This window comes from Mesoplodon bidens (assembly GCF_964165515.1).
Source record: "Mesoplodon bidens genome assembly, chromosome: 11".
Taxonomy (NCBI): domain Eukaryota; kingdom Metazoa; phylum Chordata; class Mammalia; order Artiodactyla; family Ziphiidae; genus Mesoplodon; species Mesoplodon bidens.
This window is the reverse complement of record NC_138167.1, coordinates 96,273,887-96,510,944: the sequence shown is the minus strand read 5'-3', so window position 1 is coordinate 96,510,944 and position 237,058 is coordinate 96,273,887. Positions and strand designations below refer to the sequence as shown.

The following is a 237,058-nucleotide window of genomic DNA, read 5'->3' as shown; positions in this document are numbered from 1 at the left end:
GGGAGGGAGGGAATGAGGGAGGGGAGAGAAGGGAACGAGGGGAGCCGAGCGGCGCCGAAGCGCCGGCGGAAAGGACCGAGACCGCGCGCGAGGGGCGCGGCGCGCGGTGGGGGCGGTGGGGCCCGCCGACGCCCCGCCCCCGGCGCTCAGGTGCGCGGCGCTGCGTCCAGCCCGCCGCTGCCGCCAGCCCCGCGCCAGCAGATGGGACCGCACATTCCTGGGCTCCCAACCTCGCGGCGGCCGACCTCCCGGCGCCTCCGACGCTGGAGCGTGAACCGCCCTCCACGCCCTTCTCCCCGCGCCTCTCCTCCGCCTCTCCAGTCTCCCACCACTCTTCCTTTTAAGTACAAGACATATTCTTCCAGGGAAAATCTCAAATACTGCTGGCTGAGGGGGAAAGTGCATGATTCAGGGCCTGACTAGCTGCGATGGAAAAATACTCTCGCGTCCCTTTTCCTAGTCGCTGCCCCCTTTTCAGATGTACTGGGGTGGCAAGCAGGAGAGTGGAAAGGGCTGAAACCCAGGCCCCTCCTTCTAAGTCTGTGGTCTCAGGTGAACGTGTCGCCTGAAAGGAGAGACTTCAACTGTCCGTGTATTATCAAGGCTTTACTGTTATCTTAGGCTTGCAGGGAAAAAAATTTAAAGCTCATTTTAAAATGTATTGTGTTGGCGATCCCAGTCCTACTTGGAGTTTCCTCTTAACCCTGTCTCTACACCTCCTCTTCAGAGATAGTGAATTTAGCAGCAAAACTCCCTACCAAAGTCCTAAAGCTGCATTGAGGCTGATTTGGTAGGAGCTGGGGCGGTGATTGTCTCTATTCTTCTACCCTTGACATGCCATAGGGTAAATCTTATCTTCAGAAGCAAGTCCTCTCCGATTTCTGGATCAGGGCTGGGTGGACTGCCACTGTCAAGCACTTGCGCAGACAGACGTCACTGTATCCGAGTAACGCCAGGGCACATCACTGTCATAGGGTACAAATGCCTGGTCACCATTTTGCAAAAAGTAGGCGAGCCCTGAGTCACATTCTTACCTAACATAACCCTTTCTTCCTACTTAGCACCTGTTTGCCCAGGTGGCACACGGTGGGTGAGCTGTCAGCCTGTGCCTGCTGAGGAAGGAGAATAGGAGAATGTGATTCACACGCTCTTTATTTATCAGAGGGGAAGGCCACACAGTTCTCGTCTTTTGTCTGACTGCTGGAGTGAACTTGTGGATAACCCGGATTGAGTTCTGGAAAAACTCTTTAAAAAATTAAAGGCCTATGCTGGGAATTGGTTTAAAAGCCTGAGCCTGGCTCGTACCAACCTGGGTGTACCATCTGAAACTCCTCAATTAATGATTCATTACTTTGTTTTCTGAGTTTTAAGCGGGGGGGGAGGGAGGGTTGGGCATTAAAGAGATTCACATTAATATTCTTTATAACTTACCAGAGGATTTCCTCTTGGAGGGACTGCAGGATATAGTGGAAAGAGGATATAATGTGCCTGAGTACAAACATCTAAATAGCTGAGAGATCTTGGGCATGTTGTTTAAATTCTCTGAAACTCAGCCTTCTTTACTATAAAAACAGTAATAACCGCATATGTTTTTATGTTGTTATAAGAAATGACACTGTGTGCTTGGTCAAGGAAAGCACTCAGTAAATATAGTCTCTTTTATTAATAGGATATTGAACAGAGTCCTGGGTTTCTAAGGGGGGCGCAGATGAAAAAAGATAAGGTACTCAATACACAATATTAACTTGAAAACAGTAGACTTTGAATGAACTAGGATAACACTCTGCCACATAATTTATCAGTGCATCTCTTTGACCGGTTCTCTTGGTATTAACAAGCGCTGAGTCAGGAATGTTGGCTACTATGGACTCCTGTGTCCGAGATCCTTAGATAAAAGGTAGTATGGGAGTACCAGAGTAGTTATTATTAGTCTATAAAGTGCCCTAGGAACCATGGATGAAAGAGATTACTTAGGTACAAAGCGCTGTGTATTATTATTGTTATCGTTTATTATACCTTTTGTCTTTACCTTACCATTCTCAATGTTCCCAAAGGTATATTTCACAGCCAGACTGCTTCCAACATCGCATCAAGATATTTAGCTGAGTCAGTTCTAAACTGCCGTGTTTGCATGTCGTCAATCTTCATGTACAGCGTTCTGATGAAATAATCCTTAAAGACTCTGAGCCTGGTTTCTCAACTGCAGCACTACTGAAATTTGGGACTGGATAATTCTTTAGGGTGTTGTCCTGTCCACTGCAGGATGTTTAGCAGCATCCTTGGCTTCTGCCCACTAGATGCCTACCAGGGGCTGCCCTCCACCCCCAGCTGTGAGTTTGCCAAGTGTTTCCTGCAGGGCAAAATCTTCCCCAGTTAAGAACTTCTGAGCAAACCTAAAACAACTAATTTGGGGCCTCCCTGGTGGCGCAGTGGTTGAGAGTCCGCCTGCCGATGCAGGGGATACGGGTTCGTGCCCCGGTCTGGGAGGATCCCATATGCCGCGGAGCGGCTGGGCCCGTGAGCCATGGCCGCTGGGCCTGCGCATCCGGAGCCTGTGCTCTGCAACGGGAGAGGCCACAACAGTGAGAGGCCCGCATACCGCAAAAAAAAAAAAAAAAAAAAAAAAAAAAAAAAAAAAAAAAAACAACTAATTTGGGTGACACACTTGCCCTTAATAATAAAGGGAAATAAGATGATGATAACAAAACGAAGATTCATTTTAATATGTCACAGTCAAACTTATTCTAAATGTTAAGTCTTACTTAATGTTTTCCAGGCAGTGGATTAATATATGTGAAATAGCCTATTTGTATGTGTTGAGATAATAGGATATTAAGAAATAACCAATTTGCCTTCAATGCAAATATTTCTGGAAGATATGCAATTCGCCCTCTAAAATCAAAATAATACATGCACGTAGTCTTAATGGTTAAATACTTCAGTTCTACAAGGATTATAACAAAAGACAGCAATCCCCTACCTAAAACCCTACCCAGAACTTTGAACTCTTATAACTGTTTCTGCTAATATAGATCTTCCTATTTATATTTTAATGCCCTCAACTGCTATTCTACTTCTTGATTTCTCCGTTTTTTAGACATCCATTTTTGGCTTCCTGATACAGAAGAAGAAAATTTAGTTCTCCTATACTTAAACTACACCTACACGTTTCTTACTCCTAACCTCCTGCTATACTTGTATTGCAATTTTTATTGAATAAACAGTTAATGTTTATAGGGTTATGACTATGCAAATATTGTTCACAGCTGAGCCAGGCAGTGTACTATGTGTGCTTTTTTTTTCTCTAACTTATTTTCTTGTTACACAAATATTTCTTTTTCCTACAGTTAAAACTTGCCCTTTTTTGGACTTATTTTTCTATATATCAGTCACAAATTTACACCCAGACTTTCTTCCTGTCGATGCAGTTCATCGCGTCAGATGACCTGTCAGTTCTATTTCTCTTTTCCTTGGAGATATCTCTCCTGGAGCCTGCCATCCCCACTCTAGTCTGGATTGATTTTAAGGCTCATTGCTCTGTGGTTATTCTGGGATTATACTTCCCTAGCATCCTGGGAATTGTTTCCTGTGCAGACTCCTTGTTTCCTGAATCCCATATTGTCCTCTTTCTTTTCCCTTATTTTAGTTGAGTACTTCTTCAGTATTCTCTGGAGATCAGATTGCACATTCTTCGAGACCTTGTGTGTTAGAAAATATTTTTAATTTATCTTCACACTTGGTTAATAGTTTGGTGAGGCATAGACCTCTACATTGGAAATCATTTTCCTTTATAATTTTGAAGGCATCACTATATTGTCTTCTGGTTTCCAGAGTTGCAGTTTGGAAAACCAATGGCATTCTGATTCCTTTGTATTTTCTCTCTGGAAGTTTTTTGAACTTCTTACCCAGATCTACTTGAATATCTTAAAGATTTGCCATGATTTGTCTTTTTTTTTTTTTAATTCATTTATTTATTTTTGGCTGTGTTGGGTCTTCGTTGCTGCACACGGGCTTTCTCTAGTTGCGGCGTGAGAGGGGGCTACTCCTCATTGCGGTGCGCAGGCTTCTCATTGAGGTGGCTTCTCTTGTTGCAGAGCACGGGCTCTAGGCACGGAGGCTTCAGTAGTTGTGGTACACGGGCCTAGTTGCTCCGCGGCATGTGGGATCCTCCCGGACCAGGGCTTGAACCTGTGTCCCCTGCATTGGCAGGTGGATTCTTAACCACTGCGCCACCAGGTAAGTCCCAGCCATGATGTGTCTTTTTTCATTATTATGTTAAGTACTCAGTGGGTCCTCTAAATCTGCCATGTGCCTTTCACTTGGGAAATTTCTTTATCCTACATCTTTGGTAATTCTTCCCTTCCATTTTCTCTATTTTCTCTTTCTGGAGCCCCTGTTAAATAGATGTTGAACTTCTAAGTGTTTTCTAGTAAATATTTGTCTTTTCTCTCCTAGTTTCCATCTCTGTGGCATGTTATTATACTTTCAGTGAAATTTCCTGTCTTATTTGCCAACCTTTCAATTGAATTTTCTGTTTCTGCCACCATTTTTTATTTGATCTATTTCTTAGACTCTAAATGTTCTTCTTCCATATTATCCTATTTTTGTGTCAGATTCATCATCTTTTCTCTTTCTAAGGAAATTCCTTTAACTTTTCTTCTGCTGGTCCTACACTTTGTCTCATATCTATTTGCTCTCTTTTATCTTTTTGATTGTTTTAGTCTTCATCTTTCATGTTAGAGGATTTCCTTGTCAGTCTGCTGTTCATTCATTTTTTAAAAAAAATTTTTTTTTTTTGGCCACTCTCCATGGCATGCAGAATCTTAGTCCCCCGACCAAGAATCAAACCCGTGCCCCCTGCAGTGGAAGTGCGGAGTCTTAACCACTGGACCACCAGGGAAGTCCCTGTTCATTCATATTTTAGACTGAAGCATTGAAAAGTTGTTTGGGGGACTTCCCTTGTGGCGCAGTGGTTAAGACTCCGAGCTCCCAATGCAGGGCACCGGGGTTTGATCCCTGGTCAGGGAACTAGATCCCATATGCATGCCTCAACTAAGAGTTTGCATGCCACAACTAAGGAACCTGCCTGCCACAACTAAGACCCATTGCAACCAAATAAATAAATGAAAAGTTGATTGCTTGCTCTTCTTTCAAAAGGCAGAGCTTGTTGACTGATGGTCCCAATTTAGGGAGCTGGTGTTTGGACCCAGGCATTTTGTGGAGGCATGTGTCCATTGTCAGCATCTATGAGGCTTTTCTCTTGGCCAGATCAGTTTCCCTGAGAGAAACTGTGTTTCTGCCTGTATTGCTAGTTGTCAACTGTTTGCAGTTCCAAGCAGAAAAAGGGAACTGGGGGAGCCTTAGTACTCAGCATGCAGGTTTCACTCAGTCCCTATGCTTGGATGCCTGGGGTGCTCAAGTTCAGTACATTTGTAATTCAGCAACTTCAGAGCATGAACTTCCAGTCCTCTGCCAGGATCAGGAGAGACAGCCTCCTTGCCCCTGGGCCTTACAATGGGGACTTGAGAATCTACCTGTCCCTGATGTAGACTTTTAACGACTCCGGCTGTTTTCACCCCCATTCTTTCCTCTCTGTCAGTATATGCTGCTGCCTCTGGTTTCTGGGCTTTCTTCAGGACAAAAAGGATTCCTTCTGGCTGGCTTGGTCTCTTTTTTTTTTTTTTTTTTTTGCGGTACGCGGGCCTCTCACTGCTGTGGCCTCTCCCGTTGCGGAGCACAGGCTCCGGACGCGCAGGCTCAGCGGCCATGGCTCACGGGCCCAGCCGCTCCGCGGCATGTGGGATTCTCCCGGACCGAGGCACGAACCCACGTCCCCTGCACCGGCAGGCGGACTCTTAACCACCGCGCCACCAGGGAAGCCCTGGCTTTGTCTCTTGCAGGTGGTTAGAATTCACCTTTCTCTTCTCTGCTAACGTCTGTTTTCCATCTTCCATCTTCCAAAGTTTTGCTCCCATTTCCCACCCTCTTGGTTGTTACTGGTTTATCACGTTACTTTTATTTTAGTGAAGTTACTTGACAGTGTAGAGGTGAACGTGTGTGTTCAATCTGTTATGTTTAACAGGGAGTCTAATCTGTCCAGTTTGCAGATTTCTAGATATTTTGAAATCTAATCTGTGATGAGGCTAGATAAGTAGAGACCTCTACCTCTTATTACGTCTTAAGCCCCTATTGATTTACACTATTAGGAAGAGTTTTATGAAATGTGTTGTGTTTTCTGGAGGCTGTTTATGAAGATGTGGCTCATTACATTACATAATGTCCCCAGGAAAAAAAATGTCTGACATTACTACTAAGAATAGTTGTATGTATTTCTCTTTTGTTACTTTTTTTTCTTTTTTTCCAAAGGCTTTTTTTTTTTGGATGTGGACCATTTTCAAAGTCTTTATTGAACCTGTTACAGCATTGCTTCTGTTCCACGTCTTGGCCCCTTGGCCCCGAGGCACGTGGGATCCTAGCTCCCAGACCAGGATCGATCCCGCCCCCCTGCCCTGGAAGGCAAAGTCCCAACCACTGGACTGCCGGGGAAGTCCCTTTTTGTTACTTTTTTTTTTTTTTTTAACCACAATAAAACTATGTGTTTTATACTGATAAGTTTTCCCTTCTACCATCAACTGCTGTTAATCTTAGGCCAGATTTGTGGCCTGTCCGGGAAAGATCTAGGTTTTGTGGTGCCTGAAGCTTATAAAACTTAGGGCACCTTCTTTATGAAAAAGAATAGGTTAAAAAAATAGTTAGATGTGGGAACAGATGTATATGTATGACTGATTCACTTTGTTATGAAGCAGAAACTAATAAAAAAAGAAAATTAAAAAAAAATAGTTAGAATGAGCAATTTTAAAGATTATAAATTTTAACAAATTGAAAAGTGCCATAAGCATCACAAAAATCCAGAAAAACAACCTAAATTATTCACTATTACTCTCTGACATATTTCTATAATACTGTTTTATCTGCATTTTTTTTTTTTTTTTTTTCTGTACGCGGGCCTCTCACTGCTGTGGCCTCTCCCGTTGCGGAGCACAGTCTCTGGACGCGCAGGCTCAGCGGCCATAGCTCACGGGCATAGCCGCTCCGCAGCATGTGGGATCTTCCTGGACCAGGGCACGAACCCGTGTCCCCTGCATCGGCAGGCGGACCCTCAACCTCTGCGCCACCAGGGAAGCCCTGCATTTTTACTATTTATTTTGTTTTATTTTATTTTTGCCTGCACCACGCGGCTTGCGGGATCTTAGTTCCCGACCAGGTATTGAACCGGGGCCCACGGCAGTGAAAGCACAGAGTCCTAACTGCTGGACCACCAGGGAATTCCTAATTTTATTATTAATTGATGCATAAAATATCTGACTTCATACACAGATGTATCTTCTATTTGTAGTACACAAATATATATATTTGTGCATCATAAGCACAGGACCTCTATTGATCCTACCAGTTTTTCATTATCTGTCACTCCTTTCCATGTCCTAACCTCCTTACTCAGATGAAAGCTTATCATTATTAGCCTCCTCTGTGCCTACACTTGCTCAGCTAAAATAAAGCTAATTAAAAACAGCGTGGCATCCTTCCTAACTCTCCTTCAAATGCATGACCATAGTTTCAACTGGGCAGTGCGTACTATCTGGCAATCCTGCAGTCTTAGTGAGCTTGTTCACCTGTGCTGCAGAATGACTAGTTCACATCAATCCCTTAAACCTCCAAAACCTCCTTATCCAACCCTCGCTCTCAGTTGATGCACTTGTTTGTTGACTAAAGTAGGACCTATGTGAGTGGGGCTCCTCATCTTGCCCCACACCTTTACCCACTTTCCTACATCTGGATCTACTCTCTGCCTCCTTACCTTTAGATGAAGTTCTTAGCTCCTTTCGAAGGCAGTCCTGGCATCTGTATCTTTCCCCTTGCAAGAGCTTTGCTCCTACAATTAATACTCTTCTCTCATGCATAATCAATTTCTTCTCTTTTAAATAATTCCTTTCAACATACAAATGCACTCTATATTAATTCCCTCTGTTTTAGTCTTCTGCTTACTGCTGAAACAACTTAACATCTTAAACAACACAATTTTATCATCTTACAGTTCTGTAGATAGATGTCCTACAGGGATGGGTCTCACTGGGTTAAAATGAAGGAACCAGCAGGGCTGCATCACCTTCTGGAGGCTCTCTGGAAGAATCCATTTCCTTGCCCTTTCCAGCCTCTAGAGGCTGCCCACATTCCTTGGCTCTTGGTCTTCAAAGCAAGCCATGTCCCATCTCTCTGTGCATTCCCACCAGAGCCACATCTCCCTAGGATTCTCTTCTGCCTCCCCTTTCCACTTTTAAGGATCCTTGTGATTATACTGGGACCACCTGGATAATCCAGGATGATCTATTTTAAAATCAGCTGATTAGCAACACTGATTCCATCTTCAACGTTAATTCTCTTTTGCCATAGAACTTATATTCACAGGTTCCAGGGATTACGGCCTGGAACTCTTCAGGGCCATTGTTCATCCTACCACACCTTCTTAAAGAAAAACATTTTCTCAGACTCTAGAATCGAATCTGGTCAATGTCCTATTTCTCTGTTCATGTTCACAGTCACAAGTCTTGGAAGAGTTATCTTCATTCACTGTTGCAGTCTTGTGGGAATGAGCCATTAACCTGTGGGGTCTGGGCTAACTCTGGCTAGCTAGTGTTGTAACTGAATTGTAGGACATTCAGTTGGTGTCCAGAGAGTGGGAGAATTGGTTAGTGTGGGAAAACCACGCACACATTTGGTGTCAGATATGTTGGGAGAAAGAACACAGTGTTTCCCCTTTTACCTTGTTAAGATGAAGATGTGATTTCCTGACAACCCAGCAATTGCACTCTTAGGTACCTACCCTAGAGAAACTCCGACATGAACACAGGGACACATGGACATAAATGTTCATCGCAGCACTAATTATAATAGTGAAAAAATGAAAAAGTACTTGTAGTTAGCAAGAGAGTGAATATATAAATTATAGTTTATTAGTATAATGGAACATTTATATCATTTCAAACTAGTTTCAAATGGATATGTAGGGACTTCCCTGGCAGTCCAGTGGTTAGGACTCTGCACTTCCACGTTAGGGGGCCCAGGACCTGATCCCTGTTCGGGGAACTAAGATCCCCCAGTGCAGTGAAAAAAAAAAACAAAAAATATGTAAAGTATGATGTTCATATAAATTTCCAAAAGGTACAATAGTATATATTTTTAACAGATACACATTTGTAATATAAATACAAACATACCAATTCAGCTTATTAGTTACTTCTGAAGACAGATGGAGGGAAAAGATATAGGAGCTGTAATGTTGCTGTTATTTATGTTTTATTTCTTTAAAAAGGAAAGAGATCTAAGATAAATGTGCATTAACATTTGTTAAATCTCAGTGTAGGGGGTACCTAGATTATTTGTTATATTATTTTCTGGACTTTTGTATATTTGAAATATGCTAGAATTTAAAGTAATTTTTAAAGGAAAAATACTTGGACTTGCATAAATAGTTTCATAAGAAGAGTTTTGACTTTAAAAGTCTGAAACTTTAACAAAATTGGACTTGCCCAACATGTCTTTGGGCAACCTTAAAATGTCCCCCTTTTTTGCCAAGCAAAAGAAGACATAAAATTGTAGAAAACTTAGTGAAGCCATGTACCCTGGAAATATTTGAAATGGTTTATGGCTTGGGGCAAAGGAAGAAAACTGAAGCCATGCCAATGTCAAAAGTCACAATTCCCTTTAGAATCACCAATCTTTCTTCTAATATCTGGACACAGATCCTTAAAATGGCTCCTAAACCAGTTTCCTTCAACAGGCAAACAACTGGATGAAACCGCTGATGCCTCTCATTTTAACCAGTTCTTCCACTATCATTCTTTTTTTCATACATGGGTGCCACTATTTCTTCCACTAAAAATTGGAAGAAATATTCCAATTTTTCTGATCCCCCTTTGGAGACTTGGCAAGCCCTTGCCACTTTCCAAATGGTGAAAAAATGTCTTTGTCCAGGAAAACTTTGTGTGAATGGAACATTTTGGTTCTCTGGGCACAGATGGAGCACCTGAGCTCAGTAACACGCCTGGTTGGGCAACTTTGCTGAAGACGCTCCACACACTGTCATGACTCATTGCTCTCAGCGTCAACAGGAATTGGGCTGTGCCAGCAGATCTGAGAAGAAACTTGTCTACTGCTGTGAAAGTCTGCTCCTGATATCAGCCTTTTCAGGAAAATTTAAAGAGAAAAGAGATCAGAGTAGGAAGCTCTTCTCCGTTACACTTAGTCCACTTGTGGCTTTCCAAAGAACAAATCTTAAAGTATGTGATTGAACTTCATGCCTAAGTTGTATGTGTGCTCAATAGAGAGAGAGAGAGAGAAACAGAGAGAGAGGAAGAGAGAGAAAGAAAGCCTTCTCAGAACAATTTAACTGGGAGGTGTTCATTCCTAGTTTTGTTACATCATAGGTGTTTTTGACCGTGAGAATAAGATAAATCTTTTGATCCAAGGTCCTACATAGAGCATTCTGGATGCTGCTAGAAGAACTCCATCAACTCTTATAGCTCAGCTGCCATGTCAGGAAGTGAAGATAGAAAGCAAACAACAGTGTCAACTTTCCAGTGAAGAGGAGGGACTTTCTGTGGTCTGAAGCTCAAAGTCTTGTTTCTCTGCAAGCAGAAATCTTCAATACCCCAAAACACCATAAAGTTCTTTTGAATGTTACTTCTGCTTAGATGACTTTAAAATTAAATCATGAATTCATCATCCTTTTTGGCCCACAGAAAGCTTCAGTGATGTACACCTCACCCAAGATGGTTCCATTGATGCACAGTGGTGATGAGGCATGAATTCAACTTAGTCTTGGAGTATGTACTTTAACGTATATTAAGCCAATATTTTCAGAGCTTTTTGCCATTAAAAAGAATTGAAACTAAATGGATGACATAGATGACATAACACGACTTCTTATTCAAATCCAAAGCAGCCTTTCACTGGAATTCACTATTGAGTAAAGCTGAGATTGCCTTTTATTTTGTAGACACTTGGGTTTAATTTAAATTAATGAAGATAACATTTTGCATAATAATACTTACAGCAGTTATTTATTGCTTACTGCAAGCTAAGCACCATGATATTACTTCGTATACAATGTCTAACTTAACCCTTTAAACAGTCCTATGAGGGGAGCATCAATATTACTTCCCTTAAACAGATCAGAGAATTGAGACATTAGAGATTATGTAATTTACCCAGTGTCACACAGCTAGTACATGATAAAACCAAACATTTCAGCACGTATCTGTCTGATTCCAGAGCCCATCCTTATATGTCAAAGGAATTAATTTTTAATGCAATAAAATAAACAGCTTGACCAGCTCAGTTTCTGTGCATTTTCCTGTGAAAGATTTCCTTTGATTTTATCACAAGCTTAGGGCTTCGTAATCAGTGAATCTTAGGGCTACGAACAACTAGACCGGACAAACCAGGCGGCATGGGCTCCCTGCACAGCTCCTCCCCTCTCTGTCTTTGCATCCTTGTGTCTGGCGCACAGCAGGTATAAGTGTTTGTCAAATGTCACACAAGCAGGATGGCTGTCCTAAGGTGGCCCTGGAAGTAAGCTGACTGTCTCCCAGGGCTTTACTTGGGAGGCGGGGACAGTTTGGGGTAGGGAAGTACTCCTTGGTGTTTGTGCCCTAGCCAGCCTTTGATCCTCAGCTTTGCAGATTCAGAACTCTGATTTTATCAGCATCTGAAGCACTTATTCATGTCTCAGGGACACACAGTCATGTTAATGTAGCCCACTTGCCTGGGCTACGTTTGTTTAAGAGCCAAATAACTCAATTTATAATGAAAAATATGAAGGTCAGAAACCCAGGAACGTTAAAGTCATCGTGAACAGTGTGCATTCTCCAAGAAGGCAGACCTATGTGGGAGTGAAAGCTGGACTGTAAGCTTACTTGGTAAATATGGAAAATGAACAGGAGGGGTTAACTAGAGGAATCCAGTGTTTACTGGCCTCTGCTAAGAAAGCTTGAGACATTTATCTCCACAAATAAGGAGAGCCCTGCCAAACTGAACAGAACAGAATGGCTCTCCCCAGGACCTTTGCATTCCGACTCTTTTTTGCTAAGGAGGCTGCTAACTCTGCTACTGAGGGACACATTCTTCCTTTGCATATGCTAATGACTTTAAGCTGGTTACGGTCCTGTTTTATTGGTCAGACCTCTTTCAGGTGAATTTGCATATTGCTGCAAAATCCATTTATTGAAATTTTTTAAAGTTTAATTCCCCCAAGGCAATTTTATTGGTGGGCATTCTACTATAACTTCAGTGTACTAATGACTAGCATTTTCTAAGGCCACTCAATAGATCTTCCAATAGAATTTGCTCCTCCTAATTTTAAAGTCAATATATAAGCTGTATGAAGAAGAGGATTATAGTCATTCATTCAATGAACATTTAAGGGGTTACACCTACTATCTGTCAGGCTTGTTCCATGCAAGTTACTGTTTAAGCAATAGAGTACAAAGGCAAATGACACCTCCTACCTTCAAGGAGCCTGCAGGTGTGTAAACACGTATGTAAACAAAAACAGGTACCGTAAAAGACTATCTGAATAAAAAGACTTGTAAACAAAAAGATGGTGTTTAGTTCTAAATAGAAATAAGAACAAATTATTATAAAATAGAAAACTAATAAGGACCTACTGTATAGCACAGGGAACTCTACTCAATACTCTGTAATGACCCATATGGGAATCTAAAAAAGAGTGGATATATGTATATGCATAACTGATTCACTTTGCTGTATAACAGAAACTAACACAACAATGTAAATCAACTACAACGAAATCCCTGGGGGCGCAGTGGTTAAGACTCTGTGCTCCCAATTCAGGGGGCCCAGGTTCGATCCCTGGCCAGGGAACTAGATCCCACGTGCATGCCTCAACTAGGAGTTGGCATGCCACAACAAAGGAGCCCACGTGCCACAACAAAGGAGCCAGTGAGCTGCAACTAAGACCTGGCACAACCAAAAAAAAAAAAAAAAAAAGACCAAGCTGTTGTGCAAGCACAGACTGAGGAGAGATGCCTTCACCAAGAATGAATGGGAGATTTTTTTAAGTAGACAGAGGAATATGCATTCCAATAGACGGAACCACTTATGGAAAGGTACAGAAATATAAGTGCCTCCAAGGAATGGAGAAGGTGCTGCCTCTGGAAGCTTGGGAGTGGACACAAAGGTGGGCTGGAGGGGACACAGGCATAGGGATGAGTCTACTTGAGTCTTCAGGGCCAAAGACACAGGAGACCTTTCCCACCTTCCCTCTTCCCGCTGGAATTCTCACCTCTTTTGCCTCTTGTGCCTCTGGCTATTAATTCTCTGTTACTTTCAGAAGCCTCTGCTTTCCTCAGGTAATTCTTTAAATCAGCGATTTTTAAACATTTATTTTTTTATTACATACTGCATATGTGTGGTACACTATTCAAACGAGGTAAGGGCACAGTGCGACAGATCAGGTTTCCCTCTGACTTACGATGGCCAGCCACAGAGTCCTGCTCTTCTGCACCCAGGGGGGGCCTCTGGTTCCAGCTTCCTGCATAGCCTTCCAGAACGTCTCTGCATAGGCAGGTATGTGCACATGTTTATACACAAATGCATGTATGTATATAATTTTTTACACAAATAATAGACTACTACTACATCTTGCTTTCTTTGCTTTACAATAGATTTGGGGGATCTTTCCTTTTTTTTTTTTTTTTTTTTTTTTGCAGTACGCGGGCCTCTCACTGCTGTGGCCTCTTTGTTGCGGAGCACAGGCTCCGGACGCGCAGGCTCAGCAGCCATGGCTCACGGGCCCAGCCGCTCTGCGGCATGTGGGATCCTCCTGGACCGGGGCACGAACCCGTGTCCCCTCCATCGGCAGGCGGACTCTCAACCACTGCGCCACCAGGGAAGCCCTTTCCATTTTTATGTATCCTTTTATTCATTCATTTGACAAGTCTTTATGGAGTGCCTACCATAGGCCAGGCACACTTAGGTGGTGAGGATATAGCAGTGGGCAAAATAGGTAAAATGTCTGCCTTCGTGGAAATTATATTCTAGTAGAAGGGGTACAGGAAAGAAAGACAAAAATCAAATAAGCACTGGAACACATAGAATGTGCCAGATGGTGATAAGTACTATGGAGAAAAACAAAGCAGAGTCCTGAGAGGGTAGAAGTTGGAGAGTGGCTGCAATGGTTGCAGGAGAGATAGAGACTGACAGATCTTGTTCCCTATTGGTCCAGTAGCACTCTGTCAGACGAATATATCATAATCTGTTTAATCAGTCCCCTACTGATAGAAATTTACATTGTTTCTAACATTTTGCTGTTACAGTGATGCAATTCTTGCACATATGTCATTTGACATATCCAAGAGTATATTTGTAGCTCAAATTCCAAGAAGTGGAATTGCCAGATTAAAGTCATTAGCATATGCAAAGGGTCTGTGCAGTTTTAAGAGATTTTGCCAAATTACTCTCAAAAGAGTACCAATTTACAGCCCTTTCAGCCATGAATGAGCGGACCACATCTTCATCAACACAGTATGTTGTCAAGATTCACGATGTTTGCCTATCTGATGAGTAAACCATGAAATCTTATAAGTCTAATTTGCATTCACTTTTTATGATCGAAGGTGAGTTTCTTCTCATGTATTTAAAGTCCATTTCTACATCTTGTAAACTATCTGTTCATATCCTTTGCCAAATTTTCTATTATGTGTGTGTGTGGGGGGGGTGGGGTTGGTTGTTTTGTTTTGCTTCATTTCTGATTTGTAGAAACTCTTTTCAGTAAAGAATTTACATCCTCTTTGGGATGTGAGTAGCAAATATTTTACTGAATGTGTCAGTTCTTTTGACTGTGTTTATAATAAATGGCTTTAGTGATACAGAAAATTTTTGTTATTATGTAGCTTAATTAAACCATCTTTTTAATGGCATCAGAAATTATTATTCTTTTTAACTTCCTGTGTTTTCTTCTAGTACTTTTACAATTTATTTTTTAACATTTAAATATTTGGAATCCATTCTGTATAAAGTATGAGGCATGGCTCAAATTTCTTTTTGACTGATTACCTAATTGTCCCAACAGTGTTTAAGAATAATTCCTGTTGGGCTTCCCTGGTGGCACAGTGGTTGAGAGTCCGCCTGCCGATGCAGGGGACACAGGTTTGTGCCCTGGTCCGGGAAGATCCCACATTGCCACAGAGTGGCTGGGCCCGTGAGCCATGGCCGCTGAGCCTGCGCGTCCGGAGCCTGTGCTCCACAACGGGAGAGGCCACAACAGTGAGAGGCCCGCGTTCCACAAAAAAAAAAAAAAAAAAAAGAATAATTCCTCTTTTCTCCATTTTTTAAAAAATCCCACTTTTTCATATGCCAAATCTCAATAAACATTTGGGTCCAATTTGGATTTTCTAGTCAACTCCGTAGATTTGACTGTTCATTTATTTCACAAATGTATATGTGCCAGGCACTATTCTATACATGCATCAGTACCATATGTTATTTTATTTATTTATTTTTGTTTGGCCGTACCACGTGGCTTGCAGGATCTTAGTTCCCCAACCAAGGATCGAACCCGTGCCCCCTGCAGTGGAAGCACGGAGTCTTAACCACTGGAGCGCCAGGGAATTCCCATCAGTACCATATTTTAAATGTTTCAGCTTATAAAATACATTTTACTGTCTGATAGAAAAATGCATCTCATTTTTCTTATTTATTTTAGACTTTCCCTGGCTCTTTTTATTTGCTTGTTTTTCATTTGAACTTTAGAATCAGTTTTCTAGTTCCAAAATAAATCATCTTAGTGTTTTTCTTGGGATTACCCAAAATTTTATAGATTAATTTAGGGAGAATTCACATCTTTGTCATGCTGAAATTTCCTGAACAAGAGCATGGGATATCATTTAGTATGTCTTTTTGTGTGTCCCTCACTAGTTTTCATTTAAATCTTTCACATGTTCTATACATTTTATCCTTTCTTTCAGTTTTTGTCTTCTTACTGGTTGTATAATAATCTTTAGTTTCTATGTACTAATTTTGAGTTCTCTTATTGTTTCTGACAGTTTTTCATTTGATTCCCTTGAGTTTTCTGGGTAAACAATCATAGCATCAGCAAATAATGATGATTTTGCTTCACTTTTTCCAATTTTTAAATTTTTATTTATGTCATCTAATTATGTTGGCTAAATAATAGTGGTGATAAAGAAGACCCTTAACTTATTCCTGATGTTACTGGGAATGCTGCTCTTTGTCATAGCTAGAAGCAGGAGTCTCCATTAGGTATTTTAATCATAAAAATCTGAGGTGCTTACCAGAGATCAAACTCTTTGAAAGAGATGAAGTTTATACAAAGATTCTTTCTAGTGATGGGGAGTTATCATAAGGCTATATTTAGACAAATGAGGGAGATAAGAAACACTGATGGTGTGTTTGCTAATTACTCTTTGTTTCACCCTTTTTTGTTAGCCCAACACTATTCTAACAATTTTATATATACCAGATTATCTGAAATTAATCTCATCAAGGATTACAGGCTCTACACAGAGGCAAAATGCCCCGAAAGGAAACTTAATTGATAGAAGTTTCAGTGTCTTGCTCTGACATTGCTCATTCTTTAAGGGATGTACCAGAGGAGAATTAAATTGCCAAACAGAAAGAGTAGGAAGGGAGTATGAGATCCAAATCACCTGGTAGTACAATAACTCATCAGCCTCTAATTAGCCAAAATTTGGCCTTAATTTAGAGGCTATCTTTTTTCCCCAAACATACAAAAATTTGGCCCCTGCTTGTCTAATCTATCAATACTCAAGTTTTCCTGTCTAGAAAAGTTGCTTTGAGATTGTGCAAAGGCTTTCACCTTTATTTTCCACATCGCCTTAAATAGAAGAGATCTTTAAAAAGATCCGTTGAATGTGTGATAGGTAATTAGTGCATCCTGTGTGGTTTTATATTACCAATATGTTGCAATGTCTCTTGAACAAAGGAAAGGCTTTAGTCTAAATATACATCAGCTTTTATTTATTTATTTATTTATTTTTTTTGTGGTACGTGGGCCTCTCACTGCTGTGGCCTCTCCCGTTGCGGAGCACAGGCTCCGGATGCACAGGCTCAGCGGCCATGGCTCACTGGCCCAACCACTTCGCGGCATGTGGGATCTCCCCAGACCGGGGCACAAACCCGTGTCCCCTGCATCGGCAGGCAGACTCTCAACCACTGCGCCACCAGGGAAGCCCCAACATCAGCTTTTAAAAAGATGATGAATGTAGATAGTTTCCAAATGTCATATTACTAGAAAACTATGTTTTTGGATTACTAACACTTGGACTTGTACTGAGTCTTTATCAATCATTATGGTTAAAATTTACTCTACCTTTTGCTATTTTATTTTTCATTTTCCTTTTAAAACACCCAAAAGGCACTGTAACCCTCTAAATCTGTTATTCATGAACAAAACTCATGTTGAGGTAAGGACATTTCTAAAGCCCCAAATTGCTGACTTTAAGAGGGTTTAGTCTGATTTTTTTCAAGGATGCAATGGTGGGAGGGAAGAGTTGAATAATTTTAGCACTATTCTACATGTGATAAGACGAAACTAGGACCATTTTAACAGCCTGGAAAAGGTTTGTCGAAACAACCCCTTTGCTTTCATTCTCCAAACTCTATTTAGAAGATCTGATTAATTGTCAATATAGGATCACTTTCCTAAATGGATTAATTCTCACCTCAGGTTCCTGGCTAACCTGTGGATCAGCAGCTTCCGAGCATTTTGACAATTCATAGTAATAAATATGTTTTACATTGTGAACTTATGCATGTATGTGTATAGTTTCTTAAGATGATACTTAATCGATCTACAGGTTTTACACTCTCTTATTTTCTGTTCTTAATCTAGCCTATCCCTTTCTGCTCTATTCATTTAAAAAATTCCTAGTTGTAACTTCTAACTCTGCAGTTTGAAAAACAATGCTATAGTCCACCGCTTCTCAGATTTTAATCACCTAGGGATCTTGTTAAAGTGCAGATTCCAATTGGGTAGGCCTGAGATACTGCATGTCTAACAAACTTGCAGGTGATGCTGATTGATGCTATGGTTTGTGGAGCACGCTTTGGAGAAGTAAGCCTGAAGATATTTATCTTTGGTTCTTGTGGCCCAATCTCTGGTTTATTCTGCTGAGACAAGGGTCTTAGAATCTTATTAAGTCCTTCTTTTTGTATTTTACATTTTGTTGGGGTGAACAATTAAATCTATAATTTCAGGTTGTGTTAAGTGCAGTGAAGAGAAATGACACAGGCTGAAGGGAAAGGTCATGGCAGTGAGGGGCGTTGGATGTTTTAGGCTGGGTGTTTAGGCAACGCCTAACTGGGGCAGTGACATTTGACAAAGACCTAAACGAGGGGAGAAAACTGTGGGAAGATCTGGAGGAAGGACAGTCCAGGCAGAGAGAACAAAAAGGACACAGGCCCTGTATAAATAACAAGGAAAAACATACTCAATAGTTTCTAAACCAATAACATCACAACTGGTATTTCTGTTGCCTTATGTTACTATAAGTATCACAATAAATGTACAAAGCAGTGTTCAGAAAGAAACAGGCCTGTATCACAGGGAAGCAAGGCCCAAATTTCTTATTCTTCCATGGTGTTATTCTAGTTGTATGGTACATAGTGTCGTTAAAGGTTTGAACAATAAGACATAGTATAGGCTATTCAAGAAGTCAAAGGAGGGGAAAGAAAAGAGTTATACTGAGAAAGTATGGTATATTTGGCCATTTTGTAAATGGCTGAATATCACCAGTTTCATATGGTTCAACCTAAGAGCAAAAAGGAAGGGAAAATTGAGGGAAAGTATTTCTAAAAGATATGTTCATGCCACGTTAATGCTTTGAAGGACTCAACAGAAATGAAGATGGCCCTTCAGTATCAGAATCACCCAGGGGCTATATAGCATATTAGTTAAGATATGAATTTCAAAGTCAGACTTCATTTAATTGAATTCTGCGTATATGTATACCACTTACTGCGTGATCTTGTCTTCTGCCTCAGTTTCTTTGCCTGTAAAAGGAAAAAATAATAATACTTACCTCATTGGGGGTTTGAGTAGATTAAATAGAATAAAACTGTAATGAGCTTAGAAATGTGCTTTAGTAAAAACCAAGTTTCCGGGACTTCCCTGGTGGTGCAGTGGTTAAGAATCCACCTGCCAATGCAGGGGACACGGGTCCAACCCCTGGTCCAGGAAGATCTCACATGCTGCAGAGCAACTAAGCCTGTGCACTACAGCTACTGAGCATGTGCTCTAGAGCCCACGAGCCACAACGACTGAAGCCCGCGTGCCTAGAGCCCGTGCTCTGCAACAAGAGAAGCCACCGCAATGAGAAGTCTGCGCACCACAACGAAGAGCAGCCCCTCTCGCTAGAACTAGATAAAACCCATGCGCAGCAATGAAGACCCAATGCAGCTAAAAATTAATTAATTAATTAATTAATTAATTAATTAAAAAAGAAACCAAGTTTCTACTAGATGTGTGATGTTATTTCTATCAGTCTTCTTCAATCAGAAAGGAAACCATGATGTTAGCAGTCATTTATGTGAGGGCAAATACGAATTTGGAGTTCCTAAGTATTTTTATGTATTTACTAGAGGAGATCAGGCTTTGCGGTCAAAAGGATCTGGATTTGTCTTTGGAGGAATTTATTTACCTTTTCTAAGTATCATCTTTTTCATCTGAAAAGTGAGCAGAAGATGTACCTAATTCATATGGTTGTTGTGAAAAGTAAATGAAATTATTTATGTAAAATCCTCAACAGAAAAGTCACAAAGTACTTAATAAGTCATAGCTATTACTATTAATAGTAATTAACTACATTGACCTGAATGTTACAAATAGATTTCCTTACAGTTTTCTAAAATTAACCAATTCAAAAAAGATGTTAAATTTTTGTTTATTTTACAAACTTATCCTTGAATATTCTGTAATAGTCATTGCCTAGTTAATTTGTTTTAAATTGAATTAGAGGGACTTCTCTGGTGGTCCAGTGGTAAAGAATCTGCCTTCCAATGCAGGGGACGTGGGTTCGATCCCTGGTCGGGGAACTAAGATCCCACATGCCGCAGGGCAACTAATCCCGTGTACCACAACTACTGAGCCCACACTCCTCATCTAGAGAGCCTGCGTGCCACCCACGCACTCTGGAGTCCATGCGCCACAACTAGAGAGAGAAAACCTGCACACCACAACTAGAGAGAAGCCCAAGAGCCACACGAAGATCCCGTGTGCTGCAAATAAGACCCGATGCAGCCAAAAATAAGAAATAAATTAATAAAATAAATATTTTTAAAAAGTGAATTAGAATTTTAAAAAACATAAATTCTGTAGATGCATTCAGTTTCATATAATTCATCTGTATAAACAGTGTTGTAATTTCAGGATGAGTACCACATAGAAACATTTAAAATATTATTAAATGTATCTTAAAAATTACAGTGTCTAGTTGTAAAGTTCTATGCAACAAAAGTGTAAAAAAAATACAATGAAACAAAAATTCCGTTTGGTCTTTGGTTAAACAAAGGCATATTTTGTTGTTTATTACAATAAAGAGGAGGCAACGAAAGGACTGACAGAGCCTAGTGAAAGGGGTGTCATCTATCTGAAGGGATAGCTTAAGCTCCATCTCCCTTCCTTAAATCTCCATTTAGCTCTGACACAGTGGTGCTGCCATTCATAGGCTTCAACTCTTAGGAGATATTCTTCCAACCAGAATGTTCTTATAAGTGATGTAATTTAAAAGGTGGGGAAGAAAGAGCAAGCATGTTTGCTAAAATCAACTCAGAAGATTGAGAGAGAAGCAGATAGAAGGTGAACAAGGAAAGATCAGCTCAGATTGAGTCTTCAAATTGTTGTGAGAGGCATTTGTTTAGAAAGATACTCCTAGGGGTCCATATGTTCAAGGAGGGAAAGAATGAATTCAAAGATAATGTCATTGAGATGTATTTGATTAAGGTAAAGGACAACACTAATGGTTATAGAAAAAGTGCTTTTCTATAACTTGAAAAGACAGAATTGATACACAACTTCATAAAACTTCATTGACCAGGAATGTATTGTCCCCTGAGGCTCAAGAGCTTTAAAGCCACATAAAATATTTCATTGTTTTGTGATTCATGATATGCTGGCACAGCTTACATCACATTCAATTAAAGAACAGTGCGTGTTTCTTCACATCATCTTCCCACAGAGAAACTGAGAAACACGAAGGCAAGTGACATAGTCGGGAGTAAAAATCTTCACTTCTATACTAAATATTTTTGTTCATTTCTCGTTTGGTGTCTCCATACTCACTTTGAAGCTGTTGCTTCCAATGTGACTGGGTACTCATATTTTTCAATGTCTATCAGTCTGCAACAGTTTAGTTTTGGTCTGAACCAGATAGATGGTGCCTGAAGGTCCCTTCTACATGCATTGTTTTGACTTTGAAAGGAATGAGTCAGTATGACACAGCGGTTAAAGTTCAGTATTTGGTTTCAGACAGGGCCCGTTCAAATGCAAGACCTGGCTTATTTACTTCAAGTCTTTAAGTCTCACTTTCCTTAACTGTAAAATAGATAGCTTTTATAATGCTTACTGCATTTGATTATTGAGAGCATTAATTGCATATAAGACAACCAACATAGTGCCTGACACATGGTAAAAACTAAAGGCGCAATAATTATTTTTGAGCTCTTTATTAGATAATGTTTGGAAAATTATAGGACTAGAATTTACTTATTAGGATGGGAACTTAAGTCCTTCTTGATTCACGAAGTGTCCTTAAGCTATAACGATCTCTTCTGCATTTGCCACTAATTGCACACTTAGGATACCTTTATTATTATTTTCCATCGCAGGGTAGAGATTATTGCCTCAAAGCATGAGATAAAAAAGACCAGCAATGAGATTCTACTTCTGGGAAGAGGGAGGAGATAAACTTTTCCCTACTTCTCTCATTAAGTATAGCTTAAACACTCTGCACATTCTCTGGAAAACAAACATAAATAGACTCTGAAAGGTGGAGAGAAGAAGCCAGACCAGATAGGAACCTTGGGACCCAAGGAATGACATGGCGGTAAATACCCTGAGTTTTCTTTTTGCCTTATGTATGCTGGACTGGGTGATGGAGAAGCCCACAAAAAACAGAAACACCAGTAGGTATAGACCATATATACATGTATAACTGAATCACTTTGCTGTACACTTGAAACTAACACAATATTGTAAGTTAACTGTACTTCAATTTTAAAAAACACCATAGATAAATAAAAATGGAATTCTAAAAAAAGTTTAAGTAACCTATAGGAAGACAGGAAAGAGAAAACAGAAATTGTGAATGATAATACTTTCCTCCTAAGATCAGGAATAAGGAAAGGATGTCTGCTCTCACCACTCTTCTTCAACATAGTTCTAGATGTTCTAGCCAGTGCAATAAAGCAAGAAGAGGAAATAAAAGGCATACTGATCAGAAAGGTAGAAGTAAAACTGTTTCTATTTGCAAATGACATAATTGTCTACATAGAAAACCCTAAGCAATCTACAAAAAACTTTTACAACCAATAAGTGAGTTCATCAAGGTCACAGGATACAAAGTAAGCATATTAAAATCAACTTTGTTTCTATATACTAGCAATTAACATGTGGACACAAACATTAAAATATAATATTACCTATAATAACTCAAAAAATTGAAATGCTTAGATGTAAATATTACAAAACATGTCTAGGTTTTCTATGCTAAAAACTACAAAACACTGGTGAAAAAAATGAAAAAAGATCTAAATAAATGGAGAGACATACTGTTTTTGTTGATTGGAAGAATCAACATAGTAAAGATGACAATTTTCCCTTATTTGATATACAAGGTTAATGCAATTGCTATCCAAATTCCAGTAAGACTTTTGTAGATACAAACAAGATTATTCTAAAATGTATTGGGTTGGCCAAAAAGTTTGTTTGGGTTTTTCTGTACGAACTTTTTTGGCCAACACAATATACAGAAGGGCAAAGGAAATAAAACAGTTAAAACAACTTTGAAAAAGAAGAATGAAGTGGGAGGAATCAATCTTTTCAATTTCAAGATTTATCATGTAGCTTCTTTAATCAAGACAGTGTGGTGTTGGTGGAAAGATAGATACATAGATCAATGGGATAGATTAGAGAGACCAGAAAAAGACCCACATAAATATGCACAAAAGATTTTTGACAAGGTACAAGTACAATTCAATGAAAGAAAGGTAGTCTTTTTAAAATATGCTGCTGGAGTAATTGGACGTTCATTTTATTTTCTTATTTATTAATTCTTTATTTATTTATTTTGGCTATGTTGGGTCTTGGTTGCAGCATGTGGACTCTTAGTTGTGGCATGCAAACTCTTAGTTGCGGTATGCATGTGGGATCTAGTTCCCCAACCAGGGATCGAACCTGGGCCCCCTGCATTGGGAGCATGGAGTCTTACCCACTGGGCCACCAGGGAAGTCCCAGACATACATTTAAAAAAAAGAATCTCAACCTAAACCTCAGATCTTATCCAAAAAGTAAGATCAAGGACATAACTGTAAAATATAAAACTATAAAACTTTTAGGCAAAAAGATAAGAGAAAATCTTTGAGATCTAGAAATAGATAAAGTGTTCTTAGACTTGACACCAAAACCATGATCTATTAAAGGAAAAACTGATAAATTGAACTCCATCAAAACTTAAAAATTTGCTGTGCAAAAGATCCTGTTAAGAGGATGAAAAGACAAAGACTAGTGTTTAGAATACATAAAGAACTCTCAAAACTTAAGTTTTTTAAAAACTCCAGTTAGAAAATGAGCAAAAGACACAAGGAGGCATTTCACCGAAAAGAATATATAGATAGAAAATAAGCACGTGAAAAGATGTTTAACAACATTAGCACTAATAGGGAAATATGAATTAAGATAAATCACTACACACTTACCAGAACAGTTAAAATAAAAAGAAGTAGTGAAGATCCTGATGAGGACAGGTGAAAACTGGATCATTCCCACATTGCTGGTGGGAACGTAAAATGGCACACGCTCTGGAAAACAGTTTAGCAGTTTCTTTAAAAAATAAACATGCAACTACATAATGACCTAATAATTGTGCTCCTGGGCACTTAACCCAGAGAAATAAAAACTTACGTTCACACAAAACTTGCACACGAATGCTTATAGCAACTTTATTTATAAGAGCCCCAAACTGAAAACAACCCAGATGTTCTTCAGTGGATGAGCGGTTATAAATCTGTGGTACATCCATATCATGGAAAACTCTTCAGCAATAAAAAAGAATGAACTCTTGATACATGAACAATCTAGATAAATCTCCAGAGAAGTATGATGAGAAAAAACATAAAAGGTTATGCACTATATGATTCCACTTATGTATCATTTTTGAAATGATAAAATTATAAAATGGAGAACAAATTAGTAGTTCCCAGGGGCTAAGGACGGGTTAGAAGGAGGAGGGAAGTGTGTGTAGTTATAAAAGCACAACATAGGGATTCTTGTGTTGTTGTAATCTGTATCTTGACTGTATTAATATCAATATGCTGGTTGTGAAATGATACTATAATTTTGCAAATTATTACCATTGGGGGAAACAGGGTAAATTGTACATGGAACTTCTACGTTTCTTTTTTTTTTTTTGCAGTACGCGGGCCTCTCACTGTTGTGGCCTCTCCTGTTGTGGAGCACAGGCTCCGGACCCGCAGGCTCAGTGGCCATGGCTCACGGGCCCAGCCACTCCACGGCATGTGGGATCTTCCCGGACAGGGGCACGAACCCGTGTCCCCTGCATCGGCAGGCGGGACTCTCAACCACTGTGCCACCTTTGTTTTTTTACAACTGCGTGTGAATGTGTAACTTTCTGAAAGTAAAAAGTTTAACTGAAAAAAAAAAAAACCCACCAGAAGTCCTAGATTCTGATCCTATGTCTAGGTGATTTTTAGAAAGTCATTACATTACTCAGCTTCAGTTTACTCAACTGTAAAATGGAGGAAATGATACCTGCACTATATCCTGGAAGTGGGGAAATAAAGAGAAAAATTTTTAAAGAATTTGCACATGGCTACATACTCAGAATCAGACTTCTAGAACAGAAGGGACGTTAGTAATTTCCTATTTCATTGGTCTCCAAATTATTTTTTTCTGGACCACAGCCACCACAGGTTGGACATTGTGGAGAGTGATGGGAAGCTCTTTCTAAAGTCCCACCCCCACTCCCCTCACCACTCAGCCTTGCTTTCCTTTGTTTTCCATATTAGAATTCTGAGGGATTTTGTAGGAGAAAAGTGTTTCTTACTTAAGGCATTTTGAAAACAATTCTTCTAGTCCCAATCTTTCGTTTTACTGACCAGGAGACTGGTAACCAGGGAGGTTTAGTGACTTACTCAAGACACTAAGGTAGTTGGTGGTGGAGCTGAGAACAGAACTAGGGCTATTGACCCTCAGTCCAGGTTTTTTTTTCACTAAATCATGGTGCAAATAGCTTAATCAGGTAATACATTTGCTAATGTAATAACATGTATTGTTGTTTAGAGCCACAACTTCATACAGTCTTCCTTAAACAGATGGGGTGAATTTGTAGACATGTTGGTAACGGTGGTATTGGATATTGTTTATAGGTGGATGGAATTCAAGTAGTGTCTTAAACATACATCAGTTACAGTACATATTTGGAAAAAGCTTGTTGGTGCCACCTAGTGGTTCAAGTGATAGATATTAATAGTAGTACTTAAGATATTTTAGAACCCCACTTTTGTTAATGCTATTTCTTTTTTTTCAAATAATTTTTATTTATTTTTGGCTTCTGTTGGGTCTTCGTTGCTGCATGCGGGCTTTCTCTAGTTGCAGTGACTGCGGGCTACTCTTCATTGCGGTGTGCGGGCTTCTCTTGTGGCGGAGCACGGGCTCTAGGAGCGCGAGCTTCAGTAGTTGTGGCACGTGGGCTCTAGAGCGCAGGCTCAGTAGTTGTGGCGCATGAGCTTAGTTGCTCCGCGGCATGTGGGATCTTCCCGCACCAGGGCTTGAACCCGTGTCCCTGCATCTGGCAGGCAGATTCTCAACCACTGCGCCACCAGGGAAGTCCAATGCTATTTCAGTTGATACACCAAAAGTCATTGCCAGCTACCTCAGCCACTTTATGATGTTTTAGGTGAAAATGCTTTTCTAAATACAAAATAAGAGGCTCATTTTGGTTTAGCTATAAAGTTTATCTCTGCTAATTAAAAAGTTTCTTCTTGATAGAGCAAATTACTTAGATAAATTATTTTCAAGCCCAGATTACTTGTTAATTGCAACTAATTTTTAAGTCAGAATAGTGAATCCTTAGTACAGATCCTTAGGATTCCTGTAAAACTAATAGTCAGGCTTAAAAGTATTAACATTCTTTTTTACAAAATCTGCAATTTGGATCTTGTACTAAATCAAGTATTACTCTGTATAAAAAAACCTTGTGGGCTTCCCTGGTGGCGCAGTGGTTGAGAGTCCGCCTGCCAATGCAGGGGACACGGGCTCGTGCCCCGGTCTGGGAAGATCCCACATGCCGCGGAGCGGCTGGGCCTGTGAGCCATGGCCGCTGAGCCTGTGCGTCCGGAGCCTGTGCTCCACAATGGGAGAGGCCACAACAGTGAGAGGCCCGTGTACAGCAAAAAAAAAACAAAAAACAAAAAACAAAACCTTGTGACCATGTTAAAGACTAATGTCATAAGGCCTGCAATTAGAATTAAGTGCACAATTTAACCATTAGAAGGGTTTCACCTCTTTGAAGTTTTCTAATGAACGTATATTTCTTTCAATGAAAACTTATACTTTAGCAGATATAATCCTTTTCCTAACATCAAAGCAATTATTTGAGCAGACCAATACCTCCCAACAACTGTTGAACACTTAAAACGCTTAATTACTTCTACATTGTTCACCATGTAACAATTTTCATTCTTTTATGAGGGGTCATGAAAGGAGTGAATCATAAAATAATTTGTTTGCTAAAAGGTGTTATTAACTTTAGAAATTTCTGGTCTTCTGGGCTGGCCCACTTACCAAAGCTATTTTTGGAACAATGATGACAATGATGACTAAATACTCAAGTACACAAAAGATACTTGGTAGACAAGGATAAGGGAGGTTGTTAACAAGCCTGTGGAGGGAACCTGAATAAATCTGAGAAAAGCAGGATACAAAAGCAGACATGGAGAGAAATGGAACCAGTGACAGAAAGAGAAGAGAAAAACATTTAAGGAACAGAGGTGAGGTAGCATCATGGCAAAAGCAAAAAAGGTCTGAGATAATGCTGAAAAAGTTTAACGAACAGGAGAAATTTGGAAAGCAAATTTACATTCCCATGTAAAAATATCAACCTGTGCAAAATTATGCAGTTGTTCCAGATTTATTTTATTAATTGAATATTTTTAACTATTGAGTAGAGGTACATTTTCACAATGCCAATTCAAAAAAGTTTTTTTAAGAAAACATGCAAATGTAGCCCATTTCCAAGGGCTTGGATCAGAGATGAAGTTTATGGGTAGCACTCATTAGTCATGTCAGGTAATATTAAGTTCCTCATGTAAGTTACCCACTGACTAATTGAAGCTCTTGCCTCCTTAAAAAAAAAAAATCTGGACTCTATTGGAATACCCTCAGTTTTTTCCAATAAAAACACTTCAGATTGAATGTTGAAGACAGGTGGGAAAAAAATAGGTTTTGAAGGAAAAGTACATGAGGGCTTTTATGCTGACTTCCTGAAGTCACATGAAGTGGAATGTACACTGAGTCAGATATTGTTCTGATCCTGGCTTCATTACTTATGCCCTCAGCTCATGACTTCAGTTTCTTCTTCTGTAAAGTGGGCATAATACAGCCTCTTATGGTTGTTGAGAGGATTAAATCATATATAGATTAAATCATAGGATTAAATCATATATATGTGGGTAGGGCGCTTATCAATGCTTGGCACACAGAGGGTGATTAAGAAATGGTAATTTACTTTTTCAGACAATATTTAGTAAAGCAATCAGCAAAGCATTCAAAGTTCTTTCCCATGGTCTTTTAGTTTCATTGGCAGCATAGACTTGAACTGGCAAAGAAGTCACGAGCTGTTTTTAATGTCTCACATAAAATTCTTAATGCCCTAAGAATCTATTATTATATATAATTATAACAAGTAGATTTTGTACCTAGGGACACATTTTAAAATCTTCTAATAATTACGAGATAGTGAAACTCACTTCTTCCATTTTAACTTGAGGTCGCAAATTTTTTAGTTTAGAGCCAACATGGAACTTTTTAAAGAATAAGGGAATAATAACTATGTAGGCTACAAAAAGAGCACTTCTATTTTTAGGATTAGTAGTATCGACCAAATGTGAAAAGCTGGTGGCGTCTAAAGAGATTTTTGTACCAAGACTTGAGAAAATACTCTTGCTCCTATTAACATTTACAAAGATGTATAAATGAATACAGACTATAACTTTTAAGAATTCTATTTAAGACTCACTACCCCTTCTGATATTATTACTGTCCAAAATCCAGACCATAAACATGCCATAATTGATAATATGTCACTATTGAGATGTAGTGTCTACACGAGGGCTCCTCAACAACAGTTTAAAACTCACACACTCTCACATTAATAAGTTGTGCCTGTAGGCATACTTTCTTAACTCAGTGGTTTACTGATGAACTTAGCAAAAGAAAAAAAAATGGTTGGCATATTGGTAAAGGGCAAGTTCAGCCCTTTTTTAAAAATCTGGCAATTTAAAGTAAAATTATAATGGAAAGTTTAAATAAACTTTTAAAACTTTGAGCACTAATTATATGTAAGAAATAGTACCTAAGTATGCCTGTTTATGTAGCTTTGCCATTTGAAATCTTGCTTAATATTTCTCTTATTAAGCCACTAAATGTATTTTGTCTGTTTTTTCCAACTAGATTATTTAAAAAATTAAAGCCCTTCAATACTGTTCTTTGCTTTTTCAAATTCATATTATTGTCTCTTTATTTATATCTAATATTATTCTATTTGGTTTGTTATTCAATCATTCATTTGCTCACTCGATTTGGGGAAGGTTCGGATTTGCCTGTGTTCCTTAGGCACATATTCTAGCCAGGGCTACAGGAGAAACACTTAGAAGTGCATTTCTTTTTTTTTTTTTTTAACATGTCTATTGGAGTACAATTGCTCCACAGTGGTGTGCTAGCCTCCGCTCTACAACAAAGTGAATCAGCCACACACACACACACACACACACTCATCCCCATCTCTCCTCCCTCTTGCGTCTCCCTCCCACCCTCCCCATCCCACCCCTCCAGGTGGTCACAAAGCACCAGCTGATCTCCCCGTGCCATGTGGCTGCCTCCCACCAGCCATCCATTCTACACTTGGCAGTGTACACATGTCCATGCCACTCTCTCACTTCGTCCCAGCCCACCCTCCCCCGCCATGTCCTCAAGTCCATTCTCTAGTAGGTCTGCGTCTTTATATATTCGTCTAGAAGTGCATTTCTTTAATCTGAGCAGTTATTGAACTTTCCTTCAGCGTGGTTACAGTTTACCTCTTAGCCTCCTCTCTCTCTTCTATCTCAGGGAAAGAGATATGTATGCAAGTGAGTAGAGGGGCTTCCAAATGTTGCTCCATTCCCCAGGTCCAGATGGAAGGAAAGACGGGGTGAGCTGCACAGTTACAACCACTGCCATGTGCTCAGGGGCTCTGAAGGTATGAGAACGGAGAGGGCCTTTCACACCTGTGATGTAAGTTACCAATACCCATTGTCCTCAGCTCTTGCTCTTCATTCATCACTTATGCCTCTGTGACATCCTAGCCTATTTGCCCAAGGATTCTCTGGTCTGATTAGGAGAGGCAGACTAAAAGGCTATAAAATCAATCCCAACTCTGCAATTCTATGGTGTTCACTAAACCTTTTTATTAAATTTCATCAGTGACAAAATGCTTCATTAAACCTAGATATTACTATCATATTTTTTGTTAGATTCAATGAATATCTTTTTTTTTCCTATGTCACTGAACTAGTTTTACCTTTTAGTATATCATACGCATTGTTCTTTCATGCTTAAAATAGCCCCTAAAATGGATTCAATCTGTACAAGTGTAAAGGAAAGGAATGACTCATTTTAGGGCCTTAGACAAAAATAAGATGTGCTGCTGACTTATGGTCTAGTGAGAGGAACTGATGTACTCATGGCCAATTATAACTACCGTGGCAGAGGCAGAAAGCAGTGGCATGAGAACCCAAAGAAAACCAGGCCTCTTGAGAAGGGTGCTATTTTAGCTGAGTCTTGACAGCTGCGTAGGAAACAAGGTACATGGTGGGCAAAGGCCTGGAAAGTCTGAGGCCTGTTCTGAGAATGTTTGTTTTCATGGGTGGAGTGTAAAGGGGGCAAATCAAAGTGGGATCAAAGAGGTAAACCTGGCACAGTGCCTGGCATATGGTGGGTGCTCAATCAATGTTGAAAGAAAGGAAGATGCATATGTCACTCCTGTGCTCAAAAACTTCCCATTATACTGAGAATAAAATCCTGGGCCTTACTCTGGTTCACGCGGCCCTGTGTTTCCTGCCCCCTTAACCTTCTCACCTTATTTCCTACCACTTGTCACCTTGGCTAGTGCTGCTCACTGGCTCCCTTCTCTTCTTCAAGCATGCCAAATCTGTTTCTGGCTCATGAATGGCAGTTCCCTCTGCTAATCCACTGTCCTTTCAGATATGCCTACAGCTCCATCCGTCACTTCCGTCAGGTCTCAGATCAAACATGTCCTCCTCAGAGATGCCTTCCTTGACCACCTCTTCTGGAATAGTCACCCCAGTTACTATCCACTTTCTCTATTTTGATTTTTCTGTGTAGCACTTATTCATGCTTGATACTACATCCTTCGCTTATTTGTTAACATTCTATCCCCCCCACTAAACTATAAGTTAATTCACTGAGGATAGGGACTTTATTTTGTTTACCTCTGTATCTCCAGTGCCTCATATATAGTTGGTTTCAATAAATTATTTAGGGAAGGAAAGGAGAGAGCAAGGGGTCAGCTGATGGAGGGCTTTGAATACCATGTCCAGTTATTCTGCAGGACACTGTCTCACTAGCCATACCTCTTTACTCAACTCTGGGCTTACATATGGACCCTCCATAAATTCTTAACATCTTTTCCTTCATTAAAGAGGAATATATTAAGTACCTAGCAGGTAGTTAATATATTATTATGCATGCGGGAGAAAAAAAAGAAATCAATGGATGATTCTTTAAGTCTACAAAGGGCACTTATTATTGCCAGGTGCAGGGCTAGGTGCTGGGAGTATAGCAATGAACAAGACAGATTTGCTCTCACGGAGCTTAGAAGCAAGTAGGGAGAGCTGCAGTGAAGCATGACCAGCGTTTTTTATAAGGGAGAAGCATAGGTACTCTTACCTGCTCTTATTAGAGGAAAGGATGTTCATGCTGAGACCTGAGAGATGAGTTAGCCAAATAAAAGGGGAACAATAAAGAGTACCTCAGAGTGAGGAAGCAGAATGTGCCAAAGGGGGTGGGAAGAAATCAAAGAAGTCTGATATGCCTGGAGCCTTAAGTACTCTGTCTTCCAGGTACTTACATTCCAGTGGGGAGAAAAGACAGGCATTTGAGGCAGTTAAATAAGAATACAAGGATCTACAGGAGGAAGACCAGTGGTCATAGTAACTGAGTGAAACAGATCCTACAGAAGAGTCTTAGAGGAGAGAAATGAAGGGAGAGTGTGGGCTAAAGGTACCTACAGGTCTTCAAGGAGAAGAAGGGATGCAAGAAGAACATGGAAAGCTGGTTGGGATGTAGCTAGGTAGACAGAGGGAATGGACCTTCTGATCAGGAGAACTGGTGTTTGGAGAAATAGGATAAGACAGGACTGCGTAGACTGTTAAAGTGGGAGAGGACGAAGTGATAAGTCTTGGTAGCTAGCTTACAAAAGGAGGCCTTGGAATTTATTTGAGGATGATTAGGAGAGAGTGAAAGTAAAATGTCAAGGAACAAGTAATTTAATAACAAATATTTACTGAGCACCTACTGTGTGCCAGATACTAGACAGTACCAATACAGCAGTGAATAAAACAAAGTTCCTGCCCTCGTGGAGGTTACATTATAGGAGAAAATATCAGGTGATAAAAATACACAGGTTAAACCGGGCAGGAAGGTTACTACTCAGAGCCAAGAGAAAGTGATGCAAATGAAATACTATTTAAAAGCAGGGAAAGAAGGACATGAGCAGAGGTTAAATATGTTGAACAAAAGGCAAGACAAGAGCTCTGAGGTTTTGCTTTGCTTTACCTTCCTGACTTCCAGTTTGTTTATCCTCATTATTGAGAAATTAGTCTGAAGTTAAGACTTTTAAGGAATCAAGTATTGACTGAAGCCTGATATATTCTAGGTTAGTAAAAGTCTTAATTTATTTTACATGCAACTTTGTAACAATCTAAATTATTTAAAACAGGGATTCTCTCAGTCTCTCTGTTGCCTTACATGGGTGCCTTGCCTAAACCAGTCATCAATTGTGTAATCAATAATTTTCAATAATAGTTGAAATAGAACTGGTATATTGCACATGGTAGGCATTCAGTAAATATCTATTAAATGAATGAATGTTTTCTAATTATTTAATAAGTTAGAGCAGAATCAGAGTTTTTCTGATAACGTTCTCATTTACTTGAATTCTCATATACTATCCTGAATGGGAGAGAAAAAGGAGGGGCAGTATCTTCCTGCAGGTCGAAAGGATATTTCCGATAATTGCCAGTATGTCTTATCTATGTCAGAGGCCACCACCTAGGAATTCCTTGGGAATATGAAAGTCACCCATTAAGTGTGTCCCAGGGGGAAAAACTGAGAACTACTCCCTTAAAAATCACCCCCCAATTTTATCACTCTACAAATTGTTTTCCTTTTTCCATATCCCTTGCTGATTTGCATCCAAATGTATACATATTAGTTGTATATGTATACTTTATTCATTATTTTAAGTAATATTAAGTTGGACATTTTAAATAAAACAGTCTAGATTCTCTATGGCAGATTCAGTTCAGTTATTCTTCTACTGTATAAGGTAATCCAACAGGTTTATTACCCAGGCATTTAACAATGAGTTGAGACTAATTGCCTTGGAATATGGTAGAGTTTCCTTGTTTCTTTAAGCTTCTCCAACACTTCTCCACCCTTGCAAAACCAATCCACCCCCACCCAACAGCTGACCCAAGGATGACACATGTTCTTCACTTTAACACACCTTTTACTTTAGTTTATATACTTCCTGCTATCTGGGATGCTTCTCACTCCATGAAAATTCTATTTTTAAAAGTTTAATTAAAAAATATCACATTACATGGGCTTCCCTGGTGGCGAAGTGGTTGAGAGTCTGCCTGCCGATGCAGGGGACACGGGTTCGTGCCCCAGTCTGGGAAGATCCCACATGCCGCGGAGCGGCTAGGCCTGTGAGCCGTGGCCGCTGAGCCTGCACGTCCGGAGCCTGTGCTCTGCAACGGGAGAGGCCACAACAGTGAGAGGCCCGCGTACCACAAAAAAACAAAAAACAAAATATCACATTACAGAAAATTTGCAAAATAGAGGAAAAATATTACCTACAGAGCTATTCTCTAATATAAAACATTATATTTTGGTCTACTTGTTCAAGTCTTTTTTAAAGCTAGTTTTTAAATTATAAAATTAATACAAAGGTTTTGTTTCTAGTAATAGCAGAGTAGCTTATATTGGACTAAGCCTTCCTACAGATAACAGTTATTGACTTTGGATAAAATATATAAAATAGCTGAAGTGACCAAAAGCCGGCACAAACTGGAGAGGACTCAACCCTGGAGAAAAGGGAATCACACTTGGTGAGATCCATGTTTAAACAGATTTACCCCTGAGGGCATTCCCCAGTGAGTGCAGTAGAGAGTAACTAGAAATTAAGCTGCACTCTTATCAACTTGAGGTGTCAGAGGACACAGTTTGGGGCTGCCAGACCAGTTGGAAATTCAGGGGGAGATTTTTGGAAATGAGAGCCATTGAGATGGGAATTCCAAAATATGTGCACAAACTTCTTTCAAATTTTTGGATGACCTCTGATTTGCAAATACATGGTCTCAAAAAGCATAGGAAAGCAACAGCTAGAAAATGCTGAGTAGAGATTCCAATTGTTGCCCACCATAGAAGAGACAGAGTTTGGAGTTTGAATCCTACTCTCTTAGTCCACTTGGGCTACTGTAATAAAATATCACAGGCTGGGTGGCTTATAAACAACAGAAATTTATTTCTCACAGTTCTGGAGGCTGGTAGTCCAAGATCAGGGTTCCAGCATGGTTGAGTGAGGGTTATCTTCCAGGTCGTAGGCTTCTTGTTGTATCCTCACATGGCAGAAGGGAGTAGGGAGCTCTGTGGGATCTCTTTTATAAAAGCACTAATTGCATTCATGAGAGCTCTATCCTCATGACCTAATCACCATTCCAAGACCCCACTTCCTAATACCATAACATTGGGTATTAGGATTTCAACATGTGAATTTGAGGGGGACCAAAACATTCAGACCATAGCACCTACCAAGTCCAAGGGGCTTGGTACACACTTCAAGCTTTTAATCGAAACTCAAGAGGGGCACAACTTTGAAGTAAAGACTATTTCCTAGAACTAAAGATTTGTTCTAAGACTAAGAGTAAAATTGAAATAGGTCTATCCTGTAAATGTAAAAAGTGAACTTATACAAGTTCAAAGTCAGCAGCTGGTAACTTAGCTGCTTGCTAGAATGGAAATCAGAGCTTTTCAGAGAAAGATGAACTCATGTATTATCTACAATGTCTAGAATAAAAAATATTAAACATATAAAGACACAGGAAAACCATGACCCAAGATCAAGAGAAAAAGCAGTCAATATAAACAGACCCTGGGATGACCCCTATGTTAGAATTAGCAGACAAGGACTTTAAAGCAGTTATTATATTTTCAAAGACAACAGAAAAAGATAGTTATGGCAAGTGAATAGATAGAGGAATTTCAGGAGAAAAACAAAATCTATTTTAAAAGAACTAAAATGAAATTCTAGAACTGAAAAGTACAATATCTAAAATGAAAAATTCTCTGGATGGGCATGACACCAGATTGAAGATGGCAAAAGGGTCAATGAATTGGAAGAAAGATCAACAGAAAAATATCCAGTCTGAAGAGCAAAGAGGAAAAGGATGAAGAAAAATGAACAAAGCCTTAGTAAGTTGTTAGACAACATCAAACAACCTAACATGCATGCAACTGGAATCCAAAAAGAGAAGAGAAAAATAATGTAATGGTAAAGAAAAATTATTTGAAAAAATAATAGCTGAAAATTTCCCAAATTTAATGAAAATACCAACTTACACTTCCAAAAATTTCAGTAAACTCCTCGTAGCAAAAGTACAAAGAAAACCATACCTGTGCACTACCAAACTTCTGAAAACCAAAAATAAAGAGAAAGTCTTAAAACAACCAGAGGAAAAAAATGTATTACATATAGGGAAAAAATGAAACAAATTATGGTTATATTCTCATCAGAAACAATGGAGGCCAGAAGACAATTGTGTGACAACTTTAAAGAGCTGAAAGAAAGAAAGAAAAAAAAAGTCAACTAAGAATTCTATATCCAGAGAAAAATATCTCCAAAAATTAAAGACAAAAAAAAAAAAAAAAAGAAAGCTGAGAGAATTTATCACCAGCAGGCCTTCACTGCAAGGAATAAAAAAGATGTTCCTCAAGTTGAAAGTAACTGACATGATATGACATGTCTAGAGTTTGTCCAGTGCTTTGAAATGAAGAAGGGCTGCAGAAATGGGCCTACTTAGCAGACATTTTTTTAAAAAATATTTATTTATTTATTTATTTGGTTGCGCCAGGTCTAGGTTGCAACAGGTGGGCTCCTTAGTTGCAGCATGTGGGCTCCTTAGTTGCGGTAGGTGGGCTCATTAGCTGTGGCTCACAGCTTCCTTAGTTGTGGCACACAAGCTCCTTAGTTATGGCATGTGAACTCTTAGTTGCAGCATGCATGTGGGATCTAGTTCCCCGACCAGGGATCAAACCCATGGCCCCTGCCTTGGGAGTGCAGTCTTATCCACTGTGCCACCAGGGAGTCCCAGCAGACATTTTTTTTTAGCACCTTTATTGGAGTATAATTGCTTTACAACGGTGTGTTAGTTTCTGCTTTATAACAAAGTGAATCAGCTATACATATACATATACATATATCCCCATATCTCATCCCTCTTGTGTCTCCCTCCCACCCTCCCTATCCCACACCTCTGGGTGGTCACAAAGCACTGAGCTGATCTCCCTGTGCTATGCGGCTGCTTCCCACTAGCTATCTATTTTACAATTGGTAGTGTATATATGTCCATTGCACTTTCTCACTTCAGCCCAGCTTACCCTTCCCCCTCCCCATATCCTCAAGTCCATTCTCTACATCTGTGTCTTTATTCCTGTCCTGCCCCTAGGTTCTTCAGAACCTTTTTTTTTTTTTAGATTCCATATATATGTGTTAGCATACGGTATTTGTTTTTCTCTTTCTGACTTACTTCACTCTGTATGACAGACTCTAGGTCCATCCACCTCACTACAAATAACTCAATCTCATTTCTTTTTATGGCTGAGTAATATTCCACTGTATATATGTGCCACATCTTTTTTATCCATTCATCTGTTGATGGACACTTAGGTTGCTTCCATGACCTGGCTATTGTAAATAGTGCTGCAATGAACACTGGGGTGCATGTGTCTTTTTGAATTATGGTTTTCTCAGGGTATATGCATAGTAGTGGGATTTCTGGGTGGTATGGTAGTTCTATTTTTAGTTTTTTGGGGTTTTTTTTTTGCATTACGTGGGCCTCTCACTGTTGTGGCCTCTCCCGCTGCGGAGCACAGGCTCCAGACTCGCAGGCTCAGTGGCCATGGCTCACAGGCCCAGCCACTCCATGGCACGTGGGATCTTCCTGAACTGGGGCACGAACCTGTGTCCCCTGCATCAGCAGGCGGACTCTCAACCACTGCGCCACCAGGGAAGCCCTATTTTTAGTTTTTTAAGGAACCTCCATACTGTTCTCCATAGTGGCTGTATCAATTTACATTCCCACCAACAGTGCAAGAGGGTTCCCTCTTCTCCACACCCTCTCCAGCATTTATTGTTTGTAGAATTTTTGATGATGGCCATTCTGACTGATGTGAGGTGATACCTCATTGTAGTTTTGATTTGCATTTCTCTAATGATTCGTGATGTTGAGCATCCTTTCATGTGTTTGTTGGCAATCTGTATGTCTTCTTTGGAGAAATGTCTATTTAGGTCTTCTGCCCATTTTTGGATTGGGTTGTTTGTTTTTTTGATATTGAACTGCATGAGCTCCAGCAGACATTTTTAAAATCATATGAACCAGTTGAACAAATCTCTGTAAGACCCTGTAGAAAAAGTTTTGATTTGAAGTGACAAGATTCTGGATCTTAAAGGAAATTGGATCTTTGGAAAAATCATATTGCAAAAGGAAATACTGGAATGTTTCCACTGCTGCTTGGGCTTGAGAGTGAGGAGGTATATCATGAAGTGTCCAGTTTTATTGAAACCACATGGAAGAACTGCAGGACAAAACTGAGGAGTATTTTCCCTCCTTTCCAAAACAAGTGTGACTCAGGGAGGGCCCCTTTCTCTAAATCTTCTGCTCAGCTCAAAAATTTGTGAGCTGCAGTCTGTGCATTGAAGATGAGATTCACTAACCTGTCCCTAGACAACTTCTGGATTTCTATAAAAAAAAAAAATCCTTTCATTCAAAGGAAAATAATGGACATCATGCTGCAGTTTTCAACTCCTTACATATGTGAATATGTGAATTGGCTTATTTATTTCAGGTGAAAATGAAATCTGTCCTTGTTCTACGTTCATCCCAGAATTGAGAGCATACTAAAGCACATTACAAGCAACACATGCAGTCTAAGAATCTTATAATGATATGGTCCTAATTCTTCCCTTCCATCTTTTGTGCTATTGTCATACATTTTACTTTTACATGTTATAAACCATCAATATATTGTTTTTATTTTTCATATAGTCCATTATTTTAAGAGCTATTAAGTATAAGAAAAATATCCTTTATATTTACCTACATTTTAAGCACTTTCTCAAATCTTCATTTCTTTGTGGAGATCCAAATTACTGTCTGATATCCTATTACTTCTGCCTCAAGAACTTCCTTTAGGACTTCCCTGGTGGCACAGTGGTTAAGAATCTGCCTGCCAATGCAGGGGACACAGGTTCAATCCCTGGTCCGGGAAGATCCCACATGCTGCGGAGCAACTAAGCCCACGTGCCACAACTACTGAACCCGTGTGCCGCAACTACTGAAGCCTGCATGCCTAGTGCCCGTGCTCCCCAACAAGAGAAGCCATTGCAATGAGAAGCCCACATACCGCAGCAAAGAATAGCCCCTGCTCACCGCAACTAGAGAAAGCCAGTGTGCAGCAACAAAGACCCAATGCAGCCAAAAATAAATAAATAAAGTTATTTTTTTAAAAAAAAGAACTTCCTTTAACATTTTTCTGTAGCATAGATCTGCTAATGCATTTTCCCAGTTTTGGGCCGAAAAAGCAGTTTTCCTTCATCTTTAAAAGATAGTCTTGTTGGGCATAGAATTCAGAGTCATCAGTTTTTTTTCTTCTCGCACTTTAAAGACATCACTCCACTGTTGTTTGGCTTGCACAGGTTTGTATATAACGCTTTTCTCCCCCTTTGTCTACAAGATTTTCTCTGTAACTTTGGCCTTTCAGCAGTTTGACTATAGTGTGTCTAGTTTTTCTTTGTTTTTTAAATCCTTCTTGGCATTCTCTTGAGCTTTGTGCAACTGTGGTTTGATACATTTCTACATTTTCAGAAAATTCTTGACCACTATCTCTTCAAATATTTCTTCTCATTTTCTCTCTCCTTCTGGAATTCAAATTACACATATATTAGACCACATGATTTTGTCCCACATCTTTTGAGTGCTGTGTTGTTTCTAGTTTTTTTGCTTTCTTTTTTTTTTTTCTTTTTGAGCTTCAGTTTGGATAATTTCTATTTACCTACCTATCATCAACTTCACTCTTTCTTTCCTTGGCTGTGTCAAATCCGAATGTGTCTGTAGAAGATGTTCTTAAATTTGTTATCCTGATTTTTTATTCTACCATTTCATTTGACTCTTTCTTATAGCTTCTATTTTTCTTTTTTTTTTTGGCTGTGCCACGAAGCATGTGGGATCTTAGTTCCCTGACCAGGGATTGAACGTGCACCCTCTGCAGTGGAAGCGTGGAGTCTGAACCACTGGACCGCCAGGGAAGCCCCTCTTATAATTTTCTTGTCTGTTCATTCCTGTTCCTCACCTTTTCCACTGAGAGTTAACATGTTACTCATAATGATTTTATTTATTTTTATTTATTTTAAATTTTTTTCTCATAATGATTTTAGATTTCCTATCAGATAGCTCCAATATTCATGCAACCTCTAAATCTGGTTCTGATTGCTTTGTCTCTTGACAATGGGTTTGGAAGAGCTTTTTTGCTTTTTTCTATCTTGTACTTACTGATATCTTGCTGCTTATAATGAGTAGAACAGTAGAGATTGAGATACATAGTATTTATTACTGGATATGACACCTCTTCTGCTGGCCTGTAGAGGGTTGAGTCAATATAGTTAGGAATTGAGGTGGGTTTGTCTTTTGTTGTTGCTACATTTACCACTGGTTTTAAATTTCACTGGATTTACCTTGTGGTTAGAGTGAGAATTGGTTTACTAGAGACTTTTTCTCAATGATGTTCTGCTTCTACCTTAAGTCTTCTCTATTAGTTTGTTCCTCACAAGTGGCCTCTCCCTACTCTTGTGCCTTCCCCCCACCATACACTTCTGTTGCTTGTTACCTGGTACTTGTTATTTGGTGCTTACTGGGGGGTGGGGAGGGCAGTGAGAGGCTGGAAGAGCTTTCTGTATTCCTGCTTCAGCCTCAGGCTCAGCCAGACCCTGTATCTCTGGTCTCAGGAATGGAGTTTTCACAGCGATCTTGTACCTCACCCAGAGGTAGGAACCTGTAATGGACGGAAACTTCAATATTACTTGATAAGCACTGAATAATAAACTCATTTTATAGTATAACATTATCTTCCCTCAAACAAAAATCTCCTGTTGGATTCCTCTTGTAGGGATCCATTCAAGGTGATGCTTTCTTCTTTGAGGTGAATCTGCTCCACTTCAGATTAATTTTATCTGATTACAAACCTCCCCACTCCAGTTTCAAGAGTAAAAGTAAAATCTTCCTTAGTATTTTTAAGATTGAGTGGAACCAGTAATATGCTCCCAACATAGCTAGAGATTTCTCACTCCCCACTGATAATCTTTTTCATTCTCTACTAGTACAGACTTTGAGAATTTTTTTTTTTTTTTTAACATTTAGTTCCATTTCAGCCCAGGTGATCTAGATTTGAAACCTATAGGCCTATAGGCTAGTAGTTCTCAAATTTTATCTTGCATCATAATCCCTTGAGGGCTTGTTGAAAAAGACTGCTGGGTCCTATCTTCAGTTTCTGATTCAGCAAGTCTGGGGTGGAGCCCAAGAATTTGCATTTCTAACAAGTTCCCAGGTGATGCTGACACTATTGGTCTTGTGATGTTCTCATGATGATCTACTGATATAGATTAAATATATATACATATATATGAACTGGTTAAGTCCATTTTCCTTAAAGGAGTATAGTAAGTAGTGACCCTGGTATATCTAGTCACTTAAGATATGCAGCAAAAATGGATGCATATTTTTAGATGTAGCTGAGTCCCTTCAGCATGCTGTGCAGTGTTTATGATGCACTGTAGGGAGTGCAGGCAGCTTAGGCTGAAATGTAAGAAGGCAGTTGTGTTGCCTTTCCTAACTTAAACTTGCAAGAGACTTAAGATTTTAGGACATTTGCTGCCCTATACCTGGAGTTTTAGGCTTTTTCTCTCTCTAGCAAGAAGAGAAAAGGCAAAGTAAGGGGAATGGCTACCCCTTTTCTGATCAAGTGTATGGGCCTGTCATCAAGGTGCTTGTTTCATATGAAAAAAATCCTTTTCCATTTCTATCTGATTTCCTGGTAAACTGGATTCGATTTGTCTGCATGTGCCCTTTTTCCCAGCCAGGTATATGTGGTATGATTGGACACATGATCTATTTTTAGACGATCACTGGTGTTACTCAAGGTTTGGGCTATATGATCTCCTTTTAACTATTAACATAGGATATCTACATTTTAGGTTCTCATAAGGGATTTTACTTTTGAATTCTCCATTTCCATTTAGAAGATGAACACGTGATATTGCAATGCAGTAGGTCTCAAAATATGGTCCCTGGACTAGCAGTATCAGCACCATCTGCGAACTTGACAGAAATGCTAATTCACTTGCCCCATCCCAGGCCCTAAATACTGAATTAGAAAATAAAAGTGGCGCCTAAACTATATTTGAACAAGCTCTCCAGGTGATTCAAACTTGAGAAACACTGCTGTAGGGGAATGATTAAGCTAACCAGTCCTGGGACATTCCTAGGACAAGAAAGACAGTGAATACTACACACTTGGATTATAGTACTTTGATCTCTCTTGCAACTATGTCATAACATTTGTGGAAGCACACCGTATATTCTAGATTTTTCTTTTGAAAGCAGAAATAAGAAACAACCATCTGAAGAGAAATACTACCCCACAAAGTAGAAAAAAATGAGGACAATGTACATTAGGTATATAGACCAACTGTAAAATCCATGAGAAAATTCCTGCTTGAGAAGTGATCCAAAATGTTTATTTTGCCCAATGAACTGATAGGCTTCTTTTACATAGTAATGATGTTTGTAATAATCCATTTGTCCATTTCTAACTTGGTTGTCAAAGAGTTTTAGCAAATGTTTTACATTTAATTAAGTTTCCCCTTAGGAAACTGAGCCTAGATTTTCTAATATAATTATTCTCCCCAATTTATAATCCAATTCTTATCTCTTGTAAAAAATAATTTTACAGCTATAGAGTATGTAGCTTTATTATAAAGAGTGACAAAGTATTCTTGAGAAAAGGGTATGGACAAAGATAGTAAAGCTCTTCAAGGAGCAAGTCTAGTGCATAGCATGTGGTCAATACACGTCTAAACAAGTCCCTCATCCAGCTCTCGGCTGCCTCTCCGACTCTCCGACATTCTCTCCTACTATTCTACTTCTTGCTCACTTAGCTATATAACTACATTAGCCTTACCGTTTGTCAAAACCCTCAAGAACATCTGCACCTCAAGGCCTTTGCTTACGTGGCTCCCTCTGCCTGGACATGCTCTTCTCCCAAACACCTGCACAGTTTTTGCCCTCCCCTCCTTCCAGTTTTGGCTCAAATATTACCTTCTCAGTGAGGCCTTCTCTGACAAGCTCTCCCTCATTCCTGAAATCTCTTATCTTGCTCTATTTTTTCCATAGTATCTGTTATCTTCTAATGTTGTGTAGCTGCTTATTTTCAATCTTCCCATTCCTTGAATGTAACCTCCACAGTCAGGGATTTATCTTTACCTGTTTGCTTCTGGGTGTATTCCTACCCCGTAGGGCAGTCTGGCTTGGAAGCGCTAAGAGGAACTTGAATGACTAAGACAAAGTCTGCAGGAATCAGAATGCTTATATTTAACATGTTACAAAGCTTTCTTAAAAACCTAAATGCCAGTCAAGACTTTTTCCTCCACAAAATGTATCACAATTATTGATTCACTCTTCCCTTTTAAAAGCATCAAGTAAACACCTACTATGTGCCAGGCACTATACTAACTGCTGAGAACAAAGATGAAAAAGACTTTGTCCTTTTACAGAGCTCACAGTACAATAAAATAGAAGAAACAGATGAAAGAGAATTTAAAACCAGAAAACCAAGGTATGTATAGGGTGTCTGGAACATAGAAAACACTAAAATTTACCTCCCCTCCTCTCTGGTTTTTCTACTACTGGTCACAGTAAAGGAAGTAGTGGACATCAGAGGTGCAGTCTAGCATGGAGTAAGAATGAGATAGGCAGGACTCTAAATTTCAGACCAAAAGAGTAGATGAGATTATACAACTCTTATGCAAAAGATCATTCCGCAACAAGGTTAGTTGCATAATCTTGATCTGTATGTAGGCTGATAAATGGCCCAGATGACCTCAGGATATTTTCTGAGAAGTATTATGTAAACTTTAAAAACACCCAAAAGTAGGGATAATCCTGACATTCCAACAACAATGAATTTTAATGAAAACAAGAAATATGGAGTAGCGACTATCATGTATTTACTAAAACACTTACTAGCCCATACTTACCAGCTGCCTCTTCTGTGGCAATTGCATTTTGTATGGCACACCTATACACTTCTTGACACATCCCCCCACTTTTGGTAACAGGAACTGGGGTCCACAGATGGATTAGATGTACACGAGTAGAGAGTCAGTGTTCCTGGAATCTGTTAGGATAGATGTGGCATGGTTATAGAGGGGTACTTTTTCCTTTTTTCCAATGGTTGAAGGAGGTCCTCTGAAATCCACCTCATTTCTTTCTCCTTTACTGACCCCAGAGTAAAAAAAATTGGTGTTTATGGTTAATTGGGTATATTATTCTAAAACTTTGCTTTAATCTAAGAAGAAACAATCCTATTAAAATTTTTTACACATTAAAAGATTCTTTGGAAATACGTTATAAACATTTATCAAATGATCCCAGAAAAAGTAAATTACATTCTAAAGTAAATTAGTACTTTTAAAAGTCACAAATTATTAATGTAATTTCTTCAAAGTAATAATATAATAACTACATTTGTTGGGCATCAATCCGCTAAGCTCAAGAACTGTTCAAGGCACTTTACACAGATATGTCATTTACTTGAAAAAACTGAGTCCGAATGGATAAATGATTTGACCAGCGTCACACAATTATAAAGTGGTATAGGTGAGATTTACATTTACATCTGACTGAATCCAAAGCTCCTTCCACCCTGTCAAGTGTTTAAAAAATCAGTACCCCATAGGTTTTGCAAAGATATGCTATGGATCCCACAAAATTTTGATTCAAATTGTTTGCTAAAATGCTTTCCTCAAATTTATAAATACACTCACATACATGTCAAATTGTAAAACACTGGAGAGCACATACATACTAAGTTATATTGTCAAGTTACCTCATTTTTGTGTGGAGCTTCTTATGTCCAGTACTTGGTCTTGATTTTATTTAGGTCAGAACATACTCACACTAGAGTATACTGCTAGAGCACATGTTTAGCACGGTTGTTGTGAAAGCAACTGAAGTTAAGATGCATCTGCTCAGTACTGCTCTGATCCTAAGAATCATATAGTAACAAGTGAGAGTCATGCTGTTATCACACATATCTTATACAGACCTATTTCATGTTGTGAGTACAGGCATCCTTCAGTATCTGTGGGGGATTGGTTCCAGGACTGCCATGGATACCAAAATCCGTGGCTACTCAAGTCCCTTAAATAAACTGGCATAGTAGTGTTGGCCCTCTGTATCTGTGGAGGCAGAGGGCCAACGGCGCTTTCTTTTGGGTTGGGGTCACATGTGTGAGTTAATGTGAATACAAATTTTGTTTTATATATTGGTATTCCACACATTTTCAGTGGGGGAGAAAAATTTGCTGCTAAAACCACAGCACTATCAATGTTGTCTATCTTACTTGGGAATAAGAAAGATTCTTGGGAATTAAGCTCTCATCACCAATTTAAAAAATCTATTTTTGAAGGATGCAAAGGTTCTTTTGCATGTAGGTATATGAAAATCTTTTACAAATTTATGGTCTACTGGGCACAGTTAGAATTTGCACCAGGAAATCAACTAGATGCTTGAGCATTAAAGGCATTAATCTTTAAAAAAATCCCATTATAGGGCAAATGGTTTAGTAATAATAAGTCCTAAGGAGAGAAAAAATTAGTGGGTGTGGGGGAAGGGATGTGGGATTAGAGAAAGAATGTGGAAGAAAAAAAACCAAGAAATGCCATCCTCAAAGTGTAAAATGATCAAACTAAGTGATATAGGGGGAAAAGTCCTAGATTAGGATCCGGGGAAAAAACAATGGCAACCACCACTAAGTTTGAGTAAGAGCTCTGCTTTGTACTAGGCTTGGGATGTTGACCCAGTTAATAATCTCTACATCTCAGCTTTCTCACCTGTAATTTCTCACCTTTATTCACCCAGCCTGTTGTAAGAATCAAAAGAGGTATCCTATTGAAACAGACTTGTATCAGAACAAACCTGTAAGAATAATTGAGCATGGGGAAGGGGAGAGAAGGTAAATCCTTCTCTTTCCCAATCCCATTGTCACAGACCTGTAAGACAAAGTACAGGCCCTACAAGCTGAATATTATTCAGGACAAAATCTACTAATATTGCTCATTTCTTTATACACTTCCTCCATGTTTTCTCTTCAGCCTTTCAAAATTAAAATATAGTTAATTTTTGTGACCTATAGGTTTATTGGAATTTAAGCAGTGACAAGCTGTGACAGCCGGGCTCAAAAATGCTTACTTCTAATAAACTTTAGAAAACTTGTAGTAAAATTTCAAATTATAGTAATAAGATAGAATTATTTATGTCACATTATAGAATTTTAAATTTCTGACTCCTGTGTTTTTATATTTATTACGTTGTAATCTGCTCATTTTGGGGGCTTGGAACAGCAATATGACACTATGTCACTTACCTAAGGAAGCACTCTGTTGTTTCATAGCACATAACCCCAGAGAACCTTTCTAAAAGGAAAGTCAAGAAATGTATTTAGGGGCTTCCCTAGTGGTCCAGTGGTAAAGAATCCACCTTCCAATGCAGGGGACGTGGGTTCGATCCCTGGTTGGGGAACTTAGATCCCACATGCTGCAGGGCAACTAAGCCCACGTACCACAACTATTGAGCCCGCATGCTGCAAACTACAGAGCCCACATGCCCTGGAGCCTGTGCCCCGCAACTAGAGAGAGAAAACTCACACACCACAACTAGAGAGAAACCTACACGCCACAACGAAGAGCCCAAGCCACAACAAAAAGATCTTGCATGCCTCAATGAAGACCCCACGTGCTGCAACTAAGACCTGATGTAGCCAAAAAAAAAAAAAAAAAGAAATGTAATTAGCTATTTAGAGATATATAATAGGAAAATAAATACTTCATTCTACACCCAATCCTTTTTGGACAATGGCTCTCATATGTACATTACCCCTGTGGAACATGCAAATTCAGACACACAGACAGCGTAAAACATGGAACAGCACAGAAAAGACTGCTTATCAGTCAGCTTTCATCTTTTCAACCAAAGGTTTTCTCTAGCAAGATATGGCTAATGGATTGTTAATAACTGTTAACAGAGTTTGCTCTGTTTTCTGCTTATAATGACAAAGTGAAGGACAACCTACAAGGCTGTTATTTCCTACGGGAAATACATGGTTCTAGTTTGGAGACAATTTGACCTCTGGATATTTTCTTCTTACAACAACACTCAGTGAGTGCTGACACTGGGAGTCATGACTGTTTCAGATTAGCCAGGAAAGACTAAGCGGTAATAAACCTTTAAGCAAAAGAATAAAGTAGCGTAATGGATTAGTGAATACCTACTTTACGTATGAATACTCTCCTAGATAATTCTATCTGTGCATTTGGTTTGAAGTATTTGCATGTGAAATTTTTTGTATGGAGGACAAACAACAGTAATATCTATCATTCTGTGAGCATGCACAGGGAAAGTACTAGAAGTAGAAACAAGAGACACAGGCTTACTACAAGTCTTTTACCAAAGTTCCCAAACCAGAAATGCCTCTTATCTACTTACAGATGTGTAGTAGATGGGGGTTGAAACTTGGACAAATCTAGGTTGGAGAATGATCTACTATTTTACATTTCAATGGAATATTATCTTTATACGTATTCCCAAGCCTATGTTTGCAACTACAAAAAAGCATAGGTTTAATTTAGAAGCCACAAAATATTTAGGTAAATGAAATCTTTTGCTACAAAGCTACTATCTTGAAACTTAGTTTTATCATTATTTTTTACCCACTTATTATCATAAAAAACTAGTTCTCAGATTCTGCACACAGACAGCTTTATGTAAAATATATAAACATTTGTCCAAATTGATACACAGATTGCATAAATATGGCAATTAAGATTGCATTTACAGATGTGCATGTACAATGTGCAAATTATCACAATATTACAATTTCAAAAATTATTCCAATTGGAATCCAAGTAAAGCAATTAGTGAAAAAATACCCATGCAGAATTTAAATATCTCAGAACAAAGTTTTAAACGTCTTCAGTAAAAGTTCACACATTTAAAATAGTTTTATTCATTTTATTTGTATATGTCAAAATACATTTTTATTTCCAAAATAGTGGGTTTTGCAACTAGTTTCATGCAGAAACAAGGTCTGCTCAATACTACCAATAAAATCAATATAGCACAGTAGCTGTTCAGTTTTAGATACAAAGAATAAATAACCTAAATACAAAACACTAAAATATTAGAAACATGTATTTAATCATTCTTCACAGGCATCCAAACTTCACAAATATAATCCTTAGCATGCCTAACTGTTGTGCAACCAGAACATGTTGCAGTCACTCAAACTGACCAATTATCTGTATATTTTACGTCCACATAAGACCATGGAAATTCTTTATATTCAGACCAACCATTCATACAGTTCAAATATAACCAAAAATAAAATTCCCACAACTATCCTTGTACCTTTAAAAATCAAGAATCCTGAGCTTGGTAGTAAGAGCATAACCTTATATCTTCATAAAACCAATCAAGAGAGAGAGGACTTAAAATCCTGCTTACCAAAACACCCTTTCCCAACCCCAAAGTAATCTAAAATAGGCAGTAGAACACAATGACCTTTTAAAATGAGGGGGGTACAAATTCACATTTAATATAGTATACAATACAATCAATAATACAATTAGCTACTATAAGCTTTACAATGTACAATTTATTCAAATGGCTGAACTGTTCAGTGGTTAAGGAGACAGTTATGTGCCAGAAAGATAGAGTATTTTTTGCATGGTTTAATGAAAATATAAAAGCTATTTGTCCAAATAAAAGCCATCTTCATATGTACTTGGTTTTGCTTTTTTTAAAAAAAGGCCACTGAAATGTATAAAATGGTCTGAACATGATGGTGGTATCAAAGTCAATGCCTCTTCACATGGCAATAACAGTGCATTTAACACGAACTCACGTTAAGTCTGCAAATGATTTCATAGCATTACTTTGGCTAGCACAACAGTTATAGACAGCACTCAGATAAATACAGGTATGTGAAATGTGAAGCAATTACCTTATGGAACTTTAATTATGGTTGAATACTATCAAATGAAAACTGCAAATAAAAGTAAAAGCATTTTACAGTAGAAAACTTTTGTAAAGATAGGGCTCCACATAAACGTGTTATTTTAAAAGCCTTTATATCACATTGTTAGCAAATTTTGTTTTTAACACTATTATGGAGTAGCCTACTTTGCATTAACAGACATTGGAAATAAGAAAACAGTCAAGCATGCCATGTGGTGGTCTAAAAATCAAAACAATACACTTATTTATATATACAGCATCACTCAGTACCTGCTAAAATGAATGTGAAGATTAAAGAATCTAACATCTTATACTACAATAATAAAAAACAAACAAAAACAAAAAAGTGACCAATGAAGGCAGAAAACAGGACTTAAAAGAATCTTATCTCAACTGACTTTAAAGCATTCATATAAGGAATAAATGCATATTGCACAAACAGTGAAAGCAAATGTTCCACCAAGCAATTCAGTTCCAGGTGGGGGACAACACAGCATTAGCCTAATATATGACAATGATCTCAGAAGAGCAAGTGTTCTTTTCTGTAAATGAGAAAGCTGTGAGACAGGAGAAGAGTCTGCCACATGAAGAGTTAGAAGGAAAAAATACAAACCCAAACTCAGATGTAAAGCAAAAAAAAAAAAATTAAATATCGAAAAACTGGAAACTGTGGCACATCAAAAAATGCTGAATAACTGTCTTCTGTGAGAGCTGAGTTTTTGTTGACACAAAAGTATTTATGTACAACTAAGGCTTACTGGTTAAATATCTGAGGCATATCTGGCCTTGAACACTTTCCTTATATGCTGGAGCTGTAAACAAGTTTTCTCAGTCATAAAAAAAAAATCTTCTCAGCAGCTGCATTAACATGAAACAATGGTCTTGATACAAGGAAAACAAACAAACAAACAAACAAAAACACCAGAAAATTAAACAAAACAAAACTCCTAGATAAGAGGGCATTTGGCAGGATATCCAAAAATGACAGTCTCCAAGGATTCTTCCCAGGCTTCCAGTGACTGTCAATTATGGTCCACTGGGTTACTAATATGTGCAATTCCATTACTTGCTGCTTTTTCTTTTTTTATTTGGAAAGTTTGCTTATAACTCTGATCAAGGCCCCATTTTCATCCTTTAGCCTCTGGTTGTCTGCTTTTAGGTCTGGTAACATCTATGAGAGGAAAAACAGAAGAGAAAATTTTAATTCAATAAAAAGCTAAAATATGATTCTTAATAAATGTTATATTTTTACCACAAGACACATGAACAAGCTTTGTCAGTTATATATATTTCTAGTGACTAAAACATGTATCAGGGAGAAACCCCCCCATTTGTGAAGCTAATTAGTTTAATAAATGATGAAATGAAAGGTTTATTCTCCCAAAGTTATCAACTGAAATGTACTAAATCACTTGACATTATGAGTCACGAGCACACCATATTAGAGCAGCCAAGGAAAGGAAGCCTATTTTTGTTAAGATAGGCTCTTAAAGGGAATTCCTTTAAGAGTTCCTGTCAGCCTAAATTAAAGCCTTTTGCTTTATTTATGTCAGACCTCAAACCATACTGTTATTCCACAAGAAAACCAGCCTATTTAGGGAAGTTTTGAGGGAATTAGACTTGTTCTAAATTATTAAAATTCCTTAAATGATTTACCTTGTACTAAGTTCAAGTGCCTAGTACAGTGTCTGATCCAAGATAAATGCTCAATTAAATGGTAACAAAGCAATTATTTCTATCATTAGAATAGTATAAAATAATTTATAAGCCAAAGTAGTAAGTCTAAATTTATAAAAATATCCAAGCATAGAAAAATATAACTAGTATTTGGAGTAAATAGAAAAACACACCCTTACATCCTGAAAACAAAACTATTTTTTGTTTTACAGACAGACTGAAGGAGGGGGTGGAATTATTATAAGTTAATTGGATTTTCTACTAAGAATGATTTAAATCACATGTGCTCTGTCAGATTTGCTTGGAAATGGAATAGCTTATATTTTAGACATTAAAATATACTTTCCAAGATATTTAGGTCTCTTTCCTCAGCTTTCAAAATGTACTAGGTTATCAAATTAGATAAAAGTAAAACTACTTGCAAAATTACCTTAAGCAAAATCTTTATGAAGAGTTTAATATTATGTGGAACCAATCAATTCTTACCTGTGCTCAGAATGCATGGATATAAAATACAGTAATCTGAAGTTTATTAGGATAAACTAATAACTTTATTAGGATACCTCTGTTAATAGAAAACTAAGTGAATATTAACGAAGATGGTTCTGACTGAAAATGACATTATTTTGAAAAGCAGATAATTCATGTTTAATCTTCGGCTTCAACATATATTAATTATATGTAAAATACATGTTCCATTTTCTTTCTAGTAAAGAATTTTAAACAGCCATATTTTTAAGTGCTAAAATATTCGTAGAGTCAAAATGTGCACTAGCTTTGCAAAAGTGCAGACAAGTCTTTTATCTAAATGCCTCGATCATTCCCTCAGTTTACTGCAGTTTATCAGTCACAATACACAATTAGTGACACTTTCTAACATTCTGAGAAGCCATGCATAATTAAACAGTTATATGATAAGCTCCAGACACAATGGCATTAATTTGTAAAAGTGAGCTCAAGACACGCTTACTAATACAAAAACACCTGCCTGGCTCTACTAAGAAGAAATGATGAAACTATAAATTATAGATTCACAGACTGCAGTTGCCTACAGAACCCTGAGCGCTTGGCTACCACTCTTGTCAAGGCCCTATTCTCAGTCAGCAGTCGCTCATTTAATTCTCTCAGAGTTTGAATTTGCTTTATTTGGTGCAGATTCTGCAGGAATCAGAACATAAAGAAATAGAAAATAAAAAATAAGAAAGTGGAAAAGAGTACAATGAAAACATAAAGAATCACAGATAACAAATGTAAGAAGAAAAAAATTAAGAGTCTTAAAAGAATATTCCATGAAATTTGCAAAAGTAAACAGTATAGTTCTAAAATTCTTTATCAAACAAAATACACAGGCAAACAAAATCCAAAAACATTTTCTCCAAAGCCATTCAATAATGTTTTAATAAGAAACTAAATAATTCAATAGAAAAACATTTAAATCTTGAAATTCTAATTCTATGGGCATAATTTCCTATGCATTAGTCCATTAATTCATAATGTGATAGATATTTTATGCAAGACAATGTAATAAGAGGTAATCAATTAACTATGTCATTCTTTTTTCTCCTGAGAAGAATGTACCTTCCAATATTCAAAATGAACTTATTCTCACAGGTGATGCAGAGTTTGATAAACTGTACCTCTGACTGTCCACTACTCTAATGTCCTTTATTTTTTTTAATTTAAAAATTTTTTTTGCGGTACACGGGCCTGTCACTGTTGTGGCCTCTCCCGTTGCGGAGCACAGGCTCCGGACTCGCAGGCTCAGTGGTCATGGCTCACGGGCCCAGCCACTCCGCGGCATGTGGGATCTTCCCGGACCGGAGCATGAACCCGTGTCCCCTGCATCGGCAGGCAGACTCTCAACCACTGCGCCACCAGGGAAGCCCCTAATGTCCTTTATTTTCAAAAGAGAATATTTTTATAGTGATCCCTCCTCACCAGTTATTCTCCAAGGAAAAGAGTATTTGAACTCCAACAAATAAATGATAAATCCCAAATCGTATAGTCATTATTGTCCAATTTATTCTATACCTGAACATCAAAAGTGCTATAAAAACTGATTAAAAAAAAGATATGAGTTTTAAACACTTTTCTAGCTCACCTAAAACCTGGATTCAGGAAGAAAGAGAAGCACAAGATATAGATAACTCACAAACTGTATAAGCAGCTTTAAGAACAATTAATGTAAACACAGTATCTGTAATGGTACTGTAAATTTTGAGTTTATACTGCAGCATGATTTACTTACTTTGAGCTCTTCTTCCATTTCAGATATTCTTCTTTCTAGAGCTCTTCGTTCCTAGATGAATTTAAGGTACTAATGTTAATGATATAATTATTATATTCTTAAATTTTCTTCTAAATTGTGAAATCGTGACACTTTAGAATAAAAAATTAAATCAGGAGCAGTGTAGAAAAAGATGCGATGCCAGTGATGTGTAAAGAGCTTTCCAAAATTTGAGAGAAATAAATATGAAGGTCATTATTTTGTTACTTCCTGTAAGCTCTTTCTTTAAAGCTTTGACTTTCTGGTAAGATGCTACATAACACGTTCAAACTGTTTTTAGGTCACATAAAACTTAGGGATAGAGTAAACCAATACTCAAGACTGAGGATTGAATAGAAAAGAAAAAAAAAAAACTCACACAAAGATGCAATTACTCTATAGTGATAAAAAGCAGAAAAGCAAGAAGCAAACGTGCCTAAAATATCTGTACTTCAAAATTTCAAAAGGATCTAAGAGATGTTCATCTCCTCCACCCACAATGTTAACTAGTCATTATTTGTCCAGTTGACTTCATAGCTTTGTATTTAGTTTGATACCCTACGTAGCATTAATGCAGTGAATCTAATGAAGAAGCAACTGTAGCATTTATTTTAAACTACCTTGTTTCAAAGAGTGATAGGCAAAGGCAACATACAGTATATTACTGCAGTGTACAGTTTTATTCTCCCTTAAATAATAAGCATTCTAGGGTGTTATGCAAAAAGCAAGCAGCAGTAATTAATGTGCTTAAAACTTTGGTTAGGTCATACCGCCCAGAAGATACTGACTCTTGCCGGTCACCTTTCAGATACAAACCATTTAAATTTAGTTTAATCATACTGAAACTATTTCTAAGACATTCTTTCCCAGATTAATAATTAATGTTGATATTTAGTAAAGCAGTACATTTACTGTAAATGTTAACGTTTTTAGAGTATGTGATTTTAAAAAATAGATGAAATCCTACCCATAGTCTTTTAAGTACTGTGTTATTCTACTATTAGCATGTTTAAACATTATTACACATTCAAAAATGTTACTTTTGATAAACAGACCTTTCTCCTATTTAACCATACATCCATGACACATTCATAAAAACCACTGCACTTCTCAAAATACTAGGACATATAATATCATATTTGATCTTCATAACTTTGTGAAATATCAGCAACAGCATTATTTCCTCCAACTGACAGGTAACAACCCCATCATTCTCAATTTTATTATGTGCCTTCAAGATTTTAACTATGTAGTGGCAAAGCAAGACAAGAACACTATACTGAACTGCCTCACTGCCAAATTGACAACTGTAAAGTTGCAGGAAATTTCTTATATTTAACAAATAAACTTATTATCATTTAAAAATATAGTTAAGAGAAAAAAATGCATATAAAGTGCTTAACTCAGTGCCTGCCTGGTATGTAAAAGAGTGCTAAATAAAAGTTAGCAGTTATTATTAATACTATGATTACCAATGTCTGTTAAACTGAAAGTAGATTAGCTACTTCATAATTTATCTGCATTTGACAGGCAGAAAGAGGAGGTCAGGTGAGAATGTCAGAATGTGAACATGTATATATTGTAGGTGTATAAGCCTAGATGGAAAAAAAAAGATAGACATTAAACCGTCACTTATCTCTACATGATAGGGAGATTTTATTTTCATCTTTTGTTAAAATTTTTGTAATAAATACATTACTTTCACAAAAATAAAATATTCTTAAAAATGTGACTATCTCAAAAATAAATAGTATTTTGATTAAGTATATGGTTATCTATGTCTTTCATCTCAACTATTAGTATGGATAAAAGAGAACTGAAAACATTTCTTTACTGTTTCGCATATCTTGGATATAAAATTCAGTAAGTTATATTGTGATATAATAATCAACATTAAATTTAATAAAATAAGTGATTCCAAGTTTTTAGCAATTATAAGTTAGATCAATAGTTTAAATGGCCCAGAACGATGATTTTTAAAACCTCATGAAATCATAGTTATACGTTACAATTTAGTAAATGACATAGACATTAACTATTATGTTTATATATTCGGTATTTTTATCATTTCTCTCCTTTTTTGGGGTCAACAATGTAAATTTTTTTTTTTTTTTTTTTCTGGTACGCGGGCCTCTCACTGTTGTGGCCTCTGCCGTTGCGGAGCACAGGTTCCGGACGCACAGGCTCAGTGGCCATGGCTCACGGGCCTAGCCACTCCGCGGTATGTGGGATCCTTCCGGACCGGGGCACGAACCCGTGTCCCCTGCATCGGCAGGCGGACTCTCAACCACTGCGCCACCAGGGAAGCCCAACAACGTAAATTTTTAAAATGGAATGGAAGAAAATATTCTCATATCAAGTGCTCTTGACTATTTATTCTTTGATCTAGAGATCAGAGCTCCACAGTATGTAATTGCTTCTCTGGCTGAAACCTTGAAAATCTAGCCACTGCTCAGCTGTACTACAGGTACTCTTTGAGTTAATTTTTCCATAAACTTCTGATCATTTATAGATCTTCAACTGCTCAGACTAACTTGTGGAGTTTTTCTTATGCCCACTGCCAAATTCCTGGGCAATAATAATAATAAAAGGAGAAAAATACAAGTGAATATATCATGGCCAGATAAAAAATTGTAGAAAGACATAAAATGGTAAAAGGATTTTCTTGTAATCTTTTTTTGTTTGTTTTAGAAGAGTCTACTTAAGTTAAATATTTAAACTCAAAATTAAATAATACTGTTAAATTAACTTTAAAAAGAATCTGAAAATTAGGTCCCCAGATCTTTAAAAACTTTAAGAATGGAAGTATTTTAATTTTGTAAAGAATTAAACTAAATGTATATATGATTAAAGTGTTTTAAGTATATCACCACAGAAAATCAAGGAGAGATAAATGGCATTTAAAAAATATCAGATTCACTATCACAATGTGTACATTTAAGAATTAAGGCAAGATGTTTTTTTGTACATTAAAAGAATAACATGGTAAATTAAAATTAAGAAGGTAATTTCACCCCATAAGACTCTATAAAGAAGATAAGCTAGAAAACATTCATAATCAAATTACTGAATATTAATTTAAACTAATGAAAACTACCATCCATAAAAACAAAACTAAAGAAAACCAAAACAACCTACCATTGCTTATATAAAAAACAAAGGGGGAAATTGATTACTTATTCAGTAAGATGGATACTTACCCTTTTTTCCATTTCCAATAGTGACCTATCAGCAAATCTTTCTTGTCTCTGCAAGGAAGTAAGAAATATAAAAGAGATGTAACTGCAATAAAGATGGGGAAAGGGAGAGGACCACAGTAACTCTCCTCTACTGGTATTCAAAGAAATCACACTATTCAGGAGTAATACCCAGGTGTAAGCAAAGAAGAGAGAAAACAGGATTTTACTGAAATAATAAAGAGTTAGAGGAATGCTTAGGAATACAATGGTCTCCATAGTTCTCATCGTTTATGTATCGTTTCTCCTCGGGTCTTTACAGTTGAGCTGAGAGTAAGGATGGGTGAGTACTATGGAACAAAGCCAAAAATATCCCAGTTTTCCCTCCGATGTTCAAGCTCTCTTTTCCTACACCAGGAAGAGTGGCTAACCTTAGTGCTCAGATTTCACGACCTTGGCTGAAATGTACTTTGGACCAGGTTGTGTGACCGTATCCATGCAGTCAGACCAGTAAACTGGCCTTTTGGTCCTCTCTCACAGCTACCTTAGTCTTGCTCACTCCTTCTTCTCTAGAGTTTTTTTTCCCAATCATCCATGTTCCAAAACTGGTAAGAGGGTTCATATCCACTGTCACTTATGAGAAATCCTAGCCATATAGCTTTTCTTCTGGTAAGCTCAGGTCTCATTTTTTTCTGCTTCTTGTACTATGCAATCAACTAAAGTTGATAAATACTGAGATCTGGGGGATGAAAAGGACCCTTGGGGTTTTAAGCCACATGCTGCACTCAATACCAGAGAGCTGTGCATATGGGTATTGAGCACAGGACCAGTTAAAAAACAAGTGCTTAGTTCTCATTTACTTTGACCTCTGTTTATACATCTCCCTTGGGAATTCCTGGTCTATTTGCTGAAAATGAATTCATCAAAGGGCTCATTCCCCAGAAGCCAATCTGCTGAATAACCAATTTAAAAAATTTACCAAAAATGGTTTTTGACTACTTAATAAGAATGCTCTGCTATGATCATTAACCACAAAATATACTTAAAAAAACTCTCTCTACATACATATATATGGTTCATCACTGATTAAGCACAACTTCACTGTTTACTTTGGTGATTTAAAAAACATTTCTTGGGACTTCCCTGGTGGCGCAGTGGTTAAGAATCTGCCTGCCAATGCAGGGGACACGGGTTCAAGCCCTGGTCCGGGAAGGTACCACATGCCATGCAGCAACTAAGCCTGAGCGCCACAACTACTGAGCCCACATGCCACAACTACTGAAGCGCTCATGCCTAGAGCCCGTGCTCCACAACAAGAGAAGCCACCGTAATGAGAAGCCCGCGCACTGCAATGAAGAGTAGCCCCCGCTTGCCACAACTAGAGAAAGCCGGCACGCAGGAACAAAGACCCAAAGCAGCCATAAATAAGTAAGTAAATATAGAAATAAATAAAATAAAATAAAATAAAATAAAATAAAATAAAAACCATTTCTTTAGGGGACTTCCCTGGTGGCGCAGAGGTTAAGAATCCACCTGCCAATGCAGGGGACATTGGTTTGATCCCTGGTCTGGGAAGATCCCACATGCCGCGGAGGAACTAAGCCTGTGCGCCACAACTACTGAAGCCCGTGCACCTAGAGCCCATGCTCTGCAACAAGAGAAGCCACCGCAATGAGAAACCCGTGCACCACAACGAAGAGTAGCCTCCGCAAGTAGAGAAAGCCCATGTGCAGCAACGAAGACTCAACTCAGCCAAAAATAAATAAATAAATAAAATAAATTAACAAAACAAAACAAACCGAACATTTCTTTATATAGTTTTCTCTTCTGTCAACCCTTTCAACATTCGTATTTTTGTATCATCAGGGCTTGTAAACCAAGATACTTTTTGACCCCTTTTTGCACAATTTCTCTTTTAACGTTATAGTATATAAATAAAGATCTAAATCATGGCCATCTAACTTGTTTAATTTAATTTAATTTTTTTTTTTGCCCACACTGCACAGGTTGCAGGATCTTAGTTCCCCAACCAGGAATTGAACCCATGGCCTCAGCAATGAAAGCACGGAGCCCTAACCACTGGACTGCCAGGGAATTCCTAATCTGTTGTTTTAAATGATTTTATTTTTTGTGCTTACTCTTTCTGGAAAAATAGAAGTTAATGTATTCCCATTGCTTACTGTTAGAAATCAAATTCAGAATTTCAAATAAGATGAGACTTTCAGGGATTTCCCTGGTGGCACAGTGGTTAAGAATCCACCTGCAAGCAGGGGACACAGGTTTGAGCCCTGATCTGGGAAGATCCCACATGCTGCGGAGCAACGAAGCCTATGTGCCACAACTACTGAGACCGCACGCCACAGCTACTGAAGCCCACAACCTAGAGCCCGCGCTCTGCAACAAGAGAAGCCACCGCGATGAGAAGCCCGCGCACCGCAATGAAGAGTAGCCCCCGTTCACTGCAACTAGAGAAAGCCTGTGAGCAGCAACGAAGACCCAACACAGCCAAAAATAAATAAATAAATATTTAAAAAGATGAGACTTTCAGCTAATCCTGATATACTTTTGATGTTTTTATTTTATTTTAATTAATTAATTAATTTTATTTACTGTTTTTATTTTGGCTGCGTTGGGTCTTCAGTGCTGCTCGCGGGCTTTCTCTAGTTGAGGTGAGCGAGGGCTACTCTTCGTTCGGTTGCGCGGGCTTCTCATCGCGGTGGCTTCTCTTGTTGCGGAGCACGGGCTCTAGGTGGGCATGCGGGCTCAGTAGTTGTGGCTCAGGGGCTTAGTTGTTCTGCAGCATGTGGGATCTTCCCAGACCAGGGCTCAAACCCGTGTCCCCTGCATTGGCAGGTGGATTCTTAACCACTGCGCCACCAAGGAAGCCCAACTTTAGTTAATATTTTTGGTAAATATTCTAGTTAAAGCTGTTAAAATAACAATTGGTAAACCTGGTGAATTGACATTTGACAAAATAATTATTCATCAACTGGTTTCTGGTAAATTAACCTATTTCCCTCCCTTGAAGACTGTACAGGGAGTAGGGTGGCTGGGTTAAGGCAGGATTCAAGGATTCTAGAGTCCTTGGCTAAATACTATCACATAGACCTAAACTTCAACTTTAATTCTTTTGGCTGCGCTGCAGCTTTTGCACCATCTTAGTTCCCCAACCAGGGATTGAATCCGGGCCCACGGCAGTGAAAGCACGGAGGCCTAACCACTGGACCACCAGGGAATTCCCAAGATTAATTCCTAACAGGATGATGGTTCCCTTGGAAAAATCCCACGTGACTATCAAAACTGCCACTGCTATGTATATTCATGAACAGTTATAAAAGAAATGTTAAAAAAAAAACAAACATCAGGTGGAAAGATTCACAGTAGACTTAAATGCTCAGGATAAGTAACTCTAAAATTGAACAAAAAGTTTAATGTCCTATCAGTTTTACCTTTACATATATCCCTAAATTTTTGAAATGACATTTACATAGTGTAAGATACTAACTTTGAATATTTACTCATTATCTCATACTCTAATTACCCCTCCTGTTATTAATTCAGTATACTGGGCATGATACTTAGAATGCCTGCTAAGACAGAAGCTGTCATACTCTTTAATGCGGTGACTTTATTTCTCTGGCCACAGGCAATGGGATCAGAAATTGGTACCTGACCCAAAGGAAGCTTGCAAGAGTTGTCCAGTGTCCTATGAAATGGTCACTAATAGGTCTATGGGCACTAACAGGACTGCTTCACGTTGATGATAACTGGCTAATTCTATCAGTTCCCCTCTCTTCTAGAGTTTGAATGAGAAACATATAGGAAGAATTAGATGACAAGAGAGTAGGCAGAAAAGCAGAGAAACATAGAGATGGCAGTAAGCAGTGGAAACACAGATTAGCTGAATCACCATACGACAGAATACTACAGTAGGGAGCAGTGGACATTTTTATTTAGAAAATATTATGACCAAATCTCTAGAGCTGAAACTATTTTCAGGGAACTAGTTACGATATTTTGCAGTGGCTCACTAAGCTACTAATGCAACCTGAAGAATGATGACGTTCCAGTTTACCATGAAGCCTAAGTGTAAGACGGCAAGTTTAAACTTGTGTGACAGCCCAAGTTTTTATGACACCTCACTATGAAACGTGTTCTTGTTCTGCTGTACTTCACTGTGTATCTTCATAGTAAACCCTCATTACCTGATGGAATCTGAGTCTTCATAACCTCACAAGGTTAGCGTGATGCCTGCAAATTTAGCACAGTCTCCACTGTACATAAACAATTGCTTCACAACGTAATAGTGGTTAACAACAAAAAAGGACCTGGTAATAAGTGTAAGTTCAACACAGAGAAGTAATTTTAAAAATTATGAGAAAGATGAGTATAAAAGAATGGTCACAGAAAGTATGCAGTCTCATTTATAGAACTGAGGATGCCATTTTAGATCAGTGTTTTCAAACTGGATTCTAAAAGTTTAGTGCAGAAATGTGTTTATGCTAGAAAGTCTTATGTTAAAATTAAACAAGTTTGTTTCCTTAAAAATTACAGGACTCGTTAGAGCCTTTAACATATAAATAAACCCTGTAAAATCTCCAAGATATAGAATATATAGTATTTCTCAGTTTCTTGGATCACAAAGCTCTTTCCTCTTCTTTTTTTTTTTTTTGTTTTGAAGAGGGGCAAGAGAAGGAAGAGGGAATGTGCCAGAACTATCTCCCAGAGCTAGTGTTTTATGAAAAAAGAGCTTGGGAGACAATTCTTAGATCATACACATCCTAGATCATATGTACAAGGCTGTGAGTTCTGCTTGGCTATCCTAGTTTTCTTGTCTAAAATGATCTCTGCTAGGTTGTTGCACAGAAGGAAGGTAAAAGGAGTTATGACTAAAATTATCTTCTTCCAGAATTATTATGTCAAATCAGGTTTTTTTGGATTAAACAGGAAACATTCATAATGAATAAAGATTATTATACAAAATTTTATGGCTTTAAGAAGATTCTGTATAGATGCTTTGCCTTGCTACATTTGGTATGCTGGAAATAAGCTGGAAATAAGCATTTAAAATCCTTCACGTACCACAACATAGGTATTAAAAGGCTTAAAAATACTTTGACTTTCTACAGTAAGGCTATATATGTCCATATTTTAAATTTACTTTAGAAGAAAATAAATTATTGGTAAGCTGTATTATCTTGATTCTGTCCTACTAATAAAGAAGCTATTATCAATAACCAAACTTATATCTAGAACACAAGAGAACATTTCAATGCAATTTTTAGATAGAATAAATCACAACCATTACCTTTAGAGTAACAAAGAGAAAAAGGTACAAACCTGGGTGGCCTTTTCCAATTGTAATTTAAGATCTGTCAGTTCCATATTTGTATCATGTAGCTGTGCTTTCAGCTTTTCATTTTCAGCTAGAATTTGTTCATAAAGCTATATAAATTAGGGGAGAAGAACAAATTACTTTTCTGCTTTTTTACTATTTTAAGAAGATTTCCCATTGATTATATTATTAAAACAGAAAGATTAATGTAACATATGAACTATTAAAGAAAGTATTAAAAAATATTTTAATGCTTTGTGGTCTCAAGGCAGAAATTTTTGGTTATTCAGGTGTATTTGTCCCACATAAACTCTTTAAAAACTAGTTCTGGTATTTAAAATTTATTACTTCACTGAAAATCCTGACTTTTCAGTTTGATTTTAAAAATTCAGTTATCTGATAAAGAGGGACCACACAGCTGCACAGTGACCTCAGCTGGAGTTCAGGAGCATTATGATTTTTATTTGGGGTCTGTGAGCTTTTCTGCCTATCATTCACTCTTTAATTCCTGTTACTGAGATGGGAGTATCAGTTGCATTTATCATTATACTTGTATTATTTTTACTAAAGGTAAAAGGAAAGTGAAATATTTCTTGAACACTTTCATAGCCCTTGAATCTACTACTTTTTTCCTCATCTCTACTACTACAACCATAGGTGTCTACAGTCATCTCTTACCTAGACATTTCTATTATTAGAATTGTTCTCCTGACCTCTCTTTTTTTTTTTTTGATTAAAGTTTTTTATTTATTTATTTATTTATTTTTAAATTTTTTGCTTTATAACAAATTTAATCAGTTATACATATACATATGTTTCCATATCCCCTCCCTTTTGCATCTCCCTCCCACCCTCCCTATCCCACCCCTCCAGGCGGTCACAAAGCACCGAGCTGATCTCCCTGTGCTATGCGGCTGCTTCCCACTAGCTATCTACCTTACGTTTGGTAGTGTATATATGTCCATGCCGCTCTTTCACTTTGTCACAGCTTACCCTTCCCCCTCCCCATATCCTCAAGTCCATTCTCTAGTAGGTCTGTGTCTTTATTCCTGTCTTACCCCTATGTTCTTCATGACATTTTTTTTTCTTAAATTCCATATATATGTGTTAGCATACAGTATTTGTCTTTCTCTTTCTGACTTACTTCACTCTGTATGACAGACTCTAGGTCTATCCACCTCATTACAAATAGCTCAATTTCATTTCTTTTTATGGCTGAGTAATATTCCATTGTATATATGTGCCACATCTTCTTTATCCATTCATCTGTTGATGGACACTTAGGTTGCTTCCATCTCCTGGCTATTGTAAATAGAGCTGCAATGAACATTATGGTACATGACTCTTTTTGAATTATGGTTTTCTCAGGATATATGCCCAGTAGTGGGAGTGCTGGGTCATATGGTAGCTCTATTTGTAGTTTTTTAAGGAACTTCCATACTGTTCTCCATAGTGGCTATATCAATTTACATTCCCACCAGCAGTGCAAGAGGGTTCTCTTTTCTCCACACCCTCTCCAGCATTTATTCTTTCTAGAGTTTTTGATGATGGCCATTCTGACCTGTGTGAGATGATATCTCACGGTAGTTTTGATTTGCATTTCTCTAATGATTAATGATGTTGAGCATCCTTTCATGTGCTTGTTGGCAATCTGTATATCTTCTTTGGAGAAATGTCTATTTAGGTCTTCTGCCCATTTTTGGATTGGGTTGTTTGTTTTTTTGTTATTGAGCTGCATGAGCTGCTTGTAAATTTTGGAGATTAATCCTTTGTCAGTTGCTTCATTTGCAAATATTTTCTCCCATTCTGAGGGTTGTCTTTTGGTCTTGTTTATGGTTTCCTTTGCTGTACAAAAGCTTTTAAGTTTCATTAGGTCCCATTTGTTTATTTTTGTTTTTATTTCCATTTCTCTAGGAGGTGGGTCAAAAAGCATCTTGCTGTGATTTATGTCATAGAGTGTTCTGCCTATGTTTTCCTCTAAACAAATAGCTTTTTATATTCTACTTACCATTAATTGCCCAAAACTGAAAATTTAAGTAAGTTATTTCAATAAACTGATTTAATTATGAGTTTCCAGGAGTAATATCCAAACATAAAAATCTCAACAAAAAGATTATTTTTAATTAAATATAAATAAATAACCCAGTACCTTTTTAAAGTCAGTTGAATCATCCTTTTCTAGCCTGCTACTGTAAGGTTTTCTTTCTTCTGAATAACTGTATGATCCAGAGCGACCCAGCAAGGAATCATACCGATCACTAGCTGATGTAGAACTGATTTCATATCTTCAAAAGATGAGTTTGAGTCAAAATCTTTATTATAGGCTTTCACAACTTACATTAACATGCATCCTAGTATATTTAACTAGATATTCCAAAATGGTAGGTAATATTCTCCTTCATCGGTTATCTAATTAACTTTCATGATATATAATAAATAAATGGGAAGTTATTTTTAACACTAATTTCCCTTGAGAAGGGGAGTTCAAACTCTCTGTATTTGAAAGTCAAAACTGGTTTTACATCATGATAAATTATTTCAACAATTTTAAACTGTATATTTTTTCCCCCACATTTTAACATCTCTAAAATCAGAACAAGGCTTACAAGTGATGGGTATTATAGTTTAACTGGTAGCACTTTTCCTTTTTTTAAGTGGCATACAACTGTATTTTAAAATTAGTAACATTTTAGATGATGAACTAACTAGAGTCTATCTGAAGTGACAGATAGTACTATGCCATTTTATATAAGGGACTTGAGCATCTGTGAATTTTGGTATCCGCTGCGGAAGCCAGGGCGGGGGAGGGCGGATCCTGGAACCAATCCCTCAGGGATACTGAGGGACAACAGAACAGTTTGTCCTAAACAAGAAGAACATATCTCATTTGAAAATGAGGATCCTCTTATTATCTAGTTCTGAATTTGCGTTACTTTTTCTGATAAATGCTACTGCCTCTACACTTCAATTCAACAGAATCATCAGTATATAAAAATTTGTTCTTAGTTTTATAAAGCTTTGGTTAACAATTATGGGCAAGAGGAACAAAAATTAGATTCAAGGATATTGTGGAGGTTCTCTGAAAAGATGAACAATTTGAGCTAGAAGACACTTTTAAAAAGTATCTTCATTGGTTTTCTTTTATCTGAAGCAGGGATAAGAGAGAAGATTCTGAAAACCTAGTGAAATAAATTTCTGGTGGGTTTCATCAGTCTCTGATGTGAATAATGAGATGGTCAGTGTTGAAGTAAAACTTAGGATGGTTAGGAAAACTAAGAAAAGTTATCACTGTTGCAAAGATCTGAGAAAAAATCTTTCTTAGTGACTTACTGTAACTATCTAACTAGAAGTAAAGCCATTGATGAAGAAAGCTATTAACACTTATCAGGTCATCTAAATATCTATAGATTTTTTATTATTAAAATAATTCTACCAACTTAAAAAATTTATAAATTTCTAGCAACATATTTTTAGAAAGGATAAAAATGAGAAAAAGGTCAGTAAAAGAAAAAAAAAAAAGTAAAACATACCTAGAAATGGAATCCGTCTATAAAGAGAGAAAAACATAAGCATAACTAAATTTTTATGCTTTCATTAAAGTAACTTATTGATTAATCAAGAAAATTTAACACCAATACTGTTTTCACACTATTAAACTAACACCTATTTATTATATACACTTTAATGTGGTTGTTCTTACAAAGAAATTCTAGACCAGTCACTGTATATTTCTACTTGTCTAATACTATACGATTACATTTGCCAATTTATAGTCATATTTTGTGAATTTCTACAAAATGGCACCATACATTATTTTTTTAATTAGAAGGGAAAAAAAGAGAGACTAAGACATATCCATTACTTACAACCCACTTAGCAGGAAAAAGTAACATTTATATTAAGAAATGCAAGTTTATTAGGGGACATCTCAAAGCAATTATCTTTCCCATTTTTCTGTTTTTGAGGCCATCAGAGACAAACAAATGAACGCCTAAAGCATTTTATGTATGACAGTATATACATATTTTGCTTAAAACTTATTTTCTGGAAATCCAGCTATACGTTCCTTCAAAGTTTAGCAATTAGGGGACAGGAAACTATAATTAATTTTCTTAAGCAAGTGGTATGCTATACTGAAGTTCCAAAACTCTTCTTATCTAAATGGTGAAATGATTAATAGGATAAAATAGTCTTATTGAAGTCAAAGAATTTTTTGGGGGTGGTCATCTTTAGCTCTTTCTCTTTCTATTGAAACACTCACTTAACCTATAATTTTCTATAAAGTAACTATTCAGAAATGGTTTGTTAAATTTCTGAATTTAGATATTTATACTTACCCTTGAATGCACTGTGAAATTACTGGGTTCCTTTGGGACTGTCTGAAGTCTCATTCAGACTAAAAATGTCTTCCTAAGTCTATTTAAGTTTTCTTTGCAAAACCAATTTCTTACCTGCTTCCTATTTTTTTGATGTAATGCTTTACTTCATTGATTTATTTTTTAGTTTTATAATAATGAACAATTTTGAAGTTAAATTTCAATTTTCATGATATTCAAACTCATAAGCTGCTAAAAGAGTAGATTTTGAAAGTTCTTACCAGAAGAAAAAAAATTTGTACTTATGTGTGGTGATGATGTTAACTAGACTTATTGTGCTAATCATTTCACAATATACAAATATTAACAACTTTATACATGTGCAACTAATATAATGTTATATGTCAATTATATCTCAATTTAAAAAAAGAGCAGAAACAAACAAAAGATATTATTTATCCAAATTCAGGAAACTAGCCACAGATGAAATAAAATGTATACATATCAAATGAAAACATCACATCTCACCTCACAGTCTGCACTCTGGTTCACTGATTTAAAATTTAAGAATAAATAAAAACTCCAAGTAGTCAGAGAAATCACTCAAATTCTATTTCTTTGCCTTTAAAAAGCATGGTGCTAGTATTGGTTATGTTTTATATTTTAAAAATTGTAGTAGAAAGCACATAAAACAAAATATACCATGTAAGCCACTTTTAAGAGTATAGTTCAGTAGCACTGACGATATTCACACTGTTGTGCAACAGCTCTCTAGAATTTTTTTCATCTTGCAAAACTGTGATTTTATACTTATTAAACAAAACCTCATATTCTCCTACCCCTAGCTCCTGGCAACCACAATTCTACTTTCTGTTACCCATGAGTTTGAATACTCTAGGTACCTCATTTAAGTAGAATCATACAGTATGTGTTTCTTGTGAACTGCTTATTTCACTTAGCATAATGTCCTTGTGGTTCCCTGTGTTTCAAAATAATTTTTCCAAAGTAAAAAAGCCCTTTAAGTTTTTCTAATTACAGTACCATAAACTCATATAAAATACCACAGTATAAAAAGTTCCTCTATAATTCCCCATCTCTCAAACACCCTAGATAACCACTGTTAATCTTTTCTGTATACATCTTTGTGAACACATAAAATATCTATCCATGCAAATACATTTTGATATATTCCCAACTAATAGACAATTAGGATGTTTTCAATATTTTGCTTCAAGAGCCATGCTGCTGTTAACACTTTAGACTTGTCTTTCCAAACTTAAGTCATTTCATTGGGAATAAATTTCTCAAAGTGGAATTGCTAAGCTAAAAGGCATGAACTTTCTCTCAAGCCTTCAGATTTGTACTGCTAAACTGATTTCCCAAGAAAACATATTAATTATAATCCCAAAATCTTATATGAAAATGCCTATTTCAATACTAATCATGCCAAACCTAAGCATTATTAACCTTTGCCAATTTCACTTTTGTATTAATTGTTATATCTTTGGTTATTAATCAGAGTAAATGTAGTTTAAGCTTGTTGGCCATTTATATTTCTTCTTTTGTAACATTTATAAATTTCATGGATTCTGCCTCTATTTTACTGTCTTTTAAATAGTACAAATATTAATCTTCTAAATGTTACAAAAGAGGGCTAAGCTTATTTACTTTTTAAAAATTTATTTATTTATTTATTTATGGCTGCACTGGGTTTTCATTGCTGTGCACAGGCTTTCTCTAGTTGCGGCAAGTGGGGGCTACTCTTCGTTGCGGTGTGCGGGCTTCTCACTGTGGTGGCTTCTCTTGTTGTGGAGCACGGGCTCTAGGCGCACGGGCTTCAGCAGTTGTGGCTCGCGGGCTCTAGGGCACAGGCTCAGTAGTTGTGGTGCATGGGCTTAGTTGCTCCACGGCCTGTGGGATCTTCCTGGACCAGGGATCGAACCTGTATCCCCTGCATTGGCAGGCGGACTCTCAACCACTGCGCCATCAGGGAAGCCCCAGCTTATTTACTTTTAACTGAGCAAATGTGTCTCAATTTTAATACGGGAGTCTTTTTTGCCATTTTCTAGATTTACATGTTTAAATAATCAAATCTGCTAATCTTTTCTTTCTAGTTTCTTGCCTTGGTGTCTGTCTCACTTAAATTTTTGATTTATTACTAATGTTCTTTTCATGGTAAAAGTTTTATCATCCAATAGTTTAATGAAACCAAATTATAATGACCCAAGCAACAGAAGCCCCATTTTTGGAAATAATGAACCATATTATGATAAAGTAATTCAAATTTCATCTTAATTTTAATTTATATCCTAAAGGTAATTCAAAATATTTAACAACTTTCTGGCAATTTACAATTTACTTTGAAGCAAAAAAGTATATGCTACAAAGCCATTTTTCAATTTGGTGAACTGGGATTCTATAAACTGGATACAAGTTTTGTTATCAGACACACTTCTGAGATAATGATAAAATGCACCGAAGAATTGTGTTGCTCATACTTTTTCACAGAAAAAAAAAGGGCTGATGCTACAAATTTTCATAAGAGAGCAACACTTACTTAGTGGAAGCACTTTTCTAGTCTATTGTAAAGACACTATGGGTTAGTGTCTTAACCTCCACTCTTCCTTTTCCTCATGGTACAGCAGTCATTAAGTTTAGATAAGATAGTATGTAGCCCACATTAGCAGCAAAACAGCTGCAATATATCAGTAGTAGGCCTTGTCTGACATAGAGGGTTGTGTAATATAACTGAATTATAATAAATTCTCTTTGTTTAATCCAGTTTACGCTGGGTTTTGCGTTACTTGTAACTGAAAAAAATGCTAGCACAAAGTAAGATCAAAACAATCCTCTATTTAAAATGAACAAAAACTATTTAAATTGTTTGGAACTAAGAAAAATTTTCTTCATAGAAACAATATTCTACTCAACCTTAATGTATCTCATGTATAATTTTAACAGTAAAACTTAAATATAACATATATCAATATGCTTCAAAATCACAACTTTGTAAGCCAGAAAATCTTTCCCCTCCTATCCCAGCCTGCTGGGATGGGGGATCTGGGTGATATGGCAGTGAGAAGGGTCAGCTGGAGATGGTTTACTAATTCCTTTGCTTTTGTTTACCTGTCCATTGTTTTTCCTTGAAAGATGGGAGTTCATAGTGGGCAAGGAAGATGATGGACAAGTTTACAGAATATAATAAAGAAGAGACATAGGTGAAATGGGTGAGTGCTGACAACTGATAGGCAAAGGGTTTAAAAATGACAAAACTTTTGCCCTGCAAATAATTTACCCTTGTTAGTAATTAATTCCTCAATCTGTCTGGCTATCTAAAGGTAAAATAAAAGTAACTTTTGGGTCAAAATAGGCCCTAAGAGTAATGTCCAGAGCCACCTAGCACAGAGAACCAACTTCTGGGCACTTCACATTGTTGCAGATCCCTGCAACTGAAAGTAATTTTAACAGCTTTATGTAGGAACGCCAAGTCAAAATGAAGAAAATATGATCAGAATACCATTTCAGGCTAGACAGTGCTGAGTTTAAAACATTAAGACTAACTTATGTTGTACAGATCTACCCTTATGTGAATACAGCTCTTCTAAGTATGTCAGCTTTGTGCACAGCCAAACAATAGGGAACAGAGGGGCAAAAAAACTAGTGGGAAGAAACTTTCATCATCTGCTAGCTATGCAAACTTGTCATTCAAACTTGCCTTAGTTTCTTCATCAATACTGAGGGGGCAAGGTGGGGGGACTTTTCCTGAAGATTATTGGGGAAGATCAGCTGTGATAAGGAATGTAAAATCTTTTAGAGACACTACATTTCTAAACAAATGTAAAGCAAGTTAAAATGACCTATTATCTTCTCCAGAATACAGCTTTGCCATTTACAAAACTAAAATCTGGATCTGGTAAGGTATGCACTACTTCTGGATCTTCTTTAGATACTTTTCTTTGGTCAAAGGTTATTACAGGTAGCCCCTGCTTTTCAAAAGTTCGTTTACGCCACTCTGCTTTTACGAAAAAAGGCAAAAAGTGCACAGTACTCAGCATGTTTTACAGCGAGCCATTATAGAGGCGGCGCACCCTCAGCAGCAAAAGAGGCACCGCCAAGCTCCTTCCCTGGGAACTACACTCAGTTTAAGCTGTCAAAGCTTTGGACTGTGTCTTTGAGCACCACAATTTATCTCAATTTATCTCTTGCAACCGGTAGCAAGATGTGTCCTAAGGTAATTCCCTCTTCACTTTATGTGGCTTACTGAAGATTATGGAACACTCTACTTTTGGATAGCAGTGGAAGCCTGTATTCTCTTCTTTGTTTTTTCTTTTCAACTTTGAAGGTTAATTTACATACAGTAAACTACATCCACTTAGAGTACACAGTTTGATGAGTTTTGACAGTTGTGTATATCCAAAAAAATACCTCTACAATCAAGATCTAGAACATTCCCAATGTCTCTAAAATACTCTTTGTGCCCCTTTCCAGTCCCTCCACGCCTGATTCCAGAAAACCACTGATGGTCTATCCCCAGCAGGCAGGTACAGTGTGCAGTAACTGTCTGACATGAATAAATATAAACACAAGTAAAAAGTAACCCTTAAAAAATACGAATACTTCTAAATACAAAAAATAATGTTATTTACCTGAGTTTCTTTCTTATTGGATCCCTCTTCTGTATCTGATTGTTGTTCTTGTTCATTTTCATCACTCTAAAATAGATTTTAAAAAAGTAAAGATAAATTTCAAACGATTAATATTTAAATACATTAGGATTTTTGTAATTTAAAATGACCCTTGAGAAAAACCTAACAGGAAATGGATCAAAAGGAAAACTGTTTTTTAAGTGTGACTTTTTTTGCCTTATTTAGAGGAAGCCTATCTTGTCTGCATGGTACAATATAAGTAGGTTAGCGTATACGGTGAAGAAAGACCATGTACCTAACATTCTGATTTAGGAAACACATACTGGGGATGAGGAAGCTGGAGGCTTAGCATGAAAAAGATGATACTCAATTTTATATTGTAATGTTACTGCATGTACTTTAATAGTCAATATAGATACTATGTAGCTGCTCAACTATAATGAGGCAGCAAAAATAGGAAACTCATTAAGTAAGAAAAGCTCTATTCTATAAGCTTGGCAAGATTTATACAACGGTCCTATTATATTTAGGTAGTTCAGCTATCTAGAAATTTTTGGGGAATTTACAGCACACCAAATAGAAAACTAAGGTCTCAGTAGGCTAAAAACCTAGACTTCCAGACAATAGGAATATTCCACTAGAAGGCCTGAACATCTCAACAAACCATAAAGAATTGAAAGAAAAGGGAAATTTGCAATCAAACATATCTGGCTCAGGCTCACTATAAAAATACCACAGGCTTTAAAACTAAATCATCCTATTTTACACTGGTACAGCTATTTTCAGCTGTGTGACTTAGTGTAAATTTATTAAAAAAATTTTTGAGCCACAGTCATCTCCTCCACAAGTGGGGATAAAAACCTTATAGAATTGCCCTAAGGATTATAGAGGATCTTTGTACAAACTATCATGTGGTACCTAGCAAAAATGATATGTGAAGTTACTGAGTGAACAGGAGAAATCAATGCTGCTACTGCCAGTATTACTTATTAATATAAATGTATTAATTCCGCAACATGAACTAATTATCTTTATGCGTTACTGTTTCATGGAAGAACACAGGAACTGGAAATTTAAAAAGTGGGGAGGGGACTTCCCTGGTGGCACAGTGGTTAAGAATCCACCTGCCAATGCAGGGGACACGGGTTTGATCCCTGGTCCAGGAAGATCCCACATGCCGCGAAGCAACTAAGCCCATGTGCCACAACTACTGAGCCTGTGCTCTATAGAGCCTGTGAGCCACAACTACTGAGCCCGCATGCCTAGAGCCTGTGCTCTACAACAAGAGAAGCCACCGCAATGAGAAGCCCGTGCACCGCAACGAAGAGTAGCCCCCACTTGCCGCAACTAGAGAAAGCCCGAGCACAGCAACAAAGACCCAATGCAGCCATAAATAAATAAATAAATAAATAAATTTATTTAAAATGAAAAAAAAAAAAAGTGGGGAGGCTCAGACGTCCTGAAAAGTAGTAACTAAGAAAAAAAAAAAAAGGAAACCTAATAATATAACAGAGTAAAAACACTACCTTATCTTTGACAGAGCCCTTGGTTCTTTTTGTATATTTTCTGATATAGGTCCAATCATGAGGCCATGAAAAGGGAAGGAGACTTGTGCTGATGGTTGATTACAACACAATTCAATGCAAGCTCAAACTAAAGAGATGAGTATTGCCCATATGGATCTCAGGAAGAATTCTTATAATGCTGGTTAAGTGTATGACTCCAGAAAGAGGATTTCTGAAGGGAGAGCTGGTGTACATAAAATTGGGGAAACATAAATACTGTATAATAAACCTTTGCCTGTCAAACCCCCAATACATATAAGGTATTAAAAAGATAATTTTTAAGTAGGAAGAGTTACTATGTTAAGGTGCTAAGACTGTGAGGTTTTATGTTACTCTTATTAAAATGTTACTGGGCAATCAGTGAGAATCAACCAGACATCATGTACTTCCTGACAGAGGACAAAACACCCTGCCAAGAGAATACTGAACCAAAATCTGATCATTTCTCTACCTCAAACTACCAATTTATAGGAAACATAAAAAGCTCCATGACTGTGTTAAACTACAGTTCAGGGATATAACCCAGTTCATTCAAAAATAACTGTAAGAAGAAAAGAGATGGAGGACATAACTGATTACAAGAGACTTTAAAGAAATAACTAATCATAATGTATGGTCCTTATTTGGTTCCTACTCAAATCAGCAAAGTATAAAATTAGAACAGGGACCTCCCTGGTGGTCCAGTGGGTAAGACTCTGCTCCCAATGCAGGGGGCCCGGGTTTGATCCCTGGTCGGGGAACTAGATCCCACACGCATGCTGCAACTGAGAGTCCACACGCCGCAACTAATAGACCTGGCAATGCCAAAGTAAATAAATAAATAAATAAATATTTAGGACTTCCCTGGTGGCGCAGTGAGAATCTGCCTGCCAATGCAGGGGACACAGGTTCGAGCCCTGGTCTGGGAAGATCCCACATGCCATGGAGCAACTAAGCCCGTGCACCACAACTACTGACCCTGCACTCTAGAGCCCGTGAGCCACAACTACTGAGTCCACACCCTGCAACTACTGAAGCCCGTGTGCCTAGAGCCTGTGCTCCATAACAAGAGAAGCCACTGCAATGAGAAGGCCGAGCACCGCAACAAAGAGTAGCCCCCGCTCACCACAGTTAGAGAAAGCCCACGCACAGCAACCCAACGCAGCCAAAAATAAAACAGTCTATGGAAAAACTGAGAAATCTAATACTAAATGCCTACTGAGGAGGGTCTCGCAACAAAGCAAATAAATTCTAGCCATATGCCCAGAAAGATTCAGGAATTGTAGATTAAAAAAAAACCCAAAAAAATCAAAATAAAATAAAATAACTATTTAAAAAATAAAATAAAATTACAACAAACCATTTATGGCAATATGAGTCAACAGGACATTAAAACTGACTGGATATTCAATATTAAGGATTTATTGTCAATTTATTTAAAAATAAACGTGATCATGGTATTGTGATTATTGTGGTTACTTTTATTATTTTTTAAAAATAAAATTTTAATATTTTTTAAAAAGGTGTCCTTATTTCTTAAAAACACAGACTGAAGTTTTTACATATAAAATGATATTACTAAGATTTTCTTCAAAATAATATGAGAGTTGGGAAAGTGGTGGGGATTTAGCTTAAACAATAAAACCTGGGGTGGGGCCATATACTTTTTTATGTTTGAACTTTTCTGTATTAAAAAATTTTTTTAATGAAAAAAAAAATCAACTGGCTAAAAAAACAATCCTCCCAAAACCAAATTATTTTTGCCTTCCTGTAGGTATATGTTGTATTGAAACAGTATAAATTTCACTTTAACCAGGTTACCCCATAGCTCTTCTTTCTCTTGCATATGAATATCAATGTCAGGCATACAATCAGGGATCAAGAAAAAAAAATTTTTAATTTATAGGACTGTTATAATTTGATAAGTAAAGCACTGCATCTATCCAGCATCACTTGAGATGGAAATAGTTATGTATATCATAATCATATTCATGAAAATAGGATTAAATGTAAAGCATCTTTCTTTCAAGAACCGCTAAGATAGGGGCTTCCCAGGTGGCGCAGTGGTTGAGGGTCCGCCTGCCGATGCGGGGGGCGCAGGTTCGTGCCCCGGTCCGGGAGGATCCCACGTGCCGCGGAGCGGCTGGGCCCGGGAGAGGCCACAGCAGTGAGAGGCCCGTGTACCGCGGGGAAAGAAAAAAAAAAAAAAAAAAAAGAACCGCTAAGATCAATGAGCAGTTTAGCCATTATACAATAATCAACATCTGTACACTGAGCTGCAGCCATTATTATTTTTATTCCAATATTGGGACAGTATTCTTGCTTTTAATACCAGAAATCTAAGTAGTTGTTTATTCTTATAAAGAAGAACTCTTCTGATTTAAATAAGTCAGCTCTAACACATAGTGATGATCTAAAGAATATATAATCTGAGGCATATAAGAAATCATTAGTGTACATTCTTGGAAAGATTAAGCATACTATCAAGTAGTTATATTTTAATAGCTTCTCACATCTTGTGTCCAGAATGAAACTCCTGTAGATCTTCTTTTCTCTCTTGGTCGCCGTCGTTCTCTGATTGATTTAGGTTGTGATTTATCTTCTCCCTCTTTTTCTTCTTCTCTCTTTTCTCCCTCTGTTAAGGATTAAAATTATTCATATGGCAGCCATGTATCTTGATAGTATTTTGCAGTGTACATGTGAAAATAATTCTAAGTCAACCTCCTTTGTGAAGCCTTCTAAAATTCTCCAATCAGAAATAATTTTTGCCCCTCCCAGTGCTCCTATAACACTTGGCTTAAACATGTATCTGTATCTCTCACGTTTTTGAGAATCAAGATAAGAACTAGTTTTAATTACTTCATTTTTCTAGTGCCTAAAACAAAAATTTTGCTAAAAAGACACACTTACTATTTGCTGAACAGAAAATAATTGAATCCTACGAAGAGAATGGGGTCCCAGTTATTAACGTCTGACAGAAAGATAGTTATTATACCTAACATTAACACTTCAACATAGTTATTATACCCAAACAGTGCATAATGATGGAACAGCTAGTGGGCATCATACAAATTTATCAGTTTCTGCTTCTACCATTCCCAGTCCTCCTTCAGCAGTAGAACGAATACAGTAGTCACTGAATTTTCTATTAGTATCTAAGAGCAAACCTTTTTTTTTGTTGCTGGGGAAAGAATTATCTTTTATTAAAAACAAATCAATGTAAACAAACGTTAGTCTTCAAATTTGTTCCCTTCCTCGGATAGTTAAAATAGCTTCAGACTTACATACTAGAAGAATATTAGGGCCTCTGAATATGCTGTAAAAAGTAGACAGGGCTTCCCTAGTGGCGCAGTGGTTGGGGGTCTGCCTGCCAATGCTGGGGACACAGGTTCGATGCCTGGTCCAGGAGGATCCCACATGCCGTGGAGCAGCTAAGCCTGTGTACCACAACTACTGAGCCTGCGCTCTGGAGCCCACGAGCCACAACTACTGAAGCCTGTGCATCTAGGGCCCGTGCTCCACAACGGGAGAAGCCGCCGAAATGAGAGGCCCACACACCACAACAAGGAGTGGCCCCTGCTCACTGCTGCAACTGGAGAGAGCCCTTGGGCAGCAATGAAGACCCAACGCAGCCAAAAAAAAAAGTAGATTGTAAAAAAAAAAAAAAAAAAAGACATATATGGAACAAAGTAACGTTAAAAATGATTTTTAAAAGGCTCCTTGTGTCATTGTCTCCTTGCTGTGCAGAAAAAGAAGCAAAAGAAACCCCAGAATTATAGTATTAAGAGGGGTTTTAAAGTTGCTTTCAGAATTAGTTTACAGCAAAGGTCGCAAACTCCAACACAGAGAGTGGCCATCCAGGCAGGTTACATAGAGGTAAAATGGGCCAGGAGGGCACTACTCCAAAGGGGTGGGGGTGGGGCTGCTACTACTTGGCTCTAATCAATTGTTGACCTGTGAGAATTCAGAGCTAGCGTGGCCATATCTTCCAACTTTTCAATAGAAGACAGAAATCTGAACTTTTATGCAGATACCCCTAATTTTAAATGTTGGCTCAAAATTTTTACAAACATTAGATGGGCCTCACACTTAGTGGTTTAAAGAACTGAAATATCTCAATGACCAACAAAAGAAAAGCCAGCTGGAAGTTGAAAAAAATTTAATTTTCTGAAGTTTATTCCTATATGATTACTGATATTATCGTGACTACAATGAAGACTTTGCTTTAAAAAAATTTTTTTTTAATTAATTTATTTTATTTTTGGCTGCGTTGGGTCTTTGTTGCTGCACGTGGGCTTTTCTCTAGTTGCAGCAAGCAGGGGCTACTCTTCATTGCAGTGTGTGGGTTTCTCATTGTGGTGGCTTCTCTTGTTGCAGAGCACAGGCTCTAAGTGCATGGGTTTCAGTAGCTGTGGATCACGGGCTCTAGAGCACAGGTTCAGTAGTTGTGGCGCACAAGCTTTGTTGCTCGCCGGCATGTGGGATCTTCCCAGACCAGAGCCCGAACCCGTGTTCCCTGCACTGGCAGGCAGATTCTTAACCACTGCACCACCATGGAAGCCTGAGATTTTGCTTTTAAAATATAAAATACCTACAATTAGGAATAATTTTATTTAGTAGCCATCTCTTATTTAAAGGAGGAGTTAATTAGTGTTTACATAGGAAGCTTATATGAAATAATAGGAAATGTTAATAGCATCAATATGCCAATATATAGCTGAAAAAGAAATCTATTTCTCAAGAAATAAGCATAAAAATAAGTTTTTTTGGCAAGGACATTACATATGTTAAATGATTTTTATTTAAAACAACTTCACAGAAAACAATTAAAAGATATCTACATAATATGCAAGAAATGACTTGAAACATTAATAAAATGCCCCTGGAAATAATCACCCCACCCGTTTTTCAATACTAACTTTTCTATGTTGATGGACATAAAGATTTTTGAAGGCAATAAAGATATACGTATCAATGCCAGACCATATTATTTTCTGTCTTTATTTTCTACTTTTCTCATTCTCAACCATCATGTTCTTTCTGGTTAGGGAGAATGAGTCCTAGTTTAGGATGTTGTTTCTCTTCTGTTAAACTATTAGTTAGGGAAAACCAACTCAAAGAATTAATCTGAAGGAAACAAAGTGTTTTCAAAATTTGGTCTTCTTACCTCTTTCATTTTCCTTTGTTAATCCTCTGGAGTAAGCAGAAGTTATACCTACAAGACTATTTGGCCTGTTTAGTTGACTTGAAGCATAGAGTGAACTACTCATGGTAGAAAGTGAAGAGGATGGAGTGGTTGAACTTGAAGTTGATACTGGTCTGTAGCGTTGATAAGTCTGTGAAACATTAAAATTAACACCCATTTGAAATATTAAACATAGATAAAAACTTATAAGACACTTAAATTATTTCAAAGGAAAAGTAATGTTCTAATCATGTCAAAATAATTTAGATTTCCAGTTAAAATCCTTATGAATATTTTGTATATGGTTTGTTAGTATATAAATCTCTTGCATCTTGAGAACCACAAGAACTATCCGTGCCACCTGACCTAGAGGTGTTGTTGGTATACTATTACCTCATCATATGTTCTGGAGTACTTTTGTTTATATTCATCTTCTCTAGATGTCTCTGACTCCTTCTTTTCTTCTTGCTTCTCTTTATCCTGTTTTTCTTTTTCCTCTTTTTCTTTTTCTTCATTTTCTTGTTCTCTGGTTCGGGTAGAACGACTCCTTCCTATCGTTTTCTCAGCTTCCTGAAGATCAGTCAATGTCACCCCCTGCACGCAAAGAAAGATAAATTTAATTATGAGAGGCACTAAGGCTCATTTCAAAGGAATATTTTATAAGTAGATATATTAAATATGAATGTATTAAAAGTCAAAGATGCATGTTTGGAATTGGTTTGCAAATTGAAACAGAATTTCTAGTCACATTCATTCTATGAAGAATCATCATGAGCAAGCACAATAATAGGTACTGGGAAAGAAATAAAATATGTGCAAGAAATTGTCTCTGTATTCAAGAAATTAGAAGAATAGCACAGGAACTGACCATATGAATATAAATATTCCCAAGAAGTTCAGAGAAAGAATGAAAAACCAATATATGCATTATTTATATATTAAATTTATATGTATTTATGTTTCTATATATGTATATGCACACAGAGAAGATTTCAGTAAAGAAGTAATTTTTGAAGGTTAAGTCTTGAAAAGAATAGGTTGGATTTCAAGAAGTTAAGACACGAAGACAGAAAAAATATGTTAAGTAATGGCAAGGATTAAACACTTGACTCTGGGGACTTCTCTGGTGGTCCAGTGGTCAAGCATCTCTCTTCCAATGCTGGGCATGTGGGTCTGATCCCTGGTTGAGGAAATAAGATCCCACATGCCGCGGGGCAACTAAACCCGCGTGCCACAACTACTGAGCTCACGTGCCTCAACAAGAGAGCCCACGTGCCACAAACTATTGAGCCCATGCACTCTGGAGCCTGCGCGCCACAACTACAGAGCCCACATGCCCTGGAGCTCACGCGCCATAACTAGAGAGAGAAAATCCACACACCACAACTAGAGAGAAGCCCACACGCTGCAACGAAGAGCCCACGTGCCTCACCGAAAAGACCCCATATGCCTCAACAAAGATCCTGCGTGTTGCAACTAAGACCCGAGGTAGCCGAAAAAATAAATAAAATAAATAAATAAAATAAATAAACAGTTGAATCTGGACTTTGGAGCCCCTCAACTGTAGGAAAGGGAAGACACGAGAGATACAGGAGAGAGAATGGCGATGGGGTAAGAAGATGATAACTAGCTTGAGTGACATTTTTCTCATAATTGTATATCAGCTTTTTGATATACCTAATATAAAAGACCGATTTCCATACCTTCCAAATACGCATAGAATTCTTTAATAATTATGCGACATCATATATGATTAATTTTAACACTGATCAAATACCCTGAGCCAGACACTATAATAGGAGTAGAAAAATAAATACTTAAAGACATACAAAGGCATATGCTACTTAGACGAAATGTAACATTAACAGTATAGCCACGTAAAAAGGCTACGGTAGGATTGCTAAGGCAGCTTTTATCTTTTAAGATTATTCATATTATATAGTGACATCAATATTTTCACAGAAATGTGAAAAAGTGAAAGATAATTTATTTTGAACTTTTATATATTATACACATTAAATATACCTGTGTTGATCTTCTAGACTGTCTTGCTTGTCTAGATCTTGCTTTTCTTTGGGATTCAGACTCTTCATCTCTAACAGGAGTGAGGTATGATCTACAGTAATAAATAAAAATTGTCACTTGGAGATGCAATACCTGTGAATATAATTACACATGAACGTGCGTAAGTGAAACATTTAAGTTTAGCATTTTAATGGATTTTAAGAAAGAGTCTTCAGAAAATGGTTAAACCCACTCTGAAATTCAACAATGCAATTTGATAGTTTTTTAGATTGGAACTACTCATATTAACATATTTTTAAAGTTCTTCCTAACCACAGTTTTGTTTGTTTTTAAACTATGTAGCATCATTCCTCTTAGCTCCTTTCTTGATTTCCTGCAACACCATCCTAGAGGACATGTGAAGTTACAAGGTTAAACTCTAGACTGTCAATGTCTTTTTATGGTAAAGGACTGAATGTAATATTTAGGATATGGGATGACTAGTGAGGAAGCAGCACTCCCTGCATTCTTGTCATTGTGCATTTACTAATAATGTTTTTGGCAGACATCACACTCTTGTTCATACCTTAAGTCCTCTAAAAATTCAAGTGTTTTTATACACGAACTGCTTTAAAATCAGCATCTTCTTCTTGGGTCACTGATTTTCTCATACAGAGAAGAGGATTTGGCATTTATGTTCACTAGATTTTATATTATAAATCTAAGCCTATGTTCCATCCTGTCACAAGGTATGCACAATTTCAAAAGCATGCAATCTATGTCAAGAGGTAAATAATGAATTAAAGGGTTGAACAAGCAAAGACAAGGCAGAACCCTGCAACATAAGAAAACTTCCCTCTTATGATCAATATTATTCAGGAAGTTCAATTGTTGACACTTTATCTAGTTCTACTACCATCTAGCTCACTTTCTCAGAGAACATTCTGAACTTGAGTATCTCTATTTTCTGTTGTTCATTAAGTTTATCAATAACCTATCATCATACCCCTATCTCCAAATGTTATTATTTAAAAACTCTGTTAACTTTAGTGTTCTTCTCAATTTGTAATTCATTCTGCTCTTTAACCTCCCTGACGCTATTCACATATTTGTAACAAACTTTAGAATTTATTCTTTGTTTTATGCCTTATGTTTTATTTTTTCTGTGTCCTTTAAAGCTCTAAGTTCAGAGAGTATGACCCATCTTCAAACACCTTACAGTTATTTACAGTTCCTTCAGAATTCTTTTTAGAGAACTCTCATTCTTTTTGATACATAGGAACGTGTCTTTCCCTCCAAAGTCTTGAATTTTTTGGAATCTGTCTCTCTAAAACTAGAATACAAGATTCATTATTCCTAGGATTTGTCTCCTTGGATAACTAACCCTAAGATGACATAGTCATTTCTCACCCAAGATCCTGGTTGCCTCCATTTCATCAATTAACTCCTACTTATTGGTTAAAGTTAGTTCTAGAGGACTGTTTCTTCTTGCTTCTACTCTAATCACAGATAAACTGTAAAGCAAGGTAAGTCAAAAATTCTCAAGAGGGTGTTTTTACTTGAATGAGACATCCAGCAAACTTAGATGAAAATCCCATCACTTCTATATTCTGACTTGTTGTTTTTATCATCTGCTTTGAGGAAATATCACTTGTGTTCTGTATTCGGCTGAATAACTTATGGCACTATATGATAAGGATAAAACTTTTTTTCCCTCTTTATCCGTATGCTTTCTATCATTTTTTACCTCTAGGTTTCTAGAATATCCTGAACAATTATGTCTTTTTGCTATCATAGTAGCACTACATTTATCTCATCAATAAGGCACAGCTTATCAAATTGAAGCATTTCACTGAAGAGCTCTATCCTATCAAATTTGGTTTCTATTAAAAACTAGTACTGACTTAAGTTCATAAATAAAATTTTAATTTTTTTAATTAAAAAAAATTTGTCTCCCTAAAAGTGAAAGGCAAGGGAGAAGTCACTAAATAAAACATTTTGCTTACCACCATTTCCATAGTTTAACTTTCTTTTAGTTGAAATTCTGTATGGCTTTATCTGTACCAACGCACAAACCCAGAGATGAATACAACTGGTAGGATACCGGCCCTCTCTCCCTTCTATGATGCTCAAAATTCCTTTTTCTCCCATTGTTTTATTATTTCTATTCTATATATCAATTCTCTTGAGTTTTAAGGTTTTTATTCAGCTATAACAGATACTTTCTCATTTTTATTACAACTCCAGTGATTTTCTGGGACAAGAAAGAGGATAACCAATAAATTTGTTATTAGAGTTTAAGAAACATTAATTCTGCAATACGATTTTGGTATCGTTTGTTGTAGAAGTTGATTATATAAATGTGGACAATACTATACATTCTAACCTTCTCCAGGAAAATAACAATATATTAAAGGGTCTGAAAAGGACTGAGGGAAGAAACCTGTTTAACTGTGTTTAACTCAGCATTTTCCAAGACCATTTAAGCAGGAAAAACTTTTTTTTTTCTTTTGTGGTACATCTATTAAATGTGTAACAGTTCTCTGTGAAATATTAGCCTGTAAAATGGCTATTTTTTTCATCCATTCATTTAACACTTATTTATGCATCTACTGGTCCTATGCAATTTACTGCCTTTTGGACTTCCACCCGATGAGGAAAAGAAAAAAAAAAACAACAGAAAGAGAAGACACCTAGATGTGATAGCAAATCTAGTTTAACAAAAGTTTATAGCAGCCTAGCAGCTGCATGTATCACTTCAGCATTTCGTGAGCTGCTCTGAAAGTACAAGTGGACATGGAAGACTGAATGCTTATTTCCACTAGGTACAAAGTTTTCATATATAGTTTAAAAGAACTGCACTGTCACTATGCCCCTTTACCCCATGGCACATAGCACTATCAACCATCGCACTCTCTCCCAAGAAGCCTAGATTCTTTTTCAATACTTTCAAGCTGCCATGAAAGTTAGTAAATCTATTTATCATATCTGGTTTAACATATGCAGGTTAGGGGCATAAAAATTACTAGCTGAAAGACTTGTAAAATCTGTTCATTTAAAATTTCCATACAAACATTTGCTCCAAATTAGCATAAAAACCTAGCCTATCGACTTGTAATATACGAAATATATTTGATAGTCCCCATCTGAAATTCAGTTCCTTTCTCCTCCTTGAGGTGTTGTCTATACAGAGCAGATCTCTAAGAACAGGATGTAGAGAAAACAAATAATTCATATTTTTAATATGTGTTTAATTCCAAAGAGGTGATCATCAAAAAGATGGCAGAACATACCAAACTGCATTACTATATCATATTGTCATATTGATCTCTTTTGTATAACTGTATAGGGTACATAATTTTACTTACTAGTCTTAGATTGCCCACTATTTTATGAACAATCCAAAGGTTATTTTTAAATTAAGGTTTTTTCCCTCAGTAAAAGCAATTATTCTATATATTATTTCCCTGACATTTATTAGCTGAAATATTTATATTTGTTTATAATATTTATATTTTGGTTAGTCAACCAAATTACATCTCTAAAAAACTGAATACCAGCCCTTGCTTCTCACTCAGCATTTTTCCTTCCAGAGGGAAAATAAGTGGACAAATGGGAGCTGGCTGAGCCAAGGCAAAATGGTAGACAAGAGTAGTTGTACCGAACCATGTGAATTCATACTACAAATACGAAGTTATTAGTAAGGTACTGTTTTGCGGTTTGAAAAGACTATGGAGAATTAGAAATGCCTAAACAATGTAAGAATTTGCCATCTTGCTCCATCTATCTATCTATCTATCTATCTAGATATTCTGCCACCCTGCAAGGCTTGCTGGATCTGTTCCCTGACCAGGGATTGAACTCAGGCCATGGCAGTGAAAGCCTGGAATCTTAACCTCTAGGCCACCAGGGAACCTCGCCATGCTCCATCTATTTAAAGCTAGCTTCTCCTCCCTGCTCCCCAATGCCTCCTCCCTCCAATTAATCAATTGGAAATCTTTATAAAAACAGAAAATTTTCATCCAAACCTGATCAATGAAAACAGGAAAAGTCAACAATAATGTGGAATTTAATAGTGTATACAGTAACTTTACATAATATCTAAAAGTACATATGTAAGGGTATCTAAAAATGGCATAAATGTATTAGTATCCTTTTCAGCCACAGTATATTCTTAAATCACCATACATACATTTGGGGGCAAATTTTCAACTATATACATTTTGAAACCATTAATGAAATTTAATTAAAAAGACAAACAGGGGAATTCCCTGGCAGTCCAGTGGTTAGGATCTGTGCCTTCACTGCTGAAGGCACTGGTTCAATCCCTGGTTGGGGAACTAAGATCCCACAAGCCAAGCAGCGCGGCCAAGAACAACAAAAAAAGACAGACAAGGCCAAAATTGCAAACAATTATTTGACATGAAACAAAACACAAACATTAATACTATTGCATACATCACTGAAACAAGTGAGACAAAATTTCTGTAATGTAGACCAGGAAAAATGTCAATAGACATATTTTATTTCTTATGATATGAGAACCTGCTCTGTCCTAACAATATCACCAAATATTTAATTCTCAATCTTTAAAGTCTTCCAGGATTTATTCTAAAAAGCGGAAACTCAATACTTTCCAACAATATAAAAAATAAAGAAATCCGAGGTTAAGAATCATAATTTGCTTGTTCTGAAACAACTGATGATTTTGGGGAGACATTCATTGGCTTTAATTGTCATTGGAAAAAATTTTTTAAAGTATGGAATGCTAGAGATAGAAAGGATTCTAGAAGTTAAAAACTATATAAATCAAATACCTCATTTTACAGAAGAATAAATTCTGACCCACAGAGAACTCTTACCTTAGGATTAAGGCACAGCAAGGAGTAAAAGACCAAGACCTCCTCCTGAACCTTTTCCCCTTCAGCTCCCCACCTCCCAAAAAACCAAGGCCCTCAAATTCATTTTCACTAGAAGAGAATGATGAGCGCCTATGAACCTCTAATTTCTGTAGGCTATGTGGTCTCATTGAAAACACCTCAAAAACCTAAAACTGACTAAACTTAAGAGAAAAACAAGAATAATTAAAATATGATATGACCTATACTGGTATTCAAAAATCACAAAATGCTAACTGCTTGTAGTGCTGTTAGAGAAGTATCATTAAATTTCACCATAAAAATAGAAATGAAGCATAAATATATTGACAGAAACTAAAGATATAATGATAGGAAAGAAAACTTTTTTAATTAAAAAAGTTTTCAAAACATTTAACATTTTGTTACTTTTCATATATTCACCACAAACATTACTATAAGGATGCTACTACTTACAACAGGCCATGCACTTTGCTAGGCATCAGAGACAAAAGATGTTTAAGACTGTATATGAATACTATGTGCTAGAAATAAAACCAAATTAATCTGGTTGATATTTTAGTTAAGGAAAATATCAGTTACGTAGCTAATTTTTCAAGAATAAAATATTTAAAGAGGTTACGTTTAGTTTCCTAAGATGTTCTTTCTCAAGAGGGAAAACCAAATTCAAAGCTAGGGACTATGCATGATACAGCAGACAGAACCCTGGACTGATTCTCCTGTAATACTGGGCCTAGCCTTAGCTCTCATACTTACTAACCACATAAAAGTAGAAAAGTCACTTAATATCTCTGGGACTCAGTTTCCTTCTGTAAAGGATATCATAAAAGATAATAGGTAAATTCCTTTCCACATCTATGATTCCATACCAATTGGCTGCAAGAGGAAGAAGTGAGCAATGCTCATAAAAATGTTTTAAGCACATAAAACAAATTCACAGACCCTTTAAAAAGTTTAATTAACAATTGCCTTCTATGTACCAGAATTAAAACTAAGTGAATGTAGTTAACATACTTAAAATTATTTGGCTTACACTTATGCATAAGAAGCCATTCTTCACCAAAAGAATTTTAAAATGAAATTCTCAAAAATAACAACAAAAATCGTTAAACATGCATCAAATTTCTTAATAATGAGGTAGAAGGGGGAAACAATGAGAAGAATAAAAACCTGTTTTTGTCAAGTTACATCTAGTTTTCCATGAGTATGATTTGTTTAGTATGTGTTTAGAGTATGCGCTTAGATCTTCATCACAAAAATGTTTTGAATTAAAGAAACCATTAAAACTAAGATGGCTAAGTATGAAGACAACTATCTGGCTCAGGGCCTTTAAACAAGAACATTAATTCTGTCAGAGGTGGGTTACCAAGCCTAAAGGCTAATAATTGCTAATTATATCAATTTACATAGTTCTGAGCTGATCTAGGTTATCTCATGTATTATTAACCTACTGAAGAGATAGTCACCAACTTCCCAAAATTAAAAAATCAAACAAAACAAACAACTTTCATCATTGGGCAAGATATATCAGCAGTCCTATTAGGACCTTTACACACCTGCGTCTCTCCCTGACCTCTGAAGTGGAGGAGACAGTGCCAGCAGTAGTTGTAGTCAGGGTTGTGGTAGAGGCTGCAGCATTTACAACAGTTGGAGCAACAGGAATGGTCACTGCCGTAGGAACACTGTCCTTTTCTTTTTCAGTACTATCCTCAGCCCACAAACGATTTGAGGTACTATAGCATCATAAGCAGCAACACAAAAAAGAGAAAAGGAAAACAGCTAAACAAGGAAAGCACTTTCTAGCAGCTGAAAACATGTGACTACAGGGATGGATTTTTTTAAAACATAAGGTGAGACATCTTTCATCTATGAACCAAAAAGTTCACCCAGAGCTGTCAAAGAGAAATTTACACTTTAAGCAGCTTAATGCAAGGAAAGTTCATAAGTCAGAAACTTAATATTTTTTCCCCAGACATGCATAACTGCCTCTTTTTGGAACCAATTGTTGTTTGTAAATCATTTTAACAAGGTCAATGAAAAAATCCAGAGCCCCACAATCTTCTAAACAAAAATGCATGCACATACATAAGCACACAGTAGGCCTGAACACAAAATGTATCTGTGACTCACCTGCTTTGTGTGCCTGCTGAGGAAGAACCCGTTGTAATCTTTGTAGTAGTGCTTGTGCTGGAAAGCAGGCTTTTCTGAAGCCCAGCTGCAGAGGTAACTGTTGGTGTTGATGGGGTGCTTGGAACACTAGAACTAATCAAATCATCTTGTCTTCTACCAAAGGAGCCACTAAAGGAAAGAGTCATATCTATATAGAATGTGTTTGTATGTGTATTCTATAGTCAATGCCTATACATTATACAGAGTCACAAGGCTAGGAAAAAAATCTAAAAGACTGTGTTCCTAAGTACGCCACCGGCTCCAGCACCAAGAGTTGCACCTACAACTTGCTAGAGTCTAGATGATTTCCCTAATTTGTCAGTGTATCATTTTACTGCACCCCCCACCCACCAACAAGATTCAAAGATGATCCAATAGTTCACAGGTCTGGAATGGTTCCAGGTCACATGGTCATATGCCAGGTTGGGTCTGGAACAACACTTTGGTTGGGTTTTACTCCGGGAAAGTTAAGGCTTAAGCATGTTCTAAGAAATTGTTTTGGCAATGGGTCACATCCCTAGGAGTGACCCATGCCTCTATTAGACTTGTTGATCTTTTAGTCTTGTTTTGGTTGCTTTTAGCAGAGAAAATAACACACAGATTTTCCACCCCCTCTCCAATATGATACTACCAACATTCCAATTCAAGGCATTTCCATTGCTCTGAGTTCTAACACAGGTAGAAACTTTCCAGGTCACCACATGAGATCAATTAATTGATCTATTTCAACTGCTCTAGCCAATTATATAATTGACTTATATATAATTACATACAGAGCTCCTTTTTTAATATCCTATAATCTAAAAGATACTTCATAGCATATCAAATTTAATTTAAAAATATAATAGGAAGGCATAAGTAGGAGCAAATTTTCACCCATCTTTAAATATATATTCTGTGTCTTTAAACGAAGTTTTATTTAAATAACAAAAGATATATTTAATAAAGGCACATTTTTAATGTTATATTAAATTGAGAGCTCCAAACTGCCTCATATTTTAATAAAAGAATACATAAAAGGTACTTAAGAATATTATTACCTTTTATAATAAGTTGATCCTTCATTAATTGAGCTATTCTTTTTGAGATCATCTTCCCATTTTCTTCTTGTATATGAACTACTTGTTCGCAAACTTGAAGAATCTCTGTGAAAAAAATATCCTTCAGAATCTGGTAGATAATTTTAAAATAGGGTTAAAGAAGCTGCATTTTAATAAACATCTGTTGAAGCAGAAACTACTAAAATCCCTTAGAAGAACACTCTGGAATATTTATTAAGAAGTGAAACCGATTCACTAAGATTCCAGTTCTAAGATTCTATCCCAAAGGTATAATCCTAACTATAGGGGGGAAATTTTAATGTTTGCAGAAGCTTTATTTATGATGACAAAATATTAGACAATTTAAATGCCCATAGTTTGGGGAGGGGAAACGGTTACTTTAACCTCAGCAAATCTACTCTATGGAACACTATGTACTAATGAAAAACAGTGCTTAATGAAAATACATACTAACGTATAAGACATTACGAGACCTTAAGTGAAAGAAAAAGTCAAGACACAAAATTGAATATTATAACATGATTACAATTATATTAAAAATTCTCATACTCTATATGTGCTGAAAAGTAGGAAGAAACAAATTAAAATGTTGACAGTCATCAAGTAAGGGCTTTTTCTCCCTTCTTCTTTCTCCTTTTCTATTATGTTCCAAATATTTAGAAAGCATATACAAGTCTGTGACCTCACCTGCCACCACTGCCCCCTCACTCTGTTACAAGCATAATGCCTTCATTTTTTTTTGCTATTTCATGAACATACCAAGCCTGCACCTCCTCAACTCCATGTACTTGGTGTTCTTCCTATTACGAATACCCTCCATCTCTTCCTGAAATCCATATCCCACATAATTACAATGTTCATGTTTTAACTCTCATGCTAGATAGTAAAGATTTTATAGTAAAACAAAATAAAACAAGTCATAATGAATCCACCTGTTTTCTTTCTCTTCAATGTCAGATGTACTGGCTAGTCGTCTTGGTATTGTAGGTGTGACATATGCAAGCCTAGTTCCTTTACTATCTTTCTCCTACACAACAGGGAGAAAAAAGTGAAAATAAATCTGTGATGATTATAGGTGCTGCTAAAAGTATTATGGAAAGAGTATTCAACCATGTATAATTACACATCCATCATAGTTTATTTTATAATATTTCCATAATTCCTAAACTCCAAAATTGATGTCTATCAATATTCAAGTACTGTAAACACTAAAAGACAGCCTGTTCAAATTTTCTTTTCCTTCTTCTTTAATCTAGAATTAGCTCTTTTTTAAAATAAGAAAAATTCCTCCACATTTTAATGACTTTTTCTGAAACTTCTGTAACATTTACTGTAATGTCGTATTGTAAGATAAAATATCTTTACTTCTTTCAGAGAAATAAGGTCTCAAATACAGTTCACTGATAAATCTCAATTATTTACATTATACAAGCTATTAACTACCTTGATATACTATGTTTTAAAAATATAACATTAAAATATACAAAACAAAAAGTTATTTAAATTATATTTAACCAAATCTGGCTGAGAGTATAGTGACAATGACATCTGTTACATTCTCATTATACTGGCATCAAGTACTTGGAAAACAAATGGAAAAAAAATTTATACAAAATAAAAAATATTTCAATTACTTAATGAGAAATTCATTTCCGAATTTCTGATGCATGTAAACACTCCTGTATAGAGCAAGAAAACTGTAAGGAAAAAAATGTCCAAGCACTAAAAATGCAATAGAAAATAAAGAATCCAATTATACAAAATAGCACTGAATGAACTGTGATGCATTCTATTTAATGCAATTTAATACTGCCTTTCAAAATATAGTTATTAAAGTTGCTCACTAGGACAAAGCTGTGATGTATCAGATGAAAAAGCAGGTAAAGAAATTGCAGATATTGGATAAATGCAACTTATGAGTATAATCACATTCTAGAACAAATGTGTTCCTAAACTTTCAAAACCCTTCTTAATAAATAAAATTAGCTTGCTCCTTGATACATTTTATTGTAAATTCTCAAACAGGCTAAAGGATTCCTTTAATTGAGTATAGTCTCATAATTTATGTTTTGGGCAAATACACGTGATCTTCCCAATTATTATATCCCATATAAATATCTGCTTAAGGTAGGTACACTTGTATTATCATGTAATTCATTAAGTCAGGTGAATTAAGTTGATACATAGATCTAATGATACTTAGTAGAAAATCCAACGGATCTGATTCCTGGAAAACAAATTATCATAGTTTTTATAGAAACCAAATTGTGAAACAGATTACCTTTTCTTTATTATCCAAAGAGGAGGAAAGTCTGGGACTTGAAGCTGAACGCATAACACCTGCAGTGTCTTTTTCTTTCTGGGCCTCTTTAGATGCTGTGATTTCTGCAAGTGCGCCATAACTACCAGTCTTTCTAAGTCCTAACCTCCAAGATGCAGGAGACTCATCTTTTCTCTCTTCTTCTTTGGGAGAAATTTTTGTAGCTGAAGTTGGAAACTGTTTTTATATTGTTTTATTTTTAAGGAAAAGGAGAAAAATTATACAATACTGATCAGTCCTTAAACTGAAAATGAGAAGTTTACAGATAATATGTTTAAAATTATAGTTAATAGTTTCAGGAGAAACACTTTTACTAAGCAGGTTAATGTCTTAGTCAAAAATGTAAAGATCTAAACCTGAAGAAGGAAATACTACCTTTCCAGATGTTAGATTTAAGAACACACACTCCACACTTTGTATCACACAGAAAAATTATGATGCAAATACAGAGAACAGAAATGAGCACACCATAATGACTTAAAACCATGCATCTTTGAAACCAATATTGATATTAAACTTGTTATGTTGTAACCTAATATAAATCCTTGCACATCGAAATGCCTCACCATAGATTTTTCACCCTTACTGGGCACAAGAACAATGCCAGTTTTGCGCAAGCCCTGCCTCCATGATGCAGGATCTACTGATTCCACCACAGGCATGATAGGAGCAATGAAATCATACTAAAGCCAATTAAAATAAGACAGGTAAAGAGATAAAGATTGAAAGTATGAAAACAGGAAAGGAAGTTATGAGCAAAACAGACTTTTCTCTTTTTAAAAGAATTTTATAATAAATTAAAACCCAACAACTGGGTAATTATCCAATCTTTAAAAGTCACTGGGAACAAGTTCCAGTTTTAGCATGAGAGAATCTGAAAGAATCTAATACAGAAACTTCTAAGGCAGTTCAAGGCACATAGAGCAGATAGTATTACAGTATGAAGTGAAAAAACTACTGCCCTTGAATTTTGTTTTTATTCATTTTGTACTTGGGTTAAAAAATTTTAAATCCATCATCATCAACAAAAAAGTAATCATCAGTATATTTCTAATTATAATATTTAATTCATTAATATTTTAAATATCATAGCCTTAAATTTACTGTTTGATTTTTCCACCAAACATGAAACATTTCAATTAAAAACTGTTTTTGCACAAATATTTATTTCATTTTCAGGGCTTTCTAACTGCCCTAAAAATGAAACGTCTGTTGTCTGTAACTAGTTCACCTCATTAACTTCACTTACAGAGTTTAAATATTCAACCACAGTTAAATATAGATGGTAAATATAGCAACTATCTAGTTACTACAAGCATAGGATATAGATTAAAAAAAAACAAACCAAAACAACCTTTCTTTCACACCTATTACCAAGGTTTGCCATAACAGCAGTTTAATAGAGCTTGTTAAAGCACCCATAATGTTGGAGGGCTAATTCCTAGACAAAACTGCTACAAGATACCTCCAATACTTCCAATAATTAATTCCTAACAATAAGGTTGCAAAGAGACTCAAGATATACAAGCATTTTTCAGTTCCCAAAATGCTCGCTGAGGCATTCCAGGGCGCAAGAACAAAATCACAGGGGTGCTGTGGGATATTTTAAAGTTTTGAGAGAAGTACAGTGACATCTGTTGGACACTGCACAAATTGCCATTATTAACTTATTTGTACCCAACTACTTAATAAATAAAACCAAGAGGTTTTTTTTTTTTTTTTTTTTTTTTGCCAAATGGCACTGTGAAAAAAAATTAGTAAAACACTAAGGTGTCCACCTACTGAGAAAGTCCAGGAAGCTCTGTAATATTTTACATAATATGATAGGCACTGAGATGATTCCTTATTGATTTCAGAGTTTAAAGTCATGGTACTTGAGAACAGAGGTTGGCAAACTTTTCTTTCTGTAAAGGGCCAGACTGTAAACTTTAGGCTTTGTAGACTATAGAGTCTCTGCTGTAACTACTCATCTATGCTGCTGTAGCACAAACCCAGCCATAGGTAGTACACAAATGAATGAATGTGGCTGTGTTACATAAAACTTTATTTAGGGGCAATGAAATTTGAATTTGTGTCACAAAATATTCTTTTTCTTTTCATCCTCCCCTGCCTCTGCCAACCATTTAAAAGTATTAAAACCATTTTAACTTGCAGGCTGTACAAAAAACAGGTAGTGGGCTACCTTTGGCCCACAGACCATGGTTTGCCAATCCCTCCCTACCCCAGAACTTTCCCCAAACTGGAAAAAAATGTTATTCCTCCATGATAAAATCGTCATATAGCAAATAATATTTGCTGAGTGTTATAACAGAAGCTAACATTTAACAAACATTTACTTGTGTGAGGCCCTAAACTAAGTGGTAAATATGGGTTATCTCATTTAATCCTACAATCACCCAATGAAATAGCATTTTACTATTATCCAATATTTTAGAGTTGAGAAAAATGAGGCAATATTATCAAGTTTGAAATTTTGTTGCACTGTTACGACTTATATACCTCCTCTCCACCTAACATGGATTTAAATACTGGTTTATGTGTTTAAAAGCATCTTTCAATTTTTGGTATATAAATAAACCTCTCTGAAAAACTCAAGTATACCTAGTCCCTGAAATTCTTCTTTTGGTTTTTATAACTAGGACACTATTTTGACTTTCCTACTCTCTGACTACCCCTTTCCTGGTCTTTTTGTTGTTGTTGGTAGCAACTGTCCTTGTCATAGCCCTGTAACATAAGCACTCCAAGAGTCTGTTCTTGTATCTCCTATCTTCTCTTTATACTTTCTTCTGAATGTTGGGAGTAGGGTCTTCTTATATCCTCAGGCTAAATATTAATTGTATTCAGCTTATTCTCAAATTTGTTATTCTCCAGCTCAATCTGACTCCTAAATTCCTAGTCCTGAATTTCGATTTACCTGTAGAATGGACTATATGTAACTAAAATTGGAACCTGAAACTCAACATGTTTAAAGTCAAATACCTTTATTTTCAAACCAACTCTTCCTCAGTTCCCTATTTCTGTTACTGGCACCAAAAATCTCTTCAATCCCCTAAATTTCTTTTTTTTTTTGGCCCCATTGTGTGGCATGTGGGATGTGGGATCTTAGTTCCCTGACCAGGGATTGAACCTATGCCCCCTGTGCTGAAAGCACAAAGTCTTAACCACTGGATGCCTGGGAAGTCCCAACTCCCTAAATTTGAAACTTTGTAGTCATGTTAGACTTCTTCTCTGTCATCTTCCTCCATCTACAAATTAAGTGCCAAGTCTCTAAGTCTCCTCCTCTCCTTTATAAGTCCACTGCCACTTCTCTGGTTTATATTCTTATCATGTTAGGCAATTTCAGTGACTTTGTAATAAACCTTCTCTCAGTCGGTCTCTCACCTTCAAATACACCTGCACATTGCTGCCAGAGTGACATTCTAAAATTCTCTCATGGCCTTGTTCAAACATCTATGATCCTCTATTATCTATCAAATTATGAAAATGTTACCATAGTAATGAAAACATTCCAATTTGGCTCTGCTTTTCCTGCTTTACTTCGTATATGTAGCCTATACATCAGTCAAACTAGACAACTCATTTTTCCTGCAACACTCCACATTATCCCTACTTTTGATCACACTGTTTCTCTTCTCTCTTTTTCAACAGACTGTACAAACTCTCCTCTCTGTTAGTTGAAATACTACCTCATTCTTCAAGATCTATCTCAAATGTTCTAACTCCATTACCTCAAATCAAAAATGATTTCTTCCATTTAAAAACCATCATTCTACAATTATACACTTTTACTGGTATACTTCATGTACCCACAGCACATAGTAGTCTTTTACTAAATTTTATTATGATGTAGGTTCAATAAGCAAGAACATGTAATTCCAAGAAAACTCTGAATTTTTACCATCTAGCAAAGAAAATATAGTTTATGCTTATTGGAATATACGTGTATACAGCAGAGTAGGTAATCCTTTCAGAGATCTCAACAATATTTATTTTGACTAGAGAGTTATATATAAACATTGTTAGTTAAACTTATTGATAGTTGAAACTTTAACTAACAATAAACTTACTGTTAGATAAAAATTTAATATAAAATGTATATTATTTAACTTATTGTAAGTTAAATAATGCGATAAACTTACTATTTTTAGTTTACTTACTATTATTTAGTTTACTATTTTAAATCATAAGATCAAACTAATGGTTTTATAGATAATATATCCATAAATGATAGGCCTGATCTCACTGCTACAGGAATCATTCTATAATTTTAGCTGACAAGTTAACAACTTAAGAGAAGATCATTTAAAGTGAATATACCTATGTTTCTCTGCAGTTATCATGAGTTATTATAGAATATAAGTGATATTTAATACTGTTTTAGAGCTTCCAGTTTCGTGATCTATTCCTTGCTATGAATGTTAGTGTGTGTGTGTGTGTGTGTGTGTGTGTGTGTGTGTGTGTGTGTATTTAGATACATAGTTTATGTACTGGTGGAGGAAGCTAGAGAACTTAGGATAACTTGTCTAGATAATAGAAGCAGAGTAGTAAGTGGCACCTAAAAATAGACAGAACTCTTAATTAATTACAAAATCTTTTACGATGCATTTACAAATTAAGAATTCATCCAAGGAAATTTCTGTTAGGTCTCTAAGTTACAAGGAAAATCTTGAAACAAATGAAAAAAAACCCACTAAAATGCTAAATTAAAGTAAATACAGTATCACTGAACATGGTAACAGGCTTTAAGAATCAGATAATACTGATAAAACTTAAAAATACTTCATTTTTTTGTACACCATGACTTTATCACTTTGAATAAAATTTGCCCATAAAACTTTAAGAACAAAGACTGAAACAATGTAATCTTTAAAGCAAGTTATGATGCTTTAAATGGAGAATAAAATGGAGTTTCTAAATATGCAAATTAGAGAAACAGTTGTCATTAGATCAATTTAATTACAGAATCACAAGTAATACTGAATAAGAACTTTTATAGCAAAGAAATTACTGGCCCACTAATCTAACAGAGCTATTAAGTATTTGCTTTTAGTGAGGGCAGTTGGCATAAACTGAGAAGTAAACTGCCATAAATCTAGGGTTATGCTTGAGAAAAATATAATTGATAATAAGAACCCTATTGTAATGATTTGACTACAGTAGGAAAGAGATTGCTTAGTTAAATACTCAAAAGACTGACAGCTGGTTTCTTGGCCAGCTATTCCAGGGGGGATGGGGCTTCTGGGAACTTGATAAATCTACAGTTCTAACAGATAATCAGAAGAGCTAAAGTTTAGTATTCACTGAAGAAGTATAAAGGGGTTCTAGAATTAATAAAGCTTTAGTTAAAGCAGCTCATGGTGACACCAGTTATGGCATAACTATCTTGAAAATTTTGCAGACAGACTGCTTCTGGAGAATTTCATTTTCAAGCATATGAAATTATGACCATTTGAGGATGGGTTCTAACTGAATTCAAGAAACCCTCAGTTCTAGAATACAGAAGGTAATAATTCAGTCACAGAGTCTTCTGATATTCAAACTGTACCAGTGAAATTCATACATTTCTACCACTAAGAATTCATACTACTGCTTTCCTTTGGAAGAGTTTTAGAGGAGGATTATTAATAACAGTATGGATTTTTAAAGAATTCTCTAGTTTATGATTTTAAAAGGTTCAAATTTTGACCACTTGGAGCCAAATCCAAAGATTAGCAAAACTGACAATATGATAGAAACACTGTGGGGATTTAAAATCAATCCTCAAACCCATGCAAGCCAAATAACGTCAGATAAACAACAAAACAAGAAGTCCAAAGGCAGAGACTTAATAAGTAAACACAATGTATAATCCCTGAGTGGACACTTAATTTGAAAAATCAACAGCTAGAAAGATGTTACTAGGAGGACAACTGGGAAAATTTTGAGTATGGTCTGTATATTAGTGAACATAAATAATGGTATTATATCAATGTTAAATTTTCTAAGTATGATGATTTCAGTGAGGGAATGAAGGATAATGCCTTTGTACTTAAGAGATACATACTCGGGCTTCCCTGGTGGCGCAGTGGTTGAGAGTCTGCCTGCCGATGCAGGGGACACGGGTTCGTGCCCCGGTCTGGGAGGATCCCGCATGCCGCGGAGCGACTGGGCCCGTGAGCCAAAATTACTGAGCCTGCGCATCTGGAGCCTGTGCTCCTCAACAGGAGAGGCCGCGATGGTGAAAGGCCCGCGCACCGTGATGAAGAGTGGCCCCCGCTCGCCGCAACTAGAGAGAGCCCTCGCACAGAAACGAAGACCCAACACAGCCAAAAATAAATAAATAAATAAATAAAAGCAAAACTGTCAACAAGTAAAAATAAAAAAATAATAATAATAAAAAAAATAAAAAAACCCATCAGTCTACAAAAGAGATTGGATCTGGCAGATGGAACAAATCAAGCTCACTAAAAAAAAAAAAAAAAAAAAAAAAGAGATACATACTCAAGTATTTAGGAATAAAGTGTTACAGTGAGAGCGGTCAATTCTTAAATGGTTCCAGGAAAAAAAAAAAAGTACACGTGAGTGTGAATATGTCTACGTGTATGCGTGTGCGTGTGTGCATGTGTGTGTTACACAGAGAAGGAAATGAGTTTACTTCTAAAAGTTAGGTAAGGGCTGGTGGGGAGAAGCCTTTAAAAAGAGACCAGTAGGTTAAAAAAAAAAAACAAACCCCCACAGAAAACCCTTAATCTTTAATTAGAGTTAAAAGAAGTATAGGTTCTGAAACAGCAGGGAAAAGAAAAGTCTTTAACAGATCAACAAGAAAGTAAGGATGAAGAATAAATGGAGAACAAAATAAGGAAGAGGAAGAAATGAAACTAACATTTTGGGAGCATTCAGTCACTAGCCAAACTCTCTCAATTACTGCTTAACAATGTTAACTTATTTTCTCTTTGTTATTATTTTTGTTTTGTCCTTTTTAGGAGGAACAGATAAGGAAGACAGTCACTTGCTCAAGGTCACAACAACTAACAAGAGGTGGGGTCAGCTGTTGACCTCTGGTTTGTTCTGACATACCTGGTGCTTTGTAAATGAATTAGAAAATCTAGATTACAGTTCTCTCAGTAACTTGTGGTAGTACTTTTTGTGCTTAACTTATACACATGAGAAATTACCAAAATGCACCTTTACTCAACAGAAATAAAGGATACAAACCCCATGCTTCTCAAAAGTTCAATGGAAATAAAAAACTACCATGATCAGTAGTTTTTCATATGAAAAATTTTATCTTTCTGCTATTTATTGGGTTGGCCAAAAAATTCGCTGGTTAATGAATATGCTGCTCAATAAAGTTCCTGGTGAAAATGAAAAAGTCTCTTATTTTACTTAAAACCGAACAAACTTTTTGGCCAACCTGATATTTTTTTGTTAATGATCAACTGCAAAAAGTACTTGAAAAAAAGAATATAATAGATTCAGAGGAAATAAAAATACATTCTTATTCTAAAACCTTAAATAAACTTAGAACTGTCTTAATGCTTTAGCTCAAATGGTACTTACACAGAATACATTTATTTTTAACAAACACAATTTTGGCTTACCTTTTTAATAGGTGATGTAGGTGTTGCCTGACCAGATGACACAGTAGGTGTTGTAACAGCTACAGGAGCTGCTTGTGTACTAGAAGTATTGGCATTAGTTACAGAAGCCATGGATTTTGTCTTATCTTTAGGGAAAGGAAAAGAAAAAAAAAAACACTAAGAGTCATGATTCTAGATTAATTCAGTTTCAATGGTATTGAAAATAGCATTTTATACTGTATTTTTGCTTAAGGTTTTGTTAATTCAGTCTTTTCCCACTATTATCCCTTTTAACAAGTGACATTTTCAAGGAGTTTCTAGAAATGTTTCAATAGGTATGGTATGAGACTTAAATAAGAACACGACACACAACCAGACTTTTAAGAATAAGAAGCACAAATAAAATATGACTCTGACTTGTGTACTTTTAACACTATGGAAAATTTTTTTAAGTTTTAAATTAATATTTAAAACTTGAATACATGAATACAACGTAACTTCAAAAAATGCAAGAGCTATGCAGTGTTCCAATGAATAAACAACTTACCTTGCTTATCTAAAACTTATAGCTCTTCTTTATTCTAGGAAATCTAAAAGTGCTCTTTGTTGATAATGACTTATATTCCTGTCAAACTATGCTTAAATGTCACAAAGAGCATTCCTTCTCAGCCCTAAAAAATCTGAAGTTAAATGGGCACAATATCAGCTAAATTAGGTTAAATCTCTTCTCACAATGTATCAAGACAATTTCCAACTAGTAATTGATCACTTAGAAAAAGATTTTTGAAATATTAGAAAAAAATCAATATGATGCTAGCAAAAATTCAAAGACTGCATTTGAGCACATAAATCAAACTGGCCTTTAGCAAAAGTCACATATAAATTTAAACCTTTAAATTAACTGTAATTTATAAACGGGCTAGAAAATTTCACTTTTCAAATGGTCAAAAGTCATTTTAGGGCTTCCCTGATGGCGCCGTGGTTGAGAGTCCGCCTGCTGATGCAGGGGACACGGGTTCGTGTCCCAGTCCGGGAGGATCCCACATGCCGCAGAGCGGCTGGGCCCGTGAGCCATGGCCGCTGAGCCTGCGCGTCTGGAGCCTGTGCTCCGCAACGGGAGAGGCCGCAACAGTGAGAGGCCCGCGCACCGCATTAAAAAAAAAAAAAAAAAAAAAAGTCATTTTATCCAGTTTTAAAATATTCCTTTAGTTTCAAAATGGGATAGGAAAGGTATCTTTCTATACTTTTGTGAAGAAGTATACTGCTTTTAAAGCCCTATGAGATACTCATTTTCATTATACTACCTCTCTCCCTTCTTTAGGTCAGTTTTGCAAAGAATCTTCCACCATAAATTACCATTATGAGTAAGTAGACAACATTAACAAATACTTATCTTTAGGGCAAATACAAACTTCCCACTAATAATTCTGAATTTGCAATGATTCATTCAGTCCTATCTGTGACTAAGAAAACATCTGTAAGATGTTAGTAGGGTGAAAAGCATAATCTTAAACTATATCAAAGGACAAGGCCAAACTGGCATATTTAAAAATCAGTATAACCACAGCTTTTCAAATAAACTGAATGAGCGAGAAACTCAGTCTAATAAACTTTTTTCTCATTGTTAAATCCCTCTTTTCATTCAACAGAAGCTAAGCCTATTCAGCACAGTTAAGTACAAATCACGTATACTCTAATTAGACATCCTCCTGGAAAACAATCCATCCAACCAGAGAGAGTAATTCAACGAATATTTATTAAGTGTCTGATACCTCAAGTACTGTCCTAGGCACTGGGGATATATATCAGTCAATGAAAAGACAAAATATCTTAACTGCATAAAGTTTACAGTCTAGTAGGAGAAATAAATAATAAACTAAAGCTCAACATGTGTTTTTTCATTTTATTTTCTCCTTCTCCCCTTATTTTCTCCAGGTTTAAAATTTTTTTATATTATTGAAATCTATACATCAAAGAATGTATATGCATGTATGCAAACATTTATGTTTGGTTTAAGAATAATAATGAAACAAACCTCAGGTGTCCACCATCTAACTTAAGTAAACATTATCAGTGTTACTGAAGCCCTTTCTATCCATTTGATTTCAATGAAGAATAAAAACTTCATGTCCTAGAGAAAAAAAAAAACAAAACAAACCTAAAAGCAAAACTATGCTTCCCTATTCTCATTCCTTCAACTACCTCTGAAAAATTTATAAATCATTTGGAAGGAAACTAAACTTTTGGTTGAGTTCCTATTTTCAATCTGATTTATAAGAAACTGATTAAAAAATGGTTTGGAAAATATTTTATGAAAGAAAATTCAGCAAAATAGTTATTTAACATAAAAGTTTCCCAAGGAAATAACCTTACAAAAAGAAACAGTTTAGAAATTGTCAGATCATGCTGGGTTTCTGGCCAACCCACTTCTGTCGGCTCCGAGGCGGGAAGCGCCTTTTCCACAGGATATCAATGCAAGCCTGAATAAGAAGAAGAATTTCTCCCTCCTAAGCCATGGCATATCAGTTGTACAGAAATACCACTTTGGGAAACAGTCTTCAGGAGAGCCTCGATGAGCTTATACAGTCTCAACAGATTACCCCCCAACTTGCCCTTCAAGTTCTACTTCAGTTTGATAAGGCTATAAATTCAGCGTTGGCACAGAGGGTCAGGAACAGAGTCAATTTCAGGGGCTCTCTAAATACATACAGATTCTGCGATAATGTGTGGACTTTTGTATTGAATGATGTTGAATTCGGAGAGGTGACAGGACTTATTAAAGTGGATCAAGTGAAAATTGTAGCCTGTGATGGTAACAATACTGGCTCCAATACTACAGAATGAATAGGAAAACAATGGCTTTTTAAGGCCATCCTGTTATTGTCCATCGCTTTTTGAAGAGAAGCATAGAAGAGACTTTTTTTAAATTTATTCTAGCATTGCAGAAATGACTACACTGTGCCGTACTATCAGAGAATTCCAGTAGAAAGAAGCTTATAATTCTGTACCTTGTTACATTACCTTGTTATACAGCATGAAGAAACAGAACTTTTTTTAATGACAAATCAAACATTGTGGCCTTCCTAAGACCAGTCTTTAATAAATTCATTTTAAAACTCAAAAAAAAAAAAAACAAACATAAAAAGAAATTGTCAGATCAACCTATACCTCTACAGGGAAATGGCTGCTTTCTCAAGCTTGCCAAATAAAGTATGATAAAGCCTTGTTGATATTAAAAGAGTGAGAGAGAAGGAAACACACAGCATTTACATGGATTAATTCTTGAGATAGAGTTAAATTTTCCTGGCACAACTGGCTACGAGCAACAGGAAGAACAAAATTATCAAGTACAATGTTTCAGAGGAACATTTAAAGTTAGCTCACTGAGAAGAGAGAGATTGGTACGCTTAAACTCCAAATTGGGAAATTAATATAATACAATTTGATGGTAATTACTTCTATTCATACTTATAGAACAGAAGAGTTTAAAGAATGATCCAGATAGCCTAGTCCAATACTTCTCATTCTACAAGCAAGGAAATTTCAACCAAAGGACAGGAGACTTGCTAGTTAGTGGCAAGACTGGCCTAAATCTGAAGTCTTTTTTTGTTTTAAATAGCTCCCTGGTGCCTAATACTGAACAGTGAACTGTATAGAAGGGACCAATTAAGAAAAAAATAGGTAGAAAAATCTCAGGAATCTCTGTGAGATATCTGGACTTCCAGTTCTTGAATTCTACTGCATGAGCTAGGAGATCTGGGTGCTGGTCCTGGCTTTCGTGTGCACATGTGCATATAGTTTAATTTGTAATGATATATTTTACTAGAGACTGGGGGCCAAGGCATGTCTCATAGAGGGAGATTAACTACATAAAAATAACTTTAAATACTTGCAAAAGTATCTGAGTCAATTTAAATTTCAATATCATCTTTCAAATGAACTGAACAAATTTAACTGAATGTTACTAGGTAAGCATGTACATTAATCTTATTTAAATTAGTAGACTTTAATTTTATACATTACATGAAAATTAACATTTATTACAAAGCAATTGATTGTTATATAGTATCCATGTAAAGCAGGTATTATTACCCTGATTTTACAGAGAAATCAGAGATTAAATAACTTACCCACATCTACAGTTACATGCAAGAATCAGTCCATGTTCTTGAACACTGTACATGCTGATTCTCATATAATTTGTTTTTATAATTCGAAATATTTTAATTAGTATGTTATACAAATAAATTATAATATTCAATGACTACCTGTTGTTCTACTGCCAATTTTACCTATATTACTGTGTCATCAAGGCAAAAGATATGTTGACTCACCTGATCAGCAATGTCACAGCAATAAATAAAAAATTAAATCCCTAAGTGACTAGAATCTAGCCATTTATAAATTTCAAAAACTCTGTGTATTTCCAAAAAATAATTTACTTGTAGGATTAGTAAGTTTCACGAAAATAAAGAAATCCATAACACATCATCTGGCAACAAAGCTAGCCTGTGCCCATTTAGCAATATCTTGTTTTTAATGGGAAACAGGATTATCAGTACGTTCCTTAACATGTTTATTTAGTAAACTTTAGTTTCTCACATTTTCTTAGAGAAAATATTTTACTGAGTAAGTAAAAATAACTGATTCAAAACTTGCTGTTGTGTCTAGAGGAAATATGGGGAGTCTAAGAAATTCTAGGGCTCCATTTGTGTTTACTAATGATCACCAAACTGGTCCTGATAATGATGACAGTTTTTCATTGATAAAAAACTGAATGAAAATGCAATACCTTTTCTGATAAATACGATAAAATGCCAAAATGCCAGGTTATACAACTCAAAGGTAGCAATCCTGGAATCTTATGCTCTTCAGGAGGTTTTTTTTGGGGTTTTGTTTTTCTTAAGATTTTTTTGATGTGGACCATTTTTAAAGTCTTCATTGCATTTGTTACAATATTGCTTCTGTTTTATGTTTTGGGTTTTTTTTGGCTGCGAGGCATGTGGGATCCTAGCTCCCCAACCATGGATTGAACCTGTACCCCCTGCAGTGGAAGGCAAAGTCCCAACCACTGGACCACCAGGGAAGTCCCTCTTCAGAAGTCTGAATGATTAGCTGATACAGAATAAAAGCAATTCAGTAAACAAAATCTATAAAAACATGTGAGCCAGAGGGAAAAAAAAACAGAAAACATATCCTTGATAATAAAAAGGGAAAGAATGTAAATTGTAAATTGTTATAAAAAGGGAAAGAATGTAAATAGTAAAGCAATTTGGCAGCATTTATGAAAAGTGAAAATATGATTCAATAATCCAATGATTAAGTGTATCTATTAGAGAACCTCTTGCACATATACACAGGGAGGCAATTATAAAATGATTGCTGCAGCATTATTTACAACACAACATTGGGAATAAGGTAAATTTTTATCAAAAGGGAAATTAATGTATTTAATGAATACTATACAACAACTAAAAGGATAAGTTACATACGTAAAGACACAGATAGATACAAACAAACCTAAAAAATACAACTTTCAAGTAAAAAATGCAAGTTGCATAACAACTCCTAGGGAATAATAAAAACACAAAACAACCTTATAATTACTATATATTACTTCTGAATGTAAGATAAGAGTATAAAAATAGACTAGAAGATTCAGAAAAAAAACTCACGATAGTGATTTGCGAAAGAAAGGAAAGAGAAGTAGATTAGGGCTGATGGTTAAAGAAGACAATGGTAATGTTTTAATTTTATTAAAAGAAAAACTATAAGCAAATATAGCTAAATGTCAACAGCTGTTAAGTTTTGGTAGTTGGAATATGAATGTTTATTATATTATACTTTTCTGCATCTTTAAATTTTCTCAAAACAAAGTAAATTTCCCCACACCTCTACAGGAAAAAATCTTGACTCCGCCCCAACTTTCTAAAACTTTAGTATTACTGAGAAAATATTTGGGATGCTGTTGGAGCCAGCTTCCTGTACTTTCAGGTCTCAGAAAGCAGCAGGAGCATTCTTGAGCTGCTGGGAACCCATCTAACCCTATCTGCACCATCCAAAGGGACTCTTAGAAGCCTCTTCACCTTCTACAAACCTAAAAATATAGGTCAGTAAAATGCAGAGGTGATCAATTCCCTGACTCCAGGTAAGCAGAGAACAATAAAATCACAGCTATACTTAAATTTCTAACACTCCCTGAAAGGCAATTTACTGGCTTGGGAGGTATCCTAACAAGTAGCATGTCAGTCTGAAAAGTTTCAAAATTAAAGCCTGACCTCATCTTACTTTACACTTCATCAAAATTCACTGAAAATCCCTTTATCCTTCAAATTTTACCTGTTTCAGCTTCTGATTCTGAGTCATCTTCCTCATCTTCTTCACTAGAGCAACTAGATTCATCTTTTTTTCCTTCTTCTTCATCATCAACCTTTTCTTGTTCCAGAGATTCAATACGGGATGCATTTTTCTCAGGCTCAATAATCAATGTCTCTTTGCTGTGAAAGGAAAAAAGCCTTGAAATAATTATAAACACAAAAGGTGAAAATACATAATGAATACATTAATTTTTCCCAGAACCACAAAATCTAATAATCATACTTGTGACTATCATGACAACTCATTTAAAACAATAACAAAACCTACTTTAATATTTTACTTACTTTTTAAAGGTTTTCTGTGATTGATTATTGTCCATATTGGCTGTTGATTCAATCAGTGGAGATTTCTTCTCCCGTTTTTCACTATGGAGCTTTATAAAAGTTATGCAAAGGAAAATAAGAATACTATTAAAATAACATTAATGAGTAAAATACAGAATTTAAAATAATAACAAAGTAGCTTCCCAAACACTAAATGAAAACAAAACACAAAACATATAAAGATTTAAGTTTTACCTAAAAAGAAAAGGGCTTGGATAAAGAATAAAAAGAACTAGACAGTTTAAAAGCTGCACAGAAGGGACTTCCCTGGCAGTCCAGTGGTTAAGACTCTGCGCATCCCCTGCAGGGGACATGGGTTCAATCCCTGGCTGGGGAACTAAGATCTGCTGTGCAGTGCAGCCAAAACAACAACAAGAACAACAACAAACCACTCCACAAAGGACTAAGTTGGATTTTTTTTTTAAGAAGCCTCCAACTTTAGTTTACTGAAAAACCGGGGACCATTAACCATTTAGGATGTCTGATAATATTTTACTTAAACACCTGCTTCCTAGTTTTGTAACTCCTTGCTTATCTAGTGTATGCTATTTTAGAAATCTGAGATTTTATAGTCTCTACCTTCTAAGCAAACTTTCTTATGAAATTACAAAAAGATACTATTATTGAGAACATATACATTATAGAAGTATTCATTTTGGGAAAGGGATGCTAGGGAAATGGGGATAAGCAACACAAAAGGCTAAAGAAACACCACCACTACTCCTTTATTCTCATTCACTGCCATTTAATTTGATTGCTAGGAATAACTTAAAACCAAACACTACAAAACATCGCAAGAATACTTTTTCAGCTGTCTAAAATTCAAAGTTATTAAGAGAATTCACTAATAGAGACAATTTTTAGACAGTCATCAAACATACCAGATTTTGTTTCTTTTGCAACTCTTCTAAATATCCTAAAATGTCTTCATCTGCTACATCAAAGGCTGTCTGGCCCTACGCAGGAAACAAGAGGGTTGGTGATAATAAAAAAATCAATAAATTATAAAATGCCTTCAGTGATTCTGTATGATCATACAGAAAGAAGTTAGATAACATTTTTTATGGTAGGTATAAAACATGGTACATATGACTTGAAGGAGATGTATGAGAAATCCATGTGAGAGATAAGCAGCTGATATACCTCCACTTACTTTTTTTGGTAACAGCTTTATTGATCTATAATTCACATACAAGTCACCCATTTTAAAGTATGCAATTCGATGGTTTTAGTATATTCACAGAGTTTTACAACCATCACCACAATCAATTTTAGAACGTTTTCATCACCCCAAAAAGAAATGACATATCCATTAGCAATCCCCTCCCCCCTCCCCCTCCCCCTCCCCCTGTCTGAGGCAACCACTAATATACTTTCTGTCACTACAGACTTGCCTATTCCAGACATTTCATATAAATGGAATCATACAATATATGGTCCTTTGTGACTGGCTTCTTTCACTTTGCAAACTGTTTTCAAGGTTCATCCATATTGTAGCATGTATCTACTTCATTCTTTTTCATTGCTGAATAATATTCCATTGCATGATATACCACCCTTCTGCTAATCTCTTCACCAGAAGATGGACATCTGCTTTTGCTTTCTGGTACACAATGAATAATACTGCTATGAACATTTGTGTATAATTTTTGTGTGGACATCTGTTTAAATTTTCTTGGGTATATAGTTATGAGTGGAATTACTGGGTCATGTGGTAACTCCAAGTTTAACCTTTTTGAGATCTTATTTCTACTTTACTGCCATAAAAATTAATTAAATTCTTAGTAGAGTAATAAAATAAACATATGTATTTCTAAACTACTTAAAAGTTCAGCCAGCCACAGGTATGACTTAGTTTCAAAAAGCAGTCCAGGTGAACATCTGTCACATACATCTATTTTTGTTCATAGTGGAAAAGAAAATTTCAAAGAGCTGCTGGCCAAAAATAGTAAGGATTTTTCCCGCTGCTAGCTTAGTCCTTATAATAACCCTACTGGTACAAGTTTCCAGAATGCCAGAAAGTTCATTATTTAGAATATATTCCACCTTATATGTTTGCAAAATTTCTTAATTTATGAATTTCTAAGAATATCAATGGAAGCACCCAAATCTACTCGACACGTATGGTAATACTATTACAGAAAAAGTAATACTTCTTTGTCGAACAAGACCAAATCACCTCATAAGTAGCTGGAAAAGACTTAATAATAAAAATGAATAAATGATTCACAAAATGTCTTGCACAGTTAATAAAACTTAATAGAATTAAATAATTTATATTCTCATAACATTTTTTAGACTAAAACTATATTTCTAGAAGTTAAAATATTTAAAGTACATTTGAAAGGCCTACCACTTTGTTGACTGTCTCCATATCACACAGACTGTCCACTAAAATTCGACATGCTTCTTCTTTACCCCAATGAGCTGCAGCATGAAGAGGTGTCCAGCCATCATAATCTTTAGTATTAACATCATAGCCTGCCTGTATTAAAAGTCTAAACAAATTACAGTGAATTAGATCATCATTAAAATCTAGAAATGATTGGACATAATTAACAGCTATATACCATGCAAGTTAACAAAAATTTGCAATATATTTCTTTTCATAGTTCAGAATCCCTCCTCCCCTCAACAAATTAGCTAGGACAAAAGAATTCTCAGAAAACACTGGCATAGAGGATCTTGAGTTACTGCCATAATAATGAATTCAGTTTTAATTAATTCCTAATGACTATGAGTCTTATGGTTTGGTATGACACTGATTAATTCTTGTTAATATGTTTCTAACTGAAAATTTTGCAGGAAAGTCTATAAGTTTTCAAAACTATTGGATCAATTTGTATGTTAAACTGATTTATTGTAGGGAATGTCTTGAAGTGTCCATATGATATATCATCTCAAACTGAACGTGTTCTAAAAATATACTGGGATCAAACAAAGTTATTTGTAGTGTCATTGTTGCCTTGCGGTTAAGGAACTGGTTTGTGAAAGCCTTCATGAAACTTTATGATCTACCATTGGAAATTTTCATAGGAAACTGACTGTTAGAAACAAAACAAAGCAAAACAAATATTCCAAGGGGTCAAGTATACTTTTCTGTAGCAGTAGAAAGCAGATATTCTAATCATCAACAAAGCTAGAAAACAGGAATACGTTTTAATACAATGAAAAGAGTTGCATAAATGTTAGTATGCCCTTATAACTGTATATTGACATCAACCTTTATTTTATTTAGAAATTAAGCCCACAGAGAACAAAGAATGGGTCTATAAATTGCACACAGCACAGCGCCACACACAAAGGCGAACACTAAATACTTTATAACTCAAATCTGGTTAACCTTTACCTTACTTTCCAAGATGTTGACCTTGAGAAGGGCTTCTTTTTACCTACAGGAGGTGGTAGTGATAGCTAATATATAACCATTTATTTATGTTTCAAGAACTGATCCCCTATTTCCTAACAATATCTAAAGCAGATGTTTTTAATTATGGCTCCATAGTGGAACCATCTGAAAAACTTGCTATTGAAAAAAACAAAAAACAAAAAAAAAGCTTTCCCAGCTCCACCCCAGTTCCATTGAATTAATCAGTATCTTGGGAGATGGGCCCTATCAATCTGTACTTTTAATAAGTCCTGCATATGACCTCACATCACTGCCTGTCTCCTGCCTGCAGATCAATATTTAAGAGCCAGTGATCTAAAAAACACTCTAATAGATATAAGTCAGAAGATTTAGGTTAAAAAAATATGGCCACTAACATAAATATTATCAGATACTTTATTAATAGAGACAAAAATAAGACTGGAATATAAGATAATAAAAATATACCCCCAATAGGAAATATGAACTATAATAATGTTAAATATCCTGAGCAATACAAAATTCTAAGTACTTGAGAGTCTGTGTGGAGAGAAAGGTAGACACCCCCCCCACCCCCCCCAAACATAAGGCTCTCTATATGTCAGGCCATGCAAGGATACTCAAAAAAATAAGACAGTATTTATTATGCTCAAGGAACTTCTAATAGAGGACAAAAGTTAAGTAAAACATCAATCAACCCTCACAGACAGGTTCTATGATGAAGCTGCAATAGGAGTACAGAGCTGAAAAGCATAAAAATCAACTGAAAGTGTGTTTGGGGGGGAGGGGGTAAGTGGGGAGACAGTTACATTTGAAATGGATCTCTTCTGTTTATTTTTGATTTCATATTTTCTTTCCTAAGTAAAATATTCACAAGTTTCAAAACTAAAAAAGAATAAATGGCTCGATAGCAAAGTCACTTTCCCACTGCTGACCTTTAGCCAACCAGTTTCCCTGCCCTAGAGATAACCGTACTACTACTTTTGATTAGATCCTTACAGAGAGATTTTATGCATACATAAATAAATACAACTTAAATTTTTAAAACATAAACACAAATGAGGCATAGTTCTTAACACATCCTAGTGCTCTTTCCATATCTGTAAGTAGTGTTTTAATCTCTATAGAGTATTCTAGTGAAAGGATGTATCCTGATCTATTCAACCATTCTACGCCAATTATAAACAATGCTGCTAGCACATACCTTATTTCCTATGTGAGTGAGAATATCTGTAGAAAAAATTTCTAGGGATTTCCCTGGTGGCACAGTGGTTAAGAAGGTGCCTGCCAATGCAGGGGACATGGGTTCGAGCCCTGGTCCAGGAAGATCCCACATGCTGCAGAGCAACTAAGCCTGTGCACCACAACTACTGAAGCTTGCGCTCTAGAGCCCCTGCTCTGCAATGAGAAGCCACTGCAGTGAGAAGCCCATGCACTGCAACGAAGAGTATCCCCCGCTCACCGCAACGAGAGAAAGCCCGTGTGCAGCAACGAAGACCCAACATAGCCAAAAGTAAATAAATAAAATAAATAAATTAAAAAAAAAGTTAACTGTACTATTCTAGGAGAAGGCTTAAATTACTGAAGTGAGTAGGGATTGAAATAGGAGGGAAACCTGGAATAACTGACCCACTTAAACTTCTTCACTGTTTTTACTGAGGAGAGGGAATAAGAAGGGATTGATATAAGAAACCAAAGTGGAACAAAAGCAACATAGAGGGTGCAGTAGATTTTGCTGAGGGCCAGTCTTATTAGCCTTCACATAGATATAACAAAAGTTATGCACTGAATTGTCTTGTCCATATAGTTGCCAACACCTTTGCACTGCATAAGTAAAAACCAAAACACAAATTTATTGTGACATAAAGGAGCTTTGTCCCAAAAATATTTGTCGATCAGTATATAACCCTATATCGTCTAAGTTGCTTATGGTTTAATATTTAATATTATGCTAACAGCACTCTGAATTCCAGTGTTCATGTAGTGAAAATCTAAAACAAAATCAGATAAATTACATGTAAATAAACAATCAGTAGGAATCAAGCTCTCAGAATTTGATAGTATGTTTATATACAACATTGTTCTTAGTCTCTGTATCCAGAGCTAACCTATCTGGGAATCTCAAAGTGACTCTAATAATTTACTAGGCCAGAAGGTAACATATAATGGTTGTCTGACACTTAAATTTCACTTATTGGAAAACTGCAATGGAAGAACAGTAGAATACTCAAAATTTGAGAGTGAAAGAAAGAACTTTAGAAATAAAGCAATAACATTCAAGGTAGTTTTCTCTTTCTCCCTATAAACAGACATTAAATAACTTACACAAGCTGTTTCAAAATAATGTTAGCAGGTATCTTAAAAAAAGGAAAAGTGAAATAAAGAAAACAAATCAAAACAGAAAAACAACTGTGAGAAGCAATACTTACTTTAAAACTTCTGTATAGCCTTTAGCAGCTGCAACATGAAGTGCTGTACCTCCAGATTTTGCATGCCGGACATCATTTATATGGCCACTATTTAGCCATTGTCTTGCATCTCTAAGCATTATTCGTTCTTCTTCCTTTCGAGCTGCTTCTATATCAACCCCTGATAAAATAAAATATTTTTTTTCATTTTTTTCTCTATAGTAAATGTTTTTGTTCGGAAATAAAATTATCCAAAACATTCCAAGTTTAATTGAAAATTAAAAGTGAAATTATATTTTTGAAAAATGGGCTGCTTAGAACAAGCTGGTTAAATAAAGAAATGTAGGAATACTGTAGATATTTTATTAGCATTCTCTATTGACTATTTAATTTTTGCCCTACAGTATTATTTTGGCTTTCTTTTTACCTTTTCTGCTTATTCCTTTTGTTTTTGAAGATTTGAATACTCCCCAAGGTATTCCCCATCCTTTGGTCTAAAAAAAAAGTTTGTTGTTTTAAACAATCATATGTATTTAAGTCTCAAATTTTTATCCACTGCTTTGACCAGTTCTCTGAACTCTAGCCTAGTAGGTACAAATGTTTATTGAACACTTCAACTTGGAGGTCCTGTCCTCATCTAAGATTGAACAGACCTTAAATCAGATTATTTTTCTACCAACACCTCTTCCTTTTTCCAACATAGTACATTGTTCATGCCATCAGTATCAGTTTTATAATTTTGGTAAGTTATATAGATGTTTATTCATCTAAAAGCATTAAGCGCTATGCTAGGTTGAGGTGATAAGAGTGGGGAGAATTCAAAAAGGAACATGACCTTCAAAGAGCTCAACACCCTGAGAAAAAAATTAAAATAGAAATGATAATCCTGAAATTCCTCAGTGATCTCATGTTATCTTATGGCTTCAAATGCTGGTTATTTAATAAATAGCACATACCATGATGCATTTATACTCCAAAAGACAATGAGCTTATTAAAAAAGGTAAATATACTGCTTTTTTATCTTGTATCCCCACCATATGGATGGATACCTGATACAAAGTAAAAGGCATCAGTAAATGTTTACTGAATGAATGATGAATACATAAATACACGAGTAAAAAATAATTACACACACACACAACTCCTCAGCTAAGATCTCTTCTATAATTCACATCCATGTATCCAACTGGCTGGTTGGAATTTTTCATTCACTCATTCATTCAATCAATCAGTCAATATGTACTGAGTCTCTACTACATGTCAGGTACTTTATTAGGTGTTAGGGGTTTAGAGGTGAACCTATTACATGGCAGATGATACATCTGCAAAGGAAAAAAAAGCAGAGTAAAGGTACAGAGGGTAATGAGAAAGAGTTGTTATTTTATATAGGTTGGTAAAGAACAGTCTCTTTGATAAGGTGACATTACAGCAAGAAATAAAGTGACAGTCACACCATAATCTTAGAGAATATTCCAGACAGAGGAAAGTACTACAGATCTTCCTTGACTTACAATGGGGTTACATTCTGATAAATCCATCAAAAGTTGAAAATACCCCAAGTCTAAACTGCATATGATATACCTACCCTGTCATAGCTAAGTGCAGCCTACCTTAGACACGCTCAGAATACTTACATTAGCCTACAGTTGGGAAAAATCATCTAACACAAAGTCTGTTTTATAAATAAATTATTAAGTGCTGAATATCTCATGTAATTTACTGAGCACTGTACTGAAAGTGAAAAACAGAATGGTCATATAGGTATAGAATGGTTGTTTAAGTGTATCAGTTTGGTTGTCTACCCTCATGATCACGTAGCTGACCAGAAGTCGCAGCTTGCTGCTGTTGACCAGCGTCACTAGGGAATATGTGCTGCACATCTCTAGCCCAGGAAAAGACTGAAACTCAAAATATGAAGTATGGTTTCTACTGAATGTGTATTGCTTTCACACCATCGTAAAGTTGAAGAACCGTTAAACTGAACCACCAGAAGTCAGGGACTGTCTGTAGTAAGCACTACAGGGGGCAGGGGGGCAGGGTGACAACATCTGACTCAATTTAAGAGGATCACTTAAGCTGAAAACTGAGGTATAGACTGGGAGGCTATTAACAATAGTTCAGGCAAGAGATGATGGTAACTTGAACCAGGGTGTAGCAGTGAAGGTAGTAAAGAGGTTAGATTCTGCATTCTTCAAGGCAAACCAACAGAATTTGCTGTTAGTTTGGATGTAGGAGAAAAAGAGAAGTCAAGGATGAATCAAAGGTTTTTAGCCTGAGCAACTAGAAAAATTAAATTTTCAGTTTCGGAAATGTGAAGTTTGAAATGCACTAACAGACATCCAGTTGGAGTTAGCTGGATATCTGTCTGGAGAACAGAGAAGAGGTCAAAACTAGGGATGTAATATAATACATAATAAAATAATATAACACAGTCACTTCAAACTCAATGCTAAAATCTTATCTCAATTTTCCCTAGCCACTCTGCTTGCTGTTTGTCTTATATTTCCTATATTAGGTTCCAATACTTACCCAGAAACCCGGAAGTCATCCTTAATCCCTCCCTTTACCTTATCCCCAGCCTCCATCCAATTAGTCAGCAGATTCTGAGTTGCCATTCCTAAAATGTCTTCTTTTTTTCTTCCTAAAATGTCTTCTTAATGGCCCCTAATCACTATTTTAGTTCGTCTTATGTCTCTCACACTTTGAAGACTACAGCTGGCCCTTAATTCATTCTCCTCAGTTCCTTCTGAGTCATTCCCCACATCATCGCCAGACTGGTTTTTCTGTAGCAAAATACAATCATCTCTCTTTTCTATAAAAAAAAATCTGTCAATGATTGTTCACCTCCTACAAGACAAAGCTCAGCTCTTTAGTGTAGCAGACAGAGCCTTTTATGATTTGGTCTCCATGCGTTTTTAATCTCTAGTCTTTCTCCTCTATCATCACCCAGTGTTCTAACCATATAGATCTTCACATAGATCAAGTACATCATGTGCCTGTGCTGTTGTGCAAGCTAGTATCCTCTATCTGGAATGTATCCTTACCTTGCTTGCTTAGTAAATTACCATTTATTCAAGATACAACTAAACTGTTCAGTTGAAGCTCAATCTCAAAAAAGTAGGCCATGACTGAAAAACATTTTTAAAATCCCGAGATTACAGAAGTTCAGGTAAAGTCATCTTCAAACTAGAGATCTCATTTTTTTCCCCAAATGTTTGCTCTTGGTGCTAGACCCAGCTATCCTCTTGAATTTTTCTTTTTTTCCCTAAATATTTACTTATTTATTTATTTGGCTGTGTCAGGTCTTAGTTGTGGCATGCAGGCTCAGTAGTTGTGGTGCACGGGCTCTAGAGCGCATGGGCTTAATAGCTGCAGCAGGCAGGCTTAGTTGCCCCATGGCACGTGGAATCTTGGTTCCGTGACCAGAGATTGAACCCACGTCCCCTGTGTTGGAAGGTGGATTCTTAACCACTGGACCACCAGGGAAGTCCCTCATTACTACATTTGAAAGAAATTTGCAATAAGGTTTTCCAAATAGACTTTATAAAAACAATTATATACACTATATATATGTAACAGACAAAACCTATTATAATCTTTAATTACAAAGTATCACCATTTCTATAATAATGCAATTTTATACATATAAAAATTTCCTTTCAAAAGATAATCAGCCCATCTTATTTAAAATGCCTTCTAATGTTATTCATAAAAGAAATTATAAAGCTGTAACTGTTAATACATTAAGAATAATCTTTCTACTAAATGACTTTTCTCAGACTGATTTATTTTCTTATGCTTAATTTTTTTTACTATGTCTTTCAATACATGAACATCTTTATTATAGTTATCCCTTTTCTCCTTATCATCTTAAAGAGTCTGACTTTTATTGTCTTTTATTATTCTAAATTTCCTCTGGACTTGAAATAAAAAAACAGCTACTTCTTACTTCTGGATTTATCTCATTTCATGCTATCTTCACCCAATTACAAAGCAGTTACCCCCTGCTGCCACCAAATTGTGCCTTTATATGAATTATATATAAATACAACTCAAGTTTAAAATTAAAGTACATGTGAAGAGAAATTTCTTATGCTTAAGAAAATCCAGTTAGAAAAAAAAAACCCACCCTTGTTCTTAAAATCTTTTCAAAAATACCACTGATTAGAGCAATAGACCATTAATTTTTGTTTAAACCCCACTGGACTATGTATTACAATACCTGTTTTCTAATTCCAGTGCTTTAACTAGGCTAGCAACCTTGAGAAAGCCATAACTTCTTTGAATATTAGTATAATGGGTTAAGAACACAGACCTGAACCTAGACTGCTGGGTTTCAATCCCTGATTTGCCACTTACTAGCTCTATTATCTTGGGCAAGACACAACCTACACTAATATTCAGTTCTTTTATTTGTAAGATAGGAGTAATGAAAGTATATACCTATCCACAATGTTGTGAGGATTAAATTAATTAACATTATATGTGAAGTGTTTATATCAGGAATAAGCACCAAGGTGTTAATTATCATGATCAGTTCTAAAAGTCTATGATTCTGCTTCTCTTTTACTGCATTGTAGTATAATAGGAAGAAGATCTTATAATGAATTTAATTGGTCCTTAATCCACCTATAATTGCAAGGTTTTTAAACAACGAAAACAATGTATATTGAACTAAATTGGGTGTGATATAATAAAGTGATTAGACTATTTAACATCTGTCACTGCTATAAAAAAAACAGTAGGGCTTCCCTGGTGGCACAGTGGTAGAGAGTCCACCTGCCGATGCAGGGGACACGGGTTCGTGCCCCGGTCCGGGAGGATCCCACGTGCCACGGAGCGGCTGGGCCCGTGAGCCATGGCTGCTGAGCCTGTGCGTCCGGAGCCTGTGCTCCGCAAGGGGAGAGGCCACAACAGTGAGAGGCCCGCGTACCGCAAAAAACAAAACAAAACAAAACAGTAAATGTTAGCTTGAAATGTAGCCAATTCTCATAGGTAAGAAAAAATAAAATCAAATTGGAATTTTGTTATCTAAGAAATGCAAAAATTGACTTGTGTCCCACACTAAATAAAGAAAATTGCATTAAAACATTAACCAGAAATACTTTCATCTACTATTCAATCATTACTACTTTCAAAGGCAATCTACTCAAGCATGACTAGTTGTTAATCAAATATATTAGAATAAGAAATAAGAGCCAAAAGAGCGATTAAAGAATTTTAAAATATTAAATAATAACTTTCATACCAGGATAAATAATTTGAGAAATTTTGTCATTATTAGAGATATATTTAGGGTGTTCTTTTTATAAATGTTAAACACTATTAGAGATGCCTCTATCTTTTGTTTCTTCAGAATAAAGTTATGCTATATAAATTCATGTATTCCCATTATATGAATAAAATGAATATCATGAAATATTTTCTAAGAGATATTCCTAATAAAATGCAGTATGGTACAGTGATGAAGAGTGTGGGCTCAAGGTATCTGTTACACTGTTTGGGACTGAACTACATATAGCACGACTTCCTACATGTATGACCTTGGGCAAATCACTGAGCCTCAGCTTCTCATCTGTAAAATGGGGTGATACTAGTATTAACCTCTTAGAATTGCTGTGAGGATGAAATGAAATAATGCTTGTAAAGCCTTTTGCTCAATGCCTGGCAAATAATCGGTATTTAATAAGAGTTCGCTATTATTTTTAGTATCAGCTCCTTACTTTGCAGTTTCAGGGTCATACTATATACTATTTTCCAGAATTTCCCCTCACCTATTATTTTCCCAGATTTACATTTTCCATCCTGACATTTCCTAAATTCCAACAGTGCACTGAACACTGTCATCTAGATGTGCTTTAGCAACCAAACTCAATATATCCCAAAACAAACTCATACACTCTCTAAATCCGTTCCTGCTTTGTCCCACATTTTCCCGAGTGAATTTATCCAATCATCACTTCTTAAACTGGAAACTTCAGGAGGCAAATTAGCTTGCCTCAATTCTTCCTTCATTTCCACATTCAATTCTCCACCAAGCTGTTTTAATTTTACCTTAATATTTTCTGAAAACAGTCCTGGCTCTTTGCTCTTTTCCATCTTAAGTGTAACCATTTTGGCCCTTTTCATCTTTCACCTGGATTAAGTGAAGAATCTTCTTCAAGGAAGGCATGCCACCATGTATCATCCCCCACTCTAACGCATCCTCCAGATTACCCTCAGCTGCTTTATTACGAAAAACCAAATCCAATCAGGTTAATTTCCTGCTTGGGGATCTTTGTTGCATCTGTCTAATGCCTACAAAAGAGATGTCCACCATCTGGCTCCAGCCTAATCTTTTCAAGCCTCAACCTCATACTAATTCCATCCTGACTTTTCACTCCATTCCAATTCTAATGAATTCTCCACGTATGCTATGTCTCCAATTCCTTTTCTTTGCACATGTTGATACCCCTGTCTCACATGCCTTTTTTGTCCACTACCCCCTTCTTTGCCAAGTAAACTCCCTCTCAAATGTCATCACTCTCAAACCCTTCCTGACTACTGCAAACAGTCATAGGCTTTTCTGTTCTCCCACATCATTCTGTTCCTACCTATATTTTAGCACATAGCACACTGCATTGTGGGGCTCTGTTTATATATTTGTCACTTCTACACACCGTGAAATCCTTAAGAACAAAGTGTGTCTCTTAAAAAAAAAAAAAATACCCAAAAATACCCAGCACTCAGAACATATGCTGGCACCTTAATCAAAACTGAATGAATCATTACAACTAAAATCAGCCTTCCTAACAGTTTCCTTTATATAGAAGGAAACTAAAGACAAGAAGTTTTCAGTATATATCCCTGCCTTTCCCAGTTCATAATAATTGCTAACTACTATTAAACAATATTGTTGCTATCTATCTGGGCACTCACCAGGGCAAGCTGGACAGATAAGGGACTCTTCATCCAGGTTGATGCTTTATACCTATTCTTCCAGCTTCTTCAAGTCTTGAAGATCCCATTAGTCCAAAATTGCTTGCTTAGGATACAGCTGTTAAAAGCTCTTCTGTGTATTTATCCAAGCTCCAGTTATGACTACTTTCCTAATGTGTGCCTTGTTTCTCCTGATCTCCAGGTACCTTCAGCCACTTGTTACAATGCCTCAACTCTATTTAGGCATTTAAATATTTCTTCAGTTTTAGTGCCTAAGATATATTTTTTTAAACAACCAGGTAGTCATTATGAATTTTCCTAATCCCCAGGAATAAAAATCTTTTTTCAAGGAACTGACTTAGCTTCTATTTCGCTGCTTTTATTTCCTGATGAACCACATTTCAGCAGGAGTCAACCTTCTAAACCAATATCCCATACCTTAGGAAAATACAGTTATCTTCTGATAATACCCATTTAATCACTGCCTAGACATAACTTAATATAGTGGAAATCACACAGTAATATATATATATATATATATATATATATATATATACATATTAGTTTTTTTAAGTTGTAGTAAAATATGCATAACAAAATTTACTATCTTAATAACCATTTTAAGTAGACAGTTCAGTAGTGTTAAGTACAGTTACACTGTTGCTCAATCAATGTCTAGAACTCTTTTCATTTTGCAAAACTGAAATGCTATGCTAATTAAGCAACAAGTCCCCATTCCCACTTCCTCCTAGCTCCTGACAACCATCATTCCACTTTCTCTATGATTTTGAGTACTTGAGGTACCTCATGGTAAGTGGAATCATACAGTATTTGCCTTTTTGTGACTGGCTTATTTCACATAGCATAATGTTCTCAAGGTTCATCCAGGCTGTAGCATATGTCAGAATTTCCTTCTTAATGCTGAGCAGCATTTTCTGTAAGTATATACTACATTTTGTTTATTCATTCATCCATTGATGAACACTTGGTTTTCTTCCATCTTTTAGTTATTGTGAATAATGTTATAAACCTGGGTGTACAAAAATCTCTTTGAAACCTTCTTTGAATCCTTTGGTTATATGCCCAGAAGAGGAATTGCTGTATTATACAGCTTTATATTTATTGAGATATAATTCACATATTATTTAAAGTATACAATTCAGTGGTTTTAGTAAATTTGCAGAGCTGTGCAACCATTACCACAAACAGTTTTAGAACACTCATCACTCCTGAAAGAAATTCTACCCATAAGCAACCATTCCTCATCTATAAATAGACATCTCCCAAATTTATATCTCCAGCTTGTACCTCTCTCTATTAACATATTCAACTGCTTGGATATCTAACAGGCAAAACAAACTTAACATGTCTGAAAAATGAACCCCTGAGCTCTCCCTACAAAACTTACTTTTCCCACAACATTCACACCTCTCATAAAAACTTCACCCATCTAGTGGCTCAAACCAAAAATCTTAGGATCTTCCCTGCCTTCTTCTTTCTTACACACTGTAGTTTTAATCACTCAATGATCTTCTTGGCCAAACCTTCAAAATGTATCTAAAATCCAGTCTTCTCTCATCACTCTGTCTACTACCACCCTGCTCCTGCCCTTGCCGTTCTCCTACTCCTGCCCTTACCTTCCTATAATCTATTCTCAACACAACAGCCCCAGAGATCCTTTCTAAAGCAAGTCAGATCATGTCACTCCTCTATCTCAATCCCTCCACTAGCTCACTATTTCACTCAGATTAAAAGCTAAAATCCTTCCAGTGGCCCACAAGGCCCTATGTGATAGGGTCCACTGCTACTTCTGTGACCTCAGCTCCTTCCAGCCTCTTCCTTGTTCTGCCTGCTTCCGTCATACTGGTCACACTCGCTGCTTCTCTGAAAACACCAGGCACCCTCCCATTCTTGAATTCATTGGTTCCTCTGTATGCAATGTTCTTTCCCCAGACCTACATGATTCATACCATCACCCCAGTAAGACCTTTGCTTAAATACCACCTTATCAGTGACGACTTCTTGACCACTCTTTAAATTTGCAATGTGTCTCATTCACCCCGTACACTTCCTTATCCCCTTTGCCTGTTTTACTTCCCTCCAAAGCTGTTATTGACAGATAATTTTATGCCTTACCCTACCACTCATGATACTTCTTTCAACTTTAAAAATATTAAAAAGACGTAGAGTTAAGAATCATATATTTTTTCAAGTAGAACCTTACTTCACATATTGTTAGGTAAACTGATTTTTTTTCCACTCAAATTACAATTGCCCTTCAATGTCAACAATCATTTATTGAAAAAGTCAAGTATCATATTCTTTACAAAACAGTTTTAAACATATTTTCTATCTAGGTTGGTTACCTTACCTTGCCTATTAACTTCATTTTGAAGTAGCTCTTCCATTGCCTCCTCCTCAGCAATATCTAAAGGTGTGTCTCCTTCACTGTTGACAGCTCCTACATGTGCTCCCTGACCAATCAAAAACCTGTAAAATTAAAGGGAAGAGAGTTAAGCTATGATGGTATCATCAAAACAAGACTGAATGCATAGCTAATGAGGCAAGCTCCTATGCAAGAGCAGCAATAAAAACCAAGGATAGCATAGGTATTATTTAAGTTTTAAGAAACTACCATAAAGCATGTTTTCTTTCCTTTTTAAAATTTTATATTTCCTAAAATTTTTCTATAATGTACACATATTAACTAATACAAAAATGTTATTTTAAAATAATTACAAAGTCTTTCATAGGATTATTTCAGACTGTCTCCATTAAGATTTTTCATTATCTCCATATTGACTAGTTTACTAACTGAACTTCATGCTCCCACTCTTCATGCCATAAGCAATAGTTCTTAACCTTGGGCTCATGGGCATAATTCAGAAGGTCATTCAGCTGATACAGATATATTAAAATACTGTGTATGTTCATCACTATTTTGAAATTAAGGTAATTATTAGACCAACTACTAAGTCTTTTTATTTAATGTGTTACTAAAGAAGCACATACACACTTTGTACTCAGTATTTTATTTTACGCATCCAAAACGCAATACTAAGAACATATTCACAGGCTTCATCAAACCTGACAAAGGGATCCAGATACAAAATGGTTGCGAATCTCTTTCACTATGCCAACTGCACATCTCCCAGAATCATCTATTTAACACAACCAGAGTCAATTTCCAACTTAAAATTCTTTGAATTGTTGTCCATGCTAGGAGAAAACATACCTACATGGCCCTTACTGATCTGGTTTTGTCTTCTTTTCAGCCTCATTCCTCTTCCTTCTTGTATCACACTTTAGACTCCAACAATATGGAACTGTTTGTAGTTCCAGATTAAGCCATGTTCTTTTGGCATCCCTGATTTTACTTTTCTATTAAAGAACGGTTCCCTTTTTTCTGATGTTCCTAATCAATCTAACTCTTATTTGTAAATTTTTTTTACAAGCTACATGACAATATTCGTATTATCAAAACAGTGAAGGAAAAAAAGCCCTCAGAGTTTTAAAAAAAGAAGAAAAAAAGAAAAAACTCCCTTACATCTCTCCTTCTGTTATCATGTTCCCTCCCCAAGGATAAACACTATCAACAGCATGGCAAACATCTGTCTGGTACCTTTGCTATGAATTTATGTGTGTGTCTATAAAGAAATATATACAGTCACTTGAGGTTCTTTTTGTAAAACAAAAATTAATGGGGTTACTTTAAATGTACTGGAGTGCAACACTTGCCTTCTAATAGCTGAAAAATATTCCACAATATGGCTGGATCATACTTTTATTTAATGCCATCCTCCTAATGGATGTGTTCTTAAATGGACATTTGACATTATCAATCTTTAAAATTTTTCTCAACGTGATGAGAATAAAGCATCTTATCGTTGTTTTCTTTCCTGATTACACACGAGTTTGAAAAAAATCTGGATGTGTTCACTAGCATTTGTAGTTTCTCCTTTTATGAACTTCTTATTTACTTCTTTTGCTTATATTTTCGTGTGCCTTAACTCAACAAATACTTATGGGGTGTTGTTATAGATTGAATGGTTTTGTGTTCCTCCAAAATTCATGTTGAAGCCCCAAACCACCAATATGATGCTATTAGGAGGTAGGGCTTTGGGGAGGTAATTAGGTATAGATGAGGTAGAGGTTGGAGAACCCATGATGGGATGAATGTTTTTAAAGGGGAAGAGAGTAGAGCTCGCTGTCTCTCTGCATGGAGGGCACAGCAAGGCGGCAGCCATCTGCAAGTCAGGAAAAGAGCCCTCACCAGACACAGAATTGGTCAGCACCTGGATCTTGTACTGTCTAGTCTCCAGAACTGTGAGAAACAACTGTCTGTTGTTTAAGCATCCCAGTTTACGGCATTTTCTTACAGCAGACAAAGCTGACTGAGACAGGTGTCTACTATGTATCTACCACTATGTTACATGTCAGGCATATAATAGTAAGCAAAAACAAATGCAGACCTTCCCCTCAAAGATCTTATAATCTAGAAAGAGAGCTAGATTAATTCCCTAAATACATGTAAAACTTTGATGTCTTATAACAGTGAGTTATGTCTACAAGTGAATAATAGAATAATTTGATTTAGTAAGGTCAGGAAAGGAGTCTCTGAACAATATATAGGTACTAGCAAACATAATGGAAGGAGAGTATGTTCCAGAAGAGAGAACAAAAGGCACCAAAAACCTGTGACAGGAAGTGTGTATAGCTAGACAAGGGTTTGGTTCATTCTCCTGAGAGTAAATGAAAGAATCAATCTCTATATAATATGTCAGGTACACCCCAAAGTCAGTAAATGTTTATTCTGTAAGATCTGTAAATGATCAACTATGTGTTTCAAAAAGATCACTTTGTGAAGTATGGAAAATAAATGAGAATGGAGAAAGAATGAAAGTAGTCAGACCAGCTAATGAGCTACTGCAGCAGTAGACAAAAATTATGTTGGAAGCTTGAATGTGATGGAGGAAATGGATAAATTCTGAGATATCTAGGAGATACTAGAGATCAGCTGGATATGAGAAGCGAGGGTGAGGAAGGTGTCTATGATACACTGAAGTTCTTGACTTGTCTGTGATAGATGGATGGTGGTACTAATAAATGATACACAAAAAAATAAGTTATTCCCTCCTTCTGACAAATAGATGTGCTGCAAATATTTTTTCCATATTGTCACCACATTAAAAAAAAAAGCAAACCTTTTCTTACAGCATTTTGTATTTGAGTGAAATTTAAAGGTTGTATGAAGTCAGGTCTGTCAATGTTTTGCTTTAAGAAGGACTTTACCAACTAGCTATTGATATCTGTGTGGAGATGTAACTTTTACAAGACACACACACACATAGAAAGAGAAAGATAGAAAAAGGAAAGAATATACACTATAAAGTTAACAGAGGTAGCATTAGGAGGAATTTGCTTTTTTAATTTTTTTTTTTTTTTTTGCGTTACGCGGGCCTCTCACTGTTGTGGCCTCTCCCGCTGCGGAGCACAGGCTCCGGACGTGCAGGCTCAGCGGCCATGGCTCACGGGCCCAGCCGCTCCGCGGCATGTGGGATCCTCCCAGACCAGGGCACGAACCCGCGTCCCCTGCATCGGCAGGCGGACTCTCAACCACTGCGCCACCAGGGAGGCACCTAATTTTTTTAATTTTATTTTTTAGCCACACTGTGTGGCATGTAGGATCTCAGTTCCCGGACCAGGGATCAAACCCACGCCCCCTGCAGTGGAACTGTGAAGTCTTAACTACTGGACCACCAGGGAAGTCCCACATTAGGAGAGACTTGTATTAGCTGGGGTTTTCGTTGTGGGGGGGGGGATTTTTTTTATCCTAGTTTTCTGCAGCAAGTTTATTTTGTGTATGTATATTAGACCACAAAAATGGCTACCATGCCATTTTGTAGCCTGGTATTTTTACAATTAATAATGTTATAAACATTTCTCCTTGTGCAAAACAATGTTTCATTTTTATGATCTTCACGGGGACTTCTACAAACAGAAGTCATATTTGAATTGAAGAAACTTTTTCTGTTTCACAGTTTTAAAAAATGTAATAGAAAACTAATGAAGAACATTTACATACTACAAATAAATAAATAAATGAATCTGGAGCAAAAAAAATAAGATATTAGTGGAGTAGAACTTGTGCTATGCTCCAGGGGAATATGTACATATTCTGCTAGGCAAAATTTCAAACAATCAGAGATATTTACATAAAACCACGTATATTTTGCTTAGGCAGTAGAAATCATTCACAGGATGTAAAGACAGAATAAAAGGAAGACCTCAGAGTGGCTGCAGTGCTAGCAGAGGGAAGCAGAGTCTCAAGGAAATAACAGGTCAAAGCCAAAAAGAGACAATCCAAAATTTATATAAACAGGAAGGATGTTAAGAGAAACTAACAAGAGTAAAGTTCCAAAAACTGCTGGCAGGAAGTAGGGCCTGGAGCAATCCCGGAGCCAAAAGTTTAGGTATAAATATGTATGCATACAATTCACAAACCTCTCCATGACTCAAGAACTATTATTTGCAAATGTAAAATAAATAAATAAATAAACAAACCCCCATGGCATTAATTCTTATTTACCACGAATAATCTCAAAAAGCCATTCAAAGATTGGTTGGATGGAAAAAAATAGCATAAACATTTAAATTCTGCAGACTTCGGGTTTGGTTCCCACCTCTGTTTCTTGACAGTTGTGTGATATTCATCAACTTAAAACATTTGAAACCTAGCTTATAGGTAACTTACAGGGCTGTGTTATGTTTAAATGAGTTAATGTCTAAAAACAAAATTAAAATTCTATCTGTTACCACATCACGCAAAATCATCACACTTAGAAAGCAATGTTCAAGATAATGTGAAACAAAATACAGGCTATCTGGAATACCAGAAACTCCCTTTGTGGGACCCTTGGAGATACTGAAAACAGATGGTCAGATTTCCTTCAGAACAAAAAGGGCTGGGGTATTAAAAGCAGCTCATGGGACTGCTGATTGGGAAAAATACACTATATTTATTTTAAGATTTCTTGGGGGAAAAAAAAAAAACTATGAAGATTTCACACAGGAGTCCCAAACTGAAAGTCAGAATATTAGGCTGTTTCTCAGATGGGTAATTTTTTTGAATGCTTCAAGGTTTAAAAAAAAAAGGGCAGGCTTTTATTTGCTTAACAATGGTTAATGATGTCCTTAAGCAATACAAAAGAGGCCAACATAGGAGATGCCACCTATTGAATGATGAAAATCATTATAAATTACTGAAGTGAAAAATGGCAAACTGCCAGGTTTACTGAGATTTATAATAACCCACAGCTTTGAGTCAATAAATAATTTTGGATAATTAATAAACCTCAAATTCAAGACATGATTCAAATGGATTTCTACAAAATTATTTGCATATGTGTGAATTTAAAAATCTAATAAAAGGTGTAAAACTTGTTAACCAAGTTATCGGTTGCAACTTGGATGTGGTATATTAGATGGATAGGATTCTATCTGGGTTAGAATGATTCAGTGTTAACTGAATTCAGCAGACAAATTTGACAGTCTAATAATTATCTTGGATTCTGAGTTTTGTCAAAAGCCAAACCACAGAAGAGATTGAGAAGGAGAAATAGTTCATTTTAAAAATTTGATGTTTTAATTAAAGCCCCTGTCTTTAAATTAGAAGCTTATGAGAACACAGTAATCAAAGAGACAAAGAGAAAGAAATTTCAACAGCAAGAGCTGAATATATTTAGTGTTTAAACTTAATGTACATTGTTTTATTTACTGTAGAAAAACTAGTATCAAGAAGTTGTTTTAGCCAATACATGGATTTTTCATGTATTCAATACATGAATTTTTAAAATTTGAAATGTCAGTGCAGCCTTAAAAAAGTGGTTCTGTCATACAGATGAATCTCAAGGCCATTATGGCAAGCAAAATAAGTCAGTCACAAAAGGCCAAACGCTGTATGATTCCACTCATATGAAGTGTCTAAAGTTGTCAAAATCATAAAAACAGCAAATAGAAAGGTGGTTACCAAGGGCTAGGGGAGTGGGGAGGGGAAATTAGTGTTTACCAGGTAGTTTTAGCATTGCAAGATGAAAAATCCTAGAGATCTGCTGCAAAACAATGTGAATATGCTTAACACTATTAAACCATACACTTTAAAATGGCCAAGATGATATATTTAATATTATGTTTTTACCACAATAAAAAAACCCCCACAAAGTCAGAAAACCACTGAAATAGTTGTTTCTTGAAAATTTAAATGAATTACTCAAAGCCATCCAATGAGACAGAAATTATGAAAACTAAGCTACCTGAACTTTTCAAAGACGGGTAAGAGAACACTGTACTATTAACTTCAAAAATAAATGCAGACTTCCTTGGTGGCGCAGTGGTTAAGAATCTGCCTGCCAATTCAGGGGACACGGGTTCGATCCCTGGTCCAGGAACATCCCACATGCCGTGGCGCAACTAAGCCCGTGTGCCACAACTACTGAGCCTGCACCCTAGAGCCCGCGAGCCACAACTACTTAGCCTGTGTGCCATAACTACTGAAGCCCACGCGCCTACAGCCCGTGCTCCGCAACAAGAGAAGCCACTGCAATGAGAAGCTTGCGTACCGCAACAAAGAGTAGCCCCGCTCGCCACAACTAGAGAAAGCCCACGTGCATCAACAAAGACCCAACGCAGCCAAAAATAAATAAAATATATTAAAATATACATTAAAATAAATAAATAAGTAAATGCTATTTTCTTTTGGAAGCCGCTGAGCAACATAAAATCAGTGTAAATAACGTTATGCATCTTCAGTGGGAATGCACTTTCCTATTTCATATTTGAAGTTCGTTATCACAATAAAAAACAGTTGAGGGCTTCCCTGGTGGCACAGTGGTTGAGAGTCCGCCTGCCGATGCAGGGGACACGGGTTCATGCCCTGGTCCTGGAAGATCCCACATGCCGCGGAGCGGTTGGGCTCGTGAGCCATGGCCGCTGAGCCTGCGTGTCTGGAGCCTGTGCTCCGCAGCAAGAGAGGCCACAACAGTGAGAGGCCCACGTACTGCCAAAAAGGAAAAAAAAAAAAAAAAAAAAGTTTAAAGTAACTATAACAGTAAGAATCCAAACAAAGGTTCTGACCTGGAACTTTTGCAAGTTTTCTTTAAAATAACAGTTCTTTCCTTCAGCACCTGACAAATGTTGTGCCACTTCCTTCTGGTCTCCATGTTTCTGATGAGAAGTCTGCTTTAATGCAATGCCCCCTGCCCCAATGTTATAGTAGTTCCTTTCTCATTGCTTTCAAGATTTTTACTTTGTCTTTTGTTTTCAGAACTGCTCTGGTTTATCCTGTTTGAAATTTGCTTAACTTCTTGAATCTGTAGGTTTGTATCTTTTGCCAAGTTTGAGTAAGTTTTTAGCCATCATTTATTATTTCTTTAAATACTTTTCCAGCCATGCCCTCTTTCTCTTCTTCTGGGACTCCAATGGCATAAATGTTAGCTCTCTGGTATACTCCCACAGGCCCCTGAGGCTCTGTTCATTTTATTTTAGTCTATTTTCTCTCTGTTGCCCAGATTTGGTAATTTCTATTGTTCTGTTTTTCAGTTCACCAATTCTTCCTTCTATCGCCTCCATTCTGCTGCTGAGCCTATCTGCTATTTATTTCGGTTACTGGATTTTTCAGTTCCAAAATTCCCATTTGGTTCCCCTTCATATCTTCTATTTCTTTGCAGGTTTTTTTTTGGCTGAGACTTTTTTTCATTTGTTTGAAGCACACTTGTAATTGGTTGTTGAAGCCTGTGAGAGCTGCTCTATAATCTTTGTCAAATAATTTTAAGATTAATATCTCTGTAATCTTAATGCTGGTCTCTATTGTCTTTTTCATTCAATTTGAGAGGTTCCTTGGTATGACAACTGATTTTCAATTGAAATTGGAACACTCTGGGCATTATATTATGAGACTCTAGATTGTGCTTAAATCTTCTATGTTAGCTGACTATATTTGGCCCTGCTCTAGCAGAAAAGATGGGGAGATGCCATCTCATTATTACAAGCTAGGGGTAGAAGTTCAGGTTCCCCACTCAGCCACCATTGACACTAGCGATGGAACAGCTCCTTGTTACTTCTGACTCCCCACCAAGCCTTCACCGATACCTCCCTGGCTAAGGAGGCTATGGGTGCCTCACTACTACACCCTATGTGGCCTCCACTGACACCATAAGGGGAGAAAGAGTTAGGCCTCTTTACTGATGGGTGGTGGTGAAAGTATTTACTCTCTACCAGGCCTCTTCTGACTCCACCCCAGTGGGGAGGAGTAGGAGCTCCTTTTTACTGCCAGGTGGGGGTGTAAGTCCAGGCTTCCCACGTGGTCTCCAGTGCCAGTTAGGGGAGGGCTAGTTAACTATCCAATGGGGATGAAAATCTCAGCAGGTTCTGTATCTGGCCTAATCTGACATCATGACAGTAGAGGTGCTAGGGCACCTCACGATAGCCTGGTAACGCTGGAAGTCTACGCTCCCTACCTGGCCTCTGTTACTGAGGGAATGGGTGGGACCGAAGTTTTTTTCTGCAGTGTTTGGCTGGAGTAGTTTATTTTTTATTTTTTATTTTTTTTAAGGTTTTAGGGTGCCCCTCTCCTAGTATTTGGCTAAAGAGGTTAGGCTTTTGTTGGGGCTTTTTTGGGGGCGCAGTGTGGGGCCATTGGTGCTTCTGGGTTATCAGGTTCCTCAGTTCCAAGTGTGGTATATCTGAGGCAAAGAGAAAAGCCAGAAAATTACTCCTGTCATTCTTTGGATCCTGAGATCCCCAGGTGTTCTGTCTTCTATCTTATAGAGTCTTTGTATATTTTATATATCATGTTCAGGGTTTTTAGTTGTATTCAGCAGGAGGAATAGGGAAAAACTATCTATTCTATTTTCCAAGAAGCAGAAATTCTCATTTTTAATTGTCAGGAAATTGTAATGTTTATAACATTACCAATTTTAACCTTTTAAAAAATTTCATTTTGTCAAAATCCCACAGGTAGAAGTATTATTTTTATATATAAACCCTGTTACTAGTCCAATAACATGGACTAATGTACCTTGCCAAATACTGTGCTAAATTTCTGGCATCATGGTTTCACAATTATGCTAGATACAATTAATTATGCAGATAGCAAAGACCAGGCTATTGTATGTGAGAGAAATGAATCTATTTGTGAAAGTGGGCTCTATTTTCCAGTTATCTAGGCACCCGGATTGTCAAAACAAAACAAAACACAAAAACAAATTCAAAATGTGCAGAAGGATTTAAATTCCTCTCCTCTCTTTGCAAAGCCACCTTTAAATACAGGAAATTCTGTAGGTTTTGTCTTCAGCATTTCTATTTCTCTTAATTATTCCCCAGAGCAGCGACTAGACTTCTTTGACCATGCACTAACTCCTGAAAATGCATATTTATTTATTAAAATCAATTACATGCACTACTGTCTTACTCTATTACTGTATCTCCCAATTCCCAGAGGCAAAAATCCTACTCATTGTGTAATAATTCTAAGATATACATTTTCCCCAAATTTTAACATTGCTGAAATCTTCTACAATCTATTGACCTTACAATCAATGATGTCTTAGCAATGGATAATGGCCACGATATGGTTGTCATCATCTGTCTTCATGTAACCCCAGTCACAGCTATTCATATTGTTTTCAAGTTCAACTGATTTATGTGCATTCATACCTTTGATACCTTATTTACTGAGCTTAACTGTTACTTAAAATGTCTTCCTTGATGGTGTCTGAAACTTTTTGTTGATACCTTGTAGTAAGATCAAGAAAACACCAACAACAACACTTGCAGAATGCTATCAGTGGCTTAGAAGAAAATCCCAAAGGCAACAATAAAACGTGCTTAAGCAATGCTGCATCCAAGACACTACAATTAGATAAAGAATGATACTGTGTGTGTGTGTGGGGAAAAAAACCCCAAGGTGCTTAAAAACAAAATACCACACACACTGTATTACAGTTTTTTTTTTAACCTTTTAAACTGGTACATAAAATAATGACAATGTGTTATGACGTTGGCATCTTAGATTTGATGAAATTCAGTTTATGTATGATAAACATACCCAAAGAAGTCCTGGCTTCCTATTGCACCTTTTTAATTGGCATCTCAAACTAGGCCTATTTAAATTCACATTCCACTACACTCTTTCCTCTGCTTCCCTCAATCTTGCTCTTTAATTCCTTAATACTAAAGTTAAAGGGCATCATTTTCCCAAATACAAAGGCTAGAAAGGGAGGCAGAATGGTGTAGCGTCTTAAAGTGCAGACTTGACAAGTTAGACTGTCTAGGTTCAAATCCTAGCTCTGCCGGGCTTCCCTGGTGGTGCAGTGGTTGCGAGTCCGCCTGCTGATGCAGGGGACACAGGTTCGTGCCCCGGTCCGGGAGGATCCCACGTGCTGCGGAGCGGCTGGGCTCGTGAGCCATGGCCGCTGAGGCTGTGCGTCCGGAGCCTGTGCTCTGTAACGGGAGAGGCCACAACAATGAGAGGCCACCGTACCGCAAAAAAAAAAAAAAAAAAATCCTAGCTCTGCCAATTATCGTGTGTGATTTCTCTCTATGACTCAGTTTCCTCACCTATAAAATAAGAATTATAATACAGGCCAACCATCACTCATCCAAACCCAGATTTCAAAACTTTTCTTTAGGGGCTTCCCTGGTGGCGCAGTGGTTGAGAGTCCGCCTGCCGGTGCGGGGGACACGGGTTCGTGCCCCGGTCCGGGAGGATCCCACGTGCCGCGGAGCGGCTGGGCCCGTGAGCCGTGGCTGCTGAGCCTGCGCGTCCGGAGCCTGTGCTCCACAACGGGAGAGGCCACAACAGTGAGAGGCCCGCGTACCGCAAAAAAAAAAAATAATAAAAATAAAAATAAATAAATAAATAAAACTTTTCTTTAATTAATTAATTAATTAATTAATTATCTATTTATGTATGGCTGCATTGGGTCTTCGTTGTTGTGCGCGGGCTTTCTCTAGTTGCGGCGGGTGGGGGCTACTCTTCATTGCAGTGCATGGGCTTCTCACTGCAGTGGCTTGTCTTGTTGCGGAGCACAGGCTCTAGGCATGTTGACTTCAGTAGTTGTGGCACACGGGCTCTAGAGTGCAGGCTCAGTAGTTGTGGCTCACGGGCTTAGTTGCTCCATGGCATGTGGGACCTTCCCAGACCAGGACTCAAACCTGTGTCCCCTGCACCGGCAGGTGGATTACTAACCACTGCACCTCCAGGGAAGCCCTCAAAACTTTTCATATTTTAGAAATATAATATTGTAGATTATGCAACACCCTTATTGAGTCTGGGGCAGTACTCCGTAACCAAACACGTTAATATTTTTGCAAAAAATAAGTTTAGTTAAGTGGGGGAGAAACAAAGACTATAAATAGCCTCGTATCAGTTCAAGTCACAGTGAGTTGCCAAATGAGCCTACACCAAACTTACAATGTATTTTGTCATTTTTCAGAGTTTTGAGGGTTTGGAATTGTGCATCTGGGCCTGTGGGGTGGTGGCAGCAATATATTTTCATGTAATTGTTGGGACGACCAAAATTATGTATATTAAAGGACTTAGAGCAGTGACTGGCACACAGTAAGCACTCAATAAATGCTAGCTATTATCAGCATTATCACTACCTTTGATTTTTCCTCCCACCTTACTATCAAGATCCAGTGAATCACACCAAGCCTTATTAATTTTATTTTCCAAATTTCTTTCAGATCTGCCCCACTTCCAAGCTCACTGCCACTGCCCTGTCTCTAACTCCCTAATCCCTAATCTGTTCAAACTCCCTAATCAGTCAAGAATTGTCTTCTTAAAATACACAGTAAGGATCACCATGTTCCTAAACAACGCATCACCACTAAAGGTCAGATAGCAAGGCATACAAATCCCTCTGTGCTGCAGTCTCAGTTCCCTCTTCTTGTCTTATCAGTTACTCTCTCCATATACCACTAACACTCCTCTCCTCAAAAAACGACGACTCCAGGGGGCCTCCCTGGTGGCGCAGTGCTTGAGAGTCTGCCTGCCGATGCAGGGGACATGGGTTTGTGCCCCGGTCCGGGAAGATCCCACATGCCGCGGAGCGGCTGGGCCCGTGAGCCATGGCCGCTGAGCCTGCACGTCCGGAGCCTGTGCTTCGCAAAGGGAGAGGCCACAACAGTGAGAGGCCCGAGTAACGCAAAAAAACAAAACAAAACAAAACAAAAATGATGACTCCAAAGAAGTCCCTTTGTCCAATGCAATCACGACCAGTACTTACTTGGTTAACCAGAAAAGCTGATTAAAATAGGGAATAGTAAAACATAATACATATTTGAAAATAAATAAATGCAAGACATTTATTTCAACGTAGACAATACTGGGGAACGTCTCCAATGACTTAAATCCATGCTCCCTTTCTTACATAAATGACAGTCATAATGCACTAAGACTTCAAAGTGTCTTAAAGTGAAACAAACACTAGAAGTCAACAGAAAAGCAATCTGAGTATATACTCCTAGATATTTTTTCTTTCAATCTTTCATTTGTTGCACCCACACCTAATTAAACAGCAATTATATTTTTAGGACCTTGCCTTTATTGAGGCTTTCCAAAATATTTAACTTAGTAATAGCAATAACTTTCTTTTTTGTACACATTTCATCAGTTTTGGATATTTAATTAAATTATAAAATCACTAACAAGTGGAATAGATATTAATAGGCTAGAACACACACAACTAACTTTTGGTAGGCTTGCAATTCAACTGGTGGAAACAGAAGTAAGTGAGCCTAGTAGAAGTAGTCTATTTGTTGCAATGTTCAGTTTTAACAACTTTATGGGAATCAATCAATATGTTTTAACAAAGAAATGGCAAATGTTAGTTAACAGAGTGGAGGCCAGTTGAAAGAGCTTTAACCATGTATTATTTCCCATTCATGACTAACATGACTTTTCTCAGACAACTCCCAACTCCCAGAGGCAAAAGCCCTGCTCATTGTTTAATATAACAGTTAATGTCACCTCCTCTGGAATCTTTCTCTGAATGGCCTAAACAGAATTGATCACTTCTTCCTCCGTGTTCCTTGTACATCTCTTCGTCCATTTATTCTATCTAGTACTGGCAAGTCAAAGCTTGAAGATTAGGAGCGGTTGCAGTCATTTTTACATCTTACAATGCCTAACGCTACTATAGGAGGCAGTTGTGATAGAACAGAAAGAACATCAGAATTTGAGTCTTGAGAATGAGGGTCCAGTTCTGATTGTGAAATGGAAATAACAGTGAACACGCCCATACAGTTGTTAAAAAAAACTGAGTAGGAATGTATATGAGAATATTAGTTTCGGGCAAATATACCTCATTATTATTATAGCAAGATATAAATGAGTATCTTGTGAATAAAATTTTAGTATTTTCAAAGGATCTTAGATTCAGTTTCACCTTCTGAGACTTCTAATCAAAATATGGTCTGCTTTACACTAACTATGTATCATTCTTGACAAGAAATATGTAAATAACCGAAGTGCATGGATTTGCCAACTCTTCTTGGTGCTCAAATACCCACATATCAAAGTAAAGAGGACAAATGACTACTTCATTCTCCCCTGCTCCTCTCATCTAGCTAGGTCTGCTCTAAGACCAAATGATCAGATGATAGTTTTCTTTATTAAATAATCCAGGAGAACCAAGAGCTTAGCTATTTTTCACTAAAAGTAGTGACCAAAAATAGAATTATGAATAACAACAACTAATTCAGCTAACTTTACTGATAACTAAATATATGCCATAGATTGTGCCAAGTGTCTTATAAACACTATCTCATCTAATCTTCACAATAATCTTATAGAATAGGGATAAGCGTTAACATTCCTATTTTAAAGATGAGGAAACAGAGGTTCAGAGAAGCTGGTAATTTGTCTAAAGTTAATAGCAATTAAGTAGCAGAGTTAAGATTAAAGTAGAGTTGTCTCATTTCTGAGCTTGATATCAGGAATATTGTAACGTTTCTCATAGGCATGGTGGTGCAATTTATATAGTTCTTAAATTGGTAGGAATTTCTGATTCTTTTACCAAAAATAACAACATTATTGAATTCCAGGCGGAGGAATCAGCAGGTGCAGACTATGAAGCAAGATGCCTAGTTTGTTTAAAGGCTCAGCAAGGGGACCCGTTTGGCCAACAAAGAGAGCCTGGAGAACGTGGAGAAAATGATACCAGAGAGGTCACAGAGGGTCAAACCACAGCCTGTAGGCCACCAGAACTCTGGTTTCTAAATGCATGATAAACCCACTGGAGGGTGAAGGGCTTTGAATAAAAATGTGATGTTATTCCACTTGCAATATTTTAAAAGGATCATTCTGGCTGCTGTGCAGAAAACAGATGGGGGGAAGAGGATGGTTATGGTTAGAATGATTCCAACTGCAATAATTTCAGTGAAGAACAGCATCCAGGATCAGGGAGAAATGAAAGAGGTGATGAAACAGTTAGATACTGGATATATTCTGAAGGATAAGCCAAGAGAAATCTTGAGGATTCTGTTGTATGTTTATGAAATAAAGGTTACAGTGAAGAAGCCATGCCATAAATAAGCCACCAGAAATATTTTAAAAAATTATATCCTTAAATAGCTGATTCTTTAATGATCAAATAACAAAGCTAATGAAACTTTTTCCATGCTGTAAATAAGACCATGAAGATGTCACTGAATGTCACTACCAGTATATTATAATGATATGAAATCTTAAGCAATGTCTTCAAAACTACTCCAAATGTGAAGAAAAATAGGTTAAATGTACTAATTAATCAACATTCCATTCTATATACTATGAAACTACATAATGCTAGCCTAACACAGGGCTAATTTTCTGTGCTACTGAAAAAGTTTAGTACAAACACTAAAGCTACTCAAGATAAAAGCGTTCCTTAAACGTCTGTGGCAGAAGCCTAAAAAAGAAATGTAGTGACAAAATTAAAGAGACAAAAGAGATAATAATTACATCAATAACCAAAATGTTAATAAAACAAATCATTTAAGTTTTATTATTCAAATACAAAATAATTTTTTATTCTTATAAGTCACAGGAATTTTTGTTTATATGAAAAATAAAGACACTGCCAAGGCTAAAGTTACAGTCATTCAAATAAATAACATTCACTGGTCCATCAAGAAGGACAAGCTGAATAAACTACAGTGACACTGCACAATAGAGTACTAAATACTACACCTGAAGAGAACAATGAGAAATAGCTCTATAACCCACTATATAGTGGTCTCCAGGAAAGACTGTTAAGTGAAAAAAGAAAAGTGGAGAAATAGTGTATGATAGTCTTTCATTTATCTGCAAAGGGGGAATAATACTTATATTAAAACACAAACTGGGATAAAATATAAAATTTTAAAATGTTACCCATAGGAAATAGGGTGGTAGAGTAGGGACTGCCGTTAGAACCTGGTATTTTATGTAAATTATAAAACAAAACTAAACTAAACAAAAAACAAACTTAAACAATGAACTTAATGGTATATCTAGTTAGTGGCATAACCACACAGAAAAGAATTATTCCAAGTGACTTCAGCACACACAGTAATTTGATGGTATATTCCAAGTGGGATACCATAAGGAGAAAAAGAAATGTCACCCCCCTCACCCCTGCCAAAAAACCAAAAACAAACCCCCAAACTTCAAACAGCTTTCAGTAATCATTATTGTTGTGGTACTGTTATAAGCAATCTAATGTATATGTCATATATGATGAAGCAAATTAGTAATTATGTGTTATTTTAATTCTACAGTTCTTGGCAATAAAGTAGGGGAGAAAGGAAATATTGATACAAGATAGAAGAGGTTAAAGAAAGACAACCTGATGCTGAATTTGAATTTGAAAGAATGATCAATGCAGCAGCAATGAGCACGTCTAGCACCCATTACAAGGAACAGGTTTCCTTAGAGAAATGGCAATTCGAGACCCAGGGCAGGAAATATAAAAGATGAGTCTGGAACATTTTTATACTACTAAAGAGCAAGGAAGCTTTTAAAGATCACTTTATTTGGTCATGTTCCAAGGTCTTAGAAGCCAACATGAAGAGACTCTTGTAGACCAAAGATGGTATAATTTGCTAATTAACAAGGGCAATAATTGCAATGGATTGAAATACATCAAGTACATTTAAATGAATGTGCTCAAATTATTTAGATCTCAAAAAAATCAATTAGTCCTTTTTGAAGGTAACTAGTAAACCAACTCATTATTTTAAAAATCAGTTTTCCTATAAAACTTGTACAAGGGGTAACCAAATAGTAGATATGAGGCAGTTTCCTTTCAAAAAGATTTCAGCTAATAAAAAAGAAAGACAAAACTTAAATGCTGCCATCACAAAACTCCTATATCTTCATCTCATTATTTCTTCATCTCATTATTCTTTTATCTATTATGTCTTTATTTTATTTGTTATTATTTCTTGGTTATTGAACGCCAAGTCAGAGGACTTGGTTTTCACTGTTTTGCACATAATTTAAATATATAATTCAGTTATACTTAATGGCTAGAGTTATAATTAACCGATTGTTATAGACTGGAACAATAAATTGAATAAATTGAATACATAATTTCTTGGGCTCCATAATCATCCTAGTATGTCCAGAAGTCATAGTTCTAGTATGTCCAATTTTACTTCTAGTCCATAGCCCAATGACATCAAACTACGACTTTTAGGGAAGAACACCTTGATGTGACACTGAGAATTTTGTATTTTACTATAACAAAATACCATAGACAAAGTGGCTTAAACAATAGAAATTTATTTTCTCATAGTTCTAGAGGCTGGAAGACCAAGATCCGGGTGTTGGCAGGTTTGGTTTCTTCTGAGACTTCTCTCCTTGGCTTACAGATGGCCACCTTCTAACAGTGTCCTTACTTTGTCTTTTCTGTCTGTGTGCAAGCCCCTGGTGCCACTTTTTGTGTCCAAATTTCCTCTTATAAAGATACAGTAAGATTGGATTAGGGCCCACCCTAAGGGCCTCATTTCAATTCAATCACCTCCATCTATACAGTCACATTCCAAGGTTCTGGGGGTTAGGCCTTCAACATATGAAGTTTGTGGGGACGTGATTCAGAGCGTAACAGTGTCAATTCAGCACCCCAAAGGAAGAGAATAATGTTAATGCATACGCGTCAATATGTGACCCATCAGTACATAGTGAAACGATGCATATACTGACCTTTAACATTATGCGCCCCAAACTCACTTCATTTATTCTTCCTCTAATCCACTCTGGCGAAGGGGCATTATGAAACAATCTCTATTTTTGGTTTTCCCTAAGACTTCTACCTTATTCATAGCAGGGGGATGTTGAAAGTAATTATTTTGGTGAAACTCTGAGAAAATTGAGCCAGAATATGAAGAGCTCTCATTCATCTATTCACTTGGCTTTTGCTGGGCTAGAGACCAGATGTGAAAGTGTTACTTGTCGAGAAACTAAACTGCAACCCCACGTTCTTTGTCCCACTGTCTCCAATAGAGGTCGAACATTTAGAACTCGCTGCATCCTACCCAGTCATCCACAGAGCCTCATAGTGAACTATCTGTGCGTCACGGTTTGCTTTACCTCTCAGTGCAACAGGGTTGAATTAGTACTATGCTGTGCAAAATGTAGTTGGTAAAGAAGCATGTAAACAACTGATATGTTAGAGATGATGAAGAATCAGCCAGGAACATTAGGAGGGTTTCTGGAAGAAGTGATTCCAACACAAACTGCAGCTTGTGTCTGCTGCAGTCTGGTAGTAGCTGGTCAAGTAAAGAAATGAGGCAAATGAATCACTATGAGCAAAGACACAATGATATGAAACAGCAGGGAATGCTGGGGAACGGAAAGTGGTCTAGTATTGACAGAGTAAAAAACGTAGAAAGCAATATGAGAAACAAGAGCTAGGAAGAAGCCGGATCATTCCCATTTTATAAATAATATTAATCATAGAGGCTAAGTAGCTCAGCCAAGGGCACAAAGGTAGAGGATGGCAGAACCAAGATTAGCAAACAAATTTAACTCCAAATACATCACTTAGCAGAGTGACCCAATTTTCCACGGTTTATAACTGTTGTCTCTACGTCATTATTAATAGGGCCTTCCTTTATCCTATAAATGCTCTGATTTGGGAGGTATCTTTCATTCTACCTCTTAAGCCACCATGCTGTATGTTTTCTAGACCCAAGAAAACTAGGATTTTGGATTTCATTAACTTCTCTCCCTCATTAGTGAAATTAATTACTGAAAGAGATAATGCTGGTGAAAATAATCATGCATTTAGAAGGGTTTTAGGCAATCATCACGTAACAAATAGCCCTGTATATACGAGAGTTGAACTGTCTTTTATAAAAATATTATCATTATTTAAAAAAAAGAATCTCAGAGGGCAGAAAGGGCAAAAAAGGAAAAGTCATCATTCTTTTAATTTTAATTTTGTTCAAAAAAACAATAAATTTAAATATAGTTGACCCTTGAGCAACATGAGGGTCAGGGGTGCTGACTTTCCCTGCAGTTAAAAATCTGTGAATAACTTATAGTTGGCCCTCCACATAAGCAGACCCCCTGTACCCATGGTTCCTCAGTATTCCTGGTTCCACAACAGCGGATTCAACCAACTGCAGATCACGTAGTACTGAAGTATATACTGTTCAAAAAAATCCATGTATAAGTGGAACCACGCAGTTCAAACCTGTGTTGTTCAAGAGTCAATTATACTTCAGTTATACCACAGCCATTAATGCCATAAATGCCTATATAAAGGTAGTTAGATCAGCAAAACTATAGTCAACCTTGGTCAAAATAGGTCATTTTTGTTTGTATAAGTCCCATGAAACATATATTCCGTATCCCACCTTCCAAAAAGAAGAAAAGTTGTAGTTACTCTACTGAAACTATTAACACCTGCAGCAGACTGCTCACCCCTCCTCACACTTACTTCCTGGGATTAAAAAAACTGAATATGCCAGATACTTGTTTCTCCCAGCAAAGACATGGGCAAATTACCAAGCCCAGGCCAACATAAGTCCCTTAAGGGGAAATATGCTGCAGTCAGAGGGCTCTCTAGGGAAGATTTCCCTCCTTGATAGTCACAGAATATGGAGAAGATACTTTCCACTCCCCATCCACTTTTTATTTTGCTCTTGGATGTGCATATGTAAAAACACAATTCAGGAGCTGTGGCAATCATCTTGTGACCAGGAGGGGACAAGGCTAAGAATAAAGTCCATATTTGGGAAAGGCAGAAGAAGAAAACACCTGAAAGACTCCAAGCCCTGATGACAGCACTGAGCAGCTTAAGAAATAAACCTGAATGCCCTTCCTCTAAACTATGTATTATCCTGTACAACAAGTACCCTTTCTCTTTAGGTCAGTTTAAGTTTGATGCTGTTACTTACATCTAAAATCATCCCAACTGACACAATGGGTTGTTAATCAAGTCTACAAGAGGAAATTATTCAGGACAATTATTACTGTCTTTTCAAACTCAGAAGCATGAATTAAAAAGGAAACACAGGATTACACATCTGAAGAAAGAAGCTGGGTTTTCATTTTCCCAAAAAGATAAAAAAGATAATGGTCAAAAGTTAATACACACTGAGTATTTCCTATGTGCCAGGAACTATACTTGGTGGGTTATCTCAGTTAACCCTCACAACAGACTTAGAAAATATTATTCCCATTCTACAGAGGAGAAAGCTGATGATTATAAAAGTTAAGCAACTTGCCCAAGGTCATACCCCCTGAGAGTGGTTGAGGAAGCCTTCATAATCCACATTAGTTGACTTAAGAGCCTAAGTACCAAATATTTAAGGACAGCTGAAGATAAATGCACCTTAGCTATTTTTTTCTATGAAGATGAAGTCCAAGCCCTTTGTTGAGCATGAAAAGAACAGAAAGGAATAAAGAGAACCACAATTAAAATTATGAATAACCACTGTTGATTTACAGTGGCAAAAAGAATCCTTCATTTTACACATAAAGAAATCAAAGCCCAGAAGGAGGAAACAAATTATCAAAAGGTGTAGCGCAGTCAGTGTTAGAGTCAAATAGCTCAGATTTTCTGATTCCCAGAGCACTTTTCATTTCACCAAACACAGCCTCTCCTTTAAACTGGTATACTGTATCTCCAATACACATGGGGGCTGGAGGCAGTGTATGTGTGCATGAAATGTACAAAGAAATAAAACTATGAAGACTTACTAAGAGAGATTCACAGAGTAGGACTACCATATTCAATATTTATTAGCTGATAAGCTTTGATGCGAGCAGATAGACAATAAAAATGTTTGCGGTGCTGGATACACAGCAACAAGAAAAAATAAGATGATTCGATGAAAAAATTATTTTGTCAGGATATGTATACTTCCTTGTTAAATTTTTGAAGAATCAAATTTTCTCAGAAAGTACTCCCCTATTAAAGGTAGTTAAGAATACAATGACTATTTTCACTAAATTTTCATGTTTTTAGAAAACAATCTTAATAAAAACTAAGCATAAATATATTGAATAATTGGAGAACTATGTATCATATTCTTTCTTTAGCAAAGTAACCTAATTCAGAATTATTGTTAATTTCCCCTAACAATTCGTGATTACACAGGGATATACTAGATTGCTAAATATTAACCTTGAATCATTTGACAATACGTGTACTCAAAAGAAAAGGAGATGGGGCTGGAGAATGTGTACAATTACTCATATCAATTCAAAGTACCAAAAGTCAAAGATAGTAGGGAGACAAGAAGATGATCTCACACCAAGAGACTATATTTGGATTCCCATGATCTACTTATTCTCTTTCCTGGGAAGAATAATTTTTATGAATTAAGGTAATGTAAGAGTTCACTCATTTATCTATAACAACAATTTCTATAAAATCTCAAGTCTCTAAATAGTATTTGGATAAAAACAAACACAGAACTAGCTTACTCTGCAATATCAAGATATCCACAAGAAGCAGCTGCATGTAGTGGTATCCAGCCTTCGTTATCAGGTTGATTAATATTTGCTCCATTTTCTACCAGAAACTTCACCATATCAACATTGTCATCAATGCAAGCCTAAAAACAAAATAGAAAGCGGGATTAGAAAATTTTTGAATCAGTACTCCCAACAACACATCAGTAGAATAAAATTCCTATTTTGAAGCTTTTATAACATATTTTCTATAAGGTAGTCTCTTGCCATCTTGATTGTACTGCTATGAAGTAGGCCAATGGTACTACCTAAATTTTAATAGTCCTTATTACTTAGATACTCATATAATACGGTATGTGACTAGACCTTTTATGCCAACCCCATGAGGAAAACAAGTACATGTCAACATGGAAACAATCAAAACATTATAATTAAGTACCAATAATATCCTCTATAGCAGTGGTTCCCAAACTGTGGTCTGTTTAGGGAGTGGGATCCCTTCAGGGAGGTGACAAGGTCAAAACTATTTCCAAAGTAATACTAAGATGGTATTTCCCTTTTCACTGTGTTGACATGTGCACTTGAGTATGCAAAAGCACTAGTGGTAAACATGTTTCTGTCTAAGAATAAATCAAGGCAGTGGCAAAACAAACAAACAAACAAACAAAAGCACAGCACTTTACTGTCCTTGTATTCACCACTCTGCACTCACAGGTTTTTTTTCTTTCCCAAGCTATTTTTACTTATGAATGTCCTTGACAATGCAGTAAAAACTATAAATTTTATTAAATTTTGACTCTTGAATATACATCTTTTAAATACTCTGTGGAACAAGACAGGAAGCATGAATAAAGCATTTCTTCCAAGTATAATGACTGCCCTGAGGAAAAACACTTGTGCAATTAATTTGCAAGCTGATCTAGCCACTTTTTCCATGGAACATCATTTTTAAAAAATTTTTTTATTGGGGTATAGTTGATTTACAATGCTGTGTTAGTTTCAGGTGTACAGCAAAGTGAATCTGTTATACATATACATATATCCACTCTTTTTTAAAAATTCTTTTCCCATATAGGCCATTATGGAATATATTTTTACTTAAATGGCAAACTATAGTTAGTCTAACTTGGATGTTGGCAGAAATTTTCTTGAAAATGAACAAAATCTGTCAAAAAAACTAACAGTATTTGTTGCCAATGATAAAATTCAAGCTTTCAGGAGTAAATGAATTAGTTATTTTAATTAAAAAATGCCATTTATATAACATGGGTAAAGTATTGCTTTAATTCATTTAAAAATGAATTTAAAAATATATAGAGTCCTCTGTTTTAACCTCTAGTACTGTAAATATTAATATATACAACCCACAGAAACAAAGCTCTTTGAAGTCCTTCATAATTTTTAAGAGTATAAAGGGGTCCTGAGATGAAGCATTTTGAGAACCGCAGCCTATAGTAAATAAGAAGGGAACTTTTTCAATGCTTACTTTGTGCCAAGTAGTATGATTGGTGCTTTATCTATTTTACTGATTTGTATATATTATCCTCACAAAATCCCCCATGAGAATGGGAATTTTGCTGTATCCCCAGCACCTTTTACCATTCTTTGCATGTGGTAGGGGCTCAATAAATGAATAAATGAACAAGAAAGCTAAGATTCAAAGAGATCAAGTAGCCTGAATAAGCCACAGAGATGGGAAATGATAGAGCTGAGATTCTATCACAGATGTTCAGATTCCAAAAAATAAGCTCTTTCCACACTTAACACCATATCCACAGATGTTCCTATTTCACCAACTATTTCTCACCTATTTTGCAGTCTCTGAAACAGGATATCATACACTCTAGGCACTTAATAAGTGCTTGCTGTATAAATAAAACCAATTTTCCTTTACCTATCACAGAAGCAAAAGAAAACAGTTTTAGTAGCTTTTTCCTAGGGGGGAAAATGACAAAGTTGGTGTCAGGAAAAGCACTAAGGACAAAGTACTTTACACCTAAAGTGGAAAAGCACTGACAAGTGTTTGGCTGTAGGCTCTAGTTCTGGCTCTGCCACAGATATTATAGCTGTGAACAAGTAATTTAAACTTTTTGGGCTCTGTCTTTCAAGTGGAGGAAAGAAGCTGGTGGGTTACATATCTCTAAGATTCCCTAACATATTTAACATTCTTATATATCCAAGATTCTTCCCTTTGGAACAAGTTACAGGCAATCTGAAGGCAAGATCTCAAAGTGCCCAAACAGTACTTTACACATAGCAAATGGTAAATGAGTATAGATAAACAACATTCATATAAAGTTTAAATATATACTGCTTGGGAAAAGAACTGTTTTTTCAAGGAGCAGTGGTTAAAGGGTAGGAGAGATTTGAGAACCACAGCTATCTAATAACAAGAAACATCCAAATTCTACTGTATTATGAAGTAGTTTATAAAATGTTATTTGAGATAGCTAATGACTCACAGTGGCTTGAAATAATATTAGATCTATTTTTAAGTTTAAGCATTAATTTTCCTTGAGAAAAGATATTAAATTGTATCCTCTCTCTCAACCTCTTTTAATTCCTATAGGCTCCAAAACAGTATTCTGATTTTATCATTGATATAAAAATAAAAAACTCGGGGCTTCCTTGGTGGCGCAGTGGTTGAGAGTCTGCCTGCCGATGCAGGGGACATGGGTTCGTGCCCAGGTCCGGGAAGATCCCACATGCCGCAGAGCAGCTGGGCTCGTGAGCCATGGCCGCTAAGCCTGCACGTCCGGAGCCTGTGCTCCGCAACGGGAGAGGCCACAGCAGTGAGAGGCCCATGTACCGCAAAAACAAACAAACAAACAAACTCTACCTGATAAATGTTTTTTAATACAAATATGATTATTGTTTTTTAAAAATGGAGAAAAACGTCAAAACAAGAAATTATAATAAAGATATATGGGAAATGCTCACAATATATTAAGTTTTTTAAAAAGGATACAAAACAGTTTGCCTAATATGATTCTAATTTTACTTTAAAAACTACACAAAAGACTAGAAGAATATATAAGTTAATAGTCATTATCATTGGTTGTGTGACTATGAAAAATTTTTATTCTTTAAATTTTTCTATATTTTCAAAATGTGTACAATGAATAGGCAGTGTTTACATAAAAAGAAAATCTAAGCCTTGATTCTTAAATGAAAAATATTAAATCTACTGTATGGATATGGAGAAACAACCAATTGCTGATAAAAGTGTAAAATTCATATAACCCCTTCAGAAAACCATTTGACAGTATCTACTAAAGCTATATAGAATTGATAAATAAATGGGGTGGGATGCATGTGTATATGGGGAGAGTCTACTCATGTAATAGAATCCTATACATCAATGAAAAAAGAACAACAAACAAGAAGAACAAACTAATGCTACCTTCAACAACATGGGTAATCCCTGCAGACATAATACGTGAGCGAAAAAAAGCAGACACAAAGGATACAAACTGTAAGTTTCCAGGAAAAACTAATCCCTGGTTATAAAGCTCAGAATCCCGGTAAATTTGTGGGGAAATAATAGGAGGGGCAGGAGGGAGCTTTTTGGAAGACTGGAAATGTTCCCTAGCTTTCTGATTTTTTACATAGGCATACATATATGTAAAAATTCACTGAATTATATGCTGTATACTTCATTGTATGCAAATTATACCTCATTTAAAAAAAAAGAAAAAGAAAAAAATAGGCTACCATGTATTAAAAGCCTACTGTATATTATCTCCAGTATAAAACACTTTATCTTTCTCTAAATTGCATATGCTAAAACAGGTCTTCCTTTAATTTCTATCCCCTGCCTCCCGAGGCTCCATGTATCAAATAGAATCTCTCTTTTAACTGATAATCTTTAAATATTATGAGTTCTCCCCGCTGCCCAAATTCTCACATATTCTTTTATAGGCTAAGCATCCCTAATTTCTCTGGCTATTCCTCATATTATATATGCTAAAAATTATATATGCTAAGGCCCTAGAAATACAAGGAAGGGAAAAGATCACATTAGTATAGGAGGCTAGTCCATAAACAACAATGATTAGGTAAGGGTATAATAGCAGTGGGTAGAAAGTACTAAAATATCATTGGGAACATAAAGAGATCTTGTGATTAAGACAGTCCATAAAGGAGAATACATTTGAGCAAGGTTTTGAAGATTACACAGGAGTTGTTCAACTCGCAATTCAACTAGAAGGAACTTCACTGAGCAGATGGACTATGACTTAAAAAATGTATGGAATAAATGAACAGAAAGTCATCCAGTGGTAGATAGTATCTGCAAGTTATAAAACAGAATAAAGCTAGGTGGTAAGAGGTCTGAATATATTGCAGGTAAAAAATCTGAACATAATGCAAAGATGACAGGATTTGACATTAGAGGTGGTTTTCAACCTAACTTTCTACTCCTACTCATCAAGAAAACCTGCTACACTCCCATCAGTAATAGTGGCTCAATTCAGCAGTAGGAGTAAGTAGGAGAAAACACTGTAGAATTTCAGGTAGATGATGTTTGAAAAACCTATTCAGAGTTTAAAAGCAGAGGGTTGACATGATCAGATCAGTATTTCAGAAAGATTACTGGAAGTAGTATGAAGAGAGAAGAGCCTGAACTAAGCAACACCAGTTACTCACAATGGATATTAAGAGAAATCTGGGAGAAAATGTACAAGGCTTAATTAAAGATTGGATATGAAGGGCGAGGGACAGGGAGAGGTCATTCATGAAAACAAATACCACAGGTTTGAAAAGCAGGTTGGAGGAAGAAAGATAACTTTAGTTTTGGATATGCTGAATTGATTATAGGTGTCTGTATACTTATCTAATGATGCATATCCAGTAGCCACCTGAATATGCAGATCTAGAGCTTAAAAATGAATGTGGGATAAAAATATCTATTTGGGAATTACCTGCATTAAGGTAATAATTAAAATAATGGGACCTAAAAGCACTCAGGGAAAGAATGTAGAGAAGTGATTTCTATGAAAATAGTGAGAAAGGTTAAAACTAAATTATAATCAGTATATTCTACTTGGAGGACAAAGACATTTGTGGTATTTTATTCAGTCAGTTATAGAGAATTCTCAAGAAGCTCATCATCTAGTATGGAAGACAAATACACAAGTAAATAAAAATATCAAAATGAATATGATAAATACAGTTATATGGCTGCACACTTCTTAACATGGAAGCCAAGAAGAGAAGAACTAAAGAAGAATGGTTGTAGTCAGGGAATACTTCCTGGAGGAGGCTCTACACCTGAACTTAACATATGAACAAGTAACAAACACTTCCTGGTGTATGAAGATGCAAAGTCACATATGGGGAGGATAAAGGTAGGCAGGATCCAGAACAGAGTCTTATTTGCCATCTTATGAGTAATTCTTTGACAGTGAAGATAAAAGATCCTCAGGACAAATGGTTAATTTTTAAAGTTTCTCCATTTTAAGAAGGTGACTGCCCTGGCTCTTTGAAAAAATTAACATTAGGAATAGCTATTCCCCAGTAAATGAAATGTTGCTGATTTTGATTTTAAATGTTTGTTTTTAAGTCAGTATAACTTAAGAAACATCAACAAAAATACCTGAAGCAGTTAATGTTAAATGTGCTTGTGCCTTTATTTTGTTTAAATGTAAAAAGTTTTTGAAATGTTTAAATATAAATTAAATGCTAAAAACATCGTTGTAGAACATATATTATAAAGGAATCTCAAGTTTGTGTTGTAAATTGTTCAGTGTTCTCCTGAATATTTACAAAGCATACACAATAAACTGGCAGACATGCCCATAAAAATATTCTTGCTAAGAGAATCAAAAGCTAACACATGCAGCACATTAAGATACATGACTTGCTGACTGTAAATATCTGACTAAATATGGTCAGTTTATTAAGCCATATATGGAAAGAAACAGAGTGACTCAAATACACTTCTAAAATCTTATCTGACATGATTTATCTTAAGTTTTTCCTAAATACATATTCCGAGCCATTACCAATAATAGATGATTGTGTGAAGACACTTTTGTCATTTAATCCCAGGTACGGGCAGCTTTGTTAACTTGAGCTATAAACTATCTCAATAAACTAGTTCAAGTACATAAAACATCTGTTTTTATTGAAAAGGAGGCCTAGTTATTTTTCTCAGCAAGTTAGCGCAAGGACAACCTTTGTTCCCCACTCATGTTTAGGAAAAAGTTCAAAAGCCTAATAACAAAGAATTGAATTATAAAGGGGCTACACAAAGTTGGCTCTAAGAAGACAGAGTCCATGCCTTAAAGACAGATTCTGGGTGAGGCACGTGGAGTTGAAAAATCATTAAATTTCATTCCTAGAAGAGATAAAAACAAATGTGTTTAGCAACCATTCAATTCAATTGAGTAAAATCACAATTACAAAATAAACAGCATTTGAAATAAATTCTAACACTGTTATATTCCTTTTCATGAACAGACTCTAGAGCCAGATTGTCTGGGATTAATCCAGTTCTGCCAGTAGGCTGGTTGTCGTTGGGTCAATTATATAACATCCTGTGTGCCACAATTTCCTCTGGAAAATGAGGACAACAATAGTACCTACTTCAAAAGTTTACTATGAGAGGTATATGAATTAATATATAAATCACTTAGAGTAGTACCTGTCAAATAGTAGGTACTATTATGTTTATATCAAGACATAATCCAAATGCTCAATCAACCCCATTAAATTTTTTTTCTTTTTCAATTCTCATCCAAAACTTACTATTTCATCCCTTTAAAACTACAAAACAAAGTTAAATGGTGGAGACTTGTCAAATATTCTTTGTAGTACCACTTTTGATAAAAGTCCTCCTACCTACTAATGATTTCTACGAGGATGATTAAATTTTAAAAGATGCATTAAGAAAATTTTAGGGATCAAACTTCCTTCCAACAAACTTTTACATATAGAAGTTTTAAATAAGCTCATTCGTACAAATTACATACAACACAAGACAGTAAAACAAAGGAAAAGATTTAGTTGTATAAATGTAATTATACCAACTTGGGTGAAAATATAATTATAGTCAATTAGATGAAATGCTTACAATTTGTACCTAATCATTACTAACACAGTTAATTATTGAAAGGTAAAAGACAAATTAATCTGAATACAGAAGTTCTCTAAAACAATTTCTACTTCCTTGAAACAATTCTTTATGGACTCTTAGTAAGGAAAACTCAGTTCTACTCAACTGATAGGAAGAGAAATTTGTAGATACACCAGAAAATAGTCCATGCCCTAAGCATTCAGGGTGACACAGATGTCAGTGAGTATGTGTAAAGAGGAAGTAAACTGGAGATGTCCAAACAAGTTTTTGTTCTATTTTAAAGAAAACTTGGACATATCAAAGGAGGAATCACAGGTATAGTTCATACAAGAAAAATAATGAAGAACTCTGAGCAGCATTCCCATACTAAACAATAAAAAATATTGATAAATACCTTGGTCTTGCATTGAGACTGGCAAATAAATGAGCATGTACAATCTTAGGAGATCATCTATTATATTTAATAATGAAAACAAGTAAGTTCAGCACTGCATTTTAGTTCAATGATTTTTTTTTTGCCTTTCTTATCTTATTTTTTATAAGCAGGTAGGGTCTCTAGACATAAAAATAAAGACCTGGCCTTACAATAAATCATATGTTCAAATGATAAAAATGATTGGAAGAATAAAGTTCAAAACACAGATTATACACAATGGCTAAACCATGGGAAATTCTTCATTGGGATTAAGAAAAATTCAGACTTACATAATATATATAGTATCCATAGGAGACACAATGCCTGACAAGGAGAAGATCCAATTTATCTTTGGGGATTGAATGAACTGGACAAGGCAAAAAGACTATAACAAAAATCTGAAAAAAGTCTTTTGAGAAAAAATTTCTAGGGGAAAAGTATAGTCATTGGTATCTGTGGGAGACTGCTTCCAGTACTCCCTGCAGATACCAAAATCTGCGGATGCTCAAGTCCCTTATATAAAATGGGGTAGTATTTGATTATAACCTACGCACATCCTCCTGTATACTTTAAATCATCTCTAGATTATTTAAAATACCTAATACAATGTAAATGGTTGTAAATACAATGTAAATGCTATGTAAAGAGTTGAAAGCTTGTGGCAATTTCAACTTTTGCTTTCTGGAACTTTCTGGAATTTTTTTGTGGACTATTTTCAACTCTTGGTTAGTTGAATCCTTGGATGTAGAGGAGGGCCAACTATAATCGACACATTGCATAAACATTCATACTTCATCTAACAAGTACTAAGTATTTGAATGAGAATGCCAAAAACTGGAAATCATAATTATTCCAAGATTAAAACACACCCTTTATCTACTCTTATTACACAACTGTTATTTCCTTTATTGATAAAGATCTATAAAGTAGTAAGTCAAACCCAGATCTTTAGAGGCCAAAGACTTTTATTTGAGGACTCAGTAAGGGAAGAATATTACTTCTAGAGTTTAGAATCCTTATGGGTATAAAAATGTTAAACTTTGGGATCATTCTTTGACAAATAACTTTTATGGACTGCCTACTATATATAAAGCAATGAGCCAGCCACTTTGGTGGATACAAGGACCAGCAGTAGAGAGTATATTTTTTGTCTCCTTTATGCACGCTGCCTGTCACATAGCAAGTCCATAATAAATACATGTAAAATGAATCAAAATAAAATGCAAACCTCTCCTTAATGAGCAGGTGTTTATGACCTAGTGTATGTGTACATAAAACTGTACTAAGTACTGTATAAGACATGCTGCCTTTATTACTGTTGCATGTGTTCCAGTCTTTTCTCACTACTGGATTATAATCTCTTAAGAATAGAAATTGTCTTATATATCCCACAATGCCTAACAGTGTTACTCAGCAAATTTTTCTTAATGGACTAAAACAATTGATCATGTAGTACTGTTCTCAGGATGCTTATAATCTACTTAGGAAAATAAGATAAGCAGATAAAGAAAAATACTAAGCAATTTAAGAGCAACATAGCATTAGTGCTGGGAAAACTGGACAGCGACATGTAAAAGAATGAAATTAGAACACTACTTAACACCATACACAAAAATAAACTCCAAATGGATTAAAGATCTAAATGTAAGACCAGACACTACAAAACTCTTAGAGGAAAACACAGGAAAAACACTTTGACATAAATCATAGCAAGCTCTTTTCTGACCCACCTCCTAGAGTGATGAAAATAAAAACAAAAATAAACAAATGGGACCTAATGAAACTTAAAAGCTTTTGCACAGCAAAGGAACCCATAAACAAGACAAAAAGACAACCCTCAGAATGGGAAAAAATATTTGCAAATGAAGCAAGGGACAAAGGATTCATCTCCAAAATATACAAACAGCTCATAGAGCTCAATATCAAAAAAGCAAACAACCCAATCCAAAAATGGGGAGAAGACGTAAATAGACATTTCACCAAAGAAGACATACAGATGGCCAAGAGGCACATGAAAAGATGCTCAACATCACTAATTATTTTTTAATTATTTATTTATTTATTTTTGGTTGCATTGGGTCTTTGTTGCTGTGCGCAGGCTTTCTCTAGTTGCGGTGAGAGTGGTGTGCGGGCTTCTCATTGCGGTGGCTTCTCTTGTTGCAGAGCACGGGATCCAGTAGTTGTGGCACGGGGGCTCAGTAGTTGTGGCTTGTGGGCTCTAGAGCACAGGCTCAGTAATTGTGGCGCATGGGCTTAGATACTCCGCGGCATGCGGGATCTTTCCAGACCAGGGCTCGAACCCGTGTCCCCTTCACTGGCAGGCGGATTCTTAACCACTGCACCACCAGGGAAGCCCCCAAATCACTAATTATTAGGGAAATGCAAATCAAAACTACGATGAGGTATCACCTCACATCTGTCAGAATGGCCATCATCAAAAAATCCAGAAACAATAAATGCTGGAGAGGGTGTGGAGAAAAGGGAACCCTTTTGCACTGTTGGTGGGAATGTAAATTGATACAGCCACTATGGAGAACAGTATGGAGGTTCCTTAAGAAACTAAAAATAGAACTACCATATGACCCAGCAATCCCACTACTGGGCATATACCCCAAGAAAACCGTAATTCAAAAGAACACAAGTATCCCAATGTTCACTGCAGCACTATTTACAATAGCCAGGACATGGAAACAACCTAAATGCTCAACGACAGATGAATGGATAAAGAAGATGTGGTACATATATACAATGGAATATTACTCAGCCATATAAATAAATGAAATTGGGTCATTTACAGAGATGTGGGTGGACCTAGAGACAGTCATACAGAGTGAAGTAAGCCAGAAAGAGAGAAACAAATACCATATATTAACGCATATATGTGGAATCTAGAAAAATGGTACAGATGCACCTATCTGTAGGGCAGGAATAGAGACGTAGACACAGAGAACAGACATGTGGACACAGGGCAGGAAGGGGAGGGTGGGATGAATTGGGAGATTAGGTTTGACATAAATACACTACCATGTGTAAAACAGACAGCAAGTGGAAACCTGCTGTATAGCACAGGGAGCTCAGCTCGGTGCTCTGTGACAACCTAGATGGGTGGGATGGGGTGGGGGGGAGGGAGGTCCAAGAGGGAGGGGATATAGGTATACATATAGCTGATTCACTTCATTGTACAGCAGAAACTAACACAACACTGTAAAGCAATTTTACTCCAATTAAAAAAAAAGTTCACCTCCCCCAAAATAAAAGCAAAATAGCATTAATAAAAGAAAAGTGGGTACGTGAATAGAGATGAGTTAAAGAAATCTTTTTATACATAATAAATCCTTTACCAGGTTTCATTACTGTCTGAGCTCTGGAGATAGAAAGCCAGCTACAGGTAGCTGTTTTCCTTGTTGAATTCCTTTATCAGACATGATCACACACTGACCTAGAGGTATTTAATCAATGAATATATACCAATAAGAAAATAATTTAATTTCAGGGGAAGTAATAAAAGCTTTTACATACTGTTTTATGCAATTCAATTAAAAACAACAACAACAGGTTACAAAGGAGTATGTATAATATGATTCAATTCTCTTCATTGATATTCCTTTGCAAGACTCTGGAAGAATACATGTATACCTCATTTTATTGTGCTTCACAGATACTGAATTTTCTTACATTGCAGATGTAAGATGCAGATTTTTTTTTTTTTAACAATCTGAAAGTCTGGCAACTCTAGGTCAAGCAAGTCTATCAGTGCAATTCTTACCAACAGCATTTCCTTACTCTGTGTCTCTGTGTCACATTTTGGTATTCTCCCAATATTCCAAACTTTTTCGTTATTATTGTATTTGTTATGATGGTCTGTGATCAGTTATCTTTGATGTTAATATTGCAAAAAGATTATGACTCGCTGAAGGCTCAGATGATTGCATTTTTAGCAATAATGTATTTTCAAATTAAGGTATGTACACTCTTTTAAAGACATAATGCTATTTCACACTTAACAGACTACAATATAGTGTAAATATAACTATTATAGGTACTAGGAAACCCAAGAATTCATGTGACTTGCTGTATTTGGATATTCACTTTACTGCGGTGGCCTGGAACTGAACCTGCAATATCTCCGAGGCATGCCTCTATATGCCAAAATGTTAATTAATAGAAGTCAAAGTCATTGAGTTATTTTCCAAAAACCTTATAGTAAGGACATAAAATTCTTATGGTTTTCCAAAACAAAAAAGAAAATCGCATAGTTGTTAGCTATCTGTTTCTTGATGAATTTCTTCAGTGCTCAGCAAAATATGTGGCCAATAAATAGCACAGACTCTTCATTAATTCAATAAATATTTATTAAGTGCCCACTACAGCAAGATACCGTGCCAGCTGCTAGGAATACACTGGGGAAGGATATAAACCAGATTTCTATACTTATAAAGCTTACACAGTCCAGCAAACAAGAAAGATAACTAAACAAACAATAACAAGAGGCATGATAAATGCTATGGACTTAACTAGAGAACTTAACCTAGATTTAGGAGAAAGAGAGGAGAAATCAGAATCTCTGAGAATGGTGTTAAGGAATTTCCACTTTAAAAAGGCTCCCCATCTAAACCATAAAAACACACTAGATTGAGAACCACTGATATCCCCAGTAACTGAAGCTAGAGAAATAAACAAGGCACAAACAGCATACGTAAAATGTGATCAGAAAAGCCTATGTCAAACCCGGAGAGCTATGAGAATTTAATAAAGGGGAGACAAAATAAAGGGGAAGAAAAAATAAAATAAAAATTAAAAATATACATAGGTATGTAAGTATGCAAAAACTCAGGTAGAGAAAGCAGTGTGGAAGAAAATGCAACTCGACAAACTAAAGGAAATGCCCCATATTTTGGTGCTACTTAACAACACAATGAAAAAAACACGAGATCAAAAGGTAAGAAGATAAACCCTATTTAACAAAAAATTCAGCCAATTAAAATAAATTCAGAAATCAAGACACAGTGGTCAAAACTCATAACAAGTGAATCAAAAATAATGTAAATATTATAAATTCTAACAAGGTAGAAATATTAATACAGCTAACAAAACAAGATTAGGGGAGAGAAGAGCAGAAACGAATGAGTGCTGATTTCCTAATCTTTCCTAATGAGTAGTATGATCTTTCTAAAACTGGAACGTGGTTCAAAAAAATCCTATTGCAATGTATTGATATTATTCATAGCCTGTTTTCTTAATCTTAAAGGAATATTTAAGGAAATACTCCGTAGTTATAAAGAAAATTTAGCTAAAATTTAAACATTACTTCAGTATTCAGGTTTTTTTCTTTTGGCAAATTAAAGCAACTCAATTTTACACATTTTAATTAAAATAGTATACGTAATATGTCATTTTAAATAAAAGTATATCAAAGAATTTGCACAGAGATTCTAAAATAATGTTTCCTAAATGAATGATGGTTAGTTATGGATAATCAACATCCACTAAGCAACTATTATTACTTTTTTTTTCAGCATATAGCACATTTCTTAACTCAAAGTTAAAAAAAGAGCCAAACACTTCCTACAATAAATTCAGTCTAATCAGAAATAAACATATATATAGATAAAATTACAAATCAATAAAGCCTCTCTAAAATTCTCCTCATTTAGTATACATGGATTATTTCAGTATACCTTTTCTAAAACCTCAAGAATTAAAACTATATATTAAAAATGGAAATATATATATTTCTATATATTAAAAAAATCAAATTCAGGGGAAAGGGAGAGGTTTGGGAAGGGAAAGGCAAATTTTTTGATATACCATGACATGAATAGGTGGAAAAAGTTAGGGAAAAGTCAATCTAAGCTTTGGAGTTATATTTTTACATCCTTTTCAGAAACGAAAGAGCAAAGATATGTCTAACAAATGTTGAGAAGCTGGTAGCTGTTCTGCTATATTCAGACATGCTTTGGCAAAAAATATCAAGGATGAAGTTAAGAATATATGAGTCTCGGTCCTGAGGGAAAAAGTTGAAAAAAAAATCTTATTTGGTTATTTTAACCAAATATTATTTTCCATTTTAGCCTACCAAGCTAGTCTGCGTTTCTGGGACCATTGATGGAAGACTTAAGGGAGCAGGAGTTAATACTTCCAAGTCCTAAGAGGAGCACCAAACCTTCAAATGGAGAGCAGAGGAGAAAAAAAAAAGGTGAAGATATAGATGATTTTCAAGTATTCTGCTGAACACTAAGAAAAGGAGAACGAAACAGTTCCCAGGGAGCAAGGCATAGTAAATAGGAACGAACTGTTAGGTATTTACTAATATAAGTTGAGGAATGTAAAATACCACAAAAATGATTTCAATTTGATGCTTGTGTAAGTAGCCTCTAAAATAGCAATGATTCCTGCCTCATCCTCAACAAGTTTACATCCTTGTGTAAACTCCTCCCCTGGAGTGTGGACCAGACTGAGGGACTTGCTTCTAACAAATGGAATGAAGTAGAAGTAATGGTACGTCACTTTTAAGACTAGGCTATTAAAAGAGCGTAGCTTCCATCTTGGCATGAACCCTCTCTTGCCCTCTCCCAAATTGCTCACAACTTGGGAAAACTCAATTGCAGTGTCAAGAAGCAGTCTAATTAAGAGGCCCATGTGGCAAGGAAGCAAGACCTACCAATAATGAGCTTTGAAGTGGATCCTTCCCCCCCTCCCCCCATCCCAAGTTAAGCCTTCAGACAACATGAAGTCCCAGCCAATAGCTTGAATTCAATCAAAGTACCTAGATAAACTACAGCCAAATTCCTTAACCATAGAAAATTTGGGTAATAAATGTTTGACATTTTAAGTTTAGGGGTAATTTGTTATGTGGTGATAAATAACAGCTACATTGCTGGATTTTTGATGAATGTAGAAGGCATTTATATCAGTTTTCATTGCTTCGGTTTGTGTGTATCCAAATATCCTGTTCCCTTCTGTACTTAATCTCTAATCTGTCTTTTCTCATGTATTTCCACTCCTCTTAAATGTGGTAAGTTAGTCCTCCAAGCTATTATCTATATTTAGACCTATCACTCTATTTCCACAAATTCAAAGCTCTAATCACAATGGACCACGCTCCATTTCTTGAATATGCCAAACAATCTGAAACTATAACTTCAGAATAAATAACAATCACCTGATAATGTACCAGTACTCATGCTTGATGAGTAAAAAGGTATTTGATATAAAAGAAAATAACCTTCTAACTAACCAGAGTTATCCTAATAAACAATAAAAATTATTACTCTTTCAATATTTATGTTTGAGGATGGAGGGCATATGAATAGCAAGAATTAAAGTCAGCTTTTATACATTCCTTTGCATTGAGGGAAAAGGATATGTATAATTTTCTACTGCATAATTCATTCGTTTGATCATTTTCCCAAGACTATTATAAAAAGATGCCAGTATTTTTCATTTACAGATTATGGAGTTTTGACATTCCTTCAAATGTAAATAACTAGTCAAAAGAGAAAGTAATAAGGCAGAAATAAAAATACCTAAATTTTCAATTTGCCTCTTGAAACAACTGTCAGCATGCAGCCCTTCTGAATGCAATTCATCACAAAAATTTACTGTAGTATTTCCCAAACTGTTTCCATGAAATTACTAAAATGAAAAGGTTAATAAATGGTCTTTAATAAAAGGGTTCTTAAAAATAGTTAAATTTAGGAAATACTGGATTAAACAGATTTCTTTACTGCAGAACTTGTCAACAAGTCTCTTTTCCCACTGACATCTATTTTTATCACCAAAATCTTTTTTTTTTTTTTTGCGGTACGTGGGCCTCTCACGGTTGTGGCCTCTCCGGTTGCGGAGCACAGGCTCCGGACGCGCAGGCTCAGCGGCCATGGCTCACGGGCCCAGCCGCTCCGCGGCATGTGGGATCTTCCCAGACCGGGGCACGAACCCGTGTCCCCTGCATCGGCAGGCGAACTCTCAACCACTGTGCCACCAGGGAAGTCCCAAAATCTATTTTTATGTCCAAGTTAAGGCAGACAGTCTGGGAACCATTGTCCCATACACACGATGTATCTGTAATATAACAAACAAGTGTACCACTGCACTGTGAATTCCAAGTCTCTCTCACAGAATGAACTAATTTCATAATTTTACACTATTTTTCACCTCTAAGGGAAAAACCTTGAATGCAGATTTTGTGTACCAACAACTGCATGGAGTCAAGAAACTTCTGAAAGGTTTTCTGTTGTTGTTGTTTATCTAAACCAAACAATCAATAATTAACGTGGCTAACTCAACACATTACAAATGAGATTTTCACCTTTGGGGATGGTTCTCCAGCTACCTAGAAGACTTTGACAAACACACGCATCTCTGCCAGAAAGACAGAAGCTACAAAATTCTGCTAAGATAGATGTGACAAAGGATCTTTAGATAAAACAAAACACAGTGCTAAAAACCCTACAAAGCACACGCTCATGCTCCATCACAAAAAAAGCAGGTTGGCAGGAGGAGGGGGTTGAGTTCAGTTGCCAAGAAAAGTAACCTGATCATAAAAATTCAATTCTTTCTGATCATATGAATTAACTAAGGCAGTTTGGGACTTCTCGTGAAGAAGACAAAGGGAACCTATGAGTAATGGCCGAGGCACTGCTAGACCTTATAGACTGCTCCTCAATTTAGTCTTCTTTTAACCATCTTAATCCTTTATTTCTGACAACTTTTCCAGCCTATGTTCATGTAGCTAGAATTAAATCATTCTCTTCTTCCATTTTCTGTAACACTATGAACACACCTCTCCTAACACACTTAGAACACTGTGTGATAATTATCTACCCATATGTACTATTTCTGCGTTCATTTTCCTATCCTTCTGCTTCCACTACTGTGAGCTCTTAAAGGCAAGGACTTCATTATGTATTCAGAGCATAGACTACATTAGGCAGTAATCAAACATTGAATGGAGGAAACAGTAGGATTTAGCTTCAGTGTAGGACTCAGAAATAGGTTGCTGATTCTTTGTTACCTGTAGATGACTGTACCAGAAATTAATTTTTCCATGTCATATCTGACTTACTATAGTGGATAAGTTAAAACACATTTTGCAATCTTCCTATGTTAGGGGGAATAATACCTTCCCTTTTCTTACATGAAAAATCTATAACTAAGAATTTTAGTATCTACAAAGTATTAAACTATCTTGCAGTTAAACATACAATTGGGCGACACAGATCACTCAGAAAAATCACATTCTTCAAAGCAGAAGATGACTAGAGCTGAATAAGATCATACCAGGATAGAAATAAGTTATTGTTTTAGCGGCCCTTTGGTGGTGATCACTGCTGCTCCTGAATGTTTACACTTTTTTCACCTGTGTCCCCTAATCAGGTAGCAGGAGTTCCAAGGTAGGAAAGACTCCAAACAATTAATAATTCCACTTTCACCTACCCTAACGCCTGCCTTTAGTGAAAGTTGCACTTCTTAATTGTACCATATGCAGATATGATCCCTTCCCCTCATCTAGAGTCAGATAAAATAAACTGTTTTATTTTTAAGTTTCCTTTTAGAAAAATCAAATTATATAACCAATATCATGTAATGTTTTGTTACAAATAACATTACCATTCTAGCATAAAACTACTACCACAAAAGCAATTCCTTTTTTGTGTAAGACAGACTCCCAATGCACATAAGGTTCTTAGTAATTTAGCTGCTGAGGTAATAAAGGCAGCCAAGAAGAGAGCACTGAAGACAAAGTGAAAGCCAGCTAGTTGCTTTTTTTTTTTTCTTTTTTGGAGTGGTGCCTTGCATTTCACTGAAAGTCTAAAAGCTAAGTCTTGACCATATAAGGCTTTGGGATTCCCATGGATAGAAATGCCTAGGCAACAGTCAAATCTAATAACCTTAAAATACATGAAATACAGGTACTAAACTACCATGAAAGGGTTCTTATTTTTTGCTCCAGTTTCACTTAAATATATTCTTACAGATAATCCCCAAAGTGTTCCTGCAAAACATTACGATCAAATTCACAAAGCTGAAATATATAAAAAGTATATATAACTCACAGAAAATTCCTTAAAAAATAAGCAACTTTTAATGGAAATCCTCCTAAAGTCTGTTACACATCCCTCTGTCATTTTAAACACATACAAAAAAACGCAATTTCATTTCTCTCCATTAACTCACTATGGTGTCAACGATTAAACTCTTGATGTATATAACAATGTCCTTCTGGACAATAGTGTATACAGCTAAAATGATACCTAACATGCTTTTTGGGAATCGTTTGCTTTTAATAGGTTTTCTGCTTTCTATCTTGCTCCCATCTGTCACCTCCCGAAACTACATGATAGCATCCTATCTTCATCTTAATTTGCCAAACATTAAAAAAAAAAAGAGCCTAAAATAAGAGTACATAGGGAGATTGGTTCAAGATGGCAGAGTAGAAGGATGTGCGATCACTCCCTCCTGCAAGAGCACTGGCATCACAACTAACTACTGAACAATCATCGATGCTGGAACTCACCAAAAAAGATATCCCACCTCCAAAGACAAAGGAGAAGCCACAATGAGACGGTAGGAGGGGTGCAATCACAATAAAACCAAATCCCATAACTGCTGGGTGGGTGATTCACAAACTGGAGAACACTTATACCACAGATGTCTACTCACTGGAGTGAAGGTTCTGAGCCCCACATCAGGATTCCCAACCTGGGGGTCTGGCAACGGGAGGAGGAATTCCCAGAGACGTGTGCAGCAGGACCCAAGGGAAAGGAGCAGTGACCCCACAGGAGACTGAACCAGACCTACCTGCTAGTGTGGGAGGGTCTCCTGTAGAGGCGGGGGTGGCTGTGGCTCACCATGGGGACAAGGACACTGGCAGCAGAAGTTCTGGGAAATACTCCTTGGCGTGAGCCCTCCCAGAGTCCCCCATTAGCCCCACCAAAGAGCCTGTAGGTGCCAGTGCTGGGATGCCTACAACCGACAGGGAGGGAACTCAGCCTCACCCATCAGCACACAAGCGGATTAAAGTTTTACTGAGCTCTGCCCACCAGAGCAACACCCAGCTCTACTCACCACCAGTCCCTCCCATCAGGAAGCTTGCACAAGCCTCTTACATAGCCTCATCCACCAGAGGGCAGGCAGCAGAAGCAAGAAGAACTACAATCCTGCAGCCTATGGAACGAAAACCACATTCACAGACAGACAAGAGGAAAAGGCAGAGGACTATGTACCAGACGAAGGAACAACATAAAACCCCAGAAAAACAACTAAGCGAAGTGAAGATAGGCAACCTTCCAGAAAAAAGAATTAAGAATAATGATAGTGAAGATGATCCATGACCTCGGGAAAAGAATGCAGGCAAAGATCGAGAAGATACAAGAAATGTTTAACAAAGACCTAGAAGAACAAACGACTAGAAGAATTAAAGAACAAACGGAGATGAACAATACAATAACTGAAATGAAAAATACACTAGAAAGAATCAGTAGCAGAATAACTGAGGCAGAAGAATGGACAAGTGACCTGGAAGACAGAATGGTGGAATTCACTGCCATGGCACAGAATAAAGAAAAAACAATGAAAAGAAATGAAGACAGCCTAAGAGACCTCTGGGACAACATTAAATGCACCAACATTCGCATTATAGAGGTCCCAGAAGGAGAGCAGAGACAGAAAGGACCCGAGAAAATATCTGAAGAGATTATAGTCAAAAGTTTCCTTAACATGGGAAAGGAAATAGCCACCCAAGTCCAGGAAGTGCAGAAAGTCCCAGGCAGGATAAACCCAAGGAGGCACACGCCGAGAAACATAGTAATCAAACTGACAAAAATTAAAGACAAAGAAAAATTATTAAAAGCAACAAGAGAAAAACGACAAATAACATACAAGGGAACTCACATAAGGTTAACAGCTGATTTCTCAGTAGAAACTCTGCAAGTCAGAAGGGAGTGGCACGATATATTTAAAGTGATGAAAGGGAAGAACCTACAACCAAGATTACTCTACCTGGCAAGGATCTCATTCAGATTCGACAGAGAAATCAAAAGCTTTACAGACCAGCAAAAGCTAAGAGAATTCAGCACCACCAAACCAGCTTTACAAAAATGCTAAAGAAACTTCTCTAGGTGGGAAACAAAAGAGAAGAAGAAGACCCACAAAAACACACCCAAAACAATTAAGAAAATGGTCATAGGAACATACATATCAATAATAACCTTGAATGTAAATGCATTAAATGCCCCAACCAAAAGACACAGACTGGCTGAATGGATAAAAAAAAAGACCCATATATATGCTGTCTACAAGAGACCCACTTCAGACCGAGGGACACATGCAGACTTAAAGTGAAGGGATGGGAAAAGATACTCCATGCAAATGGAAATTAAAAGAAAGCTGGAGTAGCAATAGTCGTATCAGATAACACAGACTTTAAAAAATAAAGACTGTTACAAGAGTAAGGAGGGACACTACATAATGATCAAGGGATCAATCCAAGAAGAAGATATAACAATTATAAATATACATGCACCCAACATAGGAGCACCTCAATATATAAGGCAAATGCTAACAACCATGAAAGGAGAAATGGACAGTAACACAATAATAATAGGGGACTTTAACACCCCACTAACCCCAATGGACAGATCATCCCGACAGAAGATTAATAAGGAAACAGAAGCTTTAAATGACCCAATAGACCAGATAGATTTAATTGCTATTTATAGGACACTGCATCCCAAAACAGCAGATTACACTTTCTTCTCAAGCACACAAGGAAGATTCTGCAGGATAGATCACATCTTGGGTCAAAAATCAAGCCTTGGTAAATGTAAGAAAATTGAAATCATGTCAAGCACCTTTTCCGACCACAATGCTATGAGATCAGAAATGAATTACAGGGAAAACAACGTAAAAAACACAAACACATGGAGGCTAAACAATACGTTACTAAATAACCAAGAGATCACTGAAGAAATCAAAGAGGAAATCAAAAAATACCTAGAAACAAATGACAACGAAACCACAACGATCCAAAACCTATGGGACGCACCAAAAGCAGTTCTAAGAGGGAAGTTCATAGCAATACAATCCTACCTCAAGAAACAAGAAAAATCTCAAATAAACAATCTAACCTTACACCTAAGAAAGAAGAACAAATAAAACCCCAAAGTTAGTAGAAGGAAAGAAATCATAAAGATCAGAGCAGAAATAAATGAAATAGAAACAAAGAAAATACTGGCAAAGATCAATAAAACTAAAAGCTGGTTCTTTGAGAAGATAAACAAAATTGATAAACCTTTAGCCAGACTCATCAAGAAAATGAGGGAGAGGACTCAAATCAATACAATCAGAAATTAAAAATGGGAAGTCACAATGGACACTCCAGAAATACAAAGCATAAGAGACTACTACAAGCAACTCTATGCCAATAAAATGGACAACCTGGAAGAAATGGACAAATTCTTAGAAAGGTATAACCTTCCAAGAACCAGGAAGAAATAGAGAACATGAACAGACCAATCACAAGATATGAAATTGAAACTGTGATTAAAAATCTTCCAACAAATAAAAGCCCAGGACCAAATGGCTTCATAGGTGAATTCTATCAAATATTTAGAGGAGCTAACATCCACCCTTCTCAAACTCTTCCAAAAAACTGCAGAGGAAGGAACACTCCCAGACTCATTCTATGAGGCCACCATCACGCTGATACGAAGACCAGACAAAGATACTACAAAAAAAGAAAATTACAGAACAATATCACTGATGAATATAGATGTAAAAATCCTCAACAAAATACTAGCAAACAGAATCCAACAGCACATTAAAAGGACCATACACAATGATCAAGTGGGGTTTATCCCAGGGATGCAAGGATTCTTCAATATACACAAATCAATCAATGTGATACACCATATTAACAAACTGAAGAATAAAAACCACATGATCACGTCAATAGATGCAGAAAAATTTTTGACAAAATTCAACATCCATTTATGATAAAAACTGTCCAGAAAGCGGGCCCAGAGGGAACCTACCTCAACATAATTAAGGCCATATGTGACAAACCCACAGCAAACATCATTCTCAATGGTGAAAAACTGAAAGCATTTCCTCTGAGATCCGGAACAAGACAAGGATGTCCACTGTCGCCACTATTACTCAACATAGTTTTGCAAGTCCTAGCCATGGCAATCAGAGAAGAAAAGGAAATAAAAGGAATACAAATTGGAAAAGAAGAAGTAAAACTGTCACTGTTGGCAGATGACATGATACTATACATAGAGAAGCCTAAAGATGCCACCAGAAAACTACGAGAGCTAATCAATGCATTTGGTAAAGTTACAGGATACAAAATTAATGCACAGAAATCTCTTGCATTCCTATACTAACAATGAAAGATCAGAAAGAGAAATTAAGGAAACAATCCCATTCACCACTGCAACAACAAGAATGAAATCCCTAGGAATAAACCTACCTAAGGAGGTAAAAGACCTGTACTCAGAAAACTATAAGACACTGATGAAAGAAATCAAAGATGACACAAACAGATGGAGAGATATACCATGTTCTTGGATTGGAAGAATCAATATTGTGAAAATGACTATACTACCCAAAGCAATCTACAGATTCAATGCTATCCCTATCAAATTACCAATGGCATTTTTTACAGAACTAGAACAAAAAATCTTAAAATTTGTATGGAGAAACAAAAGACCCCGAATAGCCAAAGTAATCTTGAGGGGAAAAAAATGGAGCTGGAGGAATCAGACTCCCTGACTTCAGACTATACTACAAAGCTACACTAATCAAGACAATATGGTACTGGTGCAAAAACAGAAATATAGATCAATGGAACAGGACAGAAAGCCCAGAGACAAACCCACACACCTATGGTCAACTAATCTATGACAAAGAGGACAAGGATATACAACGCAAAAAAGGCAGTCTCTTCAATAAGTGGTGCTGGGAAAACTGGACAACTACATGTAAAAGAATGAAATTAGAACACTCCCTAACACCATATACAAAAATAAACTCCAAATGGATTAAAGATCTAAATGTAAGACTGGACACTATAAAACTGTTAGAGGAAAACACAGGACGAACACTCTGACATAAATCACAGCAAGATCTTTTTTGACCCACCTCCTAGACTAATGAAAATAAAAACAAAAATAAACAAATGGGACCTAATGAAATGTAAAAGCTTTTGCACAGGAAAGGAATCTATAAACAAGATGAAAAGACAACCCTCAGAATAGGAGAAACTATTTGCAAATGAATCAACGGACAAAGGATTAATCTCCAAAATATATAAACAGCTCATGCAGCTTAATATTTAAAAAATAAACAACCCAATCAAACAATGGGCAGAGACCTAAATAGACATTTCTCCAAAGAAGACATACAGATGGCCAAGAGGCACATGAAAAGCTGCTCAACATCACTAATTATCAGAGAAATGCAAATCAAAACTACATTGAGGTATCACCTCACACCAGTCAGAATGGGCATCATCAGAAAATCTATAAACAACAAATGCTGAAGAGGGTGTGGAGAAAAGGGAACCCTCTTGCACTGTTGGTGGGAATGTAAATTGATACAGCCACTATGGAGGACAGTATGGAGGTTCGTTAAAAAACTAAAAATAGAATTACCATATGACCCAGCAATCCCACTCCTGGGCATATAACCAGAGAAAACCGTAATTCCAAAAGACACATGCACCCCAATGTTCACTGCAGCACTATTTACAATAGCCAGGTCATGGAAGCAAGCTAAATGCCCACTGACAGACAAATGGATAAAGAAGATGTACATTTATACAATGGAATATTACTCTGCAATAAAAAGGAACGAAATTGGGTCATTTGTAGAGACATGGATGGACCTAGAAACAGTCATACAGAGTGAGGTAAGTCAGAAAGAGAAAAACAAATATCGTACATTAACGCATGTATGTGGAATCTAGAAAAATGGTACAGATGAACCGGTTTGCAAGGTAGAAATAGAGACACAGATGTAGAGAACAAACATATGGACAGCAAGGGGGGAAAGCGGGGTGGGGATGGTGGCGGAGGGATGAATTGGGAGATTGGGATTGGCTTATATACACTAATATGTATAAAATAGATAACTAATAAAAACCTGAAGAGAGAAAAAAAGAGTACATAGAAACTATATGAGGACTTCTAAGTAAAATAAAAGTACTTGTGCTTAAGCGTGTGCATTCTGCAACATCTGTTCCAGTTCCATGAATAATGCTTATTTACTAGCTATTGTTTAGGTCATAAAGTTTCCAATATGAGAAAAAAATGACTAGAGAAATTATGCAGAGGACAGACCTAACCAAGTAACATCAAAACTGACAACTGCTCTAAAACGGGGAACTAATATATGTTATTGGCAATGTTTTCCTTGCATAGGGGTGATTAAGAGAACAATCACGTGATGCAACTAGTGCTGATCATTTCAGAGCTCTTGGAAAAAATAGTGACCCTAAGAAAACGAGCAAAGACCCTGAGATAACAGTTCACTTTTACATTACTTATATTTTACTTACAACATTGCATGCTCATGTCTTTAGAATAATAAGATATCCTGATAACTTACTTTGTGATTTTAATTTTCAAGAATTCAAGAGCAAACACAGGGAAAGTAGAAGTTCATTTCACAAAACTTAGTGTGTCAAGCTCAGTGGAGCAGTCATGTCTAATACAGATGGAAATCTTTTCGTTTTTAAAAAAATAAATTTATTTATTTATTTATATTTTTGGCTGCGTTGAGTCTTCATTGCTGCGCACACGCTTTCTCTAGTTGCAGCGAGCAGGGGCTACTCTTCTTTGTGGTGCACGGGTTTCTCATTGCGGTGGCTTCTCTTGCTGCGGAGCACGGGCTCTAGGCGCACAGGCTCAGTAATTATGGTTCACAGGCTCTAGAGCACAGGCTCAGTAGTTGTGGCGCATGGTCTTACTTACTCCGCAGAATGTGGGATCTTCCCGGACCAGGGACTGAACCTGCGTCCTCTGCATTGGCAGGCAGATACATAACCACTGCGCCACCAGGGAAGTCCCGGGAAATCTTTTCTGACAGAGCTATTTCATGTTAACAAGAGAACAGATTATATAAATAAGACATGAAGGTAAACCCCCAAGCTCTGTTTTATCACAATAGTCTTCCTTCTCCAGAAAATATCTTTCAGAAGAGCAAAAACAGTTTCTGGACTTTAATACCCTTCACCAGCATGGTTCAGATCTTTTCAGTAACTATTGAACATATATCATTTATTGTGATACAACAGGCTGGGCATACAAATATGAATCATGATTGATACAGATCCATATGAAATACACGGTTTTAATTGGGAGCCAAATAGGAAATACTTTAACATGGCAAGCACCTTACTTTGTAGGAGCTAAGAAGATAGAAAGAGCCTAGAGAGAGAGGAGTCAGAGCTTCTAGGAGTATGTGTCTTTAAGAATAAAGAAATGGTGAAGGCTAAAACAATATTCCTAAAAGGTAGGGAGTAAGATATCAGATAGAGAGCGTGTGGTATTGCAGAAGGACCATAAAGTGCAAGAGATGATAGGTGATGAGGCAGAATTAAGTGGAGATAAGAGGGGGGGGGGATGGGCTTCCCTGGTGGCGCAGTGGTTGAGAGTCCGCCTGCCTATGCAGGGGACACGGGTTCGTGCCCCGGTCCGGGAAGATCCCACATGCCGCAGAGTGGCTGGGCCTGCGAGCCATGGCTGCTGAGTCTGCACGTCCGGAGCACAGCTCCGCAACGTGAGAGGCCACAACAGTGAGAGGCCGGCGTACCGCAAAAAAAAAAAAAAAAGAGGGGTAGACTGTGGCTGGCCTTGCTAAGGAGACTAAATGTATTCTGTACAACAAACAAGGTGTGTCCAATATGAGTAATATAAAGGGATTCATCAAAAAGGAAAAAAAATTCCCACAAACTATCCTAAAATTAACTGAAATTATTTTTATTATGTTATTTAAATAGCTACTAACATAAACTTAGGCCGTTATACATGCCTTAGTATATATGTAAATCTAAACAAATTTATAAATTTTCTCATGACTTTTTTCTTTAGTTTGTAAAGGGGTCTGTGGTGTCAACTGGCTGGGAATTTACCCCCATCCAATTGCAAACATGACATTTTCACTAAATTTTCACTAAATCCATCCATTTTCACTAAATCTCATTTGTTGCTGACAGTTAAATCTGTTATATTTGGCACCAACACCAACGCAAATGCAAATGTCTTCAACTGAAGCTAAGAAGCAGTATTCAGTTGTAAAATTCAACTGAAACTAAGAAGCAGTATTCATGGGTAGCTAGAAATACCCATCTTCCTGGCTACCCATGGTCATATATTTTAGATTATCTTCACAATGAAAACTCAAGAATTTAGACATTCTTATTGAGATAGTGATTAAGAGAAAAAGCATCTTAAGAATGCCTCCTAAATTTCTGGCTTATGTGATTAGATGGAAGACAATGCCACCATTTCCAAATGTGTCAGCTCTAAGATCTTAGAATTCTGAAATTCCCAGAGAAGAATATGGTGTCCCATTCTACATCTTCCTCCCTCTTTGGACTGAATCTCTTCTTTTTTGGTGCTCGTTGTGAATTCCTGATTCTTGACCCCTTCCAATGCTCCCCAGTCCACCATTCACAGGCTTTATTTGCCTACTCTATTTCAACTATTCATTCAGCACCCCAGAATTTCTTGCCAGTCTTTAGGGCTGAGTAGTATCATCCATTTGCTCTCTGTGCTCTTATAAAGATGCTGTGAAGCAATGCTAGAAATACTATGAAACCATACTAATTTGGTCCATTATAACATCACTCTAACCTCACTGTATTATTCTACTCTCCTTCTCTTTCCCTGAATCCCTATCACATTGTATTTACCACTCCAAATCTCCTCCAGTCTCCTTATATTAAATCCTATTCCTCCACAATGCCACCTGAGATAAATACCCAATAGCTATACTTTTACACTATAAAGAAAACTGAAATGGTCAATGGCAATCTTCTAAGATCTCACTGTTCCCACATTAAAAAGTTCTTACATCTCCCTTCTTTCTTCTCTTTTTGGTTTGGGAGAAGAAATGTCCCACCATTCCGAAACTAATTCCTAATGACTTATTACACAAATGCCTTCTACTTTTCTATATTTATGCTTCAATATTTTACCCTATGCATCAGCCAACCTGAACTACTCACTAGTTCAATTCTAATCCTGGTATCTCTTGTAATGTTGCTCCCTCCTTCTATAATGCTTTCCCTATATCTCTGCCTAGACTGCACCCCTGCCCCAACAAAAATTCTTTCCATTCCTCTACATCCTAAAAACTACATAAAACACAAAAATATTTATTGACACTACCTTCCACGTATAGTATTTCCCACTTTTCCTTTACATTTTATTATAAAAATGTTCAAACATATAGCAAATTGAAAGACTTTTACTGTGAATACCTATGTATCCATCATCTAGATTATATTATTAATATGTTATTACTTGCTTGGAATATATAGCTATCTACCCTTTATCCATCATTCCTTTATCCATCCATTAATCCAGCTACTTTAAAAAGTACCAAAAAAGTAAGGCTGCAGAAATTAGTATAGATAATTAGTAAATTATCTCCCTAAATACTTCAGCATGTGTATCATTAATTAGAGTTCAATATTTGTTCAGTTTTCTTTTGATTCAAAACTTACATACTATGAAATGCAAGGAACTTAAATGTATATTCACTGTGTTTTAACTAATGCATAAACCTGTGTAACCCAAACCTCTATCAATATTTAGAATCTACCATCACTACAGAAAGTTCCTTCAGGTTGCTTTCTACTCAACTCCCACACCCCCATTGTAAAAGCATCCACTACTTTTTTTTTTCACCATAAATAAGGTGTGGCTATTTAAAAATTTTATGTAAGTGGAATTCTAGAGTATACCCTTATTATGTGAAAGCCTTTCTGTAAGCAAGATGTTCATGAGATTCATTCATGTAGCTGTAGGTATCAGTGGTTTGTCCTTTTAATTGCTGAGTGGCTATTTCCTTGTATGGCGATATCATTATTTATCCATTCCTCTACTGATGAACACCTGAGCTGTTTCCAGTTTTCAACTGTTAAGAATAAAGCTGTTATGAACATTCTGGTATGAGTCTTTTCAGAACATATGTTTTCATTTCTTAGGCAAACACTAGGAACAGAATTCTGGGCAGACGTATATTTACGTTTATAAGAAATTGACGAACATTTCCCCAAAGTAACTGTACTAATTTATATCTCCACCAATAATGAGTTCCCATTGCTCCGCATTCTCACCAACATTTGATGACGTGTTTTATTTTGTTTTGTTTTCATTTAGCCACTGATTGGTGTAACATTCCCCCTTTCTGAAAATAACTGGCATTGTGTTTGTACCTTTCCTCTTATCCTGTGTGGAATTAGTTATATTTGCACTTGACTTGCCCCATTAGACTATATACACGTCTTGAAGTTACAAATTGTGTTAGTTCCCTTTCCCCCTACAATGTTTATAGCAGAGTGCTTTGCACATGCCAAAACAATAAATGTCAGTTTAATTTAATTGATTATTAAAATTTATTTGTCCTCCCCATTCTGGATAAGCAACGGCAAAAAAAAAAATCCAAAAGGCACATATGTGAAATGAGGCTACAGACAAGCAAGGGTTGGTAACAATCCTCCAATTTTATCATAGTCCTCTGCTAAACTACGAAACAACCCTAAAATCATTTATTATGCTGTTTTTCCTATAATAGTGTCATATCTAGACACACATATATAAAAACATACAGAAACAGAACATAAGCTCCGTGTAGACTCCACAAGCAAAGGAATTTTTGTCTGCTTTGTTCATTGATGTATCCTAGTGTCTAGAATAGTGCGTACCAGGTAATAGGCACACAAATATTTGTTGAATAAATACACATACATGTTTCTACAAATGTGCCTTTAAATCAATAGCAGTGAACTTAAAACAATCAACAACAAAGCTTCTTACAGTTATAACTTTAACACCTTTAAACCCTAATACCCATGAATATATCCTTTTATAAATAGTTAAGTTTCTGTGTGGGATTTTAAAATATTTTCCAAAGTGAATCTTCACACAATCTGGAATGGTAATTATCTTTAACTTAAGTATACAAGTTAGGGAAGCATACACACTGAATTTTACAGAAAGAAGGTGGCTCCTGAATAGCCTCCGCAGATGTACCAAATCAAGCTGGCAATCAATGATATAGTATAGGATTGTCCACTTACTAAAAATCTTAATTTAACTATTCAACCTGTATACCTCTGCGCCAAATAAATTAGGGAGAGCAACTTCATAATGTCCACTTCTCTTCAAAGCCCGAAGATGAAGTCTTTGAAATTGGTCACTTTGAAGAGAATTCTTCATACCATTAAACATTTCCTGAATATCTAGCAAACAGTATTCTATGTACTATGCTAGGTGCTCAGGCTACAAAAACAAAATTATGGAACTTATATTTTAGTGGAATAGGCAGTCAAGTAAATAAACAATTACAGAACTGTTACAGAAATATGCAAGAGTTCAAGGACAACACTCAAGACGGCTCTAGATCGGGAACAAGTTAGGATAAGCTTCTTGGCAGAAGTAACTGCTTGAGATACCTAATCACATGAACCAGAAAAACAGAGGTCATCTTCTGAAGTGAAAACTCACGAGTCATCATGCTCAAGAGTCAGCTTTCTCTAGAGCAATTGATCCTGTTCAGGAGGGTTCCTATAGCTTTTGAAGAACAGCTGAAAGCTATTTGGGTCGCTGACATGACAGTTGAAGGGCATTTGATTTGTTCTCAGTTCTTAATGATGATAAGTAAAGTCATTATAAAATCTGCATACGAGTTTTTGTGTGACCAAATGTTTTCACTTCCCTTGCACAGGCAAAAGGCTTGCTTTAACTTGCTCCTCACTTTTTGGAGTCATTACAAGAAAAAAAAAAAAAAAAAAACACAGTTCTGGGTGTACTCTGATGCTTTTGCAAAAATGTTCCTATAAAAGGGTTTCATCTTCAAGGAATTCATGGAAGAGACTCTGACAAGTACAGGTTTCTGGTAACTGACTACACTGCTGAACTGAATGAATAAGCATTTTCAGAACTCTAATGGAAAACTGATGAATTCATAAAAGGGCTAACAAAAGGTCAAGATGGAAAAAAAATTAATTACATGGGACTGAGTGAACTGATGAGGATGATTATAATTTTTGTGACTTTCTGTTTGAATCATAAAAAAAAAAAATCCCACAAGGACTCAGAGGCAAAAGCTATACAAATCAATTTTCACTGCAAAGTAAAGGAGCTGTTACAGTGGAGGATTACTGGACTGAATGTCAATATTACGACATAGTATGAGTGTGTTTCGTGTTTGGGAATTGCAATCATTGTTGCTTTTGTTGTGGTCACCCATTTACAATACTTGCTGTCAGTTTATTTATCTCTTGTAAAAATAAAATACAGTGTGTGTGTGTGTGTGTGTGTGTGTGTGTGTGAAAAAGAAATACCTCTATTTCACCATAAGAACAATGTTTGATAAAGTTTTTGGTGGCTACTAAGAAGGTCCCTTCTAATTCTATTTGATAAGATTTTTGAAGTACCTAATCTTTTTTAATCAAAAGATTTGTCTCTATTTTGTTCATTATGTATTTTCTACCTTTTCTTAATGTGATTTATTATGTTGGTAGATATTCTAGGATTGAATTTTCCTTGTCTTTGTGAGATAAATCTTATAGGGTTGTGATGTATTATGATTTTAAACATTATTTGATTCAGTTTGTTAAAAAAATTTTACTCAACATTTTTACATCTCTTTTTATGAATGAGTTTGGCTTGAAATGTTTCCTTCTTGTATTATACTTGATTTTGGAATCAAAGTTTTGGAAGCCTCATAAGTTGATGAGTTTTATTCCTTTTCCTCTTGTTCAAAACCTTTTGAGGGCTTCCCTGGTGGCGCAGTGGTTGAGAATCTGCCTGCCGGTGCAGGGGACACGGGTTCGAGCCCTGGTCTGGGAAGATCCCACATGCCGTGGAACAACTAGGCCCGTGAGCTACAACTACTGAGCCCGCGCGTCTGGAGCCTGTGCTCTGCAATATGAGAAGCCACCATAGTGAGAGGCCCGCGCACCACGATGAAGAGTGGCCCCCGCTTGCCACAACTAGAGAAAGCCCTCGCACAGAATTGAAAACCCAATACAGCCAAAAAATAAAAAAATATTAAAATAAATTAATTAAAAAACAAACAAACAAAAAACAAAAACATTTTGAATAAGGTCGAAATTATTTATTCTTGAGGGTTTGGTAGAATATGCTTATAAGACAATCTGGCCCAGGGATTCACCCACCTCCAGAATGGGTTTTAACCACTGATTTAATTACTTTAACAATTAGTGTATATTCTATTTTTCTTGGGTCAGTTTTTATACGTTTTGCTAAAAAATTGTTCATTTTATTTAGACTTTCAATTGTGTGGTTATAAAATTTCATCCTCTCTTCTTATCTAATACATACATGTAAGACTAGAAATGTCCCCCTGGAACAGTTTCCAGAACTTTTGATTTGTAGTGTTCTCACTGTCAAAAACATTTTCATTTTAAATTATTTTATTTAAAAATATTTTGTTTTTTCAGCTATACTGAGATACGATCGACAAATAAAATTGTAATATTTAATATATGTATACATTGTAAAAAACAAACAAACAAACAAACATAGGACAATTGCATAGCTCTCTTAAAGGTAAATACTACCAAGCAGTAATAATAACAGCTATTTACTATCTGAATCTGCCAAAAAAGAAAGACAGTGAGAAAGAGAAAAAGAAGCAAAGTAAAAATTGGATTTAAATCCAAAGAGAAGTTACTGAATTTTAAAATTAAATCATTCAACAATTATTTACTGAGAATTCACTATGAGTCAAGCACTATGATAAATGCTTGGGCTTCACTGGTAGATAAATAAATAAATAAATGTATAATTACACCCTAAAAGAAGAGATATGAAAGAACAGGGTGGTAACAGGGAAAGATAGGTTTGAGGAGAATAAGACAGGGAATCAGCGAAGGTCTGCTTCAGAAAGTCACAAAGCTTAATGAATAGGAGTTAGCCAAAGGGTAGAGAGACTGTTTCAGACAAAGGGAAAATGCACAGGGACTCGAGGTATGAAAAAGCTTAGATAATTAAAGGTGTGAAGGAAGTGCAGCTAGAATATTGATGAGCAAAGGGAAGAGACTACAAAAGTCAGCTGATCCTGATAGGTCTAGTTAGATTTGGGATCTTTTTCCCTAACAACTTTGTTCAACTTGGATAGAGTGTCATCTACTTTATACTCATGGCAATTCCTCTAAGAGAGATATAAAATTCAAAGTGGATTTCAAGTCTATAATTAGTGTTCTCTATCAAAAAACACATTTCCTCTGAGCTTCAGCTGTTACTGATAATATCAATACCAATGTTTAGAAACACTGACATTTCCTCTTAAGCCCTTTTATTAGTATTGCATTTTATACGCCATTTTTATATAGTATTTCATCTAATCCTCACAGCGGGTCCAATTTTTCTAGCAAATGCTACATTTTTGAAATCTTTGATTCCTAAATTGAAAAAAAAAGTACAAGATTCTTATTCTAAATTATAAAATTCAATTCAACAAGCATTTATTTACCTGATACAAAAAAGACAGTTTTCGGGGCTTCCCTGGTGGCGCAGTGGTTAAGAATCCGCTTGCCAATGCAGGGGACACGGGTTCAATCCCTGGTCCTGGAAGATCCCACATACCGCGGAGCAACTAAGCCTGTGCGCCACAACTACTGAGCCTGTGCTCTAGAGCCCACAAGCCAAAATTACTGAAGCCTGCTGCCTAGAGCCCGTGCTCCACAACAAGAAAAGCCACCACAATGAGAAGCCCACGCACCACAACGAAGAGGAGCCCCCCTCGCCGCAACTAGAGAAAGCCCGCGCACAGTAACGAAGACCCAACGCAGTCAAAAATAAATAAATTTATTTAAAAAAAGACAGCTTTCAGTGGTAAAATATGGAGGTTGAACTTTCAAAGTAACTTACTCTTTTTTTGAAAGCTTTGCTTCCATGCTGTTAACCTTATAAAGTAATTTTTAACCGGTTCTACCAAAATATCAGTCAAGCAGAACTTAAATTTTTGTATTATTCTAAATACCACAGTGTGGACCTTGATAATAAGTCCACTGGACCTTGATAATTTAAGTCCATATCTTGTTTTCCAGTTTCATGTGTATATGCTGTATTTTATCCTTTTTGCTATTACAGTTAATCCTTCAAGAAAATGAAGGTAAATATAAATACAATCATGAATTCACAGCTCTTCAAAAGAATGTGTGTGAAACCACACTACACAACTATTACTGTCTAGCTGACACACTTTCTCCTCTACTCAGTAACTCTGCCTTTCCACCCACACATTAGATTTTTTCCCCTGAAAATCTGCTGGTGTATATCATCTACAAGCAGGAAAGTAATTACCTTTATGTAAAAGTTCTTCCCTTTCGTCCCAATTCTGCTGGAATAGAATAAAATGATTCCATTTATATGTAGTGCTTAATTAAACAGAGAAAATGTTCTAAATGACTAAAGTCATATCAGATACATTCATTATGGACCCACAATTAGATATAAACTCAAAGGCAGGTACTTTCTATTTGTCCTCCAACACCTAGCGAAAGGTCTGAAACAGCAGTTACGCAAATATTAGCTCCCTTTCCCTCTTGGTAGGAAAGGCTGTACTAGGTCCTTTCACTTACACTACCTCATTTCATCCTCCCAGAACCCTGCTACAGAATATTATTATCCTTACTTAACAGACTCTGAAGGGGAAAGGACTCCAATTGTAGAAGTTCTTCCTTCTATATTTTACTAGCTCTCTATTTTTTCAAAACCTACACCACTCTACAATATAACATTTTATGAAGCAATTGGCTTAAACTTTAATAAACTTGAAAATATCTGCAGACTTCACTTGCTTCATACTCAGCTTTTTGAAAGGCAAATAGCTCTAGGTACTTAAAAGGGCCAAATAAAAGAGTGTGGTATAGATGTAAAGCAGAAAGCAAGGTGAAAAAGGAACTATTGTTTAATTCTTCAAGACACATTGAAGCATCTTCACTTTGCTTGAAGTGAATACCAAGACCACCCAAGTTTAAACACAAATACAAAAACATTTCCAAAGCCTAAAATAGCAAAAATTCATGTTTGAAAATCCACTTTAACACGTTATGCTGTAATTCAATTCACAGATGGCTTGGCTAATCTTTCTTCCAGCTGCCATGTTACCAAAATAACCTTTCTTCACTAATTCTATTCATGTTTTACTACAGCTATTATATTCCTGCTTGGCATACTTAAAACCCATCAAACAATTTTTACAGGTCATTCTGCAAATTTCTGTGTAAATATGCTAACAAAATAAAATTGAAAAGCCCACTAATCTAAAGATAGCACCACTAGAGCTTAATAATATAAATTGAGAGTATATAAAAAATACACACAAACACAGACATACACCTATGCAAGGTAGAGGGACTGCAAGGAAATTCATTAACATAGAGTAAAGGGACTACCTTTTTTTTTCCTTTTCTCTCTCACTCTCTCTCTCTGTTTTCTTCTTTTTTTAGTATTTTCCAAGTTCTCTACAGGGCTTATGTATAACAAAATTAAAAAGAAAAAAAGACTAAAAAAAGTGAACATTTAGCAAATATCCGTAGAAAAAAATCAGATAGCTTTTCATTGCTTATTGTATATAAGACTGATTATACTTCATAAATTATCTAAGTTTATTTTTATTCATTCATAATTCAATTTTAAAATGTATTTCATTAATATGTAAATATAGGTTAAAATAATTCTCTGGCTCCTCTCACTCAAGGTCTCTAAAGTATATTAGTACAGGAGGGAGGCAGGTTGGAGGAGTGTAGCTGCCATTTAGAAGGCAGCCCTTGTGAAAAAGATAACAAAGAGAAGTACAATGCCTTTTGATAAACTTCCCAATTACCCTAAGAAATTAAGACAAGTCCTAATGCTTTTCTTAGTTCTACTGGAACTCATTGCTCATGATTCTTCATTTATGATAAACATACTTTAGCCTTCAAAGACAGCTAACAACATAAAATTTACCTTCAAAATTGGGGGGAAAAGTTTTCAGTGTCCAAAGATACTCAGCCTGTACTAACAAAAAAGATCATCAAGTTTACAATAAAAAATTTAAAGTATAGAATATTTCCTTGGGAGGAGATGAAAACAAGAAATTGGTAAATAGAGCAAGCACCTTCATTCTACTACTGTCTACTTTCACTAATGGTGGACTTAACCTCATTTTATTACTGTATATAAAAATAAATCTATTTTCTTTAAAAATTGGAAGACTGCTATACTCTATAGTGTATTGGTTAATAAGGGTTCATAGCATTTTAAAGGGAGTGATCTCCACTATTAGCCTCAGGAGCAATCAGACTACTTGCTACAGTAAATTTCTGAAAGACTAGAAGGCTTCTTCATATAAATGGGTCTCTGGGACTGGAAATGTTTAGTTAGGATACTAACTCATAATTCATTTCTCTTATATAAAGCTTTCTTTAAACAATGTTAAATTTTACAGTGTCTTGCAGAGTAAAGAGTAGAATCGTTCCTAAAATTTACTTCTATTTAAAACAGGATGATGATCCAAAGCACTGTATTTAACTATTCCAAATCTTCAAAGAGCATAATGCTTGTGGTACTGTAAGTATCAATGATAAGTGCCATACCTAAACTAGGGTCTAGTTTTACTTTTATTCCAAAATAGGAAGACAACAGTTAATAACAGAAAACAACAGATGCCTTTGAATTTTCTACTGAAACTAGTAACGGCTTTTCTTGTAGTCTTTTTGTTTTTCATCTCCCTGTCATCCACAGTTCTGTAAAACGCAGAAGTTCTAAACTTGGAATCAGATTATCCAATGAAAACAAACAAGCTTTTAGTAATGGAAAAAATGACTTAATAGAAGAGCAGAAGCTAGCAGAAAAGCAGGTATATGACCCCATTCATGTAAATTGAAAATGAGACAAAAGCATTTAATGAGGCTTTTTACATGATGTCTTGACAAAAGGAACATCTTAAAGAACTTAACAGTATCATAAAATACTAATATAAACCAGTGACCTGTTAGTTCTGTGTTACACTTTAGTCATTATATGTTCAGTTACTATATTTCAGGTAAAGGTATTTAGAACCAAGGACTGATAATTCAAAAATTAACTATACCACTATCAGTCAGGGTCCTACATTTCTTGTCTAATAGCACCTACAATCGTAAACAGCAAGCTCTGGGACAGTAGAGAATATTAGCTGGCAAAAGCAAACCTTGGTGTTCCCTGGCTGTATAAAGGGAGCTTCTTGGCATACCCCATTGGTACACTTTAGATAACTGATCTACCAGATCTGCTCTAGCCTATCTACTGAACTATAATTAGCCCCAGGGATTCTTTAGGATACCAAGAGAGGTAGAATCTGGTGATTCAAGTAGCCCAGAGGCACTATAGCACGGTGTTCATGAGAACAATGTTGAGTCAAGATCCAACTCCCAGCTCTGCAATGTATAAGCTTTGTTGTGACTTTGGAGTCACAATTGCATCTCATGTTCTTCATTGGTATAATAGAAAAATAAGATTAAAAATATTTACCTCATATGATTGTTGTGAGACAATATAACTGCCTAAAACAGTGTTTATTATATAGTTAAACATTATTTATGTTTACTATTTATTATTCCCATGAGATCAGTCCCTCTGAAGATGGAGAGATGTGAATTCCCACACTTTTTATAAGAACCTGTTACAAACTAAAAGTTCTATGGCCTAACCATAGCCTCTGTTTAATGTCATATCATTTTCAAAATAAAAAGGGGAGGAATCATTTTGTAAACTGACAACAAATCATATTTATCATTTGGGTGGGACTAAAGAAGAGAGGAACTTATTGGGCGAGAAAAGGGCCTATGTGAGTTAGTCTAAAAGACCCAACTCAAACAGAACTGGATGGAATAACTATGACCACAATTACAATGAACCTCCAAAGTACATTTCAAAATATAATATCCATTAATTACTTTGTCCTAAAAATTTTTTTTCTGATCTTTGTAAGAGCTACACAAAATTAAAATACTTTAAGTCTTGTTTACTCCACTATGAATTCCACTCCTTACAAACATGAGTGAATGCATTAGAACACATGAGCGTTAATGCATTAGAACACATGAATAAAAAACCACCCTCCAATTTTGAGGGTTAGTCCTTGTACAAAGCTGAGTACCATCAGTTCAAATTATTTTAAAATTTCTCTATTTAGTATTCACTATATGCAACCCTATTAAAACAGAGAATGTAGCTAGTGGCTAAGAAAGTTAATATTACTGACTTGGAAAGCAGAAAAAAATGTATCAATTCCTAACGTTTTATAACATCCAATAAAAATCACTTTGTAACTTTAGCAAAGAATTCTAAAGATAAAAATGATAAAATACTGATCCAAAACCCAACTCTTTCTTGGTAAACAGGAAACCTACAGTATCAAATAAAATCAAAGGGAGACTGGAAGGAATATTTTCATCTCTGAGCTGAACTACTGAAATGGCTTCCAAGCTGCTATTTTCCATAACTATCAAATAAATTTCCTCCAATGGACCTTAATTCATTCACTCCAGTGTTATATTCTTTTTTTTTTTTCCTTTTTGCGGTACGCGGGCCTCTCACTGCTGTGGCCTCTCCCGCTGTGGAGCACAGGCTCCGGACACGCAGGCTCAGCGGCCATGGCTCACGGGCCCAGCCGCTCCGCGGCATGTGGGATCTTCCCGGACCGGGGCACGAACCCGTGTTCCCTGCATCGGCAGGCGGACTCTCAACCACTGCGCCACCAGGGAAGCCCCCAGTGTTATATTCTTTACCAATTTATACACCAAGTCTATACTTCTAGGCTTGCCACTATGCATCCTCCCAACCTTCCTTCACAGGCTATTCTCCATTTCCTAAAACTAAACCTCCTTCAGGCCCCAAACCCTGATTGCATTTTCATCACCTGGGTTCAGCTCCTTCCTCACTCGCCTCCTTCAGCACATTTTAAAGACTGTGAAAAATTCTACCTTACCTTTGTTTTATGAATCATCTCAAACATACAAACCACAGAATTCTTACACCCTCCCCCACCTAGAATACCTTTTAACATCTTGTAAAATACCAGTGTTCAACTGAAGAGCCATCTGAGAAAAGATCTGTTCTCTGAACAATTGCAATAGCCTCTGGAACTGGCCTCCTGGTAGAACTCCCTCTTCCCTCCTCCCCCACACCTCAATCTTTTCTATAGGCAGCAGTTGTCTCTTAAAAATGCAAATCTGGGGCTTCCCAGGTGGCGCAGTGGTTGAGAGTCCGCCTGCCGATGCAGGGGACGCGGGTTCGTGCCCTGGTCCGGGAGGATCCCACATGCCGCGGAGTGGCTGGGCCTGTGAGCCATGGCCGCTGAGCCTGCGCGTCCTGAGCCTGTGCTCCACAATGGGAGAGGCCACAACAGTATAGAGGCCCGTGTACCGCAAAAAAAAAAACAAAACAAAAATGCAAATCTGATTATATTAAGGCAATTAAATATCTCCAATGCATTTCCAGAGCTCTCAGTATGAAATGGATTTAATAGGACTTACTGGGTCCTACTAGATCTGACCTCGACCTACCTCTCTATAACCTCTTGTGGTACAATTCTTCTCATCAGTGTGCTCTGGTCACACTTCCGTTGGGTTCTTCCTTGGGCCTTGCTCCCTCCCTCCTTCCTATGAAGGGCTTTTATATGTTGTTTCCTTTGTCCAGAACCTATTCCTCAAGATCCTACCCCTCCACTCTCTACCAACTTTACCAAGTCATACCAATTCATCCTTCAGCTCTCAGTTCAACCATCACTTCCACAGAGATCCCATCCAAACTCTCAAAACCTTTCGTTCCCTTTATTATGTATTTTTAAATGAAATATATTTGACATATACAATATTTTATGCTTTTCAGTCAAAATACTCAACACTGATTGATCATTCGATTAATGAGAGCAAAAGTTTGTCTGTATTCCTTAGCTCCTAGTACCAAGCCTGGCACATACAAAGAACTCAACAAACATTGTTAAATTCATGAAATACTCATAGTTCAGTCACCAACTAATCAGTATAGCAGAATCTCTGCCCTCTATAAATATAAATTCTAACAGTTTTATAATGAATCAGTTTAATAAGGAGCCTCAGCAGTCTCCTGTGAAATTTCAGCTTTAAAAGATGTAGTAATCCAGAGACTCCCCTGGTGGCACAGTGGTTAAAGAATCCGCCTGCCAATGCAGGGGACACGAGTTCAATCCCTGGTCCAGGAAGATCCCACATGCTGCGGAGCAACGAAGCCCGTGCGCCACAACTACTGAGCCTGTGCTCTAGAGCCCACGTGCCACAACTACTGAAGCCTGCACGCCTAGAGCCCGTGTTCCGCAACAAGAAAAGCCACCACCATGAGAAGTCCATGCACCAAAACCAAGAGTAGCCCCCGCTCGCCACAACTAGAGAAAGTCCAGGTGCAGCAACGAAGACCCAACGCAGCCAAATATAAAAAAAGGATTTTAATTTTAAAAAATTGTATTAAAAAAGATGTAGTAATCCAGAGTAAATGTTTCCATTGGTATTATACATGTCTAACCTAGAAAAAGATAAAACTTTAAAAAATATTTGAATTCATTTGAAATCTCACATACTTCTTATACCAGCAGTGTATAAGAATTCTGGTTTCTCCACATCCTTCTCAGCATTTAGTATTATCAGTCTTTTAAATTTTAGCCATTCTGGTGGATATGTACTAACACCTTACTGTGATCTTAACTTGCATTTCTCTGATGAATGATATTGAATAATTTTTTGTCATTTAATACCATTTGAATATTAATGGTGAACATTTATCACCATTTGAATATTTTCTTTTGTGATGTGCCTGATTGTGTATTTTTTCTTACTCATTTATAGTTTAATACATACATACACACACATACACACCCCTGAATGTAAGCCCTATGTCAACTGTGAGACAAATATCTTCCCATTCTGAAGCTTACTTCTCTTAATGCTATCTTTTGAGGGACAGAAATTCTTCATTTTAATGTACTCCAATTAATCAGTCTTTCCTTTTATGGTTAAAGATTTTTGTGTCCTGTTTAAACATATTTTCCCTACCTGAAGTTTATAAAGATATCTTCATATGTTACCTTCTTCAATATCTATTATTATATATTTCACATTTAGATCTACAATCCATCTCAAATTGATCTTTGTGTATGGTACAAAGTATAGGGTGTCAACTCCTTTTCCATATGGATAGGTTGACTGAGTTCCATTTATTTTCCATCAGAGTAAATAAGTCCTCTCACCTGTCTGTTCATTTTTTTTTAACTTTTATTTTATATCAGAGTAGGGTTGGTTAACAATGTTTGTTAGTTTCAGGTGTAGAGCAAAGTGATTCAGTTATATATATACATGTATCCGTCCTTTTTCAAATTCTTTTCCCATTTAGGTTTTTATACAGTATTGAGCAGAGTTCCCTGTGCTGTACAATAGGGTCCTTGTTGATTACCTATTTTAAATATAGCAGTGTGTACACGTCAATCCCAAGCTCCCAATCTGTCCCTCCCCTCTCACCTTTTTGTTCTTAAAGATTAACCTGGCTATATCTGGCCTTTTTCATTTATATATCAGATTGTCATTTTTCACACACACACACACACACACACACACAACTAGGATTTTGGTTCAGCTTGTGTTGAATCTGTGATTGGTTTGGAGTTAACTTCTTTATAATAGTCAATCTTCCAAACCATGAACATGGTATTATATATCCCTTCACTTATTTAGCTCAGAGGTTCTCTGAAACCCTTACAGGAAGTCTGGCAAGGTTAATACTCTCATTCTCTCACAAGTGTATGGTGGAATTTTTCAGAAGCTAAATATGTGAAATCACAACAGACTATGTGCAGAAATAGTTACGAGAATCCATTTATCTTCTATTAAGCAAGACATTAAAATCTGCAAAATGTAAAACAATGCCCTTCTTAATTAAATTTTTTGACTTGAAAAATGCTTATCTTTCATAAACATGTTATTTACATTGGCATATGAGCTACTATTTTTAAATAAATAAAACTTTAAAGATTTTTGAGCTTTACTTTCTAATTTGTTAAATACTGGAAGACAGCCAACATAAACAAAAAAGGTCTTTGGGTTCTTCACTATTTTTTTTACATTAAAATAATAATAGACAAAAAATAATAATAAAAATTTTAATATTATTTTATTGAGTTAATTATAGATTCACATGTAGTTGTAAGAAATAATAGAGATATTCCTTTGCACAGTTTCTCTTAATGGTAAAATTTTGTGAAAACTGTATACAGTAACATTATATCCATGACATTGACATTGATATAATCCATCTGTCTTATTCAGATTTCCCCAGTTTTACTTGCCCTGTTTGGTGCAGTCTGTTCTCAAGTTTTAAGAGTATAAAGGGGGCCTTGAAACAGAAAGGTTTGAGAACTGCTGATTTAAGATTTAACGTTTATTTATGCTTTTTCATTTTTATAGATTGTGCATTTATACAATCGATATTTGCTTCTTTATGAACTCACTTATTAATTCTAGCTTTGTCTTCCTCCTTTCCTCATAATACATTATTTAGAATGACAGAGTAGGTATGTTTGCTCAGAGGCACCCAACCCCACCATCTACTGTTGATGACCTCAGATGATATATGAATAACCTAAGGTGGATCAATTGGTCCCTTTCCTGGGAATCCGGAATTAGAACTCAGAAGGAGATCAATCTCTCTGGATATCTAGACCAGATACAAATTCTGAAATTGTTGGTGTCCTTTTATTTTGCCTTCAGAACTGGGAAAACAAGAAATCTAGTTTGCTGTAAAAAAGAATAAAGTGGATTTGGCGGAAACAATGATGAGAAACTTAGAAGACTTCCTGGGTTACATACACTTCCTGGCTCTAATTCATTCCAGAAGCCCAGACTCTATAAGACATCTCTATAATCTTACAGTGAATTACTCTATTTAGGCTAGTTCCAGTGGGCTTTTCTTACTTAAAACGAAGAATCCCAACTAACATGTGCAAGAGGTCTTTCACCACTTTCCTACTAGTGGCTCTCCTAATACCACGGGTAAGTATGTGGCTTTGAAAACTGGCTCCCTTTTTTTTTCAAGGGGCTCAAAAGAAAATAGTTGAGCCGATGATTTGGGGGTCTTAAGGTACATGAAGAACTGCAACTGTGTGTATATAATTATGTATACATTTGTTAACAAATCTAGAAAAAGGACTGGAATATAGGTTTTCCTCGGTAGAAATAATTTTATTATACAAAGCCATTCCACCGGTAAGTAATCAAAAAAAGGCTGTAACTGGTAAGATCTGCTGAAACAGTAGACAAATCTCAAACTGTAGAACTAGACACAGTTCTGCAGGTGTGATCTAACAGTATAAAGGAACAAATTTTTTAAAAAAATCTAGACTAAATACTAATTTCGCTTTACACTGAATTAGTACATTTTAAAGTGATTATACTGTTGTCAGACACTGGGCTTCCTTTTACACTTTCAAGCAACATTTTTCTCATGTTTGTCAAGGATGGTCTCTACCAACCTATAGCCATCAATATTTTAATGCAGAATTTTACATTAATATCCATTATCTTTTCATTTTACTGTTTAAAACCTACTATTTCACGCTTTCTAGAGTTCTCTCTCAGCTTCTACAGTTTAATCTACTAAAATGTTGAATAAGATAGGGTCAAAAACACAAGGACCACTACACTTTATTCCTTCCTCTGGGTTGACACTGAGTGATTAATCAGTAGACTGACGTGTATACAGTGGTTCATCCAGCGGTTAATCCATCCAATCCTGCTAATATTCATGTCAGATTTTTGTCATGTTAACCGCAAAGATCTAACAAGAGCCTGTCCAAGTGCTGTACTACAAAATCAAGCTACACTAGGTTTGCAACATTTCCCTCATTTGAACTTACCAACCTTGTCAAAAAAGGAAGTAAAGATAGGTCAACACAAAACTTGTTTTCAGAAAACTCAAATGGGCATCTAGTGATCAACATAACCTCTTCTAAAACTATACGCTTAATAATGGATATTAGAATTCTGCTGGTTACAGTAGAAGACCATTTTTAACAAATGTACATGTAAGTTAAGGGCTATGCCATCAGTTATTTCCTTCTTCCTAGTCTTGCTCCATTTCACAACTCTTAAAAGCCCTCTTTTCACTGTCTTCAAAAATATTTTCACAAAATTCACATAACTCTAAGTTTCACCATTCCTGATGCTATTCTTGGAGATTTAAGGCCATTTTTTCAATTCATTCTTAAAACAGATATTCATCATTAAATTCATCATTTTCATATTCATATAAAACAAGGCAAAAGAGCTCACTGTATAAAAATTGCTTTTCTATCTTTTAAAATCCCTTTATTCCTCAAAACTATCTGCTTTTTTGGAAATTATGCTTATCTTTTCTTGGTAGTCTACGTGCCAAAAGCTTCAAAATACATCCAACTAAACCCCTAATTCATTTTCTTACTTGTAAAACTCCCCCAAGGTGTACATCATAATGACAATCAATCTTTCCTTATGAAATAAAAGGTTCAGAGAAAAGACAGGCATAATATAGAAATAAATATTTAAAACACCAGCTTCCTTGAGTGGACAAAGACTAGCAAACTAACATTCATTATGTCAATGTCTCTATATTTAATCCTGAATACATTACTGGAAGTAGCCATTCAGGCATTTTTCTCCAGTTCAGATTCATCTTCATCACTTTCTTCTGCTTGTTGTAAAAGATTCAAAGATGACATAATCCAGAATATCCATAACCATTAATAGTTGGGGTAATTTCCCCAGATTTTTTTCTATGCAAACAACATTTCCCTCCAAATAGAATCACATTATACATACTGTCTTGCAACTAACTTTCCAACACTTAAGTGTAATTTAAAAGGGAACAATTTATGTATCATCAGTCCATTTCACACATAAAACAAACATACACATAATCTCCCCCCACTCCCCAATAAGACTGGCTTTAAATGTCAAGGGTGGGTTAAAAAGCGGAAAAAATGCCACGGTAATTTTGAATTAAGGTTTAATATATATAGTAACCAGGCTCGCCGCGCCACTTCCCACTCGCAGCCCCATGCCTCGCTCCTCTCCGACATAGCAAAAATATCCAGCCCTATAGAGACTAAACGGTGCGTCGAGTCTCTAACTGCTGTTTTCCAAAAGCATGCTGGAAGGGATGGTAACAACAGCAAACTCTCCAAGGCCAAGTTCCTTATCTTCATGAATACAGAGCTGGGTGCCTTCACAAAGAACCAGAAGGACCCTGGTGTCCTTGACCGCATGATGAAGAAACTGGACCTCGACTCTGATGGGCAGCTAGATTTCCAAGAATTCTTAATCTTATTGGCGGCCTGGCCGTAGCTTGCCATGACTCCTTTATTAAGTCAACCTCTTCCCAGAAGTAAATTGGAGGAGTCTTCGGGCCTGGCCTCCAGCCCCACTCCCTTTCCTTCAGCCTCCCAATTATCATCTACCCCTCACAGCCCACACATACCCTGAGCCCGGCGCACCCACCACCCCAAGCAGGCCACTCCGGCTGGCAGTAATAAAAGCATATTGTTTTTTAAAGCACACACTGGAGAGTCAGTAAATTTGTGCAAGGGAGGGAGATGACTGGGAGGAATATAAATTAGATTGATGGAAACAGTTACGAGAAGTTGCAAAGTAAATAATAAAAGTGCATCTTGGGTGTATACATAATCATGATTAATGATACCAACATAATCATCTCTAAATTTCTCAGGCTGATGGACAGACGTCACTTACTGTTCATTCATTAAATGTCTATACACCCCTACTACAGTACTGTCATAGGCTCTGAGGATACAGTCAGCAAGACAGACAAGGTCCTGCCTTCACTGAGGTTACCTTCTAGTGGGGGGAAAACAACAAATGAATAAACAAACAAACAAAGAAAGAACTATGAGCGTACAAACACTATATAATAACCATTTCCTATTTCACTTGAGCTAAAACAAACCCAATGATGCTTGCTCAGGGTCAAAATAACCCACACAACCTTTTTGTAGAACTGCTACTTTTCTCATTACCTGTGCAACTTTAAAAAAACATTAAAATAGGCAAAAAAGTCACAAATACTCAAAGCAACTCTAATAATATTTTGAGCAAAAAAGAAAAAATATATCAATGTATAAGGTTTTTAGTTAAAGCTAATATTTTACCTTTATTTTCCCTGAAAACACAGCTTACTAAATTTAGAAACCGAAAAAAGTCAGAGGATCTTTTTTTTTTTTTTTTTGGTTGCACTGTGCAGCTTGCAGGAGCTTAGTTCCCCGACCGGAGATCAAACCCTTGCCCACTGCAACGGAAGCCCAGAGTCCTAACCACTGGACCACCAAGGAATTGCCAGAGACTGTTGAATGAATTCTTTTTGTGTGTGTGTGTGTGGTACGCGGGCCTCTCACTGTTGTGGCCTCTCCCATGGCGGAGCACAGGCTCCAGACGCGCAGGCTCAGCGGCCATGGCTCACGGGCCCAGCCGCTCCGCGGCATGTGGGATCTTCCCGGACTGGGGCACGAACCCGTGTCCCCTGCCTTGGCAGGCGGGCTCTCAACCACTGTGCCACCAGGGAAGCCCTGAATGAATTCTTTAACTGTACAATTCTTAGCAAAATCCAACAGTCCTGTGCTCTACCGCTCCACATCCCCATATCCCTAAAAAGACACACTCTGCCCTCCTCCACAGTATCATAAAAATAAATCTGACCTTACTTAAAAGTTCTTAATTAATTCTTCTGAAGTGAAACGCAAAGAAAATCAAACACAAAACTTTGCATGTATTTTTGGACAGTTCACCAAAGCCCTAAAAACTCTAATCACGAATCCTTATCCCGTGGTTTTCCTGTAGCCTCGTAAATTCTTTTCTATTTGGTATTCAAAGAGATCTAAGAAAATAGGCTAACTCCAAGACAAAACACCCTCCAAACAAGATTTTTATACATTATTTATAAGGAGGCCACCTCTCCTCAATAGCCTACATGTCCTTTAGCATACCTTTCACAGTTGATTGTAATTTCTTGCTTACTGCCTGTCTCCCCTAATAGCATTCAAATACACTCTGCTCCTGACCTATACAGCAAGCACAAAGTATTTACTGAACGAACACATCCTGTGAAAAGCACTCCATTCACCGAGTCATCCAAACCGGAAACCAAGTGCACCCACATCTTTGCCTCTATTCCCTCACTTCAAACCCCTTCCAATTCCTACCAATTCTATTTCTTAAATATGTCCTGAGTTCATCTACTATTTACCAACTTCACCTCCACTAAGCTAGCTCATCTCTTAGACTCCTCAAGTTCCTGAACAAGTCTCCCTGCCTCCAGTCTTGTCCTCTTTTCAGTTGCATTCGCCACGCTGCAGCCAAAGTGATTTTTCTTAAAGAGAAAATTTGACTGTCTCATTTAACCTGATTAAAATCCTTCAACACTTCTACACACCTCCAGCTCTTTGCACATACTACTCCCTCTCTCTGAAATAGTTTCCGGCACCCTCCCCTCCCTTACAACTTTGGCTAACTTTTACTCATCACGCAGCAGCTTAAACAATAACTTTCTCCAGGAAGCCTTCCCCTTCCCCAAATCAACTTCCCCACCACTTTGTACTACAACCATTACATATCATTACACATAACTGACATAAATGTATAATTTCCTTATGTTTATCTATATACCCTAATACACTGCAAGCTGTGTTAGGGCAGGGACAATGACTGGCTGTCTTCTTTGTCATCATAACTACAGAGACGAATACCAAGCCTCTGCCAGTGCCTCCATTTTTAGTGGTGAACACTGATAAATACCTAATTTCATTCTTTAAAAATACAACAGCCTATTGTAAATTAATTCACACATTATATAACAACCCATTCCAAGTATATAATTAAAAGGTTTTGGTATATCCAGTTGTGCAACCATCACCACAATTAATTTTATAACATTTTTATCAACCTAAAAAGAAATGCTATACCAATTAGCAGTCACTCCCTATTCCCCCTCAATACCTCCAGCCTTTGGCAACCATTAATCTATCTTCTGTCTCTATAGACTTACCTATTCTGAACATTTCATATAAATGGAATCCTACAATATGTGGTCTTTTGTGACTGGTGTCTTTCACGTAGCATAATGTATTTAAGACTCATCTATGCTGCACCAGGTATCAGTACTTAGTTTCTTTTTATTGCCAAATAACATTCCACTGATTTCAGTAACAAAACATACCACATTTTATTTATTCATCAGCACATTTTGTGCTGTTCCCACTTTCTGGCTATTTTAATAATGATGCTATAAACATTAACATACATGTTTTTGTGTGGGCATATGTTTTCAGTTCTCTTGAGTATACACCTAGGAGTAGGACTGCTAGGTTATATGGCAACTCTATGTTTAACCTTTTGAGGAACTGCCAGACTGTTTCGAAAGTGGTTGAAAATGGTTGCACCACTTTACATTACCACCAGCAGTGTATGAGGGATGGAATTTCTCCATACCCTAGTCAATACTTGTTATAATCTGTTGTTTTTATTATAGCCATTCCATTAGGTGTGAAGTAGTACCTCATTACGGTTTTGAGTTGCACTTTCCTGATGGCTAAGCAATTTTACTCTAAACTCCATGAAGGTAGCGTTGATATCTCTTTTGTTTAAAAGCATATCCCCCCCAGTACTTAACAGTGTATGACACAAAGTAGGCCTTTAATTCTGTTAAGTGAATACATAAAAAGGTAGTATGGGTTTGGGAGTATTTCTTTTTCAGGTGTGCATGTTGGAAGCGGAAGGAGTAAACACAAGAAGACCCTGAGATTGTAGTTTAGTAAGTGGAAGACTGACAACATCAAAAATAAGGTGTAGACGCAGTGGTTAAGAATCTGCCTGCCAATGCAGGGGACGCGGGTTCGAGCCCTGGTCTGGGAAGATCCCACATGCCGCGGAGCAACTAAACCCGTGAGCCACAACTACTGAGCCTGAACGTCTGGAGCCTGTGCTCCACAACAGGAGAGGCCGTGACAGTGAGAGGCCCGCGCACCGTGATGAAGAGTGGCCCCCGCTCGCCACAACTGGAGAAAGCCCTCGCACAGAAATGAAGACCCAATACAGCCAAAAATATAAATAAATAAATAAATTTATTTATTTAAAAAAATAATAAGATGTAGATTATATAAAAAGGAGAACAGATCATATAAAAAGAGAACAGTTGAAACTCTAAGAATGAATGATATGGAAAAGAAAAAATAGACACACAGAGAACTTTGGAACATTCTTCTTTAAGAAAGAAACAGATCAGAAAAAGAAACTGAACAGGAGCATTCAGAAGACAAACAAGGAGGGAACAGGGTCATTAAAGACTCAAGACATCTCTTAAGTTCCTGTAACTTAAACATAGCTTTCTCAGGGATATCTATCCTGACATTCTAGGTTAAGTCCTCCTAGTAAAAAATTTCATCTTACCCTAGATCTATTCTAACACTCACTGCCACCTCCTCTAGATTACACACTACATGCACACAGGGACCTTATGTCAGACATATGATAAATAATGATTTATATATTTGTTCATGAATGAGCTAATCACTAATTTAAACAAATATTAGCAACATTTACCTGCAAATACAAATACTGTTTAATATTTCAAACAACTTACAAATTTTCTTCACACACAGAGTCAGACAGATTTTTCTCTGGGTGCCTCAGAGAAGGGAGATGACATCATCACATTATGAACGTAACATGTGTGTCAGCCAGAGTCCTTTCAAGGTTAGTCTTCTATATTAAATATACTAGAGACTTTACTGAAAATATCTTTTGCATAAACAAGCATTAAAACAGCATGTTATCTTGGGCAAAACATATAAAATTGCAGGTGAAATCTCTAAGATAAACAATCCGAATGATACAATGTCATGAGTGAGCAAAGATATACATAGTGTAATATCCACCTATCATGAGAAATTGAAAATATACTAAATATTCATCATCAGACAACTGGGAAAATAAATTTTAGGATGTACTCACACATGTACACACAAACTCACACAGTGGACCCAATATTCATTAACACAGAAATACTTCTAAAAATGTATAATTTAGAAAGTAGGTTATAAACCAGAAAATTAAATATAAACTCACTTTTAGAAAATTATATATTGGATAGAGATGGATAAAGAGAGTCTATTAAAGTTTTAAATGGGGCTAGCTAGCTCCATGCCTGAAAATCTGAATAGCATTTATTTTCTTTTTTTATATTTTTCTATCATGCTTTAATTACTTAAATAATTATTCTTCTTCAATTTCTGTTTGGGATAAAATACATATAGAACAATAAACAAACTTGAAAGTAAGCCATGTTTAAAATTAAAAAGGAGATGGTGAAGACAAAAAGCAAGAGTAGAAGGCACTGAAGGCCTAATAATTACTTGAGGCATTTTCATGTATACCACATTGTGAAAATCAGAAATGTAAAAACATTTTAGTGTTTTTATTAAAAGATGGCTAAAAGTTAAATAGCAAAAGATATTTTAAAAGGGAAAAAACTTGAATATTAGGCAAAATTTTTATGCAGATCATTCCATGTACTTGGAAAGGATATAAACTGTTGAACATGTCATCTGTTCTAATCTTTTAAGAAAAACTGTACAAATTAACTTATCTTTGAGAAAAACAATAGCTCTTAATGAAATACGGTGTCATGATCTGGCAACAGCAGCATCAAAATCTTTTGTGGAAAACACAAAAAAAGGCCATGGTTCAATTCACAAGCTATATAAGCTACTGACTTGTTTCACGCAAAATTCAGAACACAAACGAAGAGTGCGCTAAGTTAATCATAAAGCAATTCTGAAGCATACTCTCAAGTCCAAACAAGGTAAAAAGAGTTGACTAAAGTCCAAGATGGACTCTTTATGATCACGTTCCAATTAAGAAAAAGCTTTTTAGAAAATATCATTTAATCACTGATGGTATTTATTAACCATGATTACCCAGCATCTACTATTTTCACCCGACATGTCTCCAATGACTATCATTTTCAAAATTTACAAACTTTCCTGAAAGTAAAAAAACAATAACACAAACTCAACTCAACACAGAGGATATTCAAAAGAACCTGCTGGAACTGAAGCTCCGATAGAAAAGTTCCAGAAATGTTCCAAGCAAAAGTACAAATATTAGATTAATATTTAGAACCATCTAAAATAATTTTGAAGGCTAATAAAATGTATACACTTTAGTTTGTTTACTACAAAGTAAAGGTAATTGATGTGTGTGTATGTGTTTTAACAGTTAATCCAGGAAAATATACTTTCCCATGTGGTTAACTTCTAAACGGTATCAAGTCACAAAATTTCTCCTTTGCACTATTCAAGTATTCAAGAAAATGGTACAAACTTTCTACAACCTTATGATTTTTTTTCGTTAGGAAACATGTTAAATATGTAAAATATGTATTTTCAGCTCATATGAGTTAATAATCAAATTAAAGTAACACTTTTTAGTCACTGAGGCTCTCCCTGCGGAATATCTCACTCAGTGCACATAACGCATTTAAATAGATTACTAAAAAGGTGACAGCTGAGGAATGCCTTCATTTCTTTCCATGGTTTCTACTGAATGTCATTTCAGAAATGCCTATATAACACATGACAATGTGGAATGTCTCCACCCATGAAAGAGCATTCAAGTCAAGCAAGCACACTTAGGGCAGTTACACAGAGCTCAACTTTGTCTTTTTATGGTTAGCCAGCATAACAATGAAAAGCTGAACAACCAAAATACTAACAAGGTCAGAAAAATAGTGACATACAGGGATCCATAGTGAAAGTGTTATTTAGGGAAAAAATATGATTAAGATCATTAGAAAATATGAATTAGCTTCTAATGACATATGCTAGGGATTCCTTTTCTAAGCCAACACTGGATGATTTGTTTAAAGAAATTTATTTTTAAAGTATGTTACATAAACTGAGCAAAATTCTACTTGTATAGGTAATCAGGAACACATTCCATTTCAAAAAAAAATCTAAGATCCTGCTAAATTTTGACTGTAATAATGGTTACCTTTACATTATAATTATTATAAAGTAAGTTATTGGTATACACTTTTTAATTAGAACATTTTAATGTTTGCTGGTTGTTATATTTACCCAGACTGTCATCATTTTGTTCTCTATGAACTCTGCTCTTCACAAGATTAGTCTGCATTGTGTTCATTTTTAAAAAATCAACAAACATTTACTGTGCACCTGTTAAAATAAAATGCAGATACCAAAGGGGATTTAAAGAAAAATGAATCAAAGTCCCCACTTGAAGGAATTCACTATTCTGTCCGGAGATAAGATATACTAACAATAGCAGGTAGTGTGTAACTGCCAAACTTAGGGTTTAAATAGTAAGTGAAAGAATTACTGTGCAACCCCGTGGTCAAGCAAGTCCACACTTTATGCTTTGAGCTGTGTCTTAATACAAATAAGCTGGGAAATGCATTCCAGAGAAAGATTACATATGCAGAGGCTTATGGAAATATAAATATGAAACCAGTGGTTCCTAAAGAAAGCTTTCACCAATCTCCTGAATCTCTTCAGGTAAATTCTTTTTCCACTTCTTACTGAGTGATCAGGGACCAGGCGCTTGCATCCTGATGATATGGCCTGCCACAACCTGTACTCTCTCATATCCTACCAACTGGAGAATATAGGGAATAAAGTTTTGAAATCTGCTCAACTACTCTACTTCATGGAAGAGCATCAAGAACATCTGTTGTCAATACAGCAATAATCTTACAGACTGATATATGAGTCTCCACTGTCCTTTATTTGGATACTATATCCTTTTCTTCTTGTTAAAGTATTCTTTCTTTTATGAAATGATGATGGTAGGTTATCAAGTTGTTTGTTTTTAACGCCCTAACATGACAACATAAATTAGGTTCTCCTCTTTTAGTCATCAAAATTAAAACAAAGAACAAAAAACAAAAACCATTTCATTGGTCCGTGAAATGTACAATTCTGGGAACCAATGATTTCATAGGCAACAAGTAAATCACATTTCAGATGGTGCTCTCACTTACTACCACTAAGAAAAAAAAATTCTATTGCCTTTTCTAAGGTAAGACTTGAAATATAATTTGGCTAAATTCTGCAAAATGATTTAAGGAATGGAATATTCTTATGACTTGGATATTCCTACTAACAAAAGGCTTCCAATTAAAATCAAACATGATAAATATTAAAAAGTTTGTTTTACTCCAATAAAGATGTAAAAAAAAAGTTTTTTTTACTAATTCAGAATTTAAATTTAATTCAGGTAACTTTACTAGCATTTCATGTAATGTCTCAAGTCCTAATTATAAATAATAATAATCATTGTACAGAAAGTAAATTTCAGAAGATTAAGCTAAATGGTGGTGACAAGCCGGAGCTTGCTTGCTTGCTTGCCTTCCTTCTTTCACTATCGCTGATATGAGTTTACCTATAATTTATATCTTTTCATTGAAAAAGTTAAGTCTGTGAATGTATAAAGCATTTACTGTAAATGAGTATGTAAAAATGCCTAAAGCATTAATATAAATTGTTATTAAGATAAAGAAAAATGAAGATGTTTAAAGACTAAGTAAACCCTGTCCTTAAAAAAAGAGTTCTGTTGCTGTTGTAACTTCCTTTGTAACTACTGAAAGCACCTGATCAAATATTATGCACATAATGGTCAGTCAAAAGTAATCTTGGCAGTTCCTAAAGTTTAGGACAGATTTAGAGATTAATTTAAATATGGCATTACTGCACTTCAATTACCATAGAAAGCTCTTAAAAGTTTTGACTAGCCAAACAACAGTAGATGAAGAAAATAATTATATCTATATGTATGTGTTTCATTTGATTCTCTACTGATTAACATGGAAAAACTTCCAACTACTAACCATCAACCATAATGACCGGAAGATTTAAGAATACTTTCTTCTTCAAAGTTAAAAGACATGTAGCATAGTGTTAAATTTGGGCTCTGGAATCACATAAACCTGTGTCAGAACCCAGCTCTGCCATTTATTATCTTGGTAACCTTGAGCAAGAGAAAAGGGACATTGTGAGAATTAAATGAGATATTGGTTATAAAACTATCTAACATAATGTTTCACATGTAGCAAATCCTCAGCAAATGTTCACCAGCCAATTCCTTTCTTCAGTATAATGGGATAAGTCATGGCTACTGCATATCCAACCCTTATTTAGAAGAAACTCAAAAATGACTGTTGGAGGTCTTCAACCTTTCAAAGAGATATACCAAAATGCCAATACTCCATTTGCCAACCCCTGTGGGACCCACCACAAACTTCCAAAAGAAAAGTGGGGTGAAAATCATAATTTTTGGCAGGCAGAAAGGCAAAGAAAATAGCAACTTTGGGAAGTGTCAAGAAGTAACATGTTACAGCAGCAACAAAATAATGTTCTATATTTCGCCTCCCTCCAAAGGTTTCTAAATAGTTATATTTTTTAAATTATCTAACTAGACAGTTTTTAAAGTACATCTCTTATGTGAACAGTATTGTAAAATGTGATAACAAACAGAAAATGAAAAAAATTTTTCCTCTATTCCATCTAATGTTTCTACCTGGCTATACTAGAAAATGCTCAGTCACAGCTTGCAATCACACTGTAGCTGAAGTACATGAAAGATGGTCTTGGTTATGACACTTCAAAGTCAGACCACAAAACTGTTGCCAGGAAGCACAGAGGTATCAACTGCAGAGAAGGCATTATAACAACAGCACTGTGGGCACTGGTGCCCTACCAGCATACCCCGTTTATGGCTAGGGTTGTCCATTTATTTGTAGGAAGTGAGGGGCCAGTTTGGGGTTAGAAATTTTGTTTAGGTTTGTTCTGTTTGTTTGGTTTTTATGGTTAGGATGATTTCAATAAAAAGTTTGAAGAGCCATCAGCCATTTAAATAAAATTATGTAGAGAAAATAACTTATACTGTATATTTTTTAAACACAGATTATAATATTAGTTATAAGGGATCCAAAAGATTCTTCCAAGATCTTAATATCCCCCACAAAAAAAAGTAAACAATTATAAACTCTACATTCAGTTTTAAAGAGATTTCTCATATACAGCAATTACACTATTCTCTAACAAGAGACTCAATATCAGCTGCTTCCAGTCTCTCTTCTTTTTGGTTGGAAAACACTTTAAGTAGCCCCATTAGAATACTTTTTAAAAGAGAGTTACATTTCAGATTATGATTCATGGCTTGGTTGAGAAGATTAAGCACTTGAGAAAAAACTCCACAAAAGTATTCCTTTTACTGACAAGAGGGGAGTCACATATTCCTCAAAGAAGCTTCAAATGGCTCCCTCAGAAGTAGATAAAATTTGTATTTTAAGAGCAAAGGGATGTAATATTAAACTTACCTGCAATCGGTATGTATTGAAAAGCAAAAGGAAAACTTTATTTTAAAATTATAATAGCAAAGAACATGGATTTAATTCTACTCTGTATTCCTCTATAGGACCTAGTTCAGACCTTTATAAAGAAGGTAGCAAATTGATGACTCAAGTGAATATTTTTCTCTCTCTTACTCAATAGTTAAACTGGTTCAGAATTTTTTTAATAGGAAGGAGGTTAATATTAAAAATTTTTTAAAATCTCAAGACATTAAAAATATCTGCATAGAAGATCCACAACAAGTTCTACCACGTGCAAGAACTGTACTCTAAGTATCTGGGTGTGAATGTTTTAATGATTTATCTTACAACATACAAATGACTATAAAACTTCCTATCTATGATACAAGGTAAAAGATAAAATTCAATAAATCTTTAGTGAGCGCCTACTATGTGCCAGGCTCTGGAAATACAAAAATGTGGAAGATTGGGTCCTTACAGTCAGCCAGGAAAGACAAACTTAAAAACACACACTACTCAGTAAGAAGCATTTTAACAGCAGCAAAGAGGCAAAATGTAAGGTAAAATGAGCACCCCAGAGGAGAGTCTCTCCAGTGACGTAGTTATTATACAAATTCAAAGGACAAAAAGATCCTTTCTGGAGGACAACTGGGTTGAACCCTGAAGAATGACCAAGATTTTGACTGGCAAAGAGGGAGGGAGTATATTCTAGTGGTGGAAAAAGCAAGGTCACAGGCATGGAAGTAAAAAGAGTAAAGGATGTAGCACATTGGAGATATATCAGGTCTAACGTAAATGGTGAAACACTTTCAATGTGAATTTATGGAGAGCAGTGACATGACTGAAATGATATTGTTAAAAGATTAATGTGATATAGCAGTATGAATGCTAGACTGGACCAGGGAGAGAAGAGGCAGGGAAAGCAATTAGGCTATTAACTTTGCTCTAGGGATAAAAATAATAAAGGTATGACCTAGATTGATAGTAAGAGTAGCAAGAAAAAGAACTGATGCGAAGGCAGTTATGAAGACTGATTGTCTATATGTAGACAAGGGGATGAGTAAACAATAATTAAAATGTTTAAAGCTTAATCTAGAGATTAATGACATCTTTATCAGAAACAGAGGCATCGATGAGAAGAATAGGTTTGGTGAAGAAAGAAAAGTATTCATTTCAGGTTGAATTTAAAGAAATTCCTAATATTGATGTAAATAAACAGTTGCTATTCTACGGCAAAGGGGGTGGACCTCTATTGACTGTATCACTACTTGAAGATATATTTTTAAATATAAAATCACAATATATTGAATAATATTTTACTTTAAATCAACACTTCGTCATCGGTAGAAAAATGGAAATGAGGGATTGGAGCTCTGCAGCAATGTGAGAACTGGAAACTGACTTGGAAGTCACAGGCACAGAGGAAGCAGATAAGATTTTAAGGTAAAATCAAAAGGCTACACTCACAACTGTTGGAAGAAATCTCAATCCTGTATTTTATGCACACCAGTATCACTAAGCATCAGCAATAAAGCATTTTATAGAAAACTCTTATTACTCTCCTAAAACCTTTATAAATTATATTGAAATAAAGATACAGATCATATAGTATTAAGACTCTACCAGGTAGCTCTTAAATCAGAGCTATTGCCCACTGATAAAAATGAAATTCTACTCTAGACCTCAGTTCTAGAAAATCAGAAGTTTATAACGTAACTTCAGTACTGTTTTCTAGCTACTGGAGGGGGTTAGGGGAAGGGAGGCTATTCTAGAGACGAAGATAGGAAATTTGACTAGAAACACTGCTTTTTCTCCTATATGAATCACCTATTTTTATACAAAAAAAAAAAGGAAACTATCTTTCGTAACTTCTAATGAGAAAGAACATTCAACCAATTAAATAAAAGTTTAAATATAAGCTGTTTATATTAAAATGGAAGTAAAATATTAGATTACGAAGTGTATTTGTGGGTTGTAACGTTGCTAAAACTTTTCTCCTGACAGTGAAATTTAAGACACTCTATCGGGACTTCCCTGGTGGCCCAGTGGTTAAGACTTTGCCTTCCAGCGCAGGGGGTGACGGTTTGATCCCCGGTCGGGGAGCTAGGATCCCACATGCCTTGTGGCCAAAAAAAAATAATAATAATAAAAAAAAACCCCAAAACATAAAACAGAAGCAATATTGTAACAAATTCAATAAAGACTTAAAAATTTAAAAAAGGTCCACATTAAAAAAATCTTTAAAAAAGAAAAAAAAAAGACACTTGATCAAAACCGAAAATGGAAATGAATATTCCAAAAGACTAACCAATAATTAATCTCGTAAAAACATTCTGGCTATTCTATGAGCTTTCAAGAGGTTAAATTAAAAAAAATTATTCAAGGGCTATTAAACAAATCAATGGGCCAATTTTGGTTTTATAATTTAAGTATTTAAAGCAATCAGTATTCAAGAGATTTTTAAGGTTAAAAATTTTTGTGATTCTTTTTTTAAAAAGTTTTATTTATCACCTTTCACTACCTGTTGTTCTGAATTTGCCCAAAGCGAACTCCTTGTTCTCTGTCACAACGGCAAAAAAGTTCAAGAGTCAATAAACGAGGGTGGAGAAAACATAATAAAAATTTTAATGCTTGATATTTTAAAGACCTTGGCTTCACTGAGTTAAGGAATGTGCAAATAAATTACAAAAAGAAATTATGCAAATGATTATGCATAAACTTGGAAACCTGCTTATGTGTTTGTCAGCTAAAACAAAATATCTAATAAAGACAACACCTAAATAATGCCAAAATAACCATTGAATTCAGTTAATCAGGAAGACTTTGATAAGTCTGATAATTCTTGCAACATGTCCAAATTTAGAGGAGAAAAAAAAAAAACTCTAAGAAGCCTGTTAGATGCATTTTCTCTTTCTACCTAAGCCAATAAGAATATAAGTATTAGAAGTTTTCCTCTTTCTCCAAGCCAATATAATTGGGTTCCTCAACAACTGTAATAACTTTACATTTCTATATGACAACTTTAATAAAACATACTGATATAAACCATTATGCAACCTTATCCTGACCTCAAGCATACAGTAATCTGTCTTTCTGAATCAATTCCATACTAAGCCATGTAAATTACACTTGAAAGAAATCTGAAGAGTCATCTTACATAATTACATTATCATTTCTAATGCCGAAAGTTTCTTTCATTTCAACACCATTTTTTAGAATCTAGAGTTATGCTATTGCTTAAAATAAACCTCAGCCAAATAAAAAATTTGTTATACATTAGAGACTCTAAATTAATGGAACAGATAAAGAGCTAAAGACCATGCTATATTTTTACTGGGTGCCACACGCTAAATTCCAGATTTGTCCTGCAATTTGTCAGTCATTACAGTTCATCCAGTCAACTTTGTAAACAAAGGCTATAAGCCAAGTTTGATATGAGAATTCAATTAAATAAAATTTAAAACAGTCATCATTCACTAAACAGTAAGGAGTAAAAGGAAAAATGCCACCACACACCTCTTTTTAAAAAGCAGCAATATGCATGAAATATGAAACCGTAAGTTTCAACCTCCCAAACAAGTTTTTGTTACAGCATTAATCAACATAAAGCTACGATCTTCCACATATAACCAAGGCAACTTTGAGTTAGTTTACAAGTCTTTTCATTGTAAGGGGAAGCTATTGCTGTTAAGTCGTTTTCTAGTAATTCCAAGTTGTCCACTAAGAAAATGGAAAGAGTTTATGTTTTGACACCTATGACCATCACTGAAAAATTGCTTTTTAAGAAGAACTCTAAGTGGTTGTGTTGCTTTTGGCCTGTTAAAGGCAAAGCAACATTATCTCCGGATTGCCAATAGTTTCTCCTTATTTGGCTAACATTGAGAGATCCCAATCAGACTACTATAAAACTTTAACATGCACAAAGCATCCATTTTGAGAAAAGTTCGTGAACAGCTTTCTTTTTTCCCACCCCCCAAAAGAAAAATGAGAGCTTGGTAACCGGCTTTGAAAAGAGTGCCTCGTATTTATTCTTCTCTTTTTAACCCCAATGCACACCCCGGGACCTGGGGCCAAAGCAGCTCTGACACTGCGGCAAACTCTACTCCGAGTTAGAGACTCTTTCGTACGCTCCGGCCCCGCGGTGGGCAAGCCCTTTAGAACGCTTCCTCACGCTACCCACTTTCATCCTCTCCCCTTCAGCCGGTGCAGATCAGCTAAATTACACCGTTCCCCCCTCCCCAGTGACCAAGAGTAATAAAGGAGAAAACAGGAAACCGTCTGCTCACGGCACTCGGCTTAGGGCGCTTGATTACTATTATCATCATCATTTATAATCAAGTCCTAAAAACTACAATAAATCCAACGCCCTCCTAAGCCAAAGACGTCCCTCTACCCAAGTGCCCCCAGTGCCTCTTGTTCGTAGTTTTCTTCAGCATCCGCCGTCCTCCAACTCTATCACTGACATCGGGGGCCCAGGCACAACACCACACCGCTCCCCATCTCGACCCCAAATCCCAGACACACGTCCACAAATGGCCCTGGGGCCCCAAGCGGACCACAGTCCTCTTCCCCCTCTGCCCCGGAAATCTCCTGGTTCCCTTACTTCACCACCAACTGGTCTGAAGGGGGCCCCAAGCCTAGGGCCCTCCCTCTACCAGTTCTCTCCCTCCCTCCTTCGCGGGAAGCCGCCCCCTCACCCCGCGGCAGGGAGTCTCCCGCCGCCCCCAGCCTCAGGAGACCAAGAGCCGAGGGGAGGCCCAGGCGGGAGGCTAACGAGGACCCGCAGGGTCAGGAGAGCGGCGGCGGGGCGCACAGACCTGGTGCAGGGCGGTGAGTCCGTCCACATTGGCGTAATTGATATCAGCGCCGCGGTGCAGCAGCTTGAGGACCTCGTCCGTGTCGCCGCTGGAGCAAGCAGCCAGGAAGACGGCGCCATCATCGAACTTCACCTTGGTCTTCTGGCGCTTCACCACGGGAGGCTCGAGGTCCGTCTCGGAGCCGATCCAGCGCTTCAGCTGCTCGTTCCGCTTCTGCTTCGCGTCCGCCATCTTCATCCCCTCTCCTGCCGCCGGGTCTTCTTATCGCGAGGGGGGGAAAGGGGAGGCGGAGAGGGAAGAGAGGGGAGGCAGGGGGTGTGTGACTGTTTCTATGAGTGCTGGCCAGAAGAGGGCTGGGAACCGGGAGGAGACGCTCGAGACTTCCAGTATCCCACAGAGCACTGGGGCGGCGCGCCCGGCCGAACGGACCTCCCTTCCTACCTCAGAAGCCCTCCCGCCCCCCGCCCGGCCACCCGTCACCGGCGGCCAATCTAACGTAACTTCGCGAGATCCGGGCAGGGAGGCGCCCTTCGGCCAGTGCGCATGCGCCATGGGCCTGTGCCCGCCCCAGGAAGAGCGCTCCCGCGAACTGTGGCGGGGGAGGCTAGGCCACCGGAGGGAAGCGGGTGTGGTCCAGGCCGCCTGGGCAGCGGGGGCTGGGACCAACCTGGAAGGGCGGAGACAGGGAAGGAAGGTTGTCCTGCCCCGCTGCGGGCTCCTGGGGTTCCGGAGGCCAACAGTCGGGCTGTATGGCGGCTCTTCGGGGCTGACCTGCCTCCAGGGCTGTCTCAGCTCTGCCGAGTCGTTTGCTCAGGGCGGAGGATTTTCCTATTGGCTGCGTTATTTGAATGGAATGGAGGATAGATAGGTCGTGAATTAAGCGCTAGTGATTTCCCTTTCTGAGGAACTCAGATGAATTTGCTAAGAACCTTTTAAAAGCAGGGTCTGTGTGTACAGCCGAGGGATTTGTTGGTAGTTACCCCAGATCTCAGCCCAAGGTGACCGCCTGGTGACAAGGGTTGACCTGCAGTAATTGCAGTGGCTTTCTGCCAGCCTCCACTGTAGAAACGTCTTTCCTCTTATGCTTATTTTTTCTTGCTTTGCTGTGTGTGTGTGTTTGTTGTTTTGTTTTTTTGTTTTCTCTCGCTCGTATTTTGGGTCCTCTTTCCCTGCTTTCAATGCTTTAATCCTGTCTGCTACTACCCCGGGATTTAGCTCTGCCTTGTTACTGGTCCTGACCTTTTAAGGGATTTCTGGTTCCTGCTCCATCGCTTTCTAAGGGTGGATAAAGACCCAGCTGCTTCTAGAGTTCAAAAGGAATGTTAATACTACGCAATTGATTTAACCGGTATTTTGTGAATACTTAACTATGAGCCAGTCATGGTTCCAGGTACTGGCGATACAATGACGATAACGACATATTTAAACCACCTTTTGAGATCACATGTTCAAAATGCTTCATAATTTATCATATCATAAAAAAGGCTTTTGAACTTTGTCATGTATGAGACCGCGCGCGCGCGCGAGCGATTTGTAACAAATACTGTCTTTTGAGTCATCTATTTGTAATGTGCACCAACTGATATTTTTCTAAACAATACAGTATTCTCATCCACTATTTTCTAGAACACAGCGCCAAAATAAGAGAAGTCATAAAAGGTTAGCATTGAATGGAACTTGAGGGATCATATGGACTGAGTCTCCAAAGAACTAATGGACTTACCTAATCTTTCTCGGCAGCAGGATTAGTATTCCTTCAGAAATATTACGCACCTGTACTGAGTTAAGCATTGTTCTAGATGCTGGAGATACAGCAGTGAAGAATTAAGCTTCTCTTATTTTCCAGTAGACTACATTACAGCTTATCATATTGAGAAATAAAAAATGGGTAAAATGTGATTAGAAAACCACCTGCCTGTAAGACAAAATTTTCTGAATAGCAATTACTAGGATAGTAATAGAACCCAGGTGTGGTTAAAATATTTCCTCTGAAAATATTGTAGAAATAGAAAGTGAGTGTAACATGCCTAAAATGCACCAATCAGAGCTTTGAATAATGACAGTGTTAGGTGCTGGAGAACTCTTAGCACTAAAATACAAAATTCCTATCCACTTAAAAAACTCCAGAATACAGTTCTTAAAATAAAAGAAAGGAATTTGAGGATTGCCTTGTCAGCTCTTCTATCTACCTAGAAAAACTGACAGCTTATCTTTACTATTTCCCAAGAATGTTATGGTCTATTTGGTAGCTCTTAAAAGTGCCCTGGAATATAGATTGGTATCTCAAGTTTTGATTTGGGCAAGAGTTTGGTAGGAAGTATGTTATTTCTGATTCAAGCACTTACTTCAGGATGTAAAATTAATAAAACAGTAGTTTATTAATAAATTGTTAAGTATCAGTTCCCAAAGGCCACCAGACAAAAACAAAACAAAATAAAAACCCACTGGGGCTGTTAATATATGCAAATTTCACTGAGGTTAGCTTTCCTTCTCCAGATCTAAGGGTCACGAAGTTCTGTGTTAATCTCATTGGAAGTGCTGTTAAACTGCCACCTGTTTGCCTTTTTAAGGAGAATTTTTTTAATGTTTTGAATTAATGATACTGAAGACCTACCACTAACTCCAGAAAAGGCAAAACTTTTTGTTTAAAAAACAACACAAAGCCAGTGGCTTCATAATACCTTAATAGCAGAATGAACTTAAAAATTTATCTAAGCAGAAAAAGAAATTGAAGAAATGCAAATATTTTCATTTCTTAATGCCCTCTGAGTAGATAAGGGTGTCAAGATACTGTTCAGCTCTTTTAATGCAAATTAAGCCTTAAAATAGAAGTGCAAATTACACTGTATTAATTTGCTAAATGTTTTCCTTTGCTGCAGCAAATCATTAATCAGTTGGGGTCTTTAGTTATTACATGCAGGAGATTTTCAGAAGAGGATCTGTACACATCTTTTTCAAAACTTAAGTACACTACAGATATCCCCTACTAACCATTAATTTACTTGTTAATTATCAATTTGAAGACATTTTTAGTAAATCATAAAATTTAAATCTTCACACATGCACACACACACAAAGCTTAGATTTTTTTCCTGTTTTCTCTGATGTACCATCATCTAAAGAGTGTAGCATAATATGTTATTATGCTCACAGTCAAGGTTATTATTAGCAAAATAACTAGAGAATGTAATAATATAGGATGCTTCAACATCTGGAAGGAGAGTTTAGGTGCATGAGCTCCATCTTGGAACACTAGCATTTAGTTGAAGGATTCATTCAAATGTCCTTAAACTGAAATTCTGAGAAAAGCTTCTAAATTCCTCCAGAGACCAGAATGCAAAAAAAAGGACAGAGTAGGCTATTAGCGAGAATAAACATGTGCAGTGATAACAGACACAACATCACTGGTAAAGACTATGCTCAGTTTTGGCAGGTGGGAATAATATGAGCCTCATGTGGTTGTTTTAAGATTAAATAAATAATGTATATTAGAAAGAAAAAAAATGAGATTTTGTTTTCTTGTATTTGCCTCTTTTCCTTCCCTCATTAAAGCTGATAGCAACTCGGCTTCCTTGCCTCAGGGGATGTTTGTGGCAAGGAAGAAAGCAGAAGTTGCTTTCAAAACACTTTCCTTCCTAGCTTGAAGTGACCACCCCCAAATGTCTATTGAATAAGAATTTAGGGCTAGTAATCTGGTTGGAAGTAGTGTACCAGGTGGCTAGGAATTTATTGAAGCTACATTTGCATAGTATTATAGATCAACGCAAACAGGAACAGTTTCTAAAATTGCTTGTATTATCACTTTTTTAAAATGTTATTTCATAATATCATGTAATATTATTTCTATTTAGGGTGGAGAAGGGGGAACCAAGCAAAGGGAATCTCCCAGGCCATTTTGGGGAGCTTCTGTGGAAAAGAAGGATTTCACTGAGAATAAAAAGTAATGCATAGGCTAAAAGGATGAGAAAGAAGTCAGTGGGCCTCTAGAGCAGTGGGGATTTGCTCCCTGATCTCTGGAAGTGTCCCTAGAATGTGACAAGATCTCAGAATGAATGGCTTAATGCTGCATAGAGAGGCTGGAACCTAAGCATTGGAACTCCCACTAGCCAAACATAGGTGTGCCCCAGACTTGGTCTATACTATGGTCTGAATGTTTATGTCCCCTCAAAATTCATATGTTGAAATCCTAATCCCCAAGGTGATGGCATTAGGAGGTAGGGCTTTGGGGAGCTAGTTATGTCACATTAGTACCCTTGGCCCCTTCCACCATGTAGCGTCACAGTGAAAGGACTACCATCTATGAACCAGGAAGCAAGCTCTCATCAGAAACTAAATCTGGCTGTGCCTTTGATCTTAAGACTTCCTGGCCTCCAGAACTGTGAGAAATAAATGTTTGTTGTTTATAAAGCTGCGAGTTTATGGTATTTTGTTTTAGCAGCCCAAATGAACTAAGACAGCCGCAATGCAGCAGTTTGATAGACCAGAGGTTGATGGGTCACTACATATTGATTAACACCTATTATTTGTGAATCATCATTCTAGGTTCTAGGCATATAGGAATGAATAAAACAAAGTGCCTGCCTTCAATAAACTTACATTCTAGTGGGGAGGGACAAAAAATGAACACATTTTAAATGAATAAATAAATTCAGATACGGCTAAGTGTAGTAAGAAAAAAAATTAGGAAGAGAGATGGTAAAAATTGTCTAAAGTTACTGGCAGTTAGGCAGATGTGGGGTAGGGAAGAAAAGTTTACTCTGATTAGTTAACCAGGAAAGTTCTGAGCTGAGGGGGTGTCCAGGTTTTGTGGTGCCTGACATTTATGCAATTTAAGGATTCCTCTTTAAGAAAAAGGATATAAAATTACACTCAATTAAGTGTAGGGCCTTGGAAGAGACCCATTGAAGTTAGAGGCCCTGAAGTTTTGCAGTAAATCTGCCCCCAGCTGGAACTTCAATGTCAGGAAGCCACCTGAAGGGATCATGCAGCCTAGGACAGATGTTCCAGCATTAACTAGTGTGTAAACATGGCTGTAGCACTGTGTAGTATGATCTCAGAAACTTGACACACACCCTGGTGGAGGTTAAAGACCACCAAGAATGACTGATATAGAATTCCCTACTGGTCAGGAGTTTAGGTTGAGATTAAGTTATTTATAGAAAATTAGGCAAGATGAGGACTCTTTAAGTGAGATTCATTCCCAATACATATATAAAGACTCAGCTTTATGTATTATAGCTGACATTGCATATAGCTGACATGTAGTTCATTTTCTATTGGTGCCATAAGAAATGACCACAAATGTAACACCTTATAACAATACCTATTTATTATCTCACAGTTCTGTAGGTCAGAAATGCAGGTGGGCTCAGTTGGGTTCTATGCTCAGGAGGCCAAAAACCAGGTATCAGCTGGGCCGGGCTCTTAGCTGGAGGCTCTTGGGAGCTCATTTAAGTTGTAGTTGCAGGACTGATGTCCCCACTTCCTTGCTAGTGGTGGACTGAGAATCACTCTCAGCTCCTAGCGACCTCTTTCTGTTTCTTACACATGGCCCCCTCCGTCTTCAAAGCCAGCCGCGGTGTGCCAAATCCTTCTCATGCTTTGCTTCCTCTCTTTGACTTCCCCTTCTGCCACCAACCTGAGAGAGGTGTCTGTTTTTACAAGTTGCTGAAATTAGATAATCTCCCTATTTTAAGGTCAACTGACCATATAAAATAACCTGATCATAATATCCTATTTGCAGGTTCCAGGGATTAAAGTAAGGACATTTCTGAGGGACTGTTTTAGAAATCTTGCCTGACACAGGGCTCAATAAATAATAGTTTCTTACCATCTTACATTTCAATGAACATTTCTTAATCACCTACTGTAATCCAAGAACTGAGAAAATAAGACATTATCCTTTAGGTTAAGGAGTTTACACTTTAGTAGAGGAAACTGGTATTGAAATAGGTAATTTTAATACAATGATAAGAGCTAATACTTTTACAGAATTTACGAAGGGCCCATTCCTGTTATAAGCACGGAATGAATATATTACTGTACAGGGTAAAGAAAGGGATACAGATGAAGGGAAGGATACAGTTAAAGCAGTGTATACTGTTGAAGCACAGAAGAGTGTACTTTGGGTTGGGGGTGGGGGCTGAGGGGAGGGGCAGATAGGCACAGCCTATCAGGGAGATCTTTGAGAAGGAGTGATACATGAACTCATCCTCAAGGAAGAGTAGGAACTGGCCAGGCACCAACATGATGTGTGTGTGAAGGCGAGTGGGAATTTTCTATGTATAAAGGCAGAAAGAGGGACAGTTACATAGTATCAGAGCACAAAACATCAAGAAAGTCATAGCAGGATCCAAAACTGGAGAAATAATAATTTTATAATGGAAGGTCTTAGATACAAAGAAGGGGGGCATATTTATCATTAAAATGATGGGGATGAAAAGGAACACAGAATTGTTCAGAGTAGCTCAGATAGCCCTAGAAAAAATGTGAAGAAAGCTTAATTTATCTTTGAAAATTCCTCTCTTCCCCATTTATCCTGTGATTCATTCTTGCTATTAGCAGATGTAATCCATCATTGGCATAAACTGAGAATTAAGATCTTAGCTAATAAGGCTTAAAATATGACCCGTCTATCTCATTTTAAAAGAAAATTCTCAAAGACTGAAAAATCATCAGTGCAGTGACAAGCCACCAAAGCCCTCATATGTTTAGGCCAGAATGGGCAACACCTTTTCTTTCTATTTGAAAGGCTAGTTTAAATGGCAGCTGGTGTTGTAGAGGGAAGCTAATGGGATGATGAGGACTGTGTGTCCTGCTGTTTTCTTCCTCTGCTCATTTGTCTGTTCTGATAGCGCCTTGGAGCATTAGGCGTATCCTACTGGGTTATCCCCAATTATGCTTCAGTCAAAGGGTTTGGCTAGACTAAATGACCTCACAGTTCCTTGGAATTTACAGAGAAAATTTATTTCTACTCCAACATCACAACGTAAATATAACAAATAAATGAAAACTTGGAATACCACTATTAAGATGATGGAGACTTGTGGTTAAAAATTAATACTAAAAATTGGGGAGAAATTAGATATAAAATAATACATAGATAACTAGTTAACTTATTCTAAGTTAAATATATATATACACGCACATGCATACACAGTATAGTAGATGTCTCTTTTTTAATTTCACCTATCTGGCGTGCCTTCCCTCTTCTATTAGTAGTGATGCGTAGGTTTTCTTGGAAGGGAGGAAGGATTATTTGTTTCATTGCACAGAGTCTTGGAATTATCAAGTTTCCCTAGCCAGGAGTAGATACATAAACCAGTTAGGATTCTTGATTGCAAAGAAGACACTGCCTATTTGTACTAGTTTTCTATTGCTGTGCAACAAATTACAACAAATTTAGTGGCTTAAAACAACACAAATTTTTATTTTTTTAATTTATTTTTTAAACATTTTAAAAAAATTTATTTATTTTTGGCTGCATTGGGTCTCCGTTGCTGCATGTGGGTTTTCTCTAGACGCGGCGAGCGGGGGCTACTCTTCATTGCGGGGCTCGGACTTCTCACTGCGGTGGCTTCTCTTGTTGCGGAGCACGGGCTCTAGGTGCACAGGCTCAGTAGTTGTGGCTCGCAGGCTCAGTAGTTGTGGCGCACGGGCTTAGTTGCTCTGCGGCATGTGGGATCTTCCCGGACCAGGGATCAAACCCGTGTCCCCTGAATTGGCAGGCGGATTCTTAACCACTGCGCCACCAGGGAAGTCCCACAAATTTTTAACTCATAGTTTCTGTGAGTCAGGAGTCTGACACATTTTTGCTTGGTCTTCTGCTCAGGGTTTTTTGAGGCTGAAATTAAGATGTTGCTAGCTGTACCCTCAACTGAGGTTTGGGGTCCTCTTCCAAGCTCACTAGTCATTAACAGCATTCAATTCCTTGTAGTTGTAGAATGGAGGTCCCCAGCCAGAGGCTGCTCTCAGCAACTAGAGGCTGCCCTCAGGTCCTTGCCATGTAGCCCCTCCATACAGCTCACGACATGGTGTCCAGGCGAGCAGGAGAATCTCCCTCCAGGAAGGGCCCAGCCACTCTTTAAAAGACCTTTCCCCATTAACTCAAGCCCACTCAGGATGGGCTCCTTTATTTAAAAAAAAATATTTTTTCACATTTTAAAATTTTAAATTAAAAAATGTTTTAATTGTGCTAAAATATACATAATGTAAAAGTTACCATTTGAACCATTTTCCAAGGATACAGTTTGTGGCATTAAGTGCATCTACGTTGCTGTGCAACCATCACCACCTTTCATCCACGGAAATTTTTTCATCTTTAAAAACTGAAATTCTGTACCCATTAGACAATAACTCCATCCATCCCACCCCCAGTCCCCAGAAACCATTATTCTACTTTCTGTCTTTATGAATTTTACCACTCTAAGTATCTCATATGAGAGGAATCATACAGTATTTGTCCGTTTGTGACTGGTTTATTTCACTTAGCATAGTATTCTCAAGGTTTGTTTTGTTCATCGATTCATCTGTCCATGGACACTTGGGATGTTTCCACCTTTTGGCTATTGTGAATAATATTGCTATAAGCATGGGTATACACATATCTTTTCATGACCCTGCTTTAAATTCTTTGGGGATATACTCAGAAGTGGAATTGCTAGATGATGTGGTAATTCTAATTTTAATTTTTTGAGCAATAATCATACTGTTCTCCATAGTATCTACACCATATTATGTTCCCACAAGCAGGATAATCTGCCTTTGATTAACACAAGATCAACTGATTTGGGTCATTAATTACAACTGCAGAATTCCTTCACCTTTTTCATATAATGTAATCACAAGAGTGAAATACATTGTATTCACAGTTCCTTTCAATACTCAAGATGAGGGGATTATACATGGTGTTTACACCAGGGACAAGAATCTTGGGAGCATTTTAGAATTTTGCACACCACACTTCCATAAGCAGAAAAGACATTTATGGAAAGGATGTTGAATGGTTCCAGAATCAGTGAGAAGGACAGAGAATGAACCCACAACATGAGCAGGAACAAATGTAAGCCCGGCAATAATAACATAGTCAAGATCACATTATATGAAAACTCTGATAGAATGACATCGGTGGTGCCACCACCAGATAGTAATTGTTGTGACAACTGTGGTAAACAGCCTCCAAGAGGGCCCCCAATGATCCCCTCCTTGTGGTATTTATCATGCCTTCACATTGTCCCTGTGTTGTTCTGAGTGACCAGTAGCATTCAGCACAAGTGATGATCTGTCACTCTTAAGATTAGGTAATAGAAGACACTGTGGTTTCAGTCTTGTTTGTTCGATTACTCTCTAGAATCACTCATTCTGTGTGACTTGGGCTATCATGCATGAAGACACTCAGGCACCTTTCTTGGAGAGGTCCACTTAGTGAGGAACTGAAGCCTCCAGCCAAGGGAATGAGCCTTCTTGAAAGCAGATACTCCGGCCCCAATCAAGCCTGCAAGTAAATGACTGCATCTCTGGCTGCCAGCGCCCTAAGAAGAGCCTTTGCATCTTTAGAGGGTTTTAAGCAAACAAAGACAAATATGGGAAAGAGATTATATGTACACACAGTAACTAAACTATTTACCATCTAGTCCTTTACAGATAAGGTTTGCTGACCCTCTACCACCATTACTGAGGACAACTCAACTTCCCAACATTTTCTCCAAATTCAAAGTCCTTGGTCTGAATGCCCAGTTGGCTAAGCCTAGCTCAGGTGCCCAAGACTTAACTGCTGAAGAACTGGAAGAGAGAATGTCTAGCCCCATGTAGCTTCTGTAGTGGGTGGCATGGTCCTTTCTCCCAACACGACTCACAAAATGGGAATTGTCTCTAATTAAAAAGTGTTCAGAATCTAGGTAACAAGCAGAAAAATTATTTAACACCATTGAAACCAATCAGATTAGCTCTCTTTAGCATTTAGCAGACAAAGTTGATTTGTCCAGATGATGATGCTCTGAAGAGACTGTCTAGTATTCTTGTCATCACCTACGTCAGTTTCTGTACTACTTGCTTTCTTAGCTTTTTTTTTCAATTTTGGGAACTACCCCATATCCTTCTAACAAACTGATTTTTTTGCTTAAAAGTAGCGTCAATTTCTGTGCTGGAACAAAGAACTCTACCTGATAATAATATTATTGCTATTGTGTGAAGAAGATCATCAGAGAAGAATTTCAAATTTGTTAATAATATTTTATTTCTCCAAGACTTTGCTATTTTATTTCTCCAAAAGACCTTTTGCCCACAGGAAATATTTTAATATTTCAAATGCTTCATTTCTCCCAAGCAAATGACATCAGAATATGTTTCTGAACACTGGCATAGGGACTTCCCTGGCAGTCCAGTGGTTAAGACTCTGCAGTTCCCAATCCAAAAATGGGCAGAAGACCTAAATAGGCATTTCTCCAAAGAAGACATACAGATGGCCAAGAAACACATGAAAAGCTGCTCAACATCACTAATTATTAGAGATGTGCAAATCAAAACTACAATGAGGTGTCACCTCACACCAGTCAGAATGGGCATCATCAGAAAATCTACAAACAATAAATGATGGAGCCGGTGTGGAGAAAAGGGAACCTTCTTGCACTGTTGGTGGGAATGTAAATTGATACAGCCACTATGGAGAACAGTATGGAGGTTCCTTAAAAAACTAAAAATAGGGCTTCCCTGGTGGCGCAGTGGTTGAGAGTCCGCCTGCTGATGCAGGGAACACAGGTTCGTGCCCCGGTCCGGGAAGATCCCACATGCCGCGGAGCGGCTGGGCCCATGAGCCATGGTCGCTGAGCCTGTGCGTCCGGAGCCTGTGCTCTGCAACGGGAGAGGCCACAATAGTGAGAGGCCCGCGTACCACGAAAAAAAAACCCAAAAAACTAAAAGTAGAATTACCATATGATCCAGCAATCCCACTACTGGGCATATACCCAGAGAAAACCATAATTCAAAAAGACACATGCACCCCGATGTTCATTGCAGCACTATTTACAATAGTCAGGTCATGGAAGCAACCTAAATGCCCATTGACAGATGAATGGATAAAGAAGATGTGGTACATATATACAATGGAATATTACTCAGCCATAAAAAGGAACGAAATTGAGTCATTTATTGAGATGTGGATCGATCTAGAGACTGTCATACAGAGTGAAGTAAGTCAGAAAGAGAAAAACAAATATTGTATATTAACGCATGTATGTGGAACCTAGAAAAATGGTACAGATGAACTGGTTTGCAGGGCAGAACTTGAGACACAGATGTAGAGAACAAACGTATGGACACCAAGGGGGGAAAACTGCGGTGGGGTGGGGATGGTGGTGTGATGAATTGGGCAATTGGGATTGACATGTATACACTGATGTGTATAAAATTGATGACTAATAAGAACCTGCAGTATAAAAAAAAAAACAAACAACTAATACTAAACTTTCTTTGGGTTATTTGTATGGAAGTATGTTAATATAAATGTTTCAGACATTACATGAAATTTCTAAAAAAAAGACTCTGCAGTTCCACTGCAGTGGGCATGGGTTCGAACCCTGGTGGGGGAAGTAAGATCCTGCATGCTGTGCGGCATGGCCAGAACAATACAATAAAATAAAACACTGGCATAATAATAATAATAAGTAGAAAATTATATTCTCATTATGAAACAAAAGATTTAAAATTATAAAGAATACTCAATAATTTCTTTCTTCAATTAGATCTATAACCAGCTATTCTAGAATTTGAATTAGAATTTGTGTATCAGAACTCAACTGCCTCTTTCTTGTTAGCTATCACTTAAAATCAGTTTATATTATTCACTTATTCATTTGTTCATTCACCAAACATTTATGAGCACCTGCCATGTGCCAAGCCCCTATTAGTGCTAAAGTTATAACAGTGTAAAACATATATTCCCTTAAATCAACACAATCAGTAATTCAATTCTGTGATCAAACTCAGCACCATAAATAATAGAACAGCCTCCATTATGTGCCCTTCCATTATCTATGATATATTTTTGCCGAAAAGGAATAGCTTGAGTTTAATCAAGCCTCTTAGATCAGATATCATTTTATAAGAAATAAGGGGGTTATAAGAACATATTAAATTATACCATAAGGATTTAATCAGAAAAACCTAAATGTAAGATAGTCTACAGGACAATTGGCCAGGCCTCTTAAAAAAAAAACCAATGTAAAAAATACAAAAGTGAGGATTTTTAGATTAAAAGAGACTGAAAAATATAACAACCAAATTAAACATGTGAATTTTGACTAGGTTCTGATTTGGAAAAAAAAAAGTTATGATTGATTGTTGGGAAAATTTAAATATGGATTGGGTTTTAGATTGATATTAAGAATTTTTTGTTATTTGTGTTCTGAGATGTGGTAATAATGTGATTACAAAATCTGTCCTTAATTTAAGGAGATGCATGTATAATTTAAGGAGATGCATGTATAAAGTGTCATGATGTTGACAACTTCCTTTCAAGTGGTTTGGCAAAATAAAAAAAAATAAACACACATAAAGTAGATAAAGGAAATTTGGCAAGGTGTTAACAATTTCTGAATCTAGCTAATGGGTATCTAAGTGTTTGTTATACTATTCTTTCAACTTTTCTGTGTGAAGATTCTCATAACAAAATGTTGAGAGAAAAAGCCCATTGCAGGGAGACTGTGCTGTGATTCCCTAATGGGGCCAATACCATTGTCCCAGAGGCATTTGGAGGTGTGGTGGGGGTATCTTTGGTTATCAGAATGTCTGGGGAGCATTACTATGATTTGATGAGGAGGAAGGTAGAAGGGATGCTAAATAACTTGCAATGTGAGGGAATTCTTCACCCAACAATGAATTACACTTCTCAAAATGCCATTACCTTCCCTGTTGAGAAGTACTAAAAACAAACCAATCAGTAGCTCTTCCCCCCAAAACTCCTTCCTTAGCCCCATATACAATTCTAGTGTTTCTTCTTCAATCTGAAAAAAATAATCTTGATAGAGGAATCTTCATTCATGGTTTCCACTTCCTCATTTTCTTTCCATTCCTTAATTCACTCTAGTTTGGTTTCACAACCACCATTCCTTAAAAACTGGTCTTATCAGGATGACCAGTGATGTTATTGTTAAGTCCAGTGGACATTTTGCAGTATTTGACCATGATGAATACTCTCTCCTTGAAAATTTCTCCTCATCTTTCATGACACCACTCACTCCTGGTTTTCCTCCTAATTTTTTTTTTTTTTTTTTTTTTGCAGTACACGGGCCTCTCACTGTTGTGGCCTCTCCCATTGCGGAGCACAGGTTCTGGACACACAGGCCCAGTGGCCATGGCTCACAGGCCCAGCCGCTCTGCAGAATGTGGGATCTTCCCGGACCGGGGCACGAACCCGTGTCCCCTGCATCGGCAGGTGGACTCTCAACCACTGTGCTACCAGGGAAGCCCTCTAACTACTTTTAAGACTGCTCTCATACACTCCTTTTTCTCTGCCTACATTTTATTTCACAGGATTTCATCTGTAGCCCTTTTTTCTTTTCACTTTACAGAGTTTTTTTTCTCAGATCCCCACCTGAAGGCCAGATAGTGCATCTAAGTTCCATAGCTATTTATACAATTGCTTACTGACATGAAATGTCTGAGCCTAACAAATGCAAAATGGAATGCAACAGCTTCCCACGTATACTTGCTTCTTCTCTTAGCGTCTTTATTTAAGGCAATGACTGGGATCTACTTAATGCTTTGGGAACCTACCGTAAAACCATCTATCCCAGGTGGCAAACGAGGGAAGGGTTAGGACAGGGACGGCTTATGGAAGGAGATGACACCTCACTGACGCAATTAATCAACGAGGAATTGGATGAGGTGTTTGGGGGTGACGCAGTGTGAGTTAGGGAGGAGACTCCATCAGAACAGAGGCAGAAACACAAAGGCACGTAAAACTACACTTCTGGAAGTGAATGTAATTCACAATCGATGAAGCATACCTGCTTTTTTGGCAGGAAGAACTGGCAGGGGATAGAGTTGTAAAGGTAGGAAGGAAGTAGATCATGTAGAGTCTTTTATGCCATGCTAAGGAGTTCGGCTTTTATCCTATCAGGTCAGAGTTGGCAGATTGATTGCCCACAGGCTACAGAAGTGATGTGTTTTGCTCCCGCTGTGTTTAAAAGAGTAGAATGAGTTGTCAACACTTAAAAATTGAGAAATTTCACATACAAATTTGGACTTCTAGCCTGTTCTGAAGATTTGGGAGTTCTGGCCACATTTTCCCACATTTGACAGACTCTGCTGTCGCCACTCTGCAATAGTACCTATTGATCTGCTTTATTCAAATGTCACTTATGCCACCTGCCTGGCCCCTGCGGCCATTGGCAATTGCTACTTTTGTTTCAGATGCTGGTTAGCCATTGAAGAACTGTTAGCAGGGAGGTAGTATGATCAGACATTTGGGTCAGAAAGATCATTCTGGAAGAAAAATAGAGGTTAGATTCTGGGACATAGGAAAGGGTACCATAAAGAAATGAATCTATAAATTCTAGAGCAAAAGTGGGCTGTGGGTAGGGAGAGAGAACAGACTCATTACCTCTCCCCAGACACCATTTACACTCCTAAACCACTGGGTAAGTCAGAGGAGGTAAGAACTTTGCAGTACTGGAGTGACAGTCGGAGACAGCCTCAAATAGGGTAATGACAGTACAGATGGAAAGGAGTGGTCAAAAATCAATAAAGCTTAAGCATTGTATGTGGGGTGTGAAAAATGAGAGGAGTGTAGGATAGTTTCTGAATGGATAATGAATGGTAGGGTCTAATTTTGATTAAAAATCATTTATCACACTGCCTAGGAGAAGATAAGTTCTCTTGCATTAATTAAGTAGATTTGCTTTTCACGGTGATCACTTCGCTAGATGTATTTTCACATATCCCTAGTAACCATACATCAGTAAATTATACACCATTCCTGAGTAAAACTCTAGGAAAGGTAATTGAACATAAAGTAAGTGAAAGTTTTGACAAGAACTTGGTGGTCACCAAGAGCAACTAAAGGTTCTTGAAAAATGAGCCACGCTAAATTAAGCTCATTGTTTTATTTTTTGTCTGCTTGTTTGTTTGTTTTGTTAAGCATGTGGGGCTAGGTCAGGATAATGTAGACAGAGTCAGAGAGGAGGCACAAGTTCTAAAGTCTCTCTAAGCTGCTTTGCCTTGACAGGAACATGATAGACACTGGATTTCTTAGCCTGACAATTTCTCTAACTCTATCAGCTTTCCATTTTCTTCAGTATTCTCCACATTATCCTAATCTCTCTTTTCCCATTTTTTTAACCTCTTCATTTTCTTTCTAGTTACCAACAGAGTGACTTATTTTTTCTTCTTGTATCTGTTGGACTTTAGATATTTCTAGTTTTCCCAACTATATGACTTTTACTTAAATCTCCAATATTATTACACCCATTGTACATATCTTTACCTGACTCATAAACATTCTCACTCCTGATACACACACACACACATATATAGTGTGTATATATATGTATATATATATATACACACACACTACATGTAAGTTATATGTGATTTCACTTATTTCTCAAATTATTTTAATTCACTTCATTTTAATCCTATTTCAGATTCATCCTTGTAAATTTTATCTTCTTATATCTTATTTTTAACTTTTGTAGATAAAATTCTATAACATGCATTTCATGCCTTTTAATACCTATTACGTCATTATCTGAGTAGCTAAGGATAAAGAAGCTTGTATGTGCTCCATTCACACTTATGGCTGTAAAAGAAAATATGAAAGATGAACTGAGAGGGGTGAGGGTTATAGTTGCCAGATATGTGTATTTAGATAGATAGATAGATAGATAGATAGAGATATGTAAGATACAAATACATGAAATTATGAATGAGAATGTCTTTATTCTTAATTACATCCAGGTAGGCAATCTGCTAAGATATTTCTATCTGGAAAGGTAGCTGATTTTCACTTCTCTTTAGGCATAGGTTAAAAACATACTCTGGAGTGGATAATAAGGCCATTCTGCTCACTTTCATAAACGCCAATGCAATGTTCTAATCCCTCAGGTATAGGAAATATTGGTACAGCATTGGATTAGTTCGGACATGAGATGAAAGCTTGAAAATCGGTCCCTATAACATTTGTCTTGTACATGCATAGTCATTCTGGTGTTTTTACTGTGGCACTCTCTCTGGCTTCCTTCATCTCCACCACTTCTATCATAGTTCAGCCCTGTTTAACTCATTTCTAGAGATGAACGTGAACAAAGTGTAGTTTTCTCTACTGTGAAGATTTCTGCTATGTTATGGACTTAATTCTGAAGACAAATATTTCCTCTTGCCTGGGTAAGGGAAGAAAAGAGGAAAAGTATTAATATTTTGAACTGATGGAGTTGTTCTATATCTTGATTATGGTGGTGGTTACATAATGGTATATATTTGCCAAAAATCATAGAACTGTACATGAAAAAGAATGAGATTTATGGTCTTTAAAAAAAAAGGGAGCGAGAGAAACCAGTTAAGTTCTAAGACTGTCAAAGTTACAGCCAGAAAAAAATATATCATATTCATAAAGTCACTTTCATATTCAGATGATAATATTCCTAAGATAGTAACTATTACTAATATAATCTTCAACATAGCTTAGTTACTCTCTTCTTTAATACTTTGAAAGAAAACAGTTAAGTTCTCAAAAGCCATCTTATATTCTAATCATTTGTTTTTGAGAGGTTTAGATTTAAAATTCAGTTAACAGTATCAAACTGGTTAACTAAGTGTGTTAGAGAGCCAGGCTCCGAAATGGCCCCAGTGATTCTCACCTCCTGGTGTTCATACTTCTGTGAAGTTCACTCCCACTATGCAAACAGCTGACCTGTGTAACCAATAGAATATTGAGGAAATCACAGAGTGTAATTTCCTAGCCTGGGTCATAAATGCTTTAAAGTTTCTGTCTTGCTTTCTCAGGGATCACTTGTTCTGGGAGAAGCTAACTGTTATGCTGTAAGGACACTCATGCAGCCCTGCTGAGATGCTCGCATAGTAAGGAAATTTCCCATGTGAGGGAGCCATCTTTGAAGGAGGTCCTTCAGCTTAAGTGAAGCCTTCATTGACTAATGTCTTCAATGCAGCCTCTTGAGAGATCTAGAGCCAGAGTCATCCAGCTATGCTGCTCCCAAGTTCCTGACCCATAGACACTGTGAGACAATAAATGTTTATTATTGTTTTCAGCTGCTAAGATTTGGGGTAATTTGTTATATATCAGTGGACAACAAATAAGCTAATATATTTTATTTTTCTGAAATATATTCAAACCTAAATATTCCAGGCTATACTGCATTGACATAGAATAATATCTGCTTGAATTTTAAGCTCAATTACCTTAACTTATAAAGTGAGGATATTGCGATATGTAGATTTGCACTGAGTTCAATTTCTAGAACTTAGAAGATGATCAGTAAGTGATCATTGATTGAGAATTTTTTTTTTAAATATAGAGCCTGTTTTTTTGCAAGGACTGAAACCTAATCAAAGTAGCTTAAGTAAAAACAGGATATACCGAAAAGATAGAACCTCATAGAAAATATGTTCAAGAGGAACAAATTTGGGTTCTTGGGAACTGGAAAGTTTTCAGGTGGTATATCTCTCCCTCCCTCCTTTTCCTCTTTTTATCTCTCTATCACTCTGTCTCTATTCTCATTTCCCTACCTCCTCCCTATATCTATTTCTCTTTCTGTCTCTCTTTTTCTCTCTACATCTCAAGTTTCTCCTCTTCTTACTGCTGCTTTAATTTTCCCTCCTCCCCTTTTCTTGTCCCCTTTTCTCTGCATCTCTCCTTCCCTCTGTCTCTTTCTCTTTCTAAATCTTTTCATCTTTCCTTTCCTCTCTGTCCCTCATACCCTCGCCTCCATTCCTACCTTCTTGCCTTTCCCTCTTCCTTCCCTTCTTTTTTCTCTCCACTTCCCTCTCCCTTTCCTTTTGTATCTCTTCCTTTCTTTTTTTATTTTGCATCATCTCTCATCACTTATTCTAGGTATATTCTTTACCCTTCTCTTCTGAAGGATGCCTGCCTTCAAACTTAAAATATTATGAAGATTCTAAAATCAATGTAATAGAGTCTGTTAAAGTTTTCTGAAATACAAAACATCTCAGAAACCTGGAGGTTATGAAAACCTCAGCAATCTTGGTAGTATTGAGAATGTGGAAGACAACAGAAGTCTCAGAGTAGCTGATATAAACATCTCAAAGTCCAGGGGTCCATGTACTTTACATATGAGATCTCCTACCTCTTTCTATCCAGGTTCTCATTCTTAGCCTGCAGCAAATTAGGGGGAAAAAAAGCCAGAGGAGGGATGCTGCTAAAGTCAGATTGTTGGTACCAACAGAGTCTTGGCACCTGAAGAGCAAAAGACTACATGGATTAAAAACTACAACAGTGACGGGCTTCCCTGGTGGCGCAGTGGTTGAGAGTCCGCCTGCCGATGCAGGGGACACGGGTTCGTGCCCCAATCTGGGAAGATCCCACATGCCGCGGAGCGGATGGGCCCGTGAACCATGGCCACTGAGCCTGCGCGTCCGGATCCTGTGCTCCGCAACGGGAGAGGCCACAGCAGTGAGAGGCCCGCGTACCGAAAAAAAACAAAACAAAACAAAAAAAAAACTACAACAATGAAAAGCAGACACAAGAACTGAGAAAATGTAACAGTGTGGATCCAGTCAAAGAAAGGACAAACAGTCCAATACTCTTCAGTAGTCTGGAACAAAGCTCTAATAGTGGATATTCATTATAATAATTATGGAGAAAGTATACAATTTTATTTAGATATTTAAGAAGGCAGGAACATACTTTGTGAATATTTTGGTAAAATATTAAAAAGTACGCCCTTTAAAATGTAAACTTTGGACATTAAGGAAATTTAGATATGAGCAATATCAACTTTTAGATGATTTTTAATAAAAATTTAATTATATTAAATAATGTCTGTTAGTTTTTTTCCATTGTTGCAGGAGAAAAATTAATAAATTTAACTTTTGGTACAATAGAGTCCAACAGATCCTAAATACTAATAGCCTTAAAATTAGAAATTTTAAATGATACAAAAATATTAGAGGTTTGTATCAGCCTCATCTTGGGTACAAGCATGAAACTGTTTCAACAAGCAGTTAAAAGACAAACTTCCTTCTGCCCATGAACATACATTAGCAAGTTTTTCTTACTAGTTAATACATACCTTACTAGTTAATAGTGAGAATGGATCATGTGGGTATGTTTTCATTCTCCAGCTAGTTCTAAGATCCTCTAAGTTAGACTCAATTTTTTCTATTTTCCTGTGTTGTGAAGGATCATGTCCCTCACATTGTGCATGCTTAACAAATGCTTATGACTGACTTAACTGGTTTATACTGTGGTTTCCAACTGGGGTTATGGTGAACATAATAGTTTTATTTCAAATATGCTGCTTAGATTAAACTCCCCACAAATGCCTATCGGAGTTATTTTGAAAAGTTTTTGTTTTCTGATTATAAAGCTAATTTATTCTCCTTGCAAAATTATTAGGAAAAAAATTTAAAATCTAAAGAAGAAAATAATGTCACATAATTCCATTACTCACAGATCTGTTAACAATTTGGTATACAGGACATCTTCCAGATTTTTTTCTTTGAATATACTCATGAATACATATACAGTTTTATTTAAAAAAAAAAACCCAAAAAAGTCACTTTATACATAGAATCTAGTAGCTATCTTTTCATTTAGCAATATATCATGGACATGTTCCTGTGTCAAAGAATATAGGTGTGCAGTGCATGAATATCATTCTATGTACTTTTTTACATCAATCTTCTTTTGGTGATTTTCATGTACCTTATAAATTTTCAATCATAAAAAATTTCACAGCTGAACATATTTGATTTACCTTTCTTAAGAAAATATCTCTAGAAATGGAATTGCATAACAGAAGTTTGAGCTCCAAGCATATCAGTAAATATTTATTGATCGATCATCAGACTATATGACTGATTATAGAGACACAACTATTTAGCTAATTTGGAATGGTTAATCTTTTAGCCATATGAAGATATATTACATAAGTATATTTTTGAAGGACTTCTAAGTAGCTCCACTGACAAGTATTTTGAAATATCAATAGTTACTTAGTAAAGAAACTTCTGAGAATCTTTGTGGTCTAAAGTTTTGGATAAACTCAATAAACTGTTAACTATCAAAGTCTTGATATCAGCATCTGCCAAGGGGAAATACCAAACCAAAGTTGTTTCTGTGGTAGGTACTAGCAGCAGTGTTAAGCAATAGTAATGTCCCTACCAGTGACAAAGTGATTCTTTATCATTGTAGTTTGGCTATCACATATGAGGGGAAGTGGTAAATTCATATTAGAAATTATAACCATTCTTTGGTAACTCAAGGATCTTGGGCAGATATTTTACCCTTAAGGGATCTTTTACCCTTAAGGGACTACCTAGTTAGCTGAATTTTAGAGAAAGCTTTTTGATAAACTCATGGTTAGACAAATACATGAATTCTTGAAAGTATTATGTAAGGCAGTTAATCTAACAAAGTTGATACAGCATGGTGTTTAGGAACATGATGGACTTCGATATTTGACAACCTTGGGATGGAATTTCACTGTTTTCCCTGGGGCACACAGCGACTTCTTTAAGCATTAGTCTTCTTATTTTAAATATGGAGATGATAATAATCTTAGAGTTGTTGAGAGGGTTAAATGTGGTAATACAAGGTGCCTATCATATGGTAATCAGTTAAAAAATATCAGTCCTTCTTCTTCATAATCATAGTGATGCTCTACATCCAGCAGGTACTCGTTAATGCTGTTGAAAAACAAGTGTTTAACCTCAAAATATTAACAATGACCACTAAAGTTAATTCCATATTCATGTAGAATTCTGTATAATTTTGTGCGTAATCATATAAGTATGTAGAACCACACTAATTTTATTGATTGTTAGAAATAAGCCTGAATTAGTAAAAAAAAAAAAAAGTATGGATTAAAGATTTTTTAAAAAGTAAGTATAGTTACATTACTTTTAAATTCATGTAATAACTAAACTAAAAGGAGGGTTTTCAGTGAGTTCTTTGGGGAATACATTTTGTTGTAGATGCAAAACTAGTGTTTTTTCACTTATACATTGTTAGTTATTGTATGCTATTAAAACTTCTTGAGGTATCCGCACAAGTAATTTAAAACATTTCCCCCCACTGAAATCTCATTCTCTAAGAGAATCCCTTACTCAAGATTAAAGGCAAAGTTTGTCAACTCAGATTTTTAAAAGTACAGGTTGACTTGCTATGATATTTTTCCCTCTGTGTTTTTTATATAAGGTGAATAAAGAAAAATGTGGGAAAAATAACCTCTTCTCTGAGACCATTTAGTTAATTTAAAACTTAACACTGAAAGTAATGTTAGGTTGGAACTAAAACGTTGTAAAGCAATGTACTAGAGACCCTGGGGCAACTTCAATCTAATTTAACTAATAAATATTAAGCTCATATTATGAGTCCAGCGTTGTGTTAGGAATACAAAGATGAATTTAACGTGGATGTTAATGCTGGGAGGTAATTTGGAGATAATTTAATACAAACCTCTCAAGAGACAGAGGAGAAAATTAAGGCCTCTGAGAGATGAAGTGGCTTTCCCATAGTCAATAGATAAGTAGCAGAGCCAAGAGGAGAATACTTCACGTTTCGTATTCCTTGCGTAGCCTCACGCTCCCTGCCCCAAAGGTTTTACAAAAGATACTTGGTACAGTTTTTACATTGACTAGAGCTCTTGTGGTTGGGCAATTCCAACAAAGCAGGTCGGGAAAATTTCCATGATAGTCAGCATCTCAAAATAGCAGCAGGTCCGCGCAGCTTTGTTCCTAACTCTGCAAGAATGAAAGAAATTCTAATTATACAACTAGCCCTGGACAAATAGTCCCTCTCAACAAACATTTGAGTGCTTACTATGTGCCTCGCTCTGTGTTATATCCTAGGAATATAAAGTAGGCTGAAAACAGTTCTTATCTTTAAGAAGCTAGTAGTTTCTTAAACTACAGAGGAAACAAACACGTAAGGAGAGAATTTCAGTGACATTACACAGCCCAAACCAATGCCTAGAAAAACGCATTCCAACATTAAAAAATTATTATTTAAAAAATTTTTCTTAGTTTTAAGGTGATTTGGCCAGGGCACAAATACCCTAATCCTACTTCAACACTGTTACATAAAGTTCTTGTGGCAGAAACATATAAAAGAAACAAAGGCAAAGTAAAGCAGAGTTCGCACTGTGACTCCTAACCTCAATGCAGAGGAATATGACATACTGACCTATTGTTTCAAGGGAGCAACCGTTTTTCTAATCTAGTTGGATTTAAATGGCCTTAGGCCAAAGCACCATCAAACACTTAAACCCACATTTATTCTGGTCACATGGAACAAAATTAAGTATGAGACTGAGGGTGACCTAGCTGTTTAAGGCCCCTGACATGCTGGGCCAGTCCCAGCCTTAGGCTCTGATAGCTCTGGAAGGGAGAGAATCAGAGAGCCCTACTTCTGATATTTAACACTTGGAAATACCACCCACTATCAATTATGGCCTGATCAGTGACTTTTTCCTTTTCCTTTTTTTTTTTTTTTTTTTTTTTGGCTGCGAGGCATATAGGATCTTAGTTCCCCGACCAGGACCCGTGCCCCCTGCAGTGGAAGTGCGGAGTCTTAACCGCTGGATTGCCAGCGAAGTTGCTGATCAGTGACTTTAAATTGAATCATCTCCTCCTCTCTACTTGGACAGTTTGGTGCCCTTGAATAGGCATTATTTCCTCCCTTCTTCCTGTCAGATAATCTCCTCAAAAACTTCAACCTGAATTTTATTTACAAAACTTTTTTTAATGTTAGCAGATTAGTATCAATCTGTTTCATTATACCCTATCACCTATTATGTTTATATGTAAACATATAAACACCTAAGATACTTAGTCTAAGTTTGCTCTTCTAAGTCAACAGAAGATTTGAAACTTTGGACAGAGGAGCTTATCATCCATGTAAGAGTTTTAAATAGTTTTAGATGGGTCATGAGAAGTGGCACAACCATTCTGAATAATTACAGTGCTTCAGTTCTACTGTAAACCCATTTTTATTTTTGAAACTCATTCGCCCAGTTAACCTTGGCATTGCCCAAGAAACAGTCTGACGGAATCTGATGATTATCTCGTAAGGAAGTACAGAGCTACCTACAACAAAAAGCAACAACATAGCAACTGCAACTTAGGTCCAGAAAGCTTTGCTTTTAATCTCATTTTTCCATAAACATGCTCAAATCCATAATACAAGGTGTTTGCTTTTTTAAGTTTATCACTTTTTTTTTAACCCCAAATAAACTTCTTAAATGCGTTTATTTTAAATTTGGCGGGGGGTGGGGTAGGGAGGGGCGACATTTGAGTTTCCTTCCGAAGAAATTAAAAAAAAAAAAAGTGTTGTGTGTCCCATTCCTTCTTCCATCTCCACCAGCCAAATAAGTATGTGCTGCGACGGCATTTCTGTTGCTCTGAAATGTTAAAATAGATACGGAAAAAAAAGGCACCAAGCGTTCATGTCGAGCGAAGGCACGCAGTGGGCTCCAGAAACCTGGCAGGTGGAGCATCTCGCGTCTGGAGAGTCTCGCGAGGTGTCGTGACGCGAACTTGAGGCTCGCGCGGCTGTATGGGTTGCCGGGTGGACGCGGGTTGCTGCGTCAAGACCTCCCCGGGCGGAAAGGCTACGGGAGAGCGCCTACGTTCTGTCCCAGAAGTTGTCCGGCGCTGGGACGCCTTCCTTCAAGCCTTTGTGCTTGCACGTGTCCTCCACGACCTGTCTGGGGCGCCTGATGTGGTCGGAGGAGTCGGCAGGCAGGGTCTGGAAGTGCCCGGAGCGGGAAGGCCTGGCCGCTCGCGTGGGCCCTCAGGTCGGCTGTGAAGTCAGAAAGACTTGTCGATGGGTCTTCACGACAAACATGGGGGTGCCGACCATCTGGGACCCCTCTAACACGTGGCCCCGCTTCCTGTGCAGGACCCCTTAGATGGCACCAGCCCCTTGTTGCGAACACCGGATCTCCGCTCGCAGACGTGCTCCGCGGGCCGGGGCTGGCGGTCAGCACGCGGTGTAGGGGCAGCGCCGTGATACTCTGGATGGATCCGCGCGCAGCTGTGGCACGCGGTCTTCGAAGCGCACGCCCCGCGTGTGCTACTCGGTGGCGCCCCTGCCTGGTGGCCACCTGGAAGCCGGCAGCCACGCTGTCCTGATCTTGTTGAGGTACTGCATGCCCTTGGTGACGTCGGGGAGGATGATGGGGCTGGCGCTGTCAGGTCCAAAGCACCGCATCGTTTGGGCGTCGGCCGCGTCCCACTCGTACTTCTCGGCGGTCATTTTGAGGCCTGCTCCTTGAGTTCCTGGCGGGCAGACACCTCGACCTTGTTGGTGTCCTTGGCCAAGCAGTCGGGGAAGCACCGCGCCTTCATGTGTAGCTGATGGTGCTTGTTGGAGGCCTTGGACAGGCACAGGTAAGTCTATCACTTTTGAATGGCATCGGGCTCATAAATTTTTGTGTCAAACCTCAGTGGTTCCCCCCCCGAAACCACATTTTTATACTCCCATGAAAATAAGCATTTAATTCGCTTGCTTTTCAGATTACAATATGTAGGAGAGTTATTCCTTCGATTGAGGTATTCAGTTGAATTGAATACACGTTGATTGTGTGCCTGCAGTGTGGCAGGCTCTCTGCCAGGTGCTGGGAATACAAAGGTGGGGAATTCATGGTGTGCAAGGGCAGACAGACCAGACAGCTATAATAAAATATTCATCAGTGCTATAGGAGCAGTTGGAGCCCAGTGCTAAAAGAAGGCAGAGCATGGAGGCGTAATTCTCCCTGGCTGAAAGGGAGAGCGGTGCTAGAGGAAAGCAGCTGTTGGGCTCGTTGCCACTACAATACGGCGTCCAATTTCAGCTTCCCCACAGTGCTTCTTGACATTCTGACTTTAGACCCTATCCAGCAGCTTCTTCCATTCCTTTCTCTGACTATTCCAGCATTCACGGTCCTTTACATCATTCAGCCCTTTTCATTTGTTTCATCTTCCTTTGCTCCTTGCCCTCTTCCCTGACAGCAAACCACCAGACTTCCCTGTTCACAGAGCAAATCATTTCTCACATGAACTCCCTCAACTTCCTACTGTTCTTCTCCATTTCCCCAGCCCTGGTATTTCAAATGACACTTTTTTTTTTTTTTGAGTGAATGCATGAATAAATAAACATATTAGGCACTATTTGTGCTAGATGCTGGGGATACACATGTCAGTAAGTTAGGTTTCTCTCTGCCCTCAAGCCGGACACAGTGTAGTTGATTCACATGTTAACTCCCAACGATGATTTACGCTTGAGTTCTAGACCCATATATTCATTGCTTTTATGATATTCCCATCTGTTTGTCCTCCATGTGCCTCCAAAGTAACATGTCCAGTACTGTATCCCCTTGCTCCCATGTTTGCTCTTCCTCCTATTTTACCTGATTCAGTGAGTAACTGCATCATCTGTCTAATGGTTCAAGCCAGAAATGTGGTGTTCTAATTAATCACCAATAGCTATTTATACAGTTCTCTTAATATCGCTCATTCCCTTTTTTCCACTCCCTCTGCCTTTGTCTTAGGACCCTTATTCATTATCTCTTGCTTGAATTTTTGAAATTGCCAGCCTGTTGGCAATTACTTTTAATTCTTTCATCTAATTCCTTGCTTATCAAGCTTTATATCTAATAACAAGCTTGTATAGCTACTTCCTGATTTTCCAGATTTAGGCTTTAATTATTTACCGGTCATTTTAAAAGATGAAGATTTAGCTCTTTTTTTTCATCTTCTTCATACTTACTGCACACAGGACTTCCTTCTGAACACTGAGTCTAGCAATATCATTATACTTTTATTCTAGCTAAATCACTATTCAGTATTTACAGTATTATAGCTATGAAAATGTTAGTCACAACTGAGGTTTGTAAAATATCCACTATTGTGTTTCCTTTCTGCACAACTTTTTCCCCCTGGAGATAATTTCTACAACTTTTTGATCCCTTTGTTTTCTACTAAATTGAACCATATGAAATTGCCACTTTTATTAAATATTAGCATTATGTGGTTCAAGGTAGAATGTTCTTTTTACTAAGCCAAATTCAGTTCTCTATCGGTTATCCAAATACCTCAGTACTTTTAGATAACTGAAATGTTCTGTAATTTTCAGCTTCTTGATACCTTCTGATGGATTAAGTTTCCTTTTCATTGTCGTGCTCCTGAAGAAATCTCTCCTGGAGTCTTCTGACTTGCCCTAATCTGGACTAGTTGTTAGCTAAACCAGGGAGACAAGTATCATCCTAGGGCTTTTCTTCACTGGAATCCTGAGATCTGTCTCTTAATATACTGCAGCTTCCTGTTTCTTGGTTTATTCCCTCATTTTGGAGGATCACATCTTCTGATAGCTTCCTGAGACAGAGTGCACAAAAGGTAAAGTTTTCAGATCTTGCCTGTTTAAAATGTCTTTATTTGGCCCTCTCAACTAATTAGTTTGGTGTGCTGTATCATTGCCCATTGAAAGTCTTTTTTTTGAAGAATTTTGAAGGTGTTGCTGTAACATCTCCTAGTGTCCAGGTTTGCTGTGAAGTCCAAAGCCATTCTGTTTCTTGATCCTTTGTTTCTGACCAGATATTTCCCCCCAGAACCTTTTCTTTTTCCTAATTTTCTGAAATTTTATGGTGTTGTACTTTGGTGGGCATCTATTTTCATCCACTGGACTGAAAACTTAGCGGACACTTGAGTCTCATTGGCCTGGCCTGTGTTTCGTGTTCACCTCTAAACAGATCATGGTGGACAGGAGGATGCTGTGCACTGATGGGCCAGTTCTAGGTCATTTGTCCTTCCTTGGAACTGATAGCTGAGGTTGGGGGTACATGGACTGACAGTACAGGAAGGGTGGCTTCCCAGGGAAAGCCAGGGCGTTGTTACTAAAAGAAACACAAAAGATTGGGCAGACAAAACTAGAGATGTCCACTATATAATGTAAACAAACTCTCTGTATGTGAAACTTAAAAAAAAATTGTTCTATATCTTTATTTATTTCTTTATGGCTGCACCACACGGCTTGTGGGATCTTAGTTCCCTGACTGGGGATTGAACCTGGGCCCATGGCAGTGAAAGCACGGAGTCCTAACCATTGGACCACCAGGGAATTCCCTGTATGTGTAACTTGATGGAAGCCTAACATGTAATTGGGTTACTGAGTTCTGAATGACTGAATTTGCTGTGGTCCAAAGGGTGTGAATGACTGGCGTTGGTGGTATAGTGGTGAGCATAGCTGCCTTCCAAATGGTCTGAATGACATCCAGTGACTTATATTCAGCATATAGTACTAACAATGCAAGTCATGATAGAGTGAAGTAGTTACTTATATTTTATAGAGAGCATATTAACTTTTATTTGTTTTTTCAGAAAATATTTAAAAATGTCTAATTAAATGGATTCTGCAGATATAACTATAAACTTATCTCTTTCCCCAAAACCTGAAAATCAGTGATCATTTACATAATGCTGGTTTACAGAGTAAATTGTTTGTGTGAAAGAATTGGGACTATGTTCCCAGTTTAGGCCAGGAGCACGTTTAGCACTGTCTCTTGCCAGGCCTTGTCTTAGCAAAGTCCTCGTACAACTAAAGGTTTGATGCCCTGTTATTTCTCTATATCATTAGGGAATGAAAACTCATATTAAAAAGTTACAGGACGGGCTTCCCTGGTGGCGCAGTGGTTGAGAGTCCGCCTGCTGATGCAGGGGACGCGGGTTCGTGCCCCGGTCCGGGAAGATCCCACACGCCATGGAGCGGCTGGGCCTGCGAGCCATGGCCGCTGAGCCTGCGCGTCCGGAGCCTGTGCTCCGCAACGGGAGAGGCCACAACAGTGAGAGGCCCGCATATTGCAAAAAAAAAAAAAAAAAAAAAAGTCACAGGACATGCTCTGAGAACAGTAAACCTCACAGCCAACCAACAATCTTTATTAGAAATGCTGAAATAAAAGTAATGAGTAAATTTGCATATAAATCTTCCATAAATACAAAAAAATATTACTCAAGTATTATCTCCATTTTATAGCACATTTGCCTTTGTTTAGGTAGTACATAAATCCAAGAGGAAAGCCTGGTGATTATCACTATAAAAAGCATTTATTGAAACTTCCTGTGATAGATACTTGAAACAATAGTGAACATGCATAAATGACATAAGTTAGTAAATGTTAAGGGTAAGCGAAGATAAAGTGCCTTTCATGTCAGGGTTGCCAGATAAAACACAGGAGACTTCATTAAATTTGAATTTCAGATAAAAATAAGTAAATTCTTTAGCATAAATATGTCCCTAGTATTTCATGGGAAATACTTCCAGTAAAAACTTTATTTATCTGACAATCTAATTTAACTGGGCATTCTGTATTTTTACTTGCTAAATCTGGAAAATCAGCTATTCTAGCATAATGACTTAATTTCACATAGGAACACAAAGATTATGAGAAGTTCCGTGTCTATGGAAGCTGTGGCTAGAAGGAATTAGCTGGCAAATTTTCAATTGGTTAGGCCATGTTCCCTTTAAATTCAGTTCAATTTAAGCAACATTTGCAGAGTATCTCCTACCCCCAGATGGAGACCTTGGTGCTGGATAATGTAGAGATGAATAAACTGTTTTCTCAAGAGAAGATGATTTCAGGCCTATAGGGGCAGGTGGTCCAGAAATAGTGTGTGAGGAGGAGAAAGCAATAATGCGATCTTTGAGCAAATGGGGATTTGAGCAAATGTGACTGTCAGGGAATAGTTGCGTGGATAAAATGATGTAACAGGTGATGAGCAAGTAGAAACATCACTTTGAAAATATATAGCAGTAGATATTAATAATGTGCTACCTGAGAACTCTAGGTGGTTATATCCATGATTTTTAGGTGTGCATCTAGAAAAGAACCTCTCAGGTATTTATTTACATAGCAGTAAGCCTGATGGTTTAGCCTAACTTAAGAGTTTCTTCACACCATGGTCATAGTCTGAGAACCTTTTGCCTAAATTATCAATTTTGGGGTTTCAATATGCTCTGCAACTTGACTTCAGCAATACTGGATAGCACTTATGAGGCACTGTTCTAAGTCTTTCCATGAATTAAATTATTTATTTCTCACAACAACTCTTTGGGGCGAGTGCAGCTGTTATTTCCATTTTATAGTTGAGGCAAATCAGGAGTAGGAAACTGATGTGCCTATCAGACCACGTAGGGAATGTAAATGTGGGTGGGCAGGCCGAGAGTAAGACCGTGAATGCAAGTGACAGCCTCAGAGTTGGCATGTAACAGGAAGACTGTGGCGAGCTGGGAAGCAGGTGACCGATCTCCAGCACTTTCTGGATGGCTCAGACTTGCCAAACCATCTGTTTTTTCTTGAGAAGCTGGAAATCCAAAATTTAAGTGACATTTCCTAATTTTTGAGTGTTAGAAACTAGTTTAAATTTACAGCACTCAACTTATCAAACTAGAATTGGCTTCTGAGCGAATTTTGCCAGCAGTTTGTCATTTCTGCTTTAGATATATTTTGTTTTTACAAGCTAAAAAGAGTAAATTGTTTTTATCAAAATTGAAAATCAGTGAGCAAATCCTATTATGTAACACCAGCCGCAAATAAACATATTTTAAAATTTATTTTATTTATTTATTCTAGGCTGTGTTGGGTCTTCGTTGTGGTGGTTTCTCTTGTTACGGAGCACGGGCTCCAGGCACGCAGGCTTCAGCAGTTGTGGCTCGCGGGCTCCAGAGCGCAGGCTCAGCAGCCGTGGCGCACGGGCCCAGCTGTTCCGCGGTGTGTGGGATCTTCCCGGACCAGGGCTCGAACCCGTGTCCCCTGCATTGGCAGGCGGACTCTCAACCACTGCGCCACCAGGGAAGTCCCTAAACATATTTTTAGACCTTAAGACTAAGTTGGGGGCTTCCCTGGTGGTGCAGTGGTTAAGAATCCGCCTGCCAATGCAGGGCACATGGGTTCGATTCCCTGGTCCGGGAAGATCCCACATGCCGTGGAGCAGCTAAGCCCATGCACCACAAGTACTGAGCCTGTGCTCTAGAACCTGCGAGTCACAGCTACTGAGCCCGTGTGCCACAACTGCTGAAGCCCACGTGCCTAGAGCCTTTGTTCTGCAACAAGAGAAGCCACCTCAATGAGAAGCCTGCACACTGCAATGAAGAGTAGCCCCTGCTCGCCGCAACTAGAGAAAGCCCGTGCGCAGCAACAAAGACCCAGCGCAGCCAAAAAGAAATAAAGGTAAATTAAAAAAATAAAAAAAAGACTAGGTTGTAGCAGTGTGTGATGATCAATATTAAACATGAAAATTGAGCAGCTAGTTCTCAAAGAAAACAGCTGTTCCTTTTCTATAAAGTGGTGTTTCTCGATTTAAAAAAATATCATGATTCACCTTAAGAAATTAATTTGACATAACATGTACTCTTACAAATGTGTGTGATTATATATAAAAATATTTTCAAGAAAAAATATTCACTCTTACTACCTGTCATACATTCTGATACTTTCTATTCTATTCTATTCTATTTCATATTGTTTACTACATGCTGAATTGATTTCATAACCCAGTAATAGGTCATGTCCAAGTTGAAAATCTCTGCAATAGAGAACAGTTGTTCCTTCATAAAGATAATACAACTTTTAGCACTGAGTGAAGTAAAACGTAAAAACTATCAAGGTAGTGTGTATCCAATTTCTGTTGTGAAAATTCTGGCAATGAGAGATACCCACACTTAGGTATAATCTAAATGCTTCCTTTGCAGGTTAATTTTGTCTCCCTAAGGGAGTTAGGGCAGGACAACTACTTTTTAAAAACTCATTTAAGGCAAGCGAATACTACTTTTTGTATTCTCCCATAATGCCCAGGTCAAAGTTGTGGCTCAGTTAAAACTTGTTGCTTTGATTGAAAGAATATACTATGGCTATTGATATGTAGGTTATTGGTTCCTGGCTGATTATTAGAGTTTTCTGGAAAACTTTAAAAAAATACGGAATCTTATTCAGGAAAATTATATTTGTATTTGTCCTTTGACCCAGAAATTCTCCTTCTAGCAATCAGCTCTGGTGGCTAGTTGGTTAATAAACTAATGGTGATACCACCATTTTAATTATTATGCAACTATGAAAAGGAATGAGAGAGATCTCCATGATATATGGCTAAGGAAAAAAATCAAGGTGCATATATTTTTGCAAAAAGAAACACTGGTAGTATAAACAAGGAACTAAAATAGTTGTTATCCATAGGGTGATTTTGGAATAGAGTGGAGGGGAAAGGGAGAGATGAGGCTTAGAAATATAAGCATGCTTTTTAATTTAATTTAGGTTTTAAATCATGTAAATTTTTTTTTTTTTGTGGTACGCGGGCCTCTCACTGTCGTGGCCTCTCCCGTTGGGGAGCACAGGCTCGGGACGTGCAGACTCAGCGGCCATGGCTCACAGGCCCAGCTGCTCCGCGGCATGTGGGATCTTCCTGGACCGGGGCACGAACCCGTGTCCCCTGCATCGGCAGGTGGACTCCCAACCACTGTGCCACCAGGGAAGCCCCATGTAAATATTTTATATATTAAAAACATAGAGTTAATTTAAAAAGAAAAATTCTAAAATTGAAAATAGAAACAAGTAAACCTTGACTGTGTATCAAATTGCTAACATAATTACACAGAGAAAAAAAAATTTATTTCCAGTGAATTTTGAATGTAATACTCTGTGCATCCTTAGTGAGATATAATCTAAGGACTAAAAGAACTATGAAGAAAACTTAAGGGACTTCCCTGGTGGCGCAGTGGTTAAGAATCTGCCTGCCGACATGGATGGATCTAGAGACTGTCATACAGAGTGAAGTAAGAAAGAGAAAAACAAATATCGTATATTAATGCATATATGTGGAACCTAGAAAAATGGTACAGATGAACTGGTTTGCAGGGCAGAAATAGAGACACAAATGTAGAGGACAAACGTATGGACACCCAGGGGGGAATGTGGCAGGGGAGGGGTGGTGGTGGTGTGATGAATTGGGAGATTGGGATTGACATATATACACCAATATGTATAAAATGGATAACTAATAAGAACCTGCTGTATAAAAAAATAAATAAAATTCAAAAATTCAAACAGAACAAAAAAAAAAAGAATCCGCCTGCCAGTGCAGGGGACACAGGTTCAAGCCTTGGTCCAGGAAGATCCCGCATGCCGCGGAGCAACTAAGCCCGTGCACCACAGCTACTGAGCCTGTGCTCTAGAGCCCGTGAGCCACAACTACTGAGCCTGTGTGCCACAACTACTGAAGCCTGTGTGCCTAGAGCCTGTGCTCCGCAACAAGAGAAGCCATGGCAACGAGAAGCCTGTGAACTGCAGCAAAGAGCAGCCCATGCTCACCGCAACTAGAGAAAGCCCGCGCGCAGCAATGAAGACCCAATGCAGCCAAAAATAAATAAATTAATAAATTAATTAAAACAACAAAAAAAGGAAACTTAAACATCACTTAGTGATTTTTTTTTTTTTTTCCAGTATGCGGGCCTCTCACTGCTGTGGCCTCTCCCGTTGCGGAGCACAGGCTCCGGACGCGCAGGCTCAGCGGCCATGGCTCACGCGCCCAGCGGCCTCGCGGCACGTGGGATCTTCCCGGACCGGGGCACGAACCCGCGTCCCCTGCATCGGCAGGCGGACTCCCAACCACTGCGCCACCAGGAAAGCCCTCACTTAGTGATTTTTATCGTTGGTAGTGATAATTGGTATTATGTATTTTAACCACTATTGCATATTTTTGGGAAAAAATAAATGTTTAGGGTGATAAGATTTTTGTGTAAGAAGGACACATGAGTATGAAATCAAAGAAGTTAAAAAAAACCCTATAAAGTTAAATTTGAATTGTAAATATTGATATTAACTCATTTTGAATATATGTATGTCCTATCTCTCTTTACTGAAAGGGTCTAGAAACAGTGACACCTCTGTAATGCCCAGATTCTTTTTATGTTTGTTTGTTTAAATATTTATTTATTTATTATTTATTTATTTAGGCTGCGCTGGGTCTTAGTTGTGGCATGTGGGATCTTTGTTGCGGCATGTGGGTTCTCAGTTGCAGCATGCATGCGGGATCTAGTTTCCCAACCAGGGATCAAACCCAGGCCTCCTGAGTTGGGAGCTTGGAGTCTTACCCACTGGACCATGAGGGAAGTCCCTGTAATGCCTAGATTCTTGATTATCAAATTCCCTAAAAGGAACCAGATTCACTTAAAAAATGGCTGATTCCAAGTTAAGTCTGAGGCAATTAGGTAAAAGTTGAACTTGCAATATCTTGTGCCAGAAAGCAAGAAAGTCCTCAAATATTGGAGCCATCTTGAAATAGCTTCTGTTGATCAAATTGGAACAAAATAAGCATCCCAAAAGAATAGCTAAATGATTATAAAATGTAAAATAAATAAAAAACTATTAGTTTTGAAGGGAGAGAGAGAGAGAGAGAAACACCTTACTTTGGAAATAAGTAAGACATTATCGATCTTTTTTGAAGGCACTGTTGAAACCAGTTAATGTGTGAAAGCTCCCCCACCCCTTTTTTTAACAAAAGAATGCCAGCTCATCAATATGGAAGAAATAATAGAATTAGAAAAAGCACCATTTGGAACTCCTAGTGGAAATGGATTCAGACAAAGATCATCAATAGAAGCCAAAATACATTAGGTGAGAGATTAATGGGGAGAAGGATATTTGTGTAGTGTCCAAGTATCACTCCATAGATTACTTGTTAATTGCAAAGGGTAAAAACCTTACCTTTGCAATGGAGATACCTGATCACCTAACATAGCTATCAAACCTAGTGTCACTGACAGACAAGCTGAATTATGTGGTTCCAGGTGTGGTCACAGGATTATAGTGTCAGTATGAATTACTTGTGTCAAAAATGTTTAAACTCAATTTAATCAAGTTTTTAGATCCAGTTTCTAGTTTACAGGGAAAAGGAGAATAGACAAAGAACAAGTTTAATGACACCAGAAGGCAGGTCAAATTGCCAAAAGGCCATTTTCTTAATGTTTGATCAGAGAAGCCTGAAAGACCTTTTAGTTTTGAAGGCAGATCAAGCAGGGGGTTGCTTCCCTCAGCTTTTATTGAAAACCCTATTCCTTCATAAGGATAACATGCTGAAGCTGCTGGTCTAGGCATTTAATCCAATATAAGGGAATATTTCCCATACAAAAGAACAACTCCAATTTCAACATGAGGAAGCAATTCAAATTTGAGAAACATTGAGCTCTACCTAGAATTGAAGACCTTTTTCTAAATAAAAGAAGAAACTGTTTCTGTCTAAATATGGGCATTTTAAAAAACATCTTTATTGGAGTATTATTGCTTTACAATGGTGTGTTAGTTTCTGCTTTATAACAAAGTGAATCAGCTATACATATACATATATCCCCATATCTCCTCCCTCTTGCGTCTCCCTCCCACCCTCCCTTATCCCACCCCTCTAGGTGGTCACAAAGCACCGAGCTGATCTCCCTGTGCTATGCGGCTGCTTCCCACTAGCTATCTGTTTTACATTTGGTAGTGTATATATGTCCATGCCACTCTCCCACTTCGTCCCAGCTTACCCTTCCCCCTCCCCGTGTCCTCAAGTCCATTCTCTACGTCTGCGTCTTTATTCCTGTCCTGCCCCTAGGTTCTTCTAAATATGGGCATTTTGATTGCTCAGTTCCACTGAGCCCTTTTTGCTGCTTTGCTACATTAAGTTCTCATTGAATGTGCACTTGCCTTCTTTGCAATGAAAGCATATTAATCCCTAACATGACTTCTAAAATGTTCTTTAGACCTCTAACTGGATCATTTCTTGTTGATGCTGTTACACTGCTGTGACATTTTGAACTCACTGAATGGCACTGAAAATCAACTTTTAAAAAATTATAATAAAGCTTAGGTGAAATAGCAGAGAAGCATCTGATTCCTTCCTTCCCCACAAAATGGGGAGAGATTAGACTAAGGGCTCTCTTTGGTTCATTGGACAGAGATTGGGGAGATGGCAGGGCAGCTACATCCTGTTTCTGAGCGAGGAGAAAATTCAGGCTCACCCTTGTAGAGCTGCCAGGCAGCATAGCTTCTGAGCAGAACTGCCCTGTTTTTGCCACTGGCAACTCCACCCTTGCCGTACCCAGAAACACCCTCCAGTTTCCCCTCTTTTCAAACTATGCCATTTTCTTCCCCTACTGGTTAGCACACATCATTACTACTGTTAAATAACAAATAAGTTTTCTTGTATAATTTGGAGAAATCAATTTATAGTCTTGCCACATTCGTGTTAAATCTTAGGTAGCATTTCTATCTTGTAGTGAGAACAAGAACTAGGCTAACAGTAGAAAAATGGTTAATGTGTACGTGAATAGAGCACCTGAGTCTTATAGTAATGCATGCTTATGGTCTAAGTTAATAGTTCCCAGTGTGTAATCTCTAGACTTGCAGCATCAGCATCATCCAGGAACTGGTTAAAATTGCGAACTTTGGGGCCCAAAACTTACTGAATCAAGAAACTCTTGGGATAGAGCCCAAGAATCTGTGTCTTAACAAAGACTCCAGGTAACTTCTTATGCATACTGAAATTTAGGAACCACTCTAAGCCATGAGATTCCCTGTATTCTTTTAAGTCAGCAAACCTGTTTAAATACCTTCTATGTACTATGATCCATAAAAAATAATATAACAATCTTTGTTCAGAGGGTGGTAATATGGAACATAGGGAGAACAGAGTTTACACAGAAAGCTGTAACAGGCACTTATTATAACCTGTCTTCCCATCTTCCGGGTGTCCCCAACTTAGGGTCTGTGGGTATGAGTGAGTGAACCATTTTAACCAAAGGTGAAGAGGCTAAATTGACATATGTATTTGTAGCAATGGGTGGACAGCTCCTGATGTGGTTGAAGACAAAGAGCGAGTCCTCAGACTCAGAGTATAAAAAGAAGATCCCATTCTATTTTATATTGAGAAAAAATAACTAATAAAGAAAATTGCAAAATCGTGGGAGAGATGGTAGGATAACTGGGATGATCTGGTTTGAAGGGAAAATTTAAATTATGCACGGTCTGTGTAAACAACATTATCTAACCTTAGCCTGTTGACTCAGCTGGTTAGAGTTCTATCACAGTTTCAGTTCCCTACAGAGCCTGATAAATTATTCCTGTTCTTGGCCACAATCAACATCCCACAATTCAAAGCATCAAATAAAGGTGGCATGGGGCATTGGGAGGATTGTAGATCATTACACGTTCCTACTCCCGGGCGAACACCTGAAGACTACTGAAGGTGGGCGGTAGCACCATCTTTGTAGGAGGTAGTAGATGATAAATGGTAAATTTCTCAAATTCTTTCCCAAAGCTTTAATTGGTGCAAAGAGTTTTTTTTTTCTTTCCAGGCAAATTTACCTTTATGAAGAAAGATCATAATAACTTCTCAAGGAAAGTTAGTAACATTTCACTTGGTGCTATTATAATTTTTATGTTAACGTCTAAAATATCTCATTTGGTGAAATTAGTTCATTAAAATATTTGTATGAGCACATAAATATGTATTTTTCTATGTACATTAACTAGATCTTGAAGATATTTTTAAAAATACAGAGGTTCATCTCCTGCATCCTGGGACTTCCCTCGTAGTCGAGTGGCTAAGACTCCCTGCTCCCGATGCAGGTGGCCCGGGTTTGATCCCTGTTCAGGGAACTAGATCCCACATGCTGCAGCTAAGGTTTGCATGCTGCAACTAAAGAGCCCATATACCACAACTAAAGATCCTGCATGCCTCAACTAAAAAAAAAGATCCGGCATGCCTCAACTAAAAAAAGATCCGGGGGCCTCCCTGGTGGCGCAGTGGTTGAGAGTCCGCCTGCCGATGCAGGGGATACGGGTTCGTGTCCCGGTCTGGGAGGATCCCATATGCCGCGGAGCGGCTGGGCCCGTGGGCCATGGCCGCTGGGCCTGCGCGTCCGGAGCCTGTGCTCCGCAACGGGAGGGGCCACAACAGTGAGAGGCCCGCATACAGCAAAAAGAAAAAAAAAAAAAAAAAAAAAAAAAAAGATCCGGCATGCTTCAACTAAAGATCCTGCATGCCGCAACTAAGACCCAGTGTAGCCAAATAAATAAATTAATAAAAAAACTCCTGCATTATAAGGAGACAGAAATTGCCTAATTTTTAAATATAGCAGACTACTTCCTCTAACACTAGCTAAGGATGCCTCAGTGTTTCCATGCAGAACTTGTTCCTAACTCAGCCTTAGGAAAATGCCTTAAGGTAAAACTTGAACACTATGTCTGTCTCTCAGCCGATTGTTTTATAAAGTTTCTGAGTTTAAACTTACCATAAATGTGGACAGTGTGGTGGAATGTTGATATGCTTGGTTTTCCCCTGCATCTAGTGTTTGAACAAATAGGAAGTTTATAGTGGACATAATAATAACACTGAATGTCAGTGGCAAAAAATTTTTTTTCTGTGTGTTTTCCTATCATCACTCAATACCAAGAACTTCTCTTGCCTGCTTTAAGAAAAAAACCAAAAGATTGCTTTTTTTTTCTTTTTAAATCATCTTTAATGAAATAAAAGCCGGATATCCGAATACGCATAGATACTTCCACAAGCTGATGGCTGGGTGCTTTCATCTTGGGCTACCTCTGTGGAAATATGCCATGCTTTGTGTATGAGGATAATGTTATTGTCAACTATCATTAAGACCTCTTTTCTAGTAAAGGAGTAAACAATTATATGGAAATCAGAACTTACAAAATATATTTTAAAAAATCTTATAATCCATTAAATAGACTTGGCTCTCTGGTTGAAAAATAACCAACAAAAAGGATTTTGTTTGTTTCTGTTTAAAGTATTATAAGACACTTAGAAAGGATCATTTTGAAATCTAATAAACAGAATACTTTAGTTAAGGTATCAATATCCTCACTATAGGGTGGGAAGGAAATAGGAAAGATAAATTTTGGATTAATCAATTTACCAAGATAAATTAGACTCTTCTGGAAACCAAGGATTGCAGCCTCACATGTCTGCAGGAGCCGGGCAAGGTTACATGGATGAAGCAGACTTTGTATAGCATGGAGACAGCCTTGAACTGAAGAGCTGAGCAGCACTTAGCTCAATCCATGTAGTAACAAGAGTCCAATTCCAGAGCTTTTGTTTGTTGAGACAAACTCCTAATGAGGTTTTTTACAAAATCTCCAAATTATTTAATGCTGGGAGTTAAGTAATTTTTAAAAATAATCGTGTTTGTTAAACAAATCTATCTGGTGGATAGATTTGCCCTGTGATCCACCAGTTTGTGATCCTTCATTTTAACCCTAAATTGTGGTATTCTCATGTTTCCCTGCTGCATAAAACATTTAATGCCAGATGTAGATGATCACATGTTATTGTAAAAATAAGGAAAAGACAACTACTTAATATTTGTTGAATATTTATTAGGAAAACTAATACAATTTGTTCATTTTGGGTGAAGGCTTCACCAGTTATCAACACACACACACCCTTTGATATGTGAACTTGTTTCCACTTAATGAGTGAGATAGGAATGTGAATTTTACTGACCCAACACCACTGACTCACTGGGAAAAAAAAATGGCCTCTTTCTTTCTCATTACACCCACACATGCACACACACGCAGGCACTGTGTAGCATGTATGCATTGGTAGAAGTCACTGTATAATTGCAAATCTGAGGGCCACGGTCCATATCTCTACAGGTAAAGATCTAGTATATCTTCAGTCTAATGTATCTTCAGTGCTGGGTGTCTAGTAAAGCATATGTAAGCATTGAATGATTAGAGTTTCCAGAACTTATTAGAGCAGGCCATTTGAAAGTGACAGAAATCTTGACTTTATAGTTCTTATTTTCATTGAACTTTTAACACATGCTAACACAGTATGGATCATTAGTAGAAACAGGCAGTCCTTGCCATGAATTGA

At 37.0% G+C, this 237,058-nt stretch overlaps 2 protein-coding genes across 5 annotated transcripts; one reads left to right on the top strand and one right to left on the bottom strand.

Moving 5' to 3' along the window:
• Positions 1-47,461: 47,461 nt before the first annotated feature.
• Positions 47,462-198,419, bottom strand: PPP1R12A (protein phosphatase 1 regulatory subunit 12A). 4 transcript variants are annotated; one of them, XM_081249765.1, is made up of 25 exons: positions 197,960-198,418; positions 138,974-139,104; positions 118,382-118,500; positions 109,113-109,272; positions 105,670-105,814; positions 104,198-104,272; positions 103,278-103,366; positions 102,955-103,112; positions 96,637-96,761; positions 89,018-89,233; positions 87,669-87,763; positions 86,716-86,820; positions 85,637-85,804; positions 85,063-85,239; positions 78,651-78,741; positions 77,019-77,219; positions 76,608-76,776; positions 73,954-74,075; positions 69,897-69,962; positions 64,465-64,481; positions 63,084-63,219; positions 60,940-61,044; positions 55,624-55,671; positions 52,406-52,456; positions 47,462-49,651 (listed from the first exon to the last, which is right to left on the bottom strand). In XM_081249765.1, exons 1-25 carry the CDS (start codon positions 198,194-198,196, stop codon positions 49,565-49,567), a joined length of 3,093 nt encoding a protein of 1,030 aa, XP_081105891.1. In that variant the 5' UTR covers positions 198,197-198,418; the 3' UTR covers positions 47,462-49,564. The 4 variants fall into 4 exon arrangements, with proteins under 4 accessions (XP_081105891.1, XP_081105892.1, XP_081105894.1 ...); XM_081249766.1 differs by having other exon boundaries at positions 85,637-85,768; XM_081249768.1 differs by lacking the exon at positions 85,063-85,239 and having other exon boundaries at positions 197,960-198,419.
• On the top strand, positions 98,992-99,752 carry LOC308625513 (transcription initiation factor IIA subunit 2-like). The gene has a single exon (XM_081249769.1). The coding sequence runs from the start codon at positions 99,130-99,132 to the stop codon at positions 99,457-99,459; it is 330 nt and encodes a 109-aa protein (XP_081105895.1). The 5' UTR covers positions 98,992-99,129; the 3' UTR covers positions 99,460-99,752.
• Positions 198,420-237,058: the final 38,639 nt, after the last annotated feature.

Bases quoted from the DNA above. Each gene is read 5' to 3' on its own strand.
- LOC308625513 (XM_081249769.1), top strand. From the start codon at position 99,130: ATGGCATATCAGTTGTACAGAAATACCACTTTGGGAAACAGTCTTCAG.
- PPP1R12A (XM_081249765.1), bottom strand. From the start codon at position 198,196: ATGAAGATGGCGGACGCGAAGCAGAAGCGGAACGAGCAGCTGAAGCGC. The intron at 86,821-87,668 runs GTGGATTCATTA...TTTTTTTCACAG, and splicing joins ATTGAAGAGAAAGAAAACAG to AGATTCTTCAAGTTTGCGAA. The intron at 52,457-55,623 runs GTAAGTATCCAT...AAATTCATCTAG, and splicing joins TATTGGAAATGGAAAAAAGG to GAACGAAGAGCTCTAGAAAG.